Below are 288,358 nucleotides of genomic sequence, written 5' to 3'. Positions count from 1 at the left end.
AAGCACTTTGTGACCTTACTCTGTGAAAGGTGCTATATTGAATAAACTTTACTTACTTACTAACTTGCCTAAATTGACCCACCTTTAGATTAGTAGTACCAAATGTACCAAATTTGGAGAAAAAACTTGGACAGTTTAGCAGTAGTAGCAGTTTAGCAGCTCATGTTTTTCATAGTGAAAAACACGAGCTGAAGCACATTAATGACCTACTGTGACCACCGAAAGTAAGAAATTGCTTTTTTTTTAAAAATGAAAATTGACAGCAAGATTCAAGATTAACTCTTGAAGCCACTTTTGTCCTGCTAAGGTCAAAACATGGACTAGCTGGCAAAAGCAGGTTTTGCATATTTTATGCAATTGTTATAACTCTGTCTAGGTGGAAATGGAATATAAATTAACATGTAAAAGCACTTTTTAGACCAACACCATCTGGACATAGGCCAGTAGGGCTTGGAAATATTTTGTATATTATATTTTGTACCAACTAATTACTTGGCACACATGGGGCACAGCACGGGACACATTTTTCTTCCTCATTGTTTACTCATAAGTCCCAAAATGTGATGAACATGTGTCTTCTGTGGACTGTAGGTAATCAGGCATGTAGTTCCAAAAGGTAACCTACAGCAAACCATAAATGTCCCTCCCTCCCTGACAGATTCATTACCATTCACAAAAGGTAAATGTTAGTTATATTTTGTGATGTGAATCAATCCCATGCTTCTCCACAGTAGGTATGATGAGATGTGCGTAGAGAAGAAGAATATAAAGAAGAAGCAGGTCTTTTGTAACAATACAAACTGCACATCACAAACAGTCAATGCAAAGAGACAGCACGTAAATCTAGCGGATAAATTTAGTCTTGAAGGATCAGTGGCACTAGAGGGTTGTTGGAGAATCCACAGAGTGTCTGACTTACTCGGACAATGCCCCGATTAGGGTTGCAGTCATAATAGAATCCAGTCAGGTGTTTAAGACAGTAGGACATGTCCAAACACTTAGGCTTCAACGCTTGCAAAGTGCTGAGTGCAGACACATGGAGGGAAACAAAAGAGGTTCAATGGAGCATGTTTACAAAAGACTCAGCAAGAAAATCATAGCAGCAAGAAAATTATAGCAGCAAAGGGAACATCAACTCATGAGAAAAATATTACCAGAATGTGTGACAAATTGTGCCTTTTTTTTTTTAAGACTTTTGTGCTGGTTGTCATGCATGTTGCTGTTGAAATACAAATGTCACAGTTTCACTCAGACACCATTTGAAGCTGGACTAGTCAATAAATCTACACATTGCTACTGTGTATTATTAGTCTAGGGCTGTTTGCTATGGTGTCACACAGCATTTTAGGTGTGTTCAAATGTACTGATAAAATTAAGGTAAAGTCTGTTTTCTGGTAATAGATTTCATTACAACAGCCATCTTTCCATGCTGTCAAGTGCTGCTCATATGACATTTTTTATGATAGCACACACCTCTCTCTAAAATTAATCAAATTCACATCTGGAAACCACAAAAAAACATGACTTTGCTCTGCTTTGCCATATTTGTATATGTGTCACATTCTGGTTGGTGATATGGATAAAGCCTTCTATTGATGCAAAAAACCCTGTTATTCTAACACTGCCATTTGATTTTCAATATTTTTCGCAATGAGAGATATACACAACCAGAGATATTAAAGGAATGGATACAGTAGAAAAATCTCTGATGGTTAAAGGTATTGTCTGATCACCCAACCCTATTTCAAAGTATTAAAGATGTATTACCTATAGTAAAGAAACAAATCCCCAGCCTAATATCCCTTAGAATTAGGCACATATTGGAGGATTCTGATTTTTGCCAAGTGCCAACGTTCAGTCCCAAAGCAGGAGTGTGACCTTTATGTAGTCAGGTGGAAAGTAAGGGTGTGGAGGAAGGGGTGTAACATTTGCATTTTTATTAACTTTTACCACAATCTTTTCCTAACCTTAACCATATGGTGCAGTAGTTGTCTTGTACAGATATTGGAGAAAACAAGAAATGTTGGTACTGGATAACAAAAAAAAAAAACATTGTCAATCAACATAATCTGTGATTTTGCAGAATTGTCCAATATCAACACTCTTGTCTAGAGACAGTGTTGAAATGTCAGAGCAGCTGATATTAGTGGCTGAGTACACTTGCAGCTTTCAGGAGCTTCATCTGAAAAGGTTGTACAATGGAAATCTGGTCCAAACTGCAGTGTGTTACTGAAGGTACTGAATGACTGCAGTAACTTGGGGTGGAAACGTTCATAGTCTACATTAGACATGAAGCATGAACTGTACATGCGTCAGGCATGATTATCACACCCCAACAAGCAAAATTCCTCAGATGAACCTGAGCCACTTTGAGGACTGTCATTGGACTCAACACTGATTCATTTAACCAATATTGTATCTTCATCCCAGTTTGCCTCCACTTTAAACATGCAAATAACAACCTTTGAATCTCCCTGATGCTTCAAGCTAGCTCTTTTTGACCTCACAAAGGATTCTTCCCACTCCATCCACTTCAGTCAGTCTGCCAGCTAAACCTGCTGTTGAACTTTCCTGGCACTCATGAGCCTCTCTGTGCAAACAGAGAATCAATGTCCTCGTTTAACCTCTTTCCGTCTGCCTGCCCACTGAATGACACTGAAAAGTAAAATCAAGTACCTTCAAACTAGCACTCATTTATGATTTGTGGAGTAAAGGTGCACAAGACAGACTTGCATGGTTTTCAAAATGTGAAGCTCATGTTTTTGAATATTGCTTATCCTATCAGAAAAGTGCTTACATGAACATTTAATATGAAATTTTAAATATTTTTATAATGAGGCTGCAGGTTGGCAGAAAAGGGAAAATGTTCAACCAAATAAATGTTTACTTTAAAGGAATCACTTGACATTTTGGGAAATATGCTTATTTGCTTTCTTGCTAAGAGTTGGATGACAAGAATGATGGGAGACTCTTATCAGACCACTACAACCCGCAAAGCAAGGGCCATGTGAACATCAGAGACAGCAGATGGTGTCAGGAGGCTACTTTTCAGTAGCTTTGCTAGCTTGTCAAATAGTAATGCTAGGTAACTCTAAACAGTGAAGAAGCACATAACACAACTTGGAAAACTAGTCTGTACAGTGAAGGGAAAAATGCACTTAAGCATTTCTTTATACTCAGAAGTTGTGATTCAAATTATGCAAGAATATTTAAATATAACATCCAAAATATAACCATGAATATTCATGCAAAATAACTTTGTTAATCTGATTGTAAAAACAACATTTAAGGATCCCTTCAATAGGTCTGTCGCCCAGCAAAAGACTTCCATCAATTCTGTTCATGTCTGTCAGGAAATATGACGGATAAAGAAGAGGAAACATGTTGTAAAGAGACAGTACACATCATTTTTATCAGTTCTTCTGTAATGTCTCTATTCTAACAATTAAAGAAAAAGTAATAAAACAATGTGACATAGCAATAGCTCACACAGCGAATAGTGCCCAAATGGCAGTGGACATGCTAACGGATTAGTTTGCTAGTGTTAGTGCCTGCAGTTACCCACGACAGCCACTTGACCCAAATCTTGCAGGTTGTAGTGGCCCATGGAAAGTCATTTCTGTGAAGTATCTCCATTAAATATAGAACTGGAGCCAGGAGGTGATCAGCTTAGACCAAAGACTGGTAGCATTAATAGACAGCTAGCCTGGCTCTGGCTTAAGTTAAAAAATCCACATACAAGAATCTCTAAAGCTCAGTAATTAAAACATTGTATCTTGCAGGAAGTCACTGTAGTAGACTATATACAGTACTTTCCTTCATAACTTTTCATTTCTTAGTTTTCTGTTTGTGTATGCATTAAACAAGCAAGATACAAAGCATTAATTTGTGAGCTTTAGAGAGATTGGAAGGTATATTTTTAGCCATGCTAGGTGCATGGCTATAGGGATGGCAATGTCGGTCTGTCGGTCCATCACTTTGGACCAGACAGAAATGTTTCAACAATTATTGGAGAAATTACCATGAAATTTGGTGTGGACATTCATGTCCACCTCAGGATGAATTCTAATATCTGCCGTGATCTCTTGACTTTTTTTCTAGTCTCTCCATCAGGTCAAAATTAACCAAATACCTGCAAATATAATGACATTCCCTTCAGCCTCAGATGCACTTTGTGTTTAGTGCAATGTAGCAAATGCTAGCATGCCAAACTAAATTGGTGAACATGATAAACCATATACCTGCTTATCGTCAGCATGTTAGCATGGTCATTATGAGTATGCTGGCATGGTGATGTTAGCATTTAGATCAAAGTACAGAGCTGCTGGCAGACTCTTAATCTTGTTTAACTTTTGCTATCTTCATTTTCCCCTGCTTCAAGTCTTTATGCTAAACTAAGTTAATTGCCTCCTGGCTTGAGCATCATTCTTAACACACTGACATGAGATATTTTCATCTAACTTGAAAAGAATGAAAATAAGCATATGGAAATGTTGAGCTATCATTTGGAGCATTATGAAAATGATGACGTTATTTCTGTCAATGGCCATAAAGGAAAAAAAGAAGCTAACAAACCAATAATAAATAGATTACAAAATGGTCCCTGAATTAATCATAATTGTTCCTGTTCCCATAAACACAATTGCACTGTAAGTTTGGTAGTAGTGGAAAAAGTACTGAAAAAATGACAAAACTGCTGGATTTGTTTCTTTTTATGTGCATCTGTCCACTTCTCTGCAACAATCCACAACATATATATGTGTGACACAAAACTGTTATCAATGAATACTGAATGGTTTTGTAGGTAAAGTGCACTCCTGTGCGTGTGTTTTCTTGTGAAAGGTTTAACCTTTAGCTTTTGATCAGTGCTGCAATGTGACAATACCCTGTTAATGTAATATCAAAGTCTCGGTTTCACCTATTAGAGTCACAAACATCTCCTTGTGCAGTTTAACAGCTGATGAGAACATAAGCTGACGTGATTCAGTGCCTTTTGAAATATCTACTGTATACAAGCCACAGGTGTAGGAGTACAAAAGACAACAGCCTGTACAAACAGAAAAAATACAACTTTGAGCTTTGACGGTAACACCCAAACCTGATTTGACAAGGCTTACATCAGGTTTTTTTTTCTGTTTCAATTTGCAGTTAATGTTTAGAAACATTGTTAATTTCACGCTTTTGCAATATTTGGATTCGCAAAAAAGGTTATAGCTCCAGATGTGACTTGACTTTGGTTGGAAACTTCTTAAAATTTCAAACCTGAGTCAAGCCATATTATGAGAACACTGTAGTCAGTCGGTAATACTAAAATGTTAAGTCAAGAAGCTTACACAACACATCACTTGTATGTTGTAACCACTGTTAAGACAACGCTACTCCACAGATGAAGGAAAACCTCGTGGGAAAGATGTGTTTCCAAGGAAGAGGAGGTGGGGAGCTGCGGGAAGCACACAGAGATCCAGCGTGGGTGCAAACAAGCAGCGAGACTCAGGAACCACCGGCTACAAAGGTGAGCGGTTGATGATGTCATAGCAGATGACAGGCAGCGTGTGATTGGGTAAGTGTAGGGCACAGAGGGCAGGGAACAAGGCAAACTGTCCAAATAGAAGAGGTAAGAGGGTCACACAGTCTAAGTGTCTGTCTCACATCTCGATGTGAGCTTCTTTGGCTGGTGGCGTGTCCTTTAATGAGCCCGAGATGGTGTAGAACCTGCAGGAACATGTAAATAAGAAACAATTTTTAAGAATAATAATATACAAATAGTGATACACACAGAATCGCATACAGTAATATTAACTGTGTCTGATATAACTCATCATATCATGTCACTAGCTCATAACTGCAGTTTATACATCTGTCATCTCATTTGCAAAGGCGAGGTGTTGCAACTCATGGAATTTTTAGGACAGGGAACATTCTTTGCTTTGCTGTGCAGTGTGATGTTTTTATTAACACATACATTGCAATTTAATATCTCTTCTAATCAATGATGGAAAACCAGAAGGCTTACAATGATTTATTGTATTTATTATAATTAAGTACATGAATTTATTGACATTTATATCACATTTCTGTCAGAATTTCCAAGCTGTATATAACAATAATTCCTAGTAGTAGAATGAATCCAGTAAAGTGTTCTGGAGCCAGAGAAGTGGCAGAAAATTAATACATGGATTTACCTGTTACAAAATTCTGTTTTTGCTTATTGAGACTAAAATTTACCAGCTTTCTAGCTACCATAGCTAGCAGTAGTGACAGCATAGCATTCCCTACAGGTCTGATGATGCTGACTGAAATTCCACAAAAAAGATTAAACAGCTTCCTGCAGCACAATCCACTGTCACACCTGCAGTATTGTATCATATCATATCGTATTGTATGCTATTGTAACATTACTGTTTTCCAAAACTGTTCTTTAATTTAAGGATTCTGTGCAAATTTGAATCATAAGTGAAGAAATAAATTAAGAAAAAAGTAATTTTTTTCTAACAGGTGTTAAATTGAGTAATACGCCCTCGGCTAGCTGGTGGTGGGCAGAGCTTATCAGTTAACTCAGAGACTTGGGGCCAAACATTCACAATCATTCTGAGAATACTCTCAGAGAGCTCCTCACTTCGTATAAAAATTCTAGCAAGGAGTCGTAGCTTAAGAGGGATTTAAATTTCTCAAAGCAACTCTGAGCAAGGAAGGGACAGAAACTTAGTTTCCTCTTAGTGAGGAAGTGTGGTTGACCCCATTGCTAGATAGGATATATTTTAAATGTGTGGTTGGTTGAGCAAAAAAAAAAAGCCTCTTAAAAGTCCTCCTCCCTGTTTCTTAACAGTTTTTCACCTTAGGAGCTCTCTTAAGGGCTAAGATGCTCTGTGAATAGCTTTTATCTTCACCAGGATCTAGTCTTAACTGTAAGGGGAAATTCTTAGAAAATGTCATAATTCTAAGAATTTTCTTAGAATTTGGTCTCAGAGGAGCAACTCTTTGTTCTAGGAAGCTTTATGAATATAGCTCCAGATCTAAAAAAGAAAAGCACACACAAAAACCATGAAATGATGAGGTGGAGAAGAAAAATAAGGTGAGAGATGCAGTCTTAGTAAGACATTGTTTGGTTAGGATTGTTAGCCAATTTTACTGGTCGTGGTTTTTCATTTTGATAGTCCAAAACATTAATCATTTATTGTGAGCCATCCTTTAAAGCCAATTCCAGTGCTATAAACTACATAATTGATTATCTTTTTCCAAATTGATGATGATGATTAAGATATCACCACTGGTGATGGCTTTGCAGGTATATGTCATGAATTAATGATGCAGGTGTTATAAATAGGCACTGACAGATGCTCTGGCATAGTTGGAGAACCTCGTCAATATGTTCTTATCTGCCTTTTGTTTCTTCTCTGCCGTTTGTGTCTCTGACAGTTCTAATGATTGGTGAATCAGGCAGAAGTACTGATATGCAAACATCTGATGAATTATGTCTAATTATGAATTATTTTATATGTGATTTTGCAGATATTAGACATATTGTTATATATATCAGTATCTAAAAAAGTGCTCTTATTAATATTTTGATATTGACTTCAACCATATGGCTCAGCCCTATGCACTAGATAGCAAATGTGGAGTGATTTTGGACAGTCATTATGACTTTTTGCGCTAAAAAAAATTTTCCGCTGTGAGTCTGTGAGCTTCTCAGGTAGGTGTAAATATAACAACAAAAACCCCTCACACGCATGCACACACTCACATGTCAGTGAGACACACACCAGGCAACTGGATCATCTCACAAACTGTTACTTTTACAGTGTGTCACCTCTTCTCCATCAGGCACACATCATGCATCTACCTAGATGGCAATTTGATTTTCACCATCACACAGAGTTACTCATCAGTAATATTTTTACTGGTCAAAATAACATTGTTTTTGCATATGACATCAGCTCTGACATCATTCTGTCAAAATTTGACATATAAATATAAGGTTCTTCAGATCTAAATATGTCCTATTATTCACTTAATTTACTGAAAGTGTTGACATTGGTGGACTTGCAGCAGTTTTTGCCATTTCTTAATGCTTAATGAACTTCAACATGCAGATTTGTGAAAGGTGATTTGACCTCTAAGGGGCATGTGTGATTGAGTCACTGACAGTGAAGACTTTTCATTTAGCCTGTGTGACAGCCTTCACTGTCAGATGCCCTTGAGAATGAGATTGAAGTGCAGCGTTCAGTTAAAAGCACAGAATGATGTTTCACTTCACTGTGACAACATCAGAGTAGAAGAATATATCACAGCACCGACCACATTCACACTGTAGATCAGGGATGGGCAATTCTGATGATAGGGCCACAAAAATTTTATCCTCACTACCAGAAGGCCACATTGTGACCGTGCACCTCCACCAGTAGGATACTGTAATCGCATCACTCAATTAGCCAATTATAGATACTAATTTAATTAAAAAAACTAAATATATACCAGTAATCAAAGTTTATTATACCAACAATCTATTTGTAATATTCAAATGCATTTAGTAATGTTTCTATTTATTTAATGAACTAAACACAAAAACAAAATGAGTGATAAACCATTATTTCAGTGCAATGGGGCCTCAAAAATCAGCATTCAATGGTGGTGTGCAACAACTAATACTCATGTTTGTTTGCATTTCTACTCTGCCCTCCCATTCCATGATATGTTTCAAATAAGCATGTATTTATCTCAAAAACCACTGACTCTCACCCTCAGGTGGATCAGTATAAAGTTCTGTCTTAATATAGTTGATAGTTGTGGCCTCTCCTGCTGGTGTTCTATAGACTGAATGTCATTCTCAATTTTTGTGCATCCAATCAGGCTGACAGATGAAAATCTGTTCCAGCTCAGGCACTTTCTCTCTTCGCTTGATGTGCTTCATTGTTGAAAAGCTGCTCTCGCAGATATAAGTGCTCCCAAAAATGCTGGCCAATGAGAGTGCAAAATCCCTGAGGAGTGGAAAGCAGGACTCGGGTAGTAGTCTCCAAAATGAAATTCCCCTCTCATTGCACTTTGCTTGAAAGAAGGGATCTGACTGTAGTTTGCACAGTTCAAGCCACAGTTCATGGCATAGAAATCTTGAAAGCGGTCCTTGAACTGCTGCTGCAGTGTTTCTATGTCAGCTCTGTACTTGAGAAATGTTTTCTCGGTACATCTTTGCGTACCATTTGGATAGTCGGATAAAAAGCCTTGTTTGAACAGGGCTAGTTTACACTGAAATGTGTTCATGTGTGCATAGAGATCCGACACAGTTTGGCCTCTTCACAGCAACTGCATATTCAGGTGATTTAGATACAAGGTAATATCCACAAGGCAGGCCATGTTGCAGGGAAACTCTGCATCCCTGAGTTTACTGCAGTAAGCATTTTTTGTATGACATCAAATGTTGTCCTCCAAGAACACTGGGATTTCAGTGCGCAGCACAAAGAACCTCTTCAAGCACCTCCCACGGCTCATCCATCTAATCTCAGTGTGCATCTGTAAATCCCCATAAGCTGCACTCACTTCATCCAAAAAGGCTACAAACTTCCTATGATTGAGATACCTGTTCCCCCCTCGAATGAGATTGGTAACCTTGGAAACTAGATCCATGAAATGACTGAAGTCCATAGTCTTGGCACAGAGGACCTCCTGTAAGATCAAAATAAAATAGGATTTATGTAATGATAAAAATGATAAAAATGATCACAAAGAATACCCACATTCATAACCATATATTAACAGTTAGTTAACAATAACATTACCTACCTGATGTATGATGCAGTGTAGTATTGGAAAGTCAGTGCTGCTCTGTTGGAGGAGCCCAGCAGATCCAGTGCGTCTTCCTTGCATTGATTGTGCGCCATTGGTAACAACAACTGAATGCTTGTCAAAGCCCCCATGCTCACTTACAACACTTTTAACAGCATTGAAAACATCCTTGCCCTTGTTGGTGTCATGCAAAGACACCAGTTTCAATAACTCCTTGTACATGTCAAATGAACTGTTAATGACTCTTATGAAAATGATAAGCTGGCTAGCATCCATCACCTTAATCAAATTATTCACATCACTGTGTGATGGGACAGAGAAACCATTCCAAAGTTCTAGCCATGTTATCATCTCCAAAAGCTTTAGCCATCTCTACTGCACATCGCTTCACTGTTTCGCCATCTGACAAGGGCTTCTTTGCTATAGCAAGCCCAAGGGAAACAGCATAAGATGCCTTGAGAGAGGAACTTGTGTAGTTGTGGCTTTGGTAAAAGGCTCTGCTGTCAGTGTATTTTTCCTTTGAGGCCAGCGATGATAGTGGCTCTGGCAGCTCTGGTGTACATTTCATATTTGTCTTTGTATGTGGTGCCGTAGTGGTTGAAATCCTTCATGACTGATTTTGTTTCTAGGCACACTAAACACATAGGTTTGCCTTTGAATTCTGAAAAAAGATCATGTTTCCCAACTTGCCTGGAAGACACAGTTCTCTTGGTCGAGTTTTCTTTTTTGGCCGCTCATGCCTCTCTTAATCTCATGCCATTGTGGAAGAGACCTGGCGAGACCAAGACGAGACCATGTGCAAGCAGTTGCTTGGCTACAGGCCTCTTGCGTTGCGAGGGAGTGACTTCCTTACTCACTAAGTGAGTACAGGGGCCACCAGTTGCCCATCCCTGCTGTAGATACTGTAGTATTTGTTGTTTCTCTTTACATCAGGCCAACAGTATTATGTTTAAGTTCACACTTTAAGTTCCTTGAATGGTGAAGCAACACAAACGTTGTACTTTATATGGATGCAGTTCATTCAAATTCTAATGAGACGAAGGCGGTTGGACCTTTTGCTTAATGCCTCTACAATTTTATTTCATTGCGTCTCTTAAACTGCTGTGAGAATATGTGCCCACACCACTGTTAAACTAACAATAACAGCAATAAACCTCTGGCAATTTCACCTCAGCAGTTACAGTATTGTATGTCATAAATGCCTCTGAACATTTCTGTAAAACTGCAGATTATCACTATTCCTGCTGACCCAGGAAAAACTGTATTCCCTTTTAATACTTTTTTGAAACTTTTCTTTTACAATTACTTCAACCCCATTTTTTACAGGCTAATCAGAAATGTCATCATTTGTTATATACAGTAAATGGTACTATCCATGTTCTGGAACACTTTGAAAATAAAAAATGTATGCAATTCTAAAATTGTATTTTTTGCCTGTATTTACACAGGTTCCTACCACATCACAGATATCTGTATAATGAATGGAAAGAGGAGAATGTAAGTTCTATTTTATTCAATAGTTGTTTTTTGGTTTGTTTGTTTTCTTTTCTAAGAATATCCTGGAGCTGTTTCACCACCGTCAACAAACAGTTTTGATTTTAGCAACTGTGAGCACCCCCATTTCCTATTTGCACTGTGGGAGAATAGTGTGCATCAATGAAAATTCAAGAATCAATCGTGTTTTAGGATGCATACTGATTGTTCTGAGTACACTTTACTTTGTCAGAATGTAGAATGTATGTAATGTGGAACACATTACATTTTAGCCACTCTGCACCATAAAAAGGCTGCATTAGTTTCTTGAAGTTTGAAGTGCATTGTAACCATGGATAAGCAGACAAGAATATACTGGATGGAAGGCATAAAGCTTAATTTATATTTCTTTGAAAAAGGGATACTTATCTTTGCAGAAACACACATCTAGCAAAGCGAACTCCACTTGTAACTTTCTGTTCACCATGACCTCTGCTCTCTATCACAGTAATAGTGGACATTCCCATGAGGGACTGTAAACACAGTTGCTGTGTGGAATATAATTAAAGCACGACAATACATCTGTGCAGTGTTGCATTTGTGCTATTAACTGGAGAAATCCAGTTTGACTGAGTTACAACACTGAAAAAATATGCAATTTGTCAATTTAGTGCTAAGAGCTAACTAAATCAACTAACTAATTAAAACAACAAACAGCGAGGTAGAAAGATTACATGTTCAATATTACCTTGACTTTCTAAAATGCCTGCGTTTCTTCAGGACCTTAAAACAGGAGGATTTTGCACAGGAATTTTTCAGATCCACCACCTGGTAGATGATGGGGTTGTACATCGCTGAGGACTTGGCCAGCAGGGTAGGAACAACAGACACAGGGATGGGCACTGAGTCCGGCTCGCCAAACGCTGACACCACTGACACCACTGCATAAGGGATCCAGGCTATTAAGAAGCCTGCACAGATCAGCATTGCCACCTGGGAGTGAACACAAAACAAGATTCAGATCACAGATTTGGCCTTAACAAGACTGCTGTATGAGCAGAGAGAAAAATGTTTCGTTTTGCATGTTTCTTTTCACCCCTTCCCTCAAACCTCTCACCCACCTTTGTGAGTTTCATCTCAAGGTTGTGGCTGTTGTTGATGCGGGCGTCAAAGTGCGAAACCTCTTTCGTGGAGGACTTGACCTTGAAGATGATCATGACGTAGGAGAAGACTATGATGCCGGTGGGGAGGATGAGACAAAAGAACAGGATGGCCATGACAAAAGTCTGGCCAGACAGGGAGGCCTGGGCCAGCCACCAGTCCAGGGTGCAGGATGTCCCGAAGGGCTCTGGGGCGTAGTTTCCCCAACCAATCAGGGGCATGGTGGCCCAGAAGGCTGCATACACCCACACAAAGACCAGGCACAGGAAGGCGTGGTGGCGTTTAAGCCATGTACCTAAAAGAGAAAAAGATGGACTAGTGGTGAGAGAGACAATAAAACCCCAATTTTTGAATCTAAATTCAATCTTAACTCTAACTCCAACCTTATTTTCTGACTGTGATCTCAGCCTCAGTGTGTACATCATATAAAAACTCATTTTCTAAAAACTGCTCATACACTGCAGTGACAATTACCCAGCCCTCACAAATGTCACACATCACATCACTGCATCAAGCAGTAGTAAATCATATATTTTCCACTTAAACAATCATGTCTGTTCACATAAATCACATCTGTCAAATGCAGTGTTTGCTTCAACCAGGCAGTGAGAATGTGAGAAGGGTTTAGGTTGTGTATGTCTGCTTTTTGCTGCTGTCTTGAGTGTATTTTGATCAGAGAATATCTTGAATATCCCTGATCAAAAAACAAATAAAGTAAACTACCTCGTGCTATGGAAGTTGACAGCATATCTCCTAGCATTCATGGCACTTAGATGCCAGACAACTGTCATGGAAAACACCATTTCCACAAATGTATCCATAAACTGTTTCATCCTCAAAAATATGTGCATTATCTGCAATAACATAATAGTTTATATTTCTTTACAAAATATGTAATGAGGATTTCAGTTCAACTTTAAGCTTCTTTTGGTTCTATAATGTATAGTAACAAGTAGTCAAAATATGATGTAAGGTAATGTGTGTAAGACAGGCCAAAACATGCACATGTTAACATGAACATAACATATGGAGTCTGGAGACCCTGAGAGGTCCTTGAGGGAGTTCCATGATTCATTTCAATCAAATCTGTAATTATAATTGATTTCATTGGGGGAAATAACAAGTACGCAATATTTCAGAATGAATACTCCAGTTGTGTGTTTGTCTTTCACCTCAATTACCTTCCTCTTGCTGTTACTTATTTCCATTCAGATCAAAAAGCCAACTCATCAATATTTGTTTGTCTGTACGAGTGTGCATGGAAATTTTACAGAGGTTCTGTTAAATGAGATTGTGACGTACCATATCTCAGATGGCAGATCTTGAGGTACCTGTCCAGGCTGACCATGGTCATTGTGATGAGGCTGCCGCATCCAAAGAAGAAGCCTGCCCAGCCATAGAACTGACAGCCCTCCCAGCCAAATAACCAGCGATGGGCGAAACTAGATACAATAAAAAAGGGCTTTCCTGTCACTGCAAGGACAGGGAAGAGGAAGGAAGGAAAGGAGGAGGAGGAGGATTAAGAGAGGTAAATGGAGGAGTGGGGGTAAAAGGAAGAAATGATATGAACATGACAGAAGAACAGCAAGAGGAAGAAGAGGAATGGGAAGAAAGAAAACGAGGACAAATAGAATAGAAAGGCACAAGTACAGAGGAAGAGAAGGAAGAATGTCAGGTGGAAGAGGTGGATATGAAGAAAAAATTATGTAGAAACAAAATTTAGAAAATGAAAATGAGGGAATACGGAGTGGATAAAGGGAACAGGAAAAAAGAACAGTGTTGTGTTGACAGTGATGATGAGGGTAATATGGAGGGAGGAGTAAGTAGATTTTCACAGACAGGGGAGGGAGAAGCAAAGTAAGGAGCAGAAGGGGTGAAAACATAAAATTAGTATCAATTCTTTACCCAGATAGCATATGGAAGTGGGCCACTTCAGGCAATGATGCGGCACTGCTGGTCTTCTTCTGGTCTGGACAAAATGGATGTGAGCCTGAAATGGCCCACATGTAAAATAGCAAATATGGCCCAAATATCCCAAATTTGGTAAAGATGTGGTACCTTTTTTGGTAAAGATGTGGTGCTCTCAGGTATGTGTATCCTGGATGTGGGCCAGTTTTGGTTTATCTGGTTTGTTCTTGGTTGATATACGGCTTACATGTGGCCAAGATCTGGGAAACAGGAGCGGACCGCCCAAGTGCCATCATTCTACGCGGTATGTGGGCCGGATGAAAGTGCCAAAAGTGTCGGGTGTGGGCCGGATCTGGGCCACAGCAATTTTGCTATCTGGGTAGTTATATTTACTAAAAGAGATTTCATTTTAATCATGAAACTTGACAGCAATCCCACAAAATCATCTAAACCAACAGTGTGTTATTCTGTTCTTCAGTAATTTTTAGCTTTTCAAGCCTGTCTGTGGCTTTCAGCATCAAGTTCATTGGTTCCTACTACAGATGTACATCTTCAAGGGGACTATTTTCAGCCACATTTACTGCTTGCCAGTATTTACAGTGGTAGGACGGATGTATGTGGGTTTGACTCATAATAAATGACAATGCCCATGTTCATGGTGATGAAGAAACTAGTCACCAAGGGCAATAGTGTGGTATGTTGTTATTCTTTTTTGGAGATTAACAGGGTTCTGCACAAAATAATAAAATATATCAGGCTTTGGATAAACAAACAGTACTTGTTTAATTCATTGGTTTGGTCTTTGGGATGGGATATATTGACAATATGAAAAATAGAGAATATCACCAGCCTCATCTTTTAAATAACTTCAGGCAATACACTTAATTATAACTCTTTATTACATTTATATTCACCACCATCTACACCACTTTTTCCCATCCAAGACCACAACCAGGAACAGGATCTACTAAATATCTATAAATAGGCCTAAGGCAGCTAGTGCACCCATTACATGTAACAAACCCTTACAAACAAAACATATTGAAAATAATTCTATACATTTAACTGATTAATCAGAGTATATGAAAGAACTCCACACACATACATACATACATACTACTATTAGCTAGACTAATGCAGTATAATTCAACTTCATGGTCATTTTGGAGGCTATAGATTATGTTATACTTGTTTGTAGTTTGTCATTTTTTGTTTTATATCATTGATATAAATGGTTTAGACAAAATAATACCTCTCAGTTTACTGCAATACAATTCAGCAGCATCACAAAGTGCTAATCCAGCCTATTACCAACAAGAACTGAACATTATTACCTTTATATAAGTAGAATATATTGCAGGGCTGTTTTATTCAACTGCATTAGTTGTAGTTAGGTGTACCTACCTAATAAACTGGCAAATTCATGTATATTTCTGTTGCACCTTGGAAGAACTTTAAAGTCAGCTAAAAGACAAAAGTTGACAATATTCTGAAAAGTTTAACTACTGAGCAATACCGAGTCAAAAGGCAGCTACAATAATACAGGCTTGAGTGCTACATGGAAAAAGCCAAAGGCCAGTGAAAGGACATAAAAGTTAAACTTGCTGTCCTTGCCTTGAGACTAAATAAATTGCAACAGGCAGGAAAAACCCATTTTTTAGTGCTGATGACAAAAGCCCCTTTCTCCTTTCCCGGTAGCTCAGATTCAAAGGATCAAAAACAGTAATACATGTGACAGCTCTTGTGACAACTTGTGTCAAATGCTTCATTACAGAGCAGCCAAAAGGAGAGTGACAAACAAGAGGGTAAGAACCACTCACTGATGACATAAACACAAAGCAATCATAATCGCTGTCAAGATTCCTTGAAACATAGTAGGGTACTGAGCTCATATCAACACAAGATTCTACTGCTGCTAACCACAGTGACTTCCTGATAGTTGTTGTGTTTGTCAGACGTGGGCCCTCTTCTTGGCGAGCCGGACAGGCCAAGAGCCATGAGGCATGCCAAGTCTGAGCGGCATAAAAGGGATAAACATCAAAACCTCTCGAGGCAAGATTACATGAGACTATGAGCCAAATGTTTTCTTGGAATCACTGAAAACCCACCAGGGCATGTACACATGCTTGCACATGGTTGCTCACATGTTTGAGGGCTTAATAGCATTTATAGTACACAATCTGAGTCACAGAAATAACAGAAAAAAATCTTTCAACTCTACAAATCAGGCAATTGTTTTGTTTGCCCTTTGGCTTGTTTATCCTGGTGACCATCACTGTTATTTGTCTTGCAGCTGGTGAGGAAAGGATTATGTCTAAATGGAGAATATGTCCAGAATTAATATCAACCATGTAGGATCTAACCTTGATACTCCCTGTGAGCATACCCCAAGTTTGTCACTCCCCAAAAGATTGAGGAGTAGCAGCATACTCGTATTGTCTGACTGAACCAGCTTGCAGGGATTGTTCCACTACACTATTAAGAGACACCGTCATATCAAGATTATTCCAAGTAAACCCCAGGGTTTTCTCTACATTTGCTCCACAAATGTTCCACCACTACATGAAAAGCTGTGGAAAAACTTTATTATTCACACATAAAGGGCAAAACTGTAACTTCATTTCAAAATAGTATAAATATATGTTTCCACCTGAGTTTCATTTGTTAAAAGAGTAGTTAGGTTATGGAAAATTTAATTTAGTGCTAAAATTGTACTTAGAGTTAAACTGTATATGTAATTTGTACTATATGCAATTTGAAGGTGAATGCTGACTGATGAAATTAGTAAAACTTGCTGCGGTCCATGAAATAAGTAGTAGTGCTGCTTAAAGGTGGAGAAATATTTCATATGACAGCAGCTGTGTTCTGATCTCCACTAACCCCTGAGGGAAATGACTTTTTAGCTGCTAGATGCTCCACTATCTTTACCAGCTAGTCACTAACGTTGGCGCTGGGCAGGTAGCATACAGTTACTGTGTCTGGAAATGACACTAATGAGAGCACCGACACTGAAACAAAAAAGTAAAACTGTAGAAAACCAAAACAATGAGCAGAGTTAGCTGATAATTCTCTTTGGGTTTGTTACTGAGAGCAATCCATTTCACAAACACATTATCAATTGATCTATTATTAACATAAAAATATTGATCATAGCAGCTTTAAGAGAGAGCATTCAGAAACATTGCCTGAAGCTGACAGCACTGCACTGACTGTGGAAGTATTTTATTTACTGTTGTAAAGACTAAGTCATGCTGTGAACCTTGACATGGCCACGATGAAAGCTGTCTATATCTTGATTAAATGCTGCATTATGCGGTCAGGGATTTTAAACCGTTGCTTGAATCTGTTTCCCTGAACCTGAATCCTTATGTTTGTTTAGCAAAGTGTCTCCCTTTACAGAAGAAGGAAAAAGCATAGGTATGGTTTACATTTTGGAGGTGTTGTCTTGATGAAAACAATCTAAGAACTGGAATAGTCTTCATGACTGATATCAAGAGAAAGAGAAAAAGGGTTTTGGCTTAACTTGTTTGTTTGTTCATAAGGGTTAAATGTTTTGCTTGGTGGAGATGAGTGAATAGGAAAGTCATAGAGTGGCTGTACCTGAGATATCACCAGCCTCCCCTACCAAGAAAATTCAACTTAATTATTCTTTTTAATTCCAAAATTTCCATTTTTTCCTTTCTTTGTTCCTTTTCCATTCCTCTCGCTTTTTATTTATTTATTTTTATTGATTTACTTGTTATTATCATCATTATTATTAATTTAGTTTCTTATAACCACTTGCCCCAATTGCTCTTCTACACTTACATACACACTCACTGTCATGACCAAGGAAAAGCACACCATGTCCGTGTAAACCAGCTGAAAGGCTTAATGAGAGGACTAGTCAACCACAGGAGGATTAGTGAGGATAAAGCCCTGAGGATGGCATCAAGTATTATGCAAGTTAACAAATATGTAACTGCTTTTAAATTGATGTAGTTAAATTGCATGATTTTGGTTACACTTAAATCTCTATTTTCCCTCAGTCATCTTTAAAATACAAAGAAATTACAAAATATTGTTAGACTTAATAATTTTAATGATTTCTGTCCTCAGAGGTTTTCATTAAGCTTAACCTTAAATCATGATTCATCAATAACTTAACTGTAGGACCTAACCAATCAATTTATTTATATCTCTGTCTTCATTTCTGCTGAGCCATATTGAGCATCATGAACAGAGAAGCAATCGCTGCAGCCTGCAGGTAATGATATAGATATATCATTGAGGCCAGTACTATTTAATTAACTTATATCTTTAACAGAACTCTCACAAGGTGACAGTTCACAGTCAATATTGTATTTTTCCACTTGTCTCATCCGTTAAAACCGCAGCTCAATTTTTTTCCCCCGAGGGATATGAGCATGAACATCCATGGCACTTTTATGAAACCTACCTGTCATGCCTGATATATGTTGATAGGGAGGAAATTAATTGTCTTGCAAATTCCCGTAATAACTTTCATATGCTGTAATAAAATTGTAGAATATCATGTATGATCATACATAAACATTTCAATACATTTTTTTCTCTTACTGTATAGTATCATTCTTAACAGGATAGATTTTCAGGAGTTTTTTTAAAGGATAATAAATTAAAAAAAGGTTGCAGTCACTAAAGTTGCAAAGTTGCAACTCCCTAAAGTTATAATGTACGTAGATAGGTTCATTTAAGGCAAACTGGTCTAGGGCAAGGCCAGATGACAACGTCCTGATAGGTTTTAAAAGATCAGAGAGACCCTCAGCAGCTCTTGCAGGTGAGTGTCCGGTGATATAGGGTGTTTGCAAACCTAGAGTGGGTTTGCTCTGCTCTGAATCAATGGATGCGTTGGTTAACTTGGTGCATTTTCACATTGGTTCAATTGCTTTTCACACAATAATAGATACAAGCAGACCAAAATGCATTACTTAAAGCCACTCCTCTCATTGGTTAGCTGTGTCTGGGCTAGGAGCCAGAATGTAAACACATGACGGTGGTCCTGAAGAAGCTCCTCTCTGCCCAAATATGAAAACTTAACAACATACTTCATTGTTGGTCCAGGTAGGATCTCGATTCATTCTCGGGCTAGCTGCAAACAACTGTTGATTTTGCTCATCCGCAACCCAGCATGCAAAGGGCACCTACCTACTTTTAGCTCAAACTTGCAGACTATGCCTAGTATTTCGGACAAATCGAGGTTTTATCACATTCCCACTGCAAACAAACCACTTGTTTTGGTCTGTACCCACCCAAATACATTTGCTGTGTTGAGATCTACCCAAACGAATTGTACCAGGGGGGAAGTCCGATTCAACCAAACTAAACAATGCAGGTTTGAAATCACCCTTAATGAGTTCAGCTAGTGAGGTAACCTTTATCATTACCTTTAATGATGATCACTTGCGAGTGGTAAGGGTCCACATGCATTGCCAAGGGACAGGATGAAAGCAGATTTAAGTGTTGTTTGACACTTCCTTCCTTCCTTCCTTCCACTTCTCATATAATAAAATAAAGACCCAGTCAGATGAAACGCCCTCCGGCGCTCTGTAAGAGGACTGTGGTCAAGATGACAAGTGTAAATCATCAAAACATTAAGACTGGTGAAGATGTTGGCCTTTGGCTGTTGCCAGGAGGGTACAGTGACAGCAATAACTGAAGTTGCAGTAGTTCAATGAAAACAAGCTCCTTCTTATGGTGCAGCAGTAAGAGCAAATTGTTGTGGTTCCACATTTTCCCCAGCGCAAAGGGGAAATGTGTTCATAATCGTGAATGAATGAATGGTACAACATGTTCGAGCTGAAAGATTCCCAGCAGTGTGAAAATGTTTTGTAAAAGACATTCAACTTGAATCAAGCAGATTTGTTAAAAAGGTACTGTTTTGTTTTTGATCTTCTGTGTAACTGACAAATCAGTTCACACTGGAGAAAGAGAGAGAACGAGCTACAAGAAGACAAGACTGACATTTTTCACAATTACTCCAAACAGCTTGGCTGCAAGAATCCAGCACGTGCTGGTCCAAAGAATCTGTGTGAGCAAACTACATGGACCAGCCTTCATCTGTCATCTTCTCAACATTAACCTCTGTCTTTGGAATATTAAGCACTGCAGGTACATCATATGCACAACATCAAAATCACCTGATGATGAAAATATATATTGTCTTGAAATTGGACTCACCTCTGAAAAGAAAATACACGCATCTTCTTTGATATGAGTAACCTTGTTGTGACAGATAGATATGGATATAATATTTTCTGAATAACTGTACACTGCTATTCATTTACTCCTGCTTCAATGTTATTATAGCAAGAATACAATACTCCAGGGATGAGTACTTGCAAGCACATTTGACAGAGTGCAAAGCATTTCACGGACACCAATCTGATTGAATTTATGCAGACAATGCAGAGAGAAGAAAGATACAAAGGAAAGCAATAGAGTAGATGAGAAATTATTTATGGAAGACATGAAAAAAGAAAAACATTATGATTTCTACTTTTCGAGAGTTCACATCATTTTCAAAGGCTTTACTTGCCAGCCATACAAACTGAGTCAGATTGAGCAGCAGGAAAAGGCAGATGCAATTAACAAGGTAATACAGTTTATATAAGACATGAAATGCTTGTCCATATAAGCCAAAGGCTAAAAGTCTGTATTTTTATATGCACATAAGTACATAATTCCATGTGCTCAAAAGATTTGGTTTTTGCAATTTACAATTTAAAGCAGCTTTCATTGATTTTTATGTATTTATTGGCCATTTGGTGACAAAGTAACAGCTGTAAACACAACACTGACATATTATGAAGTGATAAAGGTGTTTTGATGAACACATTATCAAACAGTTGTCTTTTTACACATGCAGCAGATACAGAGCAAAATTTATTATATTTTTAAAAATTTATTTGAAGTCAAGCTTCTGTCCATTCATACTCTCATTTTTAGCTTTGTTTTGGTCTCAACCAACTCCTGAGAAAAAACATGTCTGTCTGACAGCTAAATGCTCCTCTATGTTCATTAGCAAGTTGCTAACTTTGTCAGTCTGCTGTTTGCAGGTACTGTACAGTGGGTTTATTAAAGCATTTTTTGTTGAAAACAGCTGCAGCTGGACATTAGGTTGATGAGAGCTGTGAGAGTGAATCAGTACAGTTGCGACTCATAAATACCAAAACAATTAGCTAAAAGACATTCAAATGTTCTGTTGAGTTGAGTGGAATTGCAGAGTTGGGTGGTAATTCTCTTTGGGTTTATCATTACGAGTGAAACCTTTAACATTACACACAGGGCCAAATCCACAAAGCTAATAGCACCGTTAATTGCACAAATTTTGGACCCGCAATCTGCCCCGTTTTAAGGTCGTATTCACAAAATATTTTGATCTAATGATATGCCGGCACAAACACGCCCATAAAGTTTTGGAACAGAGTGCAGGTTGCCCTTGTTTTGTGTCTGATTGAGTGAGTGGAGCGGTTTACAGTGTTTCGTGCTTTTCTCCACATTTCAGCACACAGATTGATCCATAATGAAAACTGCAGAGAGCACAAAAGCGTCAAATTGTGTGTCTTTAATTAGCAGAGGTGTGCACACACTAATGATGTGCAGAGAGCCCAGTATTTGTATTTGTATCTATATTTGTTGAGGCAGCAAAATTATTTATATTTGTATTCGACTAAAAGTGGAAAGAGGCTTAAAAATCCTGTTTTTGTTTTTATTATTCTTTTAATTTTAGAAAATTAAAGTGTTACAATAAGTGTTCATGAATAAACTACCTTACAAAGGAGGTCCCCACACTGGGTCTCAAACTGGAGTCTCCCAGATCATAGACGACTGTGCTGACTACTGAGTTAAAACCTTACTCATTGCAATAGTACAGACAGACCCGTAGTTATTTATACACCCATAATACAGAGACAGCACAGTGTGTAACGTGTAGGCAAAGAACTTCAAAGGCGATTATTGCTTTGAACTTTTCATTTATTGCCTATTTTTTACAACCTAACTTTGTGGAAAGGAGAAGGGGAAGAACAGGTTATGAGAGTCCCTTGGGAGCACTTTGTGTGTGTCAGTTGCTTAGCTTTATATCTGGGGAACACCCCCAACTCCAGGAGTGAAATAAGAAAATGTGCATCATGTAGAAGGTGGATGTGACTCCCCTTATTGAGACCTGCTGATAGACATAACAGCGGAGCAGAGGAGAGAGACTGAGATAGAGATGTAAATGGTATTTGACATGGGAAGAGAGCCAGGGTCAGAGCCAAGCTAACACAGCTTGGACCTATAAGGCTATTCCTCTACCCAGCCTACTTCTGGCTAATGTCCGGTCGCAGGAAAATAAAATGAATGAAACAAGACTAATTCAACAACGGGAAATCAGAGACTGTTGTGTCTACATGTTTACAGAGACCTTGCCCCATCCCAACATCCCAGATCAAGCTATTGCACTTGATGGGCAGATGGTGTTTCGCGTCGACAGAACACAAGGAGAGGAGACCGATTCTGTGTTTACATCAATGATGCTTGGTGCTCAAACGCAATTATAAAGTGGATGGACAATGTTTACCAGATGACGAGTTTTTAATGTTAAGATGTCGACCATATTATCTGCACAGAGAATTCAGCAGTGTGTTTGTTGTTACTGTTTACTTTCCTCTAGATGCAAATTCAAAAAATGCCCCTCAGGAATTGTATGAGGTCATCAGCATTCACATGACAGAACAACCAGATGGTATTTTTATTGTGGCTGGTGATTTTAATCAAACAGACCTCAGAACTGTTTTACCTAAATTCCACCAACATGTCCACATCCCCACCAGAGGATGTAATACCCTGGACCATGTTTATACCAACACTGCTGGCAGCTACAAAGCCCTCCCTCCTTCCCATTTTGGCATATCAGACCATATTTCCCTGCTTCTCCTGCCTACTTACTCTCAACTGATAAAAAGGGTCAAACCATCAGTAAAAACTGTTAAAGTGTGGACAGATGATGCTATAGCAGCTCTACAGGACTGTTTTGAGTGCACAGACTGGCACATGTTCAGAGATGCCGCCACCCAGGTAAGCCACATCAACCTTGAGGAATATACATCAACAGTGACATCATACATCAGCAAATGTGTTGATGATGTGGTGATCACTAAGACAATAAAATCATTCCCCAACCAGAGAGCCTGGATGAATGGAGAGGTGAGGGCTCTATTCAGACCCCAAAAAGCTGCCTTTCGGTCAGGTGATAAGAAAACATACAACACCACCAGAGCAAGACTGAAAGCTGGCATCAAGGAGGCAAAGCGAAGACATCAGCAGAGACTGGAGAGAGACCTCAACACCAATAACATCAAAGATATGTGGCAGGCGATCCGGAACATCACAAGCTACAAAAGCAGGAGCGTCTCCATAATGTGTGAGGCCACATTGCCAGATGTGCTTAACTCATTCTATGCTCACTTTGATATCCTCAACAAAGTCAGCTGTAAAGTCCACTCCGCCTCCAGAGGACCTGCTACTGTCAGTATCCACAGCAGATGTGAGAAAAATCCTGCTGAGAGTGAATATGAATAAAGCTGCTGGGCCTGATAACATCCCCGGCCGTGTACTAAAAATATGTGCCAACCAGCTAGTTGATGTTATTACTGACATTTTTAACATTTCACTGTCACAGGAGAATGTTCCCACCTGCTTCAAGACAGCCACCATCATCCCTGTACCTACAAAGTCTGCAGCGTTGTCCCAGACAACCTGGACCCTCACCTGTTTGCATACAGAATCAACAGATCCACAGAGGAAATAACAACACCTACATCAGAATGCTGTTTTTTGATTTCAGCTCAGCATTTAATACAATTTCCCCCATGAAACTGATTGGAAAACTTAGCACTCTGGGCTTAAGTACCACACTCTCCAACTGGATATTGGACTTCCTCACAAACAGCCCCCAGACAGTTCAGATTGGTGGTCACACCTCCTCCACTCTAATGCTCAACACCAGAGCCCCCCGGGGTTGTGTGCTCAGCCCCCTCCTATTCACGCTGTATACCCATGACTGCAAACCCCAACACGGAGAGAACTCTGTTGAGAAGTTTGCGTATGACACCACCATCATCGGCCGGATTTCAAACAATGATTAGAGCTCATATCAGGAGGAAATCAACAATCTTGCAGAATGGTTCACAGAGAACAAACTACAGCCCAATGTCAACAAAACCAAGGAGCTAATGGTTGATTTTAGAAAAAAAGGAGGCAAAGACACATACCTCTGTCTACATCAGTGGAGCTGAGGTGGTGCAGGTGAACAGTTTTAAGTTCCTGGGAATCAACATCACAGAGAACTTGTCATGGACATCACACATCTCCACCCTAGTAAAAAAAGCTCAGAAATGACTGTACTTCTTAAGGAAACTTAAGAAGGCAAAATTCCCATCCCAAGTTCTTGTTTACTTTTACAGAGGAGCATCCTGACTTGAAACATCACAGATTGGCATGAAATGTGCACGGCCCAAGACAGGAAGGCTCTGCAGGGGTAATTAAAACTGCCCAGAAGATCATCAGAACCCATCTACCCAGCACCAGTGATATTGGTGAGGTGAGGAGCCTGCATAGAGCCCAAAGTATACTAAAAGACAACACCCACCCCAACCACAGCCTGTTCACCCTGCTGCCATCTGGCAAGAGATACAGAATTATCCGCTGTTGTACCAGACCACAGAGCAGCTTCTTTCCTCAGGCTGTGAGACTCCCCAATTCATCCTCTGCACTCCAATATAAAAATATAGTTCTATTTTTATGACTTATTATTTATTAATCCATTTATATCATTTCTGTTTTTGTGAGTAGCATTAAGGGACTACAAACTACATTTTGTCATACAATCTTGTGTTGTAAAATGATAAAAAATGAATCTTGAATCTTGAATTTCACCCTTTGCGGGTGCTTTGTGAATTACAAACTATCTTTCTTGTCTCATTTACTTTTTGTATTTTTGCTCACAATAGACTCAATAGTTTTGAGCAACTTTTTTGTCATTCATAACTTTCATTTCTATTTTTCTTCCCCCCTCCTTTTTCATTTTATTCTGATTGTTTTTTCCCTGTCTCCCTTATATATTTCTTTACTCATGCATACACACTCACACACAACCTTGTTACCATACACAACAGACTGCCGTGCTCCTTCCCTCATTACTTTTGTCAAATCTGTTTCAATTCATACTCAAACCCAACTTTGTTCGCTGTTTGTCATAATTTGCATATACTTAATGTACATGTTTTGTTCTGACATGTCAACCTTGTCATGTTGTGTTACATTCTGTAACACAAGTGCTGACAGATTAATTTTCCATTACTTGATCACACCTGTGTGTGCTCCGCTCTTTCAAACAGAAAGTCAATGGAATTCTGTTTGCATGACCAACACAATCACCAGCATCCAAAGTGATCACCAGTGAATGTATGTATATTAAGACATGGTTGAAATGAAAAAGTAGCAAGTAAGGCACTACATAGACCAAACATCTGCATAGCACATACTGAACAGTATCAGTGCCTCTTGCAGATAGTAGCTGCAGTAAAGCATGTGACAGCATGCAGTGAATGTGAGGCTGAAGGTCTTTAAATAGACCACCACATCATTGAGATCTGATCAGTCCATAAGGTAATGTGAGCAAATTGTAAAGCTGTAAAAAACAAACAAAAAAAAAAAACAGCATCAGTTCAAGGTTGGAAAGCCAATTACATCCATTTGAAAATCTGATAAATGGAGTAGGATTAATCAAAGGAGGAAACTGTTGACTCAGTCAAGCTGCTTTTTATAATTTCTATTTTTAGAGCTGTTTAACTTTTTGGAATAATACAATTTAATCAAATCAAATCGAGGGCAGAATGCAGGATTGATAATGCATCAGAGTTATTCCAATTGAGACGTCCGATTAAATCATCACACCCCTTTGAAACAGAATGGCATGACTCTCACTTGTCCTGGTTGATTTAGGTCATAAGTATACCAAGACATTCTGACCTTTCTTTCAGAATTCAACTGGTGGATGACCTATTTTGGAATAAAACTCCTCAGTTCTTCTTAATACGCCAATGTCATAATTCACGTCACAAGGCATGAGAGGACAGCAGACTTATTTAATAACATTTATTGTGAGCCAGGACTACTGCGTAAGTAGCCGCGGGGCAAACACATGTGCTGATAACCCGGCTTTGTTCACTTTCTGGGTACACATGGTCTGTTGATTTTTGACTGTGCCTAGCACAGAGCGGTCCATACAGGGCATACATGGGTCAGAGTCCCACACAGCATCCCTATAGACCAGATAGATAAAGTCAAAGATGATCAAGTGCTTACTGTGCTTCCTGAGAGCTTGTCTTAGTTAGATTTCATGAATACACACACTTTCTAAACTGTTCCTTGACAGACAACAATTTAATGTGAAAAATATTTTGCCCAGCTCTGGTTCTCAGAGTCTCGTGGTCTCTGCAGCTGCGCATCATACTCGAAAAGGCCGAAGAACAAGATGACCTCTTGTCTCATTACTACAACTCCTGATGATTATGTTTAACTCATTGGAATGTTGACATTCAGATTCATTTTAATCATAAAAGTTGAAATGTGCCCCAATCAAACCGTAGCACACATTGATCACAAGTACACTGAAAATAACTGATTTTAGTATCCAGCTGTGATGTTACCTTGAACCAGTGTTTCCCCTATATTCAATCTGCATCCAACATTTTTTCTGAGAATCTATTAGTGCCGTCTGGGCTGAAGGGATTTCCTTCTGTAGCCTATCTGACAAATTTGAAAATACACACACACACACAAAAATCAGAAAACTCATCATGCATGTTGCAGATAAATCAGCTTGTTGTCAAGCTAGCTACATGTGAGTGCATCTTGTATGCAGAAATTTTGTCTCCATTTCTTAGCGTGGCTCTAGAGATGTCTGTCGGTCAGACCACCATTTTGATGCAGACTAATTTATCTCTGTTACTACTGGATGGACTGACATGAACAAATCTCATCTAACAAAATTTAAATTTGTCCAGTTCTTTGGTTTAAAATTAAATACCTGCAAAACTACTGACATCCTCATCAGTCTCAGCTATGCTTAATGTAACACGCTAAACTAAGATTTTGAACATGGTAAACATTATACCTACATGCATGTTAGCGTGCTCACTTTAGCATTGATCTCAAAGCACTATGTGCCTATATAGCCTCACAGAGCTGCTAGCATGCTGTAAAATCTTACACTGGCATTAGCAGCATGTTTAGCAGGGCAGCTAAGGATATAGAGTCAGTTTTGACTTCATTTTCTTTGATTTTTTTAAATATTGTACAAGTTATTTTGTTGTGATGTCACCCTTTTTGAGAAGGCTTTAGCTACTTCCCACTGAAAATAGTTGGCAACACTAGTAGATCACCCACATTTTAGAAGTGCTTCGAGTCCTATACACATATACTGTAGTTAGTCTGTCTGTCTTGGGAGAGGGATCCCTCTGTTGTTCTTCCTGAGGTTTCTTCCATTTTTTTTCTCCCCCTTAAAGGGTTTTTCTAGGGAGTTTTTCTTTATTCAAATCAAGATTCTAAGGATAGAGGATGTGGTATTGCTGTACAGACTGTAAAGCCCCCTGAGGAAAATTTGTGATTTGTGATATTGGGCTATACAAATAAAATTGACTTGACTTGACTTACTGCATCTTTTCATTACTCTCTCTGCCTGGTAATCTTTTAAACTTTATGTCTCCAGTTTGTAACGCAAGCTTTCTGTCAAGCCCAAAGATATTATACAGCTGTTTTCATAGTAGTAATACCCATGACTACTAAAGTGACATTTATGTGTAAAATCGGTTCCCCTTTAAGTAGCTGTTGAGCAATGTTGCATAATGTGACACTGCCGAGTGATGAATCGAAATGTCAAATCATTCTCCTGAGGCCAAACGTGTGCGCTAACAGTTAAGTCATCCAGAAAAGAAAGAAATGTAATTTTCCAAAAGTTATTAAAGGAGAAATTCCATAAACGGCCAGTGAATCACAAGCATTATGGGTTGGAGCAATTAAATGGGGACAAAAGATTTTGAGATTCAACACTAGATAATAATGGTGAAATACAAAAACAAAATGAAAAGTTAATGAAATAGCAGCCAAATAGATAGATAGCCTCATCTTGTTGAGAGTTGAAACAACTTTGAGAATAGAAGCTATTTCCTTCATCTGACAGCTTCCTCTGGCGTCCTGTGACTGAATAAATGAATCTATGAATATGCAAATAGTAACCTAATGCAACATGTATGAAAGAAAAATTAGCAACAAACTGACACTTCACACAGTTTCATATTCAGGCCTGTGGCTGTTATCTAGAGGAGAAAATTAGTAAAACCTGATGCTAAATGCCATCATCATCATTTTTTACTAAAAATATTTAGTGTCTGTACCTTCACCAGTGGTTATGTTCTCAGGTTTGGTAGTTTATAGGCTAATTAAAATTAAGATTTTGAAAGATTTTTTATAAATGTTCATTATTCATTATGATTCCTCCATCAGTCTTACATACTATACTTTTGTTTTTGATGTGTGTTACTCAAAGTGGTCCTACACTGTTTCCCTCAATCCTCCCCATACGTTTTCTTTTTATGACTTGAAGTTTATCATTTGTTTTGATGATTTGATTTGGGAATTGATTGAGAGCATACATTAAAGTTAATCAATTTTATACTAAAAAAAAGTATTTATTCAATCACAGACAGAAAAATTGCCCACATTGGGATACCATGCCATTGGTTGCCGTCGCTAAACTAAAGACTGAAGTTTAACAAAAATAAACTTCAGTCTGCAGAGGTCCGTCAAGCGTGTGATTGGTTGTAGGTCTATCCAATTATGTCCAGAGGCATTTTGGTCTGCACCCATTGATAATGCCCCTTGGAAATCGAAAATGGAGGTTCCAGACTAACATGCATTTGTAAATTAGTCTGGTGATGCCAGGCTAGATTTTACTCATGAAGTCTAGATATATTAAACAGTGCTGTTACTGGATTCCATTCAGTGTGAGAGCAAGTATACAATAGACAGTTAAGTGGTACTTCACAAAGCAGTCTGGCATTGCTGATTTTACAACTGAAAGTATTACGGTACCTGATATGCCAAAGTCAAAGATGGCTAGATTAACAGTCATGAGCTCCGGAGGCTTCAACTTGGTCTTGCGTTTGATGGTCATATAAATGACATAGCCATTCCCTGTTGCAGACATGATTCCTGTAGGAGAGAGTGAGAGGGGGGTTTGAGGTTGTTGAAATACCATTTGCACTTGTGAGTCACAATTGTTATACATAAATTTGAATACATTGTGGATACTTGACGTGAGTCGTTGAAGTCTGATGACAAATGACAAAGCAAGAGCAAAGCAAACTCTTGATTAACTCTATCATGGTTTTACTGGATCGCCAATGAGAAGCTCTCAGAATTTTATTCAGATGCATAGTTGATTTTGTTGGAGTCATACAAATTTGAAGTGATACTATTCAAGCAGTATGTAATTATGTAGAGGAATGCTGCTCAGAGGTCAGAGAACAATGCTGGTAAGCTACAGAAACAGGTTTATTTAATCAAGTGGCCAATTAAACAAAAATAACCTGCTTTCAAGCGCAGCAAGTGTAGATAAATTGTAGGTTGTAAAATCACCATGATGAAAAGGTACACTTCTAATCATACCGTAAATAATGCTTACCATGACCCAATAAGCACAAAAATAGACTAAAACGGTACAGGTGGCCTGTAGGCACAGATGCATTTAACCAAGTAGCTAATTAGAGAGGAAATACCTGCTATTCTATAAACCATAGATCATAAATCTGCACATTCATAATTTCTTTAAAGGGCTTATTGTACAAAGTTACTGTGAGGCAATGTTTCAGACAAAAACAATAAAAACACACAGGGAGACTGTAAAGTATTCTTTAAACGCCTCTATTAAAAACTTGTTATGGTGAAAAGATTAAGGGGATATACAAGAAAAAAAGTGAAGCAATTAGGCTATCATAGATGTCTTGTCTGAAAGCAAAAAAGCAGGATTAAGTGCAGAAAAAAAGAGGCGGATAAAGGACAGAACAATTCATACAGGAAGCGTACTATCAATGCAGTAAACCCAATATTATGAACTTCCTCCATCCCATACAGTGCCATATGAGAGAAAAAGTAAGGGAGGGGGCTGAATAGATTATTATTACCAAATATTAACATCAATGGTGCAAAATAACCACCCAAAAGGTATTTTATTAACAACAAAGACATAATTTTTAAGCTAGTCTCCAGCTGATTAAAATTACCCTTATTACTCTGATTCCTACAAGATACAACTAATATGCTAAAAAAAAAAATTAATTTGAGTCTGATAGTGGGGTTCTGTCACCAGACTGGTGCATTACCTACACTAAGGTCCAAAAGTCTGAGACCACTTTCCCATTCATCCGGCCAGTGACTCCTCACATTTCTGAAAACATCAGAGCAAATTTCCCAACAGGCATTATTTGGATAAACTGACGACATATTGGGAATCTAAATGATTACTTTCTTGCCTGAAAAAAATATTAAAACTTAATAAAGTGACATATTAACAGTCCTAGAGTGAAAATTACATTTTAACAGCTAACAGTTTAGCCTGGTTCAAAATCTCAGCCATCGCTGCCGGTTTGTGTGAACTGCATTCTGGGATACTCGGCTCTCTCAAGTCCACACAGTCAGCTCCCGATGCATCATCAATAAAATGGCCAGTGCAAGTACACATCCAGGCATTTGGTCTGTACTTTGCTGGATGTGGACTTTGAATTGGAACAGTACTCGGGCTGTGACAGATAATGCAAGTACACAAGAACACAAGTACAGACAAGAATGCAGATTAAAGGCCTACTGTCAGCTGTAGAGTCACACAAATGTCATTTTTGAATCCATAAATGTGGTACATTGCATTGTGAGACTGCTAGCAGAAATTAGTACCATGGACATTACTGTTTCATTTCATTTCATAAGTTTTGAGCGCACTATGGCTAAATTTATACACTCTGAATTCACAGTCAGATAAAATGGTGGGCAGTAAATATTGTACTCAATATAGTAAATAGGCGGCACAGCCCAAGTAAATAGATGGACCCAAACCTGTACTGAACCTGACTGGTCCTGCCAAATTTGAGAGTGTGACCAGGCTTTACTATTTCATCCATTACTGACCGTTAGCTTGCTAGGCTATTGCAACAAATTGGCTATGCTCAATCTCTGTCTATTTCTCACTAAATTTTGCAAATTTACCCCTAAAACGTGGACATAGACGGTTAGCAAAGTCAGAGAGAGGGAAGATAGAAATATCTCAATAATTTACATTTAAAAATACCAAACCTGAACCCCAGAGCCAAAGCTTTACCCGTCAGGTAACAGAGCTGTACATGTTGGCTATGTGTCTGCCATTTCACGCACGGCAGGTAAAGTAGCATATAGTGGGTTATCAGAGCTTTTCTGCCTGCTGTTAAGCTATAAAGCTGCACAGAGTTATAGAGCTGGGTAAAAATTCTCAGTGGGATGTGTCAAGTTCAAGTGACCCCTTTAACATTACATATGCACTACTGCAGTTGTTTGATTCATAGTTAATATAACATATATTCACTGCTGGAGCTCAGCTTAGAACAATGTCTCATTATTATGTCACATTTCTCTGATATTAGGTGTTTAGATGTTAAAAGATTTCTGCAGTTGCAGATTCAAAGCAGCAGTGTTGGGCAGTAATGCTAACGCTATAATCCCTTACAGTGATATCATTGCTTTTTTCAGGGTGAGTAGTGTAAGGGATTACAATTTAAAATTCAGTAAGTGTATTACAGTTACTAATTCCAGTAACGCTCTGGAGGAGGAGAATTGCAACTTGTGGTAATGCCAAAGTTGTGTTGTAGCTTAGCTGGCTTGCTAACGTTAACGTCGTACAGCAGAGGTCGGGACGTCAGTGCTGTGTGTAGTCACTTAGGCTATGCTAACACTAGCTGTGGGATGGTCAGTAAACTGTTTCCTGCCTGCTTGTTAAACCACAAACGTTTCCATTTCTAATGTTACATGTGTTAAATAGAAAAGATGCAGTGCATGGGTGTGGAGGATTTTGAGCTGTTACAAGGCAACTTTGACGGAGCTGAAGGACGGAGCTGAAGTAACTAAACTAAATTAACGAGTAATGTAACGCGTTACTTTTGCTGCTGAGTAATAAGTAATGTAATTACTTGTACAATGAGTAATATGTAATCAGTAATAAATTACAATTTACAAGTAACTTGCCCAACACTGTAAAGCAGCATGTTCCAAGTCAGACAGTGATAACTACTCCTCCCAACCTAGCAGTATTAATTATCATATTTGTAGTCTGTGTTGTCATTTGGCTGTGTGAAATGTGATGCCAGAAGCCTATACTTTTTGTGTCATTTTCCTGATTCAGACATGTCATTAAATGCTCAACTAACTAAAATTCCAATGTGCAATCATGTTTTATTCAACTAAAGAACATTACTAAGATCATTCAGGTCTTTGACGTCACAGACCTGGAGAGGATGATTGGCACTTTAATCTTCTCCAGGCTTCATTGCTGTTATATCTTTACTCTGGTCTTAGCAGGAGGTATGACCTGAATACAGGGCTTGGCTGGTGCAGAGCAAATTTATTTATTTATTATTTGCTGGTTTCTACATCTTCTACATCTAGCTTTAGTTTTTAAAGCTGCTTGAGATCCTCTGGTTAGCATTTAACAAATCTCACTTTGTCATTCAGGTAAATGGGATCTTCCTACTGAGGATCTCGTACACACAAGTTTGTTTGTTTTTTTTAATTTTAGTTCTTTTAACCATCTGTTAGAGTTATCTTTGTTTTAATAATGTAAAGCACTTGAACATTAAAAGGTTTAAAATAAAGTTTCTTAATTATTACTATTATCAGACTCAGTTGTAAATAATCTTAATAATCTTGTCTTAAAACCTACCAATGATTGAGGCTTCAAGTCAACCAAAGTTAATTAATTGCAGTAATTAACCCTAATTTAATGCTATTTTCACCCACACTGCCAATTCTGCCTATCAGACAAGTATTCATTTGGTGAGTAAATTGTTGCAGCTGTTCTGCAGTGCACCATTATTTCTGTGGCTAACTTAAAAGTATAAAAGTTGGTTTGTATTTGATAATTTGCCTCACAGTAAGCAGCATTTAAAATGTGTTTGGACAGGATTCTACTACACGTTTTTGCAGATAAAACATACAGTATATGCATGAACATGGAGATTTTAGGATAGTCTCACAATAGAAAAGCAGATATTTTCTGTCTAATTAGCTACTTCAGATGTTGACATACTGCATCATCATAAGAAAATGTTGCCATCAAATTCTTTGGCTGTAATTTCTTTTCATCCTGCACTACATATTATAAGACATATTATCAACCACAATGAAGAAGCAGAATCATATTTTAAATGCCCAACAAACCCATGTTGAACTCACAGGTGATTTTAATGTCCCCCTCCACAAAAACATGGGTTTCACTTATTGTTACTTCACTTGGATGTTTGAGCTTCACTGTGCAGAATGATGTATGTGTAGAGTTTGACACTAGAAGGCTGTTTTCACAGTCACATGCTGAAGAGGGAAAGTTTATCAAAAATCTGTTTAAGGCGTGTATCCTACGAGCAGGATTTGTGACATCATAACTTCCCCAACTGCGGCTACAGGAGAGCGATGTAACAGCTTCCTTGACTTTTTCAGAGCCAAAGTCAACAACATCCGCTCTTTGATGTCCAGCTCTTCCTCTCTTCCTCTGTCTCCCCCTGTTATCGACCATCTGCCTGGGAGCTCGCTGTCTGTACTTCATTTTACTGGCGTCAGGGAGAGCCACATCGAGGAAATCCTCATGAAGATGAAACTCTGTACTTGTGCCCTGGACCCCGTTCCCACAGCTCCGCTCAAATCATACATCCCCATTCCCAGCCCCCTGATCACCCAAACTGTCAACCTCTTCCTTCAAACTGGTAGTGTTCCATCTGCCCTCAAGGTCGCAGTCATCCACCCCCACCTGAAGAAGCCCACCCTGGACTCAGAGGTTCTTGCCAACTACAGACCTATCTCCCTTTCCTGTCCAAGGTGTTGGAGAGGGTGGTTGTTTCTGAGCTTTAGGACCATCTTAAACACAGCACACAGCACTGAAACAGCTCTGTTCAGGGTTGTGAATGACCTGATGATGGCAGCTGATGAAGGGTCCCCCTCCTCTACTGATTCTTCTTGACCTGAACACTGCATTTGACACTGTGGATCATACTATCATAGAGCACCTCCACACCACCACTGGACTGTCATCAAAAGCTGAGCATAAAAGCTGCCCCAAGCATTTCTACAGCCATGTAACACCTCAGCATCTGTCTTGAGGAGATAAAGGCCTGGATGAACACAAATTTCCTCTAATTAAACAGCAGCAAAACTGAAGCTCTCATTGTCGGTACTCCACATCAGACTCAGTCATCAGCCATACCTCATCTCATCTCTGATGGCCAGGACATCCCCCTTTCCACCTCAGTCATTAATTTAGGTGTTAGGTTTGAGCCTCAGCTGACTTTTGATGGCCATATAAGTAAGGGTGCACAATAATATTGGCACATCATCATCATCAGCTGATAAATGCTTTAAAATGAAATATGGGGATTGGTCCAAAATTAAAATTTCTGCCGCTACGAACATTTCAGCTGATATGACAGCAGCTGTGTGAAGTGGAGCTTGCGGAAGAAGCACCAGGACCCTCAGATCTGTCAGCAGCTTGCTCCTCCGGGTCCCCAGTAATAACCTCCACACCATGGGGGGCTCTGCTGCACCACGCTTGTGGAAGGGCCTTCCTAACCATCTGAGGGCAGCGCAGACCCTAGACTCTTTCTATTTAGGAAAGCTTTTTCATCTTAACTCATTACTATTTTCTTTATGTGGTGTGTTCTATGTTATATGTACGGTAGCACTTTGAGTTTCACTATGAATGAAAAGTGTGGTACAAATTAAATGTATTATCATCACTGTTATTGTTATTATTAGAAGACCTGTGGGCATGTACAGACTAAAACTATTTCATATCAAAAGAAGCCAAGTGTAAATGCAACCAAGAAGCAATAAAGATAATTGAAATCTGAGACACATTCTAGCCAGATGTTGAAAAGGTGTAAATGCCTCTGTGCTCCAATAAACATACAGAAACTTTACTCTGTCCTTAGTAGTCTGTCATAACAGCAGCTGATGTCATGCTGAAATTATCTGCTGTTTTTTGTTATCTGCTGTCTCAGTAGAGCAGCAGGCAGAAAGCAGCTCCAGTGATTTCAACATAACATTGATTTTAACGTAACATGTTGCTGTAATGTTTATCTGATCCCTGATCAGCTGAACATTCTGTGTGGGTGACAGAGCCGAGTGAGTCGCTTTTAGTTAATCAGTACAAGTAAGTTTATGGACAGTTGTTAGCTACCTTGTTAACTGATAAATTGTGCAAGTTATAGTAATTCCAGTGGTTTTGGCAGTTACCAAATAGCTACAGGTGCATTACCACCAAACTGTGGTCTGGAGGACCCTAATTTGCATGTAGCTTGGGAAAACCAAGATAGATTGCAATCAGATCTGTGATATAGCTAACAGAGACATACCTACTGTGTGTGGCGAAGGGTAAATGAAAGTGTATTTAATCGCATCTGGATTTTATCAGGATGCACAACATTTGAAATTAAGTTTAAATGGTGCCTTTGACTGTCACTGGGCAAGAGAAAATACACCATAATGATTTTTATTAGAAGATGGAGTCTGGAGACATCATCTAATTCAAGCATAGCTTCAACCTGGGCAGAGGTTTCACTGAAAGAGCCTTTAATCTTTTATTTCAGCTAAGTTTGCAGGATAACCTCTCTGGATCTCTTGTCTATGAAACTACTGAATGCAGTTGTGATGTGTGAAATAGCTCTCCAACATTAAAATCAAAATCATCTTCACAGTATCTACAAACCATGGTGAAAAGGTGAACTGATGTTTGTTTAATCTCATAAAAAATGTTAAATTACTCCAAATGAATTCCTTTTCAAAAGACAAACAAACCTAGAGGTACAGCAGCTTTTCTTGTTCTGTGACTACTGAACTGCTGTGAATGAAACATGACAAGGAAAAGCTTGAGGCAGGACCATTAACATCAGGCTGTCAACACCCATAGGCAGCGACATATTCATGCCATCAAATCATCACTAAACAGGACTGAAATATAAAAATAAATATAAATAAAAGGCCTTGACATTTCCAGTGCACCGCAGACTTAATCGTCTCATTTAAAGGTGCATTATATAAGATTTGGTCAGAATTTTAGTTTAAAATTAAAAAATTCAAAAACATTCAAAAATTACCTAAATTATCAACAGAATATGAAGAAATAACAGTTTTGACATTATGCCAAAGATGTCTATGTATTGTGTTGCAGAGATATCTACTGAAGTTAGCATGCTAACCAGCTAGCCCAGGCCTGTCCTGTCTCACAATATCACTTTGTACCTCGAGAGGTGATAGTGACTCACTGTAGCGTCCAGTCTGTCCTTGAGCCACCCTGAGCCACCACAGCAGCAATGGTGGAGATTTTGAGCCAGGCTGAAAGCTGCTGTAAGTTTCACTGTTAATATGTCACTTTATAAGTTTTAATATTTATTCAAGTGACAAAGTAACCATTTAGATTCCCAATATGTGGTCGGTTTATCCAAAAACGAAACGAAATTTGTGCCGATGTTGTGAGAAGATACTGCTGCTGCAACCACATTTCAGTCAAAATGTGTTGCCTAAACTTTATAATGCAGTAAAGGCTAAACTGGTGGAGGACTTGAGTAATGCAAAATTCATTGCTTTAACAAAAGATGGGTGGAAATCCCATGCAACAGAGAGCTTCATCACAATCACAGTGCACTTCATTACTGACAACTGGGTAATGGCAAACCCCTGTCTCCAGATACATGCTGTCTATGAAAGTCACCCAAGTGACCATTTTTCAGAAATACTACAGGGAGCTGTAGCAGAGTGGAAAATTGACAGACCAAACACCACCCACGTCACCACCCATGACAATGGACAATACCAAGTGCATGGTGAATGCAGCTGAAGCAGCCAGATTTTCACCAAACAATAGATGTTTTGCACGCACTATTAACCTGGCATCACAGAAGGGGATGGGTGTTAACCAGATGTCCCAGCTTTTGGGCAGAGTGAGAAAAGTGGTCACTTTTTTCCATGGCAGCACTACTGCTGCAGCAGGGTTAGGTTCAGGATGTCCCCACCAGGTGGAACTCAAGCCATGACCTGCTTGAGCACTACTTTGACAAGCAGGCTGCTGTTTTCTCAGAATTAACAAACAGGAGTATTAAGAGGAACATTAAGGACATTGTTACTCTGTCTGATGAAGATGTAAAAATAGCTTAGGACATGGTTCAGGCTCTCAAACCACTTAAAACAATGAAAACTCTGTTGAGCACTGAACAGCTGCCAACAGTTTCAGTGATAATGCCACTGAAACACTTAATCCTAGAATCCATGAAGCAGAGTGACTCAGATTCAGCAGCTGTGAAAGATGTCGAATCTGCCATTTCATGACTTCAACAACAGATACCCCGACTCTGACTCAACACTTATTAGTTTCTTCATGAGAGCAATGCTCTTGACCCATGTTTTAAATCTTATCCCTTTCTGAATAAGACCACTCAAGGCAAGATCTTCAACAGCCTGACTGACAATATTCTGTATGACCATCCCCCACAGGCATGTGTTAAACAGTTTCTAAACTGAATTGATTTAATAAAATCAATGTAATCAATACAGTTCAGTTTCAAGGCCCTGAGACCTGTAAAACATTGTAGTGACAATAAGCACTGTACAAATCAGTTTTATTTTTAATTGAATTTCAGCATTTAACTATAACTAAACAGATGACAATAGATTAAACCATCAGAAATGTACATCACAATGTTTTTGGTAGTTTTATTAATGTCTTGTTTTCCTGGATTTGTATATTTACCAGATATTTTAATTGAAATAATATCTAATGGTAACATTATATTGTTGTTTTGTGGACTTGTCCTTGTTAGGCCCAGGCCTCAGAGACAGAGGAAGTCAGTCAGAAATGGCATCCAGCAGTGGTGATCCTCCAACCAAAAAGCAACAATCAACCAGCTGTTTGGAAACTTATTTCCAGTGGAACAGACATCATCACCCAGGCCTCGGTGTCAAGTGGTGGAAGAGGAGGTGCAGTGTTACAAGTAAGTGCAGAGCCTCCCAGTGGAGTCAAATCCACTTACATGGTGGCAGGACAATGTGAACCAGTTTCCCCATCTAGCCATGTTGGCTAAACGCTACCTTGGAGCCCCAGTAACATCTGTCCCCAGTGAGAGGGTTTTCTCATTTCTTTTACTGCAGGGGAGATTGTCACAGCACAGAGAGCAAACCTCTAACCTAAGAATGTGGACATGATGGTGTTCTATGTTCCCATACATCAAGCATTTCCACAAACATGTGTGGCTAACTGAATGCACCAACCACCCTTTATTTCTGACTGGTCTTCCGTCAAGTTTTATTTTTGTTTACTTAGTTAATTTATGTGAAGTAAATTTATAAAGTTAATCTACCTTCATAGTGTCCTTGATATTCCAAATTGTAGTTGATTTAATAAAACAGAAATAGAAACAGATTTTTCCCCAACTGTTTTTTCTTATTCATCCCCACCCCTAACCTCAAGGTCTGAACAAGGTCTGAACCGAACCGTGGATTTGGAGAACTGTTATACCCCTACACTCTATATAACATCTATGCTGGACCACAGGACCAAACTCACTCTACTAACTATGCTTCAAGTCCTGCTGTTTATTTTGAATTTGGAAAATCTGCCATTAGATTTTGTGCAATACATCCTCAAGACTGACACTGTCACTACCCCTGAACAATTCAAGACTATTATCTCAAACCACTTCACCTCAGCGTGCAGTTGTTTTCACTGAGTATTGTCCTCTTCTGATCTATTTAACCCTACGTATTTTGTTTTTAACTCTGTATCTCAACATCATTGCAAATGAGGGAAACCTCGATGATTTTCGAGGCTTAAATAAAGGTTTGAATGAATGAATGAGAGAAAGCGAAGTAGTGAAGGAGAAAAATATGACAGCACAGTTATGAACCCCTATCTGATCCCCATTCTGCATCCACAATGTTCACATCAGAGCACATCTAATGGCAAGATAATTTCCATGACAATAAAATGGATTTTCATGGCCTATTGTGTGTTCTCTTGGCTTCAACATTAAAGAAAGTTAATTTACTGTTCACAACAATGACACAAGAATGTAGCAGAGCGAAAGACAGATGTGTGACATGTTCAGTGTGCTTTGAAGTCTCTTTGAGTACAATGAACACATGACGTCTAATCTGGACTGACACAGTGAATCCTGAGAGGGTTTGCCTCATTCTCAAGTGTAAACAACTCGAGAGTAAAATTGTACTTTGGAAATATGTTGACTGACTTTATGCTACTTTGTATGCAATATGTAACAGCAAGGACATAATAAAGTGGCTCAAACAGCTGTTCCTATTTGACTAGAGTGCCCCTCTAGACCAAATTAATAAATATCAATATCACTATTACACCAAATAAAATGCTGTTGCTGAGACAATAACATCAAATGACTGGGAAATGAAAACTGTTGCAAACTCTGTTAACACAACATTAACAGAGCAGTCGGTCTCCTTATGTGTCTGACAGATAAACGGTACTGAAGGATCCAGAGTAGACTTATACACTGCACCATCTTTACAGTGCCCCTGGGTTACCAAAAAGTCACTCGTATGGAAAAAAAAAGATTCTGTCAGCACTGGTTGCCATCTGCTTGTCACACCACACTTAATGCTAGTTTAACCAGCATGTAGTTCAGTCCTAAAATTGGAAGTTAGTTATTGTGACTGGCCTGCTTAGCAACAGTGGCTGTGACACACAACTCATGGATGCAATTAAGGCAGTTGAAGGAGCAGAATGAAGCACCTTTTGACAGCAAGAACTTCAGAGCTTTAAACTACTACTAGTACCTCGAGCTGGGTTTATTTGACTGACTGAAGTGACTCACCGTGGCATATAAGGAAATGTTGTGAAGCTAACACATTAGCCATGACTACTTTATAAAGAAATGTTGTAAAACAAAGACGATAGCCCTACTTATAAGGGATTGTTGTAAAGCTCACACATTAGCCATATCAACTTCACAAAAAGAAATTCTGCTGCTTTAAAATTGTAATCAGTGTTCAAAATGTGTGGGTAATTTCCAGTAGTGAGGTGTTGAAGTGGCTTGAAGAAATCAATCAACTGCGTGCGTAACACTATTAGGTTAAAACCACTATCTCTGACATTGCTTTAGCGTCAAATATTTCAATAAGGAAAAACAAATTTCCTTCCAGCATACTGCTGATGTTTTGAGAGTCAACTGTAAAACGTGCTGAATTTTCTGCTCTACTGAATGTCAACGTCTACTGTGACAAGGCAGGAATTTGGAGTATTTGGGTCACTATTTCACGCTATAACAAAATTAAGTTCCCTTTTCTTTTCTTATATAGGCCCACATAGTGCAGGTGTAAATGCTGGCTTACTAATAAGGTCCAACTTCCACAAACTTCAGAAATTTGTTTTCAGAACATGAATATTCAAAATTGTAGAAGGCCTGCCTCTTGGGGTTACAGGGGTTGCCTTCTCATGATTTAATACACACAAACATCCAGAATTTCTTATTATTTTCTATGCAAATGACTTAAAAGTTTGTTAAATGTAAGTCACAAAGTAGCTGCTTTTGAATGCAAATGAGAACACCAGACAGTCATAAAAAATTAATGAAATCAAATGAACACTTTAGTCTTGAAGACATTTATGAAGACTGTATTGGAGTCGACAGTGTCGTGTAGCCTGGAGTCATTTATGTACTCCTGTAGTTGACAAGGTCACACAGCAAAAGTGTACTTTGGTGTAATCAGAAATTTGAATGAAGACTATGACCAGACAAAATTAACAGAAAAGGTTTAAGAAGGTAATTGATGACTTCTCAAGTCGTCAAACCTGTTAATAAAAATATAATTTGTGTTATCCTCAGGTCTCTGATTGTTTACTTCAAGGATTCTGCTTATTATGTCATGTTCCTCCTCCTCCTAACAGAGCTGTCCTGTAGTTCTCAGTATCACCACCACAAATCATCCTCAAGTGATTTCTCAGTAATTATAGAGGCAGTTTTAGAGATGAGCCTGAAGAACTCAACAGTTCCTCTTCCTGGCCCTGTCTTACATGTGTCATATTTGACTGCAACAATTATGCTAACAAGGCCTTTTAAAGGGAAGCTGGTTGATTCTGGGGTATTTTTCTGTGCAAATCAGCTTGGTCATGCATGAGCACATGTGTGGGATTCAATATGTGCACAGCTGTGACTATGTTATGTGATAAATGTCAATTTCCTGCCATTTACTACCAGTTTTTATTTGTTTGTTTTTTTACCAAATCAAAGATGTTTGGTATAATGAATGTAATAACCTTATACACAATGTTATTCTGCATTAGAAAGCACCAAAACCTACATTTATTGTTGTTAAATGTTGCAGAACATTACTTAAGGAAAAACCAAAAGATACCATGATCTTGATCTGTTCTACTGTATATTGCACATACATGCCCTTTTTCAACATGGACATCACCGTGCCACAATCAGACACTAAGCAGCTCAGCAGCAGAGGGGAGAAAACTTTGTTTTCTTTCGACACATTTTCCTAAAAATAAATAAATAAAAATAAGTCCTAGCCCAGGGTTAACAATTGTTAACCTTCAGTCATAAACCTACTACCCTGTCAGCTGCTTCCCATTCTGCCCGTTTGATCAGCACAAACACCCTTTTCACTGCTGAATAAACCTGATTCATTCCAATTATTTATGAGGGCACGAAGTAAAATGGCAAATTAAATTAATAAATAACACAACAAACTGACTGTGCGTCTCCTCATCTCCGTGAACTCATATGATGCATTGCAACAGCAACCACATAATAGCAAATAGAGGCTCTTGGCCAAGTTTAGGCTGTTGGAGTGTTCCCACATGAGGCCATGTGGGAAAATTCATCTTAAAAATGGAAAACCATGCGAGGAATCTGAATTGATAGAAAATGAATTGCATATCAAAAGCATATCATGCTGCCTCCTCCTCAGTCAATCTGTTTGTCTCCTCATATCTTATGGAGCTGCCATATTATATTACAGCTTTTAGTATCAGATATTGTATTAGGAGAGCCTAAAGCTTGACACTTTATAATGGAAACAGCAGTGGTTATCAGCTGATCCTCTATGAACATCAATCACATTCACCTCCTGGTATAAGCCACTTTGTTCAACTTGTCCTGTTTGCACAGCTGCTTAGTGTTAGGGAAGCTTCTCGCCTCTGCCCCAACATGGGATTGTCTGGAGATGTGTTTAGCTGCATGTCACACTGGCTTATCAGGAGGATGGGTAAGCTTGATTTTCTGTTGATGTTTCAAACAACAGAACAAAATGTTTCTGGTTTGGACATGTATGAACAAGGAGGCATTCCCCTGTCCCATGTCCGCATTCTTAATGAGGATAATTTCAAGGCTTGCATGAGGTGTAAAAAAGTTTGTTGCATAAGTGTGAGGAATAAGATAGATTTATACATTTATATTAATCATATGTATCGTCAGAGGAGGAAGTCAATCAGAAACAAATGCATCCCATGCATCTACATTTTACTCAGTGGCAATTTGAATTTTTAAAAAGTTTATTCTATTTGTGTTAACTTCTTTGGTAATTGAAATTGAAAAACTGGAGCAGGAAGGAATTTCTGCTGCTGGGACAAGAGGTACATGACAGAAAACATATCAGAAGGAGAATTTAGATGCATGGAAAGTGACTGCAAACAAAACCATTGCCACCTTTTTTATTGTTGCTAGCAAAAGTGTAATTAATCAAATGCACAAATCAAATGCAAATAGTGAACTCAAACTACTCTAGTCTGCATATGAAATACATTAGATTCAGCTAATGTATTAAATGATTGTGACCAATGATATATTGTACAAGCACTCCAGAACATGTGTGCTAAGCTGTGTTTCTGTCCTGCAGACAGATAAGATCTACTCTTATGCAACTTATCAAATTTAAGAGTATAAGTCTAAGAGATAAATAGTCCATAATTTCACTTTCAGCTGTTTGATAAATATGAACCCAGGATAGTAATGAATACATTTGGAATAGGCCTTTTGCACTGAAGACATTTTGACATGTCACAGTAGGAAAGGCACATGTGTAAATGAGAAAATGAATGATGGCTAAATTCCATTTAGCCGCTTCACTCTCTGAGTCTTGGTATTGCACACGCTGGCTCACTGTCACGCTGTCATGTTTTACTGGAACACTTGCCCTAATGCAATGAGCCATTTGCATCCTGTTTTGTTGATGATTATAACTGTCTCCTCATATAAGTGTAAAATTAATTCAATTGTACTCCTGAAACTCGGGAATAAAAGCTGTCATCAAATTTCTTTTGACTTCAAAATGCCCTCAAATTTAAGAGATCTCCAGAGGTCTCTCACGTCGTTTAAGATCTGGATCTGTGCAAAGGTTGGCAAATCTGCCGACCAACACCTCTAACTAGGTTGAGCTGAATACTCGGATGAAACCAGTATCCATTACAGATAACATACTTTTTACTAGGATGACTATCATCCGAGTAAAATGTGTCAATATCCGGATTTGTGATGAAGGAAAATCGTCACTGGTTAGCTGTGTCTATGTCGTTCTGTGATAGGCCAGCCACACACAGAGCTCCTCCCCTAAACACAGCCTATACAAAGTTCACTGCTGCTGCACCACACAACACAATCTTGCCATCATCACAGCCACTCTGTCCACAGAGATTAACAGCTCACGACTCTCACTGCTTCAACCCTTATCCATTTCAGGCTTATCTGAGTATGGATACAGATAACTTAGTTGGTTGAACAGTTACAGATACAGATACTCACTCACCCTTACCTCTAACACTCACTAAATATCAAGTTACATCTTATTTGTTCAAGCGTTCACAAACAGAAATTGTGGTTTTACAGGAAGTTGCATAATGGAACTAGCTACTGTAAGAACTTAAAAGCTTGGTTCTGCTTCATATTTAGCTTACAGATAAATAAAAAGATAATTAAAAGATATGGATCATATATCATAATTGACATGAATGCAAGTATGTGCATTTCCCCAAATGTCAATTGCTTTAAATTGGTTAAAGGTAGAGTCAGTCATTCTGGAGAAAGATTGATAATATTTAAACCAAACACCCAAACAAATACACACCTCCCTTCGTACTTCCCCCCAATTCATGGACGTGCATTGCCCTGGCAGAAATATGGCGGAATCCAGAGCGATGCATCAGCGTCACTTCTGTTCCTCTCAATTTTTGTCATGAGCGGGACATAGTCCATCCACACTGTCTGTCTCTCTGTGGCCTCCGCACTTCTCACTGGACCTGCGTTCAGCGTCTCTGTCCACAGAAGCAGCCGTCTGTCAGCTGCAGCTCCTGGAGAGCTGAGAGGACAGCAGCAAGACAAACTGCCTTCATCAGGCTGACTGACAGCAGAAATGTACTGAACCAGAATAGTTTGCATGTTGGCTCCATGTCAACCTCTCCAGAAGATCTTCAACCTGAGTCTACAGTTGGGGTGGGTCCCGGCTCTGTGGAAAACATCTTTTATTGTACCGGTACCAAAAATAAAATGTCCGGCTAAACTAAACGACTACAGACCGGTGGCCCTTACGTCGCACATCATGAAAACCCTGGAGCGTCTGCTTCTACACCTACTGAGGCTTGAGGTCAAAGACAAACCCGATCCCCTGCAGTTTGCATACAAAGAACACATTGAAGTGGATGATGCTGTCATTTACATGCTCCACTGTGCCCTCGCTCATCTGGAGGAATCAGGCACTTATGTAAGAATCATGTTCTTTGATTTTTCAAGTGCATTCAACTCCATCCAACCCATCATACTCAAAGACAAGCTCAGAGAGATGAGAGTGGATCCCTCCTTTGTTTCCTGGATCACTGATTACCTGACAGAAAGGCCACAGTTTCTCAGGTTGGGGAACAGTAATGAGCAGCACGGATGCTCCACAGGGGACTGTACTGGCTCCATTCCTGTTCACATTGTATACCTCGGACTTCAGATATGACTCTAAGTCCTGCCGCATCGAGAATTGAGATTGTATCAGGAATGGACAGGAATCTGAATACAGGTATCTAATAACAGCCTTCAGTGACTGGAGTCGAAAAAAAACGCCTTCAACTGAACACCTCAAAAACAAAGGAGATGATCATGGATTTCCGCAGGAGCCAGTGAAAATCTGTGGGGTGGACATTGAAGTGGTACACACCTACAAATGTCTGGGGGTCCTTGTGGATGACCAGCTGGACTGGTTCTGCCTGTTCTTCCTGTGGACACTGAGGTCCTTTGATGTGAAATGATGATTTGAAATGATGACCATGTTCTACCACATGGTGGTGGCCAGTGCACTCTTTCTTGCTGCAGTGTGCTGGGGACGCAGCTTTACAGACAAGCTGGTCAAAAAAGCGGGCTCAGTGCTGGGCAGGTGATTAGACCCACTAAGATCTGCGGTGGAGAGAGGCACACTGAACAAACTGAAAGCTATAACGGACAATAGCAAACACCCTCTCCACAGCCTCCTGGAGCGACAGAGGAGTAGCTGCAGCAGTCGGGTATCAATAAAGTAATATCTATCTATCTATCTATTTATGAGAGGAAATCAACAGTGTTTGTATTTATTGATTGACTAATATGGTTAATAAGTTGAAAACACAGCAGGATATTTGAGTGATTTAAACAGCTGCCTGCTCAGATTATGCTTCATTAACACAACAGAGACAGACTCAGAGCATAAAAAAGTGCATTTGGTCTCCGTGAGGCTGTCTTGGATTCAGTGTGGATTGATACATTTAATAAAACAAAAGCTTATCTGTTCCATGAGAAAACGCTTTCTATATGAATTATGTCCTCACACAGACAGCTGCTCTGATCACTTCCCCCTCTCCTGTGCACAAGCACGAATGCCCCCAGTTGCTGATTGGCTAGAATAGTGTTGTCTGGCTCGCTCCAAGCCACTGTGTTTACATGCCAATTTACAGAGCCAGTGCTGTGTATGAACACCAGATTTTTCAGCACACACACAGAAGGGACAACTAGCGGACCATGAGGACATATTCCCTGAATTTGACAAAAAAAATTATGGGATTAGAATCGCTGACTCTACCTTTAAGAGAAGCCTGACAGACAGAGACAGAGGCAAGCACACACACTTCAAGATATGTTTTGAATTGGTCATGATGAAAAATATGTTATTTGAAGATCAATTTATATTTTCAGAATAGATTTAGCCCACCATTTTGCAGTCAATGCTTTGTTGTAAGCTCTAAAGACAAAGTTAAGAAGTTATACCACTTCACTGTTCATTGCACATGCTACAGAAAATATCATAGAGTTCACACATATGAAATCAACTTTAAAAAATGTAATTATACATGCTTTTGCATAATAGTGTACCACTGAGAAAACCTAAGCATTCTTTTCAATGAACAATGGGGCAGGTGGGTACAGGGTATGGGATTAAATTTGTGTCATAATAATTGAACATAATCTCCCAAGAATCAAAAAACAAAATTGAATTGAAAGTGAATAAAAATAAACTGAAACCAAACAATAACGTCAAAGGCAAAACATATAATTGACTATACACTAGTGCTACATTCAATTACAATATTCTCACTTTTCTTTCACTTATAAAAACTGAAAAATTCAGCAGCAAAACTGAAAAAAGTGACGGCAAAAAAGAAATCCCAATCAGTAAAAGAAAACTGAGAATATTGAAACCAAATGTAGCACACCTGTATAGTTTTATTTTAAGTTTTCTTTGGTTTCAATTTATTTTTATTCACTTTCAATGTATTAATTTAATCATTCTTAAGTGATTTTGTTCAATTATTATGACACAAATTTATTCCCATAAAAGGGTAATGCCTTGTATCTCATTGGTTGTTCCTCTCATACATGTCATTAATCATGTCCTTACAATTCCCTGTAAGCAGGAGTGAGAGGCTTGATAAATGTGTCGTATTCTTTCCTTTCAGCAAAGATTTTACTTCTGAATTGGCTCTTTTTAGAGGTGAAGGTTGATGAATATGAGCCAAGGTCAGTTTTTCATTACAGAAAAACACAATGAACACAACACATAATGTTACATACAGCATATGAACCATTCTGTGGTTTTCTAAATTAGCTAATTTCTGTAGGAAATGTATTATATATCCCATAGTATTCCCAGTAATAGTACATTCTTTCACTAGGATTAACTTGTACTGTACATTCTACTACCTTGCCGCCACACTGGGCTGAATGTTACCTCTGTAGAAGTGCGTTTGTGTTTACCGTGATAACTGAATGACTTGGATAGTCTCAGAGTATGTAATTAACCACCCACAGGCTGCCCGTCAGAGTCAGGTAATGTGCATCATGAAAGTGAAATCACACCAATTAGAGCACTCATATGAACACTCAACACGAAACAACATGGACTCACAAAAGAAGAACATTTTGATATGACACGTGTCACTGTGCCTGTGTGGAATTGGCTTTTATTCCTTAGATTCTGACTTGCTGCAGACTATTCAGTCAAGTAATAGTCTAACAATACTGCTAACCTTATGAGAGTACAGTGAAAGCCAGACAATGCCGCTGTTGTATATGTGTGAGCTGTGAGGCGGAGGTGGGCTTGCAAGTCCCACAAGTCTCACGGCAGATGTTGGGTTTCCTTTCTTTTTATTCAGCATGAGGCAGGTACAGATGATGACATAATGATGTGGTCATTGTGCAGGCTGGACTGGATTCTGTTTCTGTGTGTGTTAAACAAAAAGCTATTTGGCAACACTTTATAAATCACAGCTGATGCATTCATCACACTGAAGCTGCATCTATCTTTCATGGAGTCTGTCCTTTTTTAACCGCTGCTTCATTAACTATTTGTACAGTTATTATTAATTAATACCCGTACATGGAGTTTTTTCTTCCCATAATAGAGAGATTAAAAAAATACTAAATACACATTGATCTGACAAATAAGAAGGACGGATTAAAAATGTTACATTCTGATCAAATAATTTCTTTTTTATATATTCAGTATTTTTGCTTCATTACAGAGTCGACAGTAGAGAGCTGACAGGAAACGAGGAGGAGATAGGGGGATAATATATAGCAAAGAGACACTGCATTTACATGGTCAGTGACTTAAACCTCCAGGCCAACAGTGCACCCCAAGGGATTAATTTTTGTAATATAAATGTTAATTTATTTCCTTACACACCTTTATGTCTGTGGAGCTTTTCAAATCACATGATTTTAGTCCCCTATATCACACCTGTGACTTGTTCTCTTAACTGAAAAGTGTGCCCGTTGAAGCTCATCCTACATGAAATGTACTGCTCTCTTTCCCACTTGCACATATTGTTTAAACAATGTAGAAGTTTTAAGATGATCCAGAGCTAAGTTTTGGACTTAATAGCTTTTTTATTTTCAGAATATCTATCTTCTTTATGCACATGCTCGCCTGCTGGCATAGAGCTAAAATGTTGCTCAACTATGAAGGTGTTGCTTGCTAGTTTAATACTGTTCAGTGACTCTGGAAGCTGTGTTATATAATTCAACTGCTGCTTCTGTGCAAAACTGCAGCAGTAAACCAGTAATGGTGCCAAACATTCATCTCAAATCCATCTTTACCACAGGTTATTATTGTTAGTTTGATTCATTTTTAAAAAGTAGTTTTCAACAGTTTTTCTACACAGACTTATCTTACAAAATTACAGAAGATAGGCACACCAAGATGAACATCCAGCAGACAAGGACCTACATTAGCATTTATTTGGACTTGTGTTTCTAGCCATCTGACAAACATAAGTCCAATATTCACTATACTTGTTTTGCTCTGTTTAGGTCTCCACCAACTCCTGAGGGAAATATCTGGCTCTTTAGCATCGAAATACTTCACCATGTTCACCAGCTAGTTGTTAACTTTGTCTGCCAGCTGTTTGGTGCTGTGCATAGTGCAGAGAGCACATGTGTCGTGTAAAGTGGGCTTATCTAAGCTTTTCTGTTGAAAACAGCTGCCTGCTGCTGGAAATGACACTGATGCACACAGTGGGGGTAAACCAAAAAAGTAAAGTTGGGGCCATGAAACTGAAACAATGAGCTAAAAGACCAGCTGGTAAAAATTAATCATTACAAGCAATACCAAGAGCAGCTTAAAGGAAACTATAGTTTTGAAGTTCATTGAATTAGTCATAATTAGCCATAGAATTAGCCCTGAATTGCATGAATCATTATCTAGAAAAACAGTCTGTGATTTTATCACCTTTCTTTTCATTGTCAATTATAATGTGACTTTGCTGATCTACTGTATATACTGTACATTCTATTCTTCTAGCCCTGCTGCCTTTATTTGTTCCCAGCCTGACCTCCAACAAGGGTTGCTAGGACACTTATGACATGTTAGGCTTCTAAAGCTGTATACTGCAGCTATTTCACTTCTTACCATGCTTTATGTTTACAATCTGTACATTTAATACAGTAGCCTAGCACTGTTTTTCACACTGATTGCAATTATGGCATTGGCTTAATAGCCACAGAGAAAATCAAGGTGATGACAGCCTTTTAATACCAGAGGTACAAGGGAAGAGAAGAAGCCAGATGATAACTGAAAGTGAAAGCGGAAAGCTCATGAGCCCATGATAGCCTACATTTAGTGCATTTACATTCCACTGCTAATATGAACATGTCAGCAGACCTCCATTCAGCCCACTGACTGATAAAAAGAAATCCTGCGAATGCGTGTTTGTATGGGATCTGAATTTACATAGACCAATACACAGATTATAATGTTCTTGGCAGGCCTTTGATTTAATTAGGCCTCTTTGGGATTATACTGTTCCTTGAATGTACTTCATGTGAGAGTCAATGTGTGTGTGATTTACATATATGTGTTTATGTGTTGATGGGCTGGAAGGGATGCATATTTAGAGCAAATGAAATAATACTTTTAAAATCTGTTACACCTATTCAGTACCATAAAAAAGATGAAAAAAAACAATGAGCAAACTAAATCTGTTTCGGAAGACTGTGAAATGCAGTTGAAAGCTCTGGAAAACGTACTAAGTAGATCTTGAAGAGGAATCACAATGATGCAAAAATTATGTAAATATCCAATATTTAGCATTTCACTCCCATAACACTGTCTGACACAACACATTTGTCATCCTTGTTAAAACCTGGTGCCAATGTTATTCACAATACAACTCGGCAACACAACCACCGACAGTTCAGTCAAAGATTCAGGTGTGTTATTTGTCAAGGATATTGTTGGAGCTGGTTAACCCAAAGTGAAGAACTTGTCAGGAGACCGGGGATGTCTTACTTGGAAACATTTATTGAGGCTTGATTGAGGAAAACAGAATTTCAGTACAAGTGAAACACTGTGCAATGCCACTCAATTCTGCCGTCTACTTCCAGACAATAGTATTTAAACCCCTCACCAAATCTTTGCCCTTTCTACCTCCAAATAAGGTTATTCTTCACACATCTATGCCTCTATTGGTTACTGAACTATAAACAAGACACTATACTAATTGAAGTTAACTGAAATCACGTAGTCTGTACACAAGTTACTTGCTATCCATTCAAAGAGGAGACCAGTCTGACCGTTTGCACAAAAACACAGCATATCATATACAGCCGGCCTTATAAAGACAGCTGCATATCCCAGCCAATCTCAGTGGACAGAGAGATGAACCGCTCTGAAATAGACAGGTCATGACCAACTGCTCCCAGGATAGAGAATGACCAGGGGATGACCAGATAATGACCCGTGGAACACAAATTTTTCCCACACATTATCCTAGTAGCAGCTGATGTAGCCTTGAGCCGCTAGCCTCAAAATCATTTTCAATTTCAAGTCACATCCCTTGAGGCAATCTCTCAGACTTCACGCAGATCCTCCTAGAGCCACTAAAGGCTTTATACAACTTTTTTCACATATGCAGTAATGCTCCAACACCTGTAAACATGTGCTGATGTGGTGAAGTTCCCCTTGTAATCTCCTCCACACATGATACATACTGCAGGAGGTCAAAGGGCAGCAGGTCCGATACAAATTTCAATTGTATTGTATTTCAACTGTCAACTTTTGTGACCTTAAGGTTTATGTTTTCCTACTATTCTGTTGCTCAAAATTAACCCCATTTCCCATAATTTTCCTAAATTTCCTTAGCAAATAGAATGTGTACTTCCCCTTCCCCTGTTATACCAAATCCTCATTTGAACGTAGTTATAATTTGTTGGCGTTAAAAAGGGAATGCAGCGACTTAACATACTGTAGGTTTGCCAATTCTTAACTTGTACTGTAACCAAGCTGTATCTCAACAATGACTCCCTTTGTACTGTTGGCTGCCTGAGGCTGTATCCAGAGGGATTTTATTACCAGCAAAGGTCAGTTAATTTGATTTGCTGTTGAACATTAGTAATTACAGTCGGTCATCCGGACATTAAGAAAATGTTCTTTGGGATCATACTAATCTCAAGGCCAAAAGACAAGATGCAAATATGACAAGATGCAAATATGATACAATTAATATTGATATATTAGTCTGCAACTCAATGGAGTTGTGAATTTCACACTACTATACATTTTCTTAAACACAGTAAAGTAAGTGTTAGACAGTTTTAGGTGGGCCGAGATTTATTCTGTCCATTTATAGAACAAAAGAGAGAAAGGGTCAAAAGAAAGAAATATGCTTGAGACTCTTCTCTCTGGTCTGGTTGAGATAACAGCTGCTCAGCTGATAACAGCTGCTCAGCTTTTATCAGCTTATTTCTGCCTTCCAGAAATTTAGCAGATATGGAGAAGTTTTTTCTTGCTTTGGTTACTGGTGGATTGTAACCAGTTGAAAGGTAAATTCTATCACTTTAAAATTACCTAATCATGCTCCAAATTACACCATATTACTCAATTTATGTTCTTTAATGTATAAATTGTTTGCACAAAGTAACGGAAAATTGCATTTAACAACAGCTGTTAATATTTTAACATGTTGAAGGGTCAACAACAGCACAATGGCAGTTGTCTTTTTCTCAGGGCAGACATTTTGACATGACACAGCAAGAAAATAACATACAATAATAACAATAACATGAATTAGGGCTGCACCCAATTAAGCTAACCTGTTTCAGAACCCTGCCATTGTGCATACTGGCTCACTGATATGGTTTACTGATACACTTACATGGAATTGAGCCATTGTTAGCAGTATTAGCCTGTGGTTTTACTGCTATGACAAGTCAAAATGTCTGCCATGAAAAAGGCTGACTTAACTGTACATAGCTTTACAACTTTCAGTGTTTGCAATAAGATTAACACTTAATTTCCAGTTACAGTAGCAATTATAATTGAAGTTACAAATTAACATGTCTACTGTGTTCAGTTAAGTAGGGGCACCCAGAATGTTAGCGGCAAGCTAGCGGCTATGTTTTGGTGTTGTTAAAGTTGGTTATTGCTTTCAATAAATGTATCCTTGTCCCTTTATTTGTCCGTTTGTCTTTTAATAGTTGTGACACTGCATTGAAAGTTATTTCAGCAATACTGGTCAGCTTTAGCTATCGGTTAGCTTGCACATATGCAGTCTAATGTTGTTTAGCCTAAAGTTAATGCATGGAGAAATTACCTGTGAATATTGTCAGGCTATAGGCAATCTAATCTAAATGAGCTGCTTGAATTCAATTCAGTTTTGTATTGACTTTGGACAGAGGTAGGTGGGTCTTCTTTGGAATTTGCATGTCTGCTTGTTAAACAACCCCTAAACATATGTTTAAGATTGCTTAACATTGCATTCCATTAGTCTGTGCACACAAATGAGATAATGCAGGTTTTGTTTGTTTGTTTGTTTTTTCCCTCCATGATACCTAATAGAAAAGTAATGAAAGAATGAAAGAAAATAACCTAACCCTAAATTAGCTCTTTATTCTAATAATGTTCCTATCTTTCACAAGTTCCATCTGTGACCAACATACTGTATTTTACCCTTCTGCTCTCTACTTATCTGCTTTATTGCTTCCATTTGAACATTATGTTTTACAGGACTTGTTATTATTCATCACATACATCATATGCGTTAGTGTTTCAAGGTGTTGTGTAATTTCCTATTGTGCCTAAGAACAATTCCCTTACCCTCAGCCAAAATAAACTCACACTTCAAAGGAAGCTCCCTATGAGTCCTGCACTCCTACATCTGCAACGTTCTACCAACTAACATGGCAAATGAAAAACTGAACTGCGTCTCAATGGCCTAATCAAATGTTACATTTATTGCATGCTACAGACTGTTATTGTCTTTATCTTTACCATACCAGAGGACATTAGCATTACATCTCACTGAACACTTGACTTTCAGTGAAAAGATGAAATAAACATTTGTGAGAGATGGAAAAAAAAAAGCATTCTTCGCAATAGGAAACTGACCTATGATACAGATGTAAAAGGCTGCAACGATATCAGCCTCTTTGGAGAGTCTTGAGGCGAAAGGGTCACCACGGAGGAGATAATGGGGGACGTATGAGGGATGTGGCCACGTCTCGTTCTCCATCACTGCCATCAGTGGGGAATGTTCTGTGAAGTGGAGGAAAAGGGTGAAACAATGAAGCTGCTTCCTCAGATTGAAAACAGTCCACACACACATACAGGCATCAGGTAAACAGGACACAAAGCTGCACACATGTACCAGCATGCAGAGTATGAAATGCGAACACATGCAGGCGTAGAGTAATTCATAAACCCATGTCTACAAACCCATTTCAAACATGCATGTTCTATATCAGAGGTTCTCAAATTTTTTCACATCAAGGACCCCTAAACTGACACAAATGAGACCACGGACCCCCATTTGATAAGATTTTTGTTTTTAGATGTTTTATTACAGAAAGTATATGAAACCCATACATCCTGTCATTTTGTTACTCATGGATGGAATTATAGTGAAAATAAATTATTCCGCTTTTTGCCATGGAACCCCCTCAAGGCCCTCTGGAGGTCCCCAGTCCCCACTCTGAAAACCACTGCTCTATATCATCAAGGTCGGCCCAAAACAACTAGGCGGCAAACTGTGACAGCTGAGTTAAAGAAGATGAACCTAACATGGGGCGAAGCACAGCATGCATCACAAGACGTGTCTAGATGGAGGCAGATCGTTGAAGCCTTCTGCCCACCAGGGATGAAGAGGATTAAGTAAGTAAGTAGCTCTATATCATGATGTCCCCTGAGCCAGCAATCAGAAACAGATGTCACAGGTGTCCGCAAGAGATTGCCTTGCATCACTCTGGCAGAGAAGGGAAACTGGCTGCATATTTAGCTGCTTTCTTTATTGATAAGAGGACGATTGTGAGAATACGTTCTTATGTTTGGGTTTGTCTAAGTTGTGCAGGTTCAAAAAAACAGAAAAAGGAAACACACCATAGGCCTTTTTTAACAGAGGACAGTTTTTGACATTTCACAGTAAGAAAAACACATGTATAAATAATGAAATGAAAACCAGGATCCTGGTATTGTATATGCTGGTTCACTGTCACATGGTTATGGTTTATGGGAATGAGCAGTTAGCAGCACAGTGCATTAAAGTGCATTTAGAGAGAAAAGTATATGTCTCAGTTTGATGTAGACAGCTCCTGCATGTCAATGAGTGACCAGCACTGATGGGGGAGTTATATAATCCAATTTGCTGTCAAGAGAACATTAGGTGGCATGATTGTTGGAACTGCTGGTTTGTATGGGTTAACAGTTAGCCTAGCTTGCACTACTCTGTGCTTGCCCAGCTTCCACGTCTTTTCAATGTTTCCTCTCCGGTGCAGCTCCAGGCAAGGCCATGGTCTCAACTGGGACCACTGGGCGTAGCAGACCAAGTGTGCTCAGATTATTTAGCTCTCAACTAGTATTTCTCATAGTAAAAGTCCTTGTTATAAATGTCCAAAAGAAACTGACGATCATAGGTATATTTCCCTTGCACTCCACACAACGACACAGACAAAGACATGGACAAATACACTGAATAGTCGGAACTAGGAGAGGTCGTGCCACCATCACACCAGTGCATGGAGAGAGAGAGAGAGAATACCACCAACAAGGACCCCTTAATTTCTCTTCTTGTCTTCACAAAATAACTCTTCTGTTAGCTTCCTCAGTGCAGTTTCTCCTTTAGAATGTTGGTAACAGTGGCAGGTAGCAGTTAGCAGTTGACAGCTAAGCTAGCTGTTTTGATTTACAAAATATATCCAAAGATGATATTTCCTCTTCTGTTCTTGCTGATTAATGCTGAAGTTATTTTGCAAAATGTCCCACTTTTCAGGTCCAACTTTGAGATGTATTCAGGAGCCCATTTCTGGTGCAGCCACTCTCTCTCATAGAACACAGCATATTAACACTGACATGCTATCACCAAGCAACATTAGCATTTGTTTGGAGTTGTGTTTTGGTCACCTGATGAAAGTGAGTCCAATAATAACTCCTTTTAGTTCTGTTTCAGTTTACAACAACTCCTGCCAAAAAGTATGTTTCTGCTGAAAACGATGTTGTGAAAGTGGTGAGAGGGAACCAACATGGCTGTGAGTCACAAAACTATAAAGCTCAGTGATATGAGGGGACATGCAGAGCTGGGTGATAATTCTTCGTGGGTTTGTCACTACGAGCAACACCTTTCACACACAAGTGGTCATGTCATCTATTGTAAATAGAAACATCTTGACTATTGATGCTTAAAATAGATGCAAAAAAGTACATTACATAAGGTATAATAAGTGCTCACTAAAACATCAGTTATTCTTGTCCTTGAGATAGTCTATTTCAACACCTTACTTAATTTATTGATCTTTTTTTTTTAAAATATTTTTTATAATTTATTAAATTCCTCAGGCCACTGTGCGCCACCGCAGCTCAGAGGAGATTTGATTATAGGTTTGATAAGGTGGCAAGTCTCAGTCACAGTTCCCGTCAGGTCTGGAATTGATTAAAACATAGTTTAGGGTAACAGGTCGGCTCCAGTGCTGAGCTTTGCATGTGCAGAGGGTTTAAAGGTTTGCAAAACTGGACACATGTAGGACTCTGATGGAGTTAAAAAAGTTTTTAATAATTTTAATAACTGTGTGGAATTAATGTGTGGCTGATGTAGGCTTACTCTGTTTTAGAAGTATGGTGTAAAGCATGGGAGCCCTCAATGGTATTTTGCACACTGACTTTAGCTTTTGCCCTTCATCACCTGATCTTATTGAAAGTGAGCTTGTTTTATAGCAGTTAACCTCTTGATTTAAATAATGATTAACCTTAAAAGTGAAAAGAAAGATTGCACAGGTAAGTAAACTGAGTAATTACCACTAAATGTAAATTAAATGCAACACTAGTTAGAGGTAATTTCTTCATTGTAATGTGCAGTATATTTTATGCACATTCATGAAGGGAAAAAGGAGGTACTCTAAGAGTGTACTGCAGAGTAGGAAACATAATACAGGCAAGCAGATATGCACTATCAGAAGTATCCTTGCTTCTCACCCGGGGGCTCACCCTGAAGCATCCTCTTGCATGTGAAAAGGCTATCTCTGCTTTATGAGTACAATATGTTTGGCAAAGAGAGAAAATAGACTGTGGAAAACCTCCACCAAGCAACGCTATAAAAAGAAAAATGGAGAGGGAAGCAGGAGGTGCAGCATTAGGCCACTTCAAAACATTCTATTCCACCAAAAGAAGTGTACAGATGATAGCAACAGCAGGAGAGCACCAGCAGGTTCAACAAATGAAAAGCAGAGAGCTAAATTAACCAAGGAGACCACAGAGGTCGCAGTAAGAGCAAAGCATTTTGGAGGCTTGTTAGCGTAATTTGCCCAGACAAAAACCAAGATGACTGACTGACAAGATCATATATTGTGTTTGTTATAGGGGAATTGTCAAGAGAAGAAAGAAAGGAACACTGAATTCTTTAATCTGACATATTTTGTTTAGAAGAACATGTCTTACTTTTGAAGGAATATAAAAATAGCATAGATGCAAAAACCCTCTTATAATGAGGTGCACTATGACAAACTTTTGTGAAACATATAATTATCTTCTAAGCTTGTGTATATTGATGCAGGCACATGCAGGTCTACCCCCTGCAGGAGCATACTTACATACTGCATACTGTGCACATACCCACTTTTACACCCTAGAATCAACATCTTTGTTGCCTACTCACATGGAAATTCGTCTTTGGCTTCACAGACATACTCTTAAAAACTTCACAGAAATACTGTACAAACACTTAAAAACTTCCTCTGCCATGGGTTAAAATACATGACATAAGGACAATAAATAAGCAGGCTTGTAATAATAAACGGTTGGGATGAAAGTGCTAAAATAATAACAATAAATTAATATCTTAAATAGACATCATACAGTCACTAATATCTAATACGTCATTGGTTTAGTAAGATGACAGAGGATGGGATAAAAGATCTCTTAGAGTTTTTCAAATTCATTAAATAAAGGATGTGAAGGGTCGTGAACTATTAATGTTGCTTTCCTCGTGGTTTGTGTGTCTGTCTCTAGGGGTTCCATATAATCTTGCTGAGCTTGCTAAAAAAAAAGCAGGCTAAATTAGGTTATATAATACTGTATCAACAGGCTCATTCTCAATCACTCAGAATAAAAGTCAACAGGTGCTGTGCAGATTTAGAGATAAATAATTTTACTTAAAATAAACATGAATACAATGAAATACGTTAATATTTTAAATGTATTTTTTTTCATTATCTTCAATTAGAATGAGCTTCTATTTAAGATCTAAAAGGAAAAGCAAACAAACAAAGGCTGCTGGTATTTTAATGGGACATGTGAGCTGCTGTTGACGTGGAGGGAGAACATGTATACCATGTATTTCAGAGCCACATTACATATATCTGTATTTGGAAATGTGTAATACCACAGTGAATGCGCACGGACAATGATGGATATCCATCTTCCACAAGCAGCCAAAACCTGTCCATCAACCTTTAGCCAAGTAGTCTTGTTGGTCGGCTCAGATTCAGTCGTCTCTGTGTTGAGAGCTGAGATGTTTCAGCATTTCCTTGAGCTGTTTTTTGTCTCAAATCTTTCCATCACTGCTCTGATGCTTACTTTTTCTCTGACTGCTGAGCTCCTGCACATCTGCGTAGCTGGAAAGCTTGTTGTGTTACTATGACAACCAGCAACAGTGAGTTGCCATGTCAGCTGTGACTACCTGCATATTAAAGAGTTTTTAATATGGTGATTTTGATATTTATTACTTAATTATTGTGTTTTGATATGTTCGAAAATGTAACATAAAAGTAGTTCATGTAAATTTACATTTACATTTTTTATTTAGCAAACGCCTTTATCCAAAGCGACATACATCTGAGACTGATACAACACAAGCAGGGATCTAGTCAGGAGACAAAAACACGAGTAAGTGCCATAAAGCTTAAGATTGAGTCCAATAGGACGTAGATGCCAACAGGCAGTGCACCAAGGCAATGCATAGAGTGCATAGATTGCATAGAGGCAGGTTTTTTGTTTTTTTCTCTCTCTACCTCCAGACCATCAAGTGCAGAGGTGCAAATGTGGGGAAATGTTATCAAAAACACACAATAGATGAACAATGATATGATTAATTTTGCAGAACCCCTGGCCTGTCCTCTAAGCACCCCAGTGTGCTGCAGCACCAGCTTTGGGAACCACTGGTTTGGTATTTTAATAGTATAATATTTTTTCCTTGAATAACTACACATGCTACTACAGTATAATAAACAAATGCTGCTTAAGGTCATGGAAAGGTTGGAGACATGGTTTAAAAAAAGACAACATTAATTATTGGACTGAGATAAGATGCTATCGCCGGTCTCTGGCGTGAAAGTCACACTTTTCCACCACCCTGAACTCTACATCCTTTGTTTTCACTTCACTCCACAAAGGATACAATTCTTCCTGCATCAGCACTTGAATCATGTGCTGAGTGCAAACACAGTTCCTACAAATACCGGGCTGACGCATTAGCATTCTTATACTGATTGATGCTTCTTGTGCAAGATGTAAACAGAACATAAGATGTGTTTGATTGTCCAATCACATCCTTCAAATTAGAGGATGCAGATGGAGAAACCCTTTCCTTCCTGCTGTGAAGTATAAACAGCAGTGGTAGGCAAATAGTGGCCCGTGAGCCAAATCCGGCCCTCCAGAAAATATATTTGGTCAGAAGTCAAAACTTTAACAGGGATCTTCACAAATCTACTGTGGGTAACAAAAAGCAAACACAAGGCTGGTGTAAATCCCAATCAATATGTTACTTCTATCCTGTCCCCACAGGACGAGAGGCATTATGAAACCCATGGTTGCACTGTGCTATTTGAACAGTGCAGGGTGCTGAAATTATGTCTAATAAACCTACCAGAAATGAAATTTGAAGCTTTGAATTCCAATACTGTTTTAATTCCACAACTTTAGCCTATTCAATCATTACAGATTTATTTTTCACGTACACAAATAGGTGGCAGATGAACAATAATGGTGTGGTGATGCCTTTTATATATATAAATATATAAAAGTACGTCTCTAATCTCAAACTGCAACACAGAACATATTGTATATTCCTGTATGAGTCACTTTTAGCCAACTGAGTATAAAAATAAGCTGTAACTGTTCATCACTTATCAATGGTAAAATGACCTCTGCCCAAAGATATAACCATAAACAGAGTTATAAATAAACACGACATATAGGCATGTGTTCCCACTGATATACAGGATAGAATAGGATATACTGTACGGAAGATATCCATATATTATAAGCTACATAGAGTATGTTACATATGTATCTTTCTTACTTATGTTATGAGCTCCACTGCATTATGACAGAAGTACGGTGTGTCACTCATATTACTGTCTCAGCTATAATGAAAGGTTGCACTTCAAGGCCTCTATTTGTGGAACAAACTAAAGGTGAAGATTATTCTTACACAGTAAGCACTATTGTAGCATCACAAAGGAAACATCAATAATAAGACTGACACAAGGGAGTGATTTGGCGGAATATTGACCGTGTTTTTGTCCAGCTAAAATTGCTTCTCAGATTTCTCAGAGGACCACACCATTGATCGTTTTAAATGCTTGCTTTATTCCCAAAAGTATTAAGCTGCATTGCCTTCAAGAGAATGGTGTGCAAAGTGGGTGACGTGCTAAAATACTCCAAGCCAAATCTCGGAAGAGACTCAGCAGCCAGAAATTTCTCCATTCTCTGTTTAAGACACTAAAATGAGAATAGCTGGTCCACCTTTAAGGTCAGTCCACCTTAAGTGAGCCTGGTCAGGTTATGCTAACCCATTGTTGCTAACTTCAGGGCTAACCCCCTTCACTCTTCCAGCAGTTGGGGAAACAACAGAAAAGGCTTTTCTTGGTTGTGAGAAGCTGCAGCATTTATTAACTGGCACACTGTAGTCTGTACTGTACATTTACTGCCAGATTGACAACTTACTACTAACCTTTTCCTCTGCTCCGCTCCCATTCCCCATCACTTTTCTGCCACTCACTCAACCACACACTTTCTACACACACACATTACACACTGCCCTATTCCTTAATGGAGCTACGCTACTCTTATAACAGTACCTTTCATGTAGATGTCCTTTGAAGAACGAGGAGAGGAGGGATTCTGGGATTTGATGACTCAAAACAATTCCACGGTAACGTAGGGTGTTATCGTACTGGTACAGTGTGTGTGAGTGAAAATCATTAATTGATGTTAATGATTACCATATCCCTGTTAGAAACTATGTTTTTTCCCATAAAAAACAAAACCAATTGATCTCCAAGGTGCAAGGAAGATAAAAATATAATCACTACTTACATTTAAAGTGTACTTATATTTTCACCTGACTTAGCAGCCTCCCTCAGCTCTACAGAGCATCTTACAGCTCGCTGTTTTGGTTTAGTCTCATTGCTCTCAACAACAGACAGTTGTTTTCATTAAAAAGCTTTATACATTACCTGCTCAGCACCAAATGGCTAACAGACACATTTAGCTGTAGACTAGCTGGTGAACAAAGTGAAGCATTTAGAAGCTAAAGAGCCAGATATTTCCCTCAGGAGTAGGTGGAGACCAAAAACAGAGCTAAAAGTGAGTGAATATTGGAGTTACGTTCATCAGGTGGATAGAAACATGACTTCAAATGACTGATAATGTTGCTCTGTAACTGCTAGATAAAGTGTTAAAGAATCAAGTAACAATCCTCTATGGGCTCATCACTATGAGCAGCTTTAATTTTGATTAATTATCATGGTCATAGGATCAACCAAATGAATCACAATTATGCTTTATACTCAGCCCTTTTATGAGTGTCACTGAAGGAAGGAGAGGAATTACTTAACCACGTCCTTCTTGATAGAATTAAAGTCTTATTGATCAAGTGTGAAGTATGAGCCGTGAAATCCTGTGCATCCACGACTAAGCTAAGAGATCACAAGACCAACACACATCATCCTTTCAGTTCATTCAATTGTGTGCAACTGATGTTGGTTCAATTCACTGCTCTCTTGTTAACTCACAGTAAAACCACACATAGACAACCATTCACCAGTGATTTCAGCAAGTCACTGGGGCCCTCCGAGCTCACTAATTAGGTCAATCCATTCTGTTTTGTCTTCCCTAAATCAAATGACTGACATTCTCTGTTTGAATAAAGATTTTCTTTAAGTGCTTTTTAGAGTGTTTTTTCTTCATGCGTAAAGCACTGATTAAATCATTTTCACATTAGAAACTCTTAAGTGTTCCCAACTTTTTCTGCCATCTGTGTTAGGCGACTTTATCACTAATCTGGCACACTGCACACTTAATCTGTGTCCTCTTCCGCCTTTGCAGCAGTGGCTTTTGGTTTAAATGCCTTTTCTCCTTTGTTTGCCAAGCAGAGCATAGAGCACCACATGCTGTGTTTGTGCTATTAACATATTCATGCGGCAGGTACTTAAGACGATTAATGTTATAGGTAAAAACCACTTAAAATACTATATATACACGTATTTCCTGATTTAAAATTGTGATATATTTGTTCAAAATGCATTCAAAACCTACTTCACAGATTCCATAATAACCTCTATTTTCTGCAGTTAACACAAATCTCCATATGTCCACAGAATTCTCATTGCATTGATAAAGCTTCGCAATCTTGTCTGTTTTATCACATTAATAAAAGCACAGACCTTTAGGGTATGATTTGTGAAAATTGTTTTATGCTCATGCTGCTGAGGTGTCAAAGCAGCAATTCTTAAACTCAGTACAGAAGGTTATTATGTGACCCTGAAATGTATCAAGGTAAATGCACCTCTTTTATCCTGTTTAGTCTAGTGTTGTTTAGTGTTGTAAAGTGTTTGATTAAAGTAATTCAATAAGGCAATTCATGTTTAGTTTAAACAGTACATAATAAAAATGTAAGAAAAATTGCTTTTTACAGTATTTAGTTACAGTATTTAATACAGTGAATGTGACAGGTTATAGGAAACCTGGTGATAGTAATCATACAGTATTACTGTGGAGAATATACTGAAAATACCTTTTTTTAAGCTACAGACAGAGATTTTTTTATTCCGAAGTTTCAAGGAAATAATCTTCCCTATGCCGTGTCACTAACTTTAGTGACAAAATATGTGTTCAAGATGTCGAGAGCGAAGTCTGTTGCTTTCTCCCCTTTCTGTAAGACTGCAGCATACTGGAGAATAAAATGTTCAGTTTGAACGAAACTATTTCTAGTCAATACATGAGGCTTCCTCTATACAATAGTATATCAGTGAATGATGTCTGCCATTCAGCTAACTTATTTCCCCTGTGGTATGGTCAATGGAACAACGCATAAAAGCTAATGATGATAACACATGCAGTGAGACAGTGGCAAGTTAGGTAACACTTTCTATGAAGCCCATGTCTATAATGCATTATAAACATACTTATAATGCATTACAATCTGCTAATAACACTTTTATAGTTATAAGCACTCATGAATATTCATAATGCTTTATAACAATAATCATAACACATTATAAAGCATTTTATAATGAGTTATAAGGTCAAGTATCATAATACTTCATAATTGCTGGTCACTCACTGACATTTTTTTGCAAGGATCATAGTGTATAATAATTCTCATATTTGTAATAAATAATCATTTTATAATGCATTATAATCACTGTTATAATGCATTATAATGTGATTATAAGTTACTCTAAGTGGTGATTGGATGCTTTAAGTAAAGTGAGAAAAATTTTAAAAATTAAATCTATGTGTTGTGAAGGAGGGTTCCCACACCTCCTCTCGAACCCCGGTCTCCCAGACCACAGACGGCTACGCTAACCAGTGAGCCAAAGAGCTAAGCTTCTGGACAAGGGCCAGCACATCTAGCCATCTGTAGTCCTTACTCTCTAGAATGCAGGCCTACACTGTGACACTATGCAAGAACAACACATAAAACATTGTTTAATGGGTCATAACAGAAGTTGAATACGCCAATTTGACACAACTTTTTGATTCTGTCACTGCATAAGTGCTTCATCCCAGCAATCTCTAGCTCCCTGACAGCACTTTTTTGCCAGAGAGAAACATTGTATGGACACAAGGCCTTACCAAGGATGAGACTTCTCAAGTGTTAACACCAGTGCATGGTTTTTTAACAAGTTACTTTTGTTGATCAAACGTAAAAGTAAAATATACAGCTACATGTAAAGTAGGGCTTCATATAAAGTGTTACCACAGTTTTCATTATGTTTTGCTGGTTTTAAGCTACAACATTTTATAAGTCATGTCAAACAAAATCACCAAATAGTTGGTAGTAAGACAGTAAAACAGATAGATAGTAAAGTCTGGATGTATTATGAGCATCCTAAAGCTGGATTAATTGTTTGGGGGATTTTTTTCTTTGTTTTTTGGGCAGCAGAACAAGTTGAAAATAAAAAATATCACCATATAAAGTTATTATGGCCAGTATGTTGGTAATTTACACATCCAGAAGATATGGGGCAACATTAGCATTCATTTGTAGTTTTGTTTCTGGGAATCTGATGAATGGTTTGGTCTCCACCAACTCCTGAGAAAAATATCTGGCTCTTCATTTGTTTAATGTTAGGGTTAGGGCTAGCTAGTTGCTAACTTTGTCTGCTGTTAGCTGCTGGGCAGGTAGGATACAGTGAGATCTGCGAGACTAAAATGCTTTGTATAGCTGAGGGGAACTCAAGAGTTGGGTGTTACTTATTTGTCTGCCAATACAAGCCACTCCTTTTACTTTTCACATAGTGGTTTGATCCACTGGTTATATAAAAATACTGATTAGTGCAGCTTTAAACCCTTGCATTTTTAGATTTTTCATTTTATTTTTCATCTGCTTTTACTTGCTTCCAGGTCAATAAATCCACATCTTTGTAAAAAATAAACCTGCAAAAGCTTAAAATGTACTTTGTAATACATCACAGTGAATAGCATGTCTTCTCTGATTTCTGTCAAGCATATGCTATTATTGTAGCAAGGGGAGCATGGACTCTCCACTGTTGCCTGTAGATATCTCTCTCCCGTCTCTCTCTCTTTTTATAACGAGTCACCCCAGAGGGAAAGCCATGAAAGGGGACAATATTGTTTCAGTGTGAGGTACTGACACTGCAGTACAGGACATCAAAAACAGACAGCTTGCTCTACCATAGCCAGCAGCTCCCTTCACAGGGCAATCAAATATGTCTGTCTATGATAATACAATAACCTGCTAATTAGCTCACTACCTACAGTACCATAGAGGTGGGATGGAAGGGTGCTAAGGAGGGCTGAAGTATCTTTTTAGCAAATGGTTGGACTTTCAGCATTGAGTAACCACATCTAAGATTTATAGAGGAGTTTCTATAGGAAGGAAGGTTTTCTTCCTTTTTATTTATGCCCAGCTCAAAGAGGGAACTGCTTTTCCACGGAGGATTCAATTAGTCCGTTTTGGAGGACCGGTCGATACCATGACAATCTAATGCTGAGTGAGACGCTGTGTGGTTGGAAATCAGAGCTTGAACCTGGCACAGGGGCAACAACTCGGAGCAAAAGCAAAAAAAAAAAAAAAAAAGAACACACACACACACAAACACAAAATGCTGCCTCCAGCACTCCATCACACATCTAAGGGGAACAATTTCTCTGGTTTCCCCATATACAGATGTGACATGGAATACAAAATGCTCTCTACATCAAAGGGTAAACCATATACACATTCTATATTATATATGTTGGGGAATGTCGAGGATGTGCCTGGTGAGAACTGAATTGCTGCAGCAGAAAAATACAGCAGCATAATCATAACGACATGGAAATAAACAGTGAAGAACAGAGAGACGACTGGAGACAATGAGAGAAATGGAATAAATTCATGTGAATGCCATTATACAGTAGGCTACATGTTATCTTCCTACGTTATTTTTCTTTTTCACATTGGAGTGAATGACGGTAATATAAGTGAATATGAACACTGCTGAAACCCTAAAATGAAAGATTTAGTTGTTAATAATTATAAATGATTGGATCATTCCCTGTATTTTCATTCAGTTTGATTAGTATGGTCAGATAGTGAATGTTGTTGTGTATTTGGTGTAGGGCTGTTGGAACAAATTTCTGGAGTTGAATATATATCAAATAGTTAAAAAATTAATACTAATCGAATGCTGAAAATACTATTTGAATGTGTATTTTTTTTTTTTTTTATACAGTCCCCTCCAAAAGTATTGGAACAGCAAGGCAAATTCCTTTGTTTTTGTTGTTCACTGAAGACATTTGGGTTTAAGATCAAAAGATGAGTATGAGACAAGAGTTCAGAATGTCGGCTTTTATTTTGTGGTATTTACATCTAGATGTGTTAAACAGCTAAGGACATACCATCCTTTGTTTGAACCCACCCATTTTTCAAGTGAGCAAAACTATTGGAACATGTGACTGCCAGGTGTTTCTTGTTGACCAGGTGTTGCCTTTAAGGTTGATTGTTCAAACATTAAATAGCTCTACATGACTAGTCTACTTTTTGGCCTGGGTTTAAACCCATAAAGACTGCATTTCTTGTTAAAGAGGATAAACCAACATGAAGACCAGAGAGCTGTTTGCGGGAGAAAAGCAAGCCATTTTGAAGATGAGAAAAGAAGGAAAATCAATCAGAGCCATTGGACAAACATTGGGCATAGCAAGCACAACAATTTGGAATGTCCTTAAAAAATAAAGAAACTACTGGTGTACTGAGCAACAGACGTCGAACAGGTCGGCCAAGGAAAACAACAGTAGTTGATGACAGAAACATTGTGAGAGCTGCGAAGAAAAACCCCAAAACATCAGTAAGTCACATCACCAACGACCTCCACAGTGCAGGGGTGAAGGTATCACAATCCACTGTTCGAAGAAGACTCCGAGAGCAGAAATATAGAGGCCATACCATAAGATGCAAACCACTCATCAGCAGGCTCATTCATATTTATTGATGATGTAACTGATGATGGTAGCAGCAGAATGAATTCCGGAGTGTACAGAAACATTTTGTCTGCCAATTTACGGAGAAATGCATCCAATCTAATCGGGAGGAATTTTATCATGCAGCAGGACAATGACCCAAAGCCAACAAACAAAGGACTTCATCAGGGGAAAAAAGTGGAAGGTTTTAAACTGGCCAAGTCAATCACCTGACCTTAACCCAATAGAGCATGCATTTCACCTCCTGAAGAGGAGACTGAAGAGAGAAACCCCCCGAAACAAACAAGAACTGAAAGAAGCTGCGGTAAAAGCCTGGAGTAGCATCACAAATGAAGAATGCAACAGTTTGGTGATGTTGATGGGTCGCAGGCTTGAGGCAGTTATTGCAAGCAAGGGTTATGCCACCAAATGTTAAATGTTATGTACTTTAAGATTATTTGTTCCTTTACTTTTGCTCACCTAAAAATACTGTGGTGTAATACAATTGGTGATATGTGTTGGCTAACGTTAGTAAATTTCACCCTCCTCTCCTTTGCCTACCTGCACCTGAAAACAAAATGCTTTTGTCACAGCTGATGAACAATAAAGTTTTCCGAGTCTGACTGAATCACAATCTCACGTTCAATGTGCCAGCGTTAATCTATGACGTCACAATATCAGAAACGGCAGAAAGCGATGTACCCACAGAGGTCACCACTCCTGACCATTTAAGAAGCGATGTGTGGAAAGGTTTTGGATTTCCATCAACAAACAGAAAAATTTTAAAAAAGCAGGCCCACAGTAAAAGACATGAGACTGAGCAATCAGTGCTGCAGCCGCAGTTTGGGGTTTGAACACAGAACTCCTACTCACGCTATTATTTGGACTTGCAGCGCATCCCGACGCAAATAACACATCACGTATTGAAGCAAGCGTGTGCCGATGTGGATTTATTGATATTTCAGTGACGTGCGTAGTTTAATTACTATGATCCAGTGCGATGAAAGCCTATTTAATAGTTATATTTTAGTTAACGTTATTCATTTTGTGCCTGAGCTTAATTATTAATTAGCAAGAAAGTTATCACCTGTTTATTGGTAATGTTGGAATGCCCTCTAGTGGACAGAACATATAATGCATAAGCCTGTTTTTACAGTGTATATGTAAAAAAATTGAGCATTTGATTTGAGCATTAAAAGTTTGAATATAATTCGAATATTAAAAATAAAGAATGAAATCCAAATATTAAAAATAAAGAATGAAATTCGAATTGAATTATAGAGGAAGATTGTCAGTGGCAAATAAATAAAACATAGACGAACAAAGTGATTACAAAACTGATATGATAATGATAAACAGAAAGGTGATCCTAAATGGCTAATTTTTGCAAGTGAGATCATGCATGAGACTTTCAACAACTCAGCTGGAAGCTCACACATGAGGAAAAAAAGAAAATGAAAATTAACATTCCTTATACAATCACAGTAGGACAGAGAAGTGATCTTATGAAGAGAAAGTCTGTGATTAGTGTCCTGGACTAAGATAAATTGGATCCACCTACAGATTCTCTGTCATCCCTTTGTCTCTGTCCAAGTGGTATCTGACTTCAAAATAATCTCATTATTCAGCCTAAAACCTCAAAGTTCACCTTCACTCAAAAATGTGTTTTTCTTCTTCTTCCTACAGTTGAATGTCTGAGCTTCACTGTGCAGAATGATGTATGTGCAGAATTTGACACTATAAAGCTGTTTTGCTGGAGAAGGAAATTTTTTTCCGCGCTCACCGTAAATCTGAGCTAAAGGGGCGGGCCCACGAGCATGATTTGTGACATCACGACAAGTTTGGAAGCCAATCGTGATTTAAGTATTAAACTTATGTGGAAACTCAAAACCTCCAGTGCACATACACTGTGAGTTCAACCTTTGAAATGAAAAATACTTAATATACTATATTACTATGCTAATATATTAATATAATCTGGAATTTTTAAAGAGGGAGAAGGAGTAGATGTCATTTTAGGGATTTTAACGAGATAACTGAACTTTTTTTTGTGGAAAAAACATATTGGACACTTATTATTAGTATTTTATATACATCTTAAATACAACATATCTGGGGGGATCCTTAAGCTCTAGTGAGTCTTTAAAGTTATATTTTTACACAATGATATGTATCTCTAACACATTACTGACTGATGACAACATCACAGTCAGAAGAGAGACTCTCTAAGGACAGAGATATTTTGAAAAAAATCATGTTTTTCAAAACGAGAATAAAACTCATTAAAAATATTTGGGAGATCAGCATCATTTATTTTCTCCATTTTTCAGTCACTGTCACTGTTTCCCTGACTGATTGAGGACATAGATTTGATTCCCCTCCAAGCTGCCCACAGATCACCGCTACTGTAGTGAACATCCTTATCCTTATACACTCTTAACTTTTCTTATCCCATTACTTCTTTAGTAATTGCTTTCTTTTCCTGGCTATTCCATGTGTAAAAAATGAATTTCTTTTTGGTTCCATGTGTTATTAGGGAAGACTGTAATGTTGGTGTTCACACAGAAGGATCTATAGGAAGAAACAGATTGTGCCAGTTCATTTACGTCAGAGCATGATCTATTAAGACATGCCAATCTGTACAATAAAGCAAGCTTGTAACCTGACAATGCTGGAGGCATGGTCAGGGATCTGAAAGTGCCAGACACTGAGTCATAGCACAAGTCAATGGAGGAGTTATTCTGAGTTGCTGCACAGGTAACATGCTGTTCATATGTCTTAAATGATTTATCTACCTGGCAGTGATTAAAATCTCCTAAAATTAATTTCAGAGCATCAGCAGAAAGAGCGTCCAGTCTGTCGGTCACCTCTGCCATCAGCTGAGTGGCTGAAGAGACGAGGGTGAAGAAGAGCTGGGGGAACTCCCTCAGCAGGTAGAAGGGGCGAAGTGAGATGGATAGCAGCTCATGATCGGGGGTACATATTTTCTCTTGGACCACGTCAGTGTTAGAGTAGCTCTCATTAATGTAGAAGCACACTCCACCTCCAGTGGATTTGTTATGAGAGGCGTGTTAAGTTATCATTCAGACTCACAGTAAATGAAGCAGTAATATCCTGCTGAAGTGTTATATTCTCTCAGGATTTGCTGATAACGAAACCATTTTTTTACCTGACATAAATGCAGACATTTTAGTGACTCTAACCTGTAAATGCCTTGCTTTGCCCATTAACTTCAACAACATAAGAGACTGTTAAATACACATATATCAATGGTTTAGATGAGATTTGAGTTCTATCACTTATTTGCATATGAGCAACATTAACTTTTCAATGACTTTCAGTGTTTAGTTCACAGACTCCTTTTGAATAAGACATTGCAAAGGTCTGAATTAGACACACAGCGTCACTTTCAATCTCGTCAGGAAATCATCTTGAGGAGGTTAAAGTGCTGAGGCTGTGTCAGGAGGAGCTCCAGAGGTTACAATGATCAGTTTGGGTGCTACTGAATATTTCTTTGAATCAAGCACTTTCAAGCCCATCTGTGTACTTTGAACCACTTATATTTTATGTATCTAAGAACCAAACTTTACACTTGAAACTTGGCAAAAGTCTGGCCTCTTTAAAAAAAGAAAAAAGGATATGACTCCATCATTTTTAGGACTGAAGAGGATTTTCTGACTCTAAGGGTGTAGGTTTGTTTCAGACGTGAGGGTGAAGCAATGACATTCTAGAATTCTTCAAACTCTTTATTTATATACATACATTCATGTTAACCTTGCAAATTGCAATTAAAAATATGGCCTTGATTACTGTATTATATAATGCACTAACATCACTGAAAATATCAAAGTATCATCAATAGAGAACTGAGTCTGTGATATGGCTTTGTTTACATGTCTAACCACAAACCACAAAAATGCCTTTTACTGAATTTGCTTTGACAGATGTTCAGCTGTAGTGTTGTTTATTAGACTCTATTATTCAACAGCCTGAAAAACAGACTTTGCATGGTTTTATCAGATGATAATTCATGACTTTTCTTGATTTTATAAGAGTTTCTTGTTAACATGACTTTGAACAGTCAGGATAACATGCATTTCTTTGTCTGTAAATCACTTTTTGGCTAACAAAATTAACATATATTGATAAGCGTCACACATAACAAATAAAGCTTGAAATATTTTCTTATGATGTCACCATTATCAAATGTGCAAGTTTGTGGCAAAGGGAAGGGTTCAACACCACTCTACATACTGAGTTATAATAAGGTCAGAAAAAAAAAATGTTTTTAATGGGGAAAATTAGTTGATTTTGTAGTTATTGTTATTATTTGTAGACGTACAGTGTCAAATGGGGAAGTAAAGCCAACTTCAAAACAACACTAATAGAATTACATTTTGTCACATGTGCGTAAAATATGATTAAATTTCTTTTTTCTGTAAAAAATTCTGAGTGTGTTTTCTTTCTTCACCCTCCTCTCAGGTAACCTGCCTGTACGTACCTGAGAGATCAAACCCAGGGCAAAAAACTCAATAAAAAGCTTAATATCGCGGCTAATTGAAGGCGAATCAGATGAGTATATCAACTTAAAAACAACAACAACAACAAAAATCACATCGGAGCTTCTCTCATTTGTGTTTTGATGGTTGGCGGGTAAGAGGCCAGTGTTTACAGAAATGTTAACCAATAAAAAGTAAGAGGGGCGAAAATAGGATTTTTAAAAATGAGATTGTCAGTGCTTTTTATAAATAGTTTAGCTTTATTATTATTATTATCATGATGATGACTATCATCATATTCAGCGCAGTTTGGAAGATGATTTCATAACAGACTAAGAGAGCACACAGCACACGAGAAGAAAGTGAAGGATAATGATCCTAAAGTGAAGGTTTGCTGGAGCTCACCTTCTGATCATCGGTCATCAGTCATTCCGAGCGGAGTTTAATTCCCCACAAATCTGTTCCACTGTGAGATAAACTGGAGGAGAGCAGTCAGTGATGGTCCTGATGAAGAAACAGACACAGTCTGTAAAATATTCCCGGGTTGCCACTTGAACTTCTCCTCTGAGCTGCAGACACGCTCTGAGCAGCAGCATTAAACCAGCAGTCACTTTGCTGTATACTGTCAAACTACTGTCAATACACACAGTCTGGCTAAATACTCACTTCCGGTCGCAGCTTTCAAAATAAAAGCATGCCACTTTAGGGACTCAGCGGCTCTTAACACAAATGAAAGCCTTTGAGAGTGAGTGAACTGAGCATGGAGGTCACTGCAGATACGAATGCGTTGTGACAGTGTAAGTCAAGGGGACTGACTGCTTTATTGATCAGCATCAGTGACAACTCACAGATTTCTTTGGGGCTTTCTTTTCCTGGAAGCCAATTTTCTGGGCCATTACGAAGCAAGAGGTCCCAAATGATACACATTTTTATATCATTTTATAAAAATGGGAAAGTATAACTATACAGGGTTTATTTTCTCACCTGATGAGAAAATAAAACCTTTTTCTGCTGAGCCCTAGCTGTGAAACGGCATAATCAAAATTTCATGCCCTTGTGATGTCACGTAGGTGGGCGGAGCAAGCATCAAAAAGGAAGTTGACCCTGCAACACCATGGATGTATTATAAGAGCTGGATAGGGCACCGTCGCTGAGCTAATGCAGCCAATTTTCCCAGTGGACACTCGCGGTATTGCAGCAAAAAATCCCCCTTTGGCCCAAAAAGTATTTTCCCCATAGACCACCACTGTAAAAGAGACGTCTGTAAAACTGTTAACAGGATGCCTAAAATTGCAAACAACGTCAATTATGACTCTTTCTATTATGAACTTTTGATCCATGGAGGTTTTATATTTGTAAAACTTTCCTCGAGCCACGAAAAGTGATTTAAAAATCTGTGACGTCATCACAATGTGAAGTCTATGGGCCGAACGGAACTCGTGGGCGGGGCCAGTGGGGGAAACACTACTGTGCATATTCAGTGGGCCACACAATGCGGAAGCAAACCCGGGAGCTAGAAACTTTTTTTGGCGTATGCGCCAGCCGAGCAATTCCTATAGGACTGAATGGGCGCCATTTTTAGTCCGGTATCCAGCTCTTATAAAACATCCATGTACAACACATGAGGTGAGGAAAATGACATAAACTTAAGCTAGTTTTCATGATAAGGTCATAAAATTGTTGTAGCTAATATATTGCACAAACCTTTGATGGAAACATGAATATGATGTACTACTGCAATGACATCAGTAAAAATGTATTAATATCATGTTTCTATTTTTGGAGTTAGGTTGTTTTTGTTTCGACTCATCTACTGAAATATGGTTTGGGTGAATGAGACAGCATGATTTTGTATGACTGGGACAGTGCTAAAAGGCTTTCTTGTATTCCCAGCTGTGAGCGTGCCACCACAAGTAAGCAGTCAAAGCCCCCAAGCTCCCACCTCACAAGTGATGCTCACTTTGAATATGTGGGAAGCAAGACCACAGGAAAAGGGAAACAAACAACCAAAAAAGCAAAAAGCCCAAAGGATGAGTCACGTGTGGTTTGTTTGTAGCAATATGGGGACACAGAGGACCCTAAAAAAGCAGAGGACTGGATCTCATGTGATCTAATCCCAATCACCCAAAGGTCCTGTCACGATCACGCAAATGTTAGGAAAAAAAAAGGTTTTGGGTCAGTTTACACAAAAGGGTATGCCATGCCTCCTTGGAATATGATATAACCTTCTTTCCTCCTCAAATAGATAGGTACATCTTCAGTATTACAGAAATGTATCATGTGTTGGGCTGTTTTTTTTAATTTATGGCAAGAAAGCTTACACAAGGCGGAAATCGGGAATCGAGGGGCATCAGCCCCAAGCAGCAGCATGATAAATCCCTCCATGGAGTCCAGACACTGGTGTTGGTGGTGGCTGATGACTTTTGCTGAGAGTGATAAGGCCAATGAGGCTGATGAAGTGATGAATCTGATGAATGCGCAAAGCCTAGGCAGTGATGGGGAGGTGGAGGGGTGCACATAACAGTAGTGTGAACACACTAAAGGCAGAGAGGAAGCATATTTAAAAAGACAGCAACAAGATGACAGGCTAACAATGGAGGGGTGTCGCCATGCTATTGGACAGACATGAACAGCTGACGTGAACAGCTGATAGCACAATTGACAGCCCCAAACAATGACAGCAAGGGTTATTAAGAGTGAGCATGCGTGATAGATGTGAATGGCAGGATGAATGAAAAATATACTACAGGCCTATTCATGCAAAAGATAGTCTTTCTGACCGAACTGACTGATGTCACAAATCCTGCTTGTAGGCCCACCCCTTGAAATCAGATTTTCAATGAGCAGCGCTTTCAGCAGATGAATGTGAAAACAGCCTTCCATCCACTGTCAAACTCTGCACATGCATCATTCTGCACAGTGAAGCTCAAACATTCATAGGAGCAAGAAGAAAAACATATTTTTGAGTGGAGGGGACTTTAAATATTAATTATCGATTCATTTGATAATGGTTATTGACTATTTTTTGTAAAGATGGAAATTTAAGTAAAATATTTTCTTTGCTCAAAATGTTCAAGTCAGTATCAGTAGTGAACTTTACAGTTTTGAGGTACTTCTACTTAACTGAGTAGTAACATTATATGCTACTTTATACTCCTATTCTACTACATTTCACAGGTCAATACTGCACTTTTTACCCCACTAAGTTATTAGACAATGACAGTTACTAGTTGTTTTGTTGATTGAGATTTTATATACAAAACATATGTTGTCAGATATGATCAGATTAAACTACCCAGCAGTATTGAGCTCATCCTTGACCAGCTACAACAGTAAAATAAGTAATAACAATCCAACATTATAATGGATAATGATATACTTACAGAGGTCTTCTTTTTTGCATAATTAGTACTTTAACTTTTTGTAATTTAAGTATATTTTGGTAATAAATAAAAATACTTCTGTACTTTAAGTTATAATGCACAAGTTTTACTTGTAAAGGAGTATTTTTGCTGTTTTTTCTTCAGTAACAGATCTGTTTACTTCTTCTGCCACTCTTCAGTAATCATAACTATACACATTGATTGAAATGTGTATGACCAGTATCAACCCATACAGAAGTTACATAGGTTGAAATAAATTAAGAATAAATTGATTTCTATGTATTTGTATGTATAAATCTTAATAGAAGGAAATGTATGTTATATTTAATGAAATATATTTTGAAATATATTGAGAAAATATGTTCAAATAGAATCTTAAACACAAGAAAATTGAAATCCAATTGTAAGCAATGGCCCTTTATTTTCATGATAAAGCAGACATTTTATTTCCACTTAATAGGAATAGAAATGTTGCTCCATCCAGTGTTTAATAACTTTAAAAAGCCTGTCTTGGTTAAATTATGGGGCCAAATGGTGAGCTAAACTTTAATTTACAGGAACACTGTTGTACTTCCTGTTGTGTCTGTGTCTCTGTGTGTCTGACTTGACCACTTGCTCTCTGCTGAAGCTTCGCTGCAGCAGCGCAGAACACACTGATTGAATCTTAAGGAATTACAGTGCAGTGAGATGGATGACTTCATCAGGGAAATAAAAACATTCCAGGAGCCACTTACAGATAAGGAAGCCAGTGCAGTGTGGATGCAGGAAGAGCCCCCACACTCCTGCAACAGGAAATATGTTGTGGAGCCTGTGAGGCACTAATGCCATTTAGTCTAAATGTTCATTTAGACAAAAAGAAGAGTTTTCACTGTGATTATTAAAGACCCTGTCCTTTTTCATCTTAATTGCTCTAATGGGATGTCTACTTGGAATTTAGCCAATTTAAATGGGCAGATACATTGACTTTAACCTCTACTGCACCCCTTTAGAGCCTTAAAGGATAGGTTCACATTTTTCTGTGTCTGTGTTAAAAATGTGTCCTTATGAACAGTGAAACAGGGTTTGCTCACTGTAATCATTCCTCCTGTTTATACTGACCATTTAAAGATACCTTCCTAATCCACTTTCAATGTAACTGATAGTGGAATCCACATTCTTTGTTTTGTGCAAAACTGAATTCAGAAGTTTATCTGAAAGCTAATATGAAGTTTCAGCAATCAGCAATTTCAGCAATCTGATGTCTTTCAAAGGTTTAAGTACAAAATTCCCTCCTGAGCAATGTTTCCCTGTTGAGCTGCAGTGGAGGGACAGCAACAAAAAAAGGGGATTTTGCACTAAAAAGACAATTTCTTTGGAAGATATTCACTTGATTTGGCTCATTTCTGCTGAAACCTCATATTAGCTTCAGATAAATATTGAAAGGAAGAGATCTTTTAACAGCCAGTATGAATGTAGGAATGATTAGAGCAAGCAAAACCTGTTCCAGTGTTCATATGGGCACCTGACCATTGTGTTAAGACAAACTTTGACAGACATTGTTAATCTGTCTAAGGTATATATATATCCCCTTAAAACCTAGTTATCCTACTCACCCTTTAGTAGATCTGAGGCTGAAAAAAATCTGACAGTATCATCAGCTTGTTCAAATCTTCATTGAAACTATAGTGCTGTGCAAAAAATGTAGGCACTTTAGATGTTTGGATTGTTATGAATAATGCAATACCTTCAGGGAGGTGTCTGATAGGTCCCCAATCTGTTCTGCAGCATGACGACTCAAAATATACAAGCAGAGTCATAAAGAACTGTCTTCAGTGACAAGTGACAAGAAGTAGTCCAACAACAGAACAATGGAGCCCTGATCTCAACATAATGGAGTCAGTCTGGGATTACATGAAGACACAGAAGCAACAGATATGCCTAAATCCACAGAAGAACTGTGGCAACTTCTCCAGAACACTGTTTAAAGGCAAAGCGTGGTCACACCAAATATTGATTCATTTAGGTTTCTTCTGTTTAGTTAACATTGTATGAAGTTAATTGATGAATTAAGACTATTCATGGCATTATTTTTGAAAGCATCCTCACTTTGCTTTTAGTGCCTAAACCTTTGCCCAGTACTGTATATAACGTTAACACCTTTATTTCAGCAGCACCATCATCAGAAAGAAATATTCTGTCTTGCAACATTTCCCCCAAATGTATTTCCAATCCAAAGTGTTTGTAGCAACACATAACAAAGAGAGTATGTAAGTGTTACATGACAAATATACAATACATACAGTATACATTTAAATCAGCCTCTAGCAGTGAGGAGAAACATATTTACTCTCAGTCAGAAATTATAGGAGACGGCTCTGTATTATTTTCAGCTTTCACACTATGTACTCTGCCTCTGTGTATACATTGAGTGTGAGAGTCAGCTTCAGCTTAAAAGACAGCAACAGAGTGATGCATTCAGATCCACACTCACAGGTTTGCTTTCAGTGTAGTCTGTGTACAGATGATTATTTTCAAAGAATATAGTTCCAATGAACTCCCAATTATCAGTTATTATGTTAATGGGGATATGGGTAGAGGCTGGCTGCACATGGACTTTGGCTCCAGCTTCCCCGGTGTGCTTTCACCTCTAAGATGTGTAACGTGGTTCAGTCAAAATCTGGTGGATTTGTCCGTTTGGTACAGTTCATTTAGTCTGCTGGTCTAAAGGAGTTTTCAAACTTGTGTTGTTTAGTCCAGTTGAATCTTGGTACAATTCATTAGGGCAGATCTGAACACTCCAATTGTACTCTAGTGGGGACCAAAACAATCATACAGAGACCTTTTGAGGTCTCAGTTTGGTCACAAATGAATTCTGTAGCGGTTTGTTTGTGTCGGGAACATGATCCGACCCAACTGCAAGGTATTTTGCAACTAAAAGTACCAGAAACCAGGAGTTGGTGGAGACCAAAACAGAGCTAAAATGGGAGTGAATATTGGGCTTACATTCACCTCCTTCATAGTTGCTCAAGATTATTTGGTAACCAAATTATCAAGTATGTCAGGACCTGAGTGCAAGAAATTTCTCAGCTACTGTACAGTACATCTGAAAGTGAAAGGGGGTTAAAACAGGTGTTCTTTGCTTACAGTATCTCCATGTATTTTGGCAGTTCCTCAGTAAAAAGTGAGAAAAGGTTGCGACTAAATTATTTTACAGCAACAAACCTCGTTTATGTCCTGATTCTAGTTGACTGTCATTGTTTCTGACTTATAAGTTCAAGCTGCAGTCTTGACTAATACTGCTCATAACTACATATTTCTTTGTTGACCCTTGAAGATAAATAACAGCATAAGTGCACCATGAAAAACTGTTTTGTTTTTCCTCAGTGGGTCCATGTGGCACTGATGATACAGGATGAAAGGCCACTGTCCAATGGATGAATTACCTGTCAGTCCATATGACTTTCTGTTTACACCTCTTGGTTGATTTGTGGTAAATCAGTCCGGACATGAAACAGACTAGAACTAAAACAAAACGATGTGCCACTGACCATAGATTCTCAATGGTTAGCACTGTGGCTTTACAGCACTAATATCCTGAGTTTGAATCCACCGTGCAGCTGTGGTGTTTCTGTCTGGAGTTTGCATGTTCTCCCAATGTCAGCGAGGGTTTTTTCCTGGTTGCTTGTAGGTGTGAATGCAAGTGTCAGTGAGGTTGTCTTTGTATATGTGATAGACTGGCAGACTGTCTCTCGCCTCATGCACCTCCAACCCCTATGACCCTGAACAGGATTAGCAGTTCACAAAATGGAGTGTCTATTGTGCCATAACTAACACCAAGGTGACGTAATGTCTATCTAAGGAAGTACACCTTTGTACAGCACTGCAACAATGAAGTCCTCGTGTGAGGATTATGAGGGGCTTTATAGTATAATGCTTCAAAACAAAGCAAAGATGATATTGTTGCTGTTTCAGTTAGCATAATGAGACTGATGGTGTTGAAAAAAAATGAAGGAGGTGACTCAACCTGACAAAGACAGCTTTCTTGCCAAGAAGCCTCAAGTGTTTGTCTCCTCATTTTTTGCACTGAATGCAGAAACAATTGAGACATTGTCCTTTGTTCTAAAACTGGATCAACTATTTTATCAAGGAAGGCAGAAAGGACCCATATCCTGTGATCTCAGCAATGGCTATGGTCTCTTGCATGCTAAGCCCATCTTGTTTAGCCATTTGGTGCGATCAGGTCATAGATAGCACATTCTAGAGATGTAAGTTGTTAAAAAATTCCCACAACAGAAGCCTGGAATATTTACATATATGTCCTAAAGATGTAGTGTTTATTTGTCTATTCCCAACTGAATGATGTTAATCCCAATTGAATTTCTGAATTGACCCATTTTTCATTTGTGCTACTTAAAATTAGTGACTCATCTCTTGTTAACTTTACATAAGCTTCCACTACAGAAAAAAATCTAAATCTAAAAGATCTAAGTCTATCAACAACTCTGTAACTGGATTTATTTATCTACTAATTAGAAGTCAAAAAGGCAATTCCCCCTGGCAGGCCATTATTACATTGTTACTGGTCAAAAACAAGAGGTGACTTCCAAATTACAAACAGCTATTATAAACCAACTAGCTAAACAGAATGAGTTTTTATATGCAGAAAATAGTGTAGTTTCAAAAAATTACTAGTAACTAAAAAATGAGTGGCTTATGACGCATTAAAATACTGGCTCAACATTTTTATCTTTATTTTTTGCTTATTTACAGAGACTTACATCAGAAGATCAAAACCACTTTCATGTCTGTATGGTAAATATGAAGCTGCAGCCAGCAGCCGGTTAGTTTAGCTTAGCAGAAAGACTGGAAATGGGGGAAAGCAGTTAGCCTGGCTCTGTACATATGGAACAAAATCCACCTATAAGCACCTCTAAAAGAAGCCAATGAATGTTATTTCTTGTTTGATTAATCCATGAATTCAATCCATGTTTCCTGTCTTTATGCTAAACTAACCAGCTGCTGGCTTCAGCTACATATGTACTGCACAGACATTGAGAGTGGTATCAATCTTCTCATCTAAATCTTGGCAACAATGCAAAAAAAAAACAAAAAAAACAACCAAAAACATATCTCCCAAAATGTCAAACTATCCTGTTATTTAGTCATTTAAAAGTTTTTAATTTCAGCAGTAGCTTTACACAACTGAAAAACTGTCCCTCCATGAACAGGCCAATAATTGTGCAAAGAAAACATTTACATCTATAAGAGATAGTTTCCAAGGGAATACGGAAGGGGAGAATCAGCAATGTCATATTCTAATCTTCTGTGTGTGATGAGCATGTGTGTGTATTTGGAGAAATGTGGAAGAGGCAAAGTATAACTGACACCTTTGTTAGAGAAGTGTGAGACACCTTTGTTTTCTGTAGATGAGTCATGTTTGGATTATTACCAAAGTGTTAAGATCAAGCGAGGTGGGGTTTAGCAATGGGTTATGAGAGGTATATAATTTAATGTTTTATGATTTTTCATTAGGTTATTTGTCCTGGGTCAAAGACTTGGTTTGCTTTGTATTGCTCTTTATGCAGAGTAAACCTATTCACATTGAACTCTTTCAGCTTCCAGTGTATTCTTTTGAGTCATTTTCATAAAAAGTGGTAAATTAATTTCTGAGTTGTGGGAGACATGAAGACTTCTGGCCCATCTGAAGATTTCCCACGACACAACTCTGATTTGTAAAGCTGGCCATTCAGCCCTCAGGTCCTCTTCAGGATTCACAGTTATTGTTGATCCTGAAGAAGGCCCGAGGGACAAAACATCACTTGAATAAAAGAAAAATGCATATGAAGCCAGAGTGTGCAACACTTTTTTCCTACTCTCAAGCCTACTTCCAGTGATCAGACCTTCACTACGACCCTTGGTGTGTGTTACTCTTCCATTACATAAAGCTGGCCAATCAGAACAGAGTGGACTCATCAGGAGGGGGGCCTTTATGAGACAGGAGCTCAAATGAACTGCAGAGAGAAAGTGTATACTGAGGGGCTGCATAAAAGGTCAATATAAGATAAATAAGGAGTTTGAGAGTTTGAACTGTGAATCATGCAAAGCCACACTAGTGGAGTCCAAAAATAAAAATTTAGAGCTGGAAATGAGCGCAATAGGTCCTCTAACTATCAGGACACAGCACTTTCAGCCGCTGGATGTTGGAGTATTTCTGTTTGGAAACCCTGCAAACTGGATGAAATACAGAAGAAACAGTAGCAGCCTGGATAATATTACAAAGGCAGAAAGTGAAATCATGCGTGAAAAACCAGTGAATACACTGCAGACCCACAGCAGCTGACGGAAAGAGCAGGTTGTATTATTCTGAGAAATATTAGCTTTTTCTGGGTGAATAAATGTTAATGTGACTTATAAAAAGGGAAACTAAAGGGCAACGAGAATGCTGAGCTTTCAAGATTCATCTGGAGTCATTAATAACACCATCAAACACATCATGTTCAATTAGGGAAGTAGTTTATGCACACAAAGGGCAACGATTTACTGCATACTGCCATTAGAAACTGAGCTGATAATTAGCTTGTTCAGCCATAGTCAGTGATCTATGAACACACATTATTAGATTGTAAACCATTAATAAAACCAAAAACTAGAGGCATTCAATGTCAGACAACTGTATCATATTTTAGCAGTTAATTCTGCAGTGGTGACAAAAAGTTAAAAAAACATACATATTAGCATTTTGAATTAAAATGAAGCTCCCTGCACTCTCCGGGGAAAATATTACACCCTTTAAGAAATATGATTATCAACAATTCCTTACGTGAAAACACATAACTCTAGAAACACAAGATAAAAAGGCATCATATGTGACAAGTCTTCTTGTCAATTTGGCATCAATATAATAGATAAAGATAAATTGTATTTCTGTACAAACTTTACATTTTGGATTTTTTCGCCTCAACTCCCTGCCATCCCTATTTGTTAGCTGTGCTATTTTAGTGGGAGAAGACTGTAGGAATGAGAGGCAAACTGTTTAGAAATTAAGATTTCTCACTAAAATATGTGCTGTTTGGTGGATCAGATACATGCCGAATTAAACGCTGACTCATAACATTATTAATTCATTGTCTGTCGTGTTTGTGTGACAGTATTTGAGGAGTTTTTTTCGGCCTTTACAGTTACTACCCGGTTTGCTGCTTCCTGTTTGGTGCTGGAGAGAGCACGCCAATTGGTTGACAATGTTCATCATTGAACTTTTCTATTTGCATGAACCAAGACTAAAGACTTATGATAATATTAAACATGTTTGATTTTATTGGAAAGTCAAGACAAGAAAAAGACTGACTTGAGACAGCTCGGACTGAGTTTTTTGACCTCCTTACACCAAACGATCAAGATGACGGGAGTATGCCACAACTCTAGCAAAACTCTCATGATTTTATTCTGACATTGAAATAATTTGAAACATCATTTCGTGTAAGGCCGGCATAAGCTAACTGGCTGCTGGCTCTTGCTTCATATTTATCCAACAGACATGACAGTAGTATTGATCCTCTCATCAAAGTCTAGGCAAGGAAGTGAATAAGTGTATTTCCCAAAATGTCAAATTGTTGCTTCAAGAAAGGATCACACGTTGTCCACAGCTTGCAGCAGGAGATTTTTATCAACAAACAAGCATTAATATAATCTGACAATTTATTTATAAATGAATACCAGAAAATATTGTCAGAAATACACATAAATGTAGTAGTATAATCAGTCACACCTTAAGATTTCTGCTGGTACACCATAAAGACACCTGATAGGACGGCTGGAGTGGTGTAAGACATTGCATGTGACAACTGTAGAGAAGACCATTTCAGTGAAATACCAAGGACCCGGGACAAGCAACTGAATGAATATTTGAGGAAGATTACATCAGCTGTCTGTGCATACCAGACCAAAGTAGGTCACAGTCTCATCTGGGAAGGGGTCAAAGGTCATTGATCAGGAATCAGTGGACAGGCGGAGAAAGATCAAGGAGGCTATTTACATTTAACGCAAAAACCATCCTTGACCAAAGACAGCAGGGTTTTAATTTCCCCCATTTATGACCACTTCTAATCACGTTCCACAATTAGGTAATGTGATGAAGATCATCCAGTAACCATGGTAACACATACTGTATGCGCAACAGCATGTGTGTGCAGGTATTTTCCCAGATCCATCAGAAAATGAACAAAACTTGTGTTAAACTAGTGTCCAGCTTTCTGTTTTAGCAGTTCCTTATTAAAAAAGTAAGTGAAACAGACAGTAGTGACCACACAGTAACTACCTTCCTGTAATATCACGGTATAGTACACCTTGTTTTCATGCTGTTTCTACCTGTTCCTCATTATTCATTTAATATGAGGACCAGTTGCAATCTCGATTAATACTGCTTTATTTCCTTGTGTGCTCTTTGTGATAATAGAGAAGATAAACTCATTACATTTACATTTATTCATTTGGCAGACACCTACTTCTATCCTTTATTTAACCAGGTAAAAGTCTTGTTGAGATTAAATGAGGTACACAGTAGATCTGAGAATAAGTGCCTGAGCATTCAGTTCTACGTTTCACCTGACACAAGTGCCACAAGGCTTGCAGGTGCATGAAGTAACATATAAGTGGACTTCTTTTGGTTTGGTTTTGGTGGGGGGTTTTTTTTGAGAGAGAGAGCTAGATAAGGATCTAAAGATAGATAAAAAGCATATTAGGTGAGTAAGTACCTTTGTAAGAGGTAGGTCTCCAAGTGATTTTTGAAGATAGAAAGAAATTCCACTGACTGAGTCAAGTTGGGCAACTCATTCCATCTCCGAGCGACCATACAGGAGAAGAGTTTGGATGGAGATTTCCTGCCTTGCAGTGACAGTAGGACTAGTCATCATTGGTTTGCAGATTGGAGTGAATGTGAAGGCGCATAAACCTGAATGAGGGAGTTCAGGTAGGTGAGTGTTGTGCTAGTGGCTGCTGTTGGCGAGCATTATTGAGTCATGAAAAGTGGAGTGACAAGCTCATTTTTGGCTGGCTGAAGACCTGACAGGCTGCTGCCATTTGCACCATTTACAGATGTTTCACTGTGTAGTCAGTGTACTCTGCATACTCACTGAGATACAGCTTCCTCTTTCTGAGCAAGGCAGCAGTCACCATTCATGCTTGAGTTAATACATGAGATTGTCTCAATACATAATCTGGAGATGGATGAAATTGCTTGTTGCAGAAAAACCTTTGTCCAAGTCCCTGGGAACACATATTGAATTTAAAATCTAAAATCTATTGACACAACACAAGATTCCATTTCAAATGGGTTAGTTGATGAATGCAAATGTAAAATGCACAGTATATCAATGTAGCTGGCAAACGGTCAGAGAGAGAGTGTGCACTGCCTCTTAAGATTGAGCTTAATAAATGTTTCAGGTTACAGGCCTTTTTCAGGTGAGCTTCAGCAAGTAAAAGTAATGAGGGATGACGTGATGATAGAATGTTTATTGTCCTGTATCTCCTTAACGGATAAACAAGCCAATTAGTCTGCATCTAATGCAAGAAAGTGTGATGAAGTGTTATTTTATCTGGAAGCCATTACAACTGTGATGGCCACAGCCACACATGGTAATATTAACCCAATTAAAAATAACCCAACCCACCTCATTAGTTTGCTTTCCTACACAAGTTTATTTCATTTGCAGTCACCACACCACAGTTAGTTTGACTTAGAATCTGTTTATTCCCTTTTAACCTTACATTGTTTTATATGGAGTGTACAAATTGGGTTACACAGGCAATTTTCTGTTATATTAATCATTTGTTTCTTTGTCTTGAGTTACCATGGTTGTTGGGGGGCATCCTTTCCTGGTGGAAAAGGTGTGGCTGAAGGCTGATGACTCTTGGGCTGAATTCAAATGTCCACCCTCTGGACCTGCGGACTGAGCCCTCGCAGACTTCAGTCATATGTACTGTCATGTGTTCACCGTCATCACGTCAAGTCTGCAAGGGCGCGAGAATGCAAGGCTATATAAGGCACTGATGGACAGGCATCAAGTCTGTTTCATTTGTTGCTGCAGAAATGTTCGAAGCGACAGTCTAGCGACATCTACAATCATGTACACGGTGATCGCTGCTGCACTTGCTTATGTAATCGTTCTAATCCTTACACAATGCCAGAGGCTGAGGGGTTTTTTTTTAGCTGACCCAATCATTCAGGTGGTTGCTCTGCAAGAAAGACAGGTGAGTTTGGCAGTGATTGTGAAAAGTTACTATGATTACTTTTGTGCTAGCCCAAAACGGTTGTTGAGGTCTCACAGATGATGATGATGTCAGTTGTTGTTGTTGTTGTTGTCATTAGTATTATTATTGTTACAATTATTTTTAAAATAGACAAGGGCTACTTACACCCCCCTGAACACAAACATACCAGTGTTGAAAATATTTCTGGATGAATGTGAGGATCTCAAACCAACATTCCAAATTTCCAGAGCAGTCTTCAATATTTTACTCACCACTCTCCACTTGCACTGAGATCAAGGCTGGGGATACCACTTAGAGCTTCTGATTTTTCTTTACTGGCTTGCTCATAGAGTATCATCACAGCTCAAGTATTTGATGTTCCAAAATCCACTGTACATTTTTATCACACACAAAATTGCAGCAGACATCAGAAAGAACAGACACAAGGTTGTCTTCTCCCCAAACCTCAACACCATTGCTGACGTTGGTCAAGGCTGTTCAAGACTGCCACAAAATGATGCCTGGGAGCCATAGATGGGTGCCACCTTAGAATCAAGCAACCAAAATCCAACTACATTGATTATTTCAACTATAAACAATACTATACTTAAGTTTTAAAAACACCACAATCTTGTGATTTATTTTAGTGGTGAAAAGCAAGCCCAGCTTCCAATTTACACTACTGAACATGCTCGAATAATGCACGGTTGCAGTGATATACACTTAACTATAACGAGATAATAAGAGTTTATTTATATAACGGTAATGTTATATCTTTGAGTAACACTGGTGCCAGTGCAACTGGAACTTATTTTAGGTACTATATTGCGAATGTAACATTACTTGCCCATATGAGTTGGTGTTTTTATATGTTATAATGTTAGGTAGCCAATGGTAACAAGCTAACAAGCCAACAAGCTAATGTTAAGTCTCTTAATGCTAGAGCCATCCGGTCAAGGCAGATGGTCGCTCACCTAGAGCCTGGTTCTGCTCTGTTCTTTCTTCCTGTTAAAGGGGAGTTTTTCATTGCCACTGTCGCCAAGTGGTTGTCAACAGGTTATGTGATCAGCTGACCTTCTTTTACGCACCCATTTCCTGACACATTTTTCTGGATCCCACTGGTCCAAAGGAGGCCCAACCAAAGAAATGAACATCAGTGCTGAGACCTTGCTGATTTGTAGTTGTGTCTGTAGAGGTGTTATTATATTGTTGAAAAGACGACTTTGTCCTTGTTGTTGATGTCTTGAAATAGGAGCCTTTTGCAGACAGCAGCAGTTGAGGAAAAGAAAAGTGGCTGCTATTTCACTCCTCCAGCAGAGAACCTCCAGCAGGACAAGACAATGGGTCTATCCTCTGAACCTGGTGAGAAAACAGCAGGGGGATTTCTATAGCCTTGTACAGGAATTGGCATTTGACAGCAAAAAATTCCACAATTATTTCAGGATGAGTGCTACACAATTAGAAGAGGTCTTGTCCTATGTAGGTCAGGACCTATGCAAACAATGGATCACCTATAGAGAACCAAATGAGGCAAAATGGAGATTGAAAAGACACAAGCTTTGGATAATGAGCATTATTTTTTATTTATCCCAGACAAAATTCTTCCAGTAAATTTGGGCAATTAAACCGATCAAAAAAACTTGTAATAATAGATACATTCAGATACAGTAATAAACAACAAGAATACATCATAGAATACAGGAGAATACAATTCAAAGATAGGCTAGTTATTCATAAGTGGTGTTGTTTGGGTTGTTGTAAGGGCTGTGGTGTGGTGGGATGGAGTGGTTTGCTTGGGTGGGAGGGTGAAAAACCTGGTTGCTATCCCAATTTAAAATTGTGGCCAACAGCTGTTCTTTCAATTGGCCCTTGCTTGAACTCTGGCAGTAAACGTAGCAAAAACATTTCATCTGGGCCATCAGGTTGAATAGGTGCCTTAAGAATTTCATAGAGGTCTTCGTTAGAGGGTTTCTGAGGTTGATTTGCTTTCTTCCTTGTTTTGGAATTGTAGGAGTGAGGCCTCTCTCTCTCATCTCTCTGCTCTCTCACTTGTTTCTCTCTCCCACCATTTCCCCTCACCTCCCTCTCCCTATCTGCTCTCTCCCCACTTTTCATATCTACTCTCCTCATGTCCTCATCTTCATCTTTCACTTCCACCTCTCCAGACCTTTCTCCTCCCTCCTCCTCCTCCTCCTCTGTCCTCACTAAATCTCCCTAGTTGAGTCTGCTTTTAGAACTGAAAATAGACACACACTCATGTCAGCAAAGTGACATCTAATTGGTTTGTAGAACTTACAGCAGCCCTTCGAGACTGGAGCTGAGGCACTGCAACACCTCTCTGATTTTAAAAGTTTTAAATTATAAGTTAAAGTTAAAAGTTTTAGTCATATGTGTGCAGTAAAAGTCCAAGAACCCTGTGTGTTATTATTAAATCCGCAATACTTTTTGTTCAGAAGTGCTGCATTAAATGTAGATGGTATGGCGCAATATGTTACAGTAAAATAATTAATCAATGCATTGTCCAAAAAAATTGTGTCCAGCAGTTAAACTTTTGAGATTAAATATATTTGCATATTTCTAGATTATGGACATTTTAGCGAGGGGGAATTTAAGGATTTCAACAAGATAATTTCACTTTTTTGTAGAAAAATTGAATCAGTCACAAATTATTATTCAAAGTAGAGTATTTTACATACATCTTAAAACATGTCTAGAGGGAACCTTTAAGTAAAAAATCTTACTTTACTTACTCTACTTTTTCCACAGCTGCATACACTAAAAATAATCCTACCATCTTTCCCTGAGATGTGGCAGCAGAAACCACATGGACTTCAGGTGTCTCCATTCCTTCCTACCACCCCCCTCTGATCCACTGATTAGCACATTTTTTCTTATTCTGTTGAACGTGACTTGTTCCTGCATTGATCAGGATCTCTCAAGAAAAAAAAGATTATTATTCAACAGCAAAGACTATGCAACTAAACCTGGGTCTCTCTTTTTCAGATACATGGCATCAGGGGATTCCATGCATTCAATGACCTATGCCTACCGAGTGAGAGTGCAAACAGTATCAGACTGTATCCTGGACACCACCAGGGACATTGAAAAGCACATGATGCACCACTTCCTCCTTCAATCAACTGAAGAAACCTGGGCTATGGTGGCCAGGGGCTTCTGGGAGAATTGGCAATTTCCCAATTGCATTAGAGCACTTGATGGGAAGCATGTAGCAATCACAGCTCCACCTAGGAGTGGAAGTTTTTTTTTTAATTACAAAGGGACTTTATCAATTGTACTTCTGGCCCTTGTGGATGCGAACTATAGGTTCCTGGTTACTCAAATAGGGGATATTTGCAGAACCAGCAATGGTGCTGTGTTTAGAAACTCTGCCCTGTGCAGGGGGCTGGACAACAACACCCTCCATGTACCACCACCAACACCCCTGCCAGACGCTGCGTTCCTAGGGGAAGTGCCACATGTCATAATGGCTGATGTAGCATTTCCCCTGAAGCAATTTCTACTGAAACCCTTTGGAGGATGAAACCTCTCTCGGGACAGAGCCATATATAAATACAGGCTGTCAGGAGCTCGCATGACAGTGGAGAAGGCCTTTGGTATGCTGGCAGCGTACAATACACATCGGTGGAGAAAATGGACACACTGGTTGTAGCAGACTGTATTCTGCATAACCTCACAAGGCCTGGTGATGCAGAATGCAGGCTGCTGTGGGAGGGTGAAAACCTGCAGTCAGTGAATGACCATCTGCCACCTGCAAAATACAGGGTCAATGTAGTCTGTGGCTGATAAAAAATTTCAGGGCCCCTGCCACCATGGCAGATAGGTTTTTCTTAGTGTTCCAGTTAGTATTCAGTCTGCTGACACTGTTGATGCTTTTAAAACCTTTAAATCCAGTACAAAGACACATTTTTATCTAACAACTAGTCTTATTTGTTTATATAATACAGCTCTGTTGTGCAAGTTTTAAATAGTTTCACTTGTTTTACCTTTTGGATGATTTATTTGTAAATTTCTTTTATAAGGTTTTTAATTGTGTGCTTGTATTGTGCTGTGTTTGTGTTTTTCTTTTTATATTTGTGATTATTATTATTGCACATCTTGTCTATTTCTCTTTTTTGGTCATCTTTCTCTTTTTTATCTCTTTCTCATCAAATTAAACAGTTATCAATTGACAACTATCTTATATAATATAATTTTCCTTAATAACATGTTTAGGAATTTTGTTGAATGCTAATGAGGACTAGACTAAAAATACAGAATGACTGAAACAATTAGTCCAAGCATCAGTTGAATACTTTGTTCAGTAAATGATCAGTCTAGTAAAATAGTGATAAGTAAATTAAAGAAATATTACTGCTGCACAGTACAGAGTACAGACAGATGTAAATAAACGTTGCACAGCAACAACTATTCATATTCACAACACCACTATCATGGTTACCATACTATATCATACCACCATCTCCACTTTGTAAAACGAGCTAACGTTAGCTAGTTAACAAGCTCTGCTGAGCATCCAGGCAGAAAACAAACAAAAACAAATTTTCTTACCAGAAACTTCCAGTTCCCTGAAGATCTCCCTCCAGCCAGCTGCTACCTTATTTAAGTTTTTGTAATGAAATGAGGAGGTATCATAAAGAAGGCCATATTGTATTTGAAGGAATTATTATTAGGATTTTTATTATACTGATTCAACTGCACACTTTGAGGTGTTAGGGGTGCTCAAAAACTCAGGAAACTTTGCACATGCATCAGAAGTGGCGAAGATTCATGTCTGATATGGGTCTTTGGCTTGAGTGTGGCAAGTTGGCTCAATAGCACCCCCTAACAATGTTCAAAGTCAAAGCCCCACCTTTAAATTTGACGTAGATGAATGAAGATGAAGATGAAACATCTCCAGACTTACAAAAAACCTCTTAGAGCCATACCCTATGCCCAACAGGAAGCCAGCAATTTTGAATTTACAGTCCGTGTACAGGCATAATTTAACTCCTCCTTGAAAAAAAAACAGAGCAACTTCAAATTTGTATGGTTTCATCTACAGACTTCTGCGATGATAAATTGCAAAGCTTTTGAGTTTTCATTTGATGCTGTTGCATAATGGTGACGCAGCAAATTTCGATGTTTTGCCATGAAACAGGAAGTTATTGTAACTTGAATGTACGTTGATGCTTGATTTCCTGGCCTGAACACATCTACATGTCAACATTGACTCGAAAATGCACATATATGTCAGATGACCTCCACTAGATGTATTGCTGCATTAATGACCCACATGTGTAGTACCGTCTACTGGCAACAGGAAGTCAGCCCTATGTGACAAATATCATCTGATTTACATGAGGTTTACATGGGGTGGTCTACACATGATATACAGAAAAATGACATATAATTAGTGGGTCATGTCTAGTGCCACATAGTGAACACAGGAAGTCATAGTTATCTCCTACATGCAATGTCCACTATTCATGAAAATGTATATCCATGTCAGCTGCCTTCGGGAAAACATATTGCTGCATTCATATTTTATGAATATTTTACTTGTGTAAAATTGCTTACGGGCAACAGGAAGTAAAGTCTAAATGATACATAGTTCATCAAATGTATACACAATTTCCAATATGTCATCTCCAGCACCACATACTGCACACAGGAAATAATATTTTACCCATTCACACAGTGTCCAATAATCCAGAAAATTCAGAGCTGTGTCAACTGACCTCTAGTAGCGATCAAACAGCTGCCACTCCCTCCGACATGTGAGGTGTGATGACCTGTTCCTCACTGCCTGCAGCTGTAATAAGTTCTTTTTGTTTTTTTAGTTGGCAATTGGAAAAACTCCAATGTCACGTCCATACTACAATGAATTGTGAGTAATTAAATCTGCACCACAAGCAGACTCTCTGGAAGTCTGCAGAAAGTCTGCTTGAGGCCCCTTGTGGACTGGATGAATTGTGGTTTTGGACAGTTTTTAGTACTGGCTGACTTTGTGGGAACGCACCTGCAAAATCGACGAATCTGCAAGAGGTGAAGTACGGACAGTTGGATTCAGTCTTAAATGCTGGAGCCAGCTCATTGTCATGGGGGGGATCTGGGTTTGGTTAGTTTTGCTTTGTGTTTAGTTGTAGTTGGTGTCCATCTTGTCTGCCCCCTTGTGTGTTATTTGGTTTGGACAAGCCAAACCAAATAATATACTGATATGTTCCCTTATGTGTCATGGTGTTAGGTCAGTTTGTTCAGTTAAACCTATTTTACAGGCCTAGTTATTAAATTATTGTTTTATAATGTTTTTCACATTTTTGGGGGTAAAGAAAAACCTATTCTTCCATCTAAAACTTCTGTTTGCTCATTGTCTCGCCTCTTGGTCCCTAACAACAGCATTTCATTATCACCTGATCCCACCACTTCATGTTAAATTTGTTGATGTTTTCAGAGACATTTTGTGAGGCTTTTTTTAAAAGTTTAGAGGTCATTTAGCTGAAAATTAGATCAAGATTTTCCAAAAGAGGAGTCAAACTGCTGCTGAAGCCTGCTAAGATTGTCTCTGTGGTTTTCATCTGTCTGACAGAATTAAAGTCACGATGAAAAAGATAAAAATGGAATGTTCTTGTTTTTTTCTTAAGTCACTCCCAAAATCTGTCAATGATATATCGTTTCCATTGCAGAAAAGGGGCCAGACATCACCAGTGCAGTTTTGCACCCTGCAGGTGTTGTTAATCACAGAGCAGACTGGGAGAATTGATGGAAGTTTGAGTTCAGCCACAACTTTGGAAAGGTTAAAAGATGGAGAGAAAGGATTTGTCTTGAAACTACACCCAGGGCAAAAGATGCAAACAAACGAGACTGTCTTGTGTTTCTTCAAGCAGCAGGGATCAGCTGCATCTTATGACACGCAACAACAATCCAAAAGTACCCTTTTCTCAAGGCAAATCCTTTTTATTACTTACACGCTGCCTGTTTCTATTTGGTTAAAGACGAAATGGACAAAATGACAGTCTGACAGTTTAGCCTGAGGCACATAAGAATAATGTTAGTGCTGTTAGTTCTTGCTGTAGTTTTTCTCACTAAAATCCAGTGGTAAAGTTTATCACTTGAAGGTGTTTGTATTTGTTACTTTTTGTTTTGCAGCAAAAAAAAGAGGCAAATGTTCAGCTATTCAAAGAAAAGTGAGTGGTTTGGGGTCAAAGAGTCTTGCTGCAGCTTCTTTCAGACACTGTATACACCACAGACTAGAAACTACTACAGAATAAGCATTCTCACACAGGTAAAATGATATTTTGTGACTGAAATTATATCCAGTGAACACAATGTATGGAAGCTAATTTCCTGAAGCAGTCGAAATGTTTGTGTTTATCATGTGTCCATACAGTGCAGCTTTTTCACAGCAGACATTTTCATTTGTCATAGCAAGAAAAGCACATTTTAACATTTACGATGGCTCATTTCCATTAAGGCTCTCATTAAATAATACTATTATAATAATACTATTATATATATTGAGCCTGCATGCACAATACCAGGACACAGAGGCAGTTCTAGGAATTTTTAACTGGGGTGGTCCAGGGGTGTTAAGGGATGTTTAGAGGTGGCTGCAATGTGTTGTAAATGTGTGTGTACAGTCTGCTGATTTTTTTATATGCATTAATATTCTACTAATAATAGGCTCAAATGAATGAATAGGCTAACATTGACAATGACAAATAAATAGAGCCTTCTTCTAGGCTCATTTACAAAAATTAAGGCTATAAAGTGGTCAAATGCTCTAAACAAACCACCAAACTGCAAACACTGGGTTCTATCTTCCTCTAAATTAACTAAAAATGACTAATCTGAATTATATGGTATACCATACATTATAGCATATAATAATATAATAAGACAATTAGCCTTGAGGTTTTTGGATAAAGAATAAAAAACAGGTTCTGTTAAAACCATTAAAGTCCTGGACTTTGTTTTGCAGAACAAAAAACTGCAAGTGTTAGACAATCCCTGCCATGGTTACCAATGTAACACCAATTTACAGGCTTGGTTCAATCTGAGGAGACTAGCCTGAAGTGACTGGATAAGTAACATGCATCATTATAGAGTTAGTGTGAATGTGATTGTTGGACAAAGCAACCATGTAGGCCTTTTATATGAATCAGTAGAAGAGCTTGCAAGACAAGTGTGCCACACATTACACATGTTCAGATTAAATAAAAACAGCAAAAATTATTTTGATTATTAAGGTAAACCAATGTATATTATGATTTGGGAATGATATGAAGGCCTATAACTGATGCAGTAAGAATATGATGTCTTGTTGACGTGCAATCAGAGATTGCAGAAACACTGTTGAGAGAACAGTGCAATGTACAGTACAGATATTGTACAGTATTTGTACAGGGTTCCTGTGGGATTCCCGCGAGATGGAGTCAATTTCACTTTTCGGACAAGAAAAAAAGTCAACGGGAGCGGGCGGGACGGGAATCATATTAACAATAGGTCTGTTTTTTTATATATATAAATATGCAGTTCTAATATGAATAAACATTATTTTCTTCATTTTGAACATAATGCTAGTAATTCTGTTGTCTTTTTTTATTCTTTTTTATACTGTCATAACTGCTCTGGTGGCTGGTTGCAGGTTGGTTGCAGCTAGAGGCTGACATTTTTTGGGGATTCTTGTGGGAACAGAATGGGACAGTAGCCATTCTTGTGGGACTGGGACAGGACAGTCATTTTTGTGGACAGGAGTATTTTTTTGGGAGTGGGATGGGACGGGAGTGAAAATCCACTGCCATGTCACCCTCTAGTGTGGACTTGGGAAACAGACATCAAAATAAATAGGGAAGGAGAGTGACAGAGTGAACGTGTACAGCTCTGGTGATATAAAATAGACTGGGCAATCAGAGCCGCCCTAATCTTTCATGGCTTTAAGGTAGAATTGAACTCTCAGTTTACAAAATAACTAGCTGATGCATTAATGGCTATATCAGGACAGAATTAGTGGACTGAAGAAACTGAAAAATCACTCAAAGCTAACGTTATCTGTGGAAGGGATACTTTGTTTTCAACAGTCTCTTCAGCTGACTTGGCAGCGCTGTTTGTATCAGTTGGCATTAGTGAAGTTAGCTAACATAACGTTTCACTTTAGATCGCGATCTCAGGTTGAGGGCTACTGACATCTCCAGACAATCCAAATAACTCGAGATGATTCTTTTCTTGACCATCATTTCTATCAGTAATTTTGGAGATTTCGGAATGTGGTGACATTACTAAAAAAAGGTCTAATCTAATCAGTCAGATGATCATTCAGGTTATTAACAAAGCAACAGGTTAGTCAAACTTATTTAGAAGAGAAAAAGATTGCAACAACATGAGATTAAAATCCAAAATGTAAGTTGTAAAAGGCCACCACAGCTTACACATCGACTTCCTGGTTCAACTTAGATCTGCTGCACATCCACAGCATTAGTTGTGTGCACTCACGGTGTTCTTGTACACTGAATGAAGTGGTTTAGATAGTCTGAATAAATTGGCTGTTTACAACCTCTCTGATGGCTCCTGTTTCTTGCCCCATAGGACCTATTTTCAGTGATATTGACACATTCTGAGATGTCAGCACTCAGCACTTTGTTGAGTACAATTTTATCATAACTAATAGAAATAAATAATATATAATATAATAAACTGTAGCAGCATACTCCATACACATTGCTTCTACACAAGCAAAATCTATTAAAGGGACAATTTTTCGACGTGGATCTTATTCATATATTGTGACCATTCTGACTATGCTAACTTTGTACTTGAGAGATTGGGGGCACGCAAAGAAGAAGGTGTAGCATGAGCACATTAGCAGACCAGCAGCAGCAACTAGTGCTTCTTTTGTGTCATGGATGTATTAAGGTGAACTGGAAAGAATGTTGCTCAGTAGTGCATGAAGCCAAAAGAAAGGCTGCCGTGTTTCCACAGGCTTCTTCACGCCTCTCTGTTTTTGGGTCCATAGAGCATGCGCACTAGAGTTCTTCTCCAGCCAGACGGTTCTGAGCATATGTGGCCGAGACTTCCGCTGGACAAGCCAGCAAACCTCCACCACAAATAATTTCATCATGTGGCTCTTTTAGACTTTCCAAATATTATCGGACCAAACTCTGATAACAAAACATTATTTTGTAGGGGTTGTGACACTTAGAAAAATGTATTCACTGTTTTATAGCCACTCTCTCTCCAATGATTGTATAAGGGGAAAATGCTTTTTGGGCCAGTGTGCATCACGTGACGGACCCAGAAATTGTAATTACATGGTCTGGCCAAATTGTGAAATTGGCCTCACAGCCCAGCACTGTTCCTGGGAGCTTGGTTTGTGTGTCTACACAGGATGTATTCAGGCAGTTTTAAGTTTAGGTCACCCGCATTTTGGCAGTGCTCAGAACCCAACTAAAAATAAACAGAAATTAGCACTGTGAATTAACTATTGTAGCTAACTTCATATGTATCTACTTCTGGGCCAGCCCAGCCAGCTGCCTATTTATCTCCAGTAATAAGAAACATTTATTGCTTATTGTTTCATATATAGCACGATTCTTAGCATACCACAGTGTCACATCATCCAGTCTATGCGTTTGAGTCCTATTTTCTTCTAAAGGTGCGGTTAGCTGGGAGCAGCTGACACAAGTTTTATTCTCTGCTGTCAATTCACAGGAGATCTGGTGCGGCATGCATGGAAGCATTTAGCTCAATCCGCTCAAGTCTCTTCTGCACGCTTTAGTCGCTCTGGTCTGCTTTAGCACCTTTAATGGAGCCTTACGGAGGTTCAATCACAGGTCAGCTCAGAGCCAATGCATTTTTTTAACAGCTCAGTGAACTTAGAGAGCACTGTCTGATATTGAAACTCGCAGCAGAACCCAAATAAAATGCAACATCAACCTTTCATTCAAACGACATCCATCCTTGTGATGAAACTCCCAGGGAACAGCAATTGGCAGGTGAAGGAGGGAATGCTCTGAGACATATTACCAAAACACCCTCAGGAGTTCAGATTTTAGGAGTTTTAAAATCCTGACAGATTTCACAAGAGTGCTGAATCCCATAAGGAGATTTTTCTGCTTATGAATTCTCTTCTTGAGGTGTCTATACTCCTTGTCGTCACAGTGCTATACTATACAGGCCTATATGCTTTACAGGGCTTGTAAAATTAAGTCAAAGGCTATGGTAGAGTGCTGCAGTACTGAATTTCAAATTACTTCCAGTATCTAACATTTCAGATAGGCCTATAGCTTGTGTGTTGAACCCAAAGTACAACTGTCAGAGCCTGACTGTGTCATGAAACATGCCCCACATTACTACATGGAGTAGCTGTCCTTGCTGAGTGTATGCAGGAAACTTCATAAATGACTCTCATGTCCTTCTCAGGGGTTCAAATTAATATAGTCCCAGTCAAACTTTCTGCACAACTCCCAGGAGAGATTCTGAGATGCATGATACATGGTGTATGCATACTCTACATCTTGCACAATGGATTTTGTTTTTCTTTCAAAAACCCTGGCCAAAAAAATAGAAAATATTGAGCAACTCACTTGGAACAACAGAATCCAAAAACATAGTATTAAATAAATAAGCAAATCCCATGAAAAGTCAATTTCTCTGATCTAAACTCAAATTAGGTCACAAATAGTGTATATAGCTTCATCTTTTAAAAAGGCAGGGGGCAAATGTTACTCAAACAATAATTAATGGTGCATTAGTTTTCAGCTGCAGACTGATACATATTTGATGCTCTGCTTTGAATTCCCCGGAGTGGTATGTGGGATTGAAGCCATGTAAATTATTGTTTGTGTTCATGGTAATTAAGATGTCATCCAGGGCAACGGTGTGGCTCAGTGATGTGTTTTTAATAGTTAAAATTTATAAATTAGTTGGTTCAATTCATTGTTGGTTTGGGTGTTTTCATGAGATTTTTGGACAATTTGATATGACATTTCTCTGAACAAAAGTCTTTTAGTATTCAAGATTGGAAGAAGATCCAGAGGCCATACAGAAAGTGAACTGAGACCAGCCCTGTTTACAACACTCAAGAGGAGGAGGACGATAACAGCTGTGTATCATCCCTGCTGGTTACAGTAACTTGGCACTGGGTGAAAACCTCCATCGCTGGACACTTGGAATTACACTTTCACAGTCAGACACGCATTGTGCATGGCAAGAAACTGGAGATTTAAAACTTCCCATCCCTGTCAGAAATGAACCACGACTGTGATAGGGCGTACACTTTCTACAGTTAGCCACGGCTCAGAAAAGGGTTGCATATATCTAGTGTCTATATGGAAAAAAAAAAACTCCAGATACAGACGCACACACTCTTTTCATATGAGTAGCCCTGTACTGGGGGCTTTCTTGAAGGCGCAGTTGGAGATTTTGGCATAAGGCTGAAAGCTGTGCAGTTCGGAATGCTGGAGCTTTGGACCTCCACGCAGCTCCCCTTCCTCACTATTATCTTCCTCATCATTCATGAGGTCAGGAGATAAACCCTGACACAGAAACCTCTCCTCCTCCTCCTCCTCTGTGGTGCTCTGTCTCCCGGAGCACTGTCGAACAGCTGGAACGCATGACACTATTTAAAACTTAATGTCATAATAACAAGTTAGAATATAGTTATATGCAACAACAACAACATTTGTGCAGGCCTCTTCTGTAGTGTTCATGTATAAACAACCCCCCCCCCCCCCAAATATATTGAATTATCTGAAATAAACAACATATTTAAATAAATGCAATGACTGACTGAAATATTAGGTTTACACACTATACTTAGAAATATTAGTTATAGTGTGTAAACTGTACCCTTTGACTGCTAAAATAAATATTGTTGTTGGAATTTTTTTGTGCAAAGTAAATAAATGGTCTCACTGTTCAGTATTACTGTCTGCCATTAGAACATTTTTTCTTTTGGGCCCCTAGAATTTTAGTTTTACTGGGATGAGTATGTAGGACATCTTGTATGATTCATGGATAATCCATGGGTAAAACTCTTTTTTTTCAATTTCAAACTGAGAGACATGGAGAATACCTCACCCCTGGACCCCCAACTGACCTCTTGGGGTGTGGGTGTCTGTTAGCAGGACATTACCTAAAACTTAAACACTGTGACAAAATGGGGATTGAAGAGACCTCTTGAGAGACCATTTCTGACCAATAACTGAATTATGGCCTGAACTAAAAGCCTCTGGGGTCATTTGAACCGGGAGAAAGGACCATATAACCACAACACATGGGCAGAGCACGCCCTCCTTTTATTTTAACAAGACTAAGCCATAAACACACATTCCTGGAGTCTTCCTGCAAATATGAGCCAAACCTGAATTTTATGTAAATTAAATATCTAAGCATTATGTAAGTTATGTAATGTTATGTGTCATGTAAATATATGAAGAATGGTATAACTTTGATAGTTGTGTGATTATCTACTAATGAGATACTAAATTTTGATATTATTACCTTTTTACTACATGTCACCCTACTGCCCTCTAGTGACTAGTTAAATTCCCTCATGTTAAGAGTTAATGAATGTTTGGCAACTATGCAATTGTATTTTAAAATCACCTAAATGTTTGATTTTTGATCTACCAACCTCATAGACAATGATATTTTAATAGTTACATAAGTAGTTGTATTAAAAGAATGAATCGGAGTTTCAGGTTTCAGGTTTTCTGTATTACTAAACAATAGAAATATTGAATGTTTTATATTATGAATTAAGAGTTGTGTTGAATTTATATTTGAATATGTTTCTGAAAGTAATCTAATCACGTGTTGCTAAACTTTATTTCATTTCATTATAGTATTAAACTTTTATTTCAGTGCAGATGGTTTGAGAAAGTTGAATCAACGAAGGTTGGATGTCTAGACCCTGAGAAGCAGTGATATGAATGTTAATGTTTGATAGGTTGATAGAAGAGTGGACTTATTACAAAATGAATGTATAATGTTGAATGTCTGAATGGTTTACAACATATGGCACATAAAATATTCAGAGATAGTGACTGAAGTGTGAATTTGTGTTTGCAACTAAAACTTAATTCACCAGTGTAAGAAGTAATTTGCCATCTAAAGTCGAAGTAAACCACATCTTAAAAGTCCCTGAAACAAAAAAATTGAATATTCATCAGTAATTCGGGGCAAGAACATTTAAAACATATCCAAAACTCCACCCATTTTTTCCAAACAGTCTCAAAGAGATTTTTCTTTGAGCTGGACTCCAGAACTCAAGAAATTTCTTAAGACGTCTCTTTTCTTTGTATTTTAATTTTATTGAAACAATTTAGCTGTTTTTGTTTTATTTGTTACATTAAGTCTCATGTTTCCATGTACAGTATTTTACCTTGAGGTAGTCAAGATTTGAGTGTAGTCAGATTAAACTTCATTCGGCATTCAACTAAGATTACGAAGTGAGCCAAAGCCTGAATTCTTCATTCAAACTGAGACGTTGTTTGGAAGCAGATAGCAACGCTTGAAACTGGATCTCTTCCTGCTTGATGAGAGAAGTACTGCAAACTGGGAGTTAAATCAGCCTAAAGACTCTTTCAGAGCAGCCTGAAATGGCTTGACTCCTTTTCACCGGTGTTCCACACAGCTGCACCCACGAAGATGTGCCCACAGTCCACAGCTTGATCCGGGTTCTTTCACTGCCAAGCACCACTGGTGACTCTACACCAAAACAACGCTGGACCAAGACGACACCTCGACAGCCAGGAAACTTGTCAACAGTAAGAAATAACATGTCTTTCTGATCAAGGGTTGATGTTGAATAATGTTTAATTTAAAAAGATTATTTCTTGTATCTTACCCTCAGCATCCACCGTTGCAATACATTAGCCTTGAGTCACACACTTTGAGCCACTCTTGCTGAATAATTTTCTTTATTTTATTTTTATAGGCCTTATTATTCTTTTTTATTATCTTATGTTTTATCATGTATACTCAAGATGTTTCACTATTAATAAATGTCTTAATTTATCCTAAAAATGGTTGATTGTTTCTTTAAGCTGCAGTAAACAAGAGATCACTGTCGGGACAAGAACTCACGGTTTTGAGACTGATTAATTGACCAAATTGAGAATTAAATTCAAACTTTAATGTTTCCTCCTGACATTAAAGGTTACTTCTAGGAGGTGGTGCCCAGATGAGTTGAACAAGTTTTCCATTGGCCACTTAAAGCATTAGTATAATACAGTATTAGTATCATGTAACAGTCAAATTAATACTAAAAATTAAGTTAGTAAATCGCTACTTCTATTGCATGCAGAATGAATGAAACTGTCTTCATGTCCCTTATTTTTTCTATCAGCATGAAATATACTGTTTTGCTATGTTTCAGAGTAGACAATCTGCTTCCTGTTTTTTTTGACTTAATTTTTTGGTTGGGACAGTTTGCAGCTGAATGTGAAGTGGCCAGGATGAGAGTAAACAACTCCAAGCAACTCTGAGGCCATGGTGCTCTGTTGTAAAGAGGTGGATTGCTCCCTCTGGGTTGGGTGTGAGTTGCTGCCCCAAGTGGAAGGGTTCAAGTATCTCGGGGTCTTGTTCACAAGTTAGGGTAAGATGGAGCATGAGATTGACGGGCAGATCGGTGCAGCATCAGCAGTAATGCGGGTGTTGTGCCAGACCGTTGTGGTGAGGAAGCTGAGCCAAAAGGCAAAGCTCTCAATTTACCAGTCAGTCTATGTCCCAACCCGCACCTATGGTCATGAGCTTTGGGTAGTGACTGAAAGAATTAGATTGCAGATACAAGTGGCCGAGCTCAGTGGAGCTCAGAAATCCGGGGGGAGCTTCAAGTAGAGCCGCTGCTCATTTGCATCAAAAGGAGCCAGCTGAGGTGGTTTGGGCATCTGATTAAGATGCCTCCTGGACACCTCCCTCTAGTTAGTTAGACATGGCATTATCCTTTGAGCCACAGCTTAGAACAAACCATCAGGGACCTACAGTGTGAGAGCAGAGTATTTAGCTTCATATGATAATGATAAACAGCAACCTAATTATCTATCGCAGGCTAAGTTTTGCCAGTAATATTACTCACAATTCTTTACTAACCACTGTTTCTGAAACAACTGAGTAATCAAAAAAAAAAGTTTTTTCTGTCTTTTAAGCCTCCTCTGCACATCCCCCTACAGCAGCCTCCTCCACACGTCCGCCCACAGCAGCCTCCTCCACACGTCTGCCTGCAGCCTCCTCTGCATCTACGCCTGCAGCCTCCTCTGCACATCCCCCTGGAACAGCCTCCTCTGCATGTCCACTTGCAGCCTCCTCCACATGTCCACCTGCAGCAGCCTCCTCCACACGTCTGCCTGCAGCCTCCTCTGCATCTACGCCTGAGGCTCCTCTGCACATCCTCCGGCAGCCTCCTATGCACTTCCTCCTCCTGCCCAGCCTGCTTCTGCTCCCAGTTATGACCAGGACGTCAGTCACTGGCACTGCTCTCTCCAACAGCGCATCTGGATGAAAACTGAGCTGGAGGCCTTGGGTCTATGACCAGGGTCCCAACCAGTCCGGCATCCAATGAATATGGTGTCCTTGTGGCTTTATCCACCTCAGCCTGAACTCATTGACTCCATTTCTGAGCTGCCATCACTCAAGTACTTCCATCTCCATCCTTTCTTCATCTGGAAGCCTGAGCATGCCATCATGGAGCGACTCAGGAACAACTACATCCTGCCTTGTCTCTATGGCTGTCCTTCTCCCCAGGTTGTCTCTTCAGGTGTAGGAAGGCCTCGAGTGATTGTCAGCACCAGTGGCCAGTGTTACATCTTCGCCTCCAATCTCAACTGCAAGATGTGTAAACGGTACTGGTTTGCTGACGAGCTTCAGTGGCTGGAAATGCTCCCGAAGAGATTTTCCAACAGTCTCCCAGCCTTCCTCACCCACAAGAAGGCCATATGCAAGACAGTGATGGATGAGCTAAGGAGAAAAGGCAAGTCTCCACATGACATGGCCAACCTGGTGAATGAGTTGCTCCACCTCAAATATGAGCGTGCCAACCTGGCCTACCTGCTTGCTGTGCAGAACATCAGGGATGCAGAGGTAGGGCTGTATGGACAGAAAACCATCACTGGTTTTCTACGCCATGACGACTCCCCTGCACCATTTGGCAACTATGAAGATACTGATGGCTGGTATGGGGTCTCGGTCTCTTCGGGCTATCTGACTGAGTGCCTCCTCCAGGAGTATCAACGGCAGGAGCCAGTCCTGAATTTGCCCCTACAAGGAACATTTGGGTAGGTCTTCAAATCAGATCACACTCGTCGACTGGCTAGGAAGATCACTTTATCATCTGGCACAATGTCATCATATGCCATTATGAATGAAAATTGGATGATCCTGTCCTGGGTGATGCTTCAGTCAGAGTGTGACAAGTTCTTGGAGCCAATGTATGAGGGGCTGGCCCACTGCTACAACTCTGCTGGGGTAGAGAAGGCCAAGTACCAGTGGGTGGACAGGTATGAATCAAAACCTGAACATGTAGTCAGATTACATCTATATTCAATTTAGATTAAATCATTTCATACATAGAATGAATAGAAAAAAGTGACTGAACATTTCACATATCATTTATATCATTTTAAAGTGTTAGGCTACATTTACTGAGTATTTAAATCTGTAATGAAAATGTATATCAGCCAATTTCACATCACATTTTCAATACAATTTCTCTTTGCTTTTTTGTATAATTAGAGACTGCTGTGCTCCATTCCGAGTCCTGGACCCTGAGCCTCATGAGCACCATCAGTGGGATGCCTGGAAGACCACTGATGCCATCGTGGCTGAGGCCACCTCTGGAAAGTTGGCAAACACATGTGCGTCACGCAGCAGGTTCAACCAGGACATCACTGTGAAGCTGGATTTGCTCCACTGCATGCGCAGGTTTACAAGGGAGTGTGTGTCTGAGCACCATCCATATATTCATTATATTTTATTATTATATAGTAACACACACAAGCTTATCAGCAGTATTCTATTGTTATATCTATTTATTTTATCATATAGAAACACACACACAGGCTTCTGTATTTTAGGTCTGCCTGTCATGTCATATTCATTCACCATTATTAAAATATAAAATGTGTTACTGTACCTAAATGTGCCTAATTTACTGTTTTCTACTTCTGCTATCTACTTTCTACTTTCCTAATGTTAAGGCCTACATTTATGATCAGTTTGCCTACAGATGATCACTAAAACATGTTTAACATTGGCTGTTTGGCTACTTCCATAAAAATTTATTTACAAATTTTACACATATACCCTAGCAGAATAAAGAGTGTTGCTTTGCATAAATAACAGTGTCCTTGTTTGTGCAATTTCCTATTTAATTTTTAAAAATGGCTTTGTTAAAAATGTAATGTAAATGTTTTTTTCTATTTCCCTGACTTATTTTTACTTGAGGAATTAAAAAAAAAAACTCAAATTCCTGTTGTCCTTTGTTCTTTTTTCATTATTGACTGGTTTCTCATTATTAAGGGTTTTGTTTTTTATTAGTAGTAGTACACTGTTACACTCCACTATCATTCTGTAATGTTGTGTGGCCCAGTTCAGAGTTTAACAGAATGTCACAGAAATCACCACACTGTACTGTCATAAAACTACAAGACCAAAAGGCAGATAACAACTCACTTACTCCAAATTTCAGTGTCAGAACTAATAAATGTCAGTTCTTAAATGAGAAACTATGATTTTTGAAATGAGTTGACAAAAACTTCACTACAATCTAATGATAATCTGAAGAAAAACACAACAGTGGTAGTGGTACTCATGTTTACTCATGAGTTTTTGTTTTTATAGTAAATGCAGTAAATATACTGTATATACTATATCAATAAAAACTTTGTATTGAACATCTTGTACATGTAACTGACATGATATTACACTGGCGTTAGGCTATTTAAGTTTATAGTTGAGTAACTGATGCAGGCTAATGTAACTAATCTTGAAACTTCCTGCTTACACTTTTTGTGTTAGCTTGTGTTTAAGTGAAAAAAATGCTTAACAAATTTATATATTGAGGAATACAGGTTTCATTTGGCCTTTATGTAAAATGACAAGCATACACAATTACTTTTAATTCTTCAGTTTGTTCAGAGAATAAAGCCACCAGCTATCGATGCCCAATGCTATTTCAACAGGAAGCTGTTTTCCTCCTTACAGCTACAGACCATCTGTGACCATTTGGGACGTTTTTTAGACATCTTTGTTGGATACCCAGGTTGAGTACATGATGCTCGTCTCAGGTAATTGCAGACTTGGTCTATTAACTTGTCTTCAAAACTTTTCACCATTGTTGTCACTGCTGACATGCCCCTGACACCTGTCACGTCCCCATACTGCCCCTACATTTCCCCTACCATTCAAGTGCGTATTGCATCGTCCCATTCCTCTCTGAGGATGTGCACAACCAATGTTCCAAACAGACGCAGGATATGTGAGGCAGCAATCATGCACACACGAACGAGTAGTTAAAAGCAAGTATATTTCTGACCTCATTGTCACTGACTCTATGCATAATCCTCTTGCATCGGCAAAGCATGTCTTCAGAGTCTGGAAGGAACTGAACATCCTGTCAAGCAAAGACCTGAGCATCATTCAGCATAGAATAGATAATGTCAAAATACCACAAGACACAGGGAGGGTACCCAGAGAAATAGCCTCTGGCTTCAATGGGTTCACAGCTGAACAGTGGAAGAATTGGACAATTGTTTTTTTTCATTGTTTTATTTAAAGGGCCTGATAGATGAGCAACACTATTATGTGGCATGATTTTGCAAGAGCTTGCACAGTTCTTTGTTCAGTTGCTATTTCAGAGGCCAAAATTATTGAGGCAGTACCTAAAATCTTTCCTTCAGAAATTTGAAAGACTTTTTGGTCCACAGCATTGTACACCAGTGGACCAGTGTACAGCTTTTGGTGTTTTTCATATGAGTATTACAATGGCACACTGGGAACAACAAAACAACAATAAGAACCTTTAAGTACAACTTATGAGGCAATTTCAAACAGGCCAGCAGCTGAACAACATCACTTTCTGACTATGGACCTTGACTCAAGGACATATTATGTTCAACACTAGGAAAGGGAACTATGTCAGATTCAACTTGTGTGAAACAATATGATGATATCACATTTCAGGTACACTCTCACTGGAAAATGCAGTTGATGTAGAGCCATTATCACCTTTTCAAAAGTTATATTATGTTAAGATTTCAGAGATAAGTGCAGATTTACAAGATCTATCCACATGGCTTTGTGCAGCATGTTTCTGTGTTTGCTATGACATGCAGAAGAGTTAAACACCAGGGTTTTGTTTATTCTGTTGATGGATGCCGAACTGAAAGATCAGCTTATGTATCTGCAAAATTGTGTTCAGTTTGTTCCAGCGTTGATGAGCCTGTCACAGAGTTGACGAGACAGGAGTGTAAATGTAAATGCAGGAGAAGTCAAGATGTTGTTTTTCCAGACCCCTTAAACCAAATGTCACTTTTGTCAGTTGTATGAGTAACACCGATGTGAGAATTTTGAGTAATGCTGATAACTGAATTTGGTTAAATAATTGTAAGGTTTACCAGATGTGACTGGTTTTAACCTTTTGACTTGAATGAAATCAAACGTTGTCAACGTTGTTATTATTAAAATTTCTCCAATTCTTTGTTTATGTTTTTGTGGTTGTTGTTTTATTGTTTTATTTTTATTTATTTATTTATTGTTTGTGTAACACTGTACTCAACTACTCATGGATATATAGTCAACTATGATCCTTTATGACACAGGCCATCTATGTTTCAACTTAGGAGCGAGTGACACAACTAGGTAGAGGTTAAAGAAAATAACTCCATTTATTACAACACAACAAAAAAAAAAAAACAAGCAAATAAACTTTCATCTCAAATTGACTCTTACAGCAAAAATGCTGTTATTTTGGTCCTTTTGTTTATCAGACTGTAGAAAGAGTTCAAACAGTCATCCACAGTTCACAGTTCTTTTCAGTTCTCCTCAGTTCAGGTGTGTGTGTGTGTATATTGTTGTTGCTACCTGGGAAGAGTGTATGTTGAGATCTCATATGCTTATCGGTCCAGGAGTAAGGTTGTAGTCATTACAGGTGTGTTGAGAAAGCAGGCTGGATACTCTCTGCTCCTAGTATGGATCCTGACTCGCAAAACCAGACCTCCTCCTCAGAAACAACCTCAGACTCAAAAAAACAACCTGCAAACAGCAGAGAAAATATCTCTCATCATATTGTTCAATAATTGTGTTACTTAAAGTAACTATATTTCTCTTACTCTTTCTCTGTATGAGTGGCTTAACTCAATTAACTAGTTAATCAACTGTATTTAAACAGCACACAGAAAAAACAAATCTTATAGTCCTACGTGAACTTAAATGCAATAACATCTCACATTCAACTGTGTATTCTCAGTGAAATCTAGCCACAGTAAAACCAGCTGCTCACTTAATGTCATAACCTGCCTCGTTACTACATGAAGGAAAACAAAATGGCGTTTGCGGTGTCACTAGTCAAAGACCGCTCATGTTTACATCCTCCTTTGTAGCACAACAGAAAATAACACTCAAAAAACATTTCTTCACTCTTATATAAACATCTCTGATTGGTTTTAGGTACTCATAAGGTAAAGAACATAACAAAAAATTAATGCAGTGATCCAAAACAATAACACAAACTGGTTGTTTACACTGGGGTAACCGCTAGCTTACTATGCTAATTTAGTACGTCAACTCACCGATTCACGGATTAAATCCAAAAGCAGGTACACCAACATCAAAATAATCCTTCGACCTCGCAATCAACAAAACAATAAAAAGGAAATTAAATCCAAAATGTCTTGAGAAACTCCTGGTGCTCATGAAACTCTTAAGATTTCTCTCTACACGTTTCTCTCAGCAGCAGCTGTGTGTTGTCCATGGATGTATTATAAGAGCTGGATACCGGACTAAAAATGGCGCCCATTCAGTCCTATGGGAATTGCTCGCCTGGCTCATACGCCAAAAAAGTTTCTAGCTTCTAGGTTTGCTTCCGCGTTGTGCGGTCCACTGAATATGCGCAGTAGTCTTTCCCCCGCTGGCCCCGCCCGCGAGCTTCCGCTCGGCCTATAGACTTTACATTGTGATGACGTCACGGATTTTAAAATCGCTTTTCTCGGCTCGAGGAAAGTTTTACAAACATAAAACCTCCATGAATCAAAAGTTCGTAATGGAAAGAATCATTATTGAAGTTGTTTGCAGTTCGAGGGGTCCTGTCAACAGTTTTACAGGCGTCTCTTTTACAATGGTGGTCTATACATCCATGGTGTTGTCTCTTTCTCCGTTGTTTTGCCTCTTGTTCTCTACAATACAGTCTGAATCGATAGCGCTATTATGCGCTATGGCTCCCTCTAGCGACCAGTTGTGGGATCGCCAGAAATAACTACTGGTAATTTTATGTGGGTTACATTCGTTTGTTAAAGGGGAGTTTTTCTGTCGCCATGTGCTTGCTCATGGGGGAATGTTGGGTCTCTGTAAAATAAAGAGTACAGTCTAAACCTGCTCTATGTGCACTGAGATAAATTCTGTTGTGATTTGGGGGCTATATAAATAAAACTGAATTGAACTGAATTGTGTTTCTGCTGGTGCAGTGGTTTGGAGGATGTTTTCATTTGTTAGTTTTATTCTGGAAAATATTTTTTCTTTAAATTAAAAAAAGAAATCAAACATTGCTAGCCTTGTCTATTTAAAATGTCTATTGTGAAGTAGGTTTGCAATAGTAAAATACAGTGTGGGATGCAACTGAGAGTGGTGTGTCTTTGACTGTTCTTGCAAGTGTAGCTCAAGTGGGCATGTATTGTACAGTGTGTTGTAGATTTCCTCCATCAAGTTAGAAATGTCATAGTGAAATGTGAAAAAAATCTAAACTTGAACTTAAACTGTATCTCCTCAAAAGTAAATTAAACACTAAAGATAGCATTGTTTCAAGGTTTTCACTTATTTAATGTGTGTATGTTTAGACACAACAAATGGGACGAACGAATGCCATTGTCTTGGGCTAGATCATACTGTCTAAGTCTTATTGGAAATAGCTAATAGCTGTTTTTTGCAGAGGTTTCTTGTGGTTCATTTACATACATACCATATTTAAAATTAGCTATAAAACCTTTCGCATAGGGTGTGTGTGTGTATGACATGGTTTCAACATACCTCTGGACACTGAGAATGTTACGGCAGTTAACAGAGAAAGATATTTCCGAGGCACAGGACAATATGTAAAATGACCGTAAATGTCTGCATACACCTTTCAGCAACATACATGGGAATTTCAAATCCCTCAAATTTCTGCTATACATGTATACTTGGACATTTAGAGAGTTTAAGAGAAATCTTAAATGACATTTGGAGCTTTCACAATACTTCTGTACACTTTGAGTTTACCAGTTTCCTCCAGAAACCTGATTTGTCATCCAGTGTGGTTTTATAATAGTTTAATCAATTCCAATCCCGATGGACCAGAGAGTTTAACACATTACACACAAACACACTCACATTCCCACATGCACAGACGTATGTTCCCTCCCTAAAGTGTCTTTCTTTGTTACATGGACCAAGTGCATCTAACACAGAGTTACATCACAAAGCTGTCTAATCAACACTGTGGCTCCAACAGAAGCTCAAAATGAAAGCACAGGTGTACCTTCATTCTGCACTTTACCACTCTGTCAAAAATGTGGTGCTTCATTTAGAAGATTAGCAAAGAAACATATGGCCTGCTGCAGATGTAACTATAGTTAGAGCAAAGTGCACATACACACTTCACACATGCTGTATGACTGTGTAATGCTGCTTACGTATTCACAATATGTTGGGCTAGCTTTCGCACAAGGTACTCTGAGAAGAGTTGCCATTCAAGCAATGGCACCAATACTAGCCTGGTTCCAGATCACTGAATTCATACCGATATCTCAACTATGTTAAGTGATTCAAATAGGTCTATTGTTGTGACCAGTGAAGAGTAGACAGGATGAAGAATGGGGACACCATTTTCCTACATAGGGTTAACCCTAACCCTAACCCTAACCCTAAACCTAGCTAGCTACCTACAGTTGCTACATTCATGAAAAATAGCAGTGGCAAAACAGCAACAAGCGTAGATGAGATTAACACAGCTGTAGAAGTTGGTTGACGAAATATTAACTCTTATATCAACATTTCTCTTTGAGTAATGTGAAAAACTTACCAACTGCTAATGTTACCACGGCTTCCACAGTTTGATTATTTTGGCTAACGTTGCCAAATACCGTGAGGCCTAAAAAAGTAAGTCTCCTTTTCAAACCTACTGAGATTGACTTCATTACGAGTCAACAAGCTGCACAAAATTACCTGGAAAATATGTTAATATATGACAGGCAATCAGTTATTCATGCTTGAAAAACCTAGCATAGCAAAGTCAAATGAGGGCAAATATGTGGTCATTGTTATTTTCTAGTTATAAATTCCATCCATGTGTTTATTTTTCATCCAATTGAATAGCATTGTTCACTCCAGTACGTGAGACCACATGTTTTTATTTCATGAAGTCTGAGCCTATTGCCGCTGGTATAAACAAGACGGGGCACTGCCTTTTATGGAAAACTGAAATTTTATGAAGTGAAGGATGAGGGTCCAGGGCATCTACACCAACTTTACAGTATTTGTCTTCACCAGGGTAATGGTTACATACCACTATAACAGTAAATTAAGTTTAAGTTAAATTCTACTGACAATAACAACTGTCCATCACATATTAACCCCTTAGAGAACTCAGAACCTTCATATATCACTTATAAGCCAGCGCACATTATTCAGACTGGGTTTAAAGGTTGCAGTTATAGGACTCCTTTGGCTGTTCATTTAAACGTGTTACTTTTGACCATTTCTGAATCAAGATTTAATATTTTTACACAATTTGTATGATTTGATTTCCGACTTTTAGAAAGATGCTGACAATGACAGATCCACCGGATCTGTGTGGCATTCTGACTCTGTTACAACTGCCGGAGATGATCTGCTGCCATCCTAGCCAGTGTAGTAATGCCCACTGGCTCCATGACCGGAGCGTCATGCATTCAGCTCTTTTCTCCTTACACTTGTGAATGTACTGTACAGAATATGTGAATTTATTAATGCCAGGATCAAACTACACAATATTTTCATCTTTCTCGATGGTCACCATGTCAGATTAGGCAATCATACTGCCATAAATTCTTGAAGTGTCTTGGTCAGGAGACTGGCAACACTACAAGTACGACCCCGACCAATCATCATTCATGACCTTGCGCGAGTTCATAGATGGTCAAGGAGGAGGATCGAGAAATTCTCAATCATGACTACAGAAGCACTATGTGTGATACTGGTGGTCTTGTGTTCCAAAAAGAAAAAGAAAAGAAAGAAAAAACTGTGAAAAAAGACTGTGGACCCATTCCTGTGTGTCACAAAGAAGACAGTATGGGCTGTCAATCCTTCAAAGAGAACTTAAGATAACGAATGTGTTAACATTCCATAAATGTAGCTAGCTACCAGGTTTGCTGTATTTAAACAGAAGGTCTCATGGAGGGAAAAACGATTGGGTTTTGGGAATTATATACTCTGGTACATGAAGATACAAAGCTATTTTAATTTTAGGTGTTTCACAGTCACTATAACTGAAGAGCTATCTTGTGCACATATGTAAACACCAACACAGAAAGTCAAAGCTGTCCAGCAGCTGCCCGGCCCAGCTGAGCCGCAATTTAGTGTCTCAGACAGCAGAGAGAGCAGTGATTCATCTCCACCCTCTCCACAGGCTGATTCAGGCAGAAAAACCTGTTCACGAAAATGGCCACTGATGACTGAGGGCAGGTTTTCCTGTGGAGATGAGCCGCTGCTGTCCCCACTAACAAGCTGGAGTCTGCCTGAACTAGCTCACAGTTAGTTCAGGCTTCATTTATTTAAAATGAATATTTAATGATGCAGTTTTAAGAGAGTACTACTGCATATTATTTCAAAAAGGTTGTATAAAATTCAAGACTGAAGACTACACCTTTGAAAATTAAAAAAATCTGGGGGTGTGTACTTGAAGACGTGAGGTTACATGACCTCTGTAGCCCGCTCCTCATCTCTGCTTAATGTGGACATATTATGCACATTTTCAGTTCTATATTTTTAATCTGGGGCTCTTCTAGAATATCTTATCCCATATTTAATATATACCGTTAAAAAAAACAACCTTATTTAACTTATAATGACCCTTCACTCAGACTTTTTGTTGTTACCAGCCTAATACACCCAAATCTCCAACTGAAATTTAGCAGTCAAGTTGTGTTGTGGGTTAATGTAGGTGCCAGGTTTTCACAAGGAAGAAGAATTAATAGAATAGAAAAGACTATCTTTTTTATTCCATTAGTTGATACTTGAAAAAAAATTTCCCATTGTGAATCCATTTGGTGGAGTGCTCTTTAACACATTTACAGCAAAATTAGTTTCTTTGTGTTTGTAATTAACGTGTGTGTGACTGTGTATGTGTGTGAGAGAGAGACAGAGTGAGAGAGAGAGAGGAAGCAAAGGTAATGACAGTGAAAGATGGAGGGAGGGAGAGAGTTCCCTTCCTCTCTCTCAGAAATAATGTGTTTTAATACACAATATAGTTGTTTGTATTTACATATTTTTCTGTCTGTTGTATTATAACAGAAAGAGTATAAGATTTGATCACAGCTCATGCTACCTGTTAATCAGTCAGTCGTTACCAGGCTGCTGAGCTGCAGATAAAATCAGCATTTTATGATCACTTTGTCAGACTAAATAAATAAAAATACAGGTTAATGACAGCTGCTATTCTGACAAATCAGCTGTAATAAAATGAGTGAAAAAATGAGGCTTCTGCAGGACAGGTGCTCCACTTTTGAAACATCTCCAGTCAATACTGGAGCTAAGATTGAGTGGAACAAAGAGGATGGCCAAGATTTGAACTGTCCACTCCTTATATCAAACACATGCAGCGGTACGTCAACCTCGTGGGTAATCCCTGACTGGGTGACTAACTCAAATGTTCTGTAGGAAGGAAATTCCTTTGGTGTAGCTAAGTCGAGTTAGACGAGGGATGCTGTAAAGCTTTTTCCACCTCATCAGTACACCACCTTTCGTGATGGAGATCCTTTTCAAAAGGAGCTCATAATCATGGGATGAGGTGAAGGCCAATGCACTCACATGATAAACCAGATACTCTATTCTAGACATGCTGCACCAGTTGTTCCAGCAACATCCAGATGGATTTAAGCATGAACAAAAACATTAATGGGACCAATTTTCCTTGTGTCACAATAACAAAACACATACCCATGGTCATGAGGGTGCATGCTCCAAATCCAAGGAATAAGGTAAGCACTAAAATTAGTGCCTCTGAGTTTGTTCAATCTGTCCCCATTACTAACCATGTAGCACAGTGGAAACAGATTGTCGGACAGCGGTTACTAAATCTGTAAGAAATATCAGAGATTAATTCTGTGAGAAATGTCAGAGATTAATTCAAACACAAAACTATAGCAATATGAACATGCACAGACCATTCCAATACATTAAATTATGTTTTTCATATGACCTAAAAATAAGTTCCAGTACTCCCCTTATTCACATGTTGGCTTGTGTATTCGCTGGTATGAGCAAATCATTAAGTATTACATTCTGAATTTCTACAGTGAATAAATTTATTTAATCAAGGGGACAACCATTTCAATTATTAGAGTAAAAATAATTGACTATGTACATTAGCTTCAGTTTGTGGTGCAATGAAGTCATCAGGATTCCGTCAGTTCCTTGTATTCCCAGTGAAATCCCTGGATACTTTCTCTTGCCTCTACTTTGAGTGTGTCTCACAAACGAAGCACCTCTGCATCACCATGCTCTATGTCCTGTTGTCCCTCAGGCTATCCACATTAGCTTTGTTGTGTGGTGCAATTAAGTCATCAGGCCTGCAATGGAGAACACATCTATCACATCTGATAGACTCCTCATCTATCAGAGGAGGCATGTGGTAGTCTCTTACTATCAAACTGGTGCTTCATGTTCCCTATGGACACACACAACAGAGACAGACACTGATAGAAGGGGGAGTTAGACAGAAAGAAAAGTAGAGAGTAGTTACCTACGTGGGTGGAAATGACTTCAGCCAAGAGATATACTGCTGTGTTAGATTAACCTAATTGGCTATTCTAAAGAAACAGTAGACAATTAGGTTGACTGAATATTTTATGGTAGCATAAATTCACCAAGCACTAGTCATGTTTGGGAGGATAAACAACACTGGCACCAGTATGTTCTGGGGTTAAGCTGAATTGTCAGGTTCTTTGCTGTTTCATCAGCATCTCTCCTTGCCTTTGCCAGGCAGGGGCTGAAAGAGACAGAGATATAGAGGGAGAAAATGAGTTAGCTATGAATGTGGTGATGAATTCAGTGAGCATATCACATTAAATGGTAAATTAATTCAGCACCACTTGTCACCTTTTGTACTTTGGAATAATGAAACACATCAGCAAAACTGATGAATACTCATTGCCAAAGACAGAAGAGGTAAACAAAAAAGTAGCCTAAAGAGAAATATTAAATCTCACTCTGAAATTATCAATCCATCAGAAATAAGATGTTAACCTACTTAAAAAAGGCTCCAGCAGGTCTTGGGGTCAGCTATGCTTGAATGGTGAGAGGCTTTACATGCCATTCCATCTGCAGTTCTTCTTCCCTTCACCAGCCATGACCTTACTTATTAATACCTTTGTGGATTGAACTGCTCTAACGATGGTCCATTGCATTTCAGAAAAAACAGATTGGACCTAAAGCAAAAGAGTTCCTTTTTTCAGTAAGAATGTCATTCATGCTCCTAAAAGCTTGCTCACATTCACTGGTAGACACAGCAATGGTGTGGACAGCTTTAAGGAGAGGCTCCAAGGTGGCTGGGTCCTTAGTTCCATGTATTCCCAAAATATACTTCCTCTTCTCTCTACTTGACATTACAGTTAACGTTGTAGTTGGCTGCAGTAGTGGTGGTGGTAGCTGCGGGTGTTTTTGATGATGCTAACATTACATAAACTGGCTCTTTGCTGCTAGGAGTGGTGCTAATGTTATCTTGCTGCTTCCGGCCTGCATTTAGTATTGGGTAGGATTTGACTTTCGAAGCTCTGTTGTGTTATCGTCTGACTCTGTTTGTGTTCCCTTTTGGAGCCAGGGCAACATTATTGTAAGGTTAATGTAATGTTACTTAGACTAGCTGCTGACAGAGAAAAACAGGCAGGCAAGAATGGGAACAGGTGGGCGTCACGTAGTGCCTCCTGGGTAACGCAGTTTATTTAGGGCCATTATGAATCGCCCAGAGAACTTTATGGAGAAGGCAGAAAAGAGTACCGACAGCTTGTGAGAAGTGCTGGTGCACAAGAAAAAGTCACGTCGGTCGGTCTGGACTGAATGAGCCACTCCATGAATGGATCCGAATCAGATCTGGGTTGGATAAGCTGCTTCATGAGTGGGTCCAAATCGCATCCAGGCCAGATGAGCTACTTACAGGTAGGATCTGGGTCAGATATGGTCTGGATCCATGATCCTTATCTGCCGTGCAAATGGACTCTGATCCAGACCCGTTCTGTGGATCCATTCGGGAGCCTGTGATATCTCCAGGGAGGATCTGGTGCAGAGTCAGTTTGCTATCAGGGATATTATTTTCAGTTTTGAATACAGATTATGACTTTATATTTGGAACACAAAAGCATGTACAACGACTTGTGTGGCAAGAAAACAAAGCACAACAAAAACCAACATCATGAAAGCAATGGAGACTGGTAAACACATTTGTTCCATGGCTGGACATGGCTAAATCCTAATTAGAAACAAAGTCTGGGGTGAAGCTAAGTTGGCTGCTTGTATTTCCTGTGTTTATCATCACATGACCCAACTCTTTGTTTACCTACATGTGGTAAATGGTGGTTCATGCCTCAGAGCATCAGGACATGAGAGGCATCTGTCAGCATTACATTATCTTTCAGCTCTGGGCTGATGCATTCGCTCTGAGATTTATTGCTTGACTGAAAACATCAGAGGCCAATTGAGGAGATGAATCCCCCCCCCCCCCCCCCCCAATATAGCAGCTGCCTAGTGAGATTAAGGCTCTCAGCAGGGATGTGCTTTTGTCTCCTTCACTAATTTCCCATCATCGCAGGGAGTCTCTCTTTTCATGGTGAAGTTGTTTTCATTTAACTGCAGTTTCTGTGTTCAGATTCTTTCTCTCACAGATGTTTTTTTTCCTGTCTGGCTCATTTCAGATACAGCTTTCCTAGAGCATATGGGCAGGGCATGTGCCTTTTGTTTATTTTTCTTTCAATGTTGATCACAACAAACTATGGATTCAAACAAACTCACAGGGTTTCAGCCTTGTCAGTTTGAAATACATAAGTGCTTTTTAAATCTTTGTTGAGAGCAACGTTTATCTAATTTAGCAGCCCGCTGACAGAGCAGATGGAACTGTTTGCATCAAAGATAGGATAGTATGTGCAAATTGTACATTATTTGCACCTCAAGTGTGAGAAAACATCAAACACCAAAATATTGTTAGAACAGATGCTAAGTACCAACATGTTCGTGTGTGTGAGAAAGACTGAGAAGAGAGAAGACACTGCAGTAATCTTTTTCTTTGCTTTCTTGTTCCTCTGACTTGGTCTTATGCAAGAGGTGAGAGCAAATAGTGTCCACACCTTATCTGAAAATTGCAGCAACATGTTGCATGTTATTAAATCTTGATTTTAATTGACTTGTTCTCACTTTTGTGTACTTTGTTCCAAAGACACAATGGTGAGAAGGGTGAGGTGTATTTTAAACCTACAAAATATTGACTCCAGATCCAAGACATGAGCTCCTGCATATCTAAAAAAAGTTAAATTAAACCATTAACAATTTTATTCAACTTCAGCGATGAGCCATCAGTAGACTAATTTCTGAGGAAGTGCTGTTCCGTTAAGTCTGTCAGCATTCTGACAGGCTACAGGCTAAAAAAGGAGGCAGGACCAAGATGGTCAAACTGCAGACCTCATGTCAGGGGACCCCAGGTCGGCAGGCCAATGGAAGAGAAACAGGTCCCCAAACATTAGGTGTGTCACTTCCTTTTCTGCCACAAAAGTGTATAAATAGGCTAGGCAGCTACTTCTTTTATGGTTACTTTAACTCTCTTTCACTCATAATGAGAAGGTAACAGTATCTTCTGTGTAAAAAAATCTGCTATATGTGAAATAAAAATCCAAGAAAGCCACACAAAAAGTGAGAATTTTCATATTAGCAAGGTGTGAAAAAAACAGAGGAGGACCCAACTTTATGCTAACAATAATATGCCGTTAAAATTAACTTGTTGTATATAGTGATTTTGTGTTTGTCAATAGATAGATAGATAGATAGATGGATAGATAGATTCCTTTGTTAATCCCAAAGGGAAATTAAAGTGTTACAGCAGCCACTTGACATAAATCTAATTACAAAAACAATGAGGTAGGTAAAAGAAACAAATTCAATCAAACATTCAATTATATTCAATACCTAAATAAACTAACTTAAATATGAAAAATAAATAGAATAACTAAAATAGAGACTAGAGATATAACTAGTAGCCTAAGTAATTTAATATTAAGGATTATTATTACTGTACATTTATTGTATGAATTAAGGTGATTTAGAGCCAGCCTGAACTGTCCCATTAGGAAAAGCCCATAACTGGGACAATGTGACACTTCTATATTTGTCATTTCTTCTCCAAGCGTGATATCTGCATTCTCATTTCCAATATGATTAGAAAACACCTTGGGAATTTCAGAATGGTATCAGGTGCAGATATAATCTATTGTCTTCCTATTGAAATATATGTATGTGTGGAGTGCCAAAAATTGTCCCACATTACTCTAATTCACCCTGTTTCTCATGGCTTTATAGGGCTAAAATAAATGTTAGCTTCTCCAAAAAATGTCACCTGCACTTCATGTAACATCAACTGGGTTGTAATTTTTCAGTAAATTAGCAACCATAGTACCTAACACACATCTTTTTACTAGGCTTAGCTAGTCCACTGTTAATTCCCAGACTGCATTCAGTTAGGTTCCATTTGACTCAGTGGCCAGGTTTCCATTCAAATGTAGGGCAAACATTCAGACTAAATTTCCAGAAAATAAGCAAAGCAAAAATTTGAATTGATGCGTATTTCCATTCACTGCTGTTATGCGATTATTTGGAGTTGGGTCATTGAGATGAACAGCTGAAGACGCTGTTTTCCATTAAACAATGCAAAAGAGAACACAACAAGATGACATAATTAAAAGAGCACCAGTCAAAAACTGAAAAACAACTACATTAAAAAACAGTGTTGAAAACGTGATGAAATATGACATTTCTGTTTGTTTGATGTGTTCATTTGAGGAACGTTACAGTCTCATTGGTCCACACAGATGTGATGTTTTCATCTGCCACTGTTTTTCGTGTCACTGGAAACTTCAGTGGATGTTTATGTCACATCAGAATCAGTTTATTAGCCAAGTATGCAAGCATGCAAAGAATGTGTCTTGGCGTTTGCTCTCACAAAAGCAACATAGAAGAATAACAATAGAACAAGAGTAAGGTATTATGAAATAAACAGTAGTACTAAACTGAAATGAACATTAAATCTATTTACAGAATGAAATAATAATAGTTTTGAAATGGGATATAAAACTTGAAATGAAATATTGACTGTACAAAGGAAATATGGACTGTGCTATGGACAAAGAAATGAAGTGTATGAAATATATGAAAGTGACAAGTGCAAAAATTAAATGTGACATGTACAATAAATAATCAACCGACAGTGGAGGTTGAATGCAATGTCAATCGACAGTGGAGGTTGAATGCAATGTCACATGTTAAGTCCAGTTTGATGAAATATATGAAAGTGACAAGTGTAGGGATTAAACGAGGGATGTGAAATGTAAAGTCTAGTTTGATAACAGTAAAGTTATTTAGTAGGGCAACAGCTTCTAGATAGAAGTTCTCATGTCTGCTGGTGGAGGTTTATATGGATCTCAGTATTTTTCCTGAGGGAAGAAGTTCAAAGAGTCTGTGTCCAGGGTGGGATGGGTCGAAGATGATCTTGCTTGCACGCCACCTGGCCCTGGAGGAGTGCATCTAATCATTGGGGGGGAGTTTGCAGCCGATGATCTTCTCAGCTGAGCAAATGATGCACTGTAACCCTCTTCATCTGGCATCGTCTGAATGATGTCTGTTTTTGTAAAATAAATACTGCAAGCAAGGAGGATTTGCTCCCTCAACATTCTTTAGGCCTCTTGTAACGGATCTGGTTTTCCTTGCCAGAGTCAACTCAACACTACTATATCTCAGGCAGTCATTGCTTACTTTAACAATTACAAAATCAACTTCAGCAATGGCTGGGCCAATCAACCTGAAGAAAGACTTCAACATAATTCTTCATGGTCTCTTTCCTCATTCATTTGTTAGCTATTTGATATTTGGCGGAGTTGAGGTCAAGCACCTTTCCAGTTATTTGTTTGTTTGTTTATTTGTTTAATTACTGACTTGTATGCACAAGCCAGTGGTTAGACAGTGGTTAATTATATGATACAATATAATAAAACCATAGTTAAACTTAGCATCCTCAGTTTTTCTTGTTTTAATACAATGATATTGCTCTTTCATGTATAAAATGCTGCAGGTTCCAGGGAAAAAAGCATATCAGTGCATCTATCCGTACACATGGCTGCCAAATAAAAATCAAACTTAATGATGATTTGTTTTTCTCGTTTTACCAAATCAAACACAGTTCTAACAATTGTACAGCTACTGTATCACTTTTGTTACCTGCATTAACTGTTTGTCACTTCCCACAAACAACCATGTTACGGTACATTATATCTCCAAGGCATTGCTAAATCAGATCCTGTCCATTGTTACATGTTAAAGTAACTACTGCACTCTGTGACACAGTGATGATAAAGATGATTCATCTGATTGCCAACAGTCATTTGAATTTCGGGCAACAAGTGATGTAAATGGGATCTAATTCTCTTTGGCATCAAAGAGAATCTATAGGGACTGCATGGATGATGATGGGGGGAAATACAGAAGGACAGTCCAAGCACATGTACAAGCTTAGAATGGAAGGTGATTAACTATAGTACAACATGAAAGGCACACAGTTTTCTAAGAGGGCTTTCGTAGTGAAAGTATAGAGGGATTGCTTTTACAAAGTTTTTAATCAAGACATAGAAAGTATTCCCCACTTTCCAGCAATGTAAACAATACAAGCCCTTTAAAAACCAAGATTTAAGTGTGGGAATAAGATGCAACATTGGCTTTAAGCAATACTGTACAAGTTCAGCACTGTAGCACCACTTGTTAGCTGCAGGCTGTACTTTTTTTCAATAACTTTTAGTATACATATGTCTCTGTCACATAAGCTTGCTTACATAACTATATAAGAAACCAAAATCAGCTCAGTTCTATCAGCAGGTTACTATTACTATTACAACAAAACAACCCGCCACTATCCATCTGTGGCTGTTCTGTATTTCTACTAGTGGAAGTTGGCAACCTTACTTACACATTTAGCAGGAAAAAAAAACATCAGCAGTGATTGTGTGCAGCCGGGACTGGGAGAGGCTGCACAGAAAGCTGCTGGGCCAGGAGAAAATGGAGCTGCTGCCCACTGCAGGGACAGCTAGCAGCAGCTGGCTTTATCTCTCGCTGCATTCACTTGCACTCAGACATTGGAGTTTTGCTTGTGTAAATTTCCGACCACCCACAACTTTTCATTTTTTTTTATTTTTTTTTTTAATTAGACAAAACTGGGGTTGCAGCTGGGGTGGCAAGGCATTTTTTAGGGGTGGCAGAAGGCAGGATTTTGTAATTCATCCAGTAGGAGACAGGAAGCCAGTGGAGCTCTAATAGGACTGGGGAGATGTGGTGCCAGGATTTGGTGTGAGTAAGAAGTTGGGCAGCTGTGTTCTGGAACAGTTGGAGTCTGTTGATGGAGCTTGCACTGATGCTGTAGAGGAGTGAGTTGCTCTTTAAAGCTCAGTAAAGCCAAGGGAAGCTGCAGAGTCGGGTGATAATTCTCTGTGGGTTCATCACTAAGAGTGATACCTCTAACCTACTGTCATGAAAAAATCAATTATAGCCGCTTTAATTGAAACTGTTTAGTTCTCTCTGCCACCATAGTGATGCACCCTAGGTTACACCATCACATGCAAAACCCCTGACTTAGATGAAATCCACATCTCAGGTTGGCCCCAATGACTTTCCAGTGAACTGTTGCAGGCTCACTTGTTTTTGTTGGCAATGTAGGTGTCTTTGTACAGCGTGACCTCAAAATCATAGATCATCAACATCAGATAATGTGGAAAGCTGTGATGTGATGTATCTTTTTAATTTTCCAGTCTCTCTCAGTGGGAGATAATGCCAGATGTGAGGTATAGATTTACAAAGACGGGAGCAAGCTGATAGGAGATCAGCAAAGGTTTGTTAAAGTGTTAAAAGAGATTCAGCCTCAGACTGAATATCTGATGGATTAAATAACTATGCATTTATCTCTTTGAATGAATTCTTTCACATTTTTGTCTGCCATTGCTAATGCCTATGGCTTCATATAGTGGTTATGTAAAGTTTAAACAATCCCCCTGTCATGTGCCTGCAGACAGAATAGATCAGAGAGAACTGGAGTAGAATAAAGATTACCCCCTATTCCCTAATATTATATATGTAATCAAACATCTCTAATTACTTTAAAGAGATCTGTTGCAGTCTCAACCTGTCACAGCCAATCACTGAAACCTACTGGACCTAATGTAAAAAAACTCTTTGAAGTCAATGCTAATTGATTTTATCCTATCCAATAGGAATAATAAAATTGTTTCTGCTGGTGTATTTGATCTTTGAATTAGTGATCACTCTCCGGTGCCCTGTATGCGGAGCACATGTTTAAAGAGATCACAATTGCAAATTATTAACTATCTCTGTCATAGTGATATTCATGTTATACCTGAAATTCCGGATATTGAGCTGGCTTTGAACTATTTCATCAAGTCCTTCCTCTCAGTCATAAACTAGCATGCACCCTTTAAAGAGCACAAAGCCAAAATAGATCAAACCCTTGGTTTACTAATGATCTATCAGACTTGTTAATGGAAAGAACAAAGGTTGGTCCCTTGCCAGACACTCTGGGAATAATTCCCATTGGACCACTTTCAGACAACTTAGAAACAGATGCACATCCATGACGAGGACTGCCAAATCAGAATATTTTCTGGATTTAAATGTCTAGCTCTTATTCAAGGTCAATGACTATTTATTATAAAGAGATTAGTTTAGCTTTTAATAAAAATGTTGTAGCAGCTTAGTCACCTCTTTGGGGATGGGGGATTAGATCCCTCTCCAATTGATGACAGTGTATTCTCTGTTTCTCGAAGCCCTCTGTTTACCCTATATCCTGTCTCTTCAAGTGTAGTAAAAGATGCTCTCCTTGCCATCAATCCCAGGAAGTGTACTGGAGAGAACAATTTGGAGCCCTTTTTCTTATCTCAGAGCAAATAACTAATATTTTCAATCTTTCTGTTTCCTCCAGTATAGTTCCCAGAGTTTGGAAAATGAGTCATGTTATACCTCTACATAAGGGAGGTGACAAGAGCAATCTTAACAACTATAGACCAATATCCAAACTGCCTTGCCTGGGAAAGGTCCTTGAATCTCTAGTAAATGATCAATTGAAGTTATTTCTGTCCAGAGCTTCCATCTTGAGCCCATTTCAGCTCATTTCTGCATTTAGAGCACGGCAGTGTATGGGTCGGGTCAGGTTCGGCTGATTAACACATATTTGTGTGGGTTGGGCGGTGTGTATTGGCTCTCACCAGCCAGCGGCCACAGCGCAGCAGGAGCCTCTGTGTATTTGTGTGTGTGTGTGTGTGTGTGTGTGAGCATGTGCACGTACAGCAGGGGGGAGAAGGGGCTGACTGACTGGGAGTGAGAGATGCTTTGCTTAAACACGGTGCAAAACACAACATTAGAGATCTTTTATGTTATTGTAAGAAGTGTAAGCGAGGAAAAAGACATCACCTGCAGTAGTCTTGCACTGCTGCTCACTCCATGAGCGAGCACAAGCAACAGGATGCTGACTGCAGCTCACTTAACAGCCTCCGGTGTCACTGAGAAGGAATTTCTGATTCTTACACATAGAACCTTTAATGTTCCGCAAGGTGCTCTTAAAGACTTAAGAGCTGTACTGAATGCTGATGAAACAAAATTCATGTTATTTTCCAAAGCCAGAGCTATAGACTATAATGGTCTTAATACTTCTACTATGAATAGACTTATGATTGAGAGACTCATTGAGAGAATATAAATATCTCAGCATCTGGATTGATGAAAAACTCACATTCAGATTTCATATATACAACCATGTGTCCACTAAGGCAAAAGATTTGCTATTTCTACAGAAATAAAACCATGTTTTGTAGAAAAAGGGTCATTGAGGCCATTTTCATATAAGTCTTGAACTATGGCAATGTGATTCATAGAAATCTTCCACTCTTAGACTTCTGAACTCTGTCTATCACTCTGCCTTGAGATTGATGGGTTTCTGTCAGACCCGCTCTACTGACCAGCTCTTGCTTCATGTTCCATGAGTTAGGTCTGAACTTGGAAAGACTGCATTTAATTTTAGTGCACCTGATTCCTGGAACACAATACAGCACCTCTCAAAATCAATACACTTATACCTCTTGGAAATTTTAGAAACCTTTTGATTGATTGATTGATTGATTGATATATGGGGAAACAAATTATCCTTTGACTATAATGTATGCATAAAATAATGGCATTATAGTTTGAGAAGGACACCAATCTTGTACAGGTTTAAGAGCATACTGTCACTTTAGGCCCTTACAGCGAAGTCAGTATACCTCTATTTTTCCTGAGATTGTTGAAAAGCGAGAAAATGTATTGTTGGTGATTGTGCTCATTTAGCCATAAACTCTTGTTTAATAATGTTTTATTCTGCTGCTCTTCTTCTGTTCCTTCCATGTTTGTATTTTGCAAAGACAATGGCAGTAATTACACAAAATGTGACTGATAGGTTCACTGAGGAGAATGGCATGTTCACTCTATAAAGGAGACACAACATCATGTTTTGAACCTACCAGAGGTTATGTTTTAAATCATGCTGTAATCACATGTTGCTCACATGTACTAAGTTTTGCATACTCTGCCTGATGCATCACATTAATACACACATATATATATTCCCGTATGCCCCTCTCAGACTTATACACAAGCAGAGATGTTATTTGTGGTCCATGTGTGCCTTGTTCTGTTGCCATCATTATAAAATGTGGCAAATTAAGAGGAGCCAACCGGTGTCCAAACACTTACCTGATGATCTCCCTCAAAGAATAAACACTGCTTTCACATGGACTAAACTTATATGAGATTACATTTATACTACTACTATACTGATATATGTGTTTCTCATACACACACATGCAGCCCACAACTCATTCATTTTTATGCTGCTTGTGGTTTTGTTTCCACAAAACAATTGATTGAGCAGAACGTAGAACTGCTACAGTGGAAGTACTTGCACAAACTGATAATATAACTTACTGAATATGTAATTTATGTAAACAGTGTGGGAAATGTCAGAATGTGTGTGGGAATATAAATATTAAAACAGAATTGACATATGTTGACATGCATTGACTGAAAAATGGAGAATATTCATGAAATACATAGCATTAAATGTAAGACTGGTAAAGTAAAACTTTTTGAATTACTCTAGAGGAGACAGAAGGCGGGGGGGGATTCTATCGCTAACACTAGAAAGGGAAGACAGCCACTCACACGCAATGTGTTAATATGTGTATCAGATGACATTTAGAAACAGATAGGCAAACACATCGACTGGAGCTCAATGCACTTACTTCTTCCCCCCCCCCCCCCCCCCCCCCTACTTTCAAGACATGGGAAAGAGCTGGTATTACGACTATATCAGACCTGTACAGTGAGAGTGTTTTTGCATCATTTCAACAATTTGTCGACAAGATAGGACTGCCCAGACAAGACTTCTTTGGGTACTTACAGATAAGGGACTATGTCCAGACACATGTCCCCTCCTATAAGACAATGATTCACTTCACAATTAGGGAAATTGTCAGACGTTCCCCTTATTACCCTTATCTTATATCAGACCATTACAAATTATACGAGAGGGCAAAAGAGATCCGGGCGTCCAGATTACTGAAGAACAATGAAGTCATAGTCTGATGCAGATACACAAATACTCCATAAACATTAGACATTGCCTCATGCAATTTAAGATTGTACACAGACTATATTATTCAAAGGTGAAATTGCATAGGTTATTCCCCTTAGTTTTACCCATATGTGAGAAATGTGAGACTAGCGAGGCCACTCTTGCTCACATTTTTATACTCATATTTTTATACGTTGTTCCAAGATTGAGAATTACTGGAATGAATGTCTGTTAAGAAATGTGTACTAATGCTATGGAAGGGGAAATACGTACCTAATGTTAAAATGTGGCTTGCTGACTTTGTGACCTTTGTGGCATAGAGGTCACTAAAAATACTGTCTACTGTGCAACAGTCAAACTTCATAAATCACTGGAGTATTCTGAAAAAACACATAGACCTGAGGGACAGACCTCTTGCTGCCATGAAAAACATGCAGGGAATGTTGTTTGCAATTATTGACAGTGGCTAGTCCCTGTCTTGACCCAGTCAGCTGGGGATACCGGAGTGATTATGGCAGAAAAGTTGGTCTTTCTGAGGAAAGCCACCATTTTTTACCAGAGTGTGGTGGAGGAATTTAAGAGGCTGCTAAAAACCTTGCCACCAGGGGATATGGCAAGGCCTTCAATCCAAAAAAAAATATCCCAACAACCTGGCCAAAATGGGTGTTGTCCAAGAAGGCCAGCCACTTATCCTTCACATCCTTAACTAGGCCATCAATACAGTGGCAGGAAACAATCAGTTGCTGAAACTGATGTTGGTTCTGTACCAGATTGGGCAAAAGTGCCTAGAAGACCTGGACATCTCCAACTTACTACATCTGGACCAGCTTCACAGGGTCTCATTACATGCTGCGTATACTTTTGAGGGCACGGACCCAAGCACCTACATCCTGTGGTCTAGACTGTGGCTTAATGAGGTGGCTGGGCTGAAAAGCAGCCTCTCAATGCATGAAGCGTGTAACATGCAAACACTGGAGGTAAGGGCAATAGATGTGGACAGGAACCTTTTAAAGACTCAAAGGCCAAATATGTCACCTTCCTCCAGCTGTATGCCACCACACCTCATGTCTATATCAGCAACCCCAATAAGCACCCAGTCAATGGCACAATAGTCACCATGACTCTCGGACATCCAGAATTTAATAAGGCTGTTGTGAACCGAGCCTTGTCCTTCCTGGACGTAATGGATGACCTTGTCTCAAAACTTGTGTGCCAAACCCAGCCAGGCTGAAACAGGTGGCAATCATTGAGGGAAAAGACGGCATCCCTTCAGTTCTTGTCCCTGCATCCTTCATGCATGCGATACACAAGCTTCTGAAACACCATCCTCTCATCCTAGTGTTCTGAGAAGACAGCACAGGGGAAGAATCCCTGTCAGTGCTCAGATGTATTTTAAAGTACATCATAACCACACTCAAGAAAAACTGCCAAAACCATTTGGGTATTGGTGGCTACAAGGCTTCATGGCATGCCTACCAATTGGGGTTGGCACTTGAGGAGGTCTTCTATGGCCACCCCCTCTATCCTCACAACTACCGACTTGGTATGGCACTGGACACTAGTTTTGTGCGTGACCACAGTGTCACAAAGCAAAGAGGAGTTCTTGGCCTTGCATCGTACTCAAGTGTCAGTGCAGACATTGAGCCTCCACCTCTTTCCAATTGGACAAGTAACCAGCTCCAGACTCTGAGGATCGGGAGACTTTTCCCACTTTCAGAGACACTGCAGGTATCCCCTGCTGTAATTGGAGCTCACCTTCTTAAGGTGCTGCTCATGGATCTATATAAAAGAAATGAGAGGATTGGTCTACATGGTCTGAAGGCAGCAGAATACCCAGGTAGGCTTATGGGTTCAGTCTCCCTGGAAATCTTCACTCAGGGCTTGGCACAACAGAATGCATTCCCTGTGCCCTGCACTTTTGGCTGTGTCCGCCTGATGGTGCAAAAGGCGGGCAAGGATGTCATGGAATGTCTAAGGCTGGGGTTTGAGGAACTTGGGCTCAAATATTTCCCTGCCCTAGCGTTTAGGGACATCCGTGGTGGCAAGAGGATTCACTGGGACTTCAAGGACTTTTATGAAGTCCTCAGACCGGGATCCAAGCCATCATCCCAGTCCATGGCAGCATCAGTGGCCTGGAGAGGTCACTCCAGCCTCACTCTGGAGGGAGGAAACAACATGGAAGCTGGCAGTCTACAGTTATGAGTACTACCCAATTGGCTTAGGGATCGGGGCATCACAGGTCAGCTTTGATGGTGGGAGGAATCATCATTTTGCATTCAAGCCAGGTAGCCCCAGTCAATAGGGTGCCGATCTGCCAACATCTGCCTGCCTCATTGGGTGCTTGGGGCTTAGCGTAAAGCACGACAAGTGGACATCAACAATGCACACTTGAAACACAAGAAGAAAACAAAGATGCCAGCTCTTTGCATATCAAGCTGGAATGTCAGGACCATGGACACAGGGCTCTCAGACAGCCTTAACCACATCAATGACTCCCACAAGACAGCCATCATCAACCGTGAACTCAACCGACTCAGTGTCGACATTGCTGCTCTCCAAGAGACACAACTTGCTGACCACAGCTATCTGAAGGAACAAAACTACAAATTCTTTGGGCAGAGCAACAGTGTAGACAAGACCCGAGAGTATGGTGTGGGCTTTGAATTGAAGAACACCCTGCTTTCCACAGCTGAACCACTGACAGGAGGCTCTGAATGCATCTTTGCCATCTATATATTCACCAGCAGTGGACCAGCCAACCTGCTGAGCATCTATGCTCTGACTCTCTGTTCACCACTGGAGTCAAAAGAGAAGTTCTAGGAGGAGCTCAACATGGTTGTCAGTACTATCCCAAAGAATGTGCACCTGTTCCTTCTGGGGGACTTCAGTGCAAGGGTTGGTGCCAACCATTAATCCTGACCAGACTGCCTTGGTCACTTTGGAGTGGGGAGTATGAAAGAGAAACTACAGCCCAAGCAGATCCACCATGCCAAGCAGAAGGTACGTCCACACATCAACACCAGCTGTTCCAACAACCCAGCTGTCACTCAACTCTTCCTCACCTCCCTTGACCAAGCACTCTTCGCCTCCAACTAGCAAAATGCTGTGGACAAGTGGAACTGCCTACACACCACCATTTACAACCAAGCCCTCGCAGCTTATAGCAAGAAAGCAAGGAGGAATGCAAACTGGTTTGAGGCCAACACAGCAGAGATGGAGCTAGTCATCGAGGCTCAGCATACTGCTTTCCTCAAGCACAAGGAAAACCCATCAACAAGGAACCTTGAGGCTCTGAGAGAAGCCCAGCAAACGGCACAACACTGCACCAACAACTACTGGCTTGAGCTCTCCTCCAACATATAGGCTGCCTCCAACACGGGTGACATCAGGGGCATCTACAGGGGGATCAAACAAGCAACAGGTCCCTCCATCATTAAAATGGCACCACTCAAATCCAAGTCCAGTGAAGTCATCAACAACCTCAGTAAGTAGATAGAAAGGTGCGCTGAGCACTACACAGAGCTGTACACTACAGAGAACACAGTTTCAGAGGAAGCTCTGAACGGCATCACAAGCCTCCCTGTGATGGAGGAGCTTGACAGTGAGCAGAGGGCAGTTCAGTTGTACTGTTTGAATGTATTTAAACAGTACAACAGTACAATATTTATTAGGTTTGTATTTGAGTGTGTAAACTCCCCTCTACCCACTTTCTGCTTGTTGTTACCCTCCCAGTACTATTAATAGGTGTGCCAGCCCCCGGGGAATTCTTTTGCCCGGACACCCTGGGAGAAGGAGAACATGCAGATGTAAGATTGTGCATGACACAAACAAATTTCACTTTACTATTACAATTGTCTTAGCATGACTCTTACATTACTCTCTTAATTAACAAATATTTTGCTACCATTGAGTCATAAATCAATGCGCATTATTTGCTCATTCAAAGGTGAACGACAAGGTGGAACAGCCGCCTAAACAGCCCAGCATCCCTGCTGTCAAGTACCAGACTCAAGTGAGCTGCAATACACAAACAATTAATATATAAATACTACGTGTGTTTATTTAACCCGTGTACTAATATATAGAAATCTGTGCATCAATTAACCATTTTCATCTAGTAATACTATTTACTATTAACTAGAGATCTAGTAACGGCAATCCATCGTTACACCAATGCAACTTTAATATGTGTTCTAAGTTAGGGTTAGATATATGATTTCACTTTAGTTTACAGTACAGTTCTTTTGTGTCGCAAATGACCCTCTAAGAAAGTCTACTAAGGGTGTAACAATTGGAAATAAAGATGCAATGGCCTGGGAGCTTCCATAGCCTAATGTTACTGGGGTCGGATAGTAACAGGACATTAAATGGTGTGAAGTCTTAACTGGTTTGGGAATCGAGTGTCAAGAAAGCATGTATTAGGCTATGTATGACCTACAAACTCCACACGACTCCGGAGAACATCCAGGCTACAAGGGACATGTGAAGTAGTGAACAGATGTGATTTGACTTGAGTTTACGGTACAGTTTTCTTCTAATGAGCAACAAATGACACTGTAAGAAAGTGAAACTATGTTAGATAAAGGCCAAATAAATGTATTGTCCTCTGAGCTCTCAGTGTTTTGTCTGACTATTATAAAAGCTATGCCCGATATAATACGGCATTACATTCATCTAATTACAGCCTGTGTTGTCTAATTAAGCTATCATAGGTCCATGTTGGTAGTATTAAATGTGGTGTCTAATTACAGCATAATTTGGTAGTAAGGGTAGAATAGCATATACCTGTAGCATATTTCGGATCTGATATGCCATTGTATTTGATTTCAGATTAGACTATGATCTTGTAAAATGGTGTCTAATAGTGTATCAAGATCTCTTATTTGGTTTCTAATTAGATGATAAATTGGTATAATAGTCTAATACAGCATTACATGTGTTTTTTAATTACAGTATAATTTAGGTGTATAGTGTCTAATTAGGGTATAACTGTTTCTTTACTGTCTAATAATGAACTTTATTTCTAGTTTTTGTCTAATATGATACAAAGTATGGCTTATTACATCTTATTAGTGTACCATAAAATAAAGTGCCTTTTTTAACTTCTTCTTTTAACATGATTGGTTTGTGTCATAGTGAGGAAAAAACTGCAGCCTAGTCCAATCAAATAACATGATTAATCAGTCATATAACATTATGATGGATTGTGAACATGATGTTTATATGCGTTAGGTTATGCTTTTGGGCTTATTGTGTATTGTTCCGTGCATAATTGTGGACTTGGTGTCATGTTAGATCAGTAACTGTCAACAACCGGGCTTCGGAACCGTGCAGTGACTCCTACTGGACCAAAGATGTTATCTGACAAGAACGGACACCACTCCCTTCCGCTCCTCCTGACAGTGCACAAGCCAGCTGACTTGACATTAGGAATGACAGTGCAAGTAAATGCACATTCAGTTCACAGCCTCTCTTGTTCAAACAAGAAAAAGTTTCTCATTAAAACAAGAGACTGAGCAAGCAGCAGTATGCTGCCCTGGTTTTCTGACATTTCATAGACCAAGCAATCAGTAAAATGGTCTGCAAATTAATCTATAATGAAGACAGCTGCATAATTAAAATACACAAAGCAAAACAGAAGCAATAAATAAAATGGCAAGTGACTTTTTAAAAATTATTTAGATTATGAAAAGAAAAGAATACTGTAGATATGAAGAGCCAATTATTTATAATAATATCTATATTTAAATAAGCATGTAAGGATACACACCTCAAATGACCAATGAGAAACTCCCAAAGAACCCTTTAACAGAGAACAATGGAAGAAACCACAGTCCCATCTGTGCTAATGCTTTCTTGGCTCTCTAGGCAGCAGCAAGCGATGAATGGTCTGCCCAGTGTTCTAGCAATGGAGGAAAACATCTCCCTTAAGGACGAACATATGCACCTGTTGGAGGGGGCTATCCTGCTCATGAGTGGATGCTGGGGCTGCTCTGTTTGGTCTTTCAGGAGCTCCTCTTCATTCAAGTGTTCCATGGAAAAAAAACAAAAACAAAAAATTACTATCAATCGCTTCTTGTGACTGACTCACTATATAAACACCATTATGGTTGCAAGAGTGAATGGATATGTTTGAGTGAAAAGTTGACATTTGCATAAGGTAGTAACATAATGCTAAAAAGACTGGAAGTTTTTCAATTAAATAAAATGAGTACATATCGCATTACAGGGCAACAAACAATGTAACACAGTGTGTAACAACAAACTGAAGATAGTTGAGCCCACACAGGATAATATACAGTAGGAATAGATTAAATCTATTTGAAGCAGCTAAGGGAGACTTGTCTGGATGTGTTATTTTACCTTGTAACTTGTTGTTGTCCTGGTCACAGGTTGGAAGGCTGACAGTTGGGGTCTTGTTGCCCTTCTTAGAAGTTTTTTTGCAACACAGTCTTTTGAACTTCTTGAAGAAACTGCAGGTCATTGTCTTGCGTGCATTTCCATGAGGCACTGGAGGTGTAGGAAATCTCAGCTGTTTTCTCAGTGCTCTCATAAAAGCTTCCTCAAAATTGGGATTCCGTGCTCTCACTGCCTCCTGCATCACTTCTACTGAGCCAAACTCCAGCAGAAGGTCATTTATGGCCATCTGGCCAATGTCTTTGTAACTTTGACCCATGAAAGAGGCATGGAAATGGTCATACAGCCTCGGGTCAGTATCTTGAAGCTGTACAACTGCTTTCCTTACAACCTCTAAAATCATTTCACCATCCCTAATGTCTATGCTGGCAAGCATTTTCCCAACCAGGAGAGTCAGCAGGGATATGTGCACAATGCTTGCCAACTGTAACTGTATTGGCTCGGACAGCTCAGGGATGATATCGTATGTGGAATTTGAAATATGCCAAGGAGGAGGAATTACTCTACGCACTATTCCACAGTCTCCTGCTGCACGTACTGGTACAGCCACAAAGTCAAGCCCCGAAGACAGCATGTATGAGTCCTGTGAATACTGTCCAAACAGGATATCAGAGTCCAGTGAATTTAGTGTTGACCAGAAGAGAGCCTGCACAGCACAGCGAGAAACAAACTCCTCCGTCCTCATGTAAAGGGCTTGAGTGACCATGCCCGGGTTGGTGACGCCCCCTCTCCTCAGCTTCCTGTAGGTCACGGTGTCACACATGCGCATTCCAGCGGGCAGGCAAGGAATCTGGTAGTCTTGTCCACTCATAACCAAATTAAAGATTCTGTCTGTAAGTTCTTTTAATTTAGAGCAGTAAACAACCTCCAGCTCACCATTGACAGACTCTTGACAGCTGTCTGTCTCTGCTGACCCCCGCTGATCTCCTCCAAGCACTGCTTGTACCAGTTCATCAGCTATGTTCGTGATAGTGTCTGCCTCATCACGAACTAAGTCTTCTGTTGTGCCAATTACTATGACAAAGTTGAAGGGACTAGTCTCAGAAAGGGACTCTGCTTCATCATTGTCAGGTACAGCACCTGGTATGACATCCAAACCACTATAGGAAGACATGGCAGACTGTCCATGAGCTTCACTGTCTTCCACAGGCAGAATGTGTGTGTTTGAGCCAATGATAATACAGACATCTCCGTGATTGCTAGAGCTCATTCCACTCTTCCTTTGTGGCATGTGAGCTCTGCTTTTTAGTACAGTCACTGTGCGAGTGATGTAGGTCTTCATAAATCTCTTTAAGCCCTCTCTGGTGCTGAAACAGAATATAGGGGACTCCACTTCCAAAAAGTTGCAGTTATCAATGGATGTAGTCTGGCTTGACTGAGCCTCTTGAGTATTGACCCTAAGCCACACCTCTTCACGGTTCAAACTTGCCATCAGTATGGTGGCAATCTTACGAACCATATCTTTGAGGTCTGGAAATAAAGTTAGGCAGCCACCGACAAAAAATACTGGGACTCTGGACTTCAGGATGGATGCCTGAGTGGATAAAGCCAGGACTGAGTTGACTGTCTTTGAAATGTGTCTAACAAGCAACTCTGTGAACACCTTGGTGTGCCCCAAAGTCTGCACTGGGAGCCGCAGAGAATTAGCCAGTGCCTGTTGGATGGAATCCCCCAGGTAGGCATGGATTTCGTCCTCAGTAAGACAGATGACTGTTGGAGAAAAGGTGCCATAGGTTCTTCTGTGTCTGTAGACCTGCGGTATCACGACATCCAGGATTATCTGTGCTAAAGACTGTACGATATCCATGCAAGAGTCTGCGAGCAAAGCTGCCAACTCAGTATTCACAAGGTTGTCTTTCAAAATGTCCAAATACCTGTAAGAAAACACAATTCATATTATGGTATTAACACTCATAAAGTTGATACCTATCTAAACACAACTTTGATATTCACAATTTTTACACAGTATTGTTTTGTCACAAAGGTATACGACTACCACATTTACACTTATACACTTATTACTGTTTGTAATAACAACATAGTGATACTATAAATGCTGTATTTTAAGTTGTAACACTTACTGTGTTGTCATTTGGATCAAACATTTATAGATGGCAAAACAAACTTCGTCTAGATCAATGGGAGACATGTCAATATGCAGAGTATCAGGCTTCTGTGCCAGTGCAGCAGAACACATGGGTTGGTCCTGGGATGGTTGTTCTGTCATGATGATGTTCCTCAGTATTCACGTAAATCTGAAAAAAAAAAAAACATTTTAAGCTTTGATAATGTGGCATTTGTTGCACAACTATGGCATTGGATTGCATTACACTAAAAATGTTAATGGTATTGAGTCCACCCCTTTGTGTAATTAAGGACACCTCCGTAAAGAATTTTTCCAATATCCATTGATTGTTTGGCCACTTGGGGGCAGAACAACAAACTGTACAAACAATGGTGACATATTATCACCTCATAAAGTTGATAATATGTCTACTTTCACACCCAGCAGACAGAAAACAACATTAGCTTCCATTTGGAATTTCTGAAAAAGCTTAGATAAACCTATTGTTCACTGTCTGCCCTGCATCAAACTGCTGACATACAAAGACATAGTGGAGCATTTATGAGCTAAAGAGCCGGATATTTCTCTCAAGAGTTGGAGGAGGCCAAAACAGAGCTAAAAGTACAGTGAATATCAGACTTAGATTCGTCAGGAGGCCAAAGACAAGATTCCAAATGAATATTAATATTACTCTGTGTCTGGTGAATGTGTAAACATTCAACATGTGTAAACTGTTTGCCAACACATAAACCATAAAACATGATAAGGTGAATGTTGTATTTAAAGCTCATGCTGCCCCAAGTGCCCCCTCCTAATGAGTAGGACTTGTCGGTTGCTATTTGTCAACACAACATTCAAAGTTGGCCGCTACTCCCTGGCTCAATGACACCAGAAGTGCATGATTCATCCTGTCCAGTGGGACCTCTCTGCTCTGTGTGTATGTGTATAGCTCAGCCCCGCCCTCAGTCAAACAGACAAAGACAGAGAGCTGAGGAGAGAGACAGAGAAGCAAACATCCCATTCTCCCCCCACTAGCTCCTGTCAGTTGCTTGAAGTGGACAAAGTGTGCATGGTTTGCGTTCGTTGTGATTATTATGTAGCTACAATGTGAAATTTCAGCAGTAGCATTGATAATTTAGCAGCAGTCCTGTCCTGCTGTTAGGCAAACACTGAAGCACATAAAATAAACACAGTGCTGTAACCTCGTCACTACATTTTCTTAGAGTCCCTACCTCACACCTTGCATGCTGTTATCGGCTGGGGGCTATGCACCCACTGATTGATGCCCAGAAATGTCCCAAAAACAGCAAAAAAATATGAATATACATTGTTTTTTAGGAAAATCTTATACAAGATGCCTTTAATGGTAGCAAAAGCTCCATGAATTCTGAAAGTTTGTAATTGTAATAGCAACAGGAGCAGTTGAGAACAAATCTCAATCTTGCTGTTACTGGGCTACCAGCTCCTATTTTATTCCTGTTGCTGAGCTTAAAAGGGAAATGAACAGTGGATACACTGGTGCTTTATAGTGTGTGGTTGCTAGTTACTGATTTGGCAGTGAGTACAAATCAATCTCAGGGTGTTGAGGCCAAGCCTTAACGGGATAAACCACTGGCAAAATCCGTTAAAGGGCTGCGCAGGAACTCATACAACTGGAGTTAGATCCAGGGAACTACTATTTTTTCTTTGTTGATATCACTTTATAAATCACATTTTACTTTTACTACAGGAAATTAGCAATATGTGTAAACACTACTGATTCAGAGAGAACACTGGGCTAATTAAAAAATTTTTTAGAGCAACTAATGTTAGGGGCAAGGATGTATTAATTATAGGTAAGTGTAAGAGTGACTCACAAATGTTTAAATGACAGCCAGCCAGAGTACCAGTGGTCAGTGAAATTTAGGAAACAAGCTAGCTTACCTTCTTGTCCTTTGCAGAAACTATGGTCTGTCTACATCCAGACTCTCACAGAGTTTTGTAAAGATAATCCTCCCACAAAGTGTCCTGTACAGTGTAGTGCACACTTCTCTTCAGGAATGGATTGTACCTTGATGTCACTCCTTTATGAAAGATTCTGGAATTCTGTTTGTGTATCATCAAGGGAAGTTATCATATTATCATATCATTATAATATTGTCATATAAAGTGTATTTATATATACATACAGTATATAAATATAAATTCTCAAGTTCATTCAATCTTCTCAAATGTGAAGATATGCTGCTTCTTTTGTCTTAGGCCTATGTGATTTTAAACTGAACATCTTTATGTGTTGGATTGCAAATTAAAGCAATTCAATGTTATTGATGTTATTGAGCTATTGTGATGAACATTTATCACAATTCTTACATTTTAAAGACCAAATGATTAATTTACAGTGGTGGACAGTAACTACATACATTACAGCAAGAACTATTGCACTCATGTGATGTGCCCATAAAATTCTTCTGCATTCTAAGAGTAAAAGTACAGGAGTTTTGCCTGTAACAGTTTTATTTTTATATTGAGTATCTTTAAAATGTGGTATTACGACTTTTTATCTCCATTATTTTCAAATTTACAACATGAAGAATGGGTCAGAGAGTTGTCTCAAAAAAGATAAAATCATATACATATTGGAGGATCCTTCTAGACACAACAGAAAATACTTTAGATATCAAAAAAATTAAGATTGAATTCAATTAAACTTAAATTAAACAAAATTATATATTGAGATTTTTTTGATTTGGGATTTTTAGGAGAAAGTGAAGGTGGAAATAGAAGCAAATTTAAATACATATTTAACCACTTAACTTAATTCTGGGAAGATTTTCTACAGACATGTTTAGTAAAAACAATGTAATACATGCTTGTCTGGGTACTTAAAACCATAAAATGATCACTATTAAGTGGATTGTTACATATGAAGTGTCAAGTAAAAGTGTTCCTAATATCTTGCCCTCCTCATGTATGTTAATGGAGTGGACAAAATATTAGGAACACCATTTAATATAATGCACTCCAGTACACCACCACCACCCACTACGACCTCAATAATAAACATAAAGTAGAATTATCACCTTTCTGACAATGTCAACAAAAACTGAAAATGTATAAGCTTCGTAAATGTAGAAATTATGGCAGAGCTGCTGTATTGGATTGCATTGAATTGCACAGGTGTTCCTAATGAAGTGGCTGGTGAGTGTATAACTTGTAATAATAATTCCAAAAATGATGCCTGTGGTATTTCCCAGCTTCTTGCTCTGTGGGTATTGTAACACAGTGAGCACACAAACACCTATCAGGAGGGGTGGTATGTTACAATATTAGCCATGAACAAGATGCCTTTCTCCATAGACTTTCTATGGTGTTCAAAGCGTTTCTTCTTAACAGTACATTTGTCATTTGTCATCTTAAAAATTAGATAACTAATTAGCTAGCTAACTAACCTTTGGTCTTTGGTCCCAATCTGGCGATCGGGACCAAGGTTTATCTCAGGAAAACATTATTAGCTGATTGATAACGTAGCAATATCATAGAGCTGCAGACGGAGGGTTGGGTGGAGATTTGATTAGAGGCGAGGACTATTTGCATATTCATAGATCCGCTCATACTAAATGAAGGCAAAGGTGTGGAGTAAGCCATCGTAACATGGTAATTGAAAAATCATATCAGACAAAATGTATTATTTCAAGCAGAGCATTTTATATGTCTTAAAACATGACTGGAGGGGATCTTTAACCATGTGGACAAAACATTTTCACCTTCTGTTGTCATTTTTCTAACATGTGAAAACTTCATAGTAGCCTACATGTAAAGAGCTTTTTCACAACTGTGCGAATTGAATTTCTTTAAAATTTGAAGGCATGATGGGATTTTATGTAACACATTCACTAACACTTGTGGAATTAACCTGTGACAAAAATTCACAAACAAAAAATGATATTTAATTGTGAAATGTACAGTAATGCCCTGTTTGTTTAATCTATTTAAATCCAGATTCTTTTAATTTAACTCACAAAAACAGTACATATGCTTCGAACCAGCATGCTGCATTCTCAGAAACAACAAAAACACCAAACATCAAATTCCTTTCCTTTAAAAATGCATCAAACTGTAATAATCACTGAAAGATGGACATAAGAAAAAGACAAGCAAATGCTGTTTAGCCTGTTGAGTTTCTGGGAATGTCAGTGGGGCTGAAAAGGCAGCACTCAGTGGGAGGCTGATGATTGGTTTACACTAATGTGCTGTGGCCTGGAATGCTGCAGAGGTTGCGCCAGGGTTAGGTGCTTTGATTTTCATCAGTAAGGTCCTGCTCTTTGTCCTTTGTCCTTGTGTTATGTAGACATGTTAGAGGAGGACACACAGCACATGCAATGACACGTGTGTCATGGTGTCATGGCTGCTAAGTGCTCAGCCGGAGAGATGACACTGACTGAAACAGGGATGTGCATGTGCAAAGTGTGAAAAATAAAAACTTCACAGAGCAGTTGGTGACCACCAACCTAACATTCCTATCAGCTGACCCATTCCATTACTTCATAATTACTTCTTTCTTTTCCCAAGAAATCTCAAGAATTGACTTCCTCGACCCTGCTGAGAGCTGCTGGAAAAGAGCCGATAATTTAATTTGGCACCTTTAAAGATATGTGACTCCATCCCATCTGTCTCCCCAGATGGTCTCTGTGAATCTCAACACAAGCTGCAACAAATCTAGGCAGGAGCAGAATGAGATGCTCTGCACTCTTCCTTTAATTACTGCTGCCTTCAGCGAGATGTAAAACCATTGCAAGTTTTCATTTGTAGAAATAAACTCATCTTGTATACTTAACTTGCACTTTACAAGCTGTTATGCCCCTCCCACTGTCTAGGAGGCTGCCCTGACAATTGGCTGACAGTGGAGGGTCATCAGGAGATTGAGTTCTATAAAAGCTGGCTGAAGTGGTCACTCTTGGGGTGCATCTCAATTTTCTTAATTGCATCCATGGTTCCCTTCACGGGTATCTTTTCCTTGCATCTTAGTCTCTCACCCATAAGGATGCCAGGAGAGAGGAAATGAGGAAATGAGTTTTTAGAAAAAAGAGACGTCCTTTCCTCTGAAGTGTCATGTGAAGCGACGTCCATTTCTGATCTGCTGCATAAAGCTGCCAGCATCTTTCATTACCGTCATATTCACACTGACACAAATAGTAGCCACCACACCTCCACCCCCGTTATGATGGCAATGAAAAAGAGGTCTTTAGGCTTCATATGTCATTTACTCTGTCACTGTGATTTCAGCAAATCAGCTGCTGAATCCAATCAGGTGTGTTCACAAACTGGATGTAATGCCAGCTGAGTCCTTTCAACTCATTAAGCTAATTAAGAATGTAAGGTAACATGCCTATATAAGTGTCAAATAATTCTTGACCAAACCAGAACCATTGAGAAACGTCCAAGAAGAACAGGAGCATCACTGACGCAGGAGAACACAACTGCAGCGTGCAATCCTGTGTTTACTAGAGGTAATCATCACACAAATCTAATGCTTTAATAGAATTTAAAGTAACACATTACAAATACAGCAAACATACAGATAGCTGTGGGTTGCCTCAGCTGCGGTGCATGGACACATTAATGAAGGATATGAGATGGATTAAATGATCTCATTGATCTCTTGAGATGCGCTAGTGAGTGTTTGCACCATTCTGACATATTGACTTGTATAATTACAACTCTTGAGTTCATCATAAAAAGTTCACAACCCTGTACATAAAGCAGTATGTCTTGTGCATATTTTTCTAGAATTCAAACAAAGCACAGTCATAGGCCAACAGTGAGAACTAGTACACTGTAACCTCATATTGCTAGAGGACATTGCTATTGCAAAATGGGGAAAAGATGCTGGAAGACTTTTCCTTTGTGCTTCAGTTCATGTCCGGCACTTTGACATTCAGATGACAGCCACACAATGGAGATCACCATTTCCTTGGCAGGGTCTAACCTTTTAACATTTAAGTACTTATTTGTAGAATATGGCAACACGAAAGGGCTTACATAACAAGGTTTCAAAAAAATGTCTCTGAACCTGCCTGAAATCATGTGTTTCCTTCATACAGTTGCTGACTATTTCAACAGTTTTAGACCCAGAATTTCAAGAACACAGATTCTTCAAGACTGTTTCATGTTCCACAACATAAAACAAATGGTTTTAATTTGTCAGAGTATAAAAATATATCAATGACAAAAAATACATACATACAAATTTATCTTATTTCTATCTCGTTATAACTTGTTAAACTTGTTATAATTATAAACTCAACTAGTAATCTTTTGCTGTTGGTTTGACCAGTCTGGAAACTTTGGTTCTTCTCTGCTTCCTCCTTTTTAAAAAGGTCATTAAAGCCCACCTGGAGGTGTGTTGTCTCTGAGTGGGTGGGTGGGTGGGGGACAGGCAGAAGTAGATGGCTTATCAATCAGCTGTTTGGTGATGCCGCTACTTGTGCCTGACAGTGCATAATCCTCTTCCTTCTCACATGCTTGGCCACAAGTAGCAGCTCCAGCTCCAGGAGATGATGAGCTACTACCACTTGAGGCCACATCAACCACAAACTCATGGTTTTCCCCCACACAGGTCAATCAGGACTGGGGGCTCAATAGACGACCGCCTCCCAATGGCATTATGCATTTGAAAAAACCATGGCCAAGTGGCTGCTGTGTCCTCCACCCTGTCTGTCCCCGTCCCTGTTTGAGCTCCTGGAAGATATATCAAACAAGGGATTTTTCAGTGAGATGTAGACACACTGAAACCACTAGCATGTGATGATATTATGTAAAACAACTAAAGACAAATGCTTTCTATGGAAGTGCACTGAGCTCTTAATAATTACAAAATCTCACCTTATATTTTCTCTTTAAATTATCCCATTTTTTGGACACTTGAGTGCCCATCAGCCTTATAATTTCCATGTGAAGTACAAAACACGTCAACTTATTGCAATCCTGAATGATGCCAGACACAATATATTTATGTTCAGTATTAGTAAAAGGATAGTTCTTCTTGTTATAATAGTAAAAGTGAAAATGGCAGAACATATTCAGCTGTGGAACGTTCTTTTTCAAAGTTATTAACAAGGTTTATTCTCACATATGGCCTTTGACTGATGGGTCTCACATGCAAAGTGAGGGGAATAGTTGAAGTGTAATAGTGTGACATTGCATAGATTATTACAGAGTACAGCTGCTTGTGTGCAGAATTATAGCATTGAGAAAAAAAGATGTGAAACAGTGGAGTCATCCCCAGGCCGTTTAATTAATTTGGTTGTGTCTTCGTCTTTCCCTGGTAGATGAGACATATTTCAGTAAAGGTCAACCAACAAGCCATGAAACACACTATTTCACTCAAATAACATGCAGAAAAATTCACAATTGCACAATACACAATTACATTTTTTTTTTACATGCAGCTCTTGCGTTGACTTCCTGTTTCTCACATTCCTGAGCCAGTTTGTGACAAAATAAAAGTGTATGGAATGGATTGAATCGTGTATCTAATTTAACATAAACTGTAATGTTAGCATGTCTGGCTGTCTAGCCTAGTACATACATGCAAGGCCAAATAAGGAGCATGTCATTAGCTTACTACGTTATCATAAAAAAGCCCTGTTCATGGGCAAATTATGTTCTAATATGACTAAATTGCTACAGCAAAAATGATTTGCTAGAAACATTCTGCTGAATTATGTTTTCTCTGAACATACTGAGAAGATGTTGGTAACATATTTGGCAAGTTGCAAAAATGGGTGAAATGTTCTGCTAGTAGAAACTACAGCATTATTCACTTTTTATGCTTGTGTTCAGGTACTGGCAGCACTTGGTAAAGGTTAGGGAAAGTTTGTGGTCTTGGTTTAACACAGAAAAAGTCTGCAATAACTTGAAGCACAACATGTTCATTAACATTTAAGCAAAACCACAATCTTTCACTAACCTGAACCAAGGTACTTTAATTGCCCAAATCTGATCACATGCAGGACATGGGATAAAAACCTGTGTCAACCTCCTCCCTGCAATTTCAGAGAGATACATAGATGTAGCTTCATTCATTCATTCATGCAAAAAAACGTTACCTGTGAACATAATCCAGGCAGTGATTATGTTAGTCAAAGCAACCTAATTGGGGAAAAAGATCTCCTGCATGTGAGCATAATTTCTAGGAGACAAGGTTGTCAGAGGGCACGTGTATGTCAGAGTTAAAGCTAACGTTAGCAGCTCTGTCCTGATCCTTAATGGATTTGGAGAAGGTGACGCTTCAGCAACCTCAGACAAACTTGTTAACCTGAGATAGTGAAAAGGCAAGAAAAAGCATAATAGTCTAAATATGTTTTTCTATAATAAGCATCCAGACAAGGTTTTGTTAGATCAAACTCAAAAAATTGTCTTCTCTTCTTCATCATAATATACCATAATTCTAGAGCTGACTCACCCTTATTTTCCTCAAAACATGTAGCTTTTGCCACTTTTAAGCACATTATGTATGTAGTCATTAAGTGTATATTTAAAACCCTGTAATGCCTACTGTAGTCTGTGTCTCTTATCAAGGAGTTAAAGGAGTGTAATTATATGCACATCCTGTATATGCAAGGCTATCAGAAAGCAGCATCAATGGAAAAAAGAGTAACGCCTGCACTCCAAGCCACAAAATTTAATCAGGACAACATTCTCAGATCTTCTTCAGGTCAAAATGTTTGTAAAAATGGAAAAACACACCAATATTTATACATCCATACACACCAACAGGCTGACAAGCTCTATGATGACAGGTGTGGTTAACCATCCAAACTGCCCAGGGTGATAAACATCTCAGAGCAATTAACTGTCCGATAAAGTACATCACAAAGAGGAGGAATACAAAGGCCATACTTCAAAACAATACATCAAAAATACATCAAACATATCACAAATATCAAAACATACATATATCTCATATATTAAACCTTACATCAGATACATCATCACATAATATATCAAAATCAACTTCACACATGTTCAAAAATATACCGTAATAAGCTAGTGGAGAGGGCAACCTTCAATGAAATACATTTTTAATGTAAGGTTTCCTTTATGTACTGTAAGTATGTATGGATGCATAAATATGGGTGTATCCATTTTTACAAACATTTGACCTGAAGAAGATCTGAGTAGGATTGAAAGGTTTTCTATCTGAAATCAAGGATCCATTGTTCCAAAAATGACTATTTTTTTGGAGCAATACCACTGTTATCATTATAAACAACGGCTGTCACTTTTAAAGTTCAAATGAATTCTATTCATCTCTGTTCTGAATTAATTTGAATGAAACACACGTAACCTATCCTGTGGCTGAGGTCATATGAGATTTCGCTCTCCATTCATTTCAATGTGGGGAGAGATACTTGTTTATTTTGTAATGTGACCTTATTGATTCTATCATGAAGACAAGTTTATATTCAGTAGTTTGAAAACAGTTAATTTGCCAATTGACAGTATCTTTCTGGCTAAGGGTAATGCCATTGATAGGATAATGCTTAAGTTACATTTTCAACAGTATAGTTTGATTAAAAAAAAAAGCATGTAAATTATGATGCATTTTCAGTTCATTATATTATAAAAAAATATTTCCATGTGCCATATATTTTTCCCATTTGTGTCTCCTGATAGCAGCATGGAGCTTCACTGTTTCTGCTGCAGTCTGTCAAACATGGAACACACAGCAGAGGAACATAAACTTGGCTGACACATCGTGCTTCAGGCGTTGTAAATGAAAATTAATTGAATCGGATGTTTACATGACATAAATTTCAACTGTTAACTGTGGAGAGTGGAGAAAAATTGAGCCCTATTAGCCCTATTACGTCTGCGCCCGGAGCAACGCGCAAATAAAAATATTTCGAGAGCATGAGTCAGAAAAATCTGTGCATGGCTTAGTGAAGTGGTGGACAGTTACACACACACACACACACACACACACACACACACACACGAACACACAACCCCCATGACCACAATCATATTCACATCCATACAGTTTGATCTCAAAAATGGCCTTTGGGCAAAGAATGGTAACTGCAGCAATGTATGAATGTAGGTACTGTATCAAAGTATCTGTAGCTGACATATTATCTGTGTGTGCGTGTGTGTGACTATGAATGAGCTTAATACATGAGCTAATAGAAATTCTATTCCCAACACACATTAAGTCATGTAGCTAATGCATGATTGTGTTTACAGAGCAAATGTTTGAGTATATTTTTTTAGTTTCTGAGCTCTTGGAAAGCAACAATCTCAAAGGCATAACAGTGAATGAACTGATGCGTGATTTACGTGACTCCTGATCTTTCTTTCAGCTCCACTATCAGATCAAAATTTCCCCTGGAAAAACTCTGAAAACCTAATGTCTTGGTCTGCAGTGAGTATGCTTGGTCTCCAGTGGATGATTTCTCAGATTTGGTATAGATTAGACATAGATTTAGCCCAGTTTTAAAATATCTTCCAAAGGCAGACTGGAGTTAGTGCGGGACTAAAGGGAGGATTAAATTAAAACCTCCAAGGTTGGAGGTTTAATTTCAGAATAATGCTGTCTGTCACTGGAGGATTATTTGGATTATTTGGATGATATTGCTTCACTTTTGTTTTGTCTAATTTTCCAAGAAACATTGTTTCTCTGTGAAAAACATGGTTTATGTTTGTTTTTTCTGTATACAACATATGAGATTCTCCATTATACTATAAATTAATTTACATAATCATCCTCCAGACAGATTAAAGTCTGCCCTCACTAACCTTTTACATTCATTATCATAATAGACCCACTCCATAAAACGTGAGCCTCAGCATCTGTTGTGCAGCCATTATGAAATTTCATTCATAGGGATGTCTGAGTACTTTCTGTGAAAGCATAATTATCTCAGGTGAAATTATGTTTTGTGCAATTTCTATTAATCATCATTACTGCTCTCACATAAGGTCGACAGAAATGTGAAGAAAAAAATGATTCTGAAAAAAAACAATTTCAAACACTAACAAACACAATTATCAAGATGCTAGTAAAGCAGTCTAAATTGAAGTAAAAACTGTATAATTATTAGCCGTATGTTATCGACAACTGCTTTTAGACTGTGCAGTATGAAAATGTGTGTGTCAGCTGATTGAATCCCTGCAGCCATCAGAAGGCAGCAGGACAGATGTGCAGTATGTTGTCTTACAGTCTAAATCTACAGTCTGTAGTTTGACGAGTGCAAAGTGTTTCTACATTCTTTCCAAAATGATCTGGCTGAAGATTGTTTCATATTTAATGTGTAAAACTGATATGTTGTCAGAGCAGATTGCAATAAATCTGTATTATAGTTTGGGTAGTAGTAGTGAATAAGGAAGCAAAACATCTTTTAGGAAAAAAAATACAATAAATCTTATTGAATGCAACCTCATTGACCAGCACACTGTTTTCTTTCATTTTTCCTTTTTTACTTTGTACTAGTCTGTATCAGTAACTGCACATGACGGTTGCTATGTGAACCACTGTGTAGCAAAATAAATATTACATAGGGAACATGACGTGATTGATTGCCTTCAGAAAATTATAGCAAAGGTTACATGAGATAATGAAGTGCAGACTTACTGTGTGAAAAGCTGATTTTATCCTGCAGCAGGCGAAACGGGCATGTGTGGATTTTAACTCAGGTTTATTGTGAGAGTGCAACAGTGTGAGCTGAAATTCCCTTGTCGTATTCTTTAATCCAGCTATACGTAAAGTCTTAAATCACAAGTCTCACTATTGCAACCATTTTCTACATACCTGTGTGTGCTCTTACACTCTTGAGATAAAGAATTCCTCTGAAGAGAATGACCGACATCTTTAGAGATCTAGAGACACACAGACTGGCTCTGCTGCACAGTTTGATGTGGACGTATATGAGCAGGCTGCAGCTACTGTACGTTATCAAGCCATCAATGATAACAGGTCATTCAGATGTTAATCCCTCCCCCGATTTCCCAAACAGACTTTCAAGTGGCAATGTCACCCTGACAAAGCCATGTGAAACACAATGTTGCCGCCTTTCGTTGCTACAAAATGTCCCTGCGATTATGTAAGAACAAAATTTAGTTTTTCCTGTGGATGAGCTTGTGTGTGGGCATCGCTCTTCCTGCTTCACTGCGCTAACAGGGATGAGACCAGAGGTCCAGGATTAAAATGTAAAAACTGAAAAGCATTCAGTGTGAAAGAACAGTTTTGAGGCTGCACTTGAGATATAAGTTCCGTAGCCCCCAGAGGCACAAACGTGGACCACAAGAGACAGGAAAATGAAATGACAATGAGCCAAAGTCACATGATGCTGATAAGAGGTTGGAAGCAAAGAGGGATGAAATGAAAGAAAATGGAAGAGGGAAGACAGGAAGGAAATTCAGATCCAATGTCAATTTGTGACTTGCCACAGAATGCAACAACATCCCAGCAGAATGGTTTCAATTACTGCGGGAGGCCTTTGATCTCTACCATAAGGGACCTTACAATCAGGACAAATTTTCATCTACAGTACATGTCCACACATACATACACAGTTGACTTTACGTCAACCCAATCATTTGTGAGCTTCTTAAAAAGGAAAAACAGATGCCAAATTGACCTGACCTCCTGGAGATCCACTATTTTCTCATTTGTATTTTCCTTGCCCCCTAACCTCCTCTTCTTCTTCTTCAGTTGAAGGTGACCTTTTTCACAGAATGAACTTCCAGAGCCTCTAGTGAGAACAGCAGTGAAGAAGAATATTTCAACTCAGCAAAAGGATCAGAGTGAGAATAATGACATGCTAAGCCATTTCTTGCTTCTGGTTAGTTGTTTATTTTTTTATATTTTCTCTGAGGTGTAAGCCAAGGCTGGATTGCATTCTGCTCTATTGAGCGATATCTCTGTTCTTTCATGATCGGAGTCTGATCCTGAATGTAGGGGAAGAACCTGCTGTTGCACAGTTGAGATTTCACCAGGGTGTTTCAGAAAGGTAAGATCTTGTCTAAGTTTTTCAAACATAGCCGGAGGTTATACACTTCTAAGTTATGCACGTACGCAGCGTAGCAGTGGGCTCAAGCTAAAGCTTCATGTATATTTGATTTGACTTTCTGGTGTGATGTATTAACATGTTCAGCTTCAACACTGCTAGCTCTTGAGCCACGAATTTCAAAATTTCAAATAACTTAAAAAGACAGAGGAGATAGAAATGAGTATTTTTACAGCACAACCATCACTCTAATTCATCCCAAAGCTATTCTTTCTTGTTTTCCCAGAATACTAGCTCTTTAAATTCTGTTAGAGATCCTAAAGATACCAAACATGTCCGGCTGAATTTTAGTGAAATATGTCTAAAATAATGCACAAGGCATTTAGAATACCTCCATTGGATGGATTGATTAGACTTCCTCAGAAACTCACTCTCTACTCTGAACAGTCAATATCTTCCAGTCAGTATTTCCCAGAATGCATAAGTTTTTAAGAATTCAAGCATGAAGAAGCCTCAAGGTTGTGCAGCTGTGAGTGAAGGAAAACCTTTCATTGATGGACAATTTTTTTTTTTTTTTTTTTTTTTTAAAGGCACAAAACAGAAGCAGGGAATCTATGACAGTAAATAAAGATGATATTTATTCATTTTTTGGAAAGAATCTCAGCTCATGCAAGGATACAGCTCTTGTAAACAAAATCACTTGAAAATGTTATAAATGTGCACAGATTTCTTCTTTTCTTGGTGTCAAACTCTGGAATGTACAATATGTGGAAGTTAAGCCATATTACAGATATTACATAATAAGAGCTGTCACCCGATCCCTCGTTCCCACGGTGTGATTATTTCATTGAACAGCCATATTGTTAAAGAGCTGTGAGCTAAAAGGAAGAGTTTGCGTGTTTTATGTCCGGCATTGACATACTGCATGAGTGCCATGTTTATAAAGGTCAGATATACAGTATCAAGTTGGTCAAAGCACTCCCAACAGTCCAGAATTCTAACATCATGGACGCTGTTACTTGAATATGTGCAAGCAGATACCAGTGAAAGCACGTACACACATATCTTACACATGGAATGAAGCCTGAGGATGATTTGAAAGTAAAGTAACGCGTCTTTAAGACATATGTGAGATATGTATAACAATATGTAAAATAAAATTTAAAAAAAAACAAAGAATAACAGTAACCAATACTTGTATTTGTGGTACACAGTAGCAGTAGGTCAGAGGGTTTACACCTGGTACTGTACTGGTGTTGGTTTCTCAAAAGCATCTCAGCATTAAGATACGCTTTTCCATCAGCACAGAACTACTCATTATACATTCAGTCCCACAGAGTATAACTCCCGTTTCAACGCTCACATTTCTGCCGCCCTCAACCTTGCTAGCAGTGATAAGAATCCAGTTACCCAGGTTTTAAAAAAGATTAGCATCCAGAAGTGTTAATAGCAGCACTTCTGTAATGCTGAAACTGCTTTTGAGAAAGTACAGCAATGTACAGTACAGTAAGCATCCAACCCTTTTTCTCTTCTGTTTATGAGCTCCATCTTAAACCCCCTATGTGTAGGATTTGAACCTTTATTTTAGACTTTGGCAACTCCAAGGTGTAGTATCAAAAAAACACTAAGAGTCTACAGCAATGCTAGCAGCTGTGCTTGGGCACTTTAAGCTACATGCTAACAGCTAACATGCTTGCAAAGACTATAGAACTTGGTCACAATTGTTAAAAAAAAAAAATTGTAAAAAGATGACTAATAATATGATTTTTTTTATCAGCCTCAAAAATCCAGGATCAGTGGGGCTATGATGCTAGCATAATTAGCCCATAAGACAAAATACAGCTGAGGCTGATGGGAATGTCATTAGTTTTGCAGGTATTTATTTGGTCTTTGAATTTAAAGAGTAACTTAAGGGCAGCTGAAACTCCAGTTTTTTAACCTCTTAGCTTGCTGCAGTAGTGTACTGCGGGGTGTGTCAGTACATCATGACATCACCGTTGGGTGTGATTAGGGGTGCAACGGAGCATACTTCTGACAACACCCGGCAGTGGTCAGAGGCGACGTGTTCAGAGATGAAGCAGACTTGAAACATTCAACCAAGAAACTTCTCATCAGTCTGCTGTTAACTTGCTCTTTAAAGTTTGATCCTGATGATGGCGCTAGATAAAAAGTTAGGGGATATTAATAACCAAATTGTCTGTAAATGATTAAATGTTGAGATATTTCATTGGATAAGTGAAAACTTTGACCTTTTTGAAACACAAAAAGTCATTAGGGTTCACTATGAAACATTCTGAACCAAAGCAGTGGACAGACAAATCAACTGATTGACTTATTATAATTGCCATCTCTTGAGTCCCGCTGCTAGTGTGGCTGAAGAGACACTATGGTAGACACACAGACTGAACCAGTGTTTTATCAGGATTGTCTCAATTTTCCATTAAAAACAAAAAAAGAACGACACTGTAACCACAAAAATTCTACACATAGGGGCTTTAACTCTCTGCTGGTAAAAGCTAAAATAGGGAGGATGTGAGTGTATTATAATATTATTGCTGCGCTGTACTGCATGCTTCCAGTTAGCTTAACCTCAATACTTGGAATGTGGGAAGAGATGTAGACAAGTAGACAGACATATATACGATACAGAAAGGAAAAATGATGAGTGCCGTGCAGGCTCATGCATAACACATGACAGAGCAGAAAGACGGGTCTACTCTCAGATCATGGGATTCACTGAATCAAAGAGGGGTGGGATAAAAGAGCGGAAGAGGTAGAATGGACCTGACGGGGATTAGAGGGATGATCGCCGGGTTAAAAACAAAAAAAAAAGAGCAGAGCAAGTTGCAGAGATGATCATAAACAGGCTGCCTTTTTGATAAACATGTCAATATGTTGGTCAGCAACTTTGTTAATGGAAGAATGCAGCCTTTTTTTCCCCTCATTAGAGGGGATAGGGGTTTTTTTTTTTTTGCATGTGGATACTTGTCTGCATTACTTGCAGATTCTATATGTGGCTAAACTTCTGAGAACATTCCCAGCAGGTGAAACAGTTTGACAAAAATAGAAGAGACCAGCATAGAAGAGGCCCTCTATATATAGTATTTGACTAGACATGTCAGTAGACTTAAAAAATATAGATATACAATATCATGCTCCACATTTTCCAGACACCATCATGGCAAATGTAAGCTCCCAATACAAACACTTGATAGATTTTTTTTTTTTTTTTAAACAGGCACAGTAGTGTTACCCTGGATAGGAATGCTAGAAAACATATAGACAAAGAAAAAAGAAAGCAGAGCTCTCTGAGGCGCTGCAGTGATGGGAGTGGAGTACTGCTGACAGACGCCTCATAGGAAAGAAAAATTACTTGCTGCGAGGATCCAAAGATGTTAACTGAAATCAAACAAATTTCTTATTTTTTTTTTTTAAAATCAACTATTTTGTGCATCATAAAAAATATGAGAAAGAAAATTAGGCGGAGAAATCAAGTGCCCCCTGCTTTATACAAAAGTCAGTAGTACTGAGAGCGAACCTCTTCCCGGAGGAGTTCGAGGAACGCAGGAGTGAAGGGGAGAGAGCGTGAGTGGCAGAGTTGCAAGTCCAGCGCAGTAGTTTGAAGTAAGGCCTCAGTTGTTTTGTGTTGGCAAAAAAAAAAAGAAAAAAAGAGAAACATATACATCTGTAACTTAATTACATCTAGCTTGAAAACAAAAAAATTTATATGTGCAAAATGTAAATCTTACAAATATGGGGAGAGTTTATTTTTTGTAGATCACTGAAAAGGATTGTGCTCGAGGTGGTTCATCCGATTCCCCCCCCCACCCTCTCTCTCTCTCTCCGCCCATTCAAATATCCGCCCGTCACCGCCCTCCAGCGCTCCGGTTGGTCGACAGGCCAGCAGCTGACCTTGAGGCTTGCTGTTGATTGGAGCGTGGGCTTCACGTTGAGTGGACAGTCCGCTTTAGTTTTTCTATCTCCATCTGCGAGGACACAAACACAGCACATCGCTCAGTATGGAGATCAGAACACAATGCAGAACTGAAACATGTTCTAAGTTGGTGTGCCAGAGAAAGGTAGAGCTCATGTTTATCTGACAACTTCTCCCCGCTGTGAAGCACGGTGGTGGAGGCGTCTCGCTGTGGCAGGGATTAGGAGAATTTGAATGACAATGAAGCGGCGTGCTGCAGGACGACCTGAGCTGAGCAGCGACTGCCTCTGACAAAGTGAGAAAGTATGTTGAAACACAGCGCAGTGACCCCTAGTATTCAAAATGTTTTGGACGAGACTTCTGCAGAGTCAGGCTTGTAGTTATTAAGTAGCCAAGAACAGCTTAGCTAATCGATTTCAAGGGTTCTGAAAACCACAACATTAACAAACTCAGTTCAACTCACTTGAGCTACAACTAAACTCTGGTTTATTTGTGACTTTTCCCTACATGAGTATCAACTGAAAACATCAACATACAGTCGATCGAGTACTGTCCATCTACAGGGAACAAAAGGAAAGATTGTGAGACTTCATAAAGATGGGAGAGGGTAGAAGAAGCTAACACACAGCTGCAGGTTAGGAGGTACAGGAGGACCCGTACTACCAATAACAGAAGATGCATCAGCCGTCCTTGAAAAATGACGGCATGCACGATTTGCTACTTATGCAACCTTGCATTGAAAAACAAACAGGCAAGTGCTTCTGACTTACAAGGATTATCTGAGGAAATTGGGTGTTTCAGTGACTGCTCAGACAGTGTGAAGGACAGTGCATGAAGTCAACATCACAAAACCTCCTAACCACAGAACGGCACAAAACTGCAAGAATAAACTTCGCCAAAGAACATGAAAAGTAGCCTGATGAATACTGGCAGCATATTCTTTGGTCAGATGAAACCAAAATAAATTAGTTTGGGTCATCTGAGGTCCAGCATGTGTGGTGTGGACCTGGCCAGGACTACCACAGTGACTGCATAGTGCTGACTATGAAACATGGGAACATGGGAAACGTGGGAGTGTGCTGATATGGGGCTGCATGAGTGCAAAAGGTGTAGGCGAGATGACATTTATAGATGGCACTATGAATGCAAGTTTGTTTGCCAAGATACTGAATGAAAAGATGACTCCCGGTCACAAGGAACTTGGCAGGAGAGGAATTTCCCAACATAACAATGATTCCAAACACACTGCAAAAATCACACAAGATGAAAAAAAAGTGAAAACTCTGACCTGGCCAAGTATGTCCCCTGACCTGAATCCTATACCTCTAGAGTACTTTAAAGAGGAAGGTAATGCAACAAAACCCCTCCAGCAAAGAGCAGCTGAAAAGAATCAACTGTGAAGAATGAAAGATCTTTTCACAGACGTGTTCATGGTATCATCCATGCCCAAGAGGATCCAATCTGCCTTAAAGAATAAAGCCAGGCATACAAAATATTCAAAAAAAATAAAAGAATGGAGCCACATGAAGGGTGTGTTGACTTTGGTTGCGCTTTGTTCTTAAATATTTCATGTTTTATATTTCATTACAGTTTAATTAGTCACATATTCTGTTTTTTTTTTAATTAATTGGTTTAATTCTTGAGTTTTGTCTGAAAACAAATACAATTGTATTAAATGGACAGGATTTGTAATTACTTAACATTTTTGTGATAGTTATCTACTGTATACTATATATTTATTTATTTATTTATTTATATAATATTAAAGATAAACACTAAAGAAGTCATGGGAGTTGTCAAATACTTTCTGACGCCACTGTGTGTAACAATCATTTCAATCACAGTATCAATCTTTATATAACACATCATACACACTTGCTGCAAGAGATCAATCCCATAAAAAGGTTCAACTACCTCCTCCCACATGTCTCCCTCGATCAATAGATGTACAAATTGGAGTTGAATGTGTCTTTGCACGTTGCATCACACATTCTGTGAGCAACTTGCAGCTTCCCCCGGCAACGATCCGAGAGAAAAGCTTCAGTCCTGAGGGACAATAAGTGTGATGGCAGTGTCTTCTTTTTTTCCCCCCGCTAGTTTTTCTTTTCTTTGGTTTTTCCATCTCTTTCCACGTACCGTATGTGTGGATGTAGCGGTTAACTGCAGGGGGGGTTAAACAAATCTGCAGTTATGTGTGGACTGTGTATGCTGCAGGCTCTCTGCAGGGGTTTTCCCCTCCTGTGACGCAAGTTCTATCGGGTGCCATGCTGGGCCGGGCTGGGCCGGGCTATGCCGTGTCAGACACTGTTACACCGGAAAAATCCAATTGTCAGACTCCTGATGCCGGGTCACGTCAGAGTGCAGGGAGAAGGAATGTGTTCACTGCAGTGAGGGAGACTCTTGAGGGACCCCCATGTGACTGATGGAGGCAGCTGAGCGACTGCTGTGCTAACAAGCTAAGCTGTCTTATACAAATCCATTGACTGACTTCAACTCAAAGTTGTTTTTTAATAAAATGAAAAATAACTTTAATAAGAAACTTTAAAACAATTACTGAAAATTATGTTTTACCACAACAGTACTGTCTGCAGGCTTTGTCAATGAAGTTTAAAAAATGGGTTAGACTATTAAATGAACTAGTTTGGATTACTTGTGCCAACTGGCAAATACATTAAAAGAACATTTAAAAAAGTCATTTTCTTGACTTTTGAAACAGCAAAAGTTGACGAAACAATCTTACCTCCATTTAGCTTTCAGTCATATCATATGATCATCAACTAATAGTTTGCCCAGTTGTCAAAATAATCAACTTTCCATTTTTTCAGAGCACTTTAAAGGGGTATTCCAGCAATTCAGTATTGCATGCACATGAAGTTGCAGAAAATGAAGCAGCAGAGTCTGATATATCCTGACTTTATGCTCTTTTATACAGAGATCCTGCATTATAGCCATAAAGAAGATCAGTCATAAAGCAGCCTTTGCTTTTTTACACCAATTCCAGATTCAGATACATAACGTGTAACACAACAGCGTCAGCTCCCTGTTCTGCCGTGTCAGCTGTCCCTTTTACACGGACGTCTGTGACTTCCTCCGTAGCCGGCTTATTGGTGGAGCAATTCTGCCCCCCCACTTCATATCCGTACCTTTTATACAGAACAGCAAAGTGGAATAAAAGCACAGCATTCCCACCTTGAACAGGCTGTGTAAAAGGGGCCTTAGTGTCTCGTATGAGACACACTCCAAAAAAAAAAAAAAAAGCAACCCTACATTTCCCATAATGCAACTCAAGGGCATCTTTTATTAGATCCTCCCTGCCTCCTAAATGCCCACTGCTTTATTCACACTCAACACCTTCAGTCTGTAATGTAGGCGTTCTTTGAAATAATTAAAGTCCCACTGCTAAAACCCTTATGATATCATCAGAGCTATCCCCGATGACATCATTAGGGTTTTTTAACTTTTGAAAGCTCTTCTAGAGTCACAGGAGACATTATATAACTGTTCTCACAGGCTGAAAAACACTCCTCATCGTGAGTAAACTAAACGTCATGTGTAAAATTGATGGCATGCCACTTTAAGGGCTTAATTACTTAGACTAAGTGCTCAGAAAACATGGAAATTGAAAGATCTACATTTCCATGACAACTGGGCAGATAGAAAACACAAGAACAGCTGCTAAATGGACTCGGTTGAGAATATTTTTGTTTAGTTTTTTCAAGAGACAGGGGAGACAGGGAAAAAGAGACCATGGAATGGCATTTAACAAAACTTTGTGGGAACTATACAGTTGTTTGGTATTTATGAACCACACGGTCTCCAGAATACTCCCAAACGATAAAATTAACACGAGCAACCTGCAGGCTAAATATAACATTGAACCTGAATTTAATCAAGATTATATAAGAGGAACAAATAATGGAAACTGAATTAGTTCTGTAATATTAAAACTGAGTAATTATGCTCACAAGGAATAACCTGAGGGGAAAAGATTTTTACTTGTTGATAAGTTTAAGAGCAGTTGTGTTTGTCTGCTTCTGTACTGACAGCAGCTTCTGTCCATCTCGTGTCCCCATCAAGCTCACTGAGCCTCCCACACTTATGATTAACATTCTGTTAGTTCTTAGAAGTGGCTTTTCACAAACAGTTTTGTCAGTGTTGTGTACCACTTTAATGGTGTGCATCCAAGTACTTCCATATGTGAACAAATACCATCAATATTTGGCTAAACTAATGAGAGTAATGAATGTAGACAGCCCAGCATGTGTTGCTATGGGGATCGATATTACCTGCAGGGCCACGCGCTTTAGCCTTTCCTCATCCAGCTCTCCTCGTAGCTCCGCTATCTCTTTCCTGGAAATAAACACACACACACACACACACACACACACACACACACACACACACACACACTCATTAGCACGTGTATACACCTGCAACATAGATAAAAGGCTCAAACTCATGTACTCTTTGGAGAAGGTTATTTAACATTCCAACATCTATGACAAATGTGACGGAAACTAATATTGTTACCAATTCAGACTGACTGCAGCACTGTATGTATGTGAATGTAAAATCCTGCTCTCAAAAGTAGCTCATAATTTATGTCAAATCCCCTTCTGTCACTGTCCAACTCAATGTATAGTATGTATGCATTCTAAGATATAGGATGTCTGGAGCTTGCAGCCACACATTTCCACAAGCTTATATCCTAATCCCTATCCTAAAGTGACATATTCAGTGTCTCATTACATTTGCTGGCTCTTGAGCAGCTCCACAGACAGCAGCAGCTCCTTCATCTGATTCCTCAGCTCGTCCAGCTGGGAGCTGGGCTCTTCTCTGGCCTGAGACGCGCTGTCTGAGCTGGAGTTTGGGGCCGCGGGGCTGGGCTTGGCCTCGGTGTTGGCCGCGTTGGGCCTGTGGATTGACGGTGACTGGGATAAGGTGTTTGTGGAAGGCTGTGGAGATAGAAAGCGGGAGAAAAATATAAGACGGATAAGTGAGACAGACACACATTCGTCAAGCGTGCGGGACTGTAATGGAAGGATGAACACCATTCTACCAGAAGATATTTCCTTCATTTGGTGTTCGGATGATGGTGATGGAGAGAGCTGGCTAACATGTCACTCCAAAATCTCTGATAGCTGTTGAAATGGGTTGAGATATGACACAGAATATGATTCAAGTCATTATTATTATTACGTCATTACTATTATTCAGTGAGCCTTTTGTGCAGGGCATTGTCAGCCTGGAACAGATCACATCCATCAGGATAAACATTTTTCAGAGGATAAAGGAAATCACTCAGAATAACTTAAACTGCTTTGCGGTGACCCTTTCTGCTCAGAGGACAAATGTTAAGAATTATGTTGGTAAACAATGACTCATCTGATCATTCCACTTTATTTTTTACATCACTGAACTCTCACTTGAGCATTCATGCATGTAATGAGACGTTTACGCAGGATGACCTAACTGTACTATCCCTTTCTGGGTAGTTTTCTTTCACATTTTGCATTGACATTCTCTGTCTCCTAAAGAGCAATCCACACCAGCAGAGCTTTATGAAGCTTTTATGGCATCTATCACACGTCTGTATCTCACAGAACAGCGTTCTTCTATTTTACTGCAAGTCAGTTTTTTTTCTCTGGAACTTAACTTTGTTAATCTCCATACAAATCTCTCTGCTACATGTTGTGAAGGTATCCTGTGGAGTTTTGACCTATAGTCGTGTTATGAAGCGATGGTCGTGCACACACGCATGCGCACATACATCAGCAGCAGTGATGTGATACATAGTCCTGCTGAAGGTTTCTCAGTATTCCACTGGTTGAAAAAAGGCGAGGAAGAAGCAGACTGTGAGCCAGCAAACACGGATATAAACACTGTAAGTTTGACTTGAGGCTGAAGCCAGTGCAGTAGTACTTTAACATGCAATGTCACCAACGGCCACTAAATTTAGGCTCCAAAAAATCCCTGACTTCCATTGATTCTCATTCAAAAAGTGTCAACTTCTCTCTAGAAATACTAAGTCCAATATTTTTTTCAAGGCATCACTATGGTCTCAATCGCTAGATTTTGGCCCTCTAATAAGTGTGCTGGTGGTTATTTTGGAAATTATTGCTTCGTTAATAAGATTTGAAGACTTATAGTAGCTTTTATGTCTGCTGTGTTGGCGTTGATTGAAAGCTATGACTGACAGTTGATTGAGTCGGACTATAGTTGCAATATTTCACTTACTTGATTATGATTCTTGCCTTGTTAGCACAATCTAGCTAAAGTAGCTAGCCCAAGTGTGCACCACTTGGTGTTCCCAGTAAGCTAGCATTAGCTTGGGTCTGAGGTAGTGGTGCGTGATTCCAGAGCGTGAAAGGCAACACCTTGCACTCCTTATTTCAAAATGGAAAAGATGGAGCTGACCATAAGCAGCGACTCTGGGCTTCAAACTAGCTCTGATGTAAATCAACAGGTGACGTTACACCTCGCTACGTCCATTTTTATATACGGTCTATAGTTAGGCATCAGGGATACACACACAGTGTTTTCAGTGAGAAACACTGAATGTAAACACAACTTTATTTATAAAAAACTATCATTAAAATATATATATAAATGGTAAATCAAGGACCTCAGTATGAAGCTACAGAGGGAAGGAATGAATAAATAAAAACAAACAATGCCATTTATCTCTGTTGACTTCTTTTCGTCTGTTACATTTCAGATATTAATTGAATATCATCTTTAAATTGCAATTGCCAAATCTGTTCACTAATTTATTATCTATACATCTGTATGAAGATCTCAATTTAATCACTGTTTTTAATGAAACTAACCCTCCTGTAATCTATGCCTCTGTAATTAATCATCTTTTAAAGTCATGTAAATCTTTTTCTCTCGTCACCACCGGGACAAAGATCACCAATTCATTTGCAAAATAAACTGCTGAAGATTCATATTCACTTGAGCTGAACTTCAGGATGTATTTTTGAATTATTATTATCTTCCAGTGTTATGGTGCTATGAAGGGATTTCCTCACTGCCAGAATGGAGGATTGATTACAGACACTGTTATTTCTTTTAAATGTACATTATGATGACATCTCAGGAATGTATTAAGATACTTGGATATGCTAGAAAGCGCTTGGTTAGGTGAATAAAATGACAATGTCTTATTGTTGACTCTCTTACTGTTGAACTATTAGATCAAGGCTGGCATGTTCTTTGATAGTTTTATGGTGATGAGGTGCTAAATGGAAAAACCTTAAGGCAACTTACAAACTGGTCAATACATTTGTCCTCTCTATCCTTGTAGCTCCTGTTATTCAGTTTCAAGCAGGAATTTGAAGGCTGCACCCTTTCATGCCTTGGAGGATTACACACTCCACTCTCTTCCTTCACCTTCACTAGTGAAATTGTTAAAAAGGTCAGAATCTCATTTTGAAAGAATAAGAGGGTGAGGAGAAGGACACACAGAGTCCATGTCCTGTAATTTCACCCCTGGAAGTCTGAGCCGTTGGGTTATGAGAGCTCCAAGCCAGGCTTTACTCTGACTTGTTCTGTCTGTCTGTGTGTGTTTGTCCACCTATGTTTGTGTGTGTGCAACAACAAGGTGGTCTGATGCTGTGTACCCCCAGCTGAACAGCTAGGTCTAATTAGTTTGGTTGACCATGACCAATCTGGACTAGATAACATCGAAGCCAATTAATGAAATGCTGAACTGGAAGACTGGGGTGAGGTGGTGGTCCTCTCTCTCTCACACAAACACACACACACACGCACGCCCAGCAGATAATTGCCTCACTGTCTGGAAAGTGCCAATTAACTGGCTTGTGATGTCAGGTCAACTTTGTGGGTAAAAACCTTTCAGATGAATGTCACAGTACAGTTTTATTTTTAGGGCCCGAGCACAGCAGGGACCACCGGGCCCCTGGCACTGAAAGCAATAGGAACAGGGGCCCAACGGTCACTGGGAAAGTTCTGGGAAAGAATTTTCCCAGTGAAGAGAATTCCAAATATTTACTGGTTCCAGCTTCATACAGGTGAGGATTTGGGGCTTTTCTTTGTCATATGTGACAGTTAAATGAACATATCTCTGGGTTCTGGACTGATGGTTCAATAAAAAAAGCAATTTGAATACTTTATCTTGGGCTGTTTGTCATTATGACATTTTAAAGAAAATACAATTATGGAGACAATAATCAGCAGATAAAAAAAAGTTGTAAAAAATTGTAGTAATAATTTTCAAAAGCATAAGCTGACATGTTCATATGCTTGTTTGTCCAACAAACAGTCCCAACACCAAAACATATTATATTTACTATCATAAAAGACTAAGAAATCCAACAAATATTCACATATTCAAATATTATTTGAGAAGATAAACACTACTCTTTTAGCGTTTTTGCTTAAAAAAATAACTTGAAGAATAATTGATTATCAAAATCATTGTGAATTCATTCTCAACTCAATTATTCACTTCTACAGTGTTCCTTCATTGATTGGATACAGGTGTTAATGAGGGAGCAGGATGTGCTTGTGTAAATTCTCACACGTGTGACAGAAGCATGTGCTTATAATAATAACATGTCTGCATGTGTTTGTTTGAACCTGAGGAAGAGCAGTGTGCAGTTGATTCCTGTTGGTTTTGTTTTTAATCATGTTAATAAAGGTTTTTTCACTTTTGTACTTCAACAAAGCAGCGTGCCTTGAGTTTTTTGGGGGATCTATTCTCTCTTGTGGACAACAGGCGGATTGTTTTTTTTTTTTGGTCTTGTGTGTAACAACAGGAAAGTGTAACCCCATACACTATATAAGTGTCAACAGATGTTTTTAGCCTGTCATTTCGATAATCGCATTCCAAGGGTAAAGCACTTGTGATGCAAGGTTAATGGTGAGGCTCAAATTAAATTCAGTACAACTGGAACCAGGAGGACAGATCAGAGGATCTGAGGATTTATATTCCCTGCTGGAGTGTAGGAAGAACAAGAGAGCACCGTTTTATATAACAGGATTATGTGCCTTGTTTTTTAAAAAGGAGCCACACATGTTGAACCACACATTATTCATTCATTGCACATCTTAACGTCTTAAGGGAGGTGAACAAGATCAGACTGAATAAACAAGTAAAGATTAATGTTAATTCTGTGTTTTAGAAAGCACATTGCTGTTGTTGTACTTTAGCTGCTGTTTACATGAAAGTTAACAAAGACTCCATCTCTTGGTCTCATTTGATGACAAGACACATTACTACAGACTAGATGAAGACTAGGCAATTCAATCAGTCAATGGCAAAATATCCCAATTATTAAGGCTTTTTTTCTCCTAAATGTAAACATTTCTTAAGTTCAAAGTGTCCCAGCTTCTCTCCAGACATATAAAGTCAATACTTTTCATCTACAACATGTTGGTGAGTCAATAACAATTGTGTCAGTGCTCCTACCAACTGTGAAAACTATACCTACATTATGTGCTAAAAATATTAAAATGATACAATAACAAACATTAGACATATCATGAATATAACTTTGATTACGCTAAATGAAAAGTTATAAAACTGATGTCACTGACAGATATTTTCATCAGTGTTTAGCTTGAAAGAAAAATTCATCTGTATCTAGTAAACCAGACCAATTTACTGTAGCTCACATTTAGTGATAATAGCTATATTCACTTTTTTATTATTCCAATCACTACAAAAGCTGAATCATATTCATATTATTTTATATATTTTAAACTGTATTACTATATTTATTCCTGACTGCTATGTAGTCTACAAATGGTTATCATGGCAAATAGCAGGTAAATCATGTGTGACAATTAAAGCCAAAGATAAAAGACATCACAACTCTAAATCTCTCCTTTAGCTCTTGAGCTAATGTTAGCTAACATTATCATTTTACAGACTTACAGGACGAGCTGCTGAATGTCTGAAGATTCTGATTAAGGTGATTAAGATATCAATGTCATGTGCTTAAAAATAGAACTGAGGGATTCATTTACTATAGGTAAACATTTGCCATATTTTGCAACGTTTTCCACCTGAAACCATTGTGAAATTGGTGAATAATGATGCTCCAGGTTACCTTTCTGGCTTCTGTTAGCTTTGGTTTGGCTGCATCCTCCTCATCCATCTTGAAGGATTTCTCCACATTTACTTCCTTGTTCGGCTGCAAGGAGAAGCATTTTTATTGTATTTTTTTAAATGTACATGCATGTATTATTTCAGTTTCAAAACATGAAGAAAGCATGATAACATTCTGCCGACATTCAGAGAACTGCCTAACCACAATGACCGTTAATCTCACACAATTATCTGGACAAGTGCAGCGGACTGATGCTCTGACTGGAGTCACTGCCCTGAAAGATGATTAAAAAAAAAAAAAAGAGGGAGGAAGGCGCTGACCGCTGTATGAGAAGAGCTGCCATTAAGTGGGCGTTTCACTACATCTCACATGGTCAGGAAGTGGCTGTCAAAGTGCAAATTGTGGATCCGTGTTCCAATAAAATGTGCTACTGGTGACGGGAAAAAAAAAAAAAAAAAAAAAAAAGCTGCAACCTTGTGTGTGAAGGAGAGTGAGCGTGACAAAGAGTGAGTGAGTGAATGGAGGCGACAGGTCACAGAGAGCTGAGAGATGTCACAGACAAAAGGAAATCCACCAAGATGCACATCAATTTGAGAAGAAAGTGAGAAAAGGAAAAAAGAACAAACAAACAAAGACAAAAAACAAAAGGGCTAAGTAACAAATCAGTAGTTGGCAGTGAATGCCAGGAAAGATTCATAGTCTATTTGACTTCTGTTTTAAACAGATGATTCCTGATTTAAATCCAAATTTTGCTCATTTTAGACTATTTTATTAACTGCTTCTACAGCTGCTTGTGTTTAACCAACATTTACCCTCTGAGAAGAAGAACTCTTGGTCTCCTGTGTTAAAAATAAACAGCTTTTGTAGGAAAAAATAGGTTTTATTTCTCAAAGTAAGGTATCAAAGAAGTATCTGGTATGGCATTGGCATAGTGTCAAAAAGTTTTAAAAAAAATAGTGAGTCCTGGTTGCAGGTATTCATGTTATGGTTGCTTCCATCAGACACTATGGACTGTGAGATTATTATAAGGTTGTTACTTGTATTCATTTATTAAACGCCTTTTATTCTAGTCATTTCTTGACTGTATTTGATGACAGAAGAGATAAGGTGGTGTGATATCAGGGTTGGGGTTTGATAGCATTCCATCAGATCTCTATCAAATCTAGTTTAAGCTCTCAACTTTCGCAAGTCAATAGAGCCATAAATAACTAACACTCAAAGATATCATTTATACCTGTAGTAACCTTTTGTTGTCAGTGAGGCCAGAAACTGTTTTTTAATTGAAGCCTAATGTTCACAATCTGCAGCTACAATCTGAAAGAGAGATGAGCAGCATAAGATATGAAACACAAGCAACTTCCTTCAAATATTAGAAATACCTACGCAGAACTATAAGCTTGATTATCTTAAGTATTGATAAAATATGTATTAAAGTTTCTTTCTTTTCCCTCACAAACAATATGTGAGTACAGACATTGGCTTGCTGAGAACACAATAACCAGACAACAGCCAGAAGGAGAATTTTGGTCATTAAGGAATTAATGATAAATAGTTATAGCTGATATAATCTGCCAACAGTCATGTTTGTCATTTTAAACAGAACAGCTGAGCCTGCTAACATGATTTAAATGTTTCCTTCATTGTTTTTTGCAAATAAAAAAAGGACAGAATAAAGTTTCTATAAGAGATTTGTTTATGTCAGACTTCAACAAATCTGACAATTATGCCAACCAGGAACCGGATCCATATTGAAACTAACTATAAGAATCTGACTATCTCTCAAAATAAACATAAATCTGCAGTAAAATGCTCATTAGAAAAGAAGAGCAGCATATATTCATGTTTTTAAGACCCTAAACACGTACAAATGACCTAAATATCATTCAACTCTAACATAGTGTGAAGGACTGCACTGATATAATCTGTCAATCAGTATGTCGCGTGTTCACTCACCGAATGTCCTCCACCGAACTGGGCGGGCAGCCTCCTGCCAGGCATCTTTGGTCTGTTAGCAGTGGGGTGAGAGAGCTTCTCCGAGGTAGACGACGACAACTCATCAAAACTCATCAGATCTGTTGACAATTACACACAGCGAGGAAAATAACAGATGAAATTATTTTTCTAGTGGAATGTTTCAGCCGTGACTGTGGGTGAACTGACATTTCCACTTTACTCATTCAATTTCATTGCGATTAAATTGCTTGTGCGCAGTTTTATTTCCTGCCAGTTAATGATATTAACAACCAGTGCAGCAGAAAATGAAGCGTTTAGAGAACTCATGTAGGAGTGAAATGGTCCATCAAGAAGACAAACACAAAGCTTAATATACAGTAATGTAATCAAGATACATTTTAGGGAGTCAGAAGACGGAAAGAACCCTGAATGTCCTTAAAATCACCCCTATTCAAAAAAAAAAAAGCCAGAATAGACAAGACAAGTCATAATGAGAGATTATTTCCTCCACTAGGAAGGTGTCACTGCTCGTCATTGCAGGGTTTTTTTCCCTCTGTAGGGTGAAAACAGGTTAAATGAGGTGGAAATCTTATTAGGCCACATGTATGTGCTTCACACACATAAGATTCCTCTGTGCTCCTGTAGTGTCTCTTAGCGTCCTCCTCTTCAGCGAGGTTATATAAGGCCGTATTCTAATCATTCATGGTTGGGTGCATGTCCATTACAAATATTCAAAAGGCTTTAACCCTCATGTCTGACTTCAATAGATGATTAAGTGGATTATCACCATATATAGCCATTGTCATACATTTGCTTTCAGTGTTTTTGTGGTGCTCTTAATCTCTGAAGACAACTAACTTTTATTTTTACTTGCTGCAGGGTCTTAATCTGGTAATCTATGGTACTGCAGCGACGGAGGAGTTTAAACGCTGGTGTTTCAGTCGGACAGTAGCTTTCCAGCTCAAAACACAATGTAGTGCTTGTAGTATTTGTTGGTATGTCAGGTCTTTGGACATATTTTCACTCAGAGGCCGTGTTAAGACTCAAAACAGCTCTGCAACAAAAAGAAATGGTTACAGCAGCGATAATTCTCTCCAGTCAGGAAAAAAAAAACATAAAAACAAACAAAATTTTAATGTGAGTAAATCAGAAAATCAGAAAAATGATCAAATATACTTAATCTTTAACATTAGGAATAAAGAGTGGAGGTAAATGAAGGCCACAGTATGAGAATTTAACAGTGAATGCATGGCAACGTGACAAAAGTTTGTTTCCGTGATCGCAACAGACTAAAAAAACTTTTACAACTGTGAAAAACTTCGGTGGCTGTTGTGTAACAGCACTTTGCACCTACACGGTGGTAAACTGCTGTAGTTCAGACAGCACTGTCTGCGATTTGCAGGAAAAGATTGAATTTTCATGTTCCGCAGCGATGCATGTCAGACTGGCTTCTGGCGAGCAGCGCGGAGTTTTAGCAGCTCTTTACCACCTTTACGAGGCATCTGTCACAAACACTAAACGCCGCGGTGAAATACCTGCAGGTCGGCTCTATTAAATCCATCTCGTGTGTCTTTTTTCCTTTGACCTTTCCGCTTCCCTTTCTGTTCCCATGTGCCTCCATATGTCACTAAACTCTCCTGTTCCACTTTCAAAATGTCAACCTCTAAACTATTCATCTTTTCAATGATGTTGGTTCTTGCTCGTTTTCACCCCGTTCCTCATCGCCTCCTGTCTTTTCATTCCTCTCTGACTTACACTGAGCTATCTTTTCCTTTTTTGGGAGGCGATGCCAAGTCGTACGTGTCTTCCTCACGTCTTACACGGTTTTATTACTGGGATATCTGCATATTAATGTATGGATCCTTTTTCCCACACTCACTCTGACAGCTAAATTATGCAAAATCTGACAGCTGCAGACTGTTGATTGACAGTGTTTTAAGGGCTGATGTAAGCGTACAAGTTAGAGAAGTGAGACTGTTACCGAGAGGTGGCAGATTAAAAAACAGGGAACAGGAGTGAGAAATGTTATTAATGAGGTATTCTGGTATGACTAATCTAAGCCTAAACTACAGCTGTTTCAATTTGATTCACACACTCAGGGTTTCAAAAACTCATGATAATTTTAACCTGGTTTGTGTGAAAACTAATTACGGCAGTAGAAAAGTTCCTTCTTACTCATACAAAATGTAAAACTTTTCAGTTTCCCCCTTCTTGTTTTTTAATAACAGATAATAACAGAATAATATTTTCTACGTTTTATTGCCCGTTATTCTCTTAAATGAATTAAAAAAAAACTAATCTTGTTTTACAAGCAGATCCATAAAACTAATGAAACACACCATAAGAATGTCCTTACAAAAAGGTAAGGAACAAATGTATAAACTATTCAACTAATATTTTCCAGACACCAAAAAACCCAATTTCCAAAGTAAATATGGTGACCAGTAGCATCCAGCTGCATGTTAGAAGATGAAGCCATATTTAGATGCAGCATGCAAGCAAAGTCCAAAGTGAGGACACGTGCACTGGAGGCAAGAATGTTTCTATTTTAATGAATATTTGTGGTTATTCTGAGTTATATAACTCCATAAATGTACAGAGACAGGAGCAGAAGGGAGTGGAGTCTGGAGGAAAATAAGTAAAAAGTTCCGAGTCATTTTGGAAATCACTACAGCCGTTGTTTCCACTACGGGAACTTTTCCCTCTGAGGTGGTATTATCAGTGAGTTTCAAACGCCAGAGTCATTTTTTAACTCTCCATGGACATAATTTACATGATCTATCTGGTTCCTCAGATGACATGGAAATGCAAACCTATTGCACAACAGGGATTTTTATTTCCAAGCTTAGTTCCTGAGATTAGTTCATCTGGTTCCAAACTACCTGGAACTTCTGGTTGAAAAGGGGCTTATGTGTGCTGTCACACACATAAAAGTGCTTGTTGTCACAGAAAATGTCATTTATTGAATTCTTGTGAGCTGAAGACAGACTGAAAAATCACTTGCAGGCAAAGCAAGTCCTTTAATTTCATCCTGAATGTCCTCTGTACCAGAAAATAATCAAGAGGTTTGACATAATATCTAGCAAAACAAATCCACCCATAATTCAGAATTTTGACTTTAGTTAAAAAAACTTCTGTAGGTCATACATACCCATATCTGAGGACTTCTCCCCCCAGTCACCAGACAGCGTTTTGGGTTTGATAGGAAATGATGGCTCGAAGTCAGACTTTGGTCGTGTGGAAGGCACCTCTCCATTGTGCCTGTATAAAGAGGTGGAAATGGAAGAGAAACGGAAAAACACAATTAATGGAAAGTTTAATGGAAAGTTTATACGGGAAACGGCAAGAATGAGAACGGCATGACACGTTCCTGTACGGACAGATAAACAGACTCACTTCAGGTTTGGCGAGGGAGCGAGAGGCTTGTCGGGCCTCTTTGGTGGGAGGCCTCCCGGTCTGGCTTTCCCTGGAGGGGGGACCGGCTTCTTGGGCGGGACCACCGGCGCTGCAGGCTTGGATGGTCTGTGATCTGGCGTAGGCTTGTCAACTAAAAACGGAGAGAACAGAGATGACAAGAGAATTGGGAAGGTTAACAAAATGTCGAGAAGAATGTGACAGAGAGGGAAAAAAAGAAAAACGTACGACTGAACCAGGCCTTTAATTCCTCAAAGACTCCAGGAAAACACTTAAATGGACAAAACTTAAATACACTTTTGTGCAATCAGCTTTATAATTACACACAATAAGTGAGAGTAGCTGAGGTAAATTATTTCAAATGAGTCACTGAAGGTCTGTCTGGATTGATTTCTGTTTGTTTTTATAAAGGAGCTGAAGCGACCAGGACAAATTGATGTTCAACAAGCCTGTCGGCTGAAAAAAAGTTTGTCAATCCTATTACCTTATTAACCCACTGATGACATTTTGTTCTGTTGACAACAGTTCTGCATGGTGACTGAAAATGTGTGGGGAGGTGATGATGAGTACAACTATTAAAAAGTTCCACAAAATTCTGAAGGAGTTTTCAAGCTGACTGTTCAATGTCTGATGTGGTTAACTAAACTCAGACAAAAACTTTCAAGATAAAACACAGCAGGGCTTTTATGTGATGTGTGTGTAACAAACCCTAAATACTAATATAAAAGTCGGTATAGAAATAAAGATTCTGCTGCTCTGAGTTGCTCTTTTTTAACAGAAATAATGTTTTTATACTAACAACTCACAGTAAATGCTGACCAATAAAGGCACGACCTGCAAGACTTTTGAAGTGACAATTCTAGTGAAAGTGTTGAGTTTCATTCATGCTACATTAACATCGTTTGAGAAGGCAAAGTGGAACACCTGACATGACTCCTGCTGTATTTGTGGAGTTAGTGCTGTTGAAATGGACATTATAGTGAATTTATCAACACCAGATTGGCATGGAGGACGTTTTGAGTGAGTATTAACTAACAGAAAAGAGGAAATTAGAAATAAAGGCCCTGGTCCTCTGTGCCGCTGCAGAATTTAAGAATCTACTACTACTATTAGGCATAAATTCCACTGCATATTAAAAACTCTTTCTCTTCGTCTCTATTGTCGGCTGTGTCTCTCTGCACTGTTTCCATCCCAAACACACTTTTCTGATTTAACTGAAAATGCTGTTTCCATGTGAAATGTATCCACACATGTTTCCAGCTTGGTTTGAAAACTTTTCCATCCACACTAAAATACCAGCACAATAGGAAAATGAGGAAAAAGGCTCAATATTACATAAAATTGTGCACAAAACTCATCTAGTAAGAAATATGTCACACACAGCCAAGTCACTGTTGGTTGTTTTTATTTCAATATTCTCCACTTCTTTTATCGGACAACTGAATGAGTATGAAATCATGTTTTTATGACTCCTACCTGTTGATCAACACACATGATTTCATGCTTGCAAAAGTTGCAAAGAGTGACATGCACAGGAATGCAAATAAAAGCTGTATTGTGTGATCGGCTATATTGACGGTTCTGACATCATTATGATGGGACAGCTTAGTTTTTGATTGTATAGCAAGTTTAGCCCACCACCACTTCTGTCCCTCATAGAGGAAAATAGAATAGAGGTAGTTGTGAGGTAAGAGGCTTACCAAAAGGCTTTGTGATAGTTATTTGTCACACTAATATAATGGCCTTGTTTAATACATTCATCCAATGATCAATTCCTGATTGTATTATTTTATAGACTTATTCTATTGAATGAGTGCATTTTAACAATATTAAAAGTAATACTTTTTATGGCACCGTGACATTGCATTTAAAGGATGAATATTCTAGGTTTGCTCGTTTTTATTCTGAAAATTTCTTGTCTGGAAATGGTCTTGATTTCAAAATGGGCATTTAAAAAAGTGTGGTTGGTCTTATAATTGTATATTAAGGTCAGAGTCTTAATTAGGGGTTATTTCCAGATCACAGCTATATTGTGAAGTATTCATCCCCGTTTGTCTGCTGGTCCCTTCACACTGCATCTAAATAAGCCTTGTGGGACTCTTGAGAAAAGATCTCATGTCCCCTGAGGACCTCCTAGGAAACGAGGAGGGAAAACAAAACAGGCTGATGTAAGAGATAAGTATGCTGAGGCGGTGGGATGAAAAAACAGAGGAACACAGTAATAGGTAGAAAGAGAACAGAGTAGAGACATTGAGGGAGGTGGAAGCGACTAACCACTGGTAATAACACCTATTAAGTGAAGACTTGCACACACAAAACAAGATGATGCAGAGCGGAAGACGGAGAGAGAGAGAGAAACTGAGAGTGAGTGGGCACATGCATCTGCACTTTGTGACTTACTTTATTGTGACAGAAAAGGTTAGAGCAGAGATGTGAGAGATCAATCTGAGAGTGCCGCCATCAAAACCCTGAAGGCGCTTGCACTGAAGAGGAGGCTTTCTGCTTTATTAGCGCAGAAGCAGAGAGGAGATAAACAACTACGCTGTATAAAGTGACAGCTGTACAACAAAAAAGAAGAATTTCTGCTGCTCCTTCCTCTAGAAACGTCATCCAGTTTTACTGCATCCTCTTATCACTTCCATAAAGTTGCTATTTTTTAATACAAGATAAAACACATTACCGTGTAATGGAGTGAGATTCAGAGTGCATCTGCAGTGACACCCTTTGGCTGGGGAGAATTTCAACTAACAGAGGAGCCTTTAAACAGAATTACGTGTGATGTGGAAGGAGAAAAAAAAATATATATATTTATTTGCACTGCTACTTCAGGTTTTCTACTGTCAAAATTATCCCTGCGTTCTCACATTTGCTCACTTCTTTATTTTTATCAACTCATTTCCCAAATAATCATTGATGACACCAGCCGCTTGTGTCTGTGATAAGCTAACTGACAGTGAAATCTGCCTGCAACGGTGCCTTCACTGACACAAATCGAGTTGTTTCCCGTGCCTGATAACAAGCAAAAATAATAAAAATAATGAATACTTTGATGAATTTGTGAACTGTTCTGCCCATATTTCATGAAGAAAGTTCTATAAATTGAATTTGACGTGTCACTCATATTTTTTATGCTCTAAATACTGCATTTAATATGCATCTGATAGCATGTACTTACTTGATGTATTTGGGTGTATAATCCTCTCAAAAGACTTATGCAAACTGACATCGCCTGCGCCGCACGTTGACGATGCCATAACAAAAACATCAACGCTAATATGCTTCTCTGGCACTAGTTAATGGCTGTTGGGCTAAATCACATGCTAGGAAATATTTAAAGAGGATGAGGTTTTTTTTCTGCTGTAAATGAGGGATGCATTTGGGAAATTTGAGTGTGCTGAATGTCCTTAAAGTCTGTTCTAAAGCTGTGTGACAGGAGTTATATAACCGCATAATATATTCTAGTAACAGCACAAAGTAACTTATGAGTCAAGCGACTGTGTGAGATTAGAGACAACAGCCTTAATTCACACGCAGCCTTCAATTCATTATTTATTATGTTTAGCATATAATTAATGTTTCTCCAGAGACACTTAATGTTTATATGTTGTGCAAAAACAACTCAGACCTGTTCATCTATATTTAATGTACCCATTGCAATTTCATAAGGTTCACACTCTGTTATTCATTTATTGGTTATTTATCTGTTATGTTATTGATTTAACCATAAAGTATCTATTCAGCCAAACTGAAGCTTATGTTTTATCCCACAAGACTTCAATCCTAACAGGGCATTTAATCAGGTCGGGGGGCTCCTGCAAGGTGCAAATGATGTAACAGCGGCACAGCCCTGCAGGCAAGTTCTTGCAAACACACACACACACACACACACACACACACACACACACACACACACACACACACACACACACACAAACACACAAACACACAAACACACAAACACACAAACAGCTCGTTTCCTGTGAGCGGTACAGTAAGACTGAAACTACATTGACAGCACATCCGTCTCTTAACCAAGAGTGACTTGACAGAGCTCGCCTCAACATGTGATGTGATTACTTAACTAAAATAAACTGACCCGAGGTGTGAGTTTCCTGCAATCACAGAATAACCACCAACAACCACCAACATATTTGTCGATTAGTCATGGACAGAAAAGGAATCAGAAACTATTTTGATCATGATTAGTCGTTTCAGTTATTTTTCAAGTTGTCTGGTTGCTTCTCCGAGGTGAGGGTTTGCTGCTTTTATCTGATTTATATCATTGTAAATTCAGTATCTTTTGGTTTTGGAGTGTTGGTTAGACGAAACAAGATATTTGAAGATGCAACCTTGGACTCTGGGATTACCCTTTTTTCCCCCCAATACTGTCTGACGTTTTTAGACCAAATGATCACCTGTTGTTGTTGTTGTTGATTAGTTACAGCCACAATTCATTTACATAGAACAGATCTATTTTCATTTTACTAAAACTGAATTTTTCAATTCCTCTCAGTTTGAGAATTGACATCTTATTTGGTGCTAGTTGAGTTAGCTTTCACTTTATGGATTTATTATGTTTGATATAATTTTATATTAGTAACTTTTATAGATTTAAATGTTTTGTCTATCTTAGTTTTACAATCTTGGTACCAGTGTTGTTTAACATACATTATCCTTTGAATTTAATGTTAAAATTCTTTTCCTTTATTTAATTCCATATTGATCCATTAATAAATCAAGTCAAAAACATGTATTTAACTAATTCTTCTTGAAGCTTAGAGATGAGCAGTTTTATGTTTATGTTATGAAAGACAGACAGAGAGAAGGAGAGAGACAGTCAGGGTGGATAAAAGAATCTGTCTCAAAATTTCTCTGTTCAGATCATTTTTTTAAGTATTTCACTGATCAGCGTCTGTAAATTATCTCTGATATTTTAAACATGTCTGAGTTTAGCTGGAAAACCGAATCAAACCTGCTCCAGTGGAGGCGAGTTGATCCCAGAAACTTTTATTTCACTAGGAGATGAACATTTCACTTTTATTAACAGCTTAGGGGATTAAACAGCAGGAGAAGGTGAAATAAGGCCACGGAGGGAAACTAATCGGGGACCGGGGGGAAAGAAGTCACGAAGACAGGAAGTGACAGATGAATGAAAAGGAAAAAAGCTGGAAAACGGTCTGTCTGCTGCCTCCTCAGGTCAAGTCAGGTCAAGAGTTAGTGCTAACAGGGAATTGAGTGTTCCAAATTGGGAAACGGGAGGTTTCTGATGTGTCATGCGAAGCTGTAATAACGTGAGGAAATGACAGGATGAGACAAGACCGGGAGGGTAAAGAGGAAAGTGAGGAGTGTTGGAGAGTCCTACCTCTGTCCTCTGGCTTGATGGGATGAGGCTTTCTGTCGGCACTGGGAAGCTCCGGCTTGAGACCTGAAAAACGGAACATGGCCAGAGAAAGTCAGAGAGAGACCTTGTCCGTCTGGCCACGACCAATTCAAGACTCAACAGAGAACGGGAAGGAACAAATGCTTTCATAAGCACATTCATGCAAAGAAAAACGCTCCTCTCTGACACACACACACACACACACACACACACACCGCCCTCTACAAGGCACTGAGAGACGGACAGTTAGGTACACATATATCCTTTTTATCTCTATCGCACAAAACTACTTAACTGTGCATGTATAGCTGCATGCACTCATTTGTGGTTTGGTTTATGAGACACCTTTTTGCAGTGTTGACTCAGACAGGAAGTCGTGCACAGACACATTCACTGATCCCACACTATACAGAGGTCCCACAAATGTACACACACACATCAAACTGAAATGCAGCACGGTGGTAGGAAGACAAGAATGCAAACTGCTGCTTCCTGTGCAGATGAGAAAAAAATGATAACAAGTGTGCATCTTTTGCTAACTGAGGATTATACAGCCACACTAGTGGCTTTGTGAGGCTAAATGCTAATATGCTCGTAATGATAATGCTAGCGTGTTGATGTCACGTTGAATTACACTTTGACCAGATGAGTGCGCTAGATGAAAAGTCAGGAGATCAAAGTTGTTAGAGTTGTGGGGAACATGAATGAACTACATTTAACAGCAGCTTGTGCAATAGTTCTTGAGATACTCCAATAAAGAACTAAAATGTCAACCTCATGGTGGTGCTAGAGGTATATATATATATAATATATACTGATGTGTGACAGATTAAAGCAACAACCAGCACAGGTCTGAATGCTTGACCCCTACAGTGAGGGCATCCGGTGACTCTGTTATGCTTTTGGGGGCATTTTGCTGGCATGGTTTGAGTCCACTTGTCCCCTTAGAAAGTCCTTCTGAGTCATCACCTTTATCCTATGATGAAACATTTCTATCCTGATGGGAGTGGTCTCTTCCAGGATGACAATGCTACTATCCAAAGGGCACGAGGGGTCACAGAATGGTTTGATGAGTATGAAAATGATGTGAATCATATGCTATGGCGTTCACAGTCACCAGATCTTAACCCAACTGAACATCTATAGGAGATTTAGGACTGATGTGTTAGACGGCGCTCTCCACCACCATCATCACAACACCAAAAGAAGGAATATCTTTTTGAAGAACGGTGTTCATCCCTCCTGTAGAGTTCAGAGACTTCCTTTAAGATTAAGATTTCCTTTAATTTGTCACCTGTCTGTATGTGTATACAGACCAACTTGGAAACTTTCCAAGGAAACAACAAGAAATACATGTTTTGATATCTGACATACTGTGATTAATTACTGTCTTGCCACAACATACATTAGTATGACTTCAGCCATGTGATTTAAAGGCAAATTTGACATCCTTTACCTGGAACAACCACCTGCTATTCACATAATGTGAATAGCAGGTGGTTTTTTATTTTCATTACATGTCCTCAATCATTTTTAATCAAGTGTGCTACGTTCAGTCACCAGTATGTTCCACTTCAAGATCGTCAAGACACTAACCCTTTCTGAAACCTAGCACTGAGCCGATAGCATTTAATGAGGTGGAAGGTGTAAAGTGAGATGTTGTCAGAGTTCCTTACCTATGCTTTTTGATGGTGGAGGTGGCTTCTTCGGTTTCTGACGGAAGAAAAAGGAGGGAGAGAGAGGGAAAGTAGGTCAGAGTGACATCAAAGTAGACGCTGACTCATTAAGAGACACTTACTTTTACTCTCTCAAGTACAGAAACCCAACACACAGGCAGGGAGAAAGGGACAACAGATCAGGTTTGGTCTTAACAAGGAAAATCTAATAATACCCCAGTTTAAAACCTAGAAGTCAAACTGGTTATAGTTAGAGAATTGTAAGGGGAAACAAGTTCAGTCATTAAGTATATAGGGCTGGGCAAGAATTTGGTAATAATATGATCTTGTTTTATTTTGAGCCCAATTAAGCAATCTATGCCAAGCAAATTTTATTTTAAATGCTGTCTATTTCATCTTTCTGTGTGTCATTTGAGATCACATATAAATGATTATTTCTGTCATTACAAATGATGTTTTTTCTGCAGTCGACCGGGGCCTCAAGTATCAAGAAAACAAACATGAAAGACAACAAAGCGACTGATAAAAGAGCAGTCAGTAACTTGAAGAAAGTTCAAACTTCCAGTAAGTCAGCTGGTGTTGTTTCAGTGTGTTTTGCATTTGTTTTTCTGCACCTTGTGACAGCATTATGTCTCTCTCCGATAACAAGTATGTTAGTGCTTTCTACACACATGGTTGGAGGGTGGAGAGGTGATAGCGTGAGTAGGGTAAGTGAAACTAAACTGACTTCGAAAACAACATGCTGCAAGGCAGAGAGTGAGAAAAATATTTGAAAAGTATGCTACATTTTCCTAATGTGAGATTTTAGTGATCTGTGCGATCTTAAGGACATCTAGCGTCACTGCACTGAGCATTGTGCGTCAAACATGGAAAACAAATGAGGGAAATGATTAACACATACAGCCTGGGTGTTTCTGCAGAATTCTGATCAGGACCTAATAAGTGAGGGCTCCATCTACTGTGGAGAATAGTGGAAGAAAAGCCACTGAAGGGAGAGTGTTTTGGTTTGTCACTTAAGTGCCTTTTTATGCAACATTTACCATCAAATACTGAGATATGTTCATGACTCTGAAGGCTCATCCATATCTTTAGAAAAAAAAAAAAAAAAAAATCACATTTTGCTTGTCTGCTTCACTTTGATTATTTATTACTCAACCAGCAGACTCACTGATCAGCTCAACACAACACACAATCACAGTCTTCTACACAGCCTGCTGGGTGATGACATCTTTGGAACATATGTGAAACACACAGTTCACCAAGTTCCATTAAAAAAAAGTAACAAAAAAATCCCCCCAAAACTTTATATCACTGAACTCAGTCAGGACTGTCAGTTCGCAACCTTTGTATCCTCAGCAAACATGGTTTCCAGGGAAACAGCTGCGCCCATGACATGCGTATTTATCAAAAGTAGAGCCTGAAGCATCACTAATAGAGGCAGAGCTATACTGTGTTAATAATTGTGTTTGCTAAATTTCATACAGGTGTGACTAGAAGCAAGGATTAGTGACAATTGATAAAATCCAAAGCTCATTGTACATTATAAACAGGGTCACTATGGAGGTTGTGCAACCATGTTTCAACCATTTCTAGTGGGCGATAGTTGCACTTAGATGATCAGATATGAGGAATTTGGTCTTTATTCCTTACTTCTTATGTTTTTATGTGTTTTATGGGATGATTTTTTTTATTTAAAAAAATGTACAGCTAAAAAAATGAAATTGAACAAATGCTACACACAAACCGCAAGAGATAATGCGACACCTACTGACAGAGGAGCGAATGCTCGGTTCACCTGCAGCAATACGATTTGACCAACTTCACTTGAATTTTAAACAGAGAGATGGATTCAGTCCATATTAAATGCCAGTTACCTGTCAAGTCAGGACCGTTTTATTTGTATAGCCCAATATGACAAATCACAACTTTACCTCAGGCGGTTTTACAATCTGTGCAGCAATACAACATCCTCTTTCCTCAGGCTCTGAATATAGCTTTGACGCTATATTAGGAGGCAAACACAACTGAGAGTGAGGTCACTTCCTTACAACGGCAGACTTATGGTTTTTCTTCTATTCTAGGTAAACATTACTCATCTGTAGTCCTCCAAAAAAGTCTCAAAAATGACCATAATTTTTTTTTTTTAAAAACAGGGCTGTTGCCTTAAGTTCTACCTTCTTCCAATAGACTAGTTTTCAAGTTGCTTCTAAAATTGCTTCTTTTTGACATTTAATGACTTGGACATCATCTTCTTCATCATTATCATTGTTATCTCTTTCCACAGGAAATGGATTCACAGCCCCTGTGAGCCGAATAATCAGCAATGATGGTCTGATTGCTGACAGCCATTAAATAAGCAAGCCTTTTACAATCTAATCATATTATTTAACCCCTGAGGGGATCTCGCCTGACACTTAGTCACATTCACTGGAATATGCTTTCTTCACAATTAAATATCCTGCTACAGGGGTAAATTGGTGTTGTTTTTTTTTAACACATTCACACCTATAGAAAGAAACACAGTCAATTATTTCTTATCAGCACAAGAGAGATATTGTATACAGAGAGGTCTCACTGAGCACAGCTGAATAACTGAATTCTGATGAGCATTAAATAACACAATTGAGTGTGTTGAGGACAAATTCATGAAATTAACTCTGGTGGATACTTGAGTTCTATTGTGTGTGTCTTGTGTGTGCTATAAAGGTGTCCTACCGACCAATCACAGAATAGATGAGATTATATGAAAACTGATTTCATCTGTCATCTATGGAATCATTTTCTGCATGGACGATGTTAGGTGACTGACAGTTGCGGTACTTCCGTGGCTTGGATAGACGTGAATCTCTCGTAGCTGAATCATCAGAACAGAAGATGAGCAGCTGCGTTAGACGATATCTGATAAATCAGAAATCCAAAACAAAGCCAGTGCAGATTAATTCAAAGGATTGATGAATAATCTGACCGATAATGTTTAGTATTGCTGAAATCAGATCATGCCCAGGAGCAAGACAATCCAATCAGCATCTTCCTACAGCCTAAAATAGCGAACCTAATGGCCTTTTAGTGAAATTAGCCAATATTGATGTGTGTACCTAATAGAGCAGGACACTACCCAGACCCACTTAGACAGTATATTATTTGGACTTCTTGGTTATTAGGAGCCAAATGTACCCATAAAGATCTCCAGAGGTGACCAAACGTTAGGTCATTGCTTTTATAACCAAAGGTCCTCCAGGCTGTGGGGAGAGGGAGGTGCTGTGAATGTGAAGCCAATGTATGAAGCTCTACTCAGCTAATCAGATACTGATTACAGGCTGCTGTATTCTGATGAGCCTCGTCCACCGGACTTGTCACAGAGCCCTATGTCGCCCTGTCAGTCAAAGTGTGTCAACATAGGCTCCATAGCGGTGCAAGAACCAGCAAACCCTGTCAGTGGTGGCCTTTCATCAGGGGCGCTAATAGCTTACCTCCTCTGACTCCTGCTTAGGTGATGACTTCACTGACCCTCTCGACGTGGGAGTCTGAAACATGAACATAAGAATTCTTGATATAATCACACAGTAACACCTGTCAAACCACTTCCTATAATGAGACCTCAAAGCCCTCTAATGTCCATCACAGTGACATGGAGAACAGTGGAGATTGAAAATCAGTCACCCACGGTGTCCAGAAAGGACAGACACACTCCCTGAGTACACTCTGTCAGCTCAAACACTTTGAACACGGACTGAAGACCCACTTCAGAAGCTGGGTCACTGATCATTAATGATGCCTGGAGGAGACTTCTTAGCAATAAGCTCTTTACTCCAAAAAGGCATCTGGCTGATTATCAAGAGGCCTTATTACCCATGTGGAAAAGCCTTCATAAGAAATCAAACAGGATTTCTGCATTTGTGATGTGGAAAACTTAAGCCATGATTACTGCTCCGTAATATTAATCAGATGATGTAAGGTACAACATGCCATATGTCATAACTGAAATAAAATGGGCAGTGTGAGCAGTGGGTTCAGTGTCAACCTCCACTGCACTTTGTTTTGGGGGGTTTTTTTGTTGTTGTTTTTGTATTTCATCTGATTGGCTCAGTCTCATTCATATCTGCTGAGATCCCAGTGAAAGAACATCAAAATGAAACATTTCCAGCCTCCAAACATCATTTCCATTTCAAAGGCAAACTTTTTACAGAAGTTAAATCCCTGTACAGAATGCCTGAATGTTTCCATAATTTAGTATTTAGGAATTTATTAGAGCGTTTTAACTGATGACGCTAGTGAGTAAGTTAAGATATCACTTGTCCAAGAATAAATACATACAAATGTTGATATTTCAGACATCTGTGGGACTGGTTTCATCTCTTACATGAGGAACAATAGATTTTTTTTCAGACTTTTATTAGATAATTAATAGATTACATTCATTTCTGCTTTTTTGCAGGCTTTTCATACCAGTGTTAACACCAACTACAACCACATAATGTTGCACTGATTATTTAAAGATTCCCTGCACACATAAAATGTTCTGCTTTGGGTAATAATTTATCTGAAATGGTTTTTAACAACTCTCTAATTTCCTTCTCCTTAATTTAAACATCCAGAATCTATAAATAGGCAAATATTTTTAATTTCATAAGTTTAACTGCTGGATGCAAGATGTCTCCTACTTCACTAAAAAGTCTATTCTGTGTGCCAGAAAGGTCAAATTTCTACATCACAGTTGTGTAAATTATACACTGGACCATGATTGACTACTTTAATAAGTTGTGATGTCACAAATACTGCTTAAACTCAGATTTAAGGTGAGATTAGAGAAACTTTCCTTCTTCAGCAGATGAAAGTGAAAACAGACTTCTAATGTCAAACATCATTCTGCACAGTGAGGCAACAATAAGTAAAACACATTTTTGAGTGAAGGGTTACCTTAATATACAAAGTTATTTCACCATAATACAGAAAACGTTAATATCTTTCATTTTTTTGATCTCACCTCTTTCTCTGCCTCTGAAAGCAAAACGACAAAGTTGTCAGGAAAGACGCCTTCTTTGCCCCCGATCTCCCCTCGCCACCAGCCGGGCTCTCCTGTGTCCTGTCAGAGAAGCAATGGAAAAAAAGGGGTGAAATATGAAACTGCACTTGTGTAATCACACTGTGGCATCTGCATATTTTACTGTGTCTCTTTTAGTGTAATATGCAAGTTATTTCTCAATTTTCAAGACAATTCGGAAGAAAAGTAATAAAACCTCACTGAGTAGCTTTCAAAGTGGACTATAAAGGGTTAAAAAAAGATGCTGAGAGAGGCTTAGGAGGACAGCAAAACTGGCACCTTGTACACTTGTTTCTAACCAAACAGCAGCTGTATTGATCACTGACCACACACTGTCTTCTCAACTGCCTCCACTTGATGGCAGCAGCTTTCAAGATAGTCTTGGCAGTGAGACTGGAGGACTCACGGTTATGTGTCACTATTTGCCTACTACTGCACAACAAACCCTGAGTCAGAGTCATCATACCTCCACAACGTGTCAAGAGGCAGCTGAGCTGAGCTGAGCTGAGCTGAGCTGAGCTGAGCCAGCCAAGAATCTGTGGAGCTTCATGTGTTGGCTGGTTGCCCTGTGATGCTTCACTACTGAATGACAGTGTGAGACTCTACAGGAGAGACTCAGGGCCGATTCTTTGGAATACATTAGTCAACTGGGACAATTAAAAGGGTCTGAAGAAGTGCCTCAATAAGTGTGGAAGAGGGAAATCAAGAAGTGCAATGTGCTCAATGAGTAACAGGTTATTAGTCTTCTCGGAACATATCTGACTGTTAGTGAAAGCAAAAGGTCTCCTTCCTGTCTCAAAGTCTAAACTAAGAGCCATTACTACGTTACACATGAAGTCCAACAGTAACTCTTTAAGACAAATGCTGAAAAAATAGAGAAATCATCTTTGTTTTCATTGTGGTCTCATTTTAGACTTCAGTGTGTTTTATTTTAGAATAACCCTTCATGTGATCAGAACACACACAGTATATTCTGTTTGTTTCTCTTACAAGAGGAGCTATGGGTCGATTTTTTTGATATTTGAAACTTTTTTTTATAATAATTACATGGACAAAAACCTGTGACCTTGAATGTAACTTTTATGTCTGCAGCTGGGAACAGTGAAGTTTTGTTTGGGAAAAGTCATTACTTCAGTCCTGATATCATCTTACAGAATATAAAAAAATCCTTACATACAGCTACCTATGAGCTATATGGTCTGTATCTATTTAAAGTCCCATTTTAAATCAGTAAATTTTTCTCCAGCAACTGAACACTTTTCTGTTGTTTTACTTTCCCCAAGTCTGGTTTGTAGTGGAATAGAGAGAATTGTTGCAGATGAACTTACAGATCCAGACTCATCTCACAGGATTTTCACTCATGTTGTGCTGTGGCGTAAGTGATATAATTACAAAATTAAACATGATTCTGCAACTGCATGGGCTGTATCTCACCTAAAATCAATTCAGAACCAATTTTAGTAGATAATTATGGAGAAATTTGACAAAACTGTGCAGACTGCAGCAACGTCAGTCTTAAAATTGTAATCAGAGAGTTAAGAAAACCTAGAGATTGGTAAGTTTGGAAGGTGTAGGAAGGGTTTGTGCCATGTCTAAGTATCTTTGGTTGAAATTGTCAAACAATTATATGACATGCTGAAGCAAAGTTATTCACCTCAGGCAGTACCAGTCAGATGGGGTTAACTGCTTGGATGGGCTGATGTTAGCTGGGCTGTTATACTGACTTTATGATGAGTTCTGCAGCTGTGAACAAGCATGCAGGATGACATAAGAAAAACCAAACTAGCAGGTTAGTTCGGCTAATATAACTACTAAGTACTTCCTTCCCATTCTCTGCTTATAATATTCAGTTAATTGGTGACACACAAGTATTTCACTGAACCTCAGTGCTGTTCTCACGTAAACCCAGTTTGACAACTTCAATCCATTAAGCACCGGTAGCTTACTTTGCTCAGTATATGGATGATGTCGCCCTCTCTCAGGCTCAGCTCGTCCTCGTTTGTGGCCTCAAAAGCAAAGGTGACCTTACAGCACTCTTTAGCTGAGGAAACAGAAACAGTGGAGTCTTCACAGGGATTCAGGGGCAAAAGCACACAGAGCGCACTACATGTACATGTATACAGATATATTTTTATTTATGCTAGTACACAACAGCCTGTCTGTAAGCTGATGGATTTGTCAAGGATGTAAACATCCTCCCAACCATGTATACAACACAAGGCTTCAGAATCATTTGTTGAAGGAAAATTCTCAAGTGCTTTCAGTATTTGCAAATAATTATTCTTTTCAAACTACACAGTGGAGCTGCAACTAAAGACAGATGCAAATAATGCTAACAAAGCGAACATGCAAACTTCACAAACAAACAGGACAAACGGAAAGACTTTTCATACCGAGTTGCTAGTGATATAAAAGACACTTTAAGCATCATTTACCTTTGGATTTGCTCTCTCCGTCTGCTCTCTGCGAGTCTGTCATGTTGGAATGGGCGGGCTTTGCAGCAGATGGTAATGATGGGATTGGCTAAAATGAAGCAAACCATACAGATGGAAATGATTTATTGGACATGAGTGGATATGTGGTTCAATGTGGAAAAGCCCTGTCTATGAGGCAGGTTGTGTCTGAACTGAATGAGAGGAATAATCTGATCATGTTTTGTTATGGACGTTTATGGATGGTGCAGTTAATTATGGAAGTGAGCAGTTAAGGATTGTAGAGAGGATATGGACAGAAAGAAGAAAGGCTTGTTAAAGTTCTACCCTTTCCCGCTCTACAAGGAATGTCTGATGTTATAGCTTGTAAGTGATGACAAGTGTTCAGGTCACACGCACTACATGGAGGCAAAATATACACATAACAGAATTTTTATCAGAGGGTCACCTGCTTCCTACTATGAACAACAATGGGATTATAAATGAACACAACAGTTTTGGTTATTTCCCATAAGAGACTTATGTCAGTGTTGTTTTTTTCTGTGCTGTTCTCAGTGGTTTTAAATGGGTGGGACTCTGCTGGAAAAAGGTGATGTCATATATTTCCGTGCGCCAATCAGACTTTTAGCAATATTATAATTAGAATCTGATGACAGTTGTGGGTTGTTTTTTCTGGTGTTGTAAATCTGATCAAACTACACTCACACAGCTGAGTATTAAACCAAGCTGGCAGCATTGTTTTAAGGGCGCCTCAACACTCTTTAGTCCAGCCTGAAATATCCAGACAACCTTAAGATGGATTGCTATGAAATTTTGTCATTTTGACATTAATGGTCCCCAAAGGATGAATCCTACTGACTTCAGTAATCCTCTCACTTTCCCTCTAGTGCCACCATCAGGCTGACACTTGTGGTTCAGACTGAAATATCTTTCCAACTATTAGATGGACTGCCAAGAAGTTTACGACAGATATTCAAGGTTCCTAGAGGATACATTATTTGACTTTGGTGATCCACTCACTTTGTCTATAGCGCCACTCGCAGGTCAAAGTTTTCACTTATGCTACATGGGTGGATTCACACAACATTTGGTGCAGACATTCATTGTTCCCAGGTGATGTATTCTGATGACTTTTCCTTTGGCGCCACCATGAGGTTAACTTGTTAGTTCTTTTATTGAAATATCTCAAGGACTACTAGATGGATTGATGTGAAATTTGGTTCAGGAATTCATGGTCCCCAGAGGATGAACTGTAATATCTTCGATCTCTGATCAAAATTTCATTTGGTTTATGACCACATACTTGCAGAACTCAAGACATTCCCATCAGCCTCAGCTGTACATTGCGTTTAGTGATGTTAGCACAGTGCAACACTAAACCAGCACAGTGAACATGATAAACATTACACCTGATAGACATCAACATGCTAGCATTATCAATGTGCGCATGTTAGCATACATTTAGTTCAAGTACAGCATCACAGAGCTGCTGGCATGGCTGTACACTCTTAGTCTTGTTTAATATTAAACTTTGAATAAATAATATATAAGGACCTTATTTCCAAACTTTAAGTGATGCTTACTTAGTCATAACTATCTAATGTGCTGGGAAACTAATGAATATTTCAAACAAGATTTTCAGGAGCTGTTGTTTTTAACCTGTTGAAAGTAACAGATAAGTCTACTTTCTCTGTCTCTTATAAGCTTGTTGTTGCTTCCAACACTGATTGAGTTCAGCTCAACTCAACTCAAGCCACAATAACAGACCTTTTTGAAAAGTGGCAAAAGATCAAAAATGGTATGAGTGTAAACTGATGTGACAGTATCCCTTTGATTTCACAGGCAGGATGCTGTTTGTCCCTGATACTACTGCAGGGAGAGGGGAGAGCAGTACATGGATTATGTGGGTTATTCAAGGTCAAATGAGATACCGGAGGCTGTGAAAAGAAGGGAGTGGGACCATGCAATATGTGGTGGTATGTGAGGAGTGAAGGAGAGTGAAGGAAGCTGTGTTAGTGGTGAAAGAGAGTGAGGGCTGTTGTGAAGAGGAGAGAAGGAAAAGAGGGGAGAGTTTCAGAACGGAGTTACGTGCTGAACTAATTAAGCAGTGAGCCATGTTATTATATAGCAAAATGTTATATCAAGTCTATCTGAGCATATCATCCATGTGTCTTGTATGTATGTTTCAAAACTGCAAAGGAAAAACCTGAAATAGGAATATAAGATACAACATTCCATGAGTTTTCCATTTCAAAAAGGACTTCCTTTTTCCACATCAAATAGAATGATAGAATTGCCAGAAACAAGTTCCAATCTAAAATAGTGTGTCAGATGAAGATTCCTGACTGAATTTCGTCATTTTTTTTGTTTTTTGTGTCATGTACATGTGCTGACGACAACTTAAACCACAAGTGTATTCACAACAAACAAAAACTTCACATGAATCTGGGTAAGTTCCCTCAGAGTAGACAGTAAACAACATGGGTAAATCAATGTCATGCTGATCTGGGGTGACAGACAGTGGTTTCAGCGCTTACCACACCTACCAAACGCACCTTTCAACACCAGGGACAGCGCCTCAGCAAACTAAAAATTATGTTTTGTCTCCCAAAATCCACCAAGGAATTTGTCAGTGTGCACAAGCGCAGACTGCCGGTCTGTGGCCGACAGTGACACATTCTCTGCCAGATTTTTTTTTTTTTTTTTAAAAACAAAACATGGTACAAATCTCTTTGTGGCCTATAAATAACTTTATAGGCTATTACATAAAAATAACTTCAACTTACATCTTCACAATGCTATGCCACAAGCCAGTTTACAAAGATTAAAACGTCAAAACATTACATAACAATTGCATCTCGTTAGTAACAAAAACCGAGAAAGAGCCTTAAAAGAAAGTTACCTTCAAGAAGACTGCTGAGTACTTTACGCTTTGCAGTCTTTCTTTTTAGTTAGAGTTTCTTTTCTGGAGCTCTCAGGGAAACCACCGTTTATGTTTGGTCGTTATAATATGATCTTTCATGTTGGCATTTCCACCATGTGTGATCGAAAATACTCTCGCAGTGTGTTCAGAACGTTCAGAACAGAGAGACTGACTCTCTCTTCGGCATGATAGCTAACTGTTAGCACACTGACAGGTTCTGTTAGAAAGGGCTGCAAGCGTCACAGACTAGCAACAGCCTCGACAACGACACACTGATTGATTGACACGCGTACAGACAAATCAGTGTTGAATGTTTTTATATTAGGTTAGGTAATAATGAGTGGGACAGAACATGATAAACGTCTATGTAAGCGCTGAAAACAACTATAATATTATAATTATTATTTGAATTGTGGTTTGGATATTTTAGTGTTTTACAGACATTTGTCGGGACTCAGGACACCCAGCTTGAAACCAGGACATCTAGTCACTGTATGCTGACCAAAATAATACAGAAACTACAAAATATAGATGACAAAAATGAAAGTAAGGAGGATACTTACTTAGCTTGTTAGGAGCACAAAATTGTTTTGCAATTTAGTGTGGTATTTACGGAGACCACATATGTAAATGAGTCCAGCCACAGTTCATCTGATTTGCATAAAGCGCTGCTAAATGAGACCCGATGTCAGGCTGTGCTGACACATGTTGCACATGTCTGGAAAGCAACAGAGCGTAAAGAATGCTTTTTTGTTGCTGAACTTGGAAGACACTGTTGTAACAGCAAGTGTGTATTCATACAACAAGATTTCTGGTCCAACTTTGGGTAGATTATAGCTGTAAAAATATATGATGTCTACTTAATAAGTATTTGAATGCAGCAGGAGGCCAGTGATAGAAACTCTTTGTCAGCTTGTCACTCACTCTTTCGACCTGGCTGTAGTCTCTGTTCACGTCCGAGAAAAACAATACAGCAGATTTTACACCTGCTTTTCCCGGATTTCCAACATAGTTTCCTCTGCTGCAGTGGTAAATAAATCAGGTGAAGCAGCTATTTGTATGACTTTCCATTCCCTCTTCCCATATTTTGCACCTTTAAAACAGAAAGTCTTAAGCTTATTACATAAGCTCAAACACACCATTTTCAGTGGTGCTGCTTTTCTCCCACTTTAGCTGTGCAGAACTTTGGTGCTGCCCTTTACGAAACAAGGATGAACAACATTTGACTGTTGATTTGACTGAAAGAGCTGCAAATCCTTCGTGAATTCCCCCCTTGGTAAATATTTATTTTCAATATCCCATCAGCACTGCAGACCATAACATCATTGACCCGCATCAAATGTGTAACAAACTAAAAAAACACCGCCCTTCGTTTCTTTGCACGTCTTTGTGAAAAGATCGTCATGTGCAATTTACTAGTGGACACGTTTCAGAGAAAAAATAAGGAATTTCTCTCTGATGTTTTCATGTCTCTTTACCTTTGAACTGAAAATAATCTGTTTTCACAAGTCAATACAATTCAGCTATTCTCAACAATATTCTACAAATATTCATTTCTGGAAAATTTCTCCAAAATATCTCCAAATGGGTGTCTTGTTTTAACTGTTGAGTATGCAACATTTGACAATGCTTTGTGTGTTACATACAAAGTTTGCGTCACTCACTTTCTCCTTCTTTTCCTCTGTTTCAGGGCTGGGCAGTCGGACCTTTAGTTTGACTGACCCTTCTCTGAAAATATCTCCGAAGCCGACACCTCGGATCTTCTTGGGCTGGGCGATGACTCCGTTCCCTGAGGCTGGTTGAGGTGATGTTGGGGTAGCGGTGCTTTCCACACCACTTCCATCTATGGAGGATATGCAACATGGAAAGACAATCAATCCGTGTATAACATCTTAATGTTTTTCCCCTAATTTGTTTTGGAGAACCCATATTGTATTCTTCTCAGCCACCAGACGGTGCTAAAAATTACACAAAAAAAAATAAAATAAACAAAACACATGAATGAAAAGATTTGTTCAAATGGGCTCAGTAGCAGTTGTTTTGAATGTCCTCAGTTTATCACAGCTTTAATTCAAAACAGATGGTTAACGGGGAACTTTCCTCACATGATGCAGTCACATAATATCTAACCTCCAGTTGCAGACACACACACACACACACACACCACACACAGAGGTGTTTACAGAGCTGCTTCACCTCCAGGTCGTATAACAAGCAGACAGAAGGCTTAGACGCATCCAGCTACAGACTAAACCTTCAGCCAACCTTCTTGTTGAGGCTTGTTTCCACTGGGCTGCGATCACACCTTAACAGCTCCATTACTACACTCGATCTGACTGACGGTTTACAGCCATAATGCAAAAACAACACGGGGAATGAGGCCGGGACGCTCTGCACGAAAAGAGAATAAATGTCTGAATGAGATAGAAGAGACAGCAATCATCTGTCTGAAAAATGACACAAAGCAGTTGTTGTCATACGCTGAAGAGAGTTGAATAAGTAAAAACAGACAGACACACACTGTTCTGCTCCAGTGTGCCTCAGTGTTGGGTGTGTTTCAAAAGGCTCCGTTCACAGATTCACAGTCACATTTGAGTATAACAGAGACTTAAAACAGGAAAAACAATCACTTTCATCAACCGCAGTAAATGCACCCAGTGTTTGTTTTGGTATCACGCCACTTAAACCAAATATCGAATTCCAGATCTCCTTCTCTTGTGTTTTTCCAGCTACACGCCACCCTTCACGTCCACGAGGCCCTGCTGTTTTTCTGTCTCTGTCTTACCAGTCTCATCTGCCGCGGTGTCGTTGGATTCTCCGTCCTCTCCCGTGGCATCCAGCTCTTTGACGAAGTTGGAAGGAAAGAGTCCCGACTTGCCGTTAAACAGGCCGTTCCACCAGCCCTCTTCAACCTGCACGCAGAACAGATGTGATCCTTTCTCCCCTAATTCTGAAGAGGGGTGTTTCTTAACAAGCCACATGTTTTTTTTATAGATTTGAAAATCGCTCTTCGATAAACAACCCCTGTATAAAAAAAAAAATGAAGCAAAAAAAAAACATGAAACCGGAAATTTACAAAGATGAAAGGCCAATTTATACCATGTAATCGCATCATGTCACACACAGCAGCTCATAAATCCTCTTTAGATAAATATATTAGCACCTCTTATTGCTCATAAACGTAAAGTGCTTTCTACTGCTCGATCCTCTCTTACTTGTCCTGACTTGTTTGCACCACAAATAACCTCAAATAACAGTCAGTGTGTCTTCACTGATTAAAGACACAACATGCTCGTAATATTACACCTGCACACTCTTTTGTTTAACCTTAAGACTGACAGGTCAGCAATTAAAAAAGGTTGGATATCACACTTTTTTTTTCCCCCCCTCAACCTTCACCATTTCAAAATACAGTTAGATCAGAAGGTGCACTTAACGTGACCTGGTTAGATTTACAAATTATACAGTCAGTGTGGACGTTTAAAGTACCTCTTCGATGATGTCTATAATTTCTCCGACTTTCAGCTCCAGCTCATCTTCGTTCTGTGGCTGGTAGTCAAACAGCACCTTGCACTGTCTCTTCTTAGGCTCTGTGAAGACAAAACACCGGTTAGTCAACCGACGTGCTGCGTGGCTTCACACGTGCACGTGAGCGCGAGCACCGTGCACTGTACATAACTGTGTGCGTGCATGTCTCCGTTTCCTCTAGAATACCAAAGTGGGGCGTGTGCGAGAAGTGGAAGAGGTGAGGAAAGCGAGCAAGGTGTCTATCCAGGAAGTGGGAGGGTTTTTCAGCAGGGTGATCCTGTGGAAGACGGCGGACACACCCTGCTGCACGAGCATAACCGCACACAGAAAACTCTACCAGCAAGGAAGAAATGGTGTCACTTTTTTTAGTTTTAGAAAAACATTACATGGTTGCTCATTTGGTAAGATATAAATATGAGACACAGACTTCAGCGCAAACCTCAGCACCATTTATCCCAAATGACTTTATTTTCTGACAATTTGTAGGTCAGGGAGCTTATTCTCAATGCCCAGCTTAGAACTGTGAACATCTAGTATAAAGTAGCTCAGTTATTTAGACAAAAAAGGGTATTTCCTCAGAATGCATGTTAATTTAAATCATCTGATCAACTCACTAACCAATAAAAAACAATCAGATTATGTTCAAAGCTACATTCATTATTTTTTGGCCACTTGGGGGCAGAAGAAAAGCTGTAAACACAACACTGACTTATAATTACCTTTTGAAGCTTTCATGGCTAACTTAGCAAACAGTTCCCTGTTTACACATCCAGCAGATACAGAGCATCACTAGCCTTCATTAGCAACCTGAAAATTGAAAGTTCAGGATTCACTCTCCTTATGGCTCTGTTTTTGTCTGCTAAATGCTCCATTATGTTCAACAGTTAGCCAGCAACCTTGAGTTCATTAAAGGCCCCATGAAATGAAAAATACATTTTCTCAGTTTTAATCCTGTGTCTCTGTGTTAATTGTTCATTTATCTCTCATTATATGCCAAATATGTGTCAAAATCAGAGTATTTTTACATCAAAATTCCTGTCTTTTCTCTTCCTGTTAAACAGCTTCAAATGTTAGATGACTCATCCTGCACTCAGGGGTGTTTACAAAAGTTCATCCTCTCAAATGTGACTTTGGGTGAATACCTAGCCACAGTGTTGATATAAAACCACACTTCACCGTTTGTGGGTCATAGTAGCTAACAGAGCAATATGGAGAGAGATAGGAAGAGATGCGTATTTGGACACAGTGGGCAGAAACTTTGTGGCTGAGGTCTAATTCATTTGTCTCTCCCTCGTCCTCCTCCTGATCTAACAACAGGTGAGGGAGGTGTGTGTGGAGCTGACAGTCCTCTGTAGACTGAACATAAACAACAAAGTTGTGGGTTGTAAAATCAAAACAATGAACTGAAAAATGCTAAAACACTGTGTAGAGCTGAGAAGGAACTGCAGCGTCAGGTGATAATTCTCTGAGGGTTCATCATCAAGAACAACCCCTTTCACATTACACATGGTCATTTCATACATTGTTAACATAAAACTATTCATTAGTGCAGCTTTAATGCACATGAACCCAGAATGACATTTCTTAGATCCCATTTTTTTATCCATGATGCCTCTGTACCTGATGAAGACCCAATTAGGCCTCAAAATACTGTACTTTTTCTACATGCAATTAAGAAAAACATTTTTAAAAGGGAGCATTTACTGTGTTGTGAGTCTTTGGGAAGCAGATCAGATCTCAATTTGCTAATATATGTTATCACCTGTAAAATACACCGAGGTACAACAAAGCCATCTTAACATAATGACACACGCTTACTGTGTGCCAATCAGTGACACATATGTTACATTATTTGAACCTGAGGAAGGCTCTATGTTCAAATCTCAGATGTTCTTTGTGTTGTATGAACACCTCCTTTCAAATTTAAGTGTTTACTCCATAATTCAAATACATGTGTAGATGTGTTTATGAGTGTCTGTTTGTTTGTATGCCAGTTTCAGATTATCTCAACATAAGCTTGTACTATCTTCCACTGGCCAGATGTACTTTATATCACAGGACACAAATTAGGCTCAGGCAGTACCTATTTTTTCATACCTTCCTGACATTTCACCAGGTTATAAAGTATATGATGGTATTTGTGTATTAAAAAACAAAGAAACCATAAAAGCAGAGCTGCTGGTGATAGAAGTCGTTGTAACATGCAGGGTTTCTGCCAGTGTATTGCAAGTTGCCTAAGTTGACTCCCTGCCAGGCCTAAGCATCAGGGGAATTTTTTAAATGTATTTTGAAGATGTTTTTTAAACTAAATTGTGTGATACAAGTAGCGTAGCTCCTTTAAGGAATAGCTCAGTGTGTAGGGAGTGTGCGTAGAGAGCGTAGAGAGAAAGCATGTGTATGTCGATGAGACTGGTGACCAGAGCAGACAGTATAAGTTAGCAGTATAGCTGTGAACGTAGCAGTGCAAAGTGTGTATAGTTTAGGCTATTTGTCTGTGAATAAATGCAACAATTCCGCAAAACCCAAGCCAAGTTCCCGTGTATTGCTTGCCACTAAGCGAAGGGGTTTAGCCCCAAAGCTAGCCATAACTTTGGCCCAGGCTCACTTAAGGTGGACCGGTCGTTTTAGCAATAATCTCAGCCGCTCCTCCGAGTTTTGCTCAACAACTTTACCATCAGGACTATACCCAAAATACTCCTAAACAGGGGCAGAGGTATTCTTCTTTTTCACTAGTCCTGTAGCGTTATCCCCCCACTCGCAGTCACCATCAGCTCAGTTCAGCTGCCTGTTCCACCAGTAGAGACTGACCTCTTGTGACGCGTGCTGTACACTACAATACAGCATCTCCTTATCAGTTCTATAGAAAGAGGAGCGTCTGTATTTTTGACAGTATTGAAAATCGTAGCTTCTGGATTTCTAAATACCCTGGTATATCGTAATACCTTGATACCACCAAGCCTAACACCAATGTAGGAAACGTCACTAATACCTGTTTTAACAGTGCTATTGTGATGGCAGCTAAATGTACAATTACACCCTGAAGTCAAGCTCTATACTTGTGAAGTCTAAATGAGTCAGCCATTCTGTAAGAATAGAAACACAGTCACAGCAGATAGAAGAACAAAGACAAAGATGAAAACTGTACTCATGATAGGATCTTTGAACAAGACCGGACATGGTGGAGGTATGCAACACACACTAGTGCATATATCAAAGCACACATGAGCTCACACACAGGAGACGCAGGTGAAATCATATTTGCAAATAAGTGTCGACTTTGTTTTAACCAGCCAGATGCCACGTGAATGAGATTTGAGCCAAGACGATGAATGCAATGTGTAGCAGACGTATAAATACAGTTGAAGTATATTAATGTCTTCATATTTCCTGTCATTAACAGTTCAGGACCTTACCATGCCTTATTGAAGTAGCATACACACACACAAAACTACAGCATCTTACTCTTTGCGGGTGCTGGGGGCTGAGGCAAGAAGCCACCAGTTGGGATGCCGATGGTGCTCATCCTCTGAACCAGGTTGGCCACGTTCCCTGCACTCTTCTCTCTCCTCAGAGGCTGAGAGGTCTCCTCTTTCGGCTCACTTTTTGTTTCTTTGACCTCTTTGGAATCCTTCTTCAATTCCTACAAAAAAAAAAAAAAAAAAACAGCAGTGAGTGGGAAGCATTTTTAGTGTTACTATCATTAAATTATCATTCTAACTAACTTCTGCAACCGATCAGTAAAATTCTTTTTTACTTATAATGTCTAATTTAATTACTTCAAAATGATACAAACAATCTTTAAAATGGACATCGAGAGAGTTTATTTTCTAATAAGCTGCATTTCACAGATATTGCTTTTATTTTGTAAACTACCTCCTTTCAGACAAATGAAAATGTACAGCTGCAATCTTGGAACCCATCGGCTATCTGTGTGACGATGATTTACACACGGAAATCAGAACACTCCCAGTACCAAAACCTTGTCCCGTCGCCTACAGATTCTGCATTCATATGCAGATATCTGTTTATAGAGATTATTGCGGCTGTGGTTTTTATTATCGTCCTCAAAGAGACGCCTACATACACCACACCAATCACAGTATAACTGAATTTTAAGCACAAAAGTGACAGGTCTGGTACTAGGATGACACAAAGAATCTTAATCTACAGTAAAATCTCCAATTCTGTCAAACCACTCAAAAGGTTTAACAGCCGTCTTCAGCTAGTGACTATGGACTTTGTTTGTTTGGTAACAGACAATAGTTCACGGCCCTGATGATGTTACGTTTTCAGCAGAGGTGTTTGTGGTGGGATTTATTTCCACTGACCATAGCCTGACTATAAACCTAATATCTAACCTAAACCCCGAACCCCAAATTAACCCATTGAGGAGGTGAGGATGTGTATACTATTTGAATGGGTTGTAACAGGGTTGACACACACATCCACAAAAAATCCCTTTGTTTCCCTTTTGACTGCAGCCAAAACACATTTTTTGTGGATGTGGTAAAGCAAACATTTCACCACACTAATGACAAACAAACCACAATTCATGCCCAAGCTAGTAACAGGAGCTGAATGCAGAAAAAATGCATATTGAACAGGAGGCAGACAGCTAAAATAGAAACTATGTAGTCATAAAGAGATTATCAAGACATCAGGTGGACAGAAAGGCGACGTGTGAAACAAGGTGAATCGGTTTCAGACAACCTAAGTGGAAGTGAAATGTGTATGACAATCTGCATTCTGGTGAGCTAAAGCGACACAAAACAAACCATCACTATGGCAACTTGCGTCAGTGCTCAATTGTACTAGTTACAGCCCACTCATGCTAAATCTAGCTGTCGCTAATGATCCCAATCATGTCATGCAGCCAGGCGGCTGTAAAACAGCTGCCACATTCTCCCAGCCTGGGGAACTCCCTGACAACAGCACAAAGTCCACATCACACTGTGGACTGTGAGAATATGGATTTTTTCTTACTGTGGTGAAAAAGTAACGCATGCCCATGGTGACCCTCCCCAGAAACAAATAATTACAGTCTTTTTTATTATATTAGTACGTATGGTGTTAGTTTGATGATGTTCCTGCTTGCACTTATGTTGAAAATGTACACTCTGTTTTGATTAAAACACCATACATTTTCCATGAAAGAGCGACTTCCCTTCACTCCTCCTCCACACCGCAGCAGTGAATTCAGCTCAGCTCAGCTCGATTCACTCAGCGGGTCATGGAGACTGTGTAAAACACAAACACACACGGCTGGAGCCCCTGCCGTCTCTCCCACGGTGGAGTTAGACGGTTGGAGGCAAAGCCTTGCGCCCATCCACGCTCATGAGCGCTACGCCTGGCGAAATGCTGTCGGGAAACACATCTCACCTGGCATAGTGACAATGAGAACTATGATTGGCCCCCACTCTGATCACCGGCACTGTTTACATACGGGCCGGCATGCACACTTCAAACCTCCGGTGAAGAGAGGTGGGGTCTGGCGCTATTCACTGTTGTGTTTCAACAGGTGAGAGAGTATGTTTGTTCAGCCAGGGAGAGCTTTTATTAGATGGGTAAGAGCGAAATTTAGTTGGAGCCTCTGAGTCTTACGTAACCAAACAGATGCTATTAAAATGATTTATAACGTCCTCAGACAGGTCACTTCTATCTGTTGCTCAATGTAAGCCGTATTCACATATGAACTCTGGACAATGTCTGGAGAATCAGGTCTGGACATTGTCTGGAATTGCCCTTTCACACATGTAGCACACAACAGAAGACTGTCCATGTCAGATGTGTTCTCACCTACTGGAAATACTCTGTTTGGTTTAGGCGAGGGGTGCAGGAGGCAGGACATGACGCAGAAAATACACTGTGGTTGTAATTCAGCAAGAAATCACAGTAAGTCTTCTCTCTCATTAGCGCTAGCTTCGCAGCAAAGCGTTCAGGCACAGTCAAAACAACGCAGCTTAGCTAGCCTGCTGCGTTTATCCAGCGCCAGTCGCATGTGTAAAATAGCGGCTGCGGATGAGAGGGGAGTCGACTGCTGGAAGACAACGACGTTGTATTTAAGTTTATGTTCTGCTTGTTCAACAATATTATAAATTGCTCATACCGTCTCCCTTACTGCCAGATTTTGTTGCACTTACAGTGACGAGCAGTTGTAGCCCACTTCGTCGGAGAATTCACTGCTCTATCACACATGGGCTCAATCGGACATTACACAGACTTTGTACAAGGGAACTGGCAGGATAAAGTCTGTCTTATGTCCGGTCCAACTGATATGGACGTCTGCGTTGACACATACAGCTCCTCCAGGTGATGTCCAGATAATTCCAGGGTTGCATTGCATGTGTGAAAGGGGCTGTAAGACAAAAGGTGACTGAGCCTTTGCTGTCAGAGCTTCTAGATCCACATGATGTCCTTGTTGGGAATCTGAGACTCAGCAAGTCAATATCTAATCTTTAAATCTCAAAATATACTTTCTATATAAATAAATAACCACTATTATTACTCAAATACACCAAGAAAGACAGATCAGACTGTTGTAGCTGGTAAGCAGTGACTACCCCTTAAAAATGGAAGTATGTCCTGCTGGGAGCTCAGAGCAGTAGCAACTCAATTACACTGCTGAAGCAACAATAGAGTGTGTGTGTGTGTGTGTGTGTGTGTGTGTGTGTGTGTGTGTGTGTGTGTGTATGTATGATAACTGGACAATGACCCAGTTCACCATCCACTTCCTGGTTTACACACGCTGACTTTGCAATTCCGAAGTAGAGAGGAAGTCCAGCTGTGTGTGTGTGTGTGTGTGTGTGTGTGTGTGTGTGTGTGTGTGTGTGTGCACTGAGACAGAGATGAGAGTAAAAACAACAGAAATGCAGATGAATTTAAGTTCTCCACAGCCGTGCTTCAGAAAGCTGTGCTGAGACAATAAAGTAAAGATGAGAGTGGAAGTGGAAGACAAGACACAAGAAGGGCTTTCACAGCTCTCAGATATCTGTGTGTAGTTCATTGACACTGCTGACTGTCTGCCAGCGGAGATTAGAGTGTGAAGAGGACTGTTTTCACACATCCATTGTGTTAATTGGATTGCACATACACAGAGTGCATAAATTATGGGAGTTCCCTCTTCTTCAAGCATACTCAGCTGTGTGATGTGTCATCTTTTGTCTTTAGTGGCAGTTTCAAAAAAATGACAACAATAGAATTCACCTCTAAACGGCACTGTGAGTCTGTACTCAGTGTTTTAGCACATGACAAGCTGTAAAAACACATTAAGACCAGTAGTTAATGGTTTTGACAGTTACATATAAACCAAACCAAAAAAAATTACATCCTGTATTTCTCCAATCTGTCACATAGACGCACACGCACTCACAATAAATCATCCACACCCAGAAACACCAACATTAGCACCGAAAATGGATGGATGAACAGCCAACACACACTTAGAAAACCTTCTCACATTTCAGATAACAAACTCAGACCCAGAATTCATACTTCAGCAACAACATACACTCATGTCAGTTCATCCTTGCTAACCACAGTTTCTTTCCTTACCATCTCCTGCCCGTCCATGTTTCATGTCCCCTGATCATTCAGCTACAACACCGATTAAAGGGAGCAGGAAGAAGAAACACATCATCATCATCTCAGGCCATCACGTTATTGTCAGGAGCAAAGTTCAACAGCCTGCTCCTTAAAAGATTAACTATACGAGCCCAGTGACAGGCCCAGGCTGCTTAGCCGATTACCTATCTCACTACAAAGGATTATAGGAAGAGAAGAGAAGAGAAGTTCGCATTAGCAGTGCAAATATCTTGCACTTAGGTGTCTCGAGTGATGACTATGACTCACCTCTACCAAAACCACATACTACTGCTTATGAGCTGCATAGTTAACTGTGTGCACTGATTAGATGGAAACTGAGTTTCCATTCCATCAATTAGTTTAAATGGAAATGTCATGACAGCAGGTTCACTAAGCACAGTGTGTGTAAATCCGAGCAAAGTAATCGACTTTGGTGATATTCTAATATATGAATTTGTATCATCAACGATAAACCAAACATCCTAACAGCACTGACGTTTGCAGTAGTGACATGCCAGATCAGTATTGATACTGATCTTATTCAGTGAATCGAGTATCAGCCATGACACAATCGATCCACATTAAATAGTCCATGTCATTATAAAATTCATTGCTTCTCTGACATTCGTTCAGTCATGCATGGTGATCCCAGGAAAAAGAGCAATGCCATCTGACTGTAACACCTTATTGGCAAATGAGGTACTGAAATCTGTATGAGGTGAGAAAAAAGTTGAAGCAGTGCATCCCTTCTACTACTCCAAAATGTAAGAAGCTATTGTTTTACTAACTGCCCTTTTATAAACTACTTCTCTGGTCAAATAAATAGTGGAAAGTATTCTGGAAACATGTTTTATAGAATATTGCTCATCATAGTTTAGAGTAGTGATCTGTAGTGATCTAAAAATCTAAAAAGGATTCATCATTCCTGACGTTATCAACTCAGGCTTTCAGTCCTGTGTTATCAGTACATTAGCAGAGTTCATGTGGCCGTTCTGGCTGATAAACCTCTGTGCAGGCTATGGGCAGAAACAAAGGCTCGATATAGAGCTGCAGGTGAAGGTTGAGCTGACACATCTGCGGGTTGCTTTAACCTTTTACCATCATTGTCAGCTAGAGACGCAGTTAACATCATGTATTCAATCCAGTGAAACAACCACAACAGCCTGTGTTTGTCTGCTCCTACTGTCAGTACGTTGACTCACAGTTAGTAGTGATTTTCAGAGCACATACTTTAACTACAGAAAAACTTTCCACAACTGCAGGATTTCTGTATTCATACTAGGCATGTTGATTCTCAAGTTTTTCACAGATCAACTAGTCATTAGTCACTAGTAGTGATGCCACAGTGGGGGGAATTTTCCCACTGACAAATGAACTTGTGACAACACCGGTGTTACCGGTTACACCAGACATTTTACAAAATAAGATATTCGTCAATGACACTCATCCGTGGAACACTTGATTTGATCTTTAACATTAGATTTTTAGTTTAGATCTTCCCATAATACAGCCGGGCTATGGCGCACACAGACAGGGGCGAGCCAGAGGACGACTGCCACTTAGAACCAGAACTCGCCTGCCATCCAGAGAGAGACACACACCGAGAGCAGGCTGAGCAGGCAGAGAGCGGGAGAGTTGTTGCCGAAAACAAGCACCGAGACCCGGAGACATGAGAGAAGCTGCCCGCTAACAGCTAGCGTTATGTTTGTTTACAGCAGCAGGACGGAGAACAGATGTCTCACTCTGCTACTTTTTGCTGCGACTCTGCTGCTGCTGCAGACGCTCCCGGAGCAGACAGTCAGTTTATAATTGAAGCGTCTCTCGTCCAAATAAGTATTGACAACACGCTTACTTTACAAGTTGGAGTTTTTCTATTTGATGAATGTGGGCGCTGATACGCGAAAATGAAATAAATGTGTTTGTTTCTATAGACAAAAGCCAAACTATGATATGGGCGGTGGGCAAGTCATGTAATCTGTGTATGTTCCAACACCGTGTAACACCGGTAACATCGACCACTGTGGCAAGCCTAGTCACTAGTCAGTAACACACTCGATTCCAGATTGAGTGATCGCACAGAAAAGGAAGCAAATATATATGAAACAGATATTAGACAACCCTGATTATAAGACATAAAGGTAAAACATGAAATACTTCCACTGAAGCAGAACATGAATAGCACATTTGTGTAGTTTGTTCTATCAGTCACATACTTGCACTCTCCTGTCAGACTCTTGGATGCAATTAAAATGATTTTCTCTGGCAGTTAGCATTTGCCTCGGTGTGTTACTGCAGTTCGACTTTTTATTTTTACTCATCAGGAATTCATTTCACAAACCGAATCGGGCTCCCTGAATACTTACTAGATGCACTATAAACTAACTAGCCTAGCAACAATAAGGCTACAAACAACCCATAACGCAACACTCTCTGTAGAAGATACCTTCCTTTCAAAAAGAGTATCTGATGTCATGAATAATACTAAGTGCGATCATGAATGCACATCACAATGCATGCTCTTCTTCTTCTCTTTTTTCTGCAACACCATTACCTTGCTTCAACAAAGGATACTTTTGCTTCTTTTCAGCCAAGCATACAGTATACTCTCCACACTGGAGTGTATCCAAATATAGGAATTGAGTGACTGGACCACATCTGTTAGCGGCCAACACTATAAGCCACAGACTGCTATTAGTCTAATAATGTTCACTGCTCCAATAGGATTATCTCTAATGGTACAACAGACAAGTGCATTTAAAACCTCAGTGGAAGTGCAGAGTCAGCTCTACGCTGCTTACAAGATAGCTATTAAAACATCGAGCGCAATATGATTTAGTAAGCGGCGTGACAAAGAGTCATATTCCATCTCCTCTCTCACCTTGACGAAGTTGTCGGGGAAGAGGCCCCTTTTCCCGTTAAGGTCCCCCTCCATCCAACCATCCTCCTCTATATAGCGCACGTTCTTGATGATGTCGCCCAGTCGCAGGGTCAACTCGTCCTCATGGATCGCCTCGTAATCATACTCCACCACAACCTCTGATCCACAGGAAAGGAAAAACACAGAGGGAGAGAGAATGGAAGAAAGAGAGGAAGCCGAATTAATATGTTAAAGTAATATTTAAAATCACTTTTATATATAAATATATCTACACTCCTGCCCAGTAATAAAATAACAGTGACTAAACATATAGCAGTTGCTTGTTTGTTGAATCTTTTTACTGTTTCATTCTTATGTGAATCTGTGTATTGTCTGGTTCTATCACCCATCATCATTTGAAGATAAACACATATTATTTCCAAAACACAGACTGATGAGTAAAACAGAGCAGGTATCAATTGCAACTGGTACTTTCCGGAACAAGAATACATTTCTTCCTCTGCATCCACTACTACTACTACAGTTGAGTGATTGCACATACTGCTCAGAAAATGTGTATAAGGCACTGTAAGTTCAAAACAATAGACCAAAACGATACAATATGTTTTAAAAAGCCAATTGTTTTAGTATGCGCATTACAATTACAAGATAAGGAAGGAATGTCAAATCAGGCGCAAATGCTTAGAAAGAAGTAACATTGTGTTTAGTCTCTATGATGGGAAACACAATGTGCTTCACAGCCCACAGAAACATCACATCACAGTGATCTAATCTTCCAAACTCAGACTAAATATGGAAGTGCTAATGGTGGAAAAAATCTATTGACTCAGCTCTGAGGATGCATGAATGTCTCGGTCAGAGGAAAATAAAGGTCTTTATTCACAGGCCAAAACCTGACCTTTAACCATGAGGTTACAGGTCAGGTGTACAAGTTGCCTACTCTGTAAAACAGCAATCAACAAAAAAACAACTAGAAATAACACCTCATGGTTGTAAGCCTTCGCCAACCAGTCAAGTTGCAGTTTATATCCATGTCTGTCCAGACTCATAATATTTGTAGTGAAGACTTTGAGGGAATTTAATAAAAAGGTATTAAGTGTATTTTCCTTGTATGTGTTCACATTTGGACAATAAAGCTAATTCTGATAGAAGACAGTTGTAGCCATGACAGGAGAGAAAGCTACAAATTCTAAAACGTGGATGCTTCACATGCATCTTCAGTCCAGCAGCACAGAAGATCTAAACAATCACCACAGTTTCAAGGTGGGAACCAAGATTAGTGTCACCAGTTCAGTTAGCATATGAATTCTTGAGTTATGGCCTGTGAGGTCACAGCGACCTTTGACCACCAAATTCAGTTCATACTTGTGTCACAGTTGACATTTGTGCCAAATTTGAAGAAATTCCCTCAAGGCGTTCCTGAGATATAGCGTTCATGAGAATGGGATGGAAGGATGGACAGACAACCTGAAAACATAATGCCTCTGGCCCTGCTTTTAAAAAGTTACAAGGTAAAAAAAAGGTGAAATAAAGTTGTTTTCTGAAAGTGAGGCAACTCAATTTGATTACAAATAGTGATTTCTCTTGAAAATTCCTTTTTCAAGCTTCCAAGCAACTGAAAAAGACTGAAAGAAACAGCCAAAACAACACTTGACTTTCGATTTGGCCATAAATACACTTCCAATCTAGACAAACAGAGAAAGAGAGAAGAAGGCAAAACAGACTGATAGCTGCCTGACTGCTCCCAGCGCAGCAGGTTAAGCAGCCTCTAAAAATAAGCGGGCTGCAGAGGACTGACTGGTACTGAGGTATTTTACTATGTGATGTGGCTCTTTAACACATGACTCATAGCAAAGACACTCCACTGGTATGACAGCCAAAACAAAACAAAATAAAAAAACACACAGGGTACACTGCAAACGCACACAAACCTGGACATTCATTCAATCAGCACTAAAGTATGTTGTTCAAGCGAGATTAACTGGTGTAAAACTTGGCTCAGCTTCACCTGTTGGTACATGTGTCAATGTATGTGTATGTGTAGTGCATGTGTGTTTGGCTCTGCTCTCCCTCTGACATCATCAACCTTGGCCCGACATAGCAGCCTGGGCCGAATTCCAAGGAGAAATGGGCCCTGACCGATGATCTCAGAACAGCTTTCCCTCCCTGCATCACACGCTCAGTCATTAAGACTTTGAAAAGAGGATAAGAGGAGCAGCGGTTCAAGGAGAAGCAGACAGAAGAGTGAAGAGCTCGTTGTCTGACAACCATGCTCTCTGCCCCACTGAGACAAACGTACTTTCACTAACAGGGTTGTCTGCAGTGTGGAGTGAGACAGCCAAACACACACACAACAAAAATCAAGACTATTGTTTCATGTGAGTAGCAGGCCAGAGGATATGTTCTTTCTAAACTTTGCATGCAAACCCAGGAGCCACATTATTTTAGACCTGCGACAATTAGTCCATTAATCGATTAGCTGATTGACAGACAATTAAGTGCAAAGTAAAGAAACCAGAAAATATTATCATACGACAAGCTGGAATAAGAGAATTCTGACATTTCTTCTTAAAAAAATGACTCAGAATGAATCATCAATTATCAAAATAGTATTCTATGAGTCAACTGAATATCTTTGGGTTGTGGTCTGTCTAGACAAAACGAACATTTGAGGATGTCACCTTGGGTTGTGGGAAACTCTGATCAACATTTTCAGACATTCTATACACCAAACAACTAATCGATTAATCGAGATCAGTATCATTTTACATAATACTAGAGAAATCCAGGGATGCTCAAATCAGACTTTTTAGGGTCAGTGTGGATGTCATTAAAACTAATCATCAATCGGTTGCTGTTCTTGTAGGTAAAGAGGTGCTTGAAAGTTTGTGAACCCTTTAGAATTTGCTCTATTTCTGCATAAATATGACTAAAAATGTGCAAGTCATGCAAGTAGATATAGAGACATCAATTAAACAACTGAGATTAAAATCTTACACTTGTTCATTTATTTGAGTAAAATGATTCAAGTTCTCCTACAAGAACCTGAAAAGGCCACATTTGAAAAAAAAAAAAAAAGTGCTATCCATCTTATTTTTTAAGTTTTACCCACAACCCCAAAATATCATCTGTATTTATTTTGCTATATTCTATAACATTTGGGAGTTCAAAGATTAAGATCAAAATTCTGGGCCGATCTGACTCCCTTGCATGCCTCTGTGGATGAGCTCAGAACACCTGGAGGAGTATTTTGACAGATGGCATTTGACTGAACAGGTCTTGTTGATTGTGCAGCAGGCTGCTCGAAATACATTCCTGTCACACTGACTTAAGGGTGGTGCATGCTGCATCAGAGCTGCTTGCTGGAAAGTCGAATAGCTTCAGAAACCCACTCCCACTCCCCACACACACACACATCTCTCTGACATCAGATTAAGGGAAGCTATGCAGCTGCTGCAGTATTGATTTTTTCCTTACTGCACAAATTAGCGAAGCCATTCAAACCGTCACGGTAACCACCATAAAAAATATTTAAACCTCAGATGTTATAAAATAATTGGTTCCTAAATACCATGCTTGAATATAAGGCAACCCTGATTATAAGACGACCACTCCTTTTCCAGCACCTGTTTTTGGAAAAATACTTTTTTCCAAAAACAAAAGGTAGTTCACATTTATAAGACTGCCTGTTTGTCTTTTTGAGATCCTTATTATCAGTGACAGTGGTATTTGGCAGCTTGACATATTCCATTTCTGCAGTAGACACATCGGAAGACTCTTTGGACTCCTTTTCACTCATCATTAATTTATTTCCTCCGTGGCAGAAAAACACATTACATGAGTCCTCAGAAACTCCTGCAGGTTAAAGTGGACTAACAAAAACACCTTAAGTGTTGACTGACTCTAACACACTCACTATAAACAGACTTTAAGACACTTGCTAGCCTAGCAACATTTAGGCTACAAACAACCCATAATGCAACACTCCATGTAGGAGTCAGTTTTGCAACAGTACTTTATCCTTTCAAAAAGATTATCTGATGTTGTGGAAAAGTAATTGTCTAGACCCTGAATATAATACAGTAAACCTTTTGAATGCATTAATTCCTGTAGTAATCTATTCTTTATAGCCTCTATGTCTAAATGTCTATCTTTATTCCAGTGTTGTCATTAAGAGACCGACTTTGCAGAGGGACTATTGGTCGTCAGTGGACAGGCACGTCATTCTTTATATGAAGCCTGAGAGAATAACTAATGTCTCATCACCTGAGCTGCTCATTCAGCAGTGAAGCAGTGATCAGCTTGACTCTGCAGTGGGTGTGACATGATTGCATTACCGCAGTAATGCAGTAACCAAAGCAGCTCCATCCAACAATTCATGTAACTTTCTGAAAATGCCTATCTGATGTTCACACCAACCGCCAGCTGTGTAGAGGGGAGAAAGGAGTTTAAACTTTCTCTCTCTCTCTCTCTCGCCCTTTCTTCATTTATCCATTCTTTACACAACTATTTTTTTCCCCACTTTTCATGTGAACAATCACCTCCAACACTGTGAATGTCTTCCAGGAGATGCTGTCTGAAAATGCATGCCATTATATCCATGTTAAAATCTCCACTTTACAGTGTTGCCGTTCAGAACAACTATAAAACACTTGATTTCCAATGAGTCGCACAAACTAGCCCCGATCAAGCATAACCCAACCCCCTACCCTGTGAACTGGTTATACGAAACCCTGACACCTCCAAAAAAAAAATGTTTTTTTTAAAAGCTTAACGTCTCAGCCTGACTTGCTCTTAACATGCCCCTGCAGGACCCCAGCTTCCACTAAGCACCAGCAGCCCAAACATACTCTTAATGTGCCTGTTAATCATAAGGAGTCCTGCCTCCGTCCCACCACAGTCTCAGATCTGTAGCCCTTCATCTCCAGTTTGGAGGCGATTACGCAGACATATGGACCAGGCAAAACAAAACGCTTTTGAATTACTGTGAGCCACACTCATCTTCTCTGTCAGTAAGGAGTCCAGCTACTATCCAGTGGCGTCAGTCTCTCTCTACACACACTTTCTGGCCGACCAGCACAGCAGATCAACATTAGATAAGACTTTTTATAAGCTTAAAAACTAGTCTGCTCTAAGCACTACACTGTAACCGAAGGTCCAGACACATGTGGAGCAGTAAAAACACCACACAGACATACACAAATAAACAACCGAGCCAAGGCCCCAGACAGTAATTTCAGGCTATCTGTCCATGTAACCACAGGAAGAGATATGATCCGCTGTAGTAAACAAAACAGGACGCAAAACTGACAGACAGTATCATACTCTGCTGAGTTAATGCAACACACACAGGCCAGTCACTCTATTCCCTCTATTCCTCTTCTTCCAGATGATTGGATGTGGAGCAGAGGGACTTTCTGCAACCGCATAGATTACAGTGCTTGAGCAACCACACAAACACACCCTGCCTGAGAACACAGGCCAGCTAAATCAGTAACATTTAAATCACTTCTTTACACACTGCTATACCCTTACCTATATATTATGTTTTGGATTTTGCCCACTGAACTTTTCTTTATACCAGATAATAAAGTTAAACTTAAATTGCTATTTTCAGTGAAGAAAAAAACAACATAAAACCATCAACCACCAAACCATGAGAAGTTTTGTTTTCATTTTCTATTCAGTTTAAACCACTTCTTCAATTTATTTGATATTTGATAGCTCAACAAAGCACAATTAACACTAACTAGCACTAACTGATAGTGTGCGGTCAAAGCCATCACACTGACTTTGGGGAGCTTTTCCATAGTTTGGAGTGAAATGCTGTATAGTGGGAAGACTTCTGTTGCTCTCTTAACCTAGTTAAATTAAACTGTATTTAATGTATTGCAGTCATTCATATTTTAATTTAATTTTTATTTCAGTTCATACTGTGCCTTGACAAAACATACAATAGTCATAATTAAAATTGTTAAAATGGACTGGTTGTAAAAAAGCACAAGAAAGGAGGCAGCATTATTCAGCATTTATACATCTGTGCTTTTATTTCTTATATTTCTGATCAGCAGACCTTGGCCTGTATTTGACATGAGAAGTGATCTTGGCTTAGAAAAGGTTGGTGACCACTGACATAGATGAACTATGATGGTCACTTCCCGGGCTATAGGTGCTTTTACCCACAAACTAGGGCCACTGCTACTGAATGAGTGCAGTCAGTGATAGGTGTTGGCCTGTGAAATACCGGCAGTGGGGTAGTGGACTAAGTCTTCTTGGTTTGTTCCTCAGAGGAAATGCCTTTCTAAATACATTAAACACAGCCAAAAACAGTCAGCGTACAGGTGGTGTGTATGTGTGTGTGTGTGTGTGTGTGTGCGTGTGCGTGTGTGGCAAGAGCAAACTTCCTGCCAGTTCAGTGCAGTCAGGCGGCAGCGGGGGGATTCTGGCTTAAATAGTTCTATTGACTTATGAAGTGGCCCAGAGGGCAAAACTGAGACGTTTCTTGGGAAATGAAAGTGAGGGAAAAAATCCTGCTAACAACAACAACAACTACACAGTAACCTAGACTACGGCTATTCAAGGTTAGATCACACAAGGGCCTTCGATCAGTGTTTACCTTCAGGTTTCTGTGAGGGTTGGAGGATTACTTTGTTCATCCAATCCTGGCTGCTGTCCCAGGAACAGCTTCAGTGCCTCAACTATGATATTCATACTGGCTTATTATTAAGCTTTTCAAGCCAAAGTAAGTACATGCCATGTCTTCTTGAGTGTGAGGAAAGCTTACACTCACTGTAAGTTGGTAACTGACAAATAATGAATGTGTTTAAAGCCAAGTAGGGCTGCAACTAACAATTATTTTCATTACCAGTGAATCTGATGATTATTTTCTCGATTAATCTATTGGTCCACAAAATGTCAGGACATGGTGATGCTGCTTCCATGCAGCTGCTCCTGACTTCCGTGAGCCTCTACATCTACACCCTCTCTCTTCCTCAATATTCTGCCCTAACCTCTTCATTTATTTCACTGTCTACATTGTTATTCTGTGCTTAGTCCACAAATCACTAGATTCACTATATTTCTTTCTGAAACCAAACTAGCGTTAGTGAGTAGCCTTTCGTTGCTACTCTGTTTACTTAGCTTGGAGCTTAGCCTAGCTTAGCAGTTAGCTATGTGCAATCACAGACAAAGTAGCCTCATTAAAACAATGGTGTCTGTTCCGCAGTTTCAGATAGGATGTGTCTGCTAGAGGGATGTGTCCGGGAGTTAGAGCAGCTTTTTTTGGCTAACGCTACCTTAGACGTGACAGGCACTCCAGACAGCCTTGTTGGCAGATGCAGCATTGTCCCTGTTCAGCAGCGTGGGAAGGCTCGCAAGAGCAAGTTATCAGTTGTGTGGCCTGGTCTGCAGTCACCTCTTCCGACTGCAAACTGGTTTTCGAACCTTGCCGGCCCTTCTTGTGGGCTAGTGATAGGAGACTCCATTACCCGCGGTGTCAGATTAGCTTTGCCAGCCACAGTTCACTGTTTACCTGGGGCCAGAGTCTGTGACACGGAGGCTAATCTGAGAGTGCTGGCATCACGACGGGATAATCAGGGAACAGAGGCACACAGCACCGCTACTTTCAGCAACACTGTCATTCATGATGGCACCAATAATGTTAGGATGAAGCAATCCAAGATCACAAAGGTCAGCCTAGTCAGGACATTTGAGCTTGCCAGAAAGATATGTTGGGTAGGACGGAGCCCAAGCAAAAATGTTCTAACCAGTTTGAAAGTAAGCCAAACCGGATACCGAATTTTACTACTAGGTGTCGCACGTGACTCATCTGCTCCTGAGTGAAACATAAGAGAGATTTAAATAGTGGTTATCGTTTGATGTATTTCTTGTATATTATAATGTTACAAATGTTGTTTGTTCTCAATTAAATGTGGCAGTAATGTCACTGTGACACTGTTGTATAACAAAAACTACTCCTAGGCTATTTGAACTCTTGATCTTGTTTCTATCTGAGGGTTGTTTCTGACCTCTTGGGTTAGCTAGAGATATCTTAGCCTTAAGCCTACTGCCTTACAAACTGTGTGGATGATGAGGTACCTAGACTGAGCTAAATTTGAAGGATGTCCTTGTTTGAAGTCACTGATCATTAGGTATCTGTGAGATCTGTACGACCATATCTGTTTGTAAGAAGGTGTAACACTTTGTGGAAGTGTCCATTTAGGGACCTTTTAACTTTGCTTCTGGAGAGGTATAAAGCTGTCTGCTTTGTGTTTGCAATCTTTAGAGAAAGGGCCGGCTGAACAACATGCTTTCACTCCAAAAATACAAGATAATTATGTTTTTGTTTTGTATTTGGACATTTGTATAATTGTTACTGATTGTGTGATGGATTGTACAGTGTCTACAACTGCTTCAGTGGTTATTACTATTATTATTATAACAGTAATTACAGCTTATTACTAATGCAATATTACTCATGCAATACAAGTTGGATTTGGTGCCGTCGGCAGAGATGGCTGATGTAGAATGCTTTTTAATTTGCCAGAACATCTCATAATGACAAATGCCGGTTTGATCGGTTTGCATAAAATCTAACTGGTTTAAGCATGTACACCAACCGGATAAACTGGATACCGACCCAACCCTTGTGTCGGCATCGATTAATTGTCTCTGGTCCGTTACCCATAAGGGGTAAAGATGAGATGTACGGTAGGCTCACCTCAATGAACCACTGGCTGGCCCACAACGGTAATTAGCAGGGATTTGGGTTTGTTAATAATTGGCCTTCTTTCTGGGGCTGCCCTTACCTGCGGAGAGCAGACGGCCTTCACCCTACTGGGAACAGTGCCGCTCTTTTATCTAGAAATACAGACAGGTTACAGACATTTAGTTAGACTTAGACTTTAGACTTTAGACTTTGGGGACTTAATCATTCGGCAGGTCGCAGGTGATTAGAGAGTCTGCTAGGTTTAAAGAATCAACTAGTTTAGTTAATGTGTCCAGTAAGGGAATTTCTCACATATAGAGCATATAGTATAGAATATCAGACTGATAGCTCGGTTAGTATGCTGACTTGGTGAAAAATATCAATCACTGTTTCCCAAAGGCCGAGATGACAACCTCAGATGTCTTCTTTCATCCCCACCAACAGTCCACCACCCAAAGATCAGTGAAGACTCAGTTTACTGTCATAGAAACCAACATATTGACATTTAAGAAGCTAGAATGAGAGAATTCTGACATTTTTTTCTTTAAGAATGACTCGAAATGATTAAATGATTATCAAAATAGTTGGCAATTAATCCAAAATTTGACAACTAGTTGATTAATCGGCTAATCACTGCAGCTCTAAAGCCAAGTTTTCATTGCTACATCATGAAGCTAAACAGCTTGCCTGCATGTCTCCCTGGTAGTGTTAATGTACCAGTGTGGATCTGCTCATCATCCATGGCTCACATGATGAACAGTACAATATGACGCTTCCATCCTGTCAATACTGTCACATATCACTCAAATCTTAATCTAAATATATCTTTTAATTCTAAACAAGACATTCAACTCACAACTTTCAAAAACAACACAAAGCCACAGCAACACAAGTTATTCTGCTGTCCTTCCATGAATGCAGAAATAGGACAAAAAGCTAAGAGCTGTGGCCAAAAGCACATCTACTAAATGGTGTGCTGTCAAGCAGATAATGAGACTAGAGCAAGAGTCTAAAGACTTACCAAGAGAGAGATGAGATAAATAACCAAGGAAAGAGAGGATGCTGAGAGTCCTGCGGCACCCCTTGGTACTAGGACACAGACTGGCTGGTAACTGTTACAACAGTTTTCAACTGCAGCTTAAAAATGTTTTGCATAATTTTCCTGACGTAGCTGGAGACATGTCTGTAGTAATCATGTAACAGTTATTTGCATATCTAATACATACGACACATGACACAGGCTACACTTACGGACTATAAAGACTGTCTAAGTACCTGACGTCAGTGTCTTTTCCTGTAGACAGATATTAAAAAGAGATATGTAATCAACCCCCTTCGCCCCGGGAACTTCAGCAGCCTTTCCATGCCCCTACTTGTGCATAGAAGATGTGAAGTGAGACATGAAAGTACTAAAAACATTTCCATCCACTAGCCTAAATACCATGTTTGACTCACTGATGGGAGTGATAAAGCCAGTGCAGTGTTTGATTCTTGAAATGTACATTGAGAAATTCTGTTTTCCTGGCTGATTATTGGAGATGTCTCTACTGGGACTGTTAAAGATTAGTGAGAGATAAAGCTAAAAAAGGAATTAAATAAGAAAACACACAGTAGGAAATACTCTCTCATTAATAGTGGCATGACACCTAAGCCTTGGGGAGTGGCAGCTGAGGATTCCTGACATATTTGCTGCAGCTGAGACACTTGGTCAAGAAAGAAGGAGAGAGAAGGATGATCAGAAGCCAAAGGACTCATTCTGCAGCACTTTGAGTTGAAGCATGCTCAGTGTGTCCTTGTATGCACTGTTTCCTCTGCACATATACTGCTGTATGCCATCCACAACCAGCAATGCATATTAGCTGTGATAGTACAGCAAAAAGAACAGCTGATTTGGGATGTCTCATACTGATTTACTGCCTCTGATTCCTTAAATATGAAGCAGTCTGATACAGAATCCAATTTAATATAATACGTTATTATGTTTGTTAATTTCTCCCTACATAATGCAGCTGCACACACAGCTGAGTCTCATCACATTTAACTCACGCAATTTCAAATAATACAAACAAATCCCCCCCCGCAGATCACAACCACAGCTGGTTAATACAAACTTTAAACCAACTTCAACTCCATGCAGACTCTATTGAGTAAAACCTGTGTCCATCTGACTTCCGCCTGGTGTCTGACCTGTAATTCTCATGGTGACTTTGGTTGTTAATGTGAAGAGCACTCACAGTGAGATTGAATCAATCAATCACCTGCTGAGTAGAATCAACGGGATCTTGACACTTCTCATCTGTTATCAATGTAGCTAGTAGACCGTTTCAACAGTCGCCTCACTCATTAAATACACCGCCTTTGCGGTGTGACGTAATGCCACTGCTCCTTTTCCCTGAACTTTAATAACCCTAACGTTATGTTTTATAGAATTGTAACTGTTTGTTCTGATTTATTCTGATTTTTGATGAAGAAATCATTGTCAACTTCAAGGTGCCTGTGTTGTAAGTACGTAAAAGAGTCACAAAGTGCTTCACAATAAAAGACAAAACAAATAGAAACAATACAAGAATAAATCAAATTGAGTTTATGGCTACAACTAATGATTATTTTCATTATTGATTTAATCTGCCAATTAACTTATCCATTACTCTACTAAATCGGTTTGTTTTTAAAATGTCATGAAATAGTGAACAATGCCCATTATAATAAAAGTGATGTATTGATATTGCTCATTTTATTCAACATCCGTCCAAGTATTCAGTTTTATATGACAAAAAAAAGCAAAAAGCATCACATTTAAGAAGCTGTAACAAGTTAATATTTGGCATTTTTTTCTTGGAAAAAAAACTAATTAATCATAATTAATCATAATTTCCTGTTGATCGACTAATTCATCAATTGACTGATAGTTGGAGATAAAAGTAAAGAGAACAACACTCAAAGGCAACAGGTGGGTGTGGAGCTGCTTTTGAAAGGCGTCCCCAGTGTCAACAGATCTTAGGTCCAACAGGAGACAACATAAATGTTAAGAGTCATGACTTCAAGGGGACCAAAACCTTTCAAACAATACGTTGTCCTGTACATGTCAAACTAAACTGTATGTCTACCTGAAATGAGACTTTGTTTGAGTTATTGCAATCACAGAGCATTTTGTTGATATTACTGCCTGTATGCAGTTGTAATATCAAACTGTGTGTGTGCTTGTCTATTGTATCTCCAGCATACCTCCATCATGCCCAGTCTTGCTTTGAGTTGTCTTCTTACTAGATACAATTTATCTTTCTTTATGCTCCTCTCACAGTCAGTTAGGCAAATTCAAACAGTGGAACAAGAGTTAAATCAAGGGACTGACTCAATTATTGCTCACTGTTATTACAAGTATTAAATAAAGTTGAGAATTTCAGTCTCACTGAACATATCTGCAGGTGTTTTCACATGGATTTTATTAACTCCTATGGGTTATCTTTGCTTTCAAGTGTAGCAAGTGAACTCATTAAAGTAAAGCACAGACGCTTCCTGTCTGTATGCCAGGTCAAGGTTCAGAAGAGGGATAGGAACTTCCAGGTTATTGTTTCCCCTTCCTCATACAACGCTTCCAGGTAGAAAGTCCATACAATATGCGTCTTACATAAGCCAGTGACAGACAGGAGGATGTGTAGTGGAGGAGGGAGAGAGAAGGGGGTGGAGTGGGGGGAGGAAGGAAGGAAGAGAAAGAGAGGAGGGGGGGGGGGGGGGGAAATACTCAAGGCCACGCAGGCGAGCTAGCTGCCAGGCAGACAGTGTAAATCAGTGAGCTCTCTGTGCTTCTCTCAGTCACTCACACACACACACACAATCAGCAAAAAGGAAACTCATAAGTGCTTCTTTCCCGCTGATATGAGAGGCAGCTGATATGAAGGGCAAAGTCTTACTGAGAGAAATCAAGCGAGACGCAGAGGAGAGCGCAGTTGTTATTCTAAATGACAGCCTCCTGCTCTCCTTTGTTTACCCACGGCACAGTCTGTACACAGGTGTGCTTTATTATCAACGCCCTGCCACACATCACACACACGTGGAAGCAACACTTTGAACAAGTCTATTAGGGTAAGGTGATAGCTGGTCCCCCTTAAAAAGGTCAGTGCACCTTAAGTGGGCCTGGTCAGGTGAGGCTAACCCGTTGTCACTAACGTCCGGACTAACCCACTTCACATTAATCAGCAGGTGGCAAGCAAGACACAGGAGCCTAAACTGTACACACATTGTACACACACACACACACACACACGTCATAGCCTCAGCTCCGGTTGCCAGCCTTATCGTCTCTCTCTCTCTAAGACTCAATATATCATAAAAGACTGAGAGGACACATGAGTGTGCAGCATATTACACATGTAATAATGAATATTAACAGATCAGGAAGCTAAGTTGTTAGAAAAGACTTGGACTATTTAAACTAGAGCTGCAACTAATGATTCTTTCATTATCGATTAATCTGTTGATAGTTTTCTCGATTAATCCATTAGTTGTTTGATCTATAAAATGTCAGAAAATAGTAAAAAAATAGTAAAAATTGTTTCCCAGGCCTAATGTGATATCTTCAAATGTCTTATTTTGTCAACAACCCGAAAGATATTCCATTTACTGTCATAAAAGACTCAAGAAACCAGAAAATATTCACATCTGAGAAGCTGAAACCAGAGAATTTGTGGAAATGTTTTTTTCTTAAGAATGAAAACGATTAATCAATTATCAAAATAGTTGGCGATTAATTGAATAGTTGACAACTAAATCGATTAACCGATCAACAGTTTCAGCTCTAATAAGAAAGTAATAACATCTTGTTTCAAGGCACAATCAAAGATTCAAATGTGCACAAAGGCGTATCCTCAGCAAATTTAAAAACACAGCATTGAAAGCTGGCATAAAAGTCCTAAAATCACAAAAATATAAGAGGATGAAGTGTGTGTTTTGAAGAGATTTAAAGAGAAATATTTATCTGGTTGACGTAATTTCCACATGCAGGCTTTTCCACAGTTTAGGCATCCATCACCTTAAGCCTCACATCTAGTCCTTGTGACTATGAGAAGGGCCTGGGACATAAGGAGGAATAATGTTAGAAATATCATGACAGCAGATACCTACTCTTTCAGTACAGAAGCAATTAATTGATCAACAGGAATTAATTTATTTTTGATAATTAATCATTTCAGTCATGGATGTGCCAAACCTTCTCAGGGTCCATCTTCTCAAAGGTGATAATTTTCTGTTTTTCCTTATGTGACAGTAAATTGATTTTCTTTGGGTCTTAGTCGGATGAAACAAGCAATAAGACAATGTCACCACGAGCTTCAGGAAAATGTGATTGACATGTTTCACAAATTTCTGACACCAAATGATTAGTCAAGAAACTATTTGGCTGATTAATTGATAATTATAATAATTGTTAGTTGCAGCTCTGGCATGTTTGCCAGGAGGCAGAGGGAGTGGAGACGCCTTCCACATAAAGTGACATAAAAATTCCTGAAATGTTTTGTCAGATTCCGTTTATCATTGAAGAGAACACCTGACTTTCTGCAGCACATTCAATGTAGTTTTGTCATATCGAGTCATTTTCTCCTGTAAAAATGTACAAAATTACAGTATATTAATGGGAGCAAACTTGGTTACTGTTATCACAAATGCACCAGATTAGCCTCACTAGGTGAACTGACCTTCAGTAAAGTTACAACCAGGGTGGGAAATCAACACAAACCACATGCTGGCAAACACTAGCTGAGGCCAGTGAGGTTAATATTCAGTCAGACATTTTGGCACATGTCCAGTCTTTGTTTAGCTGGTTCTATGGAATCCCACAGTGAAGTTAGCTGAGACAGAAAAGTAATCACAACGTCCCCAGTTTGAGTCCAGCCAGGGACCTTTGTTGCATGCTAACCCTGCTCTCTCTCCCCTCATTTCCTGTCTCCTCTCTAGTCTCCACTATAAAAAACAAATGGAAAAAATGCCCCAAAAAATACAAGATTGAAGAACGACTGCTTGGCACAGACAAAGCACTAGTATTTCCAACCACTTACTGCTATAAAGCAGAATTTTATTTTTTTTGTGGATTTTAATCGATCAACCAGCGGCAGAGTGCATGTAGTTCGAGCACAGTTCAGAGAGAGCAAACACAGAATGCGAGGGGCTCACACACGCACAGCTCGGACATGTTCAAACACAGCGGAGGAAAGGCATACCACAGTGAAGAGTGCAATGCATTAGAAACTGTTGAGGTATGAACACATAATCTAAACGTAGTCTCCATTTAGGACACAAATTTAGAAGCTTGTTTCTGGTGAGTTGTCAGATGTTTTAATGAGTTCAAAAGAGATGAAATGTTCTCCTTAGTTTACGTTCTTAAGACATCCACAGTTGGTTGCATGATAACCTTCTGCACTGTTTGTGCTATTAAGTACAGTGTTAGTTAATCAGTGTGGTCACACTGACTGTGAGCATCAATTTCTCAGAGTTAGTGCCGCGTGTTAAGAGAACTGTTCTCTCTCAAGCAGTACCTTTGACTTAGAATATCTCAAGCAAAGTCTCTGCAGCATCAGGAGGCAATGCGAGGCTGTGCGTAAAAACCTGTTTTACAACATGACAAAGTTCTCGAACAAGTCCTACTGCACACAACCACACAAACCACAGACTGCACATCTAGAGAAATGCAGTAACTTCGGCAAGTTTCAAGATACAGTTCAGAAGCTTCGCAATACACACACCGAGATCAGAGTGCTTCCTCTACACTCACACAGTGTGACCACCACAACAACTACTCTGTGTGACAGGATAAAGTAACAACAGTGCATCGCCCACTTCTGCTGTCGCTTTGTAAACTGAGTAGAACTTCAAAGATAGGAAATTTCCTTGGCTGTGACTACAAAGTTTGACGGTGAGATACCTTGATCCTATGATATCTTCAGACTCAGGAGAACTGAATCATCACCCTGACAATCATGCTAACTTTAATGGTTATAGCACCACATCAAAAATAGATCCATTGACACTTCTGGTCCATTGATAAGAGGAGAAGTGAATCATTATCATGCATTTGGATGTGAGAACTTTACAGTAACAGTGTCACTGTCATGGAAACAATGTTAGTCACACATCAAAGACATACTAAATCTTATCTATTTTTACCATCAGTCTTACAGCAAATTTGCAAAAAGGGGGAACCTAGCCTCTAACTATTTTTAGAAGAGGATATGCTGTGGGGTTATTTCGACACAAATAAACTGCAACCAACTTTTGATAAGCCAGATAAGAATAAACTGGGGAATTTCAAGCTTTTCTATTGGTTTCAGGGCTGTAAATGTTTTTTTTGCAGAGGCCGTGTTGACACCAGCTTTGAGGTAGCTCATGTTAACGTTAGCAAGAAATGCAGCCAAATGTAAGGATGGAGGTGGCGTTATCCAGGCTAGGCTAACGAGCGAGCTAACTTTTAACTGCCTGCTGATAGCATTATTTAAGACACTGACGCCCGGGTTTAAAGCGTTACGTGGCTTCGACTTGCTCTGTACGTTGTGTCGAAAAGAAATAGCGTTGTACATATAAACATAACACAAGCGCCACATCATGGAAAACTCACCCATTCCTGTCCTTCGCACCGCCTCGCTATCAAACGTTGGGAATCTCGTATCCAGCAGCCGCGCTGCTAGCTAGCTACACGCCAGGTAGATGTGTATATAATCGACCACAAAGTGTTTTTTTGTCGATTCGCAGCCGAAAAAGGAGTCAAGTTAGTCGTATATCCATTCGTCCTTGCCCCAGCAGCAGCCTCCCCACTTCTCTCTTGGTGGTGCTTCAAGAGTATTGTGCAGGAAGTTCACCAGGAGTCTCCACCTTTCTTGGACTTGCCTCCACGGCTTGCTGCTGCTGCCACCAAAATACTAAACAGCAGCAGGAAACTTCGCGATGTTTCAGGCAGGACAGTCCCGCGAGAGGAATGTTTAAAGGAATGTTGATCCCTTCCTTGTATTATTGTCCCACTCAGCAAGTACAGTAACATGCCCACTCTGTGTGTGTGTGTGTGTGTGTGTGTGTGTGTGTGTGTGTGTGTGTGTGTGTGTGTGTCTGTGTGTCTGTGTGTCTTAATTCACTCAATCCAGCTTTTCCCAACTATTATGACATGTGTGGGTGTTTTTTTACTGTCCCACGAATTAGTAGTGTTTGAGGAAATTTATGGGAATGGGAAGCAATTCTACACCTAATTAAAATTTACAGTACAAATTTTACAATCATAACAACTGATAATGGCTGATAAGGCCTCATAGGTATGGTGATTCATATTGGTTAGTAAACACTGGATAATTTATTGGAGACTGCTTCTGTCCTCACAAGATTGCTACTGCTTGTGTTGTTTGTTTATCACCTAAAGGATGACTCAAGTAATTCAACTGATGTAATAAAAAGAAACATTTGATCAGAGGATTGGGCCAAAACATGAGACTCCAATGTTGAAATAGGAAGGTAATAAAAGGTCTAGCCAATAAAATATGACCCAGTCAATTAAGAATCAAAGTAGCCAAATAGGCCTATTGAAAGTGCATCACCACAACAAGCTGTCTCAGCACACTTTACAGTACAAACAACATAATATAACAAAATCAGTACCAACATAATGTGCAATAAAGCAGTATTCATATAGCGTAAGAGAAAAAGAGAAAATTAGGAAAGAGAGGACAAGATAATTACAAGGTTCATACAGAAGACACAGAAGACGTGTCCTCAACACTGTAGGTTTTAACGCCTTACATCCTTACATTTACACACCAATTTCTCTTAGTGAGGTTTTGAAGTTAGGGTTAGTATATATTTATATATAATTTTAATAAATTATAAATGGATTTTATATCTCCAATGCAAACACGTTCTTGACATTGTGCTGATGGATTTGATAAAGCATTTTAACAATACGAAAATATAAATCAACATAGAAAAGTTTTGAAAATAATATTTAAAACCTTTTTCAGCAGCTAAGTCAGAGTTCTTAAGAGGGTGGGGTGGTATTGGGGGACTCTGAACCCCTCACCTCAGTATTTCTACATCCTGGTCACAGCCCTGAATAAGAGAATAAAAAAGAGTTACGGTACAGTGACAATATAAATATTAAACCACTGAAAACTATTGTTATATAAATGTAAAGAACAGAATGTTCAGTATGTCAAAACAGACACAGCAAATAAACCAACCGGGGTTTTGGTGGTTATATATAGTAGGACAAAAAGAACATGCCTGCTTTCAATGAAGAAGCTCCTCTAATGTACAGCAGGTGGAAAACAGTTTCAGGAAACGAAAGACTCAGGATCTGGCTGAAGTTATTGTGGTGGTGGATTAATAGCTGAAAAGAAGGTTTATGCAGGTGTCTATGGTGTAAGGTTTATTGTGCATCGTGGTCAGTGAGGTAGCCAGGTGCTAATGCCTGTAGTGGTTTGTGGGTCAGGGTGAGAATGAGAGCTGTGACACCAATCACCATACATGTGACTTTGTTTTTTACCAGGCGTTGTGTGGGTAGCGGCAGATGAAATTAATCTTTCACACTCCCTCCTTCACTGTCTCTTTCTGTCCTTTTTTGTCCTTCTCTGCACACTTCATTCTCTTCTTTCACATAACAATGATTCATCGATGTTTAATGACTTCAATCCCATTTGATGCAATGAGCTTCTGCGGTGTCACAAATGGTTTGCCATCAAAGGGCACATCCTTCCCGTCTGCATGCCAGCATTCGAAATATTCACACCACACCCCAAAGAATGTGATTACAGGAAAGGAAATGAAGTGGAAAAACTGCTAAAACTTAATAAATAATCCCACAGCTGAGCCTGTGGACTAAGTTGCATCTGTGAAAAGCAAGAAAAATTGATTTTTTTTTTTACATATGAGGGTTTTGATTTTCACTTTAAATTCATAAATCACAAGTATAAAAATTTTCTTGGGTTGCCCCTGTGCTAACACCCTTTCTACTGAATGAAAAGCGAGCCACTGCTCTGCAGCAGACCCACTGCCCGCTGTCAATGGCCCAGCTTATCTCTGACACCAGAGAATGAACTGTTAAAAGAGGAAGTAGTTGAGGGCAATTTCATTCCACCAGGATCCATTTAAGCAAAATGTCAACAACCTTTCAAAAGGCAGCGTAAACACAAATCCTATGCAAATGTGTTTGACCGCATAAGTACCTCACACACACACACACCACACACACACACACACCACACACACAGCATGGTTCATTGTTGGCCAGTATGAATGACATGCAGTGGAAGTCTGGCTGTAGAAATGGATTATAGAAACCACCCCTACTCTCATTTGCTCTCATTAATGCAAACATCTGAGAGTTGGCCACATTTTATGTATTTATTCTCAAAGCTTTCCCTGATATGAAGTTATTAAAGGCAAATTCTGATATGAATCATGTTCTTGACAAGTTAGGATCAGGAATATGGTTACACTTTTTGTGTCTGTTCAATTCAGAATCATTTCCTAATAATTTACTAGATGTTTCCTGGAAAAAAAAAAAACTATAAGATTTGATACTGAATTTGGGGGAAAGTGTTAAATATGGACTCTTCCAACTGATTACTAAGCTAGTGTAACTGAGAATCCTGTAGTCCTTTAGTCAAAGCACAGCAGGTCAGCTGAACCTGAAAAAATGTGGAATTTGCCTGGAGGCAAACATAAAAATCAACACACAAGAAGAATAGTTAAGCTTTATTTCACAGTTCTATAATTTCCTATTTATTTCCAATAGGAAGTGCTGGGAGGGGAAACAGGAATGTCCTCCTGTAAAAAGCCATATTAGACTGATTCATTCACTGTTCATTCATTATTCATTTATTATTGGAAACTTTATTCTTCTGTAATGCTTTATTCTAGGATCTGCAATTTTCCAATAATTTCCTAAAAATATCTTATTTATTAATTCATTATTATTTGTAGGGACAGGAGCACTGTACAACTGGTACGCTTCCAGTTAATTAATTCCAACTGACAGCATATGGTTCAATATACTGTATATGGAGAACAAAGTTACAAATACTCAGTGAATAATGACAGATTATTTATATTTATTTATTTATTTATTTATTTTTCATATAATTAATAGGAAAACACTTAAGAACTTAGAATATTCAGTATGTGTAGCTGAGGCTCAGTAGCAACGGTTTCAGTGTAAAAAGCCATCAAAGAGCACTTGAGAAAGGGAAAACTTCTAATGAAGCTGTTCAGTGTTTAACAGTGATAAGGGGAAGTGTGGCAAACAGCTCTCAGATATTATAGTGTTTGTGGTTGTTTGTATTGCCCATGCAAATTTAGGATTTCCACCTAACAATCCTGTGACAGACTAAAAAAACACAAAGACAAATCAGCAGAAAATGCAAAGAGCAGGCACCTGTTTGATGCATGCTTGTAGACAAACATCTGCAATGGACAGAACCAAAGATTTACATTTATACAGTTATACTGTAGCAGAACACACTGACTCTGAAGTCCTCCAATCCTGTCTTATCACATCGACTGTAACTGTGCTTCCAGTAAACACTTGTTGCTCAGTAGCACTGAGTGTGATCTAGAGACACCTTGTGGGTAAATTGTTAAACTGCAAACAATCTTACATGTCAGCTCATATGTCTGGCTCTCGTATACTATATTCATTCAATCATACATATCTACACAACTGTAAACAATGACTTTGAATTAGTTCAGTTATTTCAACCAATAAAATGCAACATTTGGTGGATTATAGAAAAGACATTCAAATTGTAATTGTTATTGCAAATTATAACTGTGTATAGATTTTATAGTCCTGTATCTTCTTTAAAAGCATTTTTATCAGCTTGTTTTACTGATTATTTTTTTCATTCTTTTAAACTCAAAACAGTTTTAATGCAACAGTTTCTCATGTAAGAACATCACCCTAAAAATGTAATTAATTATTATGACTTCTGTTATTTATCCTTTCTCAGCTGAGTGGAGGTAAAACATGATGAGTGTAATCTTTAATCGTGGTGCACCTACTGTATATCAGATGATAAGGTGGTCATTTGCACATCTGATAGTCACTTATTGCTTCCTGACCTACAAGCCTCTCATAATTCAGAGAGTAGGCTGACACTCTATCTTATTGACTCAGCATGGAGCCTAGCAGAGGCATAATGCACTACTGTAAGCTTTAGTGCATATAACTTCATTTTATCATAACATAGATTAAAGGCAGGGAAATGTTAATAGGTATGCAGGCTATTTAGGCTTTTAGTGATCACCTATCAACCATGTATTTTTCTTTTTAATGTATTTATGAAGAGCAACATCTCAGAATAGAGTTAGGTGGTATATTAAACTTGTAATGACCATATTTGTCCAGTAGAGGTCACACTAACCCTAATATTGTTTTGTGTCTTCATTACTTTGAGAAGTAAAATTTCTCTCAGCTGTTTTGACATATTTTTGTGTCCACGCTAAGTCCCTCATAATTCAGTTAAACAAATGTTGTGATTTTTCTTTTTTAAACTGTTTATACTTCATTTATTATAAATAGTGGTTTTAGTTTCTTTCAAATCAAAATATGATTGGTCATGCTTAATAATACTATAATACATGTAAAATCTCTCTCGCCCCTCATTTATTCTTCAATAAATGCATAAAATGGTGCAAACATATTTAAAAATCATATACCTCCATACTGTATCAGAAATAACAAAAATGTAAGATGTCACATTACATTATTGTTATAACCATGGACAGCTACCTTGGCCTTACATTTAGAATAACTGAAGTTTTGCTATCACTGTCTTAATTCATATCAATTAACCACTGATTGTTAGTGGTCTTTGTCAAAATCTATTAACTTAATACCCACATTATAATGTCTGTAGATCCTGAACCACATTGACTATATGCATAAATAAGGTCTTGCCAGAGAGGAAACCTCCCAAAGTTTCTTGTGAAAGTTTCAGGAACACTTGAGGTGATACAGAAACAGAGAAGAAGGTCTTTGAAGTCAGTAAAAATGTTTTTTTCAGTCTAAATAACTGCCTGTTTCTTTGTCTAGAAAGGTTGACGGCAGTATGGAGCTATAAAGTAAATACCAGTGAATACCTGCCTCACATTTGAAGAAGATAGCACACAGTATGATAATTCTACAGTATTTTTGTCATGAAAAGGTCCAGACGGATTTTCAAAAAGAACATTTGGAGATTCCTAATTTTTGTAAATATGTCCTGATTCAAAATCACACGAAACGGAGAGGGACACCCATTGAACACTGGTGTTCTAGTGGAATTAATGAGGTTAAAAAGAGGTCAGGGTATGCCTAACCACTGCATGGCAGCTGAACAAACTTTAAATGGTCTTTCATTTAAAAAAGGAAGTCTCACACTTTTCTCAAGCTTTCCTCAAGCAGCTGCCTGGTGAATTCTCAAGTGTTCTCCCACATGTTGACAAGGGCCTTCTTCACACATCAAGCTACCGCTTTAAGCAGGCAGGGAAATATGTGCCACCCACTGGCTCACTGTGACAGGTAAATTAAATTAACAACTTGACAGATGGAAAGTCATAGTATTTAGTTTGTCTAAATTGTAAAATTTAATCAGTTTGTAGATGCAGGTGGGTGTGAATAGAAGCTGAAGGCTTTCCCTCAAAACAACACTCGCAGGCCATGTGTTGGACACTTGCGAGTGAGTTTGGTCTGTCTCCAGGAAACTCCACTTCCAAATTTTTTTCCTTTGAGGAGCTTCGCTTCGGACATCTGGTGAAAAGTGGGTTGTCTGAGAGAGTCGAGCATTTTACTACAAGTGATCAAAAACATCTAGTCCACACACAGTTCACTAAACGATCTTGCTTTACATGCATCCTGGGTGGCAGCTTTGATTACTACAGCAGAAATAGTCATGTGGCCATAAAACAGAAATGGAAATTCAATGGATCACACAAAAGGATCCAACTAAGATACACAAAAGCAGACATGTGACAGCCATCTTAAACATTCACATGTTACTATCATTAAACAAATGGCCTGTTATTGAAGACTTTTGTATATGGAACAAATGAGATGAGATGTAAACTGACTGTAAGATCGTCTGTTTGGTTACTTTGTTTGAATTACCAAAAGACTTACAGCATCTTTACTCATGTTTAACTAAATTACATGATCTAAAGTATCTAAACAACAAAAGGTTATTATGATTTATCTCAGTCTTTTACTCTGGGTTTGTAATGCAAACTGCTTTAGATCTAAAGAGGCATAAAATGATTGTATGACTTTATAAGATCTACTGGTGAAGATCTATCATTCTCAAATGCAAGTGTCTGAGGTATGAACAATGAAGTCACATTTTCCAAACAGAATGAAGTACACTACAGACATCTAACTGAGAGGTACATGCGTTAATATTGTGTACCACCATAAAACACAATGTTTAGAATAAATACTGTTCAGCTATTAGCTTTCCTCGCTTCAAAATAAAATGTCATTGTGTCTTATAACCTCTATTCTTGAATGCTCTTTCAATTTTTAAGGTATTCAAGCCAGATAATGTGTTAAAAGTTAAAAAGCCATGGCTCATATTAATCATTAGGCCTGACATTCTCCAACATAATGCTAACAGACTCATAATCTTCTCACCTGCAGCACTAAATGCCCTTTAATTAGCATTTTAAAGCATCTGCTGCCAGGAAACCACACCAATCATATTGATATAGACAGACTCTCACTCTGAAAACTGATTCTTCCATCCCAAATGGAGAAAGAGCTGAACCGTGCCTGACATAAAGTGGTATTGATATGATCAATTGATGTTTTTGTCAGTTTTAAAGATCCCCAACAGACATAATTTAAGACATATAAAAATGCTCTGCTTTGGATGATGATTTGTGTCTGATATGGTTTTTCAACAAAAAGTTCAATTATCTGCTTAAAATGACATCTACTTCTTCCTCTTCATTCAAAAATCCAGAATCTATTAATATGCAAATATTCTTCATTTAAAAAGTTAAAACTACTGCAGACAAGATGTCAAGTCAATTCTCAGTGTGCAGTATGTGTGCTTGAGGTTTCAAGTTGCCACATCACACAAGTTGCATACTGGACCACAATCGGCTCTACACTAGTTGTGATGTCATAAAATCATGCTCGTACATACAAGTGTTTAACTGAGAGAGAAACTCCTGAATGTAAAGATTGTCTTCTATTTAATTTTTTTTTGTCATGTTGCCTTAATTTGACAGTCAGTGGAGAAAGACACAGGGAGAGAGCGACAGGGGTTTGACATGCAACAAAGGTCCCACGGCTGGGAGTCGAGCCATGAACGTTGTGATTATGTGGCATGCGCCTTAACCATTAGGCCACCGAGGGGCCCCGTGAAGATAATCTTCTAGTGTCAAACTCTGCATGTACATCATTCTTCTGACTGAAGTAAGATAAGCAAAACAAATTTTTGAGTGGAAGGGTTCATTGCTGTCTAATGGAGGATGCTTGTCATTGTGCATAATGATGAACAGAAAGCTTAGTTTAAAGGAAAATTCTAGTGTATTACAACTTGAGTCTTATTTTTATAACTTTGGCCGTGATGTGTTTCAGTTATGATCACATGACAAGAAGCAAGAAACATGACCAGATACACGATCAGAGATAAGACTGAGAGAAACATGAGTTAAAACCCCTCATTGCATAGAAAAACCATAGTAAATACAGTAAAGTTTATGTTCACCTTTAGTTTTATTACAAACGAGTTTCGTTATCTTGGAGATTTGTTTGAAACCTGTATGATGTTCTGACTGCTCATGTTCCCTACTCCGTCTGACTTCTTTTTAGTGATGTTGTAAAAACTAAAAGTTGTAATAAACTGGAATCAAAGCAGCGATGTCGATGTTAGGCATTTTCATAAACGTCGGCCCTTAAGACAGGAGACAGGAGACAGGACAGGATCCCCTGGAGTCTAGATGCAGCTGGTGGTGGAATTAGCCAGCTGATGGTTGTTGGACCTTTAGTTGGGTCTCTCTGGACAACATAGAGGAAATGGTGGTGAGGGGGAGGAGGTGGGTTGTGCAATAGTAGGTCTGAAAAGCAGAACTCAAAATTGCAACAATATTTAAAGAGCAGCCTTGTCCGATTGGCTAGAAGAATGCGGATAGAAAGATCCTTGGTCAGGTATGTTTATGTCAGAATTGAGAATGAAGCAATATTCACCCATGATATCTGAGGGCAGATTGTGATGATAAAGATCTTCCTTATTGAATTTATGCCAAAGCTTCATTAGATGCATGTATGCTTAGAAGATCTGAGCATGTGTGTGTGCAAACCACCTACACCTCTCCACTAGCTGCCACATACAGGACAATAACATTCACTTATATATATATAATATACCACACTGCTTGTTTTTTTTATTTTAATGATGTCCCTGTCTCCCTCCTCTGCTTCTTGTATTTCCAGATTAAATTATGCTTCCATCAACAGCTCATTAGTTAAACATAATTTCTAGAAAATTGGACAAAGTCCTGTATCATTAAGAATAACATTGCTCATGTCCAGTGGTGCTTTGGGAGACTTTGAATATGTATTCAGATGAGACTAAAGTGGCTTTACGGTGTTTTATAGAAACCATTGCCTCAGTAGGTTCATCTGGAGACCTCACTTCTTTAGTGATTATCAGGTTACCCTCCATGTCTCTATCAGAATCTCAGAATCAGTAGATCCAAATCTTTGAAGGTGTGAACAGTGCTTCAGTTTTGGTTGAATTATTCTCCATCTGTCCGGTGCACACACAATTATTCATTTGTTATTATTATTTTGTATTCATTTCAACAAATTAACATAGAAATTGTAACAAATGTGTGTTGAGGAAAACAGATCCACATCAAAAACAGCCTCACGCAGTCCACGATGAAGCTTTTAATGTCTATATGAACGTCAAATACAATATATTTATGGTCTCAAAGATTTCATATGTTGACCACAATAAGCTATTTAAGCTGCATTTATTGTATGAAAAGTGTTATAAATCAATACTTGATTGACTGATGAGCAGCAGAGACAATATGTGGGACAGTTAATGTGGGACAACCATATGACTGTGAGATCTTGTTTTCAGAGTGATAAGGATTTGTCATCATTTCTGTAATTTCCTTAATATAATCTGTCATCATTCACTATCAACTCATCTCCGCCTGGTAAAAAGAGATATCAGTGATTAATCATACTAATATGTTTCAATAGACAAGACATAATCAATAAGGTTAAACACACTAATGTACTTCTTGAGTGTGGGTAAACAAGTGTGTGTGTGTGTGGACACCACTAAAGCATATTTGATCAACACAATAGTCATAAAAAGACATGCATGGAAGCACACTTTCTTTCCTCATGCAGTGTGTTTCTCTCTCTTTTTTTTATGTACACACACTCTCGCTGACCAACTCTCTCTACCCCATAATAGCTTGCTTGTACTTCAGTTCTATATAAGGCATCTTCACCTAGTAACTGCAGTCTGAGGATATGTGTGGCCCTGCAGCCACTGAGGCAGTCTGACCCACTGAACGTCAGCTCTGCTCTGCAGCATGAGTGAGCAGCAGTGTCGCTCAGGACATATGTGCAATGTATCCTCTGCATCGTGCTCCCCGGAGTCTTTCTGTTTATTTCTCTTGCCGTTTCTCAGTCATACCCTTCTAATATCCTGCAGGATTGCCTTAATTCTTTACATCTTGTGGATTTCCGTCATCTTACTGAGTCACTGACCCACTTTAGACTCAGTTCTTCCCCGAGCAGCAGAAGCAAAGTGGCACATTTCATCCCTTTATCCCCCCCCCTCCCTCCCTCCTTTGCTCCATGTCCACTCACTTCCGGTCCACGTGCAGGGCAGATGGTGCTCTACTCTTTTATCGGCTGCTGCTATTTGCAGTAACGCCTGAGGCTATGAGCACGCCAGCTTGTGTATTTGCTGACTGTTTACTAACGGCCTGACTGGCGGGCCAAAATACTGCACGCGTTATGTCTGGATATCTCGACAGCAGGATGGTAACTGGATTGATGGCAGTCTGACTGCTCGGAACAGATGACTGAGTGGCTGGCTCAAGCCTCAATGTTTGCTCCACTGACACATATGGGCCAGTGGCGGTCCCACAGTTGGTGTCTGATACCACGAAGAAAGATTAGTCCAATAGAAATGTGCACCAGTCACATGTATCTGTAATCGTGTAGTGGATTGCTGCTCAAGACTGCAAACACCTCAGTTCCCATTTGATTCTTTTCCAACAAGTCCTTATACTCATGTACATGGCAAAATGGGTCCATAAAACTGTCCCAAAGTGAATCAGTGTTTTCCAATCTGCGAGCTGAATGATTGGGCTGAATGATGTTACTCGTTACTTCTGCCTTCATAGAGAAGAAAATCATTATTGTGTTACCACAAGAGGTCATTTTTTAGGAAAACATTAACAAAAAGTGCATGGAGCTTTTAAACAAAAGCTGCACTAAGTAATATTTTTATTTTAACAATGGAAAAATGTGTAATGTGAAAGTGGTCATTCATGGTAATGAAACCACAGAGAATTATCATCCAACTCTGCAGTTTTAGTGTCTTTCAGTTCATTGTTTTGCTGTTATGGCCTTCATTGGGGTTGGTGTAGACCAAACAGAGCTAAAAGGAGAGAAAATGTTGGTCTTAATTTGACCTCAAATGAATGCTAAGGTTGCTCCATGTCTGCTGAATGTTAAATGGGGACTGTTTGCTAACACGATAGCCATATCAACTTTATAAGGTGATTGTTAATATTTGTCTTGTTGCACTACCCACAAGTGGCCAAAGGAGTCTACTAATGCAGGTTTAAGAGTAAAACAGCCTGAACTACTTCATGGTAAGCTGAAAATGAATAGTAGTGTAAAATGTCCTTTGTCAATTTAAATGGAATCAAATCCATTTTCATTATTAAACTGGTGACAGTACCTCACATGACATTACAGTAGGTTAAAGGGCAGCTCACAGCATCTGCGCTGCACATCAAATCAGTGAAAATAATGACCTATTTCCCCCATAAATAAAAGCTTGCAAGCCATTTGAAGACTTCAAATTTGGAGTACAGGGTCCAAAAAGCTGTTAAATTATTCAGAACTTGTGCTGCATTGCTAAGCTCTTTCTATAAACAGCAATATCCACAAAGAATGCCGTTTGGGAGAAACAGAGAGATAGTCTGGTGTAGTGGAATGGCCTGGTGTGGTGATGGTCGAAACATCTTCAATAAAACGCAAGGGGGGTCTGATTCCAGTGTGTGGGCACCTTTATGAAATGTCACAGATTTTTGTGGGTTTTTTTACAGTAACTATGCCACTGAGATTTTGTGGATGTCAACATGACTGTTCTAGCAAATATTACTCAGCACATGAGACTTTCATAAAATCTGATCTGTATGACGTCAGGACATACAAGACATTTGGACAGTTGTGATCATGAAGATATTTGTGATCCACACATTTGTGAATCAGAAGGTTACACTGGATGAAACTTTGTCCTGTAAGAAGCATAGAAGAGCAATAAAGGCATTCAGAAACATCTTTCAAATAAGAGTGTTTCTCAAAGTTGATGGTTTTATTTTTGCGGACGACTCGCTCACTTCTGATTTTCAAATGTAATCATTGGTGCAAAGGTCTGGATGATTACGTGAGAAGCATAAACGTGAACTTGTATAGGCCTATTCCATCAAACTTACAGTCAGAGTTTCATTGGCATAAGTTAAAATCAAACTTAGGACATGATAAATGTTTCTTAAAGATCACCTAAGACATGTATTAAGACATAAGGTATGAAAATACTCCGCTTGCAACAAAAATGTGTGTCTGATATCTTTTTTTCCACAAAAAAGTATAATTACCATGTTAAAATTTTCTTGTACTCCTTCTCTCTCATTATAAATTCCAGAATCTATGAATATGCAAATATATTTAATCTCAGAGGTTTAACTGTTGGACACAGGATGCCTCCTACTTCACTGTAAAGTCCACTCTTAGTCTATGTGCACTGGAGGCTTCAGGTTAGAGTAAGTTGCGTACTGGATCAGGATTGGAATCACCAGTTCTATCACAAACCCCTTAAAATCACATTTTTGATGAGCACAGGAAAACTTTCTCTCTTTAGTAGATCAATGTGAAAACAGCCTTCTGGTGTCAAACTCTGCACTTACATCATTCTGTACAGCGAAGCTCAAACATTCAGCTGTAGGAACAAGAAGAAAAACATATTTTTGAGTGGACGAGGAAATGAATGTGATACTTGAGAATATTATATGTCACTCATTGAAGGGCATGTTCACAATTTTTCAAGTGTATCTTAAAACAATAGTCGGGTGTCCATATGGACAGTGAAAGAGGTTCATTCCTCCTGTTCATACTGACTATTAAAAGATCCACTTCAAATGTGCTTTCAGTGTAAGTACTGGGGGTCAAAATCCACAGTGTGTCCACACTAATTTTGTGCAAAAAAGCATTTCAAAGTTGATGTGAAGCTTATATGAGGCTTCAGCAGTCTGAGTTAGTCATATCAAGTGGATATCTGCCACATTTACAGTCTTTTTAGCATCAAATTCTTTCTTTGTGTTTCCTCAGACAGTGTTTCCCTGTTGAGCTGCAGTGGAAGTAAAGTAACAAAAAGAGCAACCTTGGCACTAAAAAGACTGTAACATTGAAAGATATCTACTTGATTTGACTCATTTGGATGACTGAAGCTTCGTATTAGCCTCAGATTAACTTTTAAATACATTTTTGCACAGAAGGAGGACTTTAGAATTTGGCCACAATCAATTACATTGTAAATGCATTATAAAGGGATCTTCTAATAGTCAGTATGAACAGGAAGAATGATTACAGCAAGAAAAACATATTTCAATGTTCATTTGGGTTTCTGACTGTTGTTTTAAAGGGGCAGTATGTAGGATTTAGTGGCATCTAGTGGTGATGTTGCAACCAACTGAATACCCCTCCCCTCACCCTCCCCTTCCAAGCGTGTAGGAGAAGCTACGGTGGCCCTCTCTAGAGCCAGTGTTTGGTTTGTCCATTCTGGGCTACTGTAGAAACATGGCGGTGCAACATGGCAGCCTCCGTGGAAGAGGACCCACTCCCCATGTAGATATAAAGGCCTCATTTTAAGGTAACGAAAACACAACGATTCTTACTTTCAGGTGATTATACACTAATTAAAACATACTTATGATGCTATTTCTACCCAGTCTGTTCTGTTAGATGCCACTAAATTCTACACACTGTACCTTTAAGACACACTTGAAAAACTGTCCTCTAAGGTATCTTACTTTGCATTCTGTCAGTTTTGTTGCATTTGTCAACCACTCTGGTATTGTTATTGTTGTGATGTGTTGTACTGCACTTTTTGGTTTTGTAATAAAATATATATAAAGTGTACTGGAGAGGGGAAAAGTCCCCAAGGACAGCTTCTTCTTTAAAATAATATTCACTTTGGCCCATAAAACTGAAATAAAATTTCATTTTTTGTTTTTATAGAACATGTAATTATATCCAAATGAGACATGTTTCCATAAATGAGTCATAAAATCTTAAAATAAAACTTGACACATGGACGCGACATTATGGGTGTTAACCTGGCTCACCTGCTGGACGCATGACCCCCCCCCCCCCCCCCCCCCTCCCTCTCGCTAGACACATTCCCCCCCGGCTCTGAAGAGAGGTTCAGGGTTCAACACACGTGCATGGCTCTTATGGGGGCTGCGATTGGCTGAGGCGCGTCTGTAGCTCCCGCCCCTCCCTCCCTACGTCATCACGGCGGTGTCTGTGGGGCTCTGCAGCGCGGACAGAGAGCCGCACTGCACACTGAATAATCCTGGACGGGGCGAGGCGGCGATCCCAGTGTGGCCCTCATCCATCATCGCTATGGGAATTACCACAGCGTTCTTTCTGAACCAAGCCCTCATCCCGTACTATCTGAAACCGGTCCACCTGGAGACACAGACTATAAAACACTGCAGTTGAGACTGTCGCTGCACCACAGAGCCCAGCTCAGCTTCTCTCCTCCAGCAAGCAGAGGAGGATGATGAGGATGAGACACATCTAGAGATGAGAAGTGTTTCTCTTGCTGACAACTTGGACAAGGACGTTCGCTCGACTCTCATCTAAGTCTGTGTTTTTCTAGATCGGGACGATGCCCGTCATGTGTGTGTCCGCAGTGGTGAGTACATTACACTTCATTCACCTCCGCCTGTGCTTGTTTTTATTCTTTATTCTAAGGACTCCACCAGCAGGTTCTCCATTTAAAGGAGCAGTACCTGTTTTTTTTGAAGCTCCACCAGTTCGTCCCAGACTAAACTTTCACGTCAAGTATCCAAATTTTCTGACTTAAATAAATTCCAGAAAGCCGATTTTTTTTTAAATTATTTTAAAAATCATCTCATCAGTGTGTCATTCCCTCCTCTGTGGGTGAACAACACAAAAGAGTCTCCAGTGGAAGGATGGAAAAAGAAAGGACACTCAGCAGTCTATTGTTTACCCCGTTGCACTTGTGTCAACCAAACAACTGGGAATGTCAGTTGAGTCTTATCTGTTGACTGTCTGTCACAGCAAAGACAAGGGTTGATACCACAGAGCTAGTGAAAACAAAAACAAGTACACAAAGAGGAAGAATACAATTTAATAAAAACTTGGTTTATTTAGCAAAACTAGATGAGATTGTCATCTAAAATGTGGCTGTTAATGTACCTATATTGCACAGACCATATTATTGTTATTATCATATATTAAGTATGGATGGATGTTTTTATGCCTGTAATCATGATGTCAGACTGTTGTCCCTTTGTTATGACAGTGATGTGTTGAATACAGTTTGACCAGTAGCTGCTAGACCTGAAGGTCTCATCATTCTCTCTGTGAGTCAGAGCAGGCTTCAACACAAAGACTTTGCCTTTGTCTCCTCACAAAGCAGGAAGGCTGTCTGTCTGTTGGGTTGATGAGGATTGGATCTGAAATTCATGGTTGGAGTTTGGAATCTTTTAGGTTTAAGATGCAATGATGGTAAAATTGGACTTTGAGGCGACTGTTTTTATTTTTTGTCTTTTCAAATGAAGAAATGGATGTCAACTCATTGTCGAACTGTTGCTCTTGTATCAATACAAAAGGGGTTTGATTACAATTAGGGCTGCAACTAGTGATTCATTTCATTACTGATTAATCATTTTGTCTATAAAATGTCAATAAATAGTAAAAAGATCAGTTTATCATGAATGACAAAGAAAAGCTTCAATCTTCACATTTGAGAAGCTAAAATCAGCAAATGTTTGGATTTTTGCTTAAAAATAACTAAAATGATTATTTGATTATCAAAGTAGTTGCTAATTAATTTCCTGTCAATCGACTAATCAATTGATGGACTAACTGTTGTAGCTATACTATGCAAGAAAACAGTGAAAAATGTCCGTCACAGTTTCCTAAAGGTGAGTTAAAGTTTTAGGAAGTACGGGCGTCCTGGGAGGACTGCTACCTGACACAAAGGGTCCCAACAATAGAGCTGCTAGTCGATTAACCGATTAGCCAATACATAGAAAATTGATCTACAACTTGTTTGATAATCACTCGATAGTTTTTAGTTGTTTTTTAAAGAAAAAAAGTCATAATTCTCTGGTTCCAGCTTCTCAAATGAATACAATATAATATGAATTAATATTTTCTTGTTTGTTTCTTTGACAATAGTAAACTGAATATTGTTGGAATGTTGACTGTTGGCTTGGACAAAACAAGATGTTTAAGGACAACTCCTTGGGCTTTGTGATCAACATTTTTCATCATTTTCTGGATTTTATGGACCAAACAACTAATCGATTAATCAGGAAAATAATTGACAAATTCATCGATAATGAAAATAACAATTAGTTGCAGCCCTACCCAACAAAGTATCAGCTTTCAGGTCTAGTTGGGGCTGTGTTGTTGTGTAAAGCCTTGGGCCTTTTTGGTTCAGGTTTGTGTTTCAAATGGAATATATAAAGATTCTCTCTCTCTGACTTTACCAATCACCTGAGTCTGTGTGTCATGTTGCAGGTAAGATACACAACGCCCTATGGCAAGAATAACAGAGACAGAATGTAGCTAGCCTGGCAAGAGCTTACAGTCAACAAAAAGCCTTAGGTCTCAGACTGGGTAGGGTCCAAAAATGGGAAGTATCAGTCGGGTTCGTCTGGGTCTTAAAGACATGGGTACAGGCTGGGTTCAGGGCTCAGTTTTAGGCAGGTGCAGAGGACCACAGTACTTTTGAGCATGAACTATTACTAATCATGCACTGCACCCTTCTTGTTTTCCAGCTCTCAATTGTAAAAAAAACAGATGCTAATATCCCTGGTTTTCCTTCCCCAGTATTTAGCTATATCTGAAACACATTTAATACACTTGGTTTCCAATGCAAAATAAAAAATACTGAAAGCTGGCTCTTAAAAGCTGCCACTTTCAATTCAGCACATTCAGTGCACCAGGACATGAAAGTGAAACTTGAGTAACATCTCTTTAAAAATCATTGTCTGCCCCGTATTTAATCTTTTAGTTCATTTGTCTGGTTAATACAGTTTAAATGACATAACACCACCTGTCACAATATAATACCACTAAAGGATGACGCTAAGTTAGCTGTGCAATTTTTCTGTATAATAACCATTACCGTGCTTGAAACCCACTTTAAACATTCAACTAGTCCAACTGCACAATATATGCACATACAATATTTATAACTCCTATCACTTTACAAATGCACAACAAAGACAATCTGTTGAAGAAGAGACTAATGTTGGCAGGCAACAAGCTTATGCTTTCACAAAGGGTGAGCTGAGTTCCTCTTGGTGTTCCCCGTTTCAGTCATTAGCAGTAAACTCAAAACATCTACACAAATAATCATCGCTGCCTGTTGTCAGCAATAAATTCAGCGCCACTGACTCCAAACAGAGTCTCTTTCTCTGAGCTGAAATGAGCTGCGGCCGCAGTGCAGGATGACACAAGGACGCACAGCAACAGGTGCTGCCTAGTGTGTGTGTGTGTGTTGGAGGAGGGGTGCCGTGTGTGTTTTTGTGAGTATTTGTCTGCCAATGTGTGCTTGTCTATGAATATTTGTATGTGTGTGTGTGTGTGTGTGTGTGTGTGTTGGTGGTGGGCCATACTTTAATTGGATAGTAATTACAGCTTAATGTTCTCGGCCACACACACACACACCCAAATATTTGTATGCATACACCTCATTATGTAACTCACGTGTTCTCAGACACACACAAACACATATACACACACCATCCTAAACAGTAGCTTGATTGTTTTCTGTCATGACCCGCCATGGACAGTAAATGGAGTCATTCCTGAAAGCCTGGCTATAAAATCTCTAAAACATTTGCAATAATGCGCTGTCTGACTTCTGTCTGTCCTCAGTATAAACAACAGTGTGCTTTCTGCTCTGTGGTAAAGTTTGTTGCTGCTAAGCATTAATCACAAGTCTTGTCACAGGATGAGACTGTAGCCAGTACATGTAGCTGTACAGGGAAGCCTTCAAGTCATATGTCTTGCAGACAGGCAGCTCTTACGTCATGTTGACAGTATGTGTATATGTGACAGTATGCTGTATGTGTTGGCATGCAGCCTGTTTGTACACGTGCATCTTTACTGCTTAATTTAGGATGTAGTCAGGAAATGTAAAGACACTCAAAGGTGCTGCTCCTGCCTGTTGTTGTGTAGTCTTACATGTTAGATAATGTATGCTACAAGCTAAAGTTTTACACATAGCATAAAAGTGTTGTATATAGTATTATAAAGTCAATTACTACATTCATTTTGTGATATATACAGTGTAGAAGGGGTCAACATGAGGGGATGGTTAAAATGTATTCCAGTGTAAAACACTTCCAGTAAACTCTTTAGTAAAGTCAAAGAAAAAATGTTAGAGGAAAGGCTTTATGGGAAATGTGGTTTTATTTTACAGACAAACAACATCACTAACAGTACCCAAGTGGCAACCTCCCTGGGTGAAAGCTGAAGCATTTAAGTGTTACTCCAGTCTAGCATTGCGCTTCCATAAAGTTAGGTATTTCCAAGTGACAGATTAAAAATAGAATGGTCAACATTGAAGCAGCTGAGGCTGAGATATCCTGACTTTTAATTCCCAAAACACAGGATCCTACATTTCCCATAATGCAACCTGATAGTGTTTTGTTCTCAGAGATTCCCTGCCTGGTAAATTCTGACATCTTTCAAACTCCTTGTGTCCAATTTTAAATGCAAATGCTTTGTTATAATGTTATAAACTTGTAGTCCCCAAACTGAGATAACCCTGATGACATCACTATGACATCATCAGGGTTATAATTTCAGACATGACAAAGCTCCTCCTGAGACCCAAAAAGACATGAAAAAACTTTTTTCACAGTCTTAGTCAGTACTCCCCATGACAAACACATTGACTTGGCCCTTTAATCTGCAGTTCCTCTAATGGCCACTAGATGCTAGTTTAAAGAAAACACCACCTGTGTTGACGTCAATAGGAGAACCCCCAACTTCTCTCTCTAAATACAGCACATTTTCTACTAATTAGGAGCGTAAGTGTTCATTTCTACCAATGTGAATGTTAATGCTGGTTTTAAAATGGACTTAATTTGATAAGTAAGATTCTAAGAACAGTGAATTTAGACATCAAGGCTTAAAGAGGGGAACATTTGGAGGAACGTTGGCTTGGTGTCACATTCAGTCGTGTTGGTTGCCGCTCTTCATCCCATCTCAGCTCCACCCAGGCTCCACTCTCACTGTTGAAATTTGAATATTGTGGTTGCAGCACTTGAAAAAGATGGTGCACAAAGTGAATCCAGGCTTGATAACACCTTACAACTGTTTTTGTACAATTTACAATAATTCTACAATCATAAGACATTGGCTGCCTACTGTAATTCTATGAAGATATGACATCAATAATGCATTGATGTTTAAAAATGCTCCAGGCAACACACACACACAAAACAGAAAGAGGAAAGACAGACTATTGGCGCATATTGTACGTGCGATTAAGAGTAAACACACCCATATAAATACTCCCTCATTCACTGCTCCATTAATACACTGTCTTCACCCCTCGTTGACTCTTATACTAGTCAAAACACACATCTGAGGAATCGTGCGTGCGGTCACAGCACCGCATCACATGCCAAAAATGTGCAGACAACTGATGGTTCACACTCACAGACCAAAGAAAAAAAAAAGAGGGAAGTGAAAAGAGGTTCAGGTTTAGCCGTCTTTTCACCTAAAAAAAGATTTGACCTATCAGTTTTACTTCCGCTTCAATGCCTGCAAGCAAATTGGGTGCTAGGCGTGTCTCTAGACGGGTTTGTAGCTGCTGCTGGAGGTAGAATTACAGGGTGTTCTGCTCAGCCAGCCAGCCAGGCGGGGAGTCACGAAGTCAGGGGGTTGAGGTGTTTTTTTTTTTCACTGAGTGACTGCGTGTGCGTGTGTGTGTGTGTGTGTGTGTTGTGGGTGGCTGTGCTCGACAGGAACCTGCTCTGCAGTGGTGCAGTGGTGCTACTCTGTTGCCTATATGATGTAAACAAGAGTTGCCTGACCGACGACCACACCCTCAGATCTCTTCCTTCACCCTCTGCTCTGTCCTCTACTCTGTCAGTGAGTCACAGCGGCATCAGTCCCCTGTGATCCCCTCCACAGTTTCCACTAACAGATTAAACCCCAGCATACAGCAAAATTCCTCAGGATTGGGTTGCATAAACGATATGGAAATACATCTCTTAGTTTGTCCAAAGTCCTCACTAAATTTACAGTAACTACTAGTTTCAAACTAGAGATTTAGGACTATCTTTGTAAAGATATAAGTAATGTGTAATCACTTACAAGCAGCGTGAAATCCTTAGTGGTCAAGACTCCTCTGGATTCTTTGCTGTTGGAAGCTTGATTCATTTTCAAAGGGAAGTTTGGGTGAAACTTGCCTTCAAGTTCTGCACAGATTTGCCAAAAAACTAACAAGAAAAAGTAATGCAGGTGGTACAGTAAGTCATCACTTTCTGTAGATAAGTATCAGTGGAGGAGAAGATCAATGTTGTAATTTCTGGTATCCTGCTTTTGTGTGTTCCTTGCATCCAAGATTACAGATATACAAGCCAAAAGAAAGTGCTGCTCGGCACAAACTCGTAAAATTGTTGGAGAATGTCATGAATAAGCTATCTACTCACTAGCATTGATGCACCCACAGTGGCAAACAAGAAGTGGTGCACATGTTGTTGCACTATTTGTTTGTTTCCAGTGGGACTTTATGGTAAGCCTTCATTCAGACCAGCAATAGTATTGTGTCCGGCTTAAATTTTGTGAGGTAACGTGATCCAGCAATGCACCGTGTTGTCAATGCACCCAATCAAATATGTGCGATTGCACATTCCTGGCAGGTCAATTTGTTACAACCACTGCATATGTCTTTTGTTTACCTCTGGATTGTAAAGACAAAGGATAAAGTGATTGTCACCTTGATAGATTCGGAAAATCATTCTGCATACTATTGCTTTAGTGACTGATCAGCCTTCAGGCTCAGACTCATAAATCTGTCATCCTTCCTTGATTTCATTACATTTTTTTTACCAGTACTTGTAGAAACATGTTGGTGGCACTGCTACTTTCATTCTGAACTCTTTAACCTACCTGCCAAAAACAGACATTACTTTGTTTTATTAATATATATATATATATATATATATATATATATATATATATATATATGTAAATGTATGTTTCAGATTAATTGAATATCTATTCAGAGGGAAATAACCAACTAAGTTACAATACCAGTTAAAGGACAAGTACACAATTTTTCAAGTCTGTCTTAAAACAACAGTCAGGTGCTCAAATGAACATTGAAACATGTTTTCTTGCTGTAATCATCCCTCCTGTTCATACTGACCATTAGAAGATCTCTTCATAAAGCAACTTAACAATGTAAGTGATGGGGGACAAAAATCCACAGTCCTCCCTCTGTGCAAAAATGTATTTAAACATTTATCTGAAGCTAATATGAAGCTTCCATCAAGTAGATATCTTTCAACGTTACAGTCTTTTTAGCGCCAAGGTTGCTCTTTTTGTTACTATACTTCCATCGCAGCTCAACAGGGAAACGCTGTCTGAGGAAACACAAAGAGAGAATTTGATGTTAAAAAGACTGTAAATGTGGCAGATATTCATTTGACTGCTGAAGCCTTATATAAGCTTCACATCAACTTTTAAATGCATTTTTGCATTTGTGATGTGGATTTTGGACTTACATTGAAAGCACATTTGAAGGGGATCTTTTAATAGCCAGTATGAACAGGAGGAATGATTACAGTAAGGAAAACCTCTTTCAGTGTACATATGGACACCTGACTGCTGTTTTAAGACACACTTGAAAAATTGTGAACCTATCCTTTAATCTGCTGCCATAACGTCCCAATAAGTCATGACCTTGTGATAGTATGTGCAATACCAGGACTCTAAAACTGAAGCAGCTAAATGGAATCCAGTCATCAGTCATTTTATTATTTACACCTGTACTTTTGCTACTGTGACAAAATGTCTGGAAATCATGACTGGGTAGATTTCTACAAACTTCCCGTTTTTTCAGAGACTCATCACTGATAAGTAGGAAGAAGTGAAACATGTGTCGGGTTGGTACCATATGACTGTCCACACCTTCTCGAGGTTGATAGCAGAGTGACAAAGACTGCAGTGCACAGGGAGCTGGATATACTAAACTAGAAATGAACAGATACAGAACAGTAGCACAGTGCTTGTTCCTGTCTGATTGGCTGAGGGGCCTTTGCACCAGGCAGATGATGTAGTTTATGGGCAGTGCGGCAAGACATAGAAATAAGTTGGCAATATACATGGAAAAGCTGGCAGCACTAAGACTTAAATTGATTCTTGCATCGCTGAACTGCAGAGGTACCCATGAGGAGGCTCCAGCCAGTGTCTGTCTTCTGTGTGTGTGCATGTGTGTATGTGTGCGAGCAGGAATGTACTGACAAAGTGCCAGCATTGCACTTTGTTTCCTCTTCTCCTTTTTATGTCTTTGTTTTATTTTCTTAATGGCGAACAGGAAATGCAGTGATTGGGAGGGAGGGACGCTCACAGACACAACCACAGAGAGAGACACACACACACACATTCACCGAATGTGAGCCTCTATTTTTCTGCCATTAGCTTACTGCACTCCTTCCTTCCTTGACATGTTGAATAGCAGCCGGCACAGTAATTATCCTCATTGGCTTAAAATCGTAGCTGCAGACAGAGTCAGGTCATCTGAGGTTGGTGTACTCCCTGAGGAGCTTTATCACAAGCTTTTATCTAGGAGGCAACATACACAGTGATATCAGCTTGGTGAATTAGTGTGTGTTGCCTGACTTCCAAGTACTCTCTTTCCATTGGTTGTTTTGCCTTCCACTGGCTTCACATATCATAATGGTCAATGACCTACAATGATTACATATTATGGTATGTAATCATAAGTCACAGTTACAGTATATATGTGTAACATTAATTTAGATAAGGTACTGTGAAGAAACTGGTAGCTCACCTGCTGACATTAAAACATGAGTCATGCTGGTCAATATGTAACTTAAATATGTGTCCAGCTCAAACATTAAAGGAATAGTTTGACATTTTTAGAATTATGCTTACGCGCTTTCTTGCAGAGTGAGTAGATAAATACGAAGCTAGAGCCAACAGCTGGTTAGCTTAGCTTAGCATATAAACTGGAAGCAGCTGGAAACAGCTAGCCTTGCTCTGTCCAAAGGTTAAAGAAAAGCATCTCTAAAACTCATTAATTAAAACATCTTGTTTTTTTAACCCATACAAAAATTTCTCAGGAATGAAGTTTTTACATTTTGGTTTTATCCGTGCTGCAACATTCGAATTTCTCAGGAAAAAGTCAAAGCACCTGGGACCAGAATCAATTAATAGTTGTGGTATCACGATTTAGATACTAAATTGAAAATCAATCAAAATGAGTGTTTGATTTCGACCTTTGAAATCAAAAGCAGGATCGGTAGTTCTCCCAGTATTTTTTCTCTCTTCACCCCGCCTACTAGTGCACGTACATTGTGAGTCCGAAGAAAAAAAAAAACAACATTTCAAAGACAACACGGTGTAGCTTACCGTTAGCCTGCAGCTGCATTACTTTTTGAGACACCACGGCTGCTGCCAGAGTCGGAGATGACGGAGAGACAACAGAACTGGAAAATCTTCCTGCTTTCTTGAAGTCACCGGTGTGGCAACATTTTGCCTTCCCCAGGAGTTGTGTAAACAACAAACACGTCATTGACAGAAAAACTAGTTTTTAGGCTATGCTACACAATTTGGTAAAGTTGGAAATAATTGACAGATTCAAACTTCCTGGATCAATAACTCATAAGCGAAACGTTGCTAAAACACAAATGACACGTCTTTCCTACCGTTGTAAGGTAGACAGCAAACTGCAACCTAATTTCCACCAAAATGAGCTGTCCTCCGAGCTGGGCAAATAACATTGGTCTCTATGTACAGCTGGCTGTGAGCCGAGAGCACAGGGACCGTCCTAGAACAGTGGTTCTCAAAGTGGGGTCCGGGAACCCCCAAGGGTTCTTGAGGGGGTTGCAGGAGGGTCCTTAGCAAAAAGGGGAAGAATTTAGTTTCACTATAATCCCATCCAGTAACGCAATGACACTTTTAACATCATCAAACAAAGAGAGATGTCCTCCCCTTTCATGGTGATCATGACATGCAGTCACAGAGCCCAGAAGCCCCGCCCCGCTGCTGCAGCGGCTCGCTGACCGCTTGTTTATTCCAAGATTATTCATATTTAACATGTTACGTGTCCAAATGCACCAAATTTGACACTGCACTCCCTTGTGTCCCCAGTAATGCAACTGCCAAGTGTAAAGTAGATCAGATGAACGGTTCTCGAGATAAACAAAGGACAAACTTACATCCATCCATACAGACAGGCAGACAGACAGAGATTCCTTGCTTTATATAGAGAGATAATAAAGTGACTGTGCATGTAATTGCTTATGCAAAAACATGGATTTGAGTGTTAAACTATTCTTTGAAGTGAAACTGATATTTGAATTGCTTTGGTTATCAACCATTAGCGATTTAATCTCTGTCGCTTTACAACATTCAGTATTTGAGAAGAGCCAGCATGCTGTGAAGTTTATATTTCATGTCATTTCAACGTGACTCATTTAGTTGAGCAAGCAACCACAGACCTCAGCACTTATACACCACTGTTCTCCGTAAAACCGTGATTACTTTACCACACAGTGTCACAGAGTAACCGAGGGAGATTAATACACTTGAATACAATTTAAATGTGTTTTTTGTTAATTACAATTTTGGCCAGATAAGTACACAAATCAAAACAAACACCAAGGATATATTGTGTTGAGTTCATAGCAAAAATGTAATTTAACATCTGTTTTAAATATATGGTCTACGTAGTGTGATGTAGCATGTAAAGGTTAATTCTATAAGTGTAATAATTTCTGCTTATGTGGGTGAAGGCAGCCTCTGCAATAATACACTGCAGAAAACCCTGACATGTTAATATTACATACAAATATGTTGGCAGACACAAATGGCAATTTCACAAACTTGCAGATGCAGACGCATATTCTAGGCTTTAGAAACAGCCACAGAGGAATTCTGCAATTTTCGATCACAGTGTTTACCTACAAAGATGAGTTATGAAGCTCATTTCTCTTGGTATTTTTTAATGAGTCTGCTCCTCCAGACAAAACAAAATCTGCACCATGGGTATCAGCATGAAACGCTTATGCGCCCTGCACTAAACCATCAGAAAGTTCCTGTTTAATACCAGCATGCCTTTCCTTCCACAGCCTCACATTAAATAGTGAGTGATACACCTCAATTATGGTTATGGTAAAGGGCAGGGCATGCTGTTTCAATAATAAAATTCAACAAACAAGCAGAAAGAGCCATGGGGGGACCATCCATTGTCCTGTAACAAGCAGAATGTTCCCATTTACTGCTGCATGCACACCCTACCAGTGTTTGACTTTGAACGTGGATGTGAATGAATGCATTGATGTTACTGACGCAACTGAGTTATGAGCAGCATGTCGAGAACATGCTCTGATGTTTATGGATGAGGTTCTGGGAAGGAACACAAAGAGCCAAATTGGTGGTGTGGTGAAAGGGCACTGGAACACTGAAAGAATGGACAGCATTCTCCTTAGCACCAATCATAAAATGATTTTGTCTTCCTTTGAACATTTATTTAAGAGTTTGTGGGGAAACTTTTTTTGTATCCCACAATTTCCCTTGAAAAACCTCACTGACCCCAATGTCCTCAGCAATAGAATTTATTCAAACCACTTAGGTGTCCAAAGGACTAAAAAACATCAAAACACAATTCATGATTTATGTATGTGTGGTGTATTTATGGACCTTGACTCCCTCCACTCCCTTAAGAAACTACTGGTATTACACTGGCATGACTCTAAACTGATGCTTTTTGTTTAGTGGAAGATTTCGATCAGCCCTCATGGATGACAAACATTCACATGCGTCATCAGCAAAATTCTCCCCTCAGTGCATCACTTCAAACCCCACCAGCCCTGTTTGTTCTGCATACACACACACACACACACACACACACACACACATGCACACATGCACACACACAAGCTGCTAGTCTCCATTCACATTTGTCTGAGTACACACACTCTGCGGGGAAGAACACACTTAAACACACATTTTTGCACGCATATCCGAATTTAGTCTGACCTGTCTCTATCTCTGTCTGTGTTTGTCTCTGTTGTTTCCGCCACCGTGTCCTCATCTTTCACATTTCTCTCTCGTACTTCATGCCGCTTTTTATTCCTGTTGTGACACAATAGTTGGTGATCCTACATGAAATCTCAGGTCACACTTTGTTTTTTTTCTCCAGCCATAACTGATATTTTCTGACTCAAGTTTCTGATATACTTTAGTTACAGATTCACAAACTGTGATACACATAGATTAGGAAAAATAGAATGCAAATCAAGCTTAATTTAACCTATAAAGTTAAAGCCACTATGCACAGTAATAGAAAGTTTTTTACTTTGGCACCCCACAGTGCAGTGTTTCCCACAGAATTAGATTTGGTGGTAGCTGACTGGGGGGGTCAGCTACCATCAAATTATTAATGCAATAATTAATTATTAAAAGATGAATTACTAGTGCAGTGCCCATTCAAAACGTCTCTCTTCAGAACGGACCGATTGCTTATTATTTCTTGAGAACCACATATATGAATCAATTGACAAACAATAAGGAATTAATCAACCGAATAGTGTCAGAGAAACACTGATTTTCAATGTGAAACTGCTTTATTCAATGTTTTTACCTGTTTTAATCACTGGGTCTGTTCGTTTTGGAGAGAAGGAGACCTCTGCGGATGATTCGGCTCCCGGTAAAAACATTCCGAACGATGAACACGGGCGTAATCCTAACCCGAAGAAGCTGGTTGTTTAACAATGAAGACAACAACTCCCATGATCCCATGCTACTTCACAACGTCATCACACTCCGTCGTTTGTCATTGTTTTGATGGAGAGACCCCCTAGTGGCTGAAATTACATATTGCGCGTTTAAATCCATACAGAAACTTCACCGGTGAGATGATGGCTTCACATGTACTGAGCTGCTGCTACTAACTTACCATCAACACACACACACACACACACATATATACAAACGCACACAGGCTAACATGCTAACAGGCGCAGAAAGCTGTCTAGAGTTGGACTCGTTCAGTTTTTGCACACTTTGTCCTTTTTTTTCCAACTCTTGGCTGCATGCCCTGCATGTTTGCTAGTAACCTATTTGAAGAGTTGGGCCTCCGAGAATGTGTTAAGAACATACAGTAGATAGACTAACTTATCAGAGTAAACTCGAATGCACCAGTTTTGGACAGATTTGTGCAGATGTGTTTGATTCGGCCAGCCATCTTTTCTGTGGGGAAAAGCTTGGAAAAGCTAACTACCATATAGATTTTTACTGGCGGACTACAAACCAACATTAAAGGTGCATACTGCCACCCACTGGAGTGTGTAACATCATGCTATTCACAGCCTGGTCCGTTGTCATGTGTTTGTGAGAGAGAACGAGAGCGCTGCTCCAAAAATAGAACATCAATATGTGGCAGGCAATGTTTATATTGTGGCTCCGCACAATAAATAATGAATATTGTGTCAGTATCTTCACAAACTGGAATGCCATGTTGCCAGCTATTTTCAGTTGAAAGTAGCTTAAGCCTGCTCAAAAGTTGCTAGATGACATCATCTGTGACATCATGACATCACCACATATATACAAGGTTTTTAAAAATTAAAGTAAAGAAAAACTGGGGAAAAAAGACTATGTTAAGTTAATGAATACGTTCACTGTTGTACACTCTGTGTGAAAAATCTGAATGAAATAGTTAAGACAAGTTAAATCATTCAGAATAAAAAGAAAGGAGAAGGAGTTCCCTGGTCAAACAACCTGGTACACACATTCCTTAAAGTAGTTGGAAAAAAAACAGGAGGAAGAGAATAATTAGTGCCCTGTTGACAATGAGGTTGTCATAGTAACTAGTAAACTAGCCCTATAGCATTATTGGAGACAGTCTTCTACCCATCGGACTGCCTGATGTTATTGCTTTGACATGACTCAGTTTGTGTGTGTGTGTGTGTGTGTGTATAAACATAGACATGTGTGCTTTATTCCCCTAAACCCTGTGAGTTGTCGGCTTCCCAGCAGAGGTGATACGGAAGCCTGGAAAAATAAATAAAGGAGAGCCCAAGTCATTTGTCTCTGATAAATTCTCAGCTGTGGTTGTAAAGTGAATGCACACCATCGGACACTTTAAGAGGGACAAGATGAGTCAGCAGAGTGAGTAAATAAAATGAGGTTAGATTTAATGAGTTTCTTGATTTTGATCCTAAACAGCAGCATGAGGTATAATGAAAATCAGTCCTTTCAGAATCCATGTAACCTGACATCGGCACAGTCATGTCTACCACCCTGCCCCCCAGTGTTTCATAAGAAATGAGTCGCTGGTCAGGAGGCAGTTGTGAATTTCATGACTTCCTGCTTTGGTTTTGTTGGTCTAAATTTGTGACCTAATAAGTGTACGACCTGACATCAAAGATACTTTCAGGCAAACAGAGTGAACAGTAGTCACACTTAGGACGGCATGAGCCCCTGTCTGTTGTTGTGTCCAGCCAGCTGTCCATCTGTCTGTCCATTCATGCATCCACCCATCTGTTCAGCCCTCTTCAATCAGTGGTATTTTAACTGCAGGTCAGATTGCCTTTAAAGATGTGGATATTTATGGTCTCCAGATGAGGATTCCTCCAGATTTTGGTCACCCCTTGAATGTTCCTCCACTGCCACCCTTTGGCTAAAATTCCTTTTTTCATCTTGATGTGGTTTTAAGAGGATTATGACAATTAACTCTACTCTAATGCCACCATTAGACCATCATATCAACCTTTTACACAAGTTAACTGATATTTTAATTCAATTTCCCAAGAGGATAAACCCTTGTGACTTTGGTCATCTTCTGGCCTTTGGGCATCGTAACATGACACCCTCCAAGCATTCATGCCCAGTCATTCAGGCGGACCATTTGGAAATATGCAATATTGCAATTTTGTGATGTTTTTTTGTTGTTGTTGTTGTTTTTTTTGCTACTCCAGGACTAGCATTTTAGGGTGTATGAAGTTATTAGAAACCCCTAATAAGCGGCTTCTGTCTTGTTGCATAAATATATTGTCAATATGTTTAAGTACTGTTGCCGTTATTGTGTTTTTTTTGACTCCCACACTCTCTTCTCCTCAGCTCTTATGGACAGTGGTGGTTGACATCTCAGCCCGGGTTCTGACCACAACTAGCCCAGCTGACCAGCCCTTCCTCTCTCCCCGCCACTATCAGCACACCGATCCAGACTCGGGCACCCAGCTGGTCTGCGACAAGTGCCCGGCAGGCACCTATGTGTCCGTCCACTGCTCCCTATCAGCCGTGAGGGAGTGCAGCCCCTGCCCTGAAGGTACCTTCACACGGGGCGAGAACGGGGTCCAGCAATGCCACCGTTGTCGGGCTCCGTGTCCTGCAGGCTTCATCGAGAAAGTACCCTGCACTGCCACCCAGGACCGTGTCTGCACGTGTCCCCCCAGCAGCTTCTTATCGGGGGATGGTGGCAACGAGTGTAAGCCCTACTCACTGTGTCCTCCAGGGAAGAGGGTGAAAAAGCGGGGCAGCGCAAAAGAGGATGTGCTCTGTAAGCCATGCAGCAGGGGGACTTTCTCAGATGTGGAGTCGAGTGCCGAAAAGTGCCGAACCCACACAGACTGCCAAGCTCAGGGGCTGGTGTTACTCGCACCAGGGACAAGAGAGACAGATAATGTCTGTGGCCCACCTTCTACAGCTCCCTCCTCTTCTTCATCATCGCCTGTTTTCACAACCACCCCACTGGGGCCTGCTCGGGCTGTGCTTGCACAGGAACCAGTGATTTCTTCATCCTCTCCATCATCATTACTGGCGGAACTTTCACACAAAGGTGAGAATAGGGACCCTGTTTCTTCATTGCTATTCCTCATGTTGATGATTTTGTCATTTTATAATGATTTGTATTTATTCTTAGGCCTAGGTGAACAAGAGTTAGCCAGCGTATGTATATACTTTCTCCACTGATTTTTAAACTTAAAGAAATAGCTTAACATTTTGGGAATCAGACTTTCTTTCTTTTTTCCTGTGAATTATATGAGAAGATCAAAACCATCATGTCTATGCATCAAATATGGAGCTGGAGCCAGTAAGCAATTAACAGAGCTTAACAAAAGACTGGGAACTGGGGGGAGTTCAAAAATATGTCTACCAACACCTCTAATGCCAACTAATTAACACATATATTGTTACAGAAAAGTAAAACCAATAATTTGTGGGAGTTCCGTGCTGTTACTATTTCTTGATGAACAGATGTTTATCAATCTGCCCAGTACGATAGATGATAGACGATCGATAGATGCTTAATATGGAAATTATTGTTAAATTATTATTGTAAAACCACAAACTGTTGTTTTCACATTTCATGTTTGTGTGCTGATTGAACAAAGAGGATACAACATGTAAATTTGGTGAGTTTTAGAGATGCATTTTTTTAGCTGTTTGCCCCTACCTCCAGTCTTTATGCTAAGCTAGGCTAACTGCCTCCCTGTTTCCAGCTCTATTCATAACATTATTCATACTTTTTAAACTAGCAGTAATTTGTTCTGACTTATGGATTTATATCCTATCCTTCATAAAAAAGAGTGAATAAAAGATTCTGTAAATTTATTTGGTTAATTTGGTTGAAATGATTTTTCTTTCCTACACTACAGTACGGAACTGTTGCTTTGTGTCATTCAGTTCATTGAATTCATTTAATGCCAAAGATTTTTTCATATGATATGTATATATTTTATCATGTTCAGATGATTATGTGGTGGGCATTTAGCAGAGGCAGTATCATTACATCAATGACACGTCCTCTCGTTTGGGATTTCCTAAAGGGAAGGATATTCGTAGGCATGGTAACAAACTGATGGCAGCTCCCTACGTCAGGAATGCTACTATTTGTGGTCAGGCGGAGTTATGGGTATTTCTGTCTCACTACTTACACCTCATTTCTTCCTTCTTCCTCCCTTCTGTCCTCAGTTTGATGATGTGTTGGATCAGGGAACATGACAAATCATTTCATCTTTTGTTTTCTTCTTTGCCCTTCTCTCTCCTTGTCATCTCTCGTCAGTCAGTCGGTCTTTCTCAGAATCAACCATCCATAGCCAGTATACCCCTCCTCCCCTCACAGACCCCCACACCTATAATACTGTCACTGCTGTTTGTGTTGGCATGGGATCGATGACTCCTCAGCCAGTTTATTTCACTCCGTCTGTGCTGTAAGAGGGAAAGTAGGAGAGGGCGGGTGGGGGTGTTACATACTGATGGCCGTTATTTTTCACCTGCCTTTTACTGTCAATGGAGAAGAGGGGAGACAACCTTGTTCTGGGAGGAACAGGAGTAAAGAATGAGCTGTAGCATGTATACAAAGGTGTCTTAACACAACAGTAACAGCAGTTATAAAAGCCAACCTATATTCACTACATTTTACTTTATATAATTAACTAGATGTAGCGAGGCTTTTGAAGTTACATCACAAATCATCACCTAGCAACCTCGCAAGTTCAGCAAAGAATTTGCTGTGAATATTTAACTATATATCAACTTGTCCAAGACAAAGAGATACCAGTACCTGCAAAGCAATGAACTTTATTGGGCCGGACACAGCACCATGCCAGTAAATACACATCATGGCAGAAAATGGAAAAACTAGTGTTGTTATTGGCAGTGACAGAAACAAAGAAATGTGCATATAAAAAAATCATCGAATGGGTGGTGGCACACTTTATTATTCACAACTACTGAGAAATGTTGATTAGCCAGTCAGGTTGCAATGCAAGTTTGTTCAAAACAGAGCAAGCTCAGAGAAACTGCCAAGTTTCATAGAATGTATCAACAACTCCAGGACAGTATCAGGCTTTAGCATTTGTTTGTTTTTTCCAATTGGAAGGTGGAACTTTAGGTATTATTTACCAGCTTATGCTCTTTCTGATCTTAACCTTGTAAATATAAGATATCTAGATAAAGACGCTTAACATGGCATTTCAATAGTGTGAATCTATAGTTGTATTTAGACTGCAACATATTACATGTAGAATTACACATATTTGCGAACACTTTTCCTCAGGAGGACCACTGTGGTTACATCACTTAAAAATTTTCTGTACCATTCTAAAAAGTTGGCTGCGTATGTTAAACACGTTCTTGCTGCCAGTCAAAACATGAGCCTAAATTTGGGGATTAGACCTGCACCTGTGTACCTATCTGCTAACAAGAGGATTAGAAAGATTAACACATATCCAGGTGACAATCCTAAAAACACTTAGCCATCCATTTATGATCTAATGTCATTATACAACTCCAATCCCATTAGCGGCACTACATTGGCACAGAGTGAGCAGCAGGGAGGTGTTAGCGGCCACATCGATGATCAATAGAGGTTAACGACGCACTAATATCGACTCACCATTAGAGTTTGTTCACATGTCTGAAAAACATTGTCCCTGCTGCTGTTTTTGTCAAAAGACACACGCAACCCTAACTATTCTTTTTCCATTTTAAGAGGTTACAGAGAGTTTTTGGGCTGAATCGTTAGTCCACTTGATCACTCCCAATTTCTTCCCTTTTTTTCAAATTATTCCTCCAACTAAAGCCTGAGTCTTATTAGATTTTCCCTCACTTAAGCTTGATCAAGGAGCAGACTGTGGGGTGAGTAATTCAGAGTTCATCTGCTGTGAGATTACGAGGTGGAGCAGGGCGCTGGAGCACATGGAAGGAGTACAAAAAGATTGTGTTTTGTTTGTAGTTAAGGGAAGTTTTTACTGATGATTACCCTTTGAGCAATGAAAAGATAGTCACCCAAAATCAGATGAGTCCCCAAGAGATAAGGCACTCCAGCCCTCAGTCACTTTTTAAATATATCTGTTCAAACGCCAAGTCACAGGCTCCTCTGCCTTGGTACGAATGTCTTCATTGTATTACGACACCATTTATACAACCTTTGAGAACACTCCGACTGATACATCAGCTGATTTTAGCTAGCAATGAAAGTCCTATGCTCACTTTGAATCAGAAAATCTCAATAAAAATTCTTCTCCTGTGTGGTACCCTGATACCTAACCTAATATGCTCTGTCTCTCTCTGTCTCATTCTTATCATAGAAATAAAAGCTCTCATTTGTCATGCACTTAAGTCTTTATGCAAAACTTGTGCCTCTGAAACCTTGTGCCTCTTGTGTCAGGTGGAATTTGAAGCTTAGCGCTGCAGCACTTATTCTCAATGGCTTCTCCTTGAGCTACAGTGGCTTGAATTCAACCTCATTTTTATGTCACTTTGTTGAATTGATAATTGCAAATTGCAATGTAAATGTAAAATGCCATGTTGGAGAACACTGTCTACCCAAGGATGGAAGAAAGGAAGCAGATGAGTGAGAGCAGAAGAGGGAAGGTTATTCTGACTTCTGTTTGTGTGCCAGATTGCTCACATGGATTAAAGTGTTAGGATTCCCTCCCGTGATGCCGTCTGTTTTCATTGTCTGGGTTAAGCAAATCTCTTGAGTGAGTGAATTTAATTCCCTCTCTCTCTGTCTCTTTGTTGTCTCTCATCTCTTTACTGGAGAGACATTACATTTTGGAGACATTACTTTTGTAATATCTTGTCTCCTTGCTCTCTTTGTTCACTCTCATCTCTCTTCTTCATTGATCCCTCTGTCTCTCATCACAGACACCTACAGCCAGTCAGCAGCCATTCTACTGTGGAAAAGCCCAGATGGGAAAGACCACCGAGCAGAGGGCCTACTCCTCAGCAGGACAACCAATCCCACCCTACCAAACCGTGAACCCACAGAGACTCCACTGCCCCCAGCTCGCAAGCAATCGGTGGATCGCAAGGACCACCCAAATTCTGACCCTATGCCAGGCCCTAACAAGAGGGGGATGGAAAGGTTAGAGGATGCTGAGGTAGTCAAGGTTGGGACAGGTATCAGCAAGGTAGCTGGACAGGGGACTGGAGGTGGTGGTGGAGGTGTGATCTCCAGCTCCTACAGGCCCACTCGCAGGGGGTCCCCGCGGCCGACCACCCATAATCACTTTGACATCAACGAGCACCTCCCTTGGATGATCGTGTTGCTGCTCCTGCTGGTGCTGGTGGTAATTGTGGTGTGCAGCGTGAAGCGGAGCTCTCGGGTGCTGAAGAAGGGCCCCATGCAGGACCCCAGCAGCATCATGGAGAAGGCCATTCAGAAGAAACCTTCTGCGCCCCCAGTGCAGGTCAAAGAGAAGTGGATCTACTACTCCAATGGACAGGGTGAGTCCCCTGTCTCCTGTATTTTAACCAGAGTGGTTCTAGAGTATGGGGTGCTGTTTTGACATACAGTTAAAAAGACTTACTGAGGTGTTGGGCCACCATGAGCCTGCACAACAGCTTCAATGCTCCTCATTATAGATCCTCCAAGTCTCTGGAACACTACTACTGGAGGGATGAACAGCATTCTTCCAAACGGTGTTTCTTGATGATGGTGTTTGAGAATGCTCTCTAACACATCACTCCGCTTCTTTCTGCATCTTTTCTTTAATTTGTCACCTATAGTGACGTGACAGCTCCAGTCAGTAGAAGGTTATTTTTTTAATGGAGTGACCCATTGCTGCCATGCAGATCTACGTCATAGAGGAATACCATGCTTTCCCGCCCACACACAAAAGTGTACTTTGGAGTGTGAGCTAGATTTGGTTGGAAAAGTCTACCTAAGCTAACAGGTATTCAAAAGTACCTTCAGTGTAGTTGGTGAAGGAGTTTCCCATTTACATCTTAAGAAAATTTCCCCAGTGAAACAATGACTCAAACCAGTGGCAGTCCAATTGTCCGAAATTGTTCAGTTTATCTCCAATTTGTTCAGTCATTCGAACAGGTTTAGTATTGTACCCATTGATGACTGTTTTTCTGGTTGTTGACCATTCAGAGCTTCATAAACGGAAATATGATTGGACACATCATCTTCCTACATACATAGCTTATTAACTAGCTAGGTACATCCTTGATAAATACTTCCATAAATATCAAGTCTTAAATTTGCTTATTTAATTTTGTCGATTGTCTTGAAAATCTTTAAGTTAACTGGTCCTCACAACAGCCAGTGTACCTACTGGAAAATGAGGTCCACAGGATGGATATGTTACTCGCTACTGATTGGTTAGAGCAAAACAGAACAAAATACCCCCCTTCCCGAAAAGAAATCAGTTGACATCAACACAATGTCAAGCTGATTGAATGATTGAATATGTTAAAATTCTTGACTCTCTCCAGTGGTAGTATCAAAGACTATGTTACACATAGTGGCTATAATTAGCAACTAAGTAATAGGACCAAACTCTCTCAAGTCTAAATGACTACCGTCTTGATGATTTCCACTATAGGCCCCATTTCAGGGTTTCCGCCAGTGTATTGCAAGCCCGGCAGCCCACCAGGCCGGAGTTGACCCCCTGCCGGGCCTAAGCATTAGGGAATTTGTTTTCTAAACTAAAATGCGTTATCAGAGAGAGTGTGACGCGGTGAGGCTGCGGTGACCAGAGCAGAGAGTATGAAGTTAGCAGTATAGCTGTGAACAGTGCAGTGCGTGTACATTAAGAGGTCTGACTTGTAAAACTTCCTTTAATGGACCTCCTGCAAAGCACTAGTAAAGATTACGTATTTGATATTTGTGCTGCAACATGTTTGCACTACAGAAGGGTCAAAAAGGCTGTCATATTTATGAGATCAATCGGCGTCATTGTAACTTCCTGAGCAATATGCAAGACTGTGATATGCCCTTAGAGAGTGTTTCTGATCACAGTTCTGTCATGGTGTTTTTGTGGACTGGTGGCTCTGTATATACAGACTGTTGACAAATTAAAGGAAAAACCAACATCAAATGTCTAGGTAAAATGTTGGGCCACCACGTGCCACCAGAACAGCTTCATTGAACCTTGCCATTGATTCTACAAGTCTCTGAACTCTACTGGAGGGATGAACACCATTCTTCCAAAAGATATCCCCTCATTTGGTGTTTTGATGATGGTGGTAGAGAGCGCTGTCAGTCCAACATGTCAGTCCAAAATCTCCCATAGATTTTCAATTGGGTTGAGATCTGGTGACCGCGAAGGCCATAGCATATGATTCACATCATTTTCATACTCATCAAACCATTCAGTGACCCCTCGTGCCCTATGAATGGGGGCATTGTCATCTTGGAAGAGACCACTCCAATCAAGATAGAAAAGTTTCATCATAAGATAAAGGTGATCACTCAGAACAACTTTGTATTGATTTGCAGTGATGCTTCCCTCTAGGGGGACAAGTGGAACCAAACCATGCCAGCAAAATGCCCCCCAAAGCATAACAGAGTCATTGGATCTCCGCACTGTAGGGGTCAAGCATTCAAATCTGTACTGGTTCTTCCTTTGATTTGTCACCCATTTGTTTGTCAGCATCTAACGTGGAGAGAATTTTAGCCACATACTGGATGTCCCATATCCAGTGTAATGACATGGGTTTGTTCTGTTCTTGAGCTGTGTAGAACCATCTGTTGATGCGATAGCACCGCTGTGGGTATCTGATCGAATCAATTCTGCCCTGCAGCACATGGTGTGGAGGGCAGTGGTTACACAAGCAAGGACATGACCCTGTTGTAGTATCAACCTGCTGTCACTATCCACCCCCAACACACACACACTCAGGTTGCCTTACTGCTCTGAGTTCCTCTCCAATTTCATCATTGTGTCCTTCTTCCTTTCTACCTCCTTGTTCTCAGTTTCTTTCAGTTTCCTTTTTCACTTCTCCAGACCTTTATTTCCACTCATATTCCCTTCCAACTTTGCTTTTTCACTCACTACTTTCTCTAATCCTCTTCTGTTTCACTTACTGTTTTATCTTTTCCTATCTCCAGCTTTTTTTCTCCTCTGTGTACCTCCACCTTTATGTGCCTTTTCTTCCTCTCACTTCATTGTATCTCTACCTCATTTTTGTTTCCTCTGTCTGTCTGCTCTCTGTCTAATTTTGGAATAATTACCTGTCCCCATGTTTCCCTCTTCATTTCCATTTTGTTCTATTTTCCTTCTTTCTGTTTTTTCTCTCATGTCTCACTTCTCTTTCTCTATTTCCACTGTTACCCACCACACTCCTCTGTTGCTCCTGTCTGTTGACACACTATCAACAGGTAGAGAACATTTTGCCCTGCAGCTGAGCTCTTGATTTCACACTGAAAGAGAGACGGAGACCCGAACTCAGGGGACACCTCCTGCCTGAGACACTCGACTCTACTTCAAAACTGTGTGTGTTTGTGTGTGTCTGCTGTGATAAAGCTGAGCCACCCGCCACCCTCTCTCTCTCTCTCTCTCTCTCTCTCTCTCTGTCTCTGCTCCCTCAGTAACTGACCACAGAGAACTGGAATAATCTGGTTTCAGCTGCATCAGAGTTGTTGTTTGGTTGGCAAGGCACATTAGTGGGTCAATCGGGTCCCTAACAGGACGACAAAGAGATATATAGACAGAAGGAAATGAAGGGAGAGAGAGGTAGTGATGCAGGAGTTGTGTGTGACTGTGTGTGTGAGGAGGGGGTTGTGGGTTTGACAGGGGGAAGTGTTGTATTGTACCGTTGTTGGCTAACTACGCTGGGGTTTCCCTGCTGTTACCTAGCAGCACTAGTTATCCCAGACACTTGAGATGCCTGACAAAGAAAGGTATGGGGAGAGAGTCAAGTCAATTTTAAGCAACATTGTTTGCATCACAAAAGATAAACTGCAGATTTTCACCAACCCATGAACTGTATTTTGTTACACAAAACATCAGCTAGGTTCCAGTGCATATGGCAGTTGTGGTGAATGCCAATGGCCTAATCAAAAGAACAACTCAGTCCTCAACCCTGTAGCAATCAATTTTTACATTAACAATGGATCAAAATGTTTGTAAAGTGATGTGTGGTCTGATGAACCCACAGATAATTATCACTACCTCCGCAATTCCCCTCAGCAATATGGCACATTTTGGCATATTTAAGCTCATTGTTTTGGTTTTGCAGCCTTTAAGTTTACTCTTTTTGTTCCATCATATTTCTCTCATCAACCTTGTTTCTAGCAGCAGCAGTGATGTTGTCAGCGAAACAGCTCATATACTGACTGTACGCTACCTGCCCAGAAACAAATGGCAGACAGTCAAAGTTAGTGACTAGCTGGTGAGCAGAGTGTAGCATTTAGTAGCTAAAAAGCTAGATATTACATTTGGAATTTTTTGGAGACCAAAACAGAGCTAAAATGAAAGCAAATATTGGACTTACATTTGTTGGACAGAAACACAGCACCAAATGAATGCTAAGGTTGCTCTGTGTAAATAGGCAACAGTTTGCGAAAATCGACTTTAAAAAGTGAGAATATGTCAGTGTTGCCTCCAAATGGTCATAATGTTGTCTACAGAGGAAAAATAAATAGGAAGAGCTCTTCAGAGGCCTGTACTATGAAGCAGGATTTGGGGTTAGCGAGGGAACTTCAGGTTTAACTCTGGGTTTTTTGAGGGTTATGATGGTGGTTCATTTCTTACTGGGGTACATCACCATGATAACTTATGCTGAACCATGGATGTACTATAAGAGCTGGATACCGGGCCATAAAATGGCACCCATTCAATAATTGCTCGGCTGGTGCATATGCCAAAAACAATTTCTAGCTTCCAGGTTTGCTGCCATGTTGTGTGGCCCACTGAATATGCGCAGTAGTGTTTCCCCCGCTTGAGGTGGGGACCTGCGAGTTCCCGCTTGGCCCACAGACTTTACATTATGATGATGTCATAGACTTTTAAATCACTTTTCTTGGCTCATGGAAAGTTTCACAAATATAAACCTCCATGAATCAAAAATTCATAATAGAAAGAGTCATAATTGACAGTTTGAGGTGTCCTATCAACGGTTTTATAGATGTCTCTTTTACAATAGTGGTCTATGGGGATATTGCTTTTTGGGCTGCAGGGGGATTTTTCACTGCAAAACTGCCAGTGGCCACTCTTACAAAACATCCATGTGCTGAACAGTTAAGCTGCTCCAGGTTAACTTCAGAGGATCGGATCACAACCTGCCAACACCCTGACCACTGACCAATCAGATCACTGGAGAAAAAGAGTCATGATTCCTACAGGATCCAAACATGAATAAAAGTTTACAATAAAGTGACAAGTTAAAAAGAGCAATACATATTTTTATAGGTCAATTGGAACATTGTCTTTTCCAGGCTTTCTATTTCCACTTTGGTTTTAAAACAGAGCTTCTAAAATCTTTTACAACACAAAACACATGATGATTTTAGTTGCATTTAATTGTTTAAGTTGATTTTATCCCCAGAGTGACAGCTGACAGTGTGGATGATTTTACACTCTGATTCCATCACTGCAGCTCAGAATAACATGAGACAACTATGTGATGATAACTGGAATTGAAAACGAAAGATTGTCTTTTATTAGAAAAATGATCCACACTATTAATTGGCTCCATGATTATAAATGCAACATTTGGGTCAGATATAGCGTTTCTACATCCTCTTATTCTGTTGTATGATTACAGGCTGTTGTTTACATTTCACTTTGTTGAATATGACTTTTTATTGTCCCTAAAAAGAAGTTTCCTTCAGGTACTTTGTATCACCGTTTCATCTCATATCATGAAGTACTTCACTCATGGTTCTGATCTTGTTATTAACAACCCAGTCTCTTTCACATGAACATGCTAGTAGCTGGATATGAAAACCCAGAGTTGACTGAGCTAGTTGATAATTTTTTTACCTGACTAAATTGTCAGCATGTGTTGGCCATATTTCACTGTGTTAACTCATTCATAATCTACTTGTGCTAAAATTTGTTAATTACACAAATACATCTGCTAAAACATGTCATCCTCTTGTCAGCTCACCTTGACTATTCATGAGTACTGTAATGCTGTTTTGCTTTTGTTAAAATAAGCCTCCGGTAAATTGTAATGTACCAGAGACCGCTACCACTCTCAGTAGGACAGTCTTGTGTTAACAGATGCAAATAACGAAAGTAATCAAACCATCAGTGGAAAAATTGCACCTACCAGCCTGTACACAACAGTTTACTGTGCATGTATCATTTGATCATATTTCACAGGAAGTTTGCGGGATTGTGTCACATCAGTACTCTCATTCCTGGTCCCCAAAATTCAGAGTCTGACTGTTTGGTTTTTTTTATAAACTTTTTATTATTGTCATGCAAATGAGAAGACAAGAGATAACATTAGTTGACAAAGAGTTACTATATAATGAAATAATCAAAGCAAACCAAAACAAAAAAATGGTTTGCATGTTGGTATGAGGTCGGTTTAGTTTAATGGGGATAGTTGAGAGTGAGTTAGACTTGAGGAGTTAGCAGAGGAGTGAGCTCACCAGCACTGAGAGAGGAGAAGAGAAAAATAAATGGATCCCAAATAAAATGAAATTTCTCGGTCTTGCTTTGTCATGTATATCTAATCTTTTCAAGATGCAAGCAACTCATTAAATCTCTCATCCAGTGTATATGAGAAGGTGGTTCAGTTGACTTCCAGCCCATGAGAATGAACCGTTTGGCGATTAGGCTGGAGAAAAGAAGTGCATCTTTCTCGGAGTTAGAGAGAGGAATATTTTTACGTGAGAGGTCAAGGAAAGCAATGAGTGGGGAAGGGTCAATAATTTTGTTTTGATGCTTTTGCTTTTAATGTTTTTCATGATTTAGAAATAGTTGAAAATTGACTTCCAGAAGGTAAATAATGTTGGGCAAAGCCAAAACATGTGCATCAACTAAAACAATGTGGTTATATTATATTTGAAGATTAATTCTTGAGCTTGGAAACAGCACTGTGACAAAAAAAAAAAAAATAGGCTATTTTTTTTTTTGTGTTGTGTTTTGTTTTCTTTCAATCACATTGCAGGACCTTCCTCAGCAGATGATGTTGCTCAGTTGCCATGGAGATGGTTTAGTTGTTTTCATGTAACTAGTAGTACGGAATCTTGGCGATGTCATAACAGGTGGTTGCATATGTGGGTGTCTTTGTTTAGGGATGGTCTCTGGCAACAGATTTTCCTGGTTGATGACCCTTTCACAATAAATGCTGTGAGTGGTTTTGGTCTGGTGTTCACAGTTATCCCCACAGCTGTAACATGTGATGTCATACACCACATACACCCCAAAGACAAAATCTGCCCCGGATAATTGTCCCATCCCTATTGGTATAATTTTGGTTAATCGCCCAGCTGTAAAGACCTGCACTGTGAGGTCTTTTTTCTGGGATTTTCTGTTGATGGAGCATGAGTTTCTGTTGTTGGTGGTCACCCATGTCTGTTGCTGTTGCCAGTAATAAATAAGGCATCCTTTTTCTGTATTGCAGAGAATATTTCCTGAAATAACTTACAGCATTTCATTCTCTAGGTGGCCACTGTGGAAACATGACTAGATGAAACCAATTCTGTGTAGACCAGTGTTAAATCCTTTAAGACTAAAAAGGCATTAAAGACTAATTTTCAGTGTTTGTGTGTGTGTACATGGGTGTTCTCCTGATTGGATGAGTAATCCTGTGCCCATGTGTATGTATTTATGTGGAGATGTATGTATACACATGCAACCCAAACAGCCATTTTACACTGCTATTTACTCTCTGGAACATAAAACAAAACAGCCTCTTAATCCTTCCAAGGTGTGTGGCTGGCTCCCCTTGAAGGTTGTAATACCCCTTTACTAGAGCAGTTAAAACACTCAGGCAATAAAGCAAAAAAGAAAGGGAAACGTGAAAGCAAAGATCACACACATACAGAACTTGGAATTTGCTCAGAGCCGGCCAGGAAGTAGTGAACATTGCTACTCCTCCACAGCAGGGCTGAATGGGGCTTTCCACGGCCACAGGCCAGATTTTTATTGCACAGGATCTGAAAAACACATTTGTTTATCTGAAATGAGGGTGAAGCAGTCAAACTGCATTTGTGGGAGCTATTAAAGGGAATCACAAAAATGTTGTATAAAGGTTAGTTTGAGGCTACAGTTTGCTAACTTTGTTGTTTTTCCCCCCTTTGCCCTAAATTTTGTCCTCAGTACAAACAGCCCTGTCATTTTTGCTTATGGATTTTATTATATCACTGTTTAGTGATACATAAATATTTAAAGTTAATGTGGTAATGTTTTATTTCACACCAAAATATTCATGGCAACGATAAAAGGCCTCAGTATGCTTCAAATGAAGTGCTTGTCAGATTGTCTGATAGTGTCTGAAAAGTAAAAAATTTTGTGACTTGTAACAATTCGACAATCACCATTGGCGAATTGTTACAGCAATTGTTACAGCAATTGGCCAGGTGCATAAATGTGTAAAAGTTTAGTAGTTAGTAGTAGTTTAGTAGTTTGATCGTCTTGCTCCAGCTCTCTGTTTTAATTCTTCACATAACTACTTCCGACATTTTTCATTTGTACAGCCAAGTACAACATCGTGAACCCCTTCAAGGAGCCATTATCCCCATTTCTGCGATACATCACGTTGTAAGACTACAAAGACACACAGAAGACAGAATTGTTGGGTAAAGATTGGTGAGGCATCCAGGAGGAGGCCATGATGGCACACTTTAAACCCTACCTTTGAGTATGGCCATTAGAAACAGCCTGAAACACCTTTGCCTTTGTTTGGGTGTGCCAAACATTCTGACTTCAGCCTCTGAAATGTGAAGATGTGCTCCTTAGTGATATTTTACATAGTTGTAAACTGAATATCTGTGGTTGTTGCACTGCTGCACTGTCACATAACACAAGACATTCATGCCAGCTTGGACTTTTATTTCACAATTTTTTGACATTTCATAGACCAAACAATTAATTAATCAAAAAAATAATTAGATAAAAACAATTAAAGTTAGTCGAATCCTGAAAGCTGAGACTATGTTTATTTGTTGGTGGTGTGTTCAGAGACATTTGGAAATGAGAAACTATAGTGAAATCGGCTTTCAAGAGGCATTGCTTTTACTAGCCACGCTGTCCCAAAGCCAAACCTGAAGGGGAAACAGTAAGAAACTTGGTCAAAATGTGAATTTTGTGTTTTAACAAAGTAGCTTATGGCATACTCATTGGCTAAAATGGTAATCTCTCAAGGGTAATTTCTTTCAGATTACCTTTGATTGATCTGTCTCTTCTTGAAATTGCAACATGCATGAAAACACCCAAGCCTATTGTTTTCTAAGTAAACCCACTCTCTAGCATCAAGGTACTATCCAATGTCTCAGATAAGCAGCAGCTTTGTCACATGTGCTGTGTGGATTGGCACATCTTGGCTACTGTACCATGACAACCTTTTTATGCCTGTGTGGTACATGTAGTCTGCAATGCAATGGAGCATCAAATAACATGCATCAAAAGACATGATGCTTTGTGATGTGGTTGGTGTGTTGCCCTTTAATTTTGCTTAGACAAATAAGGCAAGAAAATGGTCACTTTGACAGATTTTTCATGCAAGCTTTACAATGTCTCAATGACTTGAAGGTAGCAAATAAATGTAAAAAGTTATGGTACTTATATACCAACAGTAAATTATATGCATTTTGTAGTTGCTGGTCTTCCACATGGAAAAAGACTGTAATGATCCTTTAAGAGAACATCACATAGAGGTTGTTTGCACTTGGTGTGATCACCAGCCATATTATTTACAACATATATTTCCAAAGTAAGATGCAGATTGTAGAGGAAAACATGAAGGAAAACAACATTCTACCTGCCCACCATCCTCCCTCGTTAAACATCCACACCGTTAATAATGCCAAGTTCCACATCCAAGCCCAGCAGGGAGCCACGTGTTAGAATATACTGTGCTGTGCAGTACCAGGGTGGGCCGGGGTAGCCTGCTCTCAGTTCAGCCTGGGTTTGATTGTAAAAAGCGGGGTTTGGGGTGGGGGGTTGTTGCCTGGTTGGAGGTATACAGCGCCCACGCACACATTTCAGCAATTTAACGTTATGTGTTCTCAAATTGGAATAGATGGGAGTATGTGATGTGATTAATTTAACAGAATGCTATTTGTAAAGGCGCTGACGCACACAGCTCCCTGCCTCACATCATGTTACACACAATAACAGAGTGCAGAGGTGAGACCACTGCTTGGTTTCAGAGGATTTCTTTGTGGCTCTACCATTTACCATTTGAATGTATCATTTTACCATAACTTCAATGCTACTCAGAAGTCAGAATTGTCCCTTAATTTGATGAGTCGAAGGACACTTAAACTACAGTACCCATAAACCAAAGCTGTTACGATTAAAAGGCCTTGCATATTCTGAATGTTGCAGTTGGAAAAGTCCATTCAGAATATAAGTCAGTTCTGCATAGTTGCTAAACTGATCCAAAATGTCAAACTGCATTGTTTAAAACTGCTGAATTTGTCCAAAACCTTCTGCAAAGGTCAACATATAATCTATTTTTCCTGACTGAAAAGATACATTCTTGTTCCTTCAGCATTAGAGGAATGGGCAACAGAATTTAAAAATTAATCGCTACCCGGTTGCTCAAAAATTGGCCAGGGAGCGAGGCACAGTCCCATGTGAAGGGGTTGTTGGGGTCACATTCACGAGTGAGGGTAAAGTGGAACAAAAGATTGACAGATGGATTGATACCATGTTAGCGCTCAATTTACCAGCCGATATATGTTCCAATCCACACCAATGGTCTTTGGGTAATGACCAAAAGAATGAAATTCTGCAAATGAGCAGAAATGAGTTCCCTTCACAGGGTGGGAGAAGAACCGCTGCTCCTTCTTGTCATATCCTCAAAAAGTCGGACCCAGACCACACTGGAGGGATAAGAATATGTACAATATGTTAGAGCTAAACTTAAATCAATTCAAATTCAAAAGAAGGAGAACATAGAGTTATTCAGCATATTAAAAGCCTGGTCACAAAGGTGTCAAATTCTGAATAACTGGTGAGCATATTTTAACACCCAGAACTTAGAGATACAGAAGCTTTCAATAGTTACTTTGCAACAGAAGTGGCCTAGACAACATTTCCCCTCTGTTTAGTTTGACAAAAGTAATGCATGCACAGAGGACTCTAAGCAGTTGGTGTCACAGCAGAAATCACATCAGAAAGAGGATGAATCACTTTCCACTCATAATGAGTCTAGGATTAGCCATGACACTTTTGTGTTGCTTTTCATCATGACAAAATGTTAACAAAAACAGTGAGCCATTATGTGCTGTAACATGCAGAAATGACGGCCGCCTCTGGTGACGCACCTTCACCATAGCACTGTTTGTCCCCTCCAGGCAGCTGTATCACGCTTTATAAGACAGTATGACAAAACCTGTCAGTTTAGATGAAAACCAGCAACTAACAGCAAGTTGCTGTTATTGGACATTTCAGACTTTTTTTTGTTTGGAGAGCTAACAAGTCTACATATAACACAGGGATATATACACATATACACACAGATACGCAATCGTGCTACTTCCTCATGCGAACACATAAACACATCCGCAGGCTGACATACTGAATCATCACAAGACTTTTATAGGTCATTTAAATGTGGCCAGCTAACAGGGACAGTGAGGCATGTAAAGCAGGGGGATTTCTCTTCTGTCGATGTGTGTTATGGCGAGCGAGGTGGATGAGAGACGACAAGCTCTCGGCCCAGAAGGCCGGCACGCGAGGTCCTCCGGGTCCCTCCACGACTCACGCGAGTTTATTAATGTTGAGCAGGAGTAGTGGATTGAGTGTGCGTGAGTATTCTTATACATCCATTAGAAAGATTTTGAAACCATTTGGAGTGGAGACTCTCTGCAGGTCAAATGAAGCAGATTCTCACTTCTTCATAAGGGTTAGTTTAGGATTCAGGCTCTGGTTTGGGGTTATGGTTAGGTTTAGTTTTAGGGTATGGGTTAATGTTATGGTTAGTTTAGGTTTAGGTTCAGGTAAAGGTTGACTGCAGATAAAAACTAGCTATAAGCTAACTCTGGTACAGTGCATCAAATGGCAACATTTATGTATAAAACTGTACTTGGTCCCTTTCAAATAAAATAAAGAAAAGAAAGGTTAAGGTTCATGTGAAGGTTTTTTGGTCATGCATGACAGAGTGTGTGTGAGCATGAGTGCACACCACACATCTATTTATACTTTCCTCCCGGCACATATGCGTGCTTTCATATCTGTATTTACATTTATGTACACGTGAATATGTGTGCGGAATCATGACTCCCCAACACTGGCTCACATCCATTTAATCTCTCTGGTCTTATCTCTCTCAATCATCCTGGATTTATGCACTTAGCATGTTTGTTACAGTGGACATTAATCAGGGATCAACCTGATACAGTACTTACCAAAAGCGGAGGAATGAATTATATGCTGATGCTCAGAAAGTGTAATGAGCATGTAGTACAGGAAGCATCAGTGAGGAAAACATATTTGGCAGCAATATTTGATCTAAATTTTAAAATCAGCGAGCAAATGAAAAAGACAACACGTGGAAAAAAGGGGAAATCAGCAAGTAGGCAGCTAGACACACTGTGCATTATACTGTGGTTTCTCTACTGAAAGAGGGCTGGGTGAAATAAAATATCATAATATCATAATATTATTTCATAAAAAGAAAAAAAGAAAATACTAAGAATATTTTATTTATTCTCTTCACTTCTGACCTGGTAATATTGTTGACACTTCCCACAGTTCATTGACACTTTACAGCCTTTCAGATCATACACTGCAGTTGACACTTCAACTCATTTCAGCTGGTACACTTCAAAAAACACCTCAGCTACTTCTAGGACAGTTCCTTTCACCAAGCTAACAGTCAACTCCTTTCAGTCCTTTCAGTGCTTACATTTAAACAGTTTTCATGTCTTACAGTTTACCTGACAGTCAGCTCCCTTCAGTGAGTTTAATTATACACTTGAACTCCCCTCAGAACATACACTTCAGTTGAAAGTTCAAAACCTTCAGGTCATTCCTGTACTTACAAGCTAACCACCCTCTCAACACCTGTCAACGCTGCCACACATTTTAGTGTTTGCTTCTCCTCTTTCATTCCACAGTTTTCTTTTAATAAACATACTTGTAGTGCATTTTATTATCCAGTTTTAAAAGCAATGATGTTCAGCTCCCTGCTTTTCAGGCAGCTATCAGCTTGCATGTCAGGGCCATTCATGTCAGGTTTCCAGCAATGTGGTTCAGCTTCAAGCTTTTCAAGCAATATATTTCAGCTGTCAGCAAGCACACATATTTCTGCAGCAAGGCAAAGGCACGCAAAATCCCACAAAATAACGAATTTTTGTTCAAACACTTCGTCAACAATTCACCAGCAACATTGCAGATAATAAATTCATTGTTTAAGACTTTTGTCAAGTAATACTGCTAAAACATTAGCTGGTTTCTGCTGAGAATTGGCTTTTGAGAATTTGAGTTGCTCTGTTTTATATCATTTTAAATTGAAAAATTGACTGATCCACTGTGATAAATGACATCAGACAAACTCTTTACACATGCTAACTGTTAGTGTCTATTACAGTTTGCTGAAAATCTTTCATTTGTACAACAATTTTATTAGATGATAGATGGAACTGCAATGCCATTGAAAACTTGAAACTACATTGTACATCATAATGAAGGAATATTCTTCACATAGTAGAGATGAATATCTTTCAAATATTCAAAACACAGTCCATTCTACTTTATAAATACTTCAGAGCAATAAGCATCATTTCCTGTCGTATCAGATACCCAAGTTCCATGCTGCATGCATATCAATCACCCATCACAGTTTCTGTTCCATTCGTGGGGAGGATGTAGCGTCAGTCTTTTGTATGATACAACTCTGTATCAACACACATGCACACACACTCCAACAAAAGCATGAATAATGTATAACCATAAGGAGCACACACAAAGCGATGTGAAGCTACTGTATATTTTGCTTGACAAACAGATGAGTCAGCGGTTTTATTTCCAGCCGAGTCATTGTCAGCTCACATAAGCGTCAGTGAAGAAGTGGAGCAGAGAGACTCTGAACAGGCGGCAGGATGACTGAAGGGGAGAGCTGCTTGTGAAAAATCAGTATTCATGGAAAAAGAGGAACGCCAAAGAGTGATCTGTGTGTGTGTGTGTGTGTGTGTGTGTGTGTGTGTGTGTGTGTGTCACAAGAGATTGCGTAGTGCAATCCATTGTGAGGCTTTTTGAGATCGATGCACGAATTTCCTGTGACACGCCTACACTTGAGACACTAATAGAAAAGTTATGTCTCAGAGCTGTTCTGTACTGATAGCTTGGGAAAGCATCTTGCTCCAAGCTGTGGAGGGAGGGAGCAGTAATCAGATACAACTGAGACAGCTGCCTGCACAGCTGTGACTAGTTGTTTTGATCAGTTGACCAACAAAACCAATCCGGTCATGTGCACTTGTCTGAAAACTACAGCTGTTTCCACTTTCAGAAAGGTGTCAACATCAACGCATGACAAGTTACACAATCAGCAAAAGAAATATGCACCCATAACAGAGTGTTTGTTTCTTTTTCTAATATAGTAGACATTTCATTTGAGATAATCTTCAAACAAAAAGAACTCAAACACTTGAAACAAGAGACAACGCCTTGGGGCTGCGTCAAAAACAGTGATGCAATAAATCTTTTTCACTGAAAGATGTTTTGACATGTAACAGTAGGAAAAGCACAGATGAATGATGGCTGATATCCATTTAGCTGCTTCAGTTTTATGGTCGTGGTGTTGTGCATGGTGATTCATTAGCCAAGTTCACATCTAAATGTCGCACAAATATTAACTACATTTCCTGCAAATGAATGTGTGTTTCCATCCACTACTGTTGGATGGAACAGAGATAAACATTTGTTCACTCTCCAGTTGGTTGTTATTAAACCGCTGTAGAAGAAGAGTTTGCAACACCATCATGATAATTAGAAGAATGGCGTGTGCAAAGTACAAATGCAAATAATCACATTACTTACTTACTGCCACACTATCATGGCTTACAGAGACACTTGAATAGAATGGAGCCATCTTTGATGTTACTAGTTTATGGGTGTTTCTGCAATACAAGTCAAAATGTCCCTGTTTACACTTGTCACTTCAAGTGTTTCAAATCTTAATAAAACCCTTGCTTGCTTTATGTCACCTTTTATGTGACAGATTGGCTAACTTCAGTGTAATTTCTGTGCCACTATAGCTGCCATTATCACAGTAAGTAGTAATTGGCTAAATGGCTGGGCACATCTATTCTTAGCTTTCTGATGGCAGATAGCTATCTGACCTGCCCAAGATGCATGAAAACAACAACAACAACAACAGAAAACCTAATATATGTATTGTCATCTGATAGTCAGCAGTTCCTCATAGAAAGACTACCACAGTAAAAATGATCCAAGGGCATAATGTAGTCTTGATTGGTGTCCATGTTCAACTGCTGCCTTAGTTAGACTCAGCTGGTGTGAGCACCAGATAAATAACAACAAGTGTAGACAGATCCATCATGCTGCCATGCTTAGCAGGGACTAGTAACATATTTGTTTTGAACCGTTACCCATAAAATCTTTGACCTCCTGTACTGGTTACAAAACATAACACCCGAGAGTCCATGTGACAGCTGTTCACAAGCCCTGTTTTTCATAGAAAGTCGGTGCTGTGAACCAAACATTAAATGTAAAGTCAATCTCTCCACTGAAGAAGAAAGGAAACTGTAGATATGATTGCACTCCAATTAAACCCTTGATGTTGAGCTCTCCTAAATTCCTAAATTCATTTTGTTGCCTGAGGTAATCACGAGAAAATGAATCTCTACACCCTCGAGATTTCCGCAGCTGAACTTCTGTTCTCCTCTGTGATCGATAAGAACAAGATCAAACATGACACGAGAATCAGATCCTACTCTTACCAGAGCAGTAGTGGCTCAACCAGTTTCCGTCCTCAAGATGAATGATGTGTATTTCCCCTCTTTCAACTGCACAGCAGGTGTGTGTCTACATACTAAAATAAGACATGGCCCCAGCTGAACCAAGGGAGATCCAAGAGTAATGGCATGACATGCCCCTTCTTGCACCACCCCGAGTGTCTGTGTGTGTGTGCAGTCCTAACATGCGTGGAAAGCTAAGGTGTTGTTTAAGAGGTGGATCTGTTGCACTGGGTGGATTCCTTGAGATCCTGGAGGGCCATATGCCTCATGACTCACTTGGTATGGTGTGTAAAAACATTATGCCCTACAAGTGGCACAGCAGAGTTTTATGTCTGAAGGAGTTCTGACCAGTTGAATCACCCAAATGCCAGATAATCAAGTCTACACAGTGTCTGCCTGGCATAAGAGACATTTTCAAGATCTGGACCTCAGGTTACAAGCTGGAGTACACAGGAGTGAGCCAACATGGACGCACTAATCGGGAAGCAGAAAGACTTCAGTCTTTAGTATTTAGGTTCCATTAAGTTGGGGGAGTCTATGACTGATTAAAAAAAAGAATGGTCATACCATATTGCATAAAGTATACTTCTAGATCAGTGCATCCCAATCTTTTCCCTTTATGGCCCCTTAAAATGGAGCAGTCTACTTGTGACCTTGTCACATGTTGCATGAGCCAATGACTTGTGATTTTCAGAGGCCTGAAGAGGTAAAAATATCCAGGTTTTCTAAAGAAACAGGCAAATATTAGAGAAAAGTAAGCACAAATACATAATTTTACTTTCCTGCCCTGTAAATCATCTCTGGTCCACTCAGGTTTTTCTTGCAACACATTTCAGGTGTCACCACCCCCAGGTTTGGAACCAGTGCTGTAGATGATGTGCTGTGGTGTGGACATGCACATGACAATTGCACAAGCCAAAACTTTACGTTATCACACATCACTCCAGATGCACACACACACATACAGATGTGAAGGGTAGCTGACATAAAGAACAATGGTGTATTGTGCAGAGCAGAGCATGAGACCTCTATTAGTTAGATATGAGGCAATTTGTTTGGTGCTGCATCTTATTAGTAGCTGACATTTGCTGACCTACATTCTTCAATTAAGATGAAATCCAGCAATCATCTTAGTCTAGTTTTCTTTGCTCTTTATATTGGATGGCTGATCATTTCACATTTAGACAAGGCTTTGACCTTTCTTTCTCTCTCTCTATCTCTCTCTCTCTCTGCTCAGGGGTGGATATTCTGAAACTGGTAGCGGCCCAGGTTGGCATCCAGTGGATTGACATCTATCAGTCGCTGGCCAACGCCACCGAGCGGGAGGTGGCTGCCTTCTCCAATGGCTACTCGTCCGATCACGAGCGGGCATACGCCGCGCTGCAGCACTGGACCATCCGGGACAGTGACGCCAACTTGGCCAAGCTGATCAACGCCCTGCACCGGCAGCGCCGCATCGACGTGGTGGAGAAGATCCGCTGTGTCATGGAGGACAACCCACAGGTAGGATGGATGGTTGAATAAGTGGGCAAGACATTCAACTAACTGCTTTGCCCCGTTTAGAATTTTAGAGTTTATCAGGTTTATGTGGAAGTGTACAAGGAAAATATATGTGACCTTTTCTGTCTTGACATCTTTTTCACATGCAGCTCTGTCAACATCACTGGCACAAGCTGTAGTACACACTGTTCTCTCCATCTCTCTCCCACTGAAATCTAATCTCTGAGGAAAGCTCTCTGGTGTGTCCCCCTGAAGCCAGTCCCTGTGGTTCAGTTCAGCTGCATTCCTCACATTAAAGCCACAGTTCACTTTGGGAGAATGATTTGATGTTTAAACAGTAATTACATTATTATGAAGAATGCTTGCTGGGATGAGTGAGAGAGCTAGGAAGGAAGTGAGTCCGCAGATCCAATTTTTGTCTGTTGATACTGCTTTCAAAGAGGTATTTTGACATCACAGATTGAGGTGGGGCCAGAGTGGGCAGCAAAGTGAAAACTGCGACACAAGATGGAAGTGCAGTGAGGCTTTTTTATTCTTTTTTTTATCAGTTTTGACAGTTTTTTAAAATGTCTTTCTTGAAAGCCCTCCAACATTACAGAAGTTCAATGCTAAGTGCTGGAGTACCCCTAAAGTTCCATCTCAGATGTAAAAGGGTGAATATGGAAAAAATGAAAGGTAAAATTCCCCAGATTTTATTTAACAGGTTAAATAAAACCTGCTGACTTTTCATGCAACGCCATCAACATCTGAGTTTGTCCAGTACTTTGCTTTATGAGTAAATACCTGCAAAACTAATGACATTTCCATCAGCCTCAGGTGTAATTTGTGTTTAGTGCTAATTAGCATGCTCCTTTGCTAAACTATAATGGTGACCATGGTAGACATCAGCAGCCAAACATCATCATGTTAGCATTGTCATTGTGAGCATGTTAGCATTCTGACATTAGCACTGAGCTCAAAGCACTGCTATTTTTAAGTACAGCCTCACAGAGCCACTAGCATGGCTGTTGACTTTTAGTTTTGTTAATGGTTTTGTCTGATCTGTTTATTTTTGTTCAACCACATGTGGGAACTTTAGTGGTAAGTGTCCAAACTGAAAGTGAGGGCTGATGACTGATGATAGTTGATCAGTAGTAGTGGTTGACCACAATTTTTTATTGATGTTCAGTACTAGTAATAAGTACATGTACGTATTACCTCTATCTGTACTTGTCTTTTTGCTCTTCTATTTATTGTCTCTATAGGGGTGAGGCTATTTCCGTTGTACTGTGCAGTTTCACAAACACAAATTTTCTTTCTCTTTGAACTGAATGCAGCCTGGTGCATGCATGTAGCAGGATGTCTGTTATTTAGTGAACTCATATGCGCAGCCTCAGTCATGGGCCCCTTGTGAGCCACCTAGTATCAGCCTCATACTGTAATGCAGAACACAGAAAAAACATGGGGAACCCAGGGGACACAACAGATCCTTCACCACCATCCACTTTTCTCCATCTCTTTCCTCCGACCTCTCTTCTAACTTCTAACTTTTCTCGGGATTCGTATCACATTAGTGTCCTCGACTGCACTCTTCAAGGTCAGCGCTGCACAGAAAGAGTCTTGTTCTGGTTTTAAAGACACGTGTGACTCTGAGCTTTGTGCTCAAATAATTTTGCCTTTCATCACTGCTTAATAATCAGCAGATGATCTCCTGCTGTTGTTTTCTGTCTAGCTTTCTGGATTGATTGCAGATTAGATAGCAGTTAATAAATTGTTACGTAAGGGAGGCATGCTGATGATATGTAGAGTACAGTGTGGTGGAGAGTAGGTTGACCATATTTTCAAACCCCCAATCCGGGACCCTTAAGACCCTTTGAGTATACTGCACATTCATGCATGCACACTTGTATGCACTTATGCACACACCATAGGCATTTTCATGAGGATCTGAGGGGTCAGTTATTTTAGTGCTTAGCACACCCACCAAGCGCACCTTTCAACACCATGGACAGCACCTCAGCAGATGAAAAATTATGTTTTATCCCCCAAAATCCACCAATGTGTTTATCAGTGTGCACAAGCGCAAGCTGCCAGCTAAATGGCCGATTGTGACACATTCTCTGCCAGCTTTTTTTTTTTAACAAAACATGCTACAAATCTCTTTGTGGCCTATAAATAACTTTATAGGCTATAACATAAAAATAACTTTAACTTACATCTTCACAATGCTATGTCACGAGGTGGTCACAAGTTTACAAAGATTAAAATGTCAAAACATTAAATCACAATTGCATCTTGTTAATAATAACAAAAACCAAGAAAGAGCATTTAAAGATAGATACCTTTAAGAACATTGCCGGGTATTTTACATTTTCTTCTTAGTTAGAGTTTTTTTTCTGGAGCTCTCAGCTCTCAGGGAAACCACTGCTTATGTTTGGTTGTCTTAATATGATCTTTTATATACAGAACTTAAGGACAGAATGTAATGTAGCTAAAGCTGTTTGGCAAATGTCACAAATGCCAGAAGAAGTATGACTAATGTACTTTATCAGTTTAGTTACAACAACAACACTTTAGCTAGCTAGCTAACTACTATTTGTAGACTGCATAAACACATGGATGACTGGCACGGATGGACTAGGAGCAAGACAAATGTTTTGTTGTCTTCCCGGCTCTCGCTTACGTCACTCCCCTGTCACACACAGTTCATTCAGTGGTTACACTGATCAGGGATCAGATAAATGCTACAACAGCACGCTACACATTTTATACAGTATGACTGCATGTTGAAATAGCTGGCGCCACTTTTTCCCTTTGGTTTAATGAGACACAGAGATTTTCAGTTTGATTTCAAAGCTAACTTATGTGTCTTAAAGAGAAGGAGGTTGCATTTACACTTTTTTGATATGGGATAGGTATCTGTAATGTAAATGGGGTAATTGGACTATCCAAAGTGCCTGAACAAAAGAGGTTTCAACTGAAAAAGACAAGAGATATGTGCAAAACTTCAGTATACTCGCTTTTATAAAGGTCAGTGTCAATCAATGCTTTGTATGTTCTCACACATTCCCGGTCAATGTGACTTACTTACAGGAAGCATGCCAATGTGAACGTTACATAAAAGCAATAACATTGAGCATTGGAAACACAGTGGGGAAACAAACATTCACAGTATCGACGCTATTCCCATCAGAACAACTGAGCGTCAGCTGTCTGATGGATGTTTCTATTTTTATGTCAGCTGCTTCATGAGAGTAGAGAACAGAGAGAAGAGTGATGTGATCCCCTTTCTTCTCAATCTGTTTTCTGTTCGGACGCACTGTGAGCTATAAAGCATCCTATGAAGTGAGTTTGTAGTCACATCATATGGATCTGTATCCACATGTAAGCCACATGTTGGACCCTGCTATCATATGTAGTGTACGTAATAACTATTTGAAAACTGCAAAAGACATTCTGAATCATTGACAGGAAGTTGACAGATCTTATTTTCAAGTAACAAAACTCATGAGATTCTAGTCAAACTTCAGTTAACTCAAAAAAACGAGGGTTAATGCATGTGTTATTCATGCATAAAATGGTTTTTTAATAGAGATACTGCTGTGCCTGCCTGCTTCTCTGGCCTTGGCATCAGTATGTACAAGTAAGTGATTAAAGAGCAGCCATGCTGTTTCATTTCGATAACTCTCCTGTGTGTGGCTAATGAATGCATCATGTCAGAGCCTGCAGCAGACGGAGCTGCCATCCTGAGGGAGGAGTGAAAAACAGAAGGAATCAGCGAAGGGGAAAGATGGCGATTTTTGCTGCTCTTGCTTTCCTGTTTTCTCGACACAAAGTGGGATTTCATGTGTCTGTACAGTCAGAGAAGGAATAAAAGGGGCAAAGAAATGATCATCCGTTCACACAACAGAAACGGCTCTGAAAAAGTTGCACATGATGTTGGTGCGAAAGGGTCAACGCTGCTCGCTTCGTGACCCTTTTCACTATCGATATTTCAGTCAACAAACTCATGTGGAATGGATTTTTATCTGAGTGTACAGCGCTGATATTTGGCATCTACGCTCTGACCTCTTCACTTCCCATAAGGAAGCATCATGCTCAGCAAAGCAGGGGGTGGGGAGTGACAATATTAACTTTGAACGTAGTGGAAGGTAGATTCAGACAAACCGGATCACCGTGATCGACAGACTTTGGCTGACACAAGACACACGTCCTTATTTGCAGATTTTTAGGCATGATGCGCCAACTCAGACATATCAGAGCTTTCAGAAAATTCAGAAAGACGAATTCACAAAAGGATTGTGCGGCTTTTGTGGCGGCTAAACCTGTGCAAATGAGACAAATAGAATCTGTGTAATTCACAAAGCACCCTCAAAGGGTGAAATGCACCCCAAACTGCGCTGCCATGCAAATAGCATCTCAGTGCTCCTTTGCTGTTTGTACATATGTAATTTAGATAATATGCATGCATTTGGCACTCATGGCCTCTTTCTATGCAAATCAGCCTCATAGCAAAAACAGCCCAATTCACAAAGACCAGCGCCAAATAGCCACACACAGTTAGAGTGAAATTATTATCTTCTTCAGAGAGTTGGTGCTAACTGAAGTGCACTCTCACTCACTCTTTCACTCACTCACACCTCTCTCTCTCGCCTCTCTCTCTCTCTCTCTTCAAATCTTCAAGCTCGTGAGGCATTGAATGATATTGAATTGGTATTGAATGATATCAAGGCCGAAATCTTCAGTTGGACATTGTTTCAGCTGCTGTGTGATGCAGCCAGCTGTGACACACAGCCAGCTGTGGGCAACAAAGAGAACATCAGTACTGATGTTTCTGTGAAATCCCAGATACATTTAGTGACACCTGAACAACATTAGGTTTTTTTGGGGGTTTTTTTTTGTGGGGGCAAACAAACTGAAGCAGCGCTTCACAGTACTAGTGTTCATAGTGTAGTTCATAGTAAAAGCTGCACTCTGACTCTGATGAAGACACAGACGTGTTGAAACGTTAGTCTGTTTGCACAGTTAAAGGCTGTGAATTAATCAGTGTGCTCCAGTCCTTTTTGTTCTCTGGATTCAGCTGCATTTTGCTGGAAGATGTGCAGAGAACCTAGTTTCAGCAGCACTCCATAGCTCAGCAAAAAAAACAAAAAACAAAAACAAACAAACAAACAAACAAAAAACCCCAGAGGTTCTGTAATTGAAATTTTAACTTTTGCTACACCTAAAGGGATAAGCACTCATCCTGATTTGTTTGCTATAAAATAAAGCATAATATAAGAGTAAGGTTGTAGTATTTTTATTACATAATGTTCCAAAAACAGTCTACACGTGAAAAATAAAAATACTGGTTATTATCCTAAAATATATTTATTTACATAGCACTTATTAAAATTGCAGATTACATGGGCTTTGCTAAAGGCAAACATCAAACAAACAAACAAATAGTAAGAAAAGAACAAGTGAACAATAAAAATTTAGATCAAGTAGTGAAAACAAAATGAGGAAAAAGGACAAAAAATACAGAGAAAAATATTATTAGTTACAAATAATATTAAAACAAGAACAATCCTTTAAAAACCTAAGAACATATGCATGCATACATATAGATATGCAAACTACCAACTACCTGCACATACACAAATACGTGTATACACACACACACACAGACCCCTATACACATACAGTGTTTATAAGTTAAAATGAAATGATAAGAAAGATGTTAGATAAAAGTAGGTTATCAGAAGAGATGTAAAAGAGGAAGAAAAGGCTGAGTTGGTCACTCAGATTATTCCAGGCTTGATGTGCCCTAACAGCAAAAGCTCTGCCGCCTTTAGTCTTAAACCTTCTTAAATCTTACTGCTGGAAGGAACAGCAGGCCGTCGGACTTCAGCAGGTTGATCAGGGCAGAGTAACTCAGAGATGTAATTTGGGGCCAGGCCATAAAGTGCTTTAAAAGTAATGAGTATTATGTTAAAATCAATTCTAAAACAAAGTGGTAGCCAAAGTAAATACATTAAGTTGATGTGTTTTATTTGTTATGAGTTTAGTTGCTGCAGTCTGCACAATTTAGACTTGTTTTCTGAAGTAGAAACCTCCCTATTCCCTATTTCCAGATGTTGTCACTAAGTAATATCTTATAAATGTCTCAAAACTGGTGTTGATACATGTAGATACTGTACACATGTTGCAACTGTGCTGCAGATCTAATATATGTACCTCTAAAGAGAAAAAAAACAGCCATAACTTCAAACTGATTCACAACACACTGTAATGTTGCCTCAACACTGGCCAGTAGCATTACTTGAACATAAATTTTGCCTTCCTTTCCTTCTGGCCTGCAAATTTCTCAATGTTTTTCTGGTTAAAGTCAGTCATCTTCTGCTGTGGTCATGGGTGTGGTGACGAAGATCTTTAGGAGAGTGGCAGTCTCTGAAAAGACTTCTTCAAGATTATTCTCCATAAATAATAGGTTCACAGCATCACGTCAGGCTTTGAACTCTCCCTTGCTGGAGATGAGACTAAGCTCTGTCTTCAGCCTGCTTCTATTGAACACTGGAAAGGCCTTCAAGGCGTTGCTCAGTGCATCTATGTAGTCTTGTACTGGTCAAACCTGTGCCCCCTGCAGCCAGGTGGCACTGACAGGGTGGTTTGTGAAGGAGAAGCATTCCCTGGTGTGTCCCAGTATGGTATCAAGGACCTTTAGAGAGAAGAATAAAAAAATAGAAGTGACAAAATACTCATTTCACCTCCATCACCTAAAGTTACCACCAGGCAACAGTTCCATTTCTATATATGAAACTACTAAAGTCATTTTTACTGCTATTGTTACATTCTATCTATTCATAAAAAAGTAGGAAAATATTAGCTAACTCCAATGTCATTTATAGAGCCTTCTGCTGCCATCTGCTGGACAAAATGTGAATATGTGGTTGCTGAAGATTATTGCTTAAGTCTTGTAGCAAAGAATCCTGAAGTTAAAAATATCTTGACATAAAATTCCCTCGGTTGATCATACATCTGATGTAAGTAACAACTCTCCATCTAATACTACAAGCGTCTAAGCACATCTTCATAGAAAATATGGAGGAAATTCTCCTTTCAGGTTTGAGGGTGATGAACTATTTCAGATTTCTAATGCTCAGTAGATCTGAATAACTGGTAGTAAGGAACATAACTGATTTCTAAATGAGACTTTATTTTACAACAGAATACAAACAGCTCAGTAGAGATGCAACAGTGTGTCCCTGTGCAGAGAAGATAATAAAGCATTCTAAATAGGATTACATATTGTTTTATACCGTGTAACAAACAAAAAGGAGCTCAAGAAATAACAGATGGTTTTAGCCATATTATGACTCTCCTCTAAGGTTGTGTTATAATAATGAACATCATACAAACAACTTATTTGCTAAACTTTTACACATACGTCATTGCTGAATAAGATGAAGAAACAGGAAGGCATTTTCACAGTGTTCAGAGATGAGGGGAGGAGAATCCCAAACACAAGATATCAGGGGATGTGAAGGTCAGGTGAAGATTTGCACATGCACCAAGAGAAGCAACATTATCTCAGCTTCTCTGTCACATGCACCCTGACACAGTCTGAATACAGAAAGCTAATGTTCCCACAAATGTGCATCATATTTTTAATCATACAAATTGTATTATTCTTCAGCAAAGAACAAAAGGTCCTCAGGAAAGATGGCAGCAAGATGCTCTTTATAGGCCGTATCAATGGACTCAGCCGTAGCTGACTGCAGAGGGATGAAAAAAAAGAAAAAATCTTTCCTGCACCTTGTTTTTGTCATCAATGCAGCACAGTTACAAGCACCAGCAGGCACTGTGCAATATCCATTGTCTCATCTGCCTGGATTGATAAAAATATCACTGCTCTGGGCTTCTTTGATGACGTGTTCCCTCACAACAGACAACATATAGTCCAGTAGCTCGTTCTGCACAGTTCCCTTAAATACAGTGGAGTTCTCAAGGTGCTCTTTCAACATTCCATCAAGGGAGGCAACAAAATCCACCAACCCACAGAATAACAGAATATCTCAAGGTTATTGGAGCTCTCACTCTCATCATGGCCATGCAAAGCCAACTCTCAGGCGCCACAAAATTTCATACAGTGTTTTATTCTGGACAGGATGGGTCGATATTTTATTACCTCTTCGTTGTGCTTTCTAATATATGAGAGCAGGCATACATCACTTCCCAGTCGTCAGAACAACCACACCCCCTTTTGGGTGAAAACAGGCGTTGTAAAGTGCCAGTGCCAAATTGGAAAAACTAGTGGCAACATGCCTAAAAGCTGCTGTGTTGCATTTTGCACATCAAACAATAAATAAAACCCCAGTTTACGAGTTCCTGAACTTCCTCAAAGAGTGAAGGACAGTAAAAGAAGAGATCTGTGGCTTCAGGCCATCTGCAGATCAGATGAAAATGATAGACTGTGGGATACATCTTTGCCAAAGACTTCATCACAGGTAAGTTAATGATGTTCAAGTCAACAGTTATAATGTTAAAAGTCAAAGTAGTGAATGTCAGGGACAGGCACATTTTGAGGGGCAGGTGCTCAAGTGAAAAAAAGGGCACTGATAACTGAATGCATGAATTCACATTACACAAGCAACACACACGCAAACACACGCACAATGAGTGGAGGAACCAAGCGGAGCAACTTTGATTACTTTTACAATCAAAAGGGACTCAATCAAACTGTCAAACTGCATCTCATCAGAACAAATTCTGCAGTTTTTTAAGAATAAAATCATCCTGAACTAGATCTAAATCAACACTTTTACACTCAGGAAGTAGAAGTTCATCAGGTTGACCTTTGAGTCCTGTTCACTAATGAAGTCAGAGTCTTTCTCAGAGTGGAAACTCTCAGAGAATAAAAATTAAGTCTTGTCCTGCCTCAGCTGAACACTGCAGACAGAGGTGGGATGGAAAGAGGAGTAAGAGGGAGTCATATCACCTCAAAGATGGCTGGCAGAGTGTGATTTAAGCGCGGGGCATGAAGGGAGGGGGGACTTTAATAGAGCCTGCAGCTAATTGCTCTGGTGGCATCATAAAGCCTGTCTCCCCCAAGAGCCCTTGGAGCCTGAATGCTGCTGCTAACAGAAGAGCTGCTGATACAGGAGGAGAGGAGAGGAGAGGAGAGGAGAGGAGAGGAGAGGAGAGGAGAGGAGAGGAGAGGAGAGGAGAGGAGAGAAGGAAACAAAAAGGTAGGAGTAAGGAGGAAAGGAGAGGAGACATATCCAAATATGATTGCAAAGACTATTAACCACATAATGCATATTTATTTATATCAGTTGCCTTACAAAGGAAATAACTAGTCTACCGAGTTCACTTGTTTTTATTGATGATGCTATTTAACGATTCCACTGCAAGTTGCCATCTTCTGAAAGTACCACTCAGCTAGCTGAAGAGCAGGAGTGACAGTCAAGCATATGCATCTGTACTTATATTAATGTCGGGTATGAACATGAGCGACAGGCGTTGAGAATTGTCCAATCACATTAGATTAAAAAACATGAAAACAATACCAATTCACTGTGGAAAATCTGAAGGCAACCAATCAGAGAGCAGCCTCAGGTCACCTGCTTGCTAAAAGTTGAAGGACTTTGGGTGCTTTTCATTAGGCTAATTTATGCTTCCTCGCGTCCTCTCTCCTCCTGTGACCCAGAAATCGTTTTCCCTCCACCGTCACAGAGGAGCTTCCAATCCCTTAAATGCACCTCAGAGGACACGAGGAGCGAGGAGAGAGGAGAGAGGAGGCTACTGGACGAGCTTAGAGCGAGGAACGACGGGTATATCCTATGTGGAAGTTTTTTACCTGACAACAGCAACCCTTGGATTGAATGTGTTTATTGATTGGTCAGCTGATCTGATGGAACAGTAAACAGTCGGGCTGTTGTTGTAATACAGCAGATCAGCAAAACTACCTGTGGGACAGGAATGAAAGCACCAACAGCAGCTGATCATATTTATTCATAAAATCAAAATTACTGAATCATGAATCAATCACAAAACTCTTGTAACTGTATTATTGTCTTCATGAGCCAACAGGCTTCTCCTTTCTTCTCTCCGTTTCAGGACGTCTCAGCTCTTTGAGGAAAATATGACGCTGCACAGCTGCATCTCCTATAAAATCATCCTGAGCCTGGAAAGCACGTCAGACTTTCACAAACTAAATAAGCAACATTTTATTTAAACATACTCTGCAGGCTACAGCTGTTTTTATTGCTCGTCTGTTCTGTTCTTTCAGTAATTAACAGGTTTAAATGGTCTATTTGTGTCTTATTCTGTGACAGACAGACGCTGCTATAGATCTATAATCAAATAATAAAAATAGGAGCAGGTATCAGGTGTTTTCCTTCCAGGTATCACTACTTAATATAAATTATTAAGTAACAGTGTAAAGTGTTAATTAATTGAACAGACGTGAGGAAGAGACACAAGTGAGGGAAGCGAGGAGACACATTAGCATAATGAAAGCACCTTTAAATACACTCTCATTTGGCCGGTGCCCTTCACCCAGGACGTACATGTATTCACACAGAAATTGACCAAATACAATTTGGAACCAGTTTTTAATGAATGCTGGCAGACTACCAAACAAACTGGAGGAGTAAACCATTTTTAATTTAATAATTATTTCACATTAACAAACCGCCACTGTTGGAACTTATAAAGTCAGGGTGTATGATCCTGCTTATACCATGGCCCCTTGCCAACAAAATGCAATATGTACAATCAAATAAAAAATCAGTTGTTTCATTTTCACATAGAACTAATTTTGATCTCACTTTGCTATTTTAAATCCAAATCCTGTTTGCATTACCCAAATGTTATTTAGGTCCTCTATTTAAGTTTCCTCTTAAGTTCTTTCAGATTCATTTTCAATTAAATTTGCGTGGCTCACACTGAGAAGCTAATTGTCCTTTTTTCAGTTGCTAGATACAAATAATCCTAGTTCAGAGCTATTTAGCTTAGCCTCACTGTGGCTGTCTTTACCTACATTTTATTTTAGAACTGCAAACAAGCACCTGGGTCAGAGGTGTCTGGTTTACTTTCTGACCTGAGTTTAACTGAGCTGGTGGTCATGGTCATCAAAATGCTGTTGTCCCATTTGCAAATTAAGTGTACTGCATTCTCCACTTCTTGAGTTTGGACTGTCAAGTTTATGCGAGTTTGAACTTGGTGTTCTCTGTACTGAGAGAGGCCCTTTTGACTTGTGTTGACGAGGTGTTTTACCTGTGAGCGACAGTCTGTGACAGATGGTGTTTCTGAAAGGGCCATAGGATTCTTATTAGTCCAGAACATTAAATAACAAAAATGCTGCTGCAGCCTGGTGATTGGATTGCTGATCAGTACCAATGACTCAACGATTACTTGGCCAAGTGCTGAGAATTTTGGCTCTCAAAAGTTAATTTCACTCTGTTTTGGAACAAGAACTGCCTGGCTAATTAGACTCTGAAGATGGCCCGTGACCAACAGCTGAAGGCTGTCAACTCCTGAGTTATGAGTCTGTTTAGCTGCGGGGAAGCAGCGAGATGGCTGGCGCTTCATTCTTCCTGGAAGAAAATACACACAGAAACTTAATGGCTCCACTCGACTGCTGTGTCAGACATTAAAGGATGATATAGGTTTAATATAACTTGGGTCTTATTGCTATAGGGTGGTCAACACCCATGTCCACCAAGTTGCATTAAGTTAATTGAGATCTGGTAAAGCAGCAAAATCTTTGAAGCAAAGTCTGGCATGAACAGTGTGTAAACACAGTTATCCTGTGCAGGATATACTATAGCACCAACATATTGGGTGCAGATTTGTGGTGGGATTGTCTCACTACTGGTGCTCATTGCCCCATGGTTTTCGTGTTCTCAGATTTCAGTAATAATGAGTACACTGTTATCATAACCACTATAAACGATAGCCAAAACTATAAAGTACTAACAGCAGCATCTTGTGCTTGAGACACAGTTGACACACATGATGACACTGCAAAACAGTCAAACAAACCTCATTAATTGAGTCAATTTCCATATAGAATTATGTTCTTTAAGAGGTCAAAGGGTGATGGAGTTTTTCCCAGCACGCACTGCACCAAAAGTAGGCATACAGTATAACCTGGAATGCTGTAAGTTAAAGAGTGTAAAGAGGGTTCATCTTAAACATATCTTACACCATGATATTAAGATTTTTAGAGTCTGACAAATCAATCATAACTCAAGGTCCTCTTGCAGTACTAGAGTTTTCCAGAGCTTTCACCTGTATTACATTGTCTCCATTAGTGGCTGGAGATGATTTGTTCACATGCAAGCAACTTCATTTATAGACCTTTTAGAATTTCTGCTCATGCTGACTATAAACATTACATATGAATGTTTATTTTTTAAAAGCTCCATCTGCTAACATAAAAAACAAGTTGGACCATGAGTTGGGATTATTTAGTTAAACTAGTATTTAACTACGATTCTTTTGACTTTCTGTCTTACATGTAGGGAAAATTGAGGCAGAAAGGCCAGGATGGTGCATTTAAGGGACACATATTGAAGTGCAGTGTGTTGCCTCTGGTTACTTAACACTCAAGAGTTATATTTTGTGAGAACATGGTTTTTGGTTTTCACTGATTCCCAGAAAAAATCCATTTATCTTTTCTGCACTTTGGCTTCTTCTGTTTGTGCTTTCTCTCCTCTTTTCTTTCTACTTCTGTGAACAACAAAATGCATTAAAAAAACACACACAAGGGCTGCAATATACACAATGATGCATAATCAAATGCAATTTCTGCCTTAATTGGGTGTTTATGACTCAGGTCCCATTAGACAACTTACAGTCCCTTCCATAACAAGGCCCATAAGATAAAAAAAAAACAAACAAACCACATCCATTACATTCTGGAGAAAAGGACAACAATTTCCCAGAAACAGCACTGATTCTTTTAAAGGTAATTCAGAGAGATTATCTACATATGATTGTGAGTGTGTTTGACATTAATGCAGCCTGAGAGCAGGCTTGCCCATTGAAGATCTACTTTAAATGTCATAGATGAATTAGTGGTGAAGACTGAATGTACAGTGACATCTTAGGAGTGTCTTTACAGCCAGTTCCTCTCTTAGCTGCATCTTTAGTTAATAGCTCATCTGTTTTGGGAGTAATTACAGCTGAGTGAGATTCTTCGCTGTAACATTTTTGATCTAATTAATCAAACTATCCCCAGTGTGTGTGCATGTGTGTGTGTGTGTGTGTGTGTGTGTGTGTGTGTGTGTGTGTGTGTGTGTGTGTGTGTGTGTGTGTGTGTGTGTGTGTGTGTGTGTGCGTGCCCGTCCCCTGTGCCCTTCATACTGCTGCAAACTGCCAACTCTGCCAGCAACGCTAACTGGCTCACTTTGTATGTGTGTGTGTACATATGAGTGTTGGGCTATGTGCCTAGTGTGTGTGTGGCTCTTGTGTTGTGCTGACAGGAGAAGTCAGTGACTCACTCGGCCTGATCCTTTTCTCTCTCTCTCTCACACACACACACACACTCATCAGTCTGGGAGCTTTCTGGAACAGCAGTACTGTTCTTCCTCACAGTGACCTCTGTGCTCAGTCTCCTTCCCCAGCAGTTCAGCTCTGAGCTGTTCGTGGCTGCCAGCGAAGGGGAATCAGATTCCATGTGGTTAGAAGTGCTTTCAGACAGACTGGCAGACGTACACAAAGTGCTCTACCTGGGTGGGCAGTGGTTATGTAGTGAAGGGACGCACTAGCAGTGGGCTGGCAGCGTTTGTCAATGCAGTGTAATTTAGTGTGATTACACTGTCAGTTTAATCACAGCCATACAACCTGCACACTGCTGAACCCATTTCTTGACAATTATGAAGAAACAGTCACACAAATGAAAGGTCCTACAGATGAAGATTGCCGCAAAAATGATCAAAAACATTATATTAAAGAGTCAGTTCACCCAACAAAACCCCAAAACACACTTTCTCATTTACCTCTTGTTATTGATGCACATTGTTTTGCTTTTATTTGCTCAGGTTTTGAAATACTGTATCAATCTTTGAGATTTCTTGCCTGCAGCGTAGTAAACTGGAGGTGGGTGGAATTACATGTGTAATGCTCATAGCTTTTAAAATGACATTTGATAAATCCATCAACAACTTGTCTTTCTCCAAACTATTTCTTGTTTACTCAGGGACAATTTCTTTAAAAGAAAGAGGTGCCAGTGAAAACTATTTATAGTGTGCTCTGGCTGTTGATCAGGGCTTCCAGTAGCTAAGAGGGACTGGGAATATCCTGGCAAGCTGAATGTTCTGAACTGGAGGAATGTGAAGCAAGGTATTACTGGAAATGTGCAAGCATGCTCAGTCAGCTTTTACCACAAATGATCACAGGTTGTTTTGATTATTTGTTTGCTGTCCTTCTTTTTTTTTTAGCTCCAGAGAGCTGAATATGTACATGTGGTTCTAAGTTGATTTGTTTTTTTCTTATCTGTGGTAAGAAAAGGTATGAGGCTGTGTTCTTTCTTTCAATTTAAAAAAAAATATTGACACACTAGTCAAGTGAGAAGAGAAGTGCATCACAAATGAACCTGTGCAGGCTGTTCTTGATGAAATTGAAAATTTTAGGTATGGATTTAAGACTAAAGTAACCAAAAAGGATGCATTTTAAAAGCACATTTATATGTTGTGTAAGTGGGAATGGTTAAGAATCAGCAGCACAGAGAAGTTCAGATCTGTGCCACAAAGCAGAATATCAGATTGTGTGATTTTTCCGAGCGTGTCTTATGTACTCCACTGACTTCCTGTCCCTAGAGGTTGCTGAATTTTTCATCCCTTGTGGGACTGTGTGTTTTTCTTTTTCCGCATCTGCTCTCAAAAATAATTTGTTCTAGTTGCATCTGCTGTTGTGTGAATGTCAGCGTGTCTTTGCCACAGTGTGTGTATATGTGTCCACGTGCCTCTGTGCGTGTGTGCATGCATGCCTTTGTAAGCCGGACAGAGCGTGTTTGTTCTGTCAGAATCACGTTAGTCGTGTCACACTGCAGCCCAGTGACCCAGACGTTATGGAATAAAGAAAGAAAACACAAGAGGAAGAGAACAGTGCTGGTGTTTCTGTGTCACGTCCTGTTACAGCTCATTCATCAGGGCCTGATACTGAACAGAGCAGAAATCCATCATAAAAGATTGAATCCTCCACTGCATGAAAATGGATTTTCATAAAAGGAAAAGTTTTCAGCCCAGTTGAATTTCCTTGTGGTGGTGGTGGTGGGGAGGGGGGGATTTGTTTGTTTGTTCAGTCTGTTTTTTCCCCCAGTTGCACTTTCCATGAATGAAATGACCTCTCTGGTGCTGCGACCTTTAGGCCTGACTGGGCTCATGCTGGGAAAAACAAGATGTGCTCTCATGATCTCATCCCCAAACCAGTCACTACTGGTTCAAACCACAGGTTCATTACCACACCAAAGAGAGACAGAGAGAGAGGGAGGGAGGGAGGGAGAGCAGTGGAGCAGGGGGTTGCAATGATAGAGGAGGGAGAGAGAGAAAGAGACAGATGAAGATGAGGAGATAGGGGGAGAAACTGAAACAAAATGGGACTGAGAGGAAGAAACAGAGGGAAAGAGGGATTGTTGATGATGGAAAAAGAAGGAAAAGGAAAGATAGAAATGTTGCCTAAATTTCTGTATCAGTAATATTACTGAAAATGACATTTAGTTTAAATCAATAGAGAACTGAGACTGAGATATGTTTACAATTTTAACTACACTATATGAAATAATTACAACATGCAATTACAACATGCAAAGACTAAAATACAGTGATAATTTAGTTACTATCACTCTTAGTCCTCTTTTCAGGAACACTTCCATTTGCTGCCTTAGCTTTGATCGATGTTGTATTGTAGCATCTTGTTATCAGAATAATAAAATTATATAATTTTGAATCGTGAGAGGGACTTGTCCCCTTTGTCCCTGTAGGGAATTATATCTTTGGAATACATACAAAATTAGAAATGAGAGGTCAAAGACAGAAATAGAAGATTAGTGAAGGAATGCAGGCTTTCTGTTATATATTTGTAGTCCCCAAGCCTGAGCTCAGATAACCCCGATGACGTCACTATGTCATCAGCAGGGTTATGTTCTCAGACTTGACAAAACTCCTTTCTGAGTCACAGAAGACATTATTCACTTGTTTTCATGGGCTGATTGGTACTCCCCATGATGAGTGAACTGAACTTCATGTAAAATTTATGGAGTGCCCCTTTAAGAAAAATGACTGCTTAAGAAAGTGAGTCTTGCAGTAGTTCAGGCAGGCATGGAAGTCATTTTATATGTGATATCTTCCACATACTGTCCAATCATATATCCACGTTTTATATTTCTAAAACTAGGCATGTAAACATTTGCTGGTTATTGTGTTCATTTAGTTTTATGTGAATTTAGTTCATGTTCACCACATGTTCTGTGTCTCAGGCTCAGGAGAAGATGGAGAGAAAAAGGAGAGGAAAAGAGATTAAATACAGAGAGATGGAGAGATACAGGATGGATGTGGGACAAGAGTTCATGTGCTCTGTGGGCAGCAAATAGCAACCATTGTTTGTGTGTGTGTGTGTGTGTGTGTGTGTGTGTGTGTGTGTAAGCTTTGGTTTCTCACTCTTCCCCCTTTTATCCCTCTCTTCCTACAGTTTGACATCAACCAGCTGATGACCTCAGTGAATGTAAGCCAAAGCCTCAGTCCCATTCACAAGCCGCTAGAGTCTCCCAGCAGCGTCGGCAGCAGCAGCCATAATGGTAGCGTGGGCGGGGGCAGCGGTGTGGGCGTGGAGCAGTCACCGGTGGACCGCACCAAAGGCTTCTTCCCCGACGAATCAGAGCCCCTGCTCCGCTGTGACTCCACCTCTAGCAAAGACTCCGCCCTCAGCAGGAATGGCTCGTTCATTACCAAAGGTGAGAGGAAAAACGCCTCAGTACCTCAACAGGTCACTGGGTCACTGAGACATCTTTTGTCAGTGGCAGAAATAAATCCCAAAATGTATTCAGCAGAAGAAGTTAGTGGGTTAGGGTTAGCTGCTTATCTTAGAAGTACTTGACTGCTGCTGCTAGCTAGCAACCTACAACGCAATGGGCAGGTCTTATATGATGGGAGGGGTTAGCTAAGTTGCCCAAAATCTTGTCTGATTGGAGGTTTCCAAGAAGTTTCTCTATACAAGCACAAGCACTTGAATGTTTTACAGGAAATTAAAAGGTTTGGCGTTAGATGAAATCGAAAACAGTGAAAAAAATGCATATTTTGAAACGTAAAGTGTAAAAAAGAATAATACCCAAAGCAACACAAGTTAAGAACATAGAAAATGCTATTTTCTTTTCACTGAACCTCTAAACCTTTGACCATTTTAATTATAAGATGGTTGTAATGACCTTTTTTCTCACACTGCAGTATATAAGCACTTAATAAATTCTTTATAACACACTATAATGTAGTTATAAACAGATATAAACTATGTATTAATGTATTTATTAACAATTATAACTTCTGACATGAAACATAAACGTAAAATTATAACATAGCTGTAATCATATTTAATTATATGATTCTACACATGAACAAATCCTTACAGTGTGTTATAAAATGTTTATTGACCTTGAAAATAGTAGTTTGACCAAAAAACAAACAAATAAAAGAAACCCCTCAATGCTCACTTTCTAGGTTTCTACCCAAACTTTCACCAACATCTCATTGCCAAAACTTGAAGGAACACCTGTGTTTGGTGTTACCCCATGGCGTGTATAGTAGTTAATAGAATAGAAAGGGCTAATTCAAGCCTTGTGTCTGTTAATTTATATGTATAATATTTAAAACTTTCCATGTGAGAGCAGCACTACATTTTTATAATGTGTAATATTTAGAAGTCAGTGCCCCTAACTCTTAGAAAAATGTAGCACATTAAAACAAACATACTCAAATACTCAGGTATATTATAACGCAGCATCAATAAACTTATAACACAATATAATCATGTTCACCATCCAGGCCAGTCTGTGGTGTTTTTCAGATGATATTAGAGTTTCATTTGCGCAAATAGAGCAAATGCAGTATTTAAGGTTGTGAGGTTGTTATCCACCAGAACTTTAAAACAGCAGAGGTCTGCCAGAGGCCATCATACATTTTTTAAATCCCCAGTTTCTTTCAAAAAAGCATCCCAAATCTCCCCTGGAGATTCATTCCCACATCCCACATTTTTTCCTATGACAAAGTATCTCTCGTAGCCAAGACACATCCTTATTCTCAGAGGAAAAGACTGTGGTTTGTTGACAGTGGCCTGTGCAGATACAGTATCAGCAGTTTCACATTCTTCACACCCTTAGCAAATTATTCAGACACTCACTAATGTGTCTCACACTTACTGAAAATGATGTGACAACAGTGCACTCAGTTCACATATGAATGTGTGGGCTTTGATTGCCCCCTTGTGGCCACTCTGGGTACTGCTCTTAAATGAAAACCCTTTTTTTGTATTTTGTTGCATCAAATAATGTATGAGCTGTAAACAGCTTCATGTTGCATCTAAAAATGATCCTGACAAGAGCAGTGAGACTGAATCAAAACAGTGAGTTTGCGAGCCTTAAAACCAAAACGAGAAGCTTTGTAGAGCTCAGGGGAATTGCAGAGTTTATGGATTCTCTGTAAGTTTGTCACTATGAGTGAGCCCCTTTTACATTACACAGAGTAATCTGATCCATTGTTAATGTAAACATATTGATTAGTGTCTTAACATTAACTGTAGCACGTCAGTAAACAGTTGCCCATCATCTCCCCCCTCTCTGTCCACCCTCCAGAAAAGAAAGACACGGTGCTCCGGCAAGTGCGTCTGGACCCTTGCGACCTGCAGCCCATCTTCGACGACATGTTACACATCCTGAACCCGGAGGAGCTGCACGTCATCGAGGAGATCCCGGCCGCCGAAGACAAGCTGGACCAGCTTTTTGAGATTGCAGGAGTCAAGAGTCAGGAGGCCAGCCAGACGCTACTGGACTCGGTCTACAGCCACCTCCCCGACTTGTTATAGTGGAGGAAGAAAGGAAGGAAACGGAAGGAAAGGAAGAAAACACACAGAGGAGAAGCGGCACAGGATTAAAAAAGAATGTCTAACTGAGATCTAGTGTTGTGCAGATTAAGCTTGGGTTGATGTTTGATCTGATAGAGTCATCATGTCACTTTGTTACATGATTTCAGCTGGGTGTTGTAGATGAGGTTATCTACTTCCTGCAATGACTCTTTTAAAATCTTTACTGGTACTTTACTCCTCTTTACCCTCGAATCCCCCTCTTCTGCCGTCTTGTGTGTAAACACTATTACTCCTTCATCCATCCTCTACATCATGATACAGGGTCAAAGCTCAATGTAATCGAAGCCTTCTGAGTGTTACGAGGAGGAGTACTTTTCTTAAATATGTTCAGCCTTAGCAATGAGGCTCAAAAAAACTGGGCTGAAAAGGAACTGAATATGTATTTACTGAAAAATATAGTAAGCACTTTCTTTATCTTAACTGGCCAATGCCTTCACCTTTAAAGGATAATACCGGTGTTTTTTGTTGTTTGTGCCAATTATGCAGGTTTCATCTGCCTTTAGTGTTTAAAAAACATAAGTAAAAATGGAAATTTCACACAGACAATAGTAAATAAGCTATGACACTGGTATTATTCTTGGGGTTTAAGGGGTTTGAGGTTGTTAAAAGATAAACGATGGAGACCACATTCACAGACATTTTTCCAAGGTGTGGATTGGCCCTGAAGTCATGTGCCTGAACTTGTTACATGTTCCTTTTCTTAAACCATGAACCCTCTTTTTTTATTTCTTCCACCCTCCTCCAGCTGCCTGTACTGTACCTGGAGCACAACACCTCTCCGGGTCTTAGCATTTTAGCTTGTAACCACTCTGCCGGACCAGCAGGGGGCAGCATTAGACTAGAGGGCTGACCTGTTGCTCTGGAACCAAAGCCATATATCTCAAATATTGGATTAAATGTTTAAATAATCCAATAATATGTATCTAATATTATGATATATGGCTTTGCTTTGAACTGTTTGCTTTTGGATAAAAGCTCCAAAACGAACAATTGACTGGACAGGAAGGGGGCAGTGTTTAGTGCCCCAGCCTGCTTCTCTGGAACCAAAGCCATATATCTAAAATGGTTTAGATACGTCGCTTTGGAAGCTCTGTCACTGTTGGACTCATGGACAGTATACAATAAATACTTCTACCAGTATGCACATTCAGATATCTGCTAGCTAGCCCCATTCACCTCAACAAATGTAGCTTTGATGAAGTGTTCTTGATACATTTTGGAGCTTCATGTCGGTGTGGTTTTTGATCAGACATGAGTGTCTGAGCATTTCAGTGCTAATAGTAAAAAAAGAAAACAACAACATTTTTCATGCAGTTGTATGTTGCTACATGCTGTATGTAGTTGATATTAAAATGTAATGATGCACTAATTCTATTTTCTATTGGAGAGGCAGACATGTATTTTCTGTGTCCTTTCTTTAACTGTTTAACTAACATTTGATTTTGTTGTAATGTTTTCTACATTTAATTTGATTTATTATGTTATTGTAGCATCTTTTTGTTAGCATTTTCTTTGTATCTCATGTTTTCACGGGCATTCAGATATATTTTCCCCCCTGCTTGGCATGACAAGATGACCTGGCTGGGATGTAAGATATGCATACTCCATACTCTACTTGAAGTCTGTCTACTTGTATTACTTGATTTAAATGAGGAAGAAATAATGTACTCTTTCAGTTCCTTCAAAGTTCAACGTTCGCAAAATAATAATGAGACTGAAAAGCACCACCAAAAAACTCATCAACGTTCAGAAAGGATTTCGTCATGACAGCAGCAAATGATGGACTATGTTTTCACCAAGCCAGTTATTATTAAAACTACTGTGGTGCTAGATGTGAACTCTCACCAGCTGGCCTGACACAGGGGGGACTCAAACCCTGGACTGACGACTTTTTAAAGTATGCCAGACTGACTGAAGAAGAGTGGAGATTGTGCTGCTGTGGACTGTGCTGACGATGGGGATGTTGATGATGATGATGGTGATGGTGAGAATGTGTGAGCTTGCTCTCCATGTCGCTGTGGAGACTCAAAATGCAGGGTGTGAGCTTTTTATTTTCTAACGGGAGTCTGAAAGGGTGAAGGTGAGGTGCACATGTGGCTCGAGTGGATGATTTCATCAAATTTCACGCGCATAACCAGTATGTTTACTACTATGTAACCTCTTAAAAATCAACCAATTAAAGCTCAAAACATTTGTCATAACTTGGTGTGTAGTTGTCACATTTTTCTATCTGCCCAAAACGTCAATGTGATAAAAACCTAGATTAAGTGTGTTAGGCCAAGGAAGGCCATGTTTTCAATTTTTTAAATTTTTTTTATTAGTTACTTCTCAACACTTAAATATATTGAATTGATCACACCACACCTGTGATATCTGAATGCAAATAGAATGTAGGGTGCCACTTATCTCTGCTCTTTTCTCTCAACAATAGTATGTTTCAATGTTTTGTTTATCTTTCCCCTTTGCATAAGGAATACATCACAGAGTAATTTATGGAGTGCTGAGATCAGATATTGGGCTATCAATGCAAATTGCTCTCTTTATTTCAAGTGCCCATGAAATTAATGCCACACAGTTGTATGAAGTCAACCGTACTGCATTACACTGTACAGGGTTTTTTTCTTTTTTGGTGGGGTGGGGGGAAGGGTGTTAATGATGTCCACCATTTTATACTGGCTGTACATTCCGGCTCTTTCCATAAAGCTAATATCAGGTTGTGCCGATTATTATGATCATAAATATACATAATTACAAATATGTAACATTAAAAACAATGCAAAAAGATATGTATGTGAAGGTAAAAAAAAAAGTGCAAACATGCAGTTCAACTATATATTTTTCTTAGTATTGTTTTAATAATCAGGAATAAAAAAGATATAAAATGGGCCAAGATAATGATTTAGAGACAAACTACATTTAGCCTTCATACCAGCCATTCAAAACATGTTTCATGAAGAATGTTAAGTGCTTTAACTGGTTAAGTTCATCTCTTTCATGGCTCTTGTGTCAAGTATTTCAGTGTTATTTTTGAATGTTGGAAATCAATTGGGTTTTAATGATTCTTCACTGTAATTTTGGCCAAGTCTCCCTTTAATGAGTATCTCAAGAGACTTCCTGGTTAAAGAATTAAAATGGGTGAATAAAAATAATGCTTGATAGCCTCATTAGCACACATATATGTTTAGAATCACATTTACATAGGATTGATCCTCTGTATTTTAGAGATACTGAATGATGTGCCATTTTTTTTTCATTGAATAACCACATTTTGTTGTTCTGCCATTAAACAACAGGGGTCTAGTTCGAAAAGTCTGCCCAAAACTCAGACTGTTAAGAATTATCTTGTGCTACCAACATTTTTTCCTTTTCATTCTTCACTTTTCTTCCTCATGCCTTGTCTAAAAATAACAAAGACTGAATGCATGTCTTTTGTGACGTGAACATTCTATACCAACTCTTCCACACACCCACACTGACTGACACTTTATTTTTACACATTCACACACATACAAGCTTAGACTCTACTGTGTCCTCATTGTCGTACATCCCACACTCTCTCATTTAACTACCTACAAAGGGCAGCAGAGAAGGTCAGTGTGGCTCCAGTTACACTGACTAAGGTGAGGGCAGTTTTTAAATAAGATTGTTGTTTGTGTGGGTGGGTGTGCTCAAGGTGTGTGGGTGTGTGAGTTAACTGTACCAGGCCAAGAACCTGCTGAACGTTAGTCACAAAGATGCCTTTGATCCCCACCAGTTCACAAAGTGTTATTTAACAGAGCAGAATAGAGGGCGTGTACATGATGGAACAAATCCTCTGGCAGCCATACTGGAGGTCTAACAGTGGCCAGGAACATGGGTTTTATGTTTCTGTATGTACAACTCATCTGTCTCAACTGAATAGAAGAGACAGTCAATTTTTGTGTATGTCCTTGTAAACCAACCATTAAATCATCAAATCACCAAACAGGATTTAGTCAACGCTAACTAGGCTACGGTCAATGTCACTTTGCTGCTGTCATTTGTTAATAGATAACACATAAGCTAGTAGAAGCTTGTAATGAAACGTGAGCAATGGTCCCATACTAACATTAACAGTTCATAATGTTACTTTGCTAAATCAGGCTACTGGGTGGATAGCTAGCTAAAGAGATGAGAACTCCAGCAACACTTAGTATGAAGAACAACTTTATTAGTTGACTGTTGCGTTTCGGATTGTGGCCTTCATCAGGCATGACCCTGATGAAGGCCACCTTGGAAGTAGATGAAGTTGTGCCAGAGACCCTTACTCTGCATGGATAGCTAGCTAACAAATCCAAGAAGTTTTGTTGACCTGACTCATCATGTCATCCTCCCGTAAGTCACATTATGGAAAAATTCAAAACTAATTCTCTATCACATGATTCACATTGAGTCCTAGCCTTAATTCATTTTTAATTCTTGCACTTTTTTCGTCCCAATTTTTCTCTATATGTGTTATATGTGTGTCATCTCCACTGGACTTTCACAAGCAACAGAGATGTGGTAACTGCCATGCTTTTGAATAGTCTTACATGATGTGACATATATATATGTATGTATCTGTATATATATATATATGAATGTGTCTTTTCTGTGTTGTGTATTGTACACAGATTGAATGAATATTTCTCTGCAGTC

The 288,358-nt window shown here is 39.3% G+C and overlaps 4 protein-coding genes across 18 annotated transcripts; 1 reads left to right on the top strand and 3 right to left on the bottom strand.

The window, feature by feature from the left end:
- Positions 1-4,697: 4,697 nt before the first annotated feature.
- On the bottom strand, positions 4,698-109,509 carry opn5 (opsin 5). 14 transcript variants are annotated; one of them, XM_042389924.1, is made up of 8 exons: positions 109,413-109,509; positions 106,223-106,393; positions 54,037-54,183; positions 29,479-29,598; positions 13,717-13,887; positions 12,375-12,709; positions 12,002-12,246; positions 4,698-5,712 (listed from the first exon to the last, which is right to left on the bottom strand). In XM_042389924.1, exons 2-8 carry the CDS (start codon positions 106,248-106,250, stop codon positions 5,646-5,648), a joined length of 1,113 nt encoding a protein of 370 aa, XP_042245858.1. In that variant the 5' UTR covers positions 106,251-106,393; positions 109,413-109,509; the 3' UTR covers positions 4,698-5,645. The 14 variants fall into 14 exon arrangements, 7 of the variants coding, with proteins under 7 accessions (XP_042245858.1, XP_042245857.1, XP_042245856.1 ...); XM_042389923.1 differs by lacking the exon at positions 109,413-109,509 and adding an exon at positions 106,930-107,156; XM_042389922.1 differs by lacking the exons at positions 54,037-54,183; positions 106,223-106,393; positions 109,413-109,509 and adding exons at positions 30,768-30,832; positions 30,978-31,184; positions 31,732-31,838.
- Positions 109,510-130,221: 20,712 nt separating this feature from the next.
- On the bottom strand, positions 130,222-135,002 carry LOC121882563. Its single transcript, XM_042390910.1, has 4 exons — positions 134,905-135,002; positions 132,998-133,171; positions 130,863-132,790; positions 130,222-130,516 (listed from the first exon to the last, which is right to left on the bottom strand). The coding sequence occupies exons 2-4, from the start codon at positions 133,141-133,143 to the stop codon at positions 130,305-130,307; spliced, it is 2,286 nt and encodes a 761-aa protein (XP_042246844.1). The 5' UTR covers positions 133,144-133,171; positions 134,905-135,002; the 3' UTR covers positions 130,222-130,304.
- Positions 135,003-146,584: 11,582 nt separating this feature from the next.
- LOC121882386 (CD2-associated protein) lies at positions 146,585-213,418 on the bottom strand. 2 transcript variants are annotated; one of them, XM_042390610.1, is made up of 19 exons: positions 213,103-213,418; positions 196,793-196,950; positions 189,796-189,973; positions 186,295-186,395; positions 185,591-185,717; positions 184,470-184,648; positions 179,886-179,973; positions 179,397-179,491; positions 177,394-177,492; positions 175,880-175,933; positions 172,410-172,446; positions 170,716-170,778; positions 165,336-165,486; positions 165,091-165,200; positions 161,940-162,058; positions 159,987-160,070; positions 154,657-154,862; positions 154,194-154,257; positions 146,585-149,959 (listed from the first exon to the last, which is right to left on the bottom strand). In XM_042390610.1, exons 1-19 carry the CDS (start codon positions 213,104-213,106, stop codon positions 149,918-149,920), a joined length of 1,959 nt encoding a protein of 652 aa, XP_042246544.1. In that variant the 5' UTR covers positions 213,107-213,418; the 3' UTR covers positions 146,585-149,917. The 2 variants fall into 2 exon arrangements, with proteins under 2 accessions (XP_042246544.1, XP_042246545.1); XM_042390611.1 differs by lacking the exon at positions 196,793-196,950.
- A 13,906-nt stretch (positions 213,419-227,324) lies between these two features.
- On the top strand, positions 227,325-285,903 carry tnfrsf21 (tumor necrosis factor receptor superfamily, member 21). The gene is made up of 6 exons (XM_042391079.1): positions 227,325-227,692; positions 242,371-243,088; positions 246,907-247,488; positions 264,339-264,604; positions 281,261-281,522; positions 283,413-285,903. The coding sequence occupies exons 1-6, from the start codon at positions 227,666-227,668 to the stop codon at positions 283,640-283,642; spliced, it is 2,085 nt and encodes a 694-aa protein (XP_042247013.1). The 5' UTR covers positions 227,325-227,665; the 3' UTR covers positions 283,643-285,903.
- Positions 285,904-288,358: the final 2,455 nt, after the last annotated feature.

Source organism: Thunnus maccoyii, chromosome 17, assembly GCF_910596095.1.
Source record: "Thunnus maccoyii chromosome 17, fThuMac1.1, whole genome shotgun sequence".
Lineage (NCBI taxonomy): Eukaryota > Metazoa > Chordata > Actinopteri > Scombriformes > Scombridae > Thunnus > Thunnus maccoyii.
Note: the sequence above shows the minus strand (reverse complement) of the source record. Positions and strands in the feature narration are given on the sequence as shown.

Excerpts from the sequence above, each read along its gene's own strand:
- opn5 (XM_042389922.1), bottom strand. The coding sequence starts at position 31,826 with ATGCTACTTTACCTGCCGTGCGTGAAATGGCAGACACATAGCCAACAT. Across the intron at positions 12,710-13,716 it reads GATCTGCCATCTGAGATATG|GTACATGGCTTAAACGCCAC; the intron begins GTACGTCACAAT and ends TTTCTCTTTTAG. Across the intron at positions 5,713-12,001 it reads AGGCATTTTAGAAAGTCAAG|GTTCTACACCATCTCGGGCT; the intron begins GTAATATTGAAC and ends ATGTTCCTGCAG.
- LOC121882563 (XM_042390910.1), bottom strand. The coding sequence starts at position 133,143 with ATGACAGAACAACCATCCCAGGACCAACCCATGTGTTCTGCTGCACTG. Across the intron at positions 132,791-132,997 it reads TTGATCCAAATGACAACACA|GTATTTGGACATTTTGAAAG; the intron begins GTAAGTGTTACA and ends GTTTTCTTACAG. Across the intron at positions 130,517-130,862 it reads GGACAACAACAAGTTACAAG|AGGAGCTCCTGAAAGACCAA; the intron begins GTAAAATAACAC and ends ACTTGAATGAAG.
- LOC121882386 (XM_042390610.1), bottom strand. Across the intron at positions 177,493-179,396 it reads TCATCCATATACTGAGCAAA|GACACAGGAGAGCCCGGCTG; the intron begins GTAAGCTACCGG and ends CTTCTCTGACAG. Across the intron at positions 160,071-161,939 it reads AGTTCGGTGGAGGACATTCG|CCGAACAAGGAAGTAAATGT; the intron begins GTGAGTGAACAC and ends TTCTCCTTGCAG.
- tnfrsf21 (XM_042391079.1), top strand. The coding sequence starts at position 227,666 with ATGCCCGTCATGTGTGTGTCCGCAGTG. Across the intron at positions 247,489-264,338 it reads CTACTACTCCAATGGACAGG|GGGTGGATATTCTGAAACTG; the intron begins GTGAGTCCCCTG and ends CTCTCTGCTCAG. Across the intron at positions 281,523-283,412 it reads TGGCTCGTTCATTACCAAAG|AAAAGAAAGACACGGTGCTC; the intron begins GTGAGAGGAAAA and ends TCCACCCTCCAG.